Genomic DNA, 252,425 nt, shown 5'->3' on the forward strand with positions numbered 1-252,425 from the left:
CCTGAAACAGACTGATGAAAAGGCATGTGCTGGGGTGTTTTGGGTTTTTTTTTGGTCCCCAGGTCTTAAATTCCGAGCATAATGGAAACAGCAAAGGTGGTTTCTTTAGAAATGTGTGTTAATATATTTCTGTATAGTTATTTTGAAATATTTGCTGCAAAATCGGACGTGATGGGGAACTTCAGAAGAACAATGTCGCCCCCTGTAGCTGTTTCATAACTGCCACCGATAAAAGTAGGTCAACTGGAATTATAAAACACTCTGCTGCATTAAATATTAGTAAAAATAGGCTATATAATGTACATAAACAATAAAACAAGAATATTTACCTAGTTCGACTGCCTTGTCGTACTTTTCTAGGGCACTGAAGAGATCTTGGGTTTTCCAAAGGCGTTCTCCTTCAAGCCAGTATCTTCGAGATGTACTTTCAACATGGAACCATTTTTCAAGCACGCCGCTGAGAACAACATTAATTCTGAAGCCGTTTGTGTTCGTTTGTGACGAACATTTGTTTATTTTACATCGGCAACATATGCAATCATTGACAACGGCATCTTCATCTTCAAGGCAACGTTTACAAAAAGTGTGTCCACACACTAAGGTTGTTGGCTCTAATAGTAAACAATTGCAAAGCCGACAAGAAAACGGGTCTAGTGGTTGATTTGTGTCAAATTCGTCTCCATCAGAACAGATGCCCCCATTACCGCTTGGCTTTGTTCTACCTTCACCGGTAAAATGTTTACTCTCAATCAGTCCTTTTACGCGTATTGTTCGGGCGATGTTTTCAACTAAAAGCTTAAGTTCCTCTGGCTTAAATCTATGGATGTTTGCAGCGATACAATAGGAGTCTAAAGCCTCAGCTATCCGACCCCCACGGGCCAAGGCATCCGCTTTACGCAGGCAAAGACCTCTGTCAGGCTGTTGAAGATCGGCCAACTGAGAGGAATAGATCTCTACAGCAAGGTCGAAGTCTCCAGCCCGGCATGCCTCTTCAGCGACTTCGAGCATTTCGGAACACAGACCAGATGCGCTTGGATTGGATATGTCGTGAACAAAATGTTCAGTGTGATTCTGGATTCCAGCATCCATGTTGTTCGTATTCAAAGCAAATGCAGCTCTTGTTAAAAAAGCGAAGTGTGAAAGTTATAGGTACCGGTCTTTGGTGGTAGGCTATCCAGGTTACAAAAGCCTATCGCTACCTCGTGGTGAACTGCATCAACACCAAATCCGCATGGACTTTAAATAAAATTATATAAATAGCGTTCAAACTAGCTAAATATCCCAACAAAAGTGAAGCCATCGAAAACACTACGAGTAGCCCAACCTCCGAAACTCTACAAATTGCGCAAATGTATCATAATGTATAGGCCCTGAATGGTCCATCAATCGCTGCTCCATCATATATGGTCCGTAAAACACTTGTGGATAGGCTACATTTTAACAAAAGTGATAGAGTGACCAAACTATATCGGTCCAAATGAGAAAAACCATCAGAGCACAAAAATACTCTTTTAGTTATATTGGTTTACGTTTGATTTTAACCGTGAAAGGTCCCTTGCTACAAACAAAACAGAAAATAGGGTACGTTACCGGTAACAACGAAAGAAAATGTTAGCCAGTGAAGTCCCAGCTCTCAGCATGTCATCTTTAGACATGAACACACTGAACAGTAAAATCTCTAGTTTGTGAAGAGTATCCGATGTCAATTTTTAGAAGGTCCATTAGTTTTTATATAAGACCCGAGATTTCCGGCAAACTGCACTTTGCGTAATCCTACGAACTCCCATCTTCTGCAATCCTTGATTAAGTTCCTTCCATCTCCAATTTTTCGAAGAGTCCAAGCTTCCATTTTAAACATGTGGCATGAAAGGTCAATTTAGCCTAAAATAATTGATAGGCTCAAAATTGAATGGACGGATTTTCAGAACATCCCGTACTATCCACCTCCATAGATAACAACGCCGTGCGTTTGCGTCCGCCCAGTAAGAAGCACGTGACGTCAAGGAGGTAGTCCTATTGGTGTATTATATAGCTCACTTATATAATGACACACAGTTGTGTAACCAAAATGAGTACAGACGGGAGACGTGCTGGAAATTGATCAGGATCTAGTTAACGTTGCAAAAAAGATGTAAAAGCTGGAGTTTGTTACTTTTAGACATTCAAGACAGCAGAAAAAGAAATTGACAGAATTACTAGTTTCAACTAAAGGGTTATTGTGAGGCTTAACAAAAGTGTGGATAAAGGAAACATTTATGCAAAGTTTTATATAACAATCTACTTTATGTAACACGTACTTAAATAGCTTTATGCGCTAGTTAACAGCGGTTCTAAGAAGTTGAGGCACTGCGTAAGATGTACTATCCAAATTAGGCCTATTTACATTTGTGGCATTTAGCTGACACTTTTATCCAAAGCAACTTACAATTGACTGAGCACAACTTGAGCAGTTAGGGGCATTGCTCAGGGACCCAACAGTAGCAATTTGGCAGTGCTGGGGCTTGAACCAGCAACCTTCCCATTACAAGTTAAGTACCATAACCACTGAGCTACCACATATAAAGTATATGTTTCTATATACTTTAAATAATGTGAACACAGCAAGAGGTAATTGTTTTATTCAATATAAGGTGGAAGGTAAAACTGGAAATGTGGTGGCCTAAGTGATTTATGGCCTACCCCCTTCCAAGTACACTCCATAGAGGTCTAGAGTTATAGTTCTTGAAACGAGATAAGTTTCAGTCTAGTTTGTACTCTCATATTATGTGAGAGCTGAAGAAAAGCATAGATGTTAGCATTAGCTGTTGTGTGAAGCATCTTTGTTAAAACTGTTGCAGTGGGGTGAATTGAGCTGTGCATCTTGGGGCTGGTCGGGACACTATCTTTCTCAGCTGGGGCTACTGTCAGGATAGAGAAGAACAATTGGTATTCCCCCCCCCCCCCCCCCCCCCCCCATGCAACCTGAAGCAGGAGCAAATAAAGCCATGGAATGTTTAATAATAATCCTATCTTCAGTTTATTAAGTTATTGGAACCAGTCTCAGTCTCTCTCTCTCTCTCTCTCTCTCTCTCTCTCTCTCTCTGTGTGTGTGTGAAGAGGTCTCACTGCTAATATGAACTCAATCACTTCAAAACACTCCTTATTATACTATCAACACTTAAACAAGCTTCAAACCAGCGTGCACTTTCCTTGTCAGTGTTTTATGTCATCTGTTGCTTATTTACTTTCAGTCTGAATACTCACTGTGACTTTATTGACATTTACCATGTCAAATGTGCATATGACAATAAACATCTTTGCCTTTTTTTTTTTTTATATCTTTGTGATGTTTGTGTGATGGGGACTGTCACTTAGGAGGGATATCAATGGTTGATCTGACTGCTATGTCAGGAAGCTGGCTCTTTGGTCTGGTGGTGGGAGCTCATGTTTACCTTCCATCAGACCTGGGATGAGCCCTGGGTAGGGTGGCTGCCTTCAGCCTCTGTTACATGTGGTACCAGAAGTGAGATGGTGGTGAGGCTATTAGGACTGTGCCCCAGGTTGATGAACCCACCCCTCCTGTGAGGGGATGGTGAAACCCAGGGTGGTAACAACTGATGAGGGGTATGGGTGTAACCCTGATGGAAGGGCAGTTGTGTGTGGAGGGATACATGGATAGTGTCATGTGCAGGGGCACTCCCCAGAGGTGAAGGCATTGTCATGGAAACTGTCTCCCTCTGAAGGGGAGGATGGTGTGATGGAGTTGACTCTTTGGTCTGGTGGTCAGAGCTCATGTTTACCCCCTGTCAGACCTGGGGTTGAGTCCTGCCTAGGATGGCTGCCATCAGCCTTTGTTACAGTTGGACTATGATTTAGACATTTTAAGCCTTGGACTCTTTACATCATATAATGGTGGGAGAGAGTGTGCACTGAAATGTCAGCTAGATATTGGTATTTTGATACAGTGAATCACTGTGATAAGGACTCCAAAAACTGTAATGCAAGTTTTGAACAGAGCATAGTTATTCATTAATTTAGACAATTCCATCAGCAGGCATACACAAAATACATGCTGAAATGTGCAACTAAAGTGAATCAAGAAATAATATACTTTATAAGTATAGATATGATCCTGAGAGAGGTACATGAATATGATTAGTAACAGTTATGAAACTGACATCCTTTATGACAAAACTGAACAGCCATTTTTAATTTTAAGTTGCATACAATGAGTCATAACTAGCTCTGTTCTTATCTGGAAAATAACAGGAGGGGGTAATGCAAGTGTAAACCCCACAGCACTAAAACATTATGTTCCACAGAATTTACAAAGCACATATATGCTGTTTTGGTTATAGGCTATTAGGCTTAATGCTGCTGTTTCAAATGGTACAGCAGCACATTCGGCTGAACAGATAATGACAGCATACATAATAGCATTGACATTTAAATAAATGACAATTGAGTTGTGAATACACCCTCATGTCCTCAGTACTCACGAGATGCAAGCAAATTGATATGATTGCTTGATGAAGATTGGACCTCTAAGATGTTTGTTTTTCTTTGGTGTAATTTTGTATAATGATATGATGTGGACCATCGATTTGTGCAGAGAGCATATTTCACCAGTGACCTTTTCTTTGAAATGATGTTATAAAGTTATGCTAGTTGTCTGTTAAAGGATTCAGATGAAATATCTTGAAAAGGGTGAAATCAATGAATGCTTAAAGAAATCTGACAAAATAATGAAACATCATAATGAAAAAAATAAATATTTTAAGCCATTCTCAGCTATTTGTTTAACAGAATATTAAGATCAATGCAATTATGATAACTATTTAATTTTGGATTGCTAATGTTGATTTATGAGTGGCTATACTTTGTAGTTGTTTAAAATTAAATAACCTGGTCTTCCTTGTATTGGGCAGTGACTGCATACAATAAGGATTATATTAAGTACATATGAAATATCACAGAACCTTGTTTTCACTGAGGCATAGAACTTTATTATAAAAGTTTCAAATAACACACTCTTAAAATATTCAGTTTGAATTACTCTATTCTGTGTAAAAGATTTCAGTGAACCTCATACTACCAGTTTTCACAAAACCATTACACTACTGGTGTTCTCACCTCCTTCATAATGCACACTCATCAGCTTTGTGAGAATCCTCAACCACTTTGCATCTTTTGGCTATAAACTCTAAAGAAAACATATGGATTATGCTGAATGATGTCCAAACTAATAAGCAATTTATTCTGAAAACAAATTGTCGCTCTAATGCAACAAAGAAAAACCACCGGCATATTCAGAATCATTTAGTTCCCAATAATTGGTCAGCCTGAGACTGCAGTTAAGATCGCATATGATTGTGTGTTTTTTCTGCATTTCAAGGAAACAAAGGACACCTTATGACTGGAAATAGGATCATGAAAGAAAATGTTGTCAAAAGTTTATTTAAAACTCTGAGCTTTTGTACATTCAAGATGTACAAATATTGTGGATCAGTTAACCTATATACAAATCTTAATGTGCTATTGTTAAAATCTGTATTCACTGAGAACAACTAAATTCAGCTACACCCAGTCACTTCATGCAACTTGTATCTGGATGGTATCCTGATAAAATTTTATCCACATGCATTTGCACTTTTCAAGTGACACAGTTAAATGTGTTGACATAGTAAATGTCAGTTGTTGTTTGTTAGTTTTTAAAGAACGTTAGCTTGTGCCTTGCTGCTGGAAAATTGAGCAATGTTTGAATTTTTCTCAAAGGAAGACAAAAGTAACAGCAGTACAAAAAGGTTTGGACTGATCTAGCATTATAGCCACTCTGAGACCTTTTTTGGTTTTGATTTTTGGCCAGTACTTGCATAAGGGACAAAATGTTAATTAAAAACAAACAAACAAACAAACAAACAAACAAAAAACAGGGTTTTTTGGGGGGATAATTTTGGTGTCTGAAACAGTTCAGATTAAAAATAGTTTACCTGAGCCAGGAGCACATGTTATGAACAATATTATAATTAATACTATTCGGCCTTACAAAAAGCCTATTAAGTTGTACAATAACATTTATTACAATAGGCTTCACATTGTTCCAAAGAAAAATGCATAATTCTGGGCAAATGAACAACGAAATATTGAATTGTAAATGAACTGTCAGTATGGAGAGAGACTATATGTATTTATTTTACTAATGAGATCATGACCCACCAATAAACAACACAGCAGGCAATGATTTAATCACAAACAAAAAAAAACTTAGAAGGTCTGATCAGCATATAGTAGGAAGCAAGACTGTAAACAGTTGTTTTATTACAGGACAAATCAAGTAAAATGAAAGAACCTCTGAGAACACGCAGAGACCCATGAATGGCATAAGAAATGCATATGGAAAGTAGCACTTGTGTTATGGTACAACAGATTATTTACAAAGAAGGCTGCTATTATCTGCAAACCTTTTATAGATGGAATGACCAAAAAATACAATAATATATATATATATATATATATATATATATATATATATATATATATATATATATATATATATATATATATATATATATATGTTCAACAACAAAAAGACAAAAGATGGAAATGGCATCAATCAAACAGTAACCGCTCACTGCTCTATTCAACCCCACCCCATTCAAGATGTAAATTAGATGGACTGGCCTGCTTACGGTGTGTCAATGTCAAACTGTAAAATAGAGTCATCTCATTTAAAGACTATATGTGTAAATAAACATGAAATTATTAGTAACTGTTACTATCGTTCAGAAAACAAATCTCTAACTGCTTACTGAAAACTGATTTTATGTGAACACTTCCCTGCACATGTGGTACTCCACCTTAAACCCCATCCCTCCCTACCACATTACAGTTTAATAAAGCAAACATGGCGTGAGAGGTGTAAAACATATGAGTGTATTGGTCAAGTCTGTATGTTAAATAAAAAAACACCGACATTAAAAATAGAAAATGTATTGTACATTTAATGTTTTGTTAAACTGTAGCTTTTCGTTGAACTGTTTGAAAAGTGGATATGCAATGATTAAATTGAGCTTTATATAGGAATGAATATGAACCGTGTTAGCATGACGAACCGGCTTAGCAGATGAATGGGAAACACATTAATGACTTGGTATTTGTGTCAGGCGTGCACAACCAGAGCATTTAGGTGATATTTTGCAGACATATAACATTCCACAGCGGAATGTTTCAATCGGTGACATTTGAGCTTTCGGTTAATGTTCGGTTAGTGCTGGCAGGCGGTATAATCAAAGTTGTTAAATATCAGCAGTAAAGTATTTCAGCTCAATACACCCTCTTGATAAAAAAACAAACAATCGAACTGTTAGCAGTCAAACAAGTTGCACATAGCCGATCACTTTTGCGTGCAAGTTAACAGAAAGTTTGTGCCTTTAGGTAATCAATACTCCAGTCCATTTCACTAGTTTAGTAAGTAATATGAATGTAGGAGTGTCTGTGGGGAAAGAAGGTGAGAACCACTGAACAACAGCCTGCTATGTTCGCACCGCTACCACAAAGGAACCACAATTTGACAGGATGCCACTGGCATCAATGCATATGTTTGAGAGCAAAGAATGTTAAGCAAAGGATGACTGGATTCTTTTACAGTCCAGAAGGCTCAACTTTATCTGTCAGCTACATATTCCAGACCAGGACAAAGCATATAACAGTAATTAAAAAAAATTACTGGTTATGTCAGAAACAGTATTAGGGGGTTGCTTATATAAGCACTGAATGCAGAGATGAAGCATCTGTCAGAAATGCCTCTGTTTCTCTGGAAAACTACTGTACTGCTATTTTTACTATATTAATCCAAAGATGATTCCAGGCGAGTGACTGCAGTGTACAGTAATAAAAGATGTGGAATTTTCAGAATTATAGTGAAATACTCAAGGTTTTTATGGTGAGCCACAACTCTGTTATGCTTCTTTTGCAGTGGATGAATGCAGGCTAAAATAGCATAGTGCAAGTGACTCACTTCAATTTAATAAACCCTGCAATTTTCTTAGATCCTTGTAATGGGTTGATCTCACATGTAAGAGCAGGTTTGGGCACTTGCTGGAATCACCCCACCCATCTAAATATAAGAAAAAAACAAGATGCCAACCATTACCCCAGCTCCTGAACTGGAGATCAGACACTCTGCTATGATTAGGTCCAACTCCAGTCCAGCACACCTGATCCAGTTAACCAAGGCCTGTGGTATAATTTGTGGTATAACTCTGGAGTGTGGCACTACAATGCCTCAGATTATGTACATTCACATATAACTTCTTGGAGGTCATTTGTATAGCATCTAAAAATGGTACTGAAGGTAGACTAATGCTCAACCAACCATTTATTTTAAAAAGCTATGAGGTCAATTGAAAAATCTTCCACTTACTTTCACTCATTAATAGCTAATTAATAATTACTTAATTATTTTATAGCCACTTGAATTATTTAAGACACTTAATCTTTTTTACAAATGCTGACATAAGAGCATGACTCCGAACCTGAAATGCAATAAACCCAAAAACAGGGAAGCAGACATAGTGTTCTGAACATTGGCCTGGGGCATTTTTTTTTAGTTCACATGCTGCCATTGGTTGAGTAATCACCCATCTATCCTTCACCCAAATTACCTGACATTTTTTCAGAGCATGACTAACGCGCAATTACGAGCATGTGATGCATACTTTGGGATATAAAGACTACAAAAAGCAAAAAGTAATCTCCAGTCCTGCTCGACTCTGAACCTGGAAATATTATCCTAGTTTCCAGTGCCGCTCTAATACCTCTCGACTCCCTCCCCCCAACTCTCGGTCCACCCCTAAAAAGACCCATGCTTCCACAACACCTGCTGGCTTCTCCTTATCTACCTCTGCGGTGCAGCAGAGCACATGCACTGCAATGCCTGTGCATGTGCCCAGCTGGCCATTCAGAGAAGCCTCCAGGCAGGGGTGGTCAACCGCCTGCTGCATGTGAATTAACTAAGGCCACTAAAAGTGAGGACTTCTTATATAAAACCACGCGGAAGCGCATGGCCAGGATGCCTTCTCTGTACAGGAACAGTTTGGGGAGATGCTTAATCATGGTTTTGAATGGAGTGTTCAGAGCAGCATGCAGTGCCTTTGTGTGACTGCGCACACGAGTGATTCAAGAAAGGAGCACATGCACCTGAGACAGCAGAGGGGAGGAGGAGGTGAGAGATTGTTGCCAGGGCAACATGGTTTCACACACGCTCAATTTGCCTTCAGAATGCCAGGGTTTAGAAATTGTTGATTCATAGATAACAATACTTTGAATTTTATGGAGGTACTCTGTGGACATAAGATGCTTGCCTGTTAGGCAATGCATAAAAGGAATTCTGGAAGTTCTGTTTAAAATGGATAAAAGGTATTCTGGAAATTTTGTTTAAAGTTCAATCCCACAGAAACTTTATGAAGTACATCTTTAACTATGATTAGAATATGTTCTACTTACCTGCACAATTAATTGTTTGAAACCAACAATATATCACTGTATATAATTAAGTTTTAAAACTTGGGGTTAATAGTATGTTTTGTTTTGTTTTTTGCAGGGTTATTTGAATACAGGATTACCCATAATCCTTTCAGGGCATACCCTGTGAAACTGTTACTCTTTGTTCTGTAACTCTACTCTCTTTCATGGCCTTTGAATTTCACAGTGTTCTCTCTTGTGTAACTCTATACTGTACCAGGACTGTTTGAGGTTGTGAAGGCTGACTTTTATGTATTTTTTTTAGAGTAACTATACTATGACAAACTGTCACAGAAATTTGTTGGCTCAGAGACAGTCCAAAAGGTTAAACAAACAAACAAAAGCTTTTTTCCTAAGGCCACTTTAACTAATAGCCAAATGCAGCTGCTCACAGAAGGAGATTTTGCCCTTTAAATCCTCTACGTTTATTGCATCTCAGGTGCCTGATAAGTGCAGTCATCTGAACAGTGTCTGTGTGATAGGTCAACTCTGCGTTGGAGCTTCAGTGATACTGTGCTCCTCCCTGTTGAGTGAGGCGGTTACTGTCAAAATGGTAGGTAAGGTGTCAAATGACTCTGTATGATTAATTTCTCTAGTAACAAAGAACATGAAATTGCCTATGAAGTTTACAAGCTCCGAGGACTTAATCCACTACAGCGAAGCACAAAACATTTAGGTGTCAAAATTCATTTGGTGTTAGACATTTTAATTAACCCTATATATAGATATAACCTGACATAGGTGTTGGGGGGGCTTTCCTGTTTTCTGAAATTCCATCACAAGCCACTTTACTTATCCTGCATCCCCATCCCAGATCACTCATCAAAGTAGTGACACTAACATGTAGAAACCCCAGCAAAACTACTGTGACTGGCATACTTGTAACAGTTTAACACTTACATTCTTACCAATTTCAGAGATAATACTGTGTAAAAAAACTAGAATAAAGGACTATTTCTGTTTGACTGGCATGATTCCTATCCCTGTATCAAATTATCTAGCCTTTCCTAATTTATGAAATTAAATTCCTTCTTTAATGTTGGCCTCAACACAATATGCTGTGGTTAGTACATGCTGTACCTATATAACACTCCACATGGAGCAACACCACACTTAAGTAACAAACACTTGGAAAGTTTGTGTTAGCTGAAGACAAAGCTTGCATTGTCTCCACTGCTTGTCACTCCTGATGTTTCTCACCAATGAGGACAATCAGGCTTTTCCTATGCAGCGTATTGCCTTGGGCTTTTGGCTTTAAAAAGACCATGTGCTTGTCACACAGGGATGCGATTGAGAGCCAACTTGATGGTTGTGGGTGAACTTATACTCATAAACTCACCAACCTGTTTCTAATAAACACTTGTAAGTGAACTGTTGAAGTCTGCAGCTCATCTGTTGACATGCATAATGTGTTATCTCTATATCTTTATGATTTTTAATCATTCCTGTCCATTCTATGTCTAAGCCCAATGAACTTTAAGCATTATTTCAATACCTATAGTGTTGTATTTTGGGCTAAGCTACTATAAGAATGAAACAACTGGAATTATTTTTTAAAACACCACTTAAAATGCATAAAGTCACTATCAGTCTGTGCCAACCTCTATACATTTACTTTTACAGATATATTTAACTACAATCGGAGTTTGAGAAGTGCTTAAAAATAAACATTCAGTGTGAGATGTTTTAATATTTATTAGAAATCTATATTGGGAATCTGCAATAATAACCTATTAGTAAAGCAACATTGAAAACCACCTGTATCAAAGGAGAATGAGAAGCAATGTTTTGGAAGACAAAGTCAATGTCAATGTGTGTATATATCAAACAAAAAGTTCCCAACATCCAAAATCTTAAAAATGACCAAGATGGTCATCTTGAGACTGCAGTATTTGATCATTAGTTCATAGTACAATTAATAGTTAGTTACTTTAAAATCCCACTCTGTGATTTTCTTCAAGGTACTCAACTCTTCAAGGTATCTTTCTTTCTTTAAATTGAGGCAACAATTCAGTATTTGTTAAAACATGCTTTTCACCACAACATAATAACTTAAAACTGAAAGATATGTTTTTTTGTTTAGCTTTACAGGAAATCTGAGGAAAGACCACTTTGTGGTTCTGTAGTCACAAAGTCTACTTTTAAAGCAGACCTCTCTTCAAAAGAGTTAAGAATCTCATCATTTACCACTACTTAAATAGCTAATCAACATTTGTTAAATAACATCTTTATATGATACTGTCATGTTCATATAGCCAATACAGCAGCAACCATTTATCAAGACTATAAAACTTGTACAATTTGCATACCCTTAAATCCAGTAAGGTGGGGCTGTTCCACCTAACAACCGCCCCATGGCGCTGTCCAAAGAACAGCTTTCCTTAACCTTTCCTTCTATCCTTCACCATTATAAGAGAAATCATGAAACTAGTCCAAATATAAAGTATACAAGAGGCAATAGCTTACAAAACCACCTGTCAGAAAACAGAATTTACTCGTTTGTCGATAATCCTACATCTCTCTTCAGTACTCCAAAATATCATTTAAGCGGTAAGATCCATAAAAATACTCAACCAAGCCTCACTTTTTCCCCCCATTTGTGCATCAGTCCAGCAGGAAATCGGGTCTACGGTAGCCGAAAAGGCCGAAGTCGCCCTGGTAACGAGCGTAAAGGTGGCGGACGTCGCGCTTGCTGATTCCAGAGAAGTATCTCTCCACCTTGGTCCGGTTGTAGCGGGTTATCCCCGGTGGGATGCTGGGATACGTCACCAGGCCACCGATGCCGGCCGCCCTCAGGATGTAGGGTGCATCATGCTCCAGTGTCTCATGGTGGCCCACCACGTCGTACGAGATGTTGCATGGGGCGCAGAGCTCGGTGTATGTGAGCCAGTGGATGATATGGTCGCCGAACTGCCGGTCCAGGTACTGGCGACCAGGCTCATCACCCAAGTAACGGACGAAGTCCTCGAAGTGCAGGCCGGCAGCATGGCCGGTGTCACGGTGGCTTTTGCGGTACTTGCGTATGATGGCTGGTGCTATGCTGTGCTTGTACCACGGCTCAAAACGTGGATTCTGCACAAACTTGTCCTTGAAGGCAGATATGAGACGCTCAAAGGGGTCTCTGACGATGAAGAACTTGAAGTATTTATTTAACCTGAAACACCATTTAAATCAAAGACTAAGTAGTAGTTTTTAAGGCACTAGGGATGTAGATTGAGAATGTAAAGTATAAATGTAGGAGATTAATGTGCTGAGGATCTCAGTGGACTGTAACAGTATATAATTTTTTGTTCTTTACTAGCTCTAATACTTTACGTAAAACACTTTGTATTACATGTGTGTATGACATGAGCTATACAAAAAACAACAAAAAAAAAACCCTTGTCTTAAAGACAACATGTAAAACAATCTTTCCAATTCCAATTACTCATACAGACCAGATGTTTATTGGTATTGTATTGCTTTTTTTTGCCCTGCCTGTGAGTGTAAGTTAAGCACAAAAAGTTTCCAGACCTTTCAGTGATCTCTGAGTCACTCATAGAGGACAGGCGAGGTAAACCATTTCTCTCGTGGTCATGGACCATATTCTCAGGTATATCTTCAACCTTGGAGAACTTTCCTAAAAATCCAGAAACAAGACACACTGTGGTGAGGGACATGGCCAGAAGTGTTACACAGTCAGTCACCATAAAGTAAACAAATAATGTCTATGGAAAAAGAGATGTTATCCAAAATATGAACTGCAGCTCATAAATTCATAAAATTGCAAGTTATAATGTTAATATTTACTTGGGATATATATTACATTGATTTGCACACTAGAGGAAGATTACTTTGCTTTGTAACTCTACACAATGATAAAATAGTATACTTAATGTCTACATACAGAAATAAAAAAAAAGTGTGCAGTAAGCAAAATCTCTCACCATTGAGGACAATGAGCACCTTCTTCCACTGTGTGTTTCCCACTTTGGGGGTCTGGCAAAAAAGGATCTTGTGTTTGTCGCACACGAAGATGCGGTCAAGGACAAACTTGCGCAAGGGAGTGTGAGTGAGGTTCCAGAGAGATGAGTTCCTGCAAACACTTGATAAAAGCTGCAAACGACGTATGGTCACTGTCTCCCAGTTTGAGAGCTCATCTTCAGCTGGGCTATCTGAGGACTACATATGTGAGCAGGTACACAGGCACACACGCGCACACAAACACACACAGACCATTTTCTATTAATTTTTTGTTGTTTTTGTTTTTTATTTTGAGGTGGGTGAGGTGCATGGTGTCTGGTAACATTCCAACCTACCTCACCATCTCAACAATCTGCTAACTAGCATCAGATGATGATCGGATTCTTTCCAAGGCATGTCAGATAGATTACCGTACACGAAAGTAGACGTACCATCTTTGGTTAAGGTTGTTATATTAAATATATTTACCAACCAGTTATGCTGAGTATAAGCAAAAAGTCAGCATAAACCCTGTAATACCCATGCCATATGCAATATATGGAAAAATTAATGACATTTTACTCAGTTGACTCAGTGGATGACCAATCATACACACATCACAGAGTAATACATTCACTGCATAGACTGAAGAAAACTAATGCACTGTCTTCACTCCTCTGAACATTTGCTCATGCTTCATTTGCTGAATGTTCACAATAAAATGTGAACTGTACAGAGCACACACTTTCTTATTCTTGATCATTAGTTTTTGCTTATGTTTCTGAATGTGTTGGATTTCTTATTTGGTGGAGCGATGTGTCTGTGTGAGAGAATGCATCAAGGTCAGAGGTAAGAGCACAATGCCATAGGCCTTATTCATCTAGGGCACTACCTCCCCCACCTCTTCTCCCCTTCTCCACTCAGCTCTTTCAGTACTTGAGTTTGGCCTTAAGTTTGGCTTCTCTATTGTGCATTTGGCATGCTCATTCTAGACTTCTGCTGAAAACGGTATAAGCATGCAAAAGAACTGATGATCAGTGCAGTCTCCTGACCCATACTTAGCAAATTTCTGATATGTAATTCTGAATGACACTTGGATGTAGTAAATATTGTAGTGTTGCAAATAATGCTAAATAATGCAACAGATGATAAAGGAAAAGCAAAAAACAACAACAAAAAAAACCCCTCACATACATTGGTTGAGAGCTGACTAGTCACATGTTTATGTAATATTCTTACAAGAAAGGTGCCCATGTCCTCTAGTGGCAATTTTGGATATGAATTGACTGAAATAAAAGGAGAGGAGCTTCTTAACCATAAGCACTGCAATCATGAGTTTAATCTACATCACAGTTCCCTAATACAGCCTGTCATGATTCAGTTAATGTGGTAATACTTAAAGAAAAAGTTTGATAACATTAGAAACTAGCTCATTTCTAAAAGCACAACAGAGCAAAACAGATGGTGCTCTGACATGAAATCTTTCACATCGGATTTTTTTTGTAGCAACAATAGCCAACCAAATTGACTCACCACTGGAGATGGCTGTGAATCTGCCTTTTGCACAAGCTGCTCCAGCTGAGCCTTCTCAGTCTTTACAGATGGAAAGGTCCAGTTCAACATTTCAACTCTTCCTCCATAATCTGAAAATACAGTGTGTTTGGAAAATCTCTAAAATTTACTATGTACATGACACAGGGTACAACTATACACAAGTTGTGTGCATCACCTATATACTATAAGCAGGATATTACGTTAATCAAGTTTAATGTGTCACTGTTCACAGGCTCTTTATTATCTTAAGATCACTGCCTTAGGCCACAGGGCCTAATGCCAAGGACACTGTGTGATGAGAACGTGTGATGCAGACCATCTGGCATCCTGAAGGTGAAGTTGATAAACTTGCTGACGAACATAAGGACGAGCAGGACCCACCCACAGGCACCAACCAATAGCCAGTGACGGCGCATCATTGGGCCATGAAGACGCCGACAAAGCCTGTGGCAAAAAGAAACAACACAGGTAAACAAATCCCCAATTAAATAACATTAGAAGATGACTACTACCTAGACAACTACATTAGTACAGATGCTAAGCACAGAGTTAACGTTTATTAGCACTCTTTGTGTATATGTGGTCATTTCTGACTTTGAGCGAAGGTGAGGCAAAGTCAGCCCATACTATATGACTAATGTTTACGAGAGCAGCCAGCTCTTTATCATGCCCTTGACAGGCTGGCATGATTGCTGATCCTGAGCACTGATGCTCCTTAGGAGAATACAAGTTAGCACAGCACATTTCAAGTTAAAGGCATAGAATAGCGCTGAACTTCAAGAAAAAAAATCAACGTCCGTGGTTTTATAGGTTTAATTTATAAAAAGCTTGGTTTTACTGTAATAGACAGTCCAAAATATCTCTCACAGACTTCCACGGGATATAATTTTCGATTCAAGAAACGGTAGCCATCATTTGTACTGGAGTACTAACGGTATTGGGTGGCGCGGATGAAAGCGGAACTCTCACTGAAGGACGAGCAGAAACACATCACTGGTACAGTTAAAGTGTTTGCTAGCTGTTTAACAAAACCTTCTGTTCTTTCTCAGGTCGCAACATAAAATTTCTTTAACAGCCCAGATGTCATTTAGCTACATTATTGGTGCATTAGAATTTCTAAACGCGATCATGAATTTACTCCAAGCGGAAGTCTGTGGGAGGTCATTTCTACGCCATCTGTAATGCCAAGCATTTCACAAATAAATACTGCACTTCCATTAAAATTACCCCTACTATTGAAAAACGCTTTTTGGACTTTCGTGCTAGACTATTTTTATTAAGGCAATTTATACATAGTGAGCAAATAAACATGGTACTGTACATGGTACAATTGGTATTGAGACAAGAACACAGCTAACCGACTTGTTTCATAAGCTAACGCCAGCTAGCTAGTTATAACGGCTAGCTAACGCTAGCTAACCTAGGTTACCTAACGTTAACTAACGCTAGCTATTTTATTTCCAGAAAGCACTCGCTATAGCATAATTTGTCTAACTGTGCACTCATTTGTCGTGCAAAAAAATCCATGCTCTTCCATAATGCCATTTACGTAAAAATAATCCTAAGGCGGCGCCAACTTGTGAAGGGTGAATTTAACATAACATTGCTGAGGGAGGAACGCTAGTTAACCTAACTGAACAAGATAGAAAGCTATTCTCCACTAAAGCTTATCATCTTGAGTAGCGCTTATAATTATCATCTGATGTAGAAAAAAGCAAAACGAGGATACATGTTTTGAAAGCTAGCAACAATGAATATATGCATAGATCTAGGATAGCTTACGAGCTACACAGAAAAACTACTATAACGTGGTTTATAACTTATGCCAGCGAGCTAGCTACTCAAAAACAGGCAGTGTCTACCTTATCAGTGAAAGTCAGAGTTGCGTTGCTTTATACTGAAGCATCTTCTCTCGCCGCGTTGATGCGACATATTCAATACTTTCCATAATTTCTTAAGCATTTTCGTAGAGGCCGTTAGATGATGCGTGCGCTTGCTTGAGCGCCTCCTGTCATAATGCCGATAGAATAGGAACCTTATTACTCCCCCTGTTGGTCGACGATAAATCCCCATAAATATAGTGTTTACCTATTCTGTTTATGGGAGAAGAGTTTGCATTTGTTGTTAAGATATATTACAAATAAAACAATACCAAAAAGCAAAAAAGAAGCTCTGACGGTTCCGTCACTCAGGAAGGTACGTGTGTTCTGGATGCTGTATCGGCGGTGAAAGGTTGCTGCCCTCAGCCTTTTCCACAAACTGTCAGAAGTGGGATAGTATCATTAGACCATCAGGAGTGTACCCATCCATGGTCAAAGGACAACAAATCAGAGTGAACCCCTGGTGAGGGACATGGATATGGGTGGATGCATGTGAGACACATGGAAGGTGTGAAGCGCAGGGGTATGCCCCCTGAAGGAGAGGGCAGTGTGAAAGATACTGTCCCCCCCAAAAGGAAAGGGCATTGTGATAGAGATTGTCACCCATCAAGACGAATGTTTGTTCTGAATGCTGTGTCAGAGAGCAGACTCTATTGTCTAGTGGTCAGTGCACAGTAGCAGGTTTCTCACCTGAAAGGCCCGAGTATGAATCCAGGTGTGGCTGCTGCCTGTCATAGCAGCCTTGTGCATAAAATTAGATGTAATTCAGTGTTAACTAATTCAGCAAAAAAAATGTATAAAAGGGTTAAATGAAATATCTAGATTTGATAATACTGACACTAATGACCACTGGCTGCAAATGGTTTCTGATTCTGTGTAGGCAATTTGTTGACACTTTATCTTTGAAATTTTCCAAATTGTTCAATCACCATATAACTTTCATTCCATAATAAAACCAAACATTTTAAATGTCTTCTATTTAATGTAATGTGCATAAAAATAAATATCAAATTTTATAAAACTGATTATAATTCCTATCTCCAAGCCAAAGATACTCAATCAATCATTGTGAAAGCAATCTTTATTTTAAATGAGACATGATGCATTAACACAAACAAGTAATATGTGGGCAACTCAAACCACGGACAATGTGGGGAGTTCCACTGCCTGAAGCTGTCCTCCACTCACACATATGCAAAAAGGAGTCTTCAACTACTGCCAGAAATGAAACCAGGAAAGGCTGATGTTCTGCTAAGCCACCTTTCCACTGGATAGAAGCGATCCCTGCACCACAATGTCCATTCACTTCATTCTTGCTGGCAGAGGTTGTCCTTTAGTGTTGACCAGTTTTAAAAATCTCTTATAATGGTTCTAGTGGGTTGTGGAGAATGGATAGATTTTGAAGGACTGAACACCCTTTTTCTACAGGGATTGGCTATGGTTTGGCAAAGCTCTGGAAGCTACTCCTGGATCAGCATGGGAGGCCACCACCTACTGCTGTTCCACTACACAAAGAGCTGCTTTCAACCAGTTGGAAATAATAGCTTGTAGCTTAGCAGTGACGGTGTTCAGCTGCTAACATTGTGTGGAACAATATAAAGTGCTGACTTTATGCTCAATTGGAAAAAGGAACCATTGCTGGAATGAGCAGTCTATGTGCTGTTTGTTAGACATGTAAGGCTACAAGATTACAAATTCTCAAAACCTGAATGCAATGAAATGGAATGCATGCAGTCCAGGAAATCAACAACAGATACAAATTTCAACATTTAAAGGCCAGTGGGGTCTTTCCATGTCACATCTGAAACAGTCTATGAGCCATTCTGATACAATCCAACTGCATGTAGTCATCTTTCTGAAGGTGCAACAGTTAAGACTTTCACATTTAAATTCCACAGCTGCAGTGGATGACTGGTCTCATCCATTGCTGACTTCTTAAGTTTTCAATGGCATTAAGATATCAACTGACATGTACCATAGCTTCCCATCTTTTGTTTCTAAATAGACTTTTGTAGACTCAGTCACATGGTTCACCTCTAATTCCTAATGTGTCAAAAACAAACTAACCTGGTATACTTATTTTTTGTTGTACATTAATGTTAGCTTGTGAGAAAGAAAACCACTGTCCTATTGAAGACAGACATTGTAAGTCAAAGTATCACTTTGGTTTGTAAAATGAATCACCTTTATTGGTGATTCATTATTCATATCAAGAAGTGATTGTGTTTGATCATTATTTAAATCTAGTGTACAAGTACACTCTGCTTTACTAAGTGGTTCCTGATATTCCACAACACTGGTGGTCTGATCATGATGAGCTGGTACTGACTGTAGCAAAATTACTTCTGCTGTTTTACAATAATCTGTTGTGCTGCTAAGGTTTTTGGGAAACGACATCTGATTGTAGTAACGTGAAGAGTCTGAGACAACTTTGAGGAGACGGATTACAAAGATATGTCTGTTGTGTGACTGCTAAACATGCACTCAATACAGGGAGAGTAAAGGGGTCAATAATGAAATGTTTTTTTTAAGGTGACCCAATAATAAAAAATAAGTACAAAATTGGGAACAAGATCTTTGGTCAGAACCCAGATCCAAGACAGTGACAGACCAAAAAAGGGGGCTATGGGGCAGGGGCTGGTGTGTACAATAACCGAAAATAATAATTCCCCACATAAATACACAGACTGTCCAGAAAAACAGTTTGGTTTGACTATTGAATGATGAAAGTGATGTGCAAGAGCCAGTCACTTGCTACCATCAATGACTGACACCTAGGATGCCCATTGGCTACTGAAATGACTGATGGCTGAGGAAGGAAGTCCAAGCACTCTTCTTGCCATGTCTTTACATGGGCACATGGCTGAAAAGGTATGAGACCGATTCGCCGTTATGGGTTCTCCGAATGGCCTCTGCTAAGATCATTGAGATGTCGATGACCTAGAAAGGACAGCACACTGGTTAGAATTACCCTCAGCCACTCAGTCAGTGCAAGCTGAAAATGCAATGCTCTGAAGCAAAGGCCAGTCATTATGGAATCACAAGACTTTTCACCTATTTATATAGGTGTGCTTTTTGGTGGCAATGGGCCAGCTTCTTTTTCACTGGTTTTGCAGTCTCAGCCACAAAAGTACAGTGATATTTTGTTTAGGATTAGCAAGGTAAACAGAAGAATTACAAGCAAAATTGTTTAAAAAAATCAAGTAGCAAAACCATGAACATAAAAACCTGACATTTGATAAGCTAGGGTACGTACTAAATCATAGCAATAACCTTGCATCTAGTAACAGCACACATGAAAAAGACTACCTGAATTTTGGGACACTGTTTTATCTTTTCCTCTTGTGGTATGGTATTGGTGACAACCACGGCCTCGAAGGGAGCACCATTGATGCGTGAGATGGCAGGACCAGAGAAGATGCCATGGGTGAGGATGGCATAGACCTTCACAGCACCCGCAGAGATCAACCTAACAGCCCAAGTCCAGACAAAGAAATGAAGCATTTAGAACTAGACCAGAAGGAGATTATGCAACAACTATGTTTACCTTCCTACATAACATTAGGAAGGAAAAAAGAGGATGCCTGTTATGGAAACATCATTCCAGGTTAGGGGTGCACACATTAACTGTTTTTTTGCTGCATGGTAAAAGAAAAGTATTGTTTTTATTTTTTTATAAATAAGTTATGCAATATCTTGTATCAAGGTGGCTATGCCAGATCTGAACAGTGCACTTGTCACCAAGGGGCAGGGCCATGATACATTTAGCAAGATGCTGGAGCCTTAAACAAATACCAAAACATAACAGCAATGTTTGCAATACCAACAAAATGTATTTGTTAAAACCAGGAAAGTCAGTGTTTAGCATTAAATTTAAATCCTCGTCAATAATCAAAAGGTGAATTTGTGCAGGCCAAAAATGCACAACGTTGCATTTAGCGACATAGTCTCAATAGCAGCAGAAAAAGCGGCAAGCTCTGGCATTTAATTCTGCACTGTACGGTTAAGACCCCTCTCCAATTAACTTTTAAACCATAAATTAATAACATTACTAAAACGGCATTCTATTATTTAAGAAACATAGCACGACTGAGAACCTGCGAGTTAGGGTGTAAAATGTTCAAGCAGACACTAGACATTTCTTATGAAGAAGAAAAAAACCCCCAAACATTTGTTGTAACACATTATGCAAGCATCTCAGAATTTGTTGCGGGTTTTGTGGTCCCTAACCTTAAGAGCAGTAGAGTTTCTGAACTTACTTATCGGCAGCGTGGCAGATGGTGCCACACGTGTCGGCCATGTCATCCACAAGGATGGCCACGCGGTCCTTCACATCACCAACCAGCACCATGCGGTCCACCTCGTTGGCCTTCTTACGCTCCTTGTGGATGAGTGCGAACTCGACGTTGAGGCGGTCAGCGATGGACGTCACCCTGAGGATGCAGAACCGTAGGAATAACCTGAGGCGGTCAACGGCTGAGACGAAGAGGCCAGCAGTGCAGGGCACTGATGAATACCCCTGAATCTCTGGTGCTGAATTTTAGCCTGAAGTAAACCGGTCCCTTTAGAAAGTACTAAAGTCAAATTTAGATGTATAGATGCCCCATGGAATATAATCTGGTCAACAATCAAAGGAATGAGGCTTTTTTGCACCATTATCAGTTGGATTAAATCTGATTAAAGGTACTTTGTGAGATTCTCAAACAGCATAGTGGTGGCCCTATGCTGAGGCTATGAGGAAGTGAATGTAAACGTGAATGTAAATCAGTTCACACAGGAGAAAAGCCCCTTCAAGCTCTTATCTGCCTTGGATCATTGCAATGCCAGTGTTATTTGTGAAACATGTTCATCAGCAAACAGCCAAGATAGTTATGGTGATATGTCTCCTTGAAATCCCAGGAAACCAGCTCACTAACGGTGCCAAGTTGGGCCATTTTCCACTGCACCTACACAATAGGCTATATTTAGGTCTGTCACTTTAAATGGAGCCTGTTGGCCATCAGTATAAGGTCATTAACACAAAGCATTTACAGGCATATACGCTGTATTGATATGATTGCACTCAACTTATTTTATAAGATCTCAACTTATTTTATAAGTCAAACAGCATTTTACAGTGAATATTGATATTTATTTATTTTGGACAATCAAAACTCACCTTTCCTATGTATTGGACCTGTTCACCTGAAAGTTTAATATTACTTTTAATTGTATTACATTTTGATCAATTGTATTATTAACCTCATTAGTTAAATGTTTATGCAAAAATGCAATGAAGTTAGTTTACTTTTAAAGAAAGGAAAACATTATGAAATCTTTTGGAATTAACACAGATCCTATGTGTGGCAGTTGTACATTTTGTTTGCAGTCAGAACTTTATGAATGTTTACATTTACACAGAAATTGTTTTCTAAGACCTGCTGTTTGAAAAAAAAAATTCTGTAAGTCATATAACCTCACATATAATTTCTACATCAGAGTTATTAAATATAATTTGTTTAATTGGCTTATTTAAAGTCTTTCTACAAGTTCATACCTGATGTAAACGTCTTTGGCATTAAATCTTACATAAAGTAAAAAGAAAACAGCACAAATGATTTCTAGAAGTAGTGCAAGTCATTCAACTCTTCTGGTCACAGACCTATCCAGTAATTGGGTACATTTGTAAACACTCAGAGAAATGCCATTCACCCTCCTCAGCAAACCACACTGACAACCTTGACACCACTGCTTTGTCTGATTAGCTCTTGGAGAGGTGAGCTTCAGAGGACCATATGTCCCACACTGGCATAACATTCAAGGCTCTTTATGAAAGCTGTCTCTTCCTCATGTGCTCGACCACTGGCCCTTAGCAATTATATGAAATATACAAATACTTCAAAACATAAACTACCTTTTTGCACCACCTGCGTCCGGCGACACGATAATGCAGTTTTTCCACTCCGGAATGTTCTCTCGGATCCACTGAAGGACTGCCGGTTCCGCATACAGGTTGTCTACAGCAATGTCGAAAAAACCCTGGGGTGGGTGTGGACGCCAAACAAACAAGAGGATTTTGAAGAGGCCCTTGTTTTAGCACAGCTGTCACTGACTTCATGTCATATTTCCATCAAACCGCCCACCATACTACCAATATATAACACATTAATGGTATGCACCATGCATAGTACATGAAATGCTACAGCATTAGCCATGACCAGGTAATAGGTGACTAGTGACCAGCCAGCCCCTGTTGCTACAGTAAAGAGAAAACATATTAAGCAGAGACTAGCAAACAGTATTAAAGCCTGAATCTGGGACTAATGGAACAATGTTTGCAAGTCTTTTGTATAAAAATAGAAAGAGCACCAACTGCCCAGTATGAAGAAAACACCAAGAAACAAATAAGCCTTTTTATCATGCATTCACCATCTTGTGGTCTGAGTCTTACCTGTATCTGTGAAGCATGGAGATCCATAGTGATTATGTGGTCTGCTCCAGCCACTGACAGCATGTTTGCAACCAGCTTTGCAGAAATGGGTGCTCGACTCTAGACAGGGAACATTTTTTGTTTTTGTTCCATTTATGTGCTCCAAATTTTAGAGTACATCCACATCAGGTGTGGGTTGCCTTTACTAAGGGAGCTGAACTAGTAGAGGATTACATAGCAAATAAACCCTGTTAACTTGAGGTTCTTGTATCTGACAAACCATTCTTCTGCTTTTCTGGCAAATACTAGTGAGATCAGAGGATATTTATTTTCACAACCTTAAAAAAAATATCTTTTGATAGCAATTTGGTAAACTGACAACTTTGAAAAATAAATTAAGAAGTTCACAATGCACTCTCACTGGAGTGTGCTATGATCAACTGAAAAACAGTTACCAGTGCTCAGCATGAGACCACACCAAACCTGCTGCATACAAAGGCTAGCAAGGCCTTCAGCATGACCCCAAGGGGGAACGAGGATCAATTACACCCACAGGTTGCTACATCTGGGACTGATGGCAGATAACAACAGATAAAATTCCACAGTGTCTGCGGAGATACTCCTGAAAGGATGATGAGAGTGCAGGGTCCCCTGCAGGAATGACACGGTGAACTGGGGTGGGGGAGGGGCTCATGATTGGTTGTTGCTGGTGGGGTGGGAGGTTCCATATTGTTTTAAAGGCACCTTTGGATGGTTTTTAAATTTACATAGGTTTTTAATGTAGATTTGCTTTTATGCTTTAGGAATTTTGACTGTCAGCCTATTGTTCAGTGAAATTACATAATTATCATAGAATAAAATGAAAAATTATTCAAGCTTTCAGTAGATATATAGATGCAAAATGATCATTTCTAAAACCCACAAAGCTGAAATGTGTTTCGGCACTCCAGACGACACCACCAAAGCTACAAATTCAGGAAACAGACTATAGATTACTTTGAGCATTTAGCTAAAATAAAATCAGCATTTGCAGGTGTTCTCCTGACTAACAGTGTGCTACTACCAACACCCTCTTCATGGGGAAGGGCTCTAACCTTGTCCTTCTTGTCCTGCCTTGCGTAGGGGAAGCAGGGGATGACGGCGGTGACACGGGACGCCGAGGCGATCTTACAGGCGTTGATCATGATGAGCAGCTCCATCAGGTTGTCATTAATTTCGCCGCAGCCGCTCTGCACGATGTATACATCCTCGCCGCGCACACTCTCGCCTATTTCCACACTGTTGGAAGAGATCACAGTGAGGGTTGACGTCGCCTTCATCATTACCACCACCATAACCACCGTCACTGTAATGTATATTGGAACACAAGTTCTTTTCTTTCTGGAGACCTTAAAACTAAAGCTCATTATTAAAGCTCATGTGACTGAAACCAAAAATAAAAATCAATAAAAGAATACAACAATAATTTTTCAATATAGCTTTTCAACTTTTAATCTTCTATAGGTTTGATATCTTTAGCTGATTTTTACTTATTTTATTGATCTTTGAGCACTTTCTTATTTTGCTAGGGAACCTGACATTGTACATGAGCAACAATAAAAATGTTGAAAAGGAAACTTCCTTAAGTCTGGATAAATTTTGCAGATGGACAGATCATCATCACTATCCGAAATGAAAAAATCTTCATCAAAAACTGGCACAATGTACACATTAAAAGCAGGACAAAATTCCTCATTTGCTGCAGACATATGAAGAAGGCAGAGTTAGTTGTGTGTGTGATTAAAACCTCCTCTTCACCTTACACAGAAAGGACTCAAGATGATAAAAAGAAAGCTTGACAACTGTTCTAAAAAACTTTGTGCAGTAAAATTCTCCCATTTGTCTCTCTCTACCTGTGTCATCTGACAGGTAAAGAAAGACAAATAGAAAGACTATTTTGGTCAAATGAATAAATACCATTTGCCAGTATTTAACCATGTCACTTAAGTGTTTGGCAGTTTGTCTTTAACATATTCTATGGCACGCAACTGCAATGATTGCAAGTTGATGCTGAATGCATTATGCTGACCTTCTAATGATGCTGACACACAAGTGATTCAACCTCATGCAGGAGTCATCAGGCCCATTGCTGAATCTGCAATGTTGTCAAGCTAAATGAATTAAGTAGCTGTCAGAAACACAGGCTGGGTGGCTGGGGGTTTGGCTAAAATATCAGGGCAACCCATCATTTTTTATGATATTTTTGCAATGTTGGCCTTTGTGTATTCATACTGCAGAGGGATGCAATATGCAAATTAACCCTGAAACAAATCGTAACTTTTTTTAAAATCTTGGCAGTGAACAGCCTGATTATTGGTTCAAAGTGAGAGTTTTGGTGAAGCACAACATTCACATGATCCAATAACCATAAACAGTTTTGGTCAGATACAGGACAATCTTTGATGTGTCACATAAAGGGTTTGCAGACTGTCATTACAACATGATTTTTATAAAATAATATACATCATATTTATAAATAATATATTCTCTAACAGTAGCTTGGAACTTTCAGTCCTCAACCTACAAAAAACGGTTCGCGTTCATTCATTCATTCATTCATTCATTTTAATTAATGGTTATAGTGGCAATAAAAAAGAAAGAAAAAAAGACTGCAATCTACATGACCTCATATTGCGCCATACAGAGGAATGGCTTTTTTTAAGTAGGTTAGTCTTACGTTGGCTACTTTAGCAGCTTTCGAGTAAGCAGTAAGCACATAAGATAACCCGCGGTTAGGAAATGGCATCAAACATTACACAAGACAATGCAAACAGCGTGAAACAACTTAATGCCAAAATGCGCCACGTTTTCAGCCAATGATTAGATTCATTGTATCCAAATTTTAACAACTAACATATTTTTTTCTGTTTGCTAATTATCAGTATCTAGCTAGCTAGGCTAACTTATATGGTAAACAAACATGTAACCAGGTTAAATACGCAACAGCGACAACTGCAATTGCGAAATGTAGCCTAATATGCAGCAAGGTAATAGCTAGCTAGGTTAAACTACAGTTACAACCAGGATATCGCATTTCAGTGGAAATACAATCTCAAAACGCCCTTAAATGTTGCTTGCTAGTTAGCTAAAGCCACATCTATAACAGACATAACTTGGATGCTACTTAGCTACATAGCTAAATTAGCTGTAAACACATGTGGGTATCCAGAACAATCAAGATAGCTAGCTACCTGGTTTAAAGACAGCAAGCCAAAACCTTTAACTATCTAGTTTCGGAGAAGTTATTAAGGGACTGTAAACTCATTCAGCGCAACTAACTTACCAAGTCTCCTGATTACTGAACTTCTTTGTGATCACTTTTCCCAAGTCCAGTCCGAGACGATCAGCCACTTTCTGCGACAGATCGTGGTGAGAGCTCCCGCTAAAAAGTACGATGTTCGGCATGTTTGGAGGGACGGCAGACGTATGAGTGCGCAAAGGTGAGAAGGTAGAATTCGCTGTAAAGAATATATGTTGCTCCAATGCAAGGAGACGGACAAATTAAAGCACTCTAAAGCAAGAGATCAGCATCCTACAACATCACGAAGCGAAGCAACCGGCAAAGAGGAAATGACAGCGGTCCTACGTCCCAAAAAGGAAAAAAAAATGAAAAAGGAAAGCGGAAGTGCTTGTGTGTTATTGCCTCATGGGCTGGATACAGAAGAGTAGTTAAATATTACATTAGTGTGATGACACAGATAAGGAGTCTGGCGGTTACTTAATATCTGTTCCCTGCAGTTAACCGCTGAAACATTTTTGTTTTATGGCCTTTGAGAGTGAGATAGACTATGTGTTTGCAATCTAGGGCTGAATCAACTGTTTATTGCAAATGTGTAAGACATTACAATGCATGTAGGCCATGCAACCAGTCCATCAAGAAATATAACTCTTTGCCAGTATAAGAAATTACAGTCAATCTTGACTATAAAGCATATATAATCAGTTTACAAGAACATGTCCCTATAGCACTGACATTACTGTGAAATTCTGGCAGATTTCAGCTTCTCCTGTTTTATTAAACATGGCCCTCCTTGTGGATATGGTGTGTATATTGCAGTCACTTCAGTTCTTACAGGACATTCTATTCTGTTCTTTGATTGTTGTTTTAAATTCTTGCCAGCTAAGTTCCAGCAAACCCTTCTTGCCTTCAGACAATTATGTATGCAGTTTCACATCTGCAATTGTGGTACTTCACTTGATTTTCCTTAGTGAACGAAATTAGCTGAGGCCGATTTTCTGTAACCTTTATTTGTGCAAACTGAAATTTGGTTAAAAGATGTCACATTTTAGTCTGCTTTCATCTGTTAGTGATGATAACACAAGCTTCCAATTCCCTAAACTGAATATTACTCTGAATTAAACTGAACATAACAATTATACTGACATATGCATAAATTCTAACTTATATAGACCAAAAACTAAGGCTGTGTGTTATGCATGCAATGGTAAGTGAACATAAAACAATACATCTTTGGATGTATAATAATATATCATTGCTTAATCAGATGTGTCTTAAATACTTCTAAAGCTGTTAGTTCTTAGTATGCTCAAACAACACCCCCCCCACGACAAACAAACAAACAAACAAAAAACAAAACAAAATAAACAAACAGTGCTGTCCTTTCTTTCTTGTGGTACGTAGATAAAACGATTAATTATATAATTTATCATGTAATCAGTTAATGAGTCAATAAAAAAATAAGATGACTGATTTTGCTACACTTTGAACACTTTATTGGTTTCTGGAGATTCACGAAGAAAATGAAGAATGATGGTAATTAAGTGGATACATTTTTAAATTGTAATGGGGGTTGGTATTTGTAAAACCTTTTAAATAAATGAAACATAACCATGATGTTAAAAATACAAAGAAAACAGAATAACTCTTATTATTCATTATTTTTGAAAGACATCAAAGCTTCTTTGGAAAACATTAAATAAGTACAATATTATTTTGGAGTATTATGGATCTCATTATGTACTTTAGACAATTAAAAAAACACTGAAAGTAACTAATGGGAAGCCATTTTAAATAATGAGTATTACAACTCTTTAATAAATCCCCTATTTTAAACTGCAACATGTGACTGTACATCATTTTAACATAATTGTAGTAGCTGAAGAATATATTTTTAAAGCTCCTTTAAAAGTTCTATAGCTTTGTGTATATTTAAAAGGTATATGTATATACATTTTTACATATAAAATAAATATGCACACCACAGGAATATTTATTACAGTTGATTATTTTGGAGTCTTCAATCAACCCAGATGTCCATTTATGGCTTTGCAAATATCAGACTGGTTCAGTTCCACTGGATGAGACCTACTTGCTGAGCAGTGCTCTAAGGGAGCGAGTAAGTGTGTTGGCGATAGCTGACATGGTGCTGGAGTGGCGCGCAAGTGCTTTGACACTTTGGTCTTCAGGGGCACTTCCTGCAGCTGCCTCGGCTGCACGGAGCAGGCAGATGTAGTTCATGACGACCTCGTCGATCTTGGCAATGACCTCGCACTGCTCTTGAGTGGCTGAGGTACCCAGGCCATGCAACAAGCACATGCAGACCTCAGATATGCAGCAAAGCACCTGGAAACTGCAAGTGATGGCCAGCAGCATTTCCTCTGGACTGCTGTGGGCCTGGGCAACCCTCTGACATGCCCGGCCAAGTTCCTTCGACTCTGTGGCCAGCAGCTGCTTGTACTGGGTCAGCTCCTGTGCCTGCATGGATGGGCCACCTCGGTCACCAAGACGACCAATGCTGGAGCGAACTAGAGCTATCAGCTCACTTGCATCCCTCCGAATGTCAGAGAAATCAGCAGGGAAGACATACATGCGGTCTTTCAGTGCATTGACACGGGCCAGTCTGTCCCCAAAGGTCATGTTGGTCAGGACATCCCCATATAGATGCTCTTCAGTAGCATCTAGGGCAGGATTGGTGTTATTCTGGGACAGTCCTGCTTCATCCAATTCCCGTCTCCTTAAACCCTCCATAACCCCATCATCCTCCTCACTCTGCTTTTTCCTTTTGAAGAAGCAGGAGCTGAACGGACCATTGCAGCTCCAGTTACGGGTATCCAGCTTCTGTGAGGCCTTCATCTGCTTAGTGTCCTTCTGGAGTGGAAGTATGACAGAGGCCCCCCTGCTGTCTTTACTGCTTATAGACCAGCAACTGCTATGGGAAGCCATGGAGCCTTGTGAGTAGCTTTTTGACAGCCTCATCTTGGTAGGTCTTCTCTGCAGTTGTGGCTCGGTGGCTTGGACATTCCCCTGCTGAATTCTGCCCATCGATGTTGCCCGTGCTTTCTCGAACAGTGCCTCAATACTCCCAGAGCCTGTGGTTAGACTACTGGAACTTCTTCTAAGATCTCTGCCCCGTCTCAGACTAATGATGTCAGAGTCACACTGATGGAACCCTTGAGCAATCATATGGACATGGTTCTGTCTAAGCGGGATGGCCAGATTTTGTGCCGAAACACTCTGGCTGGTGCTCACTGATACACTTGATTGAGGTGGAGGAGGTGGTGTTGGCTGTGATGGGGGAGGGACCGGTGGTGGCGAGTGTGTAGGGCTTACACAGGTTCTGACATGCCTCGGTAAAATGGCAGGTGGGTCTCCTCCTCCTCCTCCTCCTCCTCCTCCTCCTCCTGACAGCATTCCAGGGTGTTCTGTTCGAGCTACACTAGGGGTGTTAGAGAGACAAAGACAATCATTAGGCATCTGCTGGATGAAAAGCTCCATCCCGCAGTGTGACCCAAGCCATTCGTCTGTGCTGGCGTGGGGTATGCCTCCGCTGCCATTCCTATTTAGAGACAGGAACCGGCTGGAGTTACAGTTTGGCTCTAACTTGCCCTCAGGGCCAGAGAGCGAACTTCTCCTTTCAGAAAGGTTGGGCCTTATTTCATGGCTGCTGGCGGGTCTCTGAGCATGCAAGTCAGGACTCCTCTTCAATTTAGCAGGCAAGGTGGCCGAGTGGTACATCTGAGGGCTTTTTTTCACTTTTAGAGAGGGCTGCACTAGACTTGGGTTGAGGAGGGGTGAGGGGGAGGATGGCATGCAGGGACATCTAGCAGCAATGTTCCCTTTACCTCTAACAAGGTCTAAAAGGACTGGATTATTTGTGACATGCCTTTTGCTGCCCTTATTGTCTCTCCCAACTCCTGCCCTATGTAGCCTGCCCTCCTGGTGCATCTGGCTAACTGTTAAATAGTTTATCAACTGCCTGTAAGCCTCACTCTCCTCCTTTGTGTTTAGGCTTCTAACACTGCTGTGGTTTGCATGCAGATCACTGAGAAGGTTGCTCCTCTGAGCTGTACCTGTGGTTTCTTTGATTTTCGTTGGCCGGGCACTGAGGGACGGATCTGACCCAGGGGGAAATGTGTTCGGATGCATCGTCTTCAGGAGAGCAGGCTCAGCATGAGTGGTGTCCCTGGAGGCTAGAAGTAAGGAGGAGGAGGGTTCCAAGAGTGGTTGTGGGCAGTCCGGAGCATGGAGATGCGGGTCTGCTGGGCCCACGAAAGTGTTGCTCCCTGTGCTGCAGCCAGCATCTGGAGTGGAGTGCTGGGAACTTTGCAGGGAACTCGGAGTTCCCTTCTGCAGAGAGGAAATTCGTTTGGCCAGGTGGTACTCACACAAGCGCGCCACACCCTGTCGTAGTGGTGGATGGACCTGATGGTCCTCCTTGCGTACTTCAGTCTGTCCAGGATCCAGAGGCTTTGCTGTTGCTGAGAGAGGGCGGGTGTTACACTGCTTCTCTCCTTGTCCAGTCAAGAGGCTACTGTTACCAACAGCTAAATTCTCTCCTGTGCCAAGAGGTCCTGCACCCTGACTCATCGCAGACACATTTTCTGGCAGAGGCTGTTGCCCTTGGATCCTTTCACACCAAGACGTCCGTTCAACGTCAAACAGATTCCTTCTATGGCTTTCTCTTCCACTGAAGGTGTTATACTTTTCTTGGGCATCTGTTACTTTCTTGTGTCGCTTTCCCCCAGCTGCTGTTGCTTTATGTTGTTTGCCAGCATTCAAAAGTGTGCTTGAGTGAGCTTTAACTAAGTAATTCCTCAAGGACTTGTCTTCCATCGTTTCTGGCTCCATCTCTAGGTTGTGAGAAGAAGGTAAATTGTGCTTTGAAGGCACTGTTACAGTCGCAGCCTCTGCCGCTTTGCTGCGTGAGACACTGCGTGACGGTTTCAGAATGGGCCCTCTAGTGTAAAGAGAGACAGGTAATTCTGTCTTCTCCTCGTGAAGGGGCTGATAACCTTCTGTGGTGGCCATAAGAAGGTGCATGGAATTCTCAGAGATCCTGCTAGCTGCAGCCTGTTCTGAGCTCTCAGTCATCTCTGAGGAATTGGTCTCATTTCCTGAATCTGATGAGGACTCTGGGCTGAAAGCTCTTGATATGCCATTACCTATAGGCAACAAGAGAAAAATAAGTTTTTAATACATTTTTTAAGTGTATAACACATTTATGTCACTTCCTGTACCTGCTGTAGCCTTCATCAAATTGTAATTAAGTTGAAATGAAAAGTAACTATTTAAAAATGGACCATTAGTGTAAATGACAGCATCAAATTACACATAATTTTACGTTAACTTGCTCACAGTTCCTGAACTTTGAACATTTTGTATAGATTTTACTCCTTTTTTTTCTGTAGTGCTTTTATCTTCATTTTGACTTTTGACTCTGGGTGTTCCATCCTAGCCACAAAGGGCTGGTGTGGTTCCTGGACAATCCTGCTTTTTTGCACATTAAACAAAAAAATTATTATTTTTTTTTCTATTTTAATGAATTTCAAAATACTTTATGGATTGTATAAAGTACTTCATTGAAGCCCCTAAAGCCCCTAAATAAATACAGTTAATTGACTATATCTCTTTAAATATGCAAAGGAAATTACTACAAAAACATCAGTGAAAGTGGCAGCTAGAGTCTTGTAATGCAGCTTTTACTTACAGTGCTTCATCCAATTAGAATGAATTGCAAAAACATTTGAAATTGAAGTAATTAATTCCTTGCCTAATTTTAAGATAACTGCTTGGTTTGTATTACTACATTGGTTATTGTTTGGTAGGTGCCCCCTCCTCCCTTTGTTATAACATTCTTTTAATTGTGTTATTATGTGCTGCCATCTTGTCTATAGATCACTGTGGTTAAAGAAAGGTTAAATAAATAAAACAGTCAAAATAAACAAGAGAAAAGGATGCATGCAGATTTTTTGAATGCAGTTATAAGGACCTGCACTGTTGTCAGACTGAGTGTGAGTGGTCTCCTCAGACACAGCAAGTGCTTCTAGTGCTTGCAGAGTGTCAACAACAGCATGATCCAAGTGTTTGACCTCACTGCCCTCTCCACTTGTGGGTACAGTATCAATCAGGGACACAGGGATGGGGTCATTCTCACAGGAGCTCTGTGGTCTGCTTTTGTTCTCCATGCCTTCCTCATCGGAACTGTCCCGGAACCCGGGGGGAGGTGCGGCAATGGCCATATTGAGCGAGTGAAGATCTGCATCATTTTCGTCCTCATCAGCGTCTCCCTCTGGTGGCGGGAGGGAAGTCAAGTCTATAATGTCATCGCTGGAGCCAGAGAGGGTGAGGAACGTGGCCTTGTTTGCGGGCAGGCCCGCCTCGGCATCTCCAGGTGTTGCTGCCATATCTTCCTCACAGCTAGCTTCATCCTCATCCTCTGCATCGTCGGTGGTCTCAGCATAGCATAAGTCACGTAAGAGAGGCTCCTCGATGCCTTCGGTGCTGTCGAAGATTTTCCCTTCGCTGATGTTGCTGTAGATGACGTCTGGCCTGATCTGAAATGATTCGCTGTCAGGAGTGCTAAAGCCCACTCTGCTGTTACACATGAAAGCAGGCCGGTCGGTTACATCAGGACTCTCATCCATGAGACGCTGATAGCCGAGGTTCTGAGGGCTTACACTGTGTAACGGCGGATCTCCGAATATGAAGGACACCTTTGCACTTCTGGGAGAGTCCTGTGGTTGAAGCCGTGTGGGTGGAAGAAGTTGAGGTGGGGGGCTTCTACTCCTAGCTGGTGATCTCTCTCTGCTTTGGACTGGATACTGGGGCACTGAAGCTTCTGAGACACAAGGAGAGCTTACACTGTCCTCTCCAGACTGCTGCTGTGGGTAATCAGATTCAGCCTGATAAAATAAACTCATGCTGGCTTGTAGGTTCAGACCCTCACAGGTTCCCAATGAAGTGTTGTACGGCCACTCAAGTTCTCTATGATCCTGACCTGAAATGGACAGAAGCAGCGTTATACTCACACTTAGCATGCATGAATGAATGAAAACATCTGAAACAGTGTCACTGAGCTGTGAGCTGTAAAGAAATCTTACCACTTTCCAGTCCTCCTGTGCTGTTGCTCTGGACCATATTGAAGATGGAGCGACGGGAGTCCACAAGAAGCCGATAGTATCCAGCTGTTAGGCAAGCTAGATTCATGGCATCACTGGACTCCATTATTAATGTGATAGGCTGTTGGATAAACATGCTTGGAATTAGTAAAAATGACAATAACATATGCTTACAACACCTAAAAGTTGTCTTGATCATAGAGTATATGTGAACCTCAAATTAAAATAATTGCAATCAGTAACATATTAATGATATGATGTGATGATATGAATTTACACTTATATAGTGTCTTTCTCAGCACCCAGAGATGCTTTACAATTAATACACTGCACAATGCTTGTACATCCAGTCATCACACCAGTGGTATTAATGCGTGCAGTCTTTAAATGTGTAATAATTGCCATTTTAACTATGGCGTCAACAAACCTCTTTGTATAGCTTTGAAAGCATACCTTGACATCCAAGACATGTAACTCCACCCGCACGTTGACCTCATCTTCAGTGAGAATCTCAATGCGATTAACATGGCTAAAGTCTGCCAGTAAGGCGACTAGGTTGGTCTTGGCATTGATGACATGACTGATACCATACCTTGGTCCTACAAGTAATGTAACATCTGTTTGCTTCTCTCCTTGCTTGAAAAAAAGCAATAAGGAGAAAGAAAAAGGTGCTAGACTGATGATGCAGGTTTATAATACTGATTTCTGAACAGAAAAAACAAAAAAAAAATCACAGGCACGTAATGTCCAAAACTGAATTCTGTAATATTACCACTTACCAGTAAGATAGATTTAAATATTCTTCCTCCATATAATCTCAGTTCACTAAGATACTTTAAATAGTGAACCTTTGCTTGCAAAATGGTTAACTGGAAAACAAATTACAAGAATGTTATAAACATTTCTCAAAAATATGACTTCTGGATTTCACATTAAATATTGATGCCATATACCACTGTTTTGGTGGCCTCTTTTATTAAGAAAAGTTTATATGAACAGTACAGTATTATATGCATAAATTATTTATTTCATCTAATATTGAAGATACATTGATTTATATTTAGTACATTTCATGTGTCATTATAAAGCTTTCATATTCACTTTACATAAGAAAAGACACCTTTGACAACTAGGATGCTCAAGGGAAGTAAATGAAATCTTTTTGTGTGCTGCCTTTGGACCAGTAGGTGTCTCTCGGCTGGTGCTTTGCCAAGACTCTCATAGGGCTTGCCAAGCTCATTAGAACAAGAGAAAGATGATAAACTAAATTGTTGTTAATAGAATCCTTCGTTATTGATCTGGTTTCTGTTTCTGTTTGACTATTAACATTGAGGTTGTGGACAGTAGAAACTGGTCCCAGATCAGGACAGTTGGGCTAATAAGGGGTGACCTACCTTCTTTCCAGGAGGCACCAGGCTCTGACTGGTTTTCAGGATGTGAGTTAGGGCTTTTTTGATGTTCTTCTCCTTCATGCTGGAGAGCACTGATGGGGGCAGGAAAAGAGCCAAACCCCACTGCTTCCTGCGGGACAGCAGAAACATGCAGTGAGATTCAAAACTAACAGAGGAAAAGTCCACATGTTGCGCAAAGTCTAATCAACATATAGTATATCTGATATATCTAAATAATATACTTCTTAAATAATATAATTTAAGACATTTATGCCTGTATGATGGCCCTGTCAGTTGTCTCATTTAGAAAAAGCTGAATATACAGAAAACAACAGATTGTTAATTAAAATCCATAAATCACCCTAAAACACAAACACTTCTATCAGTTCTGTTCCCAGTGCTGGGAATGTTGGGACATGGGAATGTTGCGAAATGGGAATTGGGAGGCATGGGAAAGGTTCAGAGTCTTCAGTCTTAACCCTCCAATAGATAAGGGGACAGAAGCAGGAGCTAGCCGACTCACTGGATGTACTTCAGCGAGACCTTCTGCGTGGGCCGCGTGGTGAGCGTGAGGACATACATCTGCAGAGCAGCAAGATGAAGTGCGGCATCGTACTTGAGCTCCGAGCCGAAGCGCTCCAGAACGACATCGTTACAGCTCTGGCAGAGAGGTCATGATAAAACCATGTTTTAATCAAACCAGACAACAATAAATGCTGGCTACGGGAATGTCGCATATTATCTGAGGCTATGCTGATAACATTACCTTAAATTAATCGTTAGTTGCATTGATGTCTTTTGATTATTTAGCATTTAAACAATTAGAAAATCATAAGTAATAGTGAAAATCTACATTTCAACACAGCACTTGTGAGAGTTGGAGTACGTTTTGCACATTGTATTCATAATACTCATGTCAGTATTGGGCCAATGCTTTTCCACAAAATACTTCATGCTGAATGTACTGTTGGATCAGAGTAGTATTGTTCGTCCCACCTGGACATAGAGGTATTCAAAAGCCACTACATCCCTTCTGAGAAGGTCCATTGGATCCTTTGGAACAAAGCTGATCCTGAAAAAGCATTTCATCTTGTGAGACCCTGGCCTTTGTGTAACCTGTCCAGAAAACAAAGAAACAGATATTGGAAAATGTGCCTTGTGGTGAAAGTAGGGACAGACACCTACTGCCAAACAATTAAAGTTGAGGAAAAAATGACTTGTTATCCTTGCTATCAAAACCCCACTCTTCTAATACTGCATATTAGTAATAACACCATCCTTCCTTACCTAGAAAGAGCTTTTCTTTTTGCGCCGGTCATTTCAGCCGATGTTCTTTAGATTTCGCTGATACTGTGGTCACCACATTTACATTTTTGCTTGCACATTGACTCTCACATCAAATGTTGACAGTGCTCAGTGCATATAAAACAATCCACTCGATGATCCTTGAGACCCTCATTAAAACACAGAGGGTGTCTTCTGTGGTTTGGCTGGGCTTGATAAATAGCACGGGGGAATCTATGCTACCTTTGGAATACCAATTGGTTGCCTGTCATTCTCCTTTAATCTCTCCTGTATCTGATTTCCGTGGCTCTGACAGGGATTGGGATTACATTTAAGAATCTATGGATAAGACTGTGGTTAAGACACTCAGGGCTTTGGAATTCTGATAATTCTGTTCAGTGGTTAAGGTACTTGACTTGTAATTGGAAGGTTGCTGGATCAAGCCCCATCACTGCCAAGTTGCCACTGTTGGGCCCCTGAGCAAGGCCCTTAACCCTCAATTGCTCAAGTTGTACTCAGTCATAATTGGAAGTCGCTTCAGATAAAAGCGTCAGATAAATGTAAATAATAATTATTATAGAGAATTATGAGACCAAACCCTGGGATAGTTGCCTTCAAAACTCATATCTTGATCTAAATTTTGTGGTCCTCTGAGTTCTCCAGACCAAGAAGGTATATTCTTTGTGACATCATGTGGCGTAAGAGGCTGTCTTGATCACAGTCCTGTCCTGTGACCTATATCTAAATATTTTAGAAAGTACAGATGATGGCTTGCACTCCAACATTAATTAATTGCTTTCACTGACCAACAGAACTTCCAGTAGCTGGTTAACTGGGGACAGAGTTTCTTTGCTCCCCAGTTAAACAGTTCTAAAATAACTTTTGTGAACCATAACAGAATTCCTCTATAATAGCACTCTCATAATAGAGCATTCTACAAAGAATTCTGGCTTCCAGAACCCTTTCATTTGGAACTGAATATGGTTATATGCGGCTGGTTGTCATTGACTGCCACTGTTTGTCTTCCCTCCTTAACTTTATGTTTGACCACTCCATGAAAGGCATTTGATTGCAAGGCCTGGTCCTAGTTGTGGGTGAGTTATGGCAAGTAGTTGTGCACCTGTTTCTCATCTGGTAGCGCAGGTAAAGCAAAATGCTAGCAACACCAAGGTTGGGTTTGAGTCCCAGGGGACCACATACTGTTACAGTGATAAATATGTAATTCACGCTGAATAACAGCATCTGTTGAATGCTGTAAATGTAGTTGGGGACTGGCAAGCTATTGACCAAATGTATATGAATCACTTGAGTCCCCATCTTGATTTTTGATCACACCTATTAAGCTGTGGAAAAAATGGAAAGAATGTCTGGCATCCCTCAGGATGGAGAACTGTCTCCACAGCAGTTGCTCTCTGAATCCAAGTGCTATTTATACAGTAAATTTACTGTTACTAAATTTACTATTTATCCAAGTGCTATTTACTGTAAGAGCTACGAACACTAATTCTTGCTGTGTTGGAAAGGGCTAATACCATTTTTGCATGCGAAGGCTTTAAGCAAGGAGTAGTCCTTTACAAAGTCTACACATTTAGGTGAGAATATTTAGCTGTAAGTTCTTGACTTCCATTATGTTGCCCTGTGGTTTTTTTACATTCACCGGTTTGTGTGTGGTAATGCCACCTTTCACAGCAGGGAGCTATTTGATGTCAAAACAGCATTAATTTCCAAGACATTGCACTTTAACTTATAGAATCTGTCAATGGAAATGGAAATGCCCACATATATACTTAAATAAGTGGTGAAAACCAACTAGTACACACATTCATTCTGATAGAAAGTAGATAGATTTGTTAATCCAATTTAATTTCGTTTCAGATAAGTCTAATCATTTTAGACAGTCCTGATTAATGCCCTTTATTTGGTAGAAAAGGAGTTTATAGCTGCATATTACTTTGCCTACACTATCGTATTAAGGACTGATATTCCGGACAGCCCTGTCTCTCTAAATTGTGATTAGTTTAGGTTTAGTCTTAACCAGGGTCTGGAAAAATAGTGCTGTTAAATAGTGCTGTTGCGCCTTCCACCTTGAAGCACTGTGCTGACCAGCTATCCCCAATGTTTACAGACATTTTTAACATCTCCCTGGAGACATGTCATGCCAGCTTGCTTCAAATAATCTACAAACATCCCAGTCCCCAATAAATCAAAGGCCACAGAACTCAGTGACTACAGACCTGCTACCCCAACCTCTGAAGTGTGAAGTGCTTTGAGCGCCTCATGCTGTCCTACCTCAAAACCATCACTGACCCACTCCTTGACCCCTTGCAGTTCATCTACAGAGCCAACAGATCTGTGGATGACACAGTAGACATGGCCCTCCATTTCATCCTACCAACGCCTGCACTCTGCAGGAACCCATGCCAGAATTTTCTTTGTGGACTTCAGCTCCACTTTTAATACTGTCATCCCAGCACTGCTGTAGGAGAAGCTCTCCCATCTGCATGTGTCTGACCGCCCCCTGCAGGTAGATCACAGGCTTCCTGATAGGAAGCAGCATGTGAAGCTGGGAAAACATGCCTTTGACTCTTGGACCATCACCACAGGGTCCCCACAAGGTTGTGTCCTTTCTCCTCTACTCCATTATCTGTAAACAAACAGCTGTGTCTCTAGCCATGAGTCAGTCAAATGCCTGAAGTTTGCTGAGGACACCACCCTCATAGGACTCAACCTGCCAATGCAGCTGATGGTGCACTTCTACACTGCCAACATCAAATCCATATTCACCTCCTGACTGACCCCTCACACTTTGGACATGACAGCTTTAAAACACTTCCTTCCGGCAAGAGGCTGAGGTCTGTTCTGATCTCCACAAGTTCAGTTTTGTCCCAACTGCAGCAAGCCTCATCAACAAGACCCAGGACTCTTACTGACATAAACCCTGTTACTATATTGCATATCTTTTATCTATTACATATTTATCATCTATTACACATTTTTAGCACAGCTCTTCAATCTGGGCAAATTTTCTTGAACTATTCCTTTTATGTTTATATTGTGTAATTTTATTTATCTACTGTATTTTTACATTTGATTGACATGCACCAGTTTCACCAAGTCAAATTCCTTGTATGTGGAAACATACCTGGCCAATAAACAAATTCTGACCATGATTCCGATGAAGCCTTACACTAACACCATCAGCTGAACTCATCAAATACTGTTCCAAGCTGTTAAATCTTAGTGCTAGGCTGGCCAACCACAAAAACAGAAATCCACAGGCCTACCATATTCAGCCCTACTCTAACATACCTGATTGGCCTCATCACCTAATCATAAAGCTACAACAAGGAAAACAGAGAAGTATACGTGGTGCTCCCAGAACCAGCACTCTAAGCTCCTGGGTTGGGCAGAGAAAGCCCAAGAAATGTAGTCCTCTGTGGCTGGAGCTTTTTGCACCATACTGCTGAGTTGTGAGCTCCCAGCTTTGCTTTCAAGGGTCCAGCATTAGTGCATTTTCAGGCCCAGGACCCTCAGAATAGCTCTGGGTTTACTTTGTGCAGGCACATGATCCCATCTTTACCTTGACTCTTCCTCACCATCTATATAATAGCTCTGAATAGCATGTTATGACTCCTTTCTTTGATTACATGATGTAGCATATGCTCCAACTAAATGTTCTATTAAGTGATTTACTGTTTATTTAGTGCTAGTCATGACAGTTTCTGCTATCAAACAGACATCTAAGCAACCATCTGAAGTAAATCTGTGTTAGTTGTTTTACTGAATAGATGTTGCACATTACTTTTCATGTCTAAAGATTTATTTCTGCTTGTTTGTTGGGCAAAGATTTTTTACATTTCACAACATTCACAACAGCCTCCCCTGGGGGAGGGGCTTTGGACATGGGGCTAGAGTGCAGCAGAGTGGGAATTGTTCATAGGGAATTTTTAAAATTTTCATAGATATTTCCATGCTCTTTTCAACCTTACCAACTGCACATTTAAATTAGATATATTAATGTTTTTAAAATATACATTTAAAGTTTTTTTTGGAAGTAATGGTGGGTTTGTCCAGCTTACCACAGTTTGTACTACAAGTAGCATTTTATGGGAGTGACCACTCCCCAATGTTTAATTTATAAGGCAGTTATGAATGCAAATCCAATCACATAAATTTCATTTTGATCTTGATGAATGCAAATCCAATCACATAAATTTCATTTTGATCTTGCTGTTGATAAAACAAAAACAACTGTCTATAAAATTACTATGTGAGCTTATTTGATGACCTCCATGCAAAATGCATGGACATAAACATGAAGTTTAGGGACTTTGCAGATAGATCCTTCTGACCTGGGTGAGCATTTCCTGCTCGTGCAAAAGCAGCATTCTCTTGCTTGAGCCCTCAGTCCTCTGCTCCAGCAGGAGGGAGAAATGCTCGATGCACTTGATGGACAGCTTCTCTTGCAGGGTGATCAGGACATCCTGCATTGCACAAGAATATAATAAAAAGCATTCACCCTTTGGCTCTCGTTTTATGAAGCATAATATGCTGGGCTCTGAAATGCAAGACCACTCTATTGAAATTTTAATGAGAACCAAAGGGGTGGTGGGGGTTGGTGATTGTCCACGATCCACTCTGATCTCATGCACGGCAATCAACTGCTCAAATCACCTTGATGGACGTGTTGTTGTCAAAGCGAAAAGACTTGGTCTGCCCGTTCTCCAGGTAGACCTTCAGAACGTTTGGCATGAAGAGCAGCAAATTGTCCTTCACAGTGTCCTTACATAAGACATATAATCTATTAGAATATACTTCCAGGGATTTCAATATGAATTAAGGCTTCCTTAGTGCTTATCCTCCCTTGCATGACTGACCTCAGTGCTCTGTTGGTGATGAGGCTGTCACAGTAGTTCATGATCTTTGGAACTTACCAGAACCTGTCCGTTGATGATGACCTCCTCAGCAAAGCGCACTTTGACTGGGTTTGACTTCAGCTTGGCTTTTTTGGCTGCACTGATAAAGGCTGATTTGGGAGACTGAGAGGGAAAGAATAAGTCATCGCTAAGACATTCAAATGATCATGATTATTATCTGCATTAGTATATCGTTTTCAGCAGAGTACAAATACAAGTCATGTTACCTGGTCACTGATTTCAAACATCCTTTTGTTAATCTAGGTCTCGCAAGGGCCTCAGATACAACAATACATATTACTTTACTGTTGTCACTGCTTACAGTTACTTTAATTCCTTCACTTAATTTTATAGCTGTTGTAGTCCTTTATAGTCCTATTGTAGCATTTGTAGTCCTTTATTAATTTTAGTTTCCAATACAGTGCCTCAGAGTTTAAGCTATTGTCATTGCTAATTAACACATCTTGTAGGCATGATTGATAGGTAGATAGGTTCTGATAGGCTAATAATACTGACACTAAATGTGTCCCATGGGTAAACAGAGACCTGGAACCTTACTACTAATTTGCTGACACAGTCACACCAGCTTGTTAATTTACCACATCTTGCAGTGGGTCAGAAAACTACATTGCTAGGCCACTCAGAGTTCAATTATGAGACTCCAAAAGCTACATGATTTGTATCTTAAAAAAATCTAAAACAACAACAACAAAAAAACAGCCCTGCAGCGTTTCATTCTCGTCACTCTGAGATTTTTAAAAATTGAAGTGCATGAGCCTTTGGTGTTCTGTTCTGCTCTCTCGAATGCATTACTTTATTCGAGGTAACACCCAGCCCTGACCTGGAGAGTAGAGCTGAGCCACAATCGCTGTTTACGTCGTGTGGTTAAAAAAAAAAGGGAGAGAGAAATGAGAACAAGGTTATAGGAAAGGAGAGTGTGCTGAGCTTGGAAAATCAGTGGAACAAAAGAATTTATAAAGCCAAAGATATTAAGGGGATAAAATAAAAGGAGGAGAAGAGATGCCAGTGGTAAAATATTAGGGTAGCAGGTCTGTGAAGTCAGTAGTCTGTTTAACATGATGGACATTCATGTCGACTGCTGCCTTTTGTTGAAAAGACCAAATTCCATGCTGAAGACTGATTGTCTAATGTTGACATTTGTTAAACAGCGAGTGGGAATAAAGCGTGCATTGAACACTGTGTGACCACAAATGGAAAATGGCCGCATTAGGAAAACAACAAACATAAATACCTACCCATTGCTCGTAATGTTCCAAAAATGAAATTTATTTGACTATTTGCTTCACACCTGTTAACAGCTTCTGAATGAACATTGTATGTTTTTTTTCTGCTTCTGATAGAAAAGCTAATACAATACTGACAATATTGTCTAGTCAAATTTATTATTCTAAAATATATTCATCTTTAAAAAATTTTCTACTAAAAGGTAGAGTAAGTTAACTTACTGGGTATGGTTGAACAACAGTCAATAGGATTGTCTCCTTGCAACTTCTGTGGGGAGAGACACAGGAAACAGAATATTTTTCATTATGTCATTAAGTCATTAGGTAATGTTTGTTGGCAGTCATTTTACCATGTTTTTGACTACTGTGATATCATGTAAAACACACACTTACACACACACACACACACACACACACACACACACACACACACACACACAAACATGCACACGCACAAACCCACACACAAACATACACACAGATGTGCAGCTAGTGCAAGTACACATTTGAAATTTATTTCCATCTCGCCAATTAATTTGATTCTTCCGCCTCGTCAATTAATTAGATTCTTCTGACTTCTGTGCGACCTACAGTAGAGCAGTGCTTCAACCAGCAGCACATCCAGCCCCCTTCAGCTCAGTCTCAGACGAATGTTGATTTGTTTAAATGTCACTAACCTCCATTTTCCACCAAGTGTAATTTTGCCGTTTGCCTGCCTGGTATTTTTTTGAGTGTTCTTTTGTTTTATGAGTCATTACCATGAAAACAAAATTATTTTTTTGCATTTTCTTCTGTCTTTCAGCTGCCAGTTTCACTCTGTCAGTCATTAAATCATGCTACTCACCCTTAATGGCACATGCAGTACATAAGGGCTTATTAAATGGAGTTCTAATTTAATTATAGGGCACTCTAAATAAATGTGCAGGTTTAAGCCAAAATCTAGGTTAAATTTAAACATTATTGCCTGGCTAGAATCAAATAACTGCAGAAATATGATGAGGCAGGATTTACTACCTCACTCCTTCACACAATTCAATGGTGCTGAATTCTGCAGTGCAACTGGAATCAGAAATCAGAATCGTTGTTTCATTCATTTCATTTTGGCAGCTGGGAGTTATGAATGATGAATTAAGCATGTCTAAGTTAAGAATATCTGTTCTCCAATAAACTTAGGTTGATAATGATGTATGTTGGACATTAAGACATAAGAGATTGAGTTATGTAGCTTGCAGGAAGGCCCAATAACATTCAAGTGTACATTTATAAAAAAAGAAATTTTATGTAAAGAACAAATGAATAAATGAAGACTATAAAGGGAATTTCTAGAAGAACATATCAATGAATAGATAGATGGATAGATCAATGAATGGATAGATGGCTGAATAGATAGAAGGAATCTAACATACCTGACAAGGTCAATAACTCGTTCTCTTGGTACTGAGGCAACAGCCTCTTCATTGATCATTATGATCTCATCACCTGGGATTAGCTTTCCTTCTGATGGGCCTCCTGTTAATGTACACACACACACACACACACACACACACACACACACACACACACACACACACACACACACACACACAAACACACACACACACACACACACACACAGTATCATGCTTTTATTAACTTTTACATTACAAACATACCTGTGCTTAATTTCATTTAACACATAAACAAAAACATACCGAACACAAATTCAAACAGTCTTTCTTGAAACTGAAACTCTTCACTGAAACTTTTGTCAAAAGAACCTTGAAGGTGATGCCAGCTCCCACGTGTAGTTTAAGACAGGTTACCTGGCGTTACAGATCGCACCACCACTGGCTTCTCGCTGCCTGCCACAAAGCCGAAGCCCAGCACAGGGTCCCTCTTCATCTCCACGTGGCGTGGGGTGGGAGTCGGAGCCTGCCCCCCATCCACACGCACCTCCTCCAGAGAGCTGCTCTGGGACACATGGCTGGGGTGACAGGCAGGAGGAGACAAACAAATGTAAATAGTAAAAAAGCCTAATAAAGCAGAAAAAATAATCTTGCTAACTATAGCTTTGCACACCACTATTAATATCTTAACCAAGTTCTTATTCTCTGAACAAGTTTTGGTCATGATATAACATTTTTGGTCATGATTGAACTTTTTTTGTTGCTTCCTTCTTTTGGCATGTTAGTTTTTTGGATTAGCCCTCAAAATTAGCCCTACGAATTCTTTCACAATCAAATGTAAAAAATCTATTCAGTTCAAAAGTACACAAAGCCGGTTTGGCTCAAAGGGAATATTAGCTACATAATAAGTCCATTATTGACTCAGATTAAAAGAAGATTAAATATCCCCATGCAGAGATTTCAGAGGAAAGCGATTATACAGTTATTGTTTTCTTCTATTCTTGTATTAATCATAAATACCGGATGATCATAATGTATGGACAGCAGAAATTGAGAACATTAACTTTACGCACACTGACAAAATTGCTGTGGGTTTGATGGAGGACTTGGGGATACTAGGGTGCCAGACTGCAGGAAGCACATGAGCTCGGACTGCTGGGGGATGGAAACACAGCAGTCTGGACTAACCGCTGGACTAACCGTCGCAAGAAGATCTCCACAGCAGGTTGTGCTAACTGCTGTAGAGAAAATCTCCACAGATATCTGGACTAACTGCTGTAGAGAACATCTCCACAGATATCTGGGCTAACTGCTGTAGAGAACATCTCCACAGATATCTGGGCTAACTGCTGTAGAGAACATCTCCACAGATATCTGGGCTTACTGCTGTAGAGAACATCTCCACAGATATCTGGGCTAACTGCTGTAGAGAACATCTCCACAGATATCTGGGCTTACTGCTGTAGAGAACATCCTGCTCATTCCTCTCCATGTGACCTCACTGCCTCCTAATGACTACATGTTGGCATTCCTCTGGACTTCTCACTAACAGTGAGTGCAGGTGAGGAGGGAGATGCTACTTTACTTATTAACTTATATTCACAGGGACCAAAGACACATGCACAAATAATATTGCATTTGTATCTTTGCTTATTGCATCTTTTCTCTTTTCTCCCTCTCATTTGCACAATAAACATCCTATTGCCATACAGAGCAAAGGTTGCATCTCCATTATTTTGGTATTGTGATGCATCCTTTTCTTTCTCCCATTTGAGGGCTGAAAAAAATTACCACTCCTCTCCCATTCCCTTGCAAATCCTCATGTTTATCTGCTGAATCAAGAATGTTTACTTCCTTGGAGGCCCAAGCCCAATATAATGAGCCGGCCTCCAGAGGTCGGCTGTCTTCATGGGGCTTGTGTCAGCAGAATGATGTAACTTTACACTTGGTTTCCATTGGCTGACAGAATGCGCGCGCTGAGTACAAATATTTGTTTGTGGTAGCAGTTCATCAAAATGAAACCCCTGAAACAAATAAAGACTCATTTCCCATCTGACAATCAAATATCTAGCTATATAAAATCTACATTTTGTTAGAGGTGTTGAATTTATTTCAAACACTGGAGCAATTTAAGAACCCAGTGAAAGCCCTGAGTGTAATAAGCAGATAGAAAGGTGTCTCTAAAACTTTCTTTCCTCCAGAAGCTGCCTTCACATGTCCCTTTTACTGCATTGTCTGTGAACGGCAGTCTATTTGACTCCCGCATGTGAGAAGGACAAATTGTGGTAATGACTACTGGGTAACAAATCAATCCGAGAGTGTAAGCAGAGGAGAGGGAGAGGGAGAGAGGGAAAGAGAGACACAGAAAAATAGAGAAGGGGGAGGGGAGAGAAAGGGATTACGGGATAGAACAAAAGGGAGACAGAGAGTAAGGAAGGGACACAGAAAGGTAGGGTGTGAGTGTTTGTTTTAGTGTTGACGGAAATATTTTTAGAGTCACTGGCTCTGCCATGACCCAGTGAGCAGAAGACAATGGCTCCAATGAGAGAACCTTGAGCACTGACTCACTCTTCCTCAACCCCCCCCCCCCCCCCCAGGTCACATGCTCCAACATCTCCCCTTCTGCTGCATGCTGCTCTCACCGAGACTGATTACAGGGACCACAGCTTCTAGATACCAGCAACTGGAAACGATACACTGCTCCTGGGAGCCAAACTAATGTTCTTTATATGTACCGTATTGCCTGTCCTGTCTTGCTTAGTGCGTCTCTGACACTTGTCACGTCAGAGGAGCAATTTATGCTGTTTACATCCTCGACTAAGCCCCGTTCAAGTCTCCAGGCCTAAAACCTTATTATAAATAATGTCCTGTTGCCACAATGTCATGTCTTCAGCCAATTTAACAAGCTTACTACCATAGCCTCCAGAACCTAGATAAGATAACGGGATCCTAGGTGAGCTGTAGAGGAGCTGAGGAGCAGTCTAGCATTAAACTGCTCTTGAAACACTTGGTTGGAGTGTGACTGATTCTCCATTTCATGCTCACAGGTTCAGCCATCTAGAGTACTGAGCAAATAGGTGCAGAATGGTCCATTTGAATAGGTGTGGAACGGTCCATTTGAGCTGTTTGCCAGGTGGGATGACTGAGTGCGATGAGAAAGGAGGCGAGAGAAGCATTACACACAGGAAGGTAATCAGTATTCCAGAATGAAGCATGCTTGGAGACCAGCCCTCTCATTGATCTTGTGCTGAGATAGAAATTTGCATACGGTTACAGTAACAGACTGACGTCCACTCGAAGGTGAAAAGCAGGAGACATCTATTTGATACTTTGATAAGGGCTGTGATGTGTATAGAATATCAACTCTGCCCCAGTACTGAACAAACATGCACATACACACATTCACCACGTAGGATCATGCTATAATGAACAAACCGGAGAATGAGATATATCAGTGACAGTGGCAATAGGACAGTACATTGTGATCTGCATGGTAACTGGCAAGCAATAATTTATTGCCTGGCAAAATTATTTATTTTATGTCTACCAAGAGATGAACCACGAAATGCTGCTAAAGCACACAGGTCAACACCATTGTTCAAGTTAAAGCAGAGATGCCAGCAGCAAATGTGTGAAATGTTGCATAAAATTAAATGTACTCTGTGTCAATTACTACAATTCACACACACAGAAACAAATTTCTGATTGCATCATCCATTTAGTAGGTACATGCTAAGAAGATGAGATTTTTCACTCAAAAGGCTTTTGAGACAGTTCTGACTTAATATAATCATGTTTCTCTAACGACATGTACTTTACTTATTCAAATGCAATTAAAGTTCATTATTAATTTACTTCATATGAGTAAATTTACTTGTAAACCCCCTATCACTTAATCAACCAAAACATGACAATCATGCAAAACCTGCTTATACTGTAACACCCCAGAATGATTTAAAGTAGGTTTCCCCATTGTTTGGGTAACATTCCTAGTTAAAGGTAACATTTCACAAGTGTAACCCACTAAGGAGGTATTTCCAATAAATTGTCTGGTGAGTGTACAAACACAGCAAGGGCCTGCAGTAGGACAAGCTTGGGCGGGGAATTCAGTACAGTAAACTTGGACGGTGACTGAACTAGGTGGCGCACTGGAGGGAACTGCTGTAGGAGAAGCTTGGACAGGGACTGGAGCAGGAAGAGTTTGGGTGGGGATGGGGTAGTAGGGGTTTGTCTGGGGACTGGGGCAGGAGGAGCTCTGGGTGGTCACTGGAGGTGAGCAGCTTACTCGCTGGAGCAGTCCCTGGAATCCCATGCCGGGGCCACGTCCCATCCATAGGGTGCCCCCTCGAGCCCGGCCCAGCTGCCTGCAGGGGGAGGCCAGCCCGCTGATTTGTTCTTGTGGCTGCAGTGGAGTGAAGAAGAAAATAACATTGAGTTAGTTGTGACAGTACGGCTAGTACAGACGCACGTCTCCTCACATGAAAAAACTTGACATTGGTCATGAAAAGAGGCAAGAACAGATCCCAGCTTGATGGGTTAAATCAACAGCTAAACTTTACAATCCTCTGGGATGTCTGTGTCTTCTAAGTGAACCTGGTGGTGGAAAGCTACCATTAACCAGAAACGACCAAAGCATGATGCAAAAATGCAGTAACTACAATATTCAATTCCTTCATTACTTCTTCTTACAAACACAATACATATTCTTCCCCTTGAAATGGTGGATATGATACTCTCTCATATTTATCTCTTACTGCGATATCTGTCACCTTGGCACTTCACCATTTCAGCAAATTGCAGTGAACAGAAAACTGGCACACTTGTGACCACAGTTGAAAGGTTAATTAAGTTAACAATGTAATCAAGGCAGTGAGGCTCCACTGCAGTGTCTGACATTGTAAAGATTACAGAGCCATGAAATTGGTTCTCAGCCAGTTACTGGGTCAAGATCAGTTCTCAGTATGACAATACATTCGTTTCACCTGATTCATAAAATCCTTCTCAACATTGCCTTTAGTTCTTACTGTGCCCACACCAAAATTGGATGAAGTTTCATTTATTTATTATTATTATTCAATATTATTATTTTACAATAGGGTGCTGGCATGATCGCTTGACTTTTTTGTGTTTATATGTTTCTATTACCATTTGCACAAGGTCTGTAAAAATCAAGATATGACCATGACTTCATAACTGTTTGTTATATATGAAACATGTTACTTTACAAATGATTATAACTGCCTTCATATATGTATTTTTCCCTATAAACCCCCTTTCAATATAATCAATATAATTTATGAGTTCCTATTTAACACATATATATCTTATTCTTTAAAATGATATGTTTAATATGAAGAATCATATATGTTAAAGAAAGATATAATTTTGGTGTGAAATGTACATGCTAGTTCTATACCACTTATTTATTTTTCCAGTGTGGTTTATGGCATATGTGATTCTTATAGGTTCTACGGATCTACTGACCTAATTGAAATGGGACAAATCTGCTGAAATAGTTTCCCCACATTTTACACAGGAGGTACATACATAGAACTCAGAGAACTTCATGCAAAACTAGTTTAATAAAACACCACGTTAACTAAGAGAATGATGCGAAGTAATGGTGCTAAGCTAATAAGAGACAACAGCAACTAGAAGTAAAAGCAACAAAGAGAAATATACTACAGCTAGTTATTGATGAGTATAAAGTTATGAAGATAGAACTGCAATAAACACATTAGTGTTTCTTTTCAACAAAGGCAGCAGTATTAGTCCATGAACAAAAGAGTTACACAATGCCATTTGGTAACTAGATAATAAGACAGAAATCAATCATGAACCTTAGCCTCAATGCATGCACCTGGTATTACAATGCATCAGTATGAAGCATGAATTACCATTCATAAAGTACACTGCAGCTAGTTATTGCTATGGATAATGCTAAACAGGTACTGCAGCAAATGGCACATTTACATGTCTGTTTAATGAATGCAGTAGACTTACGATGTGCATGCCGCAATGATGTAAAATATATTAAGGTATAAGGCATAAATTGGAACATTAATGACACTGCAGTGCACAGGCACATGCTCTGCAGTGGCTCACTATCATAAGTCTGCAGTTGGAGGACAGGATGCTTTAAGCATGATCTCACAAAATCATTTGGTGAGAAGGGTTCAATATGTTGACATCCTCTGGTACATCTGCACACTGTATTAAGTGTGAGCACTCTCAGCACAACGTGGCGTCCATCCTGCAAGCTCCTGCTGCCCCTCTGTGTCGGTCTCCTGTCCCTGATAGATCCTGGCCTACATAAGCAGTAAATGCCAGCGCCACATCGACTTTAGAGGCTTGCGTTAAGAGAAGCAGGTGATGCAGAGGGCAAGGACCTCCTCTTTTAGCCCCTAATCCTTCTGATTAGTGCGAAAACAAATGCCGTAAAGCATGCTCTGGGTGGGACACGGGAGTGGCAAGTTCCTCCAAATGCAGCTGAAACCCTCAAAATCATTTCCCCTAGCTGGCATGCCAAAGCAAGTCGGATGTTCTGGGAATTTGTGTGTTTATTTATTTCAGCAGGTTAAAGGAGTTTTATCATTTCGCTTATCTGTGATTTCACAGCTCTCTGGATCAGTGTGGTTTGAAGGGGAGCAGCACAATCCTAGGTATCTTAGCTAGTGCATACAACGTTTCTGCAGAGTGCACCAGGTTCCCAGAAAAATCATTGCCCTGTACTGCCCGATGTAGCAAGGTTTTACGATGTCTTATTTGCTATGCACATTAGCATCTTCCCTGAGCTTCAAACCTGTTTTGCTTGGTTCAAATATCCCTTATATTCAGAAGCCAAAAAGGTGAATCATGCGCTTTGTTTTTTTTTGTTTTTTTAAATTTTATTCATTCTAATATGCAGGTTTTTGTGCTGGGCCAATCGGGATCGTCTAATGAAGCCACTGAAACTGTCTTGAGGCTTAACGGCTGTTTCTGCAGCAAATGCTTTGGTAGCTACTGGCTGTTAAATCTAATTCGAGAAGTGATGGATGATTACAAGTCGTCAGTGACATATTGGATTTTAATTTCGTGGCCTCGCTGGGCCGTTAACGCAGCATTTTAGTAATTTTTTAAGGCGCACACGTTTATCGCTATTTGTTAATTTGACGGGCAGAAATAAATGCGCATGCGACAAGGTAGGTGGAGTGGCACACAGGCCGCTGTGACATGTCAGACCTGCTGGTGCAACAGTACTTTTGAACGCATTGGGTCTTAAAACAGTGCTTGCGTCACCATCTCCCTGGACCTGCTCTTAGTGCAAACAGAAGGGCAACACATGATTTTCCTCACTTCAACAGGCACATTAGGTGGTGTCCGATTTCTTACAATATCATTTTGACAAACACAACCCAACTAAAAGTTCTCTCTCCAATTACTAACTAAACGCCTTATTTTTTGTGAATTATTATTATTATTATTATTATTACTGCTGTTCTCCTAATGTCAGTGGAAGAGTGTTCATTTATAATCTGAACCACCTCTTTCTAGGCCAGTTTAATCTCATTAGACCTGGAAGGTCTCCTTCCAGTGCTATATATTTTGCGTGGCGACACGGTACTTCCCTAACAAGTATGTCTGTTTCCTCATGCGTGAATTTTTGTTTGCGCTGCCATTTTGCACGTTTGCTGCCATGACAAAAAGCCGGCTTTTACAGGGACTGAGAAGAGTTAATCTGATTGAATATTGTAGCGGCATGCCTAACCTCACCTACTGATCATGTATTCAGTCCACCTCTTTTTGTGATATCACTGTCCCAGATTAGTGACTTTGCATCAGATCATGAAAATAGCAAACAACATTTCTGCCACGCCCACACACACCTGCACCACGGCCTTATACCCTATTTCTGCACTTGCGCTGTGCTTATGAAAATAGTCCTTTACGTTCTATGTTTACTTTTAACAGTTTTATGTGGTTTTATACACATTGATGATCATTCTACATATAAAATGTATTTATGCACATGACACAATTAGGAACAGATTAAGTAATTCAACATTCAACTACTGCCATACCATACTACTGATATCACATCCTTTGGTCAGGAAGCAAAAGCCTTTGATATTGCTCTGAGATTCTCAAGTAACACATCAATATTCTGAAAGAGCTATTGTTAGTCGCTGGAGACCTGAAAAGTTGTGGTCTGAGTGAAATTACCTTCCTCTCTGGCAAAAACAAGGCCCTGCCAAGTGTAATAGTTCAGAGCACTTTGATTTATTTTGCCACATCACTGGTACCATTATAGCCAGCCAGATACCCCCCCCCCCCCCCAAAAAAAAAAGTAAATAAAAACAAAGATAGGAAGTGATAAAGTTCAGAGCAGCCCTTCTTGCATCTTTTAGGCTAAAGAATTTAACATGCACCATTAGGTCATACACACCGGGACATGATTATGCCAGAAATTATACATTCTTAACTCTTGTGAAATGTCATATTTCAAGGCTCTAAAATAAAAATAACTAAAAAATATTTTAGAATAACTTGTAAGAGTTAAAACAGTACCTGTAACCACAAATGTTTCCATTATATATCATTTTAACTACAACTACAAATGTATACATTGTATATCATTTTTAAGGAAAACTGATCTTAAATCTTAAAAGCCGTCTTCTAGTGCAGACTGAAGACCCATCTATTTGTGGAATATTTAAATGACCACTGATCCTGTACCTATATTGAGTAACTGAAACTCTAGTACTTATTGTAGGGTAATGTTTATTGCCCTTATATTTGTCTGTTATAGAGTTTATGTGTTTTGCACTTCTAGGCATCAGCATTGATCCCTGTATTCCAACAGCATTCTAGTTCAATGGCATCTTATACTCTAACCTATTATACTGGCCAGGATGCATTCTATGAGTAAATGATAAAGCACTTTTGTATGTTGCTCTGGATAATGTAAATTAAATGTAAATGTTGTTGTATGGTAGATCTAATGATGCCTAAACAAACAAAAATAATAATAAAATGTATAAATAAAAAGAAATAAAATCACCAATACACTACACCAATACAATAACATCGTTAACACTGCTTGGCCTGTCCACTATGAGGCAAGTGCCATGTGAAAAAAGCACCATCATATTGTGCCAACCCAGTTTCTGGTGTGAGGGCAACGCTTTGGAGCTTCTTCCAGATTGACAAATGCAATTATCATTATACACAAAACCTAGTTGACTGCTGTGGGCCCTCAACAGGAACAAACCGGAGACGCACAATGCCAAGGCAATATATTTGGCACAGATTTTCAGGTGGGACCTTTTGAAACTCTTTCAGATAAACTGTCATTTTTAGTAATAAAAATAATGATTATTCCTTATTTATGAGCACTTCTTTCTTTTAAAAGAAGGTGCGAAAATGAGTCAACAATGGGCAAAAAAAAAAACAAATTATAAGACACAGGATTATGCAATTATGCCTCTTACAGATAATGGCCATTTTAGCATTCAGAGTAAAATGATCTTCAAAGCTATTTGGTGGCTAGTGCATCAGCTGGTTGGCTAAATGCTATCAGCAGACATGATCCCAAGGTTCTTTGTTGTGCTGGTGCTTTGTAAAGCTTCTTGATGTTTAGGACCTACACAACCCTTTCTGTTGTTTATTGGGTCAGTGTGCAGCTGCTGCAAAGCTTTGTCATTCTTGTGTAGTTTGAATTTTGCACTTTTTGTCTTTTCATTCCTCATTTTTATGCTGTTTAGGGGTTAGGTTGGGGGGGGGGGTGTAATCTCACTTGTTTGTTTGCAAGTCTTCAGATTTGCATTTGTAGCTTGCTCGCACACAAATGAGACTTGATTAAATGGAAGCTAGGCAACAAAGGAAGGCACCTTAACTGCACAGTCAAGACCCACAGGTCTCTTATGTTTCCCAGACACGACTCAAAATATTGATCAGAAAAGCACACAAGTAAATCTACTGTCATAAATCTATTGCAGTTCCCTCTTGCTATTACACTACATTTATAGCAGGTCAGAAGTTGCAGTGCCAATATGAAAATTGATGAAAACACATGAAGAATTACATTCACCACAATATGAAACATGCAGAAAACAACAGAGCAAAAATAACTACACTAGCCTACACTAACTGTGCTGTGGGAATTTTGTTGAATGCTTAGAGTCATGTCTACTGCAGTAGTGCACAGCTTCATGAGTATTAAGGAGTGTGGATCCAGCTGAGTGCTTTGGCTGGATATCAGTGTGTTTCAGGCACTGCAGCATGTCACAGGACTGTTTGTCAGCCCATCCTCCATGCACCGGTGCTTCCTGCTACAACAGCTTTAAAGTTAGTGAGAGAGAGAGAGAGAGAGAGAGAAAACCTGCATCCAAAACCTTATCCTAGTGCCCCCCCTCCTTTTCCTCCTCTCTCTCCAGATCATGAGCCCCAGCTGAACCCATTTAGCACCATGCAGAGGCAGTGAAGCTTTGGAGCCTCGTGACTGCATTCAGAGATACTGCCATTACATTCTGAATAACAATCAACCTAAATGACACCCCCATCCCCCATCCTGCACACAGAGCAACAGCAAGGGAACAGCCGGTTAAAGGGAACTTCAGTTATAGAGCAGAGGTGAGCCTGATCTCTGCACCTCTGTCAAAACCTTTTCAGCAGGAAAAGAACAGAAGTGCTGCATTAAAAAAAAACAACCCAACCTCTCTTAGGTCCCTGTGTGTGGCATTTGTTCAGTTCACCTGTCAAATGTGGTGACCTTTCAGAACTGCTGGTCCTTTTAAAACTTTGCATTTACATCAAGTTGCCTTGCATTATTCATTGACAAAGAGGGTCCATGCTGTAAAACTTGCAATGTGGGTGGCGGGCTTGTACGCGGGGAGGGTGGGGGGTGGGGGTGGTATTTTGGTCCACTGACAGCTAACAAAGTGTTGCAGTGTTGCCACGTCACTTCAGATGTCCATGACCCTCTTTCGCCTGAGATTGCCTTCCCCGGACTGCTATAAATGATTTAAACACAATTAGATGGGGTGCAAGGCATGACCACAGACAGCACCTTGTCCCAAGAGCCTTTGCACCACCCACACTAACCGCATGATGTTGATTGGTTGTTTCACCAACCTGTCTCAGTTGCAGCACCTTCTGTCCCAGAGCTCACCGAGCCTCCCAACTCCGCCCTCGGTCAGTCTAGGCTGATGGGTAAATGCGAAATGTGGGCAGTTTCCAGATCATTTGGACTGAGCAGAAGGGAGTCATAAATAAAGCATATTCACTTTGACAGAAAATGTTTGGATTTGTGTGTGCCCTGGGTTTTAGGTGCGGAGCTCCGGGCAAGTTCCTGGGAAGATGGGCTTGGGCTCTTCCACTAATACAGCTCAGGAGGCTTCACTCTTAGGAGGGCCCTGTCTTTTGGGGAGAGAGAGGGAGACAGGGGTGATGTTGGGTTACTTGGGTGATGTTCACAGCAGTGAAGGGAGTGTTATTTGAGTAAGGAAATGGTTTGCGGGTATTCCACGGCCATTGTAAAACTGACAGGTGATTACTTTGAATTCTCTCTCTAATCACTGATGATGTAATTTTAACACTACAGTCAAGAGATTTTTGGCCACACTATTGAAGACCAGAGAGAACAGAACAGAGCAATAATAATCAGATTAAATAATTATTCTTTCACTGCAGTACAGGGAAGGCCCAAAGTCAGTATACCCTACAGTTTGAGAAATGTAGTTTTTATAACACTGCTGCCCACCTCTGCTTAGTTGGCAGATTGACAATCAGTTTGGTTTGGTTTTTACAACTGCATGGAAATTTCAAGATTATTGTTCCACACTCTGTGCCTTGTGCACCAAATGACTAAAATACACAATCAATAAATACAGAGCAGGGAAACCCATGTCAGTGTGCTTTGGGCAACTGCACTGGTTACTGCATTCTGTTCTGCTCCAAAAGGACATAAGCAGATTCCAGAGTGGCTTCACTGATAGCAGACTTCTAGCTGCTCTCACTCGCTGTTAGGCAGTACTATCCGTATGTGTACATGACAGTGTTGTTTGCTCTCTGATGAATGGTTTATGATGATGCAACAAATCGATTTTCATGCATCCGTACTTAGATATATACACACACTTGTCACTGTATTTGATAAATTAAGCCCACCATATCTCCGTTGCCTAAACCATCCTCATGAGCCACAGAGAACATGCTGTGCTAAAACAAAGATGAATGGATTTTGAATGTTCCCTACGACATTATGGTAAAAGTCATTGGCTTAATTTTATATATTACACAGCATTGTTCAGAGGTACTAGCATAACCTGTTTTGACATTTATTTGAAAAATTGCTCAACACTGCATTGCGTCCTTTGCCTTGCTTCCCACATCCAGACATAAAGCTTTTGTGCATGGACGTGCTGATGCTCTGGAGGCTATCATAAATTCCTGTCCTCCCAGCATGTTGCCCGAGTCACTCCTCAGCTGTGTGGCCTTTTGCCAGCTGACAACAGCAAAAACAAAAACTCATTCATGTCATGCCCTGCTGACCATCAAAAGCGCCAACTGGCCAGAGGTCGACACGGCACTGTGGCGCTCAAAGGTGAAATCACACCATGCAGGCCTGTCCACAAAGCCGTCGCTTTCATTCTCAAGTGGTGGGCTTTTAAAAGACCTTAGACGATGACACTGCAGACTGTCCTCACTGTGTATCTGTCTGTGTGTGTAATGTGGGTTCATAACAGCTGGCAAAGAGCCCACTACCCAATGCAGCAGAACAGCGTGTCCCAGCAAGCTGAGAGAGAGAGAGATAGATATGCACTTGGTTCAATTCACCTTATTGTTGAACAGTGCAGGTCTCAGTCTGAAAGAAAACACCCCAGTGATAAGACTAGAAATGATAGTAGAGTTGTTAGCTAACACAAAGTTCTCATCATTTGACATACATACAGACTTTTAAAAAAGTTTTAAAAGTTTCAGTTAACTGGCATCACCAGAAGCATAACACCACCACTCAGAATAAATTACTGTTTATTGTTTAGATATGTCATTTAAGTCATATGGCGTCCATACTGATGATAACCTAATGAATAAAAAAACCTGCTAGCTACATTTAGCCCTTTGGTTTATCCAATTGTTTATGGTTTATCCACTTAGGAACCTTTCCCAACCTCAGATGGTTTTGAATGGCCAGCTAGGGGCCATCGTGGCTAATAGCATTAATGTGGCTAAAACGGCCATCATAATATCCTCACTGAGCAAATTTGTCAGCTGGAGTGCGGTACATCTACATGACTATTAAAAATACAAAAAGAAAAAAAAGAGGGTGGTGTAGCGGTGGTAGTTACTGATCATCTTGAGACACTTTGAACACGACGCCACGTTAACATGTTTGATATGCACTTGCGCTTCACCTGTGTCTGGGACTTCCTGTGAACAGCTTGTGGAAACTAAATTTTCTCCCAGCAGTTAATAGTCAACTTCCAAAGGGCTATATATTTCAGTATAAGTGCAGGAGAGAACAGAGGAGCCAGTTGACAGAACGGGTAAAAATTTCCCTTTTCATGATAAATCAAAACAAAGATACCAATAACGACAACATAAGGCAACCTAATAGATGATTTCTCATGAACCGCTAAAGTTAACTGAGTGAATTACGAGGCGGTATTTTTGGCACGTGAGGTGCACGTTAGGAATGCAGAATGGCTGCATTGCTGTTGTACGAGCAGCCAGAGGGATTTTGTGGTGTGGAAAGGAAGTGTGGGTGGCCAGGGCAGAAACCCCCAGGGCATCGGATATCACAGTTCCAGCACGGGACTGGGCTGTATTGATTGTGGGGCGCACCCCAATCATACACAGGTTTATGCAGTATCAAATCCAATCAAATCCCAGCATGCATTCAGAGCTATACCAGTCATTCCAGTGTGCAAGCCTTGTGAACTGTCACATGTGCAGCATTTGTATTTGTAGCAGCTTGGTATAGGCATTGGAGATAATATTGCAGTGCTAAATAGGACACCCACAACACAATGATGCTCTCTCAGTCTGGACAGGCCTATCATGTAAATGTGAGGTATCTATTACATGAGGTACAGTAATAAACCCTTGTGTGGACAGCCTACACAATTAAAAAGTGTAGGCTATGAACAGTCATCGTCTCCAAAGATGCTGAGATGAAGGGGACTTTGGAAGAATATTACTATATTTGGGATGCATTACATTTGAGTTAACAAGGAAACGAAGGTTGTCAGGTCTTGGTAAAGTGTGGGGCCTATGGGGGGATTTCGCTGTCCATATTTTGCTTCAGGAGGAAAAACACTGTCATTGTCAAAGATTCTCTGTGAATCTGTTAGTGTCGCTGACAGATTGTTCCCTTCACATCTACTGGGAACTGTTAAAGAGAAAGTCAGCCACAGTAACGTTTCACAGAGAAATAACTGATTTCACAAGCAGCTGCCAATTCCCCCCAAGCAAATATTGCATACCAAAAAAGTGAGAATTAAATGTGAGTTGTCCTTCAAAAAATTATATTAATTGGGGAAACTCAGTTAACCAAAAGCACTTTTCTATATTTAGTACACTACACAAAAGTACAAACTAAAAAGCATATCAGCATAGTTACTTTTGTTGGGAATTAGCTAAAAATATATTTTAACAATTGTGCTCAGCTATACACACAGTTTCACCTCGAAGTCCTGCTTAAAAACTGAGGTTGATTTCATTCAGACGCATCACTCCTTTGAAATTTCCTGTATTATAAACAATAACAAATCAGAAACAGTCACAGATATGAACATCTATTCTAAATGACTACTTGGACACACATCTGCCCTGTGATATTGATTTTGCTATTAAATTAGTCATAAAAGAAAAGCCAATTTTAGAAAAGCCAATGCCATTATTTAAAAAGAAAATGCAGTGTTAATGTACTTGTAAGTCACATTAGTAATTTAACTTGTTTTTGCCTACCATACAGCGCAAACCTAAGGTGAATTAAGATTTATTAGAGGATCTGTAATGTCGTTCTTTGTTGTCTAAGATCTCAATGCTGTCTTTGATATCATTAACCATAAAACTTTATCTGACCTGTTGTATAACCGAGTTGGCCTCTCTGACTCTCTGAGTCTTTGATAGGTTCAGATCTTGCTTTAGTAGTTGTAAATTGTGGATGGTTGTGTTAGGATGCATCCTGCAGTAAAAGCTCATGTTTGTGTTGTAGTGTTCAATATTGTGGTGAGGTCATTTATACTCAGAGTATAGGCACAGGTCAACAGATCTCAAGGTCAACTGAAGTTTGGGTCATCTCACATCCAAGTCCAAAGTTATAGGTTCTTCTTGTGTCTTCAGTGTGGTTTAGCTGGGACATACATAAATAAATTAAGATATGTTACAGAAAGAGAGTGATTTTAAATTAATTTATGGTTAGTTTTGCAAAGGCACACTTTGATTGTTAATGTTGAAACAGTTGTTTACCTGTTGACAAAGATAAAGCACACAAAATTCTGTCAAAATCCAAGTTAAAGTCTGATACTCATTAACTCAATGTAAGTCTAAAGACATAGACAAGTTATGAAATTTGTGATCTTGTTGTTAGGTATGTAACATCTCTTTTCATAGCACAGATACCATTAATCTGTGGATGTCTTAATACTTTTCTGCAAAAAAAGGTATTGGGGAGTTTCTGTTTACTGGAAATGAAGCACAGAAAAAAGTTGTCTTTCTGTACAAAAATTTTTATTTTAAAAAATAATTTCTCTAAATGTATAAGGTCTTTCTTCTCTGTAAAGGCCAAATATGACACCAGTTGTTTAGGAGTTGTGAGTAATATCAATAGAATGGTATACTATCACCAATGTCCGAGCCATTCTCTCCATATACATAAATAAGACATAAATCCATAAATACAACATAAATAAAAACTTACATGCCATTATTTTCAAATCACACATGTGCACGGTCATATTGCACACTTTAAATATCCCCTTCCTTAAAAGTTATGTTAGGATTATTTCACTAGTTTAAACAGCCTGTGAAACACTTTTAACGGCATGTGAAAGCAAAATATGCCTTCACATCTGGCCACTAATTGAGGGAATGGAACATCTGTTCCTGGTAGACCACAGTGATTACAGGGATAATGCACAGCACATTAAGGATCTGTGCACAAAAGCATTCAGCAGTTGCATGCCACAAGCATGACAGGACTGATATGGTTCAAAGAACCACACAGTGCTTTATATACAGGGCAAAGAGAAATATTTTGGGAGGCTTATAAAGCCCTGAACACTGGTCTGGGATCAGCTTTCCTTGAAAAAACCCCCAACAACCTTAACCTTTGAAATAGAAAACTGCAAATCAGCAGTTTTGCAAGCTCTGTCAGCATTCACATTCATACATGCATTAGCATCTGTCCTGACCTTTATTTGCTTGCCATGAGCACCCTTCAGGCCACAGTTGTTTAGACCAGTGATAACATCTAGAGTAGAAGAAATATGTTCATTGCAATTCTTAGCTAAGTAAAGGAGATCAAGGGCAATTGATGAATGAAGGCCTAATATATGGATTCTTCTGCTGTTTGGTTTTGGGGCATTCCACATCCGGTAGTGCCTTGCAGCTAATTCCTCCCAATTTGGATGTCTCAATTATTAGTCTTGTATCCGCAGATTATATCTAGTTTCAAACAAGCACACTCTTTGGTGAAATTTGAGTATGGGAGGTACAATCGGCTTGAGAGATTCTCTATACCACAGGGTCCAGCAGTTGACCTCAACCTTGCTTCCTGGGTCTGGGGTGGAGTGTGAGACAGATGGTGAAGGCATTGTACTACTCAGTGAGTGGAACCCACTCAGCAAACAAAAATGATGCTTAAAGTAGAAAGAACAATACTTGCATGCTAGAAATACATTGACAAAAGAAGCAAATCTGCTCTTCCCAAAAAGAGTTTTGCCAGACCACCTGGCCTAAAAAAAAAAAGATTTTTGCTGAAAGACTGAATATGTAAATGTGCATACATTATAAATCTAGCAAGGCACATTTTAATCTAGTTAACATTAGCTAGCAAGCAGTGAGTGATAGGAATACCCATATACTTGCCATGTTGGTTTCCAAAAGAGCCCACCTCCACATCATTTGGCTATAATTGCAGCAAGTTAGTTAAAGTCGAATTTCATGTGGTGGTGTGTACTTGAAATATTATTGTCATTATGTAAATGAAGTGGTTCAAGAATATACTGAGTCATCTACCCATTTTTGAAAGGTGCATAAACAAAATATCATGTTTAAAATTTACTGTGAGCTGTGGCTCTAACTAACAATTAAGAAGTGCAAGGAATACTAATATCATTAGCTTGTAACATGACAGCATGCCTCCAAGTGCCAAAGCATCCTTCTCAGCAATAAGAGACAGAAGACCACTCAAATTCTGTTTTTTTTTTTGAAGAGTTCCAAGATTTTGCTTCACATGTTGACACAGCATGAAAGATGTTGTGCACTGCTCCAGTAAAACCATCCTTGTCTGTTTGTGTTGTTGTAAACCACTCACTACAGGAATAGAAAAACCTTCCAGAGTACCCAAAATAAAATAAACTTTTCAGAGTAACTTGAACTGAAGTAACTTTTCAGCTACTATGCCCAACATTAGTGTTCACCACTAGTCAAGGGACCTTAGAACTTGCAGCTGTCAGGTTCGAGGGTGGTTCCCTGTAGCACTGAGCCCAAGTATCAAAACGATTGTGGAGTGAAGACTCATTCTGGTGGGGCTAGTGCTGAATTCTCTAAATTGATGGCCGAATTCAAACAACGTTCCTTGTTATTTCAGTTCAGCTGAGCTGCAGGCCCGAACAGACAATTCTGGGGTCTGCCAATTAGCGTTAGTAATTAGTAAACACACAGACAGGGCAAACCCTCAGAAAGCCAGTTAGCTTTTCTCCACTAAAAAGGGGCAGATTTCCAATGGGGGGGGGGGGGGGGGGGGGGCACAAAAACAAAACAAAAAAAAACATATGTATGTGTGTGTTTAGCAAATATTACATGCCAATCAAAATACCATGTATCATGGTTAGGTTATACTATTAGTGTGAGAAATAACACGTACTGGTTTACTGATGCATCTCACAGATTCATTAAGCCATGGTCTAGAGAGTGACTTTAACATGGAAGTGCATATATGATGCGTCATTGTTAGCCAAGCTGAATGTAAATGACCAGATGAGTATACTGCATAGCACAAATCATGCTTTCTCACAGCATTTGCCTGATTGACAATTTTTTATCAGATATACAAAACTCTTTTGTGACAAGTCTGGTCCCTCCACCCCCACAACCCCCCCACCCAGAAAAAAACCCCTAGAATGTTACTATTCCCTTTACACTGCAAAGACTATCACACTTTGTCTTAAAAACAATTCTGGATATGAGTGCTCTTCGACAATACCAATGGATAGATTTTACATAACTAAATGTGTAATAATAAATGTGACATCAGCACACTGTTTAACCTTGATAAGATCAGAATGTTATACCAGGCCCAACCTCATAGTCCTCCACAAAATGTGGGTGTGCAATGTGCTTTATTTAAATCACACAAGTATGTAATATGTTAATGTCCCTCTAAGTGTAAACAACAAATGACACTCAATAGTCTAAGCACATTGCCTAAAACCATGATCATGTGAGAAGATATGTAAATCTAGTATCAATATTTCATACCTTAAATTAATCACGGTCTTCCAGTTTTGTGAAAGTCTAAAACATAACAATGTTTAAACTCTGGACTGGACCAGATTCAGTGGAATTAAAAATGATGACCCAGCTATTCAACCTGCACTGTCTGAACAGAGCAGAAACAGTCTTAGTAGCGATTTCCACATGTGCACGATCCTAACCAGGGTGAATTCAATGAAATATCCAATCTCTGCACACATACATGATAGTAATATTTCTTGCAGACAAGCAGAAAAATGCAAATAAGTTTCCTGTATTTTTAAAGCTCTCTATTCAAAGCCATAGCAACCTTTAGAACCAGGAAACATAATACAATGTCCCCATTTCTGTCATTCAAGCTCCTCTCGAGAGCACTTAAAAATCCCTGAGACATTTTTACCATTCACATCAGGCCATATTTCGTGTGTTGTTGTGGAAGCTGTCCTTTGCTGTTCTTATTCTCCCACCCCTCTAGTTGACAGCCGTGCAGCGGGATGCTCATCCAGTGGGTGAGGTGAGCCCAGGGGCCAGCGGCCATCACAGGCCTAAATCTCTTAGGAGGATTATCTGGCCTCAGATCAAGCACATGTTGTCACAGAAAGGCTGCCATGGTGCTGTGGGTCTGTTAGCCAGCAAAAATGATTTTCTATTCCGGGGCCCAGAGAGACAAACAGTAATCTTTGTTGTCGGACTACCAATGTAGTGGATACAATTTAAGAGGTTGAGAGCTGTTCAGTAAAATGATCTGCCTTCTGTCTCTAAAGCAACTGTATTTCAAGCCACATTTTTATGGGATTCCAAGCAAACAAAAAAGGCCCAGTTTCCAGTCAGTATTAAAATTATATTTACACATCCGTTTAATGTTTCCTCTAATTCCCCATATTAATGTAACTCAGTGAATTATTTCTTTCATTCTTTTACCTCAATATTTGTAAATAGTAAGATGTCATTTATTTTTCAATCAGGTCTATTCCATCATGCCTCTCTGTCCATCTCTCAAGTGAGCACCCCCTAGCCTCTCACACTTGGCCTGGGTTAGCTCTTTACTTTGGATCACTTATGCAAACTCAGTCTCAGCCAAGAAGTGCTGACTGGGCTCCTCAATACCTTAAGACATCTCAAATACTCTGCATATCTGACCAACCACTGACATGTGCTTTGTATGCTTAAATCTCTCCCTGATCTCCTGACCTCTAGAGAGAAAAAAAAAAAAACTATATAGGTTGCACTCACCCTGACAGTTTACCCATCTTTGAGAATCCAAACACATCCATGCGATCCTCTGGACAGTCTTGCCTGTGGCCTGAAACTGTGATAGCAAAGCTCTCTGTGAATCCAGATGTGGTTCCAAAACCTTATTGCCACCCTTGACTCCAAATTACAAATTTGCTCAACTCTCCACTGTCACCTTTGACCAGGTGGCCAGATACTCGGATTAGAAACAAGAGTGATCCAGAAAAACCAAATAGAATTCAGCGGCAGAGTTTGCACCGAAGGGGATCGGACCCCACGCTGAGGAACTAGATCCAGTGGAGCAGGGCCAGGCAATCCAATCCGACTGTGCACCCATGAAAAGAGCCCCGTGGCGCTAGCCCTGCTGGAGGCTCTGTCCGGATGCCTCCTTCATAGGCAGCGCAGTGAAACCCAGCATCTGTCCTGCTCCCATCAGCAGCGGCGGGGAGAGGAGCCGGAGCTGTGCGCCGCTGACAGAGGCTTTGAATAAATACCATGAGAGACGGCGCGGGAGAGAGAGAGAGAGAGAGAGAGAGAGAGAGACGGGGAGGGGGGAGAGAGAAAATGATAGAGAGAGAGAGAAGAGAGAGAGAGAGAGCAGGCAGAGGAGGGGAAGAAGGGAAAGGAGGAGGAGGGACCACGAATCACCATCAACAGATGCTGCCGTGCACTCGCTCCGTCACTCGAGCTGAGATGAATGCTGACTTGCTCTCCCCAGCGAGCCCTTCACCCCCTGACTCCCTGAGGGATGGGTGGGGGGAAGGTGGGGTAGGCAGGAGTGCGGAGAAGAGGAGAGAGAGAAAAGCACAGAAAGCTGACGCGGCAGCAGAATGCTGGACTGCTGTTGGCAGGGGACCAAGACCCTGCTGCCCATATGACACACACATACACACACACTTGCATTATCAGGTAATGCATGCTGTACATGGAACTGCTTCGGGAAAGAGACCTGAGACATGTGTCAGCACTCAAGACATAGCAAATGAATGTGTGAAAATATATATATGCAGTTTTCATTTTTTCTGTGTAGACAATTTCTACAATTTATCATATGGGTTGTGGACTGAAAAAGCTTTTGATAATTATTTTAATAACTAATAACAAATGGCATAATAAAGATTGACATGTTAGTACAATATCAGTGTCAGTGATGCTTTTTTAAAAAACAACCCTAGTGCTCTTTCACCCATACAGTCATACAAATCCACAAACAATCTTGCATGAATGGCTTGATAGAAGATCTAAGGTAAACAATGTTCCAGCTTAAAGCCAAAGGAACTTTGAGAATGTTAACTCCTCTCTTTGTGCAGAGTGTCCACCTACCACTGGGCCATCTGGGCAGGCTTTTGTTTACACAGTAATGTGCAGATGGTTCGGGGCAAAAAAGACCCTCAGTGCAGTCTGTCCAGAGGACCATAGGGAAGCAAAGGTTCAGCCATACTTAAAAAAATGTCACTTCCAATGGTTCGAGCTTACGCCTGCCCAGAAAATTCTCTAGATGCATTTCGAGGTGGTAATGCCATTCAGCTTGCTGGTTGTAGCTCAGTGGTTGAAGACTTTAGACAATATTTAGATAGATGTGGGTTCGAAGCCTGTCACTGCTAGGAGACTGTCAGTAAAAGTCAACCTTCTAGCTGGGGAGGTCTGGGTATCATGCTCTTGCCACCTGCTGCTGAGCCCTTGAATAAGGCCCTTATCCCTCAGCTGGCCAACATAAGATGAGCAGGCGCTGGCTATTCCCACATACCCCAAATCCTCCATCCTCTAAGTAAAATGACATTCTGAAAAGTAGCAAAACGGTGTATGGGACAAGACACTTTGGTGCACGAGTGCATGAACACAATGTGCTTTGCATTTATGTGTATCAGACAGTCTGAGTATGAGAGCCACACCAGTTTGTACCATACCATGTGGGAATCATACCATTTCATACTATACCATATGGGTGTCATAGCAGTTCATAGTAAACCATATGGAAGTCATACCAGTTCATAGTATACCATATGGGAATTAAACCAGTTCATACTATACCATATGGGAGTCATACCAGTTTGTACCATTCCATATGGGAGTCATACCTGTTCAGCTTTTTGGTTCTTTTCAACTTAATAATATAAATAGACATTATATATTTTTAAACAACCGCTTTGCAGAGTAGAAATAAAACAGAAGATATTAGATGAGATAAACATAAAATATGATATAAAGAATAAAATGCAAAGAATAAAATATGGCCTTATTCTACTCACTCTTGTTCCAGGAATAGTGTTTATGAAAAAGGCTGAATGAAGGTATAGCCCAAGCAGTCCATCACTGGTACATGCCTACACTCCATCAACACAATGAACAATAGAGCTGTGAGAAAAGGCACTTCAAATAGGTAATCTTTGCTAATTTGCCCTTTCTGTTGTAACTGATGACAGATGTCAGTGTTCTGATGAATCAAAGCAAAGTTAAGCAAAGCTGAGAGGAAAAAATTGCAAGCAATACTAGAGGAAAAAAAATGAACTCATTCAGGTGAGATGGGTACCAAGCTTTGATCTGGGCGGCCGCTTTTTTAAAATCACATTTATTTTTCATATCAGCATTTCAGGTGAGCTGGGTTTCCAACTATTCACCTCCTGTTACTGCCAGTTGTTTTTAAAGTGTCTCCAGTGGAAACACTGATGGCAAGGTGTTACACTTCAAAATAGCTCTATAAACCATAAAGAGAGATGCCTTTAGAAAGTCAACAAATGATGGATAGCTGATTTTTTTTTTTGTGAACCTAAAAAAGGAGATTATACAACTACACAATTACATAGAAAAAATGTTTTAATAACAAATGTAATTAATTTGACATACATTTCAAAATAAGATATCCAGTCCTGAAAAATAATGTCTATGTATGGCAAAAAATCCAATAACACAAAAATAATCAATGTCTATATAACATTTACCTTGCCATTTTAAAGTTAACACGTGATTATTAAACAACAAAGGTTAGGGTTATTTCCCTTGCTGGTGTCTGTTTAAGATTTAACTGTACACTGTGCAGAGGATGATTACTTTGTCCTAAAGGGACGAAGCAATATAGCCAAGGTCACCATATTGTGCGGAGGAAAGGAGTGCATTAGCATTTAGTTTGGTATTCCCCTTGGCACACTGGTGCAAGCGCAGACCAAGGGTAGACGGTTGGACTTGCACATGGGTGTGCCTGTGTATCTAACTTCCCTGCAATGCACATCCCAGCAAATATGAGACATGCTGAGCAGCAGTAAACTGATACAGATCTCAAAAATCCTGACATTTGCCGGAATTTGAGGATAAGTATAGCGCTGTTTAAAAAAAACCAAAAAACAAACAAACAAAAAAAAGGCTTCAAGTAATCTTCATTTATGGAGCACATTAAAAGTCAACTTTCAGCCAAGTCCCCCCTACAGTAAAATCAAATGACTGAAACCATAAGTTAAAAGAAAAAATGGGGTAAGATAAAACATAGACATAAAATAAAGTAAAAGGCAGCAAACTAAGACCCAGGTAACACAAGAAGACAATAGGACAAAACAAATACTATAGACCTTAAGACTCAAATGCTACATTTTTAAATTGTATTTTAAAAATCTACTTTAAAAAGGGACTATTCAAAGCTCTCCTGTAATTATATGTTTCATATATTTTACAGTTATTAAGAGTTAATATACTAACCTCAGTAGCACATTTGGCTCTAGTGTTGACTGACATAAAACCAGTTCCGATGGCAATGATGGCACTAGTTCTTCTATGATGATGAATGGCACAAGCTGGTCCGAGGACAGTTTAAAAGGTCATATCTAACATGTCTGTCCACTATCGCAATTTATTTATTACAGTTATGCAAGACCCAGGTTCAGTAATATACATGGCAAAGACCTCTGGCAGGGATAATCAATCATCTCCTCAAAATGGTGTAATTAAAAGGGACAGCAATGTCTAGCTTTATGATTATGATGCTGTTAGTTGGCTGTCATCTCAGTGTGTCATCACCAGTAACAATGATCAGATGATCAAACACCCAATGAAAAATCTTCACCCTTATCTTATTTGCAGAAGAAGAAATATAATGCAAGCCTAACAGTAATACACTGTGTATGAGTGGCAGCTTCAATGGGTCCAAAGCACTGCACATTTTAAAGTTTTACGTCTCAGACATGCCTGATTGAGCCCATCAGGTAAATACTAAGCTTGTAAGGAGCTTAAAAGTAAATGTTCCTTTTGAAATGATTAAGAGGCAGCTGTACCTCAACATCCAGAGCATTACACCGTCATAGTCATAGAAACTACCCATTTTTATACTCAAGCTTCATCTAATAAACTTTTTTTTTAAATACTTTTTTCTTCAAACGTGCTGACTTGCTAGTTATGCCGACACAATTTGGTCACATTTTTTTCCTTCTGTTGTCTGATTTCAGACAGATGTAAAACATGCTTTCCATCTCGTGTGCTTGTCGCTGCTGTAATGCACACAATCGTGCTTTCACATTCCTCGGCAGCAACAAATCCGAGCTGTAATTTCCTCTCTCAGAAAGCCTAATCTCCACAGATGCACAGTCTGTGTATGGAGTACATCTGTGCACGCAGTGTACAGGGTACTGCAGACAGCGACTATGCTCTTTGGAATTTTGCATATACACACACACATACATACACATATATATATATATACATACATACATACATATATATATATATATATATATATATATATATATATACACACACACACACACACACACACACACACACACATATATATATATATATATATATATATATATATATATATATATAAATATATATATATATATATATAAATAAATATATATATATATATATATATATATATATATATATATATATATATTTTAGGTGTGAGATGCACCGCACAGCCACACAGAGCCACACCTTCTCACTACAGGGTGCAAGATTTCAGGCATTTTCAAGATTTCCGGCATTTCCTCTCATATCTCACATTATGTCATGAGAATATGACAAAATATGCAGTTAGACTTTCATATTGTCATTATTTGGCTGCTTAGATGTTTGCTGACCTGGGCTGGAGCTTCCCTTAAACATTCCACCTCTCCCGGAAGTTCCGGGAGGCTCCCGCATTTTTATAGGGGCCCTCTGACGCTCGCAAATTATAGACTATGTCTCGGAAATGAATTTTGAGAGCGAGTGAAACACGACACACACACACAGGGTGTGTCTCAAGTAAAGGACCATTGTTAAGTAGGCAGCTTAACAACGTAGCAACTGCGATATGCAGAAGACCCTCCTTCTGCAGCAGACACCTGATGATACAGTTCATCAAGTCCTCCTATCTACCATGGCATCATACATAATGACAGAGTCCATCAAACACTCATACAAACTGTGGTATAATGTAGTTTGGCAGTCATAACATTCATGATTTTACATTTAATGACAATCAACGTTCATAACATCTCTTTACAGCAAATGCTGGAAACATACAAGCCCTTGCTGCATCGCTTGCCTGGCTCTGCTCCATTGTTGCGATAACAGCTTCACGGGGGGGGGATTGTTGGAGAAGAAGCTGCCATCTCCTTGAAATTAGTTTTTTTTTTCTTCAGGGTGGCATGTCTGTTCCCTGCTCTTCACCTCTGCTGGCTTCAGCTTGACATCGTTGTTACTCTGTTCTTATACTGGCGCAGAATGTTCTCACTAATATGCCTTCTTTAGGCAAAAAAACTTCAAATATCCATGTGACCCCATTTTTTTCATGCTTCTTGTCTCTGCCAAATTGACATATGTCAAACACAGGCAGGCAAATTACTAAACGCTTAGCTGGATAACGTTGAAATTAGTATTTGTCAGGGATAGCTGACTAATGCTAGCTAGCTGACTAATCTAACTAGGTTAGCTAGCTAGGTTAACTAGCCTATGTCATTTTTAAACCCCAAATACATATGGTACTATTTATGCTCAAAGTCATAAAAAAGTCATAAAAAATTCTGGGTCGGTCAGGATAACCTGCTGGCTTTCAGAGCCTCCCATTGGATAATTACTGCATGGGTGATTATGTTTCAGCTGGCAACAAGGTATTTAACCCTAACTGATGCAGTGAGTGGCTTCTCATTTGTTAAACAACCATGTCAAAAGACAAATCCTGTGGTCATGGAAAACATGTTAATCTGTTTCAGAAGGGTCAAATTATTGGCATGAATCAAGCAGAGAAAACATCTAAGGAGAGTACAAAAAGTACTAAAATTGGTTAAGAACTGTCCAAAACATTATTAAAAAGTGGAAGGACAGTGGGGAAACATCATCTTCGAGCTAAGAATGTGGTTGGAAAAAAATCTTGAATGATCGTGATGGGCGATCACTTAAACGTGTGGTGAAATCAAATAGTAGAAAAGCAACACTAGAACTCAGGGATATGTTTAATAGTGAAAATAAGAGCATTTCCACACGCACAATGCGAAGGGAACTCAAGGGATTGGGACAAAACAGCTGTGTAGCCTTAAGAAAACCAGTGAGGCTAACCATCAGTGAGGCTAACCAGCAAAAACGGCTTCAATTTGCTAGGGAGCATAAAGATTGGACTCTGGAGCAATGGAAGAGGGTCATGTGGTCTGATGAGTCCAAATTTACCCTGTTCCAGAGTGATGGGCGCATCAGGGTAAGAAGAAAGGCAGCTGAAGTGATGCCTAGTGCCTACCGTACAAGCCTGTGAGGGCAGTGCTATGACCTGGGGTTCCTGCAGTTGGTCAGGTCTAGGTTCAGCAACATTATGTGCCGAAAAAATGAGGTACCTGAAAATACTGAACGACCAGGTTATTCCATCAATGAATTCTTTCTTCCCTGATGGCACGGGCATGTTCCAAGATGACAATGCCAGGATTCATCAGGCTCAAAGTGTGAAAGAGTGGTTCAGGGAGCATGAGATCATTTTCACACATGGATTGGCCACCACACAGTCCAGACCTGAACCCCATTGAGAATCTTTGGGATGTGCTGGAGAACACTTTGTGCAGTGGTCCAAATCTCTCATCATCAATACAAGATCTTGGTGAAAAATTAATGCAACTCTGGACAAAAATAAATGTGACATTGCAGAAGCTTGTGGATATGATGCCACAGCGATTGCTTGCCAAAATCAAAGCTAAAGGCAGTCCAACGAAATATTAGAGTGTGTGAGCTTTTTTTTTTGGCCAGGCTGCGTGTGTGTGTGTGTGTATAGATTATTGTAATGCATAGTGTTTTTCATAGTGATGTATTCCATCAGTTATATAAAATTCATTAAAACGCAGTGTCTTTAATTTCATAGTGGTGTATGAGTCCATGAGTGTTTACACATGCATCACTACTACATGTCTGCAGGCTATGGCAGATAGGCATAAGAGGCATAAGAGGATCATAACATGCAAAGTCCATAATTCCAAAGTCCAGAGTCCTGTAGCCGCTTACACTAAGGTGGAGGTCCGTTAGAAAGCATGTCACTTTCTGACTTTGGGATAAGGAAATGAATACTTCCTACAGAGTCTTTGTATATTATACACACACTCAAAGATTCCAAAAAAAGTAGTTTTGATTTAATTTACATATGCATCAACAAATGTATCAAAATAATTTATCGACGTCAGTGCATTTCATCAAAATGTAATTTGCAATTCAATTACAAAAATCAAAGTACACAAAATGTTTTGAGGACATGCTGAAAGCTATAGACTAAACAGCATAGGAACACAGCTCTACAGCAGGCCTGAGACTGAGTTGAGAGCCTGACGGCCAGAGGAGGTTTAGTTCAGACACGTGTCATCACACCATGCTGCTCATTCGCATATAGCTGACAGGAAATTCAAATTCCCCTGTATCAGGAGGATACATGCTGATGGATGCTGGCTTTCTTATCGGACTGCTCAGGAATAACATGAGCTGACTGAATAACCAACTGTTTAAAGCACTGACAGCACAGGGCTGAGATGCATGACAGTGATCGTTGTAACAGAACACACATTCATCACACAGTATGAAGCAGTATATAAAATCAGACTGAATCTCTCAAAACCTCCCAGGAATAAAGTGCATAGGTAAAAAGACACAAACATGATAAATGAGAAAACAACTAGACTATATGATAAAAATTTATATTTTTGTACAAGGTAATTCACAAACAGCTTTCATTATTTCAAATACAAAAAAGTACTGATGCCAAAGTATTCTGATAATTTTTTTTTTCTCTTTCATATTATAATGGGCATTTCAAACACATGTAATTAAAATATTGCCTATCTGCAGATGTATTCTGTTGTCATGGGTTGAGAGTCGTCCGTATAAAAATCTTACTGGGGATAATGTGTTCTTCATGTCGGCCAGCTACGAAAAGGGGAAAATGATAATCAATCATCGAGCCTTCTCAATAAATCTAGTATATGCTAATAAGGGGTGAATACAGTTGGTCAGCATTTACGAGCAATCATAACTGAGGCAGCTGACAGCATAAACACAGACTACATAAAAATGGGTGCGTGTGCGTATGTACACGTGCACACGTGAGCCGTGTACTACTTCCAGTAATCTTAAGATCCCTGCTTCCTGTGTTGGGCGTGGTCTGTTTCCCCGCACCTCCATATATTTATTAGGCAATGCTTTAGTAATTCTATTGTGAAGGAGTTCCATTCAGATGCATAGCTCATGATTTGTGAACAGGTAGTGGCAATGTAGTAATTCATGCAGGTAATGTCTTTGCATGCAGCAGTGAATGTGTGCACCCACATATCTTTCCTTTGGGTCCTCTACACTGACCACAAAATGTTCAATCATAAATCTTCACGGACTGACTACAAATCACAGACACAGCACTCACCAGGTCATTCCACAGGTAAACCTCACTTATTACAGACTCATGTCTGTAAAATGATCTATGTCCTTTCAAAAATGATCTATGTCCAAGTACCACTGTCCAAGTATCACTGCTTGATGTATAAGAGAATCAGCACAGTTGGTCTCTGAACAATTTTTAGCATGCAGCTTCTGCCCAGAGCACACCTATTCCCAGGACCATTTCTACCATATACTAACATGAAGAAACATTTGTGATGATGATGATGATGAAATTCCTATCTTCCCATGTCCTCTCCTACCATACAATTCCAATTCAGTCCAGTTCAGCATCAGAAGAAAATGCTGTGTTCATTGTTGCTCTAATCTTCTTAGGCTGATATGTTCCAAATCCAAGCTGTCCTCTCCGTTTCATCTTCTTTTGTTTGTATAACAGTATGCCAGTGAAGTTACGTAATGTGCTGTGGTGATATGGACTTTCTGGGGACTTAGTGGACAGATGAGGTTCAGTAGAGGTAAGGGTGGTGGGGCTTTAAGTACAAAGCTCCACAAACTAATGAAATCACTTGATCATGTCATTAAAACAATGGCAGCACATCAAGAAGATATTAAAGATCAAATCTCTTTGCATAGATAAAGCTGACTGAAAGGGTTCAGTGGGGACTCTGTCAAAAATAAAGACGCCATGGGTGCTTAGGCTGCAGTTACTGTGTGGAAGACTGTCACATAACTCGGATCCAGGATTAACAAACCTGAAGTACATTATGTTGAATGAGTTTCCTTATAGGGAAGACACTGAGGTTCTTTGTAAAATACTATACAGAGCTAATCTATTACAACACAGTATCTATCAAAGACCAAATTAAATGGGCTGTTCGGTATGGAGAAGTTAAGCGAGCAGTATAGTTTTAAAAAGCATCTAAGAACTCATATTTCTAGATACAAGGCATATTAATAATCCTAGGAATTCCCTGTGATATTAAACCCATGTGAACTTTGCACCTTGATCCCATTGGCAACACATAGAGCATGCATATAATTCTTAGTGCTATCACTTTGAAGTCCTAAGTTCTTCAGTGCATCCATAACTTATGCAGTGGGTTGAACTGTTGTCAATCTGTGATGAACTGCAAGATGAAAAGATAATAAAACACCAACAGGTAATCTGCTAAGCACATATTTCACTGCCAATATGAACAAGTGTTTAGAATGTACTGTATTCTAACCTTACTGGGAAAAAAAAGCTTTTTATTTGTTCCCACAAGGGAGTTTTTATCATTTTGGTTTGGTCACAGATCTTACTTAATCGATATTTTCATTACGAGGGATTTACCACATTCTTGCTAGTGGCATTGCCTACACAAAATTATTTTGGCTCATAAATAATCTTATAACAACTGTATGTGGTGCTTTTTAAACTAGTAACTATTTTAATAATGTTCCTACCAGCAAACAGACTCCATAAATACTGCCAACTTAATGTGCTGAACAGTGAACGTAGGCCATTAGCATTCATTCAAATTATTAATGTGAATACTGAGTCATTAGTCTAGAATCAACTAGAAGCACCATGAAAACCCAGAGGTTTAACAAATGGCTGAAAAATACAATTCATTTAACACAGAATGTCCAGGTCTATTTAGCAATATTCCTAGGAACAGGCATAAGAATATTACAAAATGTCGAAAGAGAACATGAAACATGTAAACTAGTGTAGTTTACTAAATCTAATTCAGAAAGTGACTCGAGAATACATTCCTAAAATGCATTTTGTAGAATTGTAGAACCTTCTAGAATCTAAAATGTGTACACTCCATGTAGATCCCATTACCCCAAATGTAACTAACATGGCAGACTTACCTTTAATAAGGAGTCAGACTGGGCTTCGTGATGAGATTAAGTTGCACTTTACAAATCAACTCAACACCTAATGGTTTAGAAATGAATTAACTTGATTGAGCACTACTAGACCAAGCATCTAAATCATGATTTGGGAAAGTGAAATTGGTTGTTCTTTTGTTAAAGGTCTGGTTGTAAAATTCACCAAACTGAGGGTGAAGACAGGGATCGAAAGAGAACAGTTATAGTGACATGGAAAAGGTCTTTTCATGGTGAAGAATTTGGCATATGAGAAAATGAAACAACATGCAGAAGTCCACGTATGACCTGCGGATTGGCTCCAGTATTGACATGGTATTGATGTATTGTACAGGTTGGTTTATAATTTGGCGTTTACATGTAGAGGAAAGAGAGTGTCAAGTCAGATGTTCGATACTCCCTTCACCATCTCATCATGCAGTCCTGAAATACTACCGACAATGCTGAATACCAATACATGACATAATGGCTTATCTACTCTACAAGAAGACCACTGATAAATAAAATAGTCAAGAAAACTGCAGTCTTCCCAAGAGTGTGGCCCCACAATTTGACCTACTTCCTTATAGCTAATTTTGGAGCCAGCAGGTTGGGACACATGACAAAAGTAGCATAAAGGATACCACTGACATAATCATTGCTCAGCACTGATCGTAGTCTGCAGTGATATCAATGCCCTGGGTATCAGAGGATGGAGTTATCCCCAAAAGAGGAAAAGCGAGACCGGGAAGGCTAAACTGCACGCACACCCACACACGCATGCACACACACAGGGAAGAGAGAACAACATGCATCCCGCCTATGACCTACAGTACCATTAGAGTGAGAGAGGATCAATGCTTCAACAGCTGTGGCTACAAATAAAGCAGACAAAGCAGCCGTAGAGCCATGTTGAGAGAGATTAGAGACTTCAGCCTGCTGGCCACACCTAGAGAATTACAGCAAAGTCTGGTATCATCATATTTATCCAACTACATTTTCCCATGGACATGAGATGACTGACTATAATGAGAGGATTTTGCAAGCCTTTTAAAGCTGTTCTAAGTGATAGATATATGACATTTGTATTTGTTTTAGTCCAAGACTGCATGATACACCTGATTTAGAATGATCTCTTAATAATAATGATAATAATAATAATAATAATAATAATAATCATTATCTCTTATTACTTGGTATCATCCAGGTATTATGAAAAGGACAAAGTTAAATCTTAAAAGTTAAATCTTTCTCCAAAATGCTTTGACCTTGAATTTTTCAAATGCATTAGTAACACACCATTTAATTCAATGTTGAATTTCTAGGATTATGGAGATTTGCAATATACTAGAACAAAGTTCCACTCTGGGCTTTGCATGTGTAGTTAGCGAACTTTAATACTATTCACCAGACATGAGCTCAGGGCAGCTCATCTGGTGAATATCCCTCTCCAAATAAGGATGTTTGAGTCACTGTTCTCTGAAGTGCGGGACACTTGTAAGGTGACACCCAGGGACTTTTGCTTTGTTCTTGCTCTTGGATGGCTCATCAGCACCCTGTCTAATATGCTCTTATTTCCTGAGATGTTCCTGGCTGTAATCCACAGTGAAGCTCAATTTGTCTAGTGGACCCACATGACAAACTTCTTGCTATTGACATCTTTCCACCTATACTATGCCACCGGGATGGATCTGGATTTGTTTGAACCATATTCTGCATAGGTACAACTATATAGCCTGGTGTCAGGAGAATAACCTTGACAATTCCTGATGTTTTAGATCAGTAAACATTACCTTTACAGGTTATTCAGTTCATTTAATATTTGCGTGGTAGGGTGCTATTTATTCAAGTGTTAGTCTAAGCAGGAAACCGCTGCTCAAGTTACCTGTTCTTTGATGTTTAGGTGAATATTATTCCATCCAGCAGAGAGGTGGCAAAACAGATATACCACAGTACAAGATAAGATAAGATTCCCTTTATTGATCCCCATAGGGGAAATTCGAATGACACAGCATCTCCAGCACAGAATAAAGAGAGTTAAAGATAGAATTACAATAAAATAACTACAAATAAAAACTATGGGGACAGTTACTATACTATACACAATTACACAATTGCCCAAGTGCCACCCCATCCCATAGTGATATACCGTCCTGGCCAAAGGTTTTGAGACTAGCACAAATTTTGGTTTTCACAAAGTTTGCTGATTCAGTTTGCAAAAACTCTAGATTGTGAAGAGTGATCAGCAATTAATTGCAATTAATTGTAAAGTCATTCCTTTCCATGAAAATTAACTTAATCACAAAAATTAATGCATTCCAGCCACTGCATTTCAGCCCAATCACAAAATAGCCTGCTAACAATTTCAGTGATCTTCTCACTATCTTAGGAGAAAGTGTTAACGAGGATAAGGCAGCTGATATCACTCTGTCATGGTGATTAGAAGGGTAGACTGGTTGCTTTAAAACGGTAGTGGTTTTCTTCTGTTAACCATGGTTACCGCCAAGGAAACACATACAGTCATCATTGCATTGCATCAAAATGGCTTCACAGGCAAGGACATAGCTGCTTGTAAGATAGCACCTAAATCAACCATTTATGGAATCATCAAGAACCTCAAGGAGAGAGGTTCAATTGCAGTGAAGAAGGCTTCAGAGTGTGCAAGAAATTCAAGCAAGCACCAGGACTGTCTCCGAGAGAGGATGCAGCTATGGGATCGGGTTGCCACCAGTGCAGAGCTTGCACAGGAATGGCAGAAGGCAGGTGTGAGTGCATCTGCACGCACAATGAGGCGAAGGCTTTTGGAGGATGGCTTGGTGTCAAGAAGGGCAGCAAAGAAGCCACTTCTCTCCATGGAAAAACATCAAGGTCAGATTGACATTCTGCAGGAAGTATAGGGATTAAACTGCAGAGGACTTGGGTAGTTATTTTCTCTGATGAAGCCCCCTTCAGACTGTTTGAGACATCTGGATAAATGATTGTCTGGAGAAGAAAAGGTGATGGCTAACATGAGTCCTATGTCATGTCACCAATGAGGCATCCAGTGACGCATCCTGAGACAAGGCAGTGGGTTTGCTCAAAGTTCTGCCTAAGAACACTGCCCTGAATAAGGAATGGTATCAAAACATCCTCCAAGAGCAACTTCTCTCAACGATCCAGGAGCAATTTGGTGACGAACAATACTTTTTCCTACATAACGGAGCATCAAGTCAAAAGGCAAAAGTGATAACCAAGTGGCTCGGTGAACAAAACATTGAAATTTTGGGTCTGTGGCCAGGAATCCCCCCAAGATCTCAATCCCATAGAGAACCTGTGGTCAAGCTTCAAAAAGAGGGTGGACAAACTAACACAGAAACTATGATCAACTCCAAGCAATGATTAGGCAAGAATGGGTTGCCATCAATCAAGATTTTGCCCAGAAGCTGGTATCCATCATGCCAAGGCAAATTGCAGAAGTCTTAAAAAGAAAGGCCAACACTGTAAATATTAAGTCTTTGCTTAAACTGGATCTATTTGTCAGTAAAAAGTTAAACTTATTAAATGCTTATAATTGTACTTCACTAAACCATCTAAAAAAACTGAGGCAGTAAATTTGTGAAAAGTCTTTTTTCCAGAGTGCCTGTACTTTTGCTAGAACACAATGACACTGCTCTTATTTTATTATTATTGCTCTCATTTGGCTTCTATCCTAAGTGGAAATGCAAGTGTTTCACAGTGTATTCTGTTTAATCATCACCCAAAGTGACATAATAGCAATTTAGAACCACACTCTAATGACATGTGTAAATAATGAGACGCATCCAGAATGGCCACTGAACAGGGACACACATCAATGAGACCAAACAGACACATTTATTTACTTTACATGTGCAGTACAACTACAAAGAAAAAGTATTTAATGTCCTACATGTATCAGGTTGTACAGTGTGATACAGTTGCTGATCACCTCTCAGCCATAGTATAAATGAAAACAGAGACAACAGTCATTCTGCATGCAGTCGTCATTCTGGTGTATGCAAAAATTCAGGACTGAATCATTTGATCTCATGAGATGATTAAAAAGTCTTTAAGAGCTTTCTGAAAGATCAAGGATTTCCATGATCATGATGCATGTGAGATATAGTAGTGTATGCACACATAGAACCCATTCAAAGGCCAACAAAGACAAGCACTGTCAATAAAAGGAAAAGTTAGAAAGGTCGAATTGGAAATGACTTCTCTGAAACAAGATCTTGGTTTATAAATGTTAGAACTGTTTAAGATCCACATTAAAACAAGGATCAAGTGTAGAATCTGTGTAAATGAGTCAAAAGTCAATACATTAATTACATAGGATGGTGCATATTTCAGGCTTATTCTGTTTATAACATAATTCGCCACTGGTATATATAAAAATAAATATCCCCAAATTGCAATAGCTATGAGACAAATTCTAGCTATCAAGATTCCATGGCTGACTTTTGCAGATATAAAAATTCTTCTAACATCTACATCTCCCATTCATTAAAAGTACTTTAAAACATTGTTTTAAACCTCCCACAATTCCTACCTCATGAGTCAATTAATTTTATTCTTCATTTATCTGCTTTCATGTCCCACCAAAGCTGGCCATCTCAAATCATTAACATAAGTCCATGAGGGAAAAATCAATCTGTTCTACCAGTAACCTGCAAGACTATAAAACCAAAAGAGGGAGGCACAAAAAAGACTGATACCCCAAATAAAACAAAACACTGCCATTATGGCAGTAGACAAAGCTGATAGCATAGCTATTCACATCATGACAGGGTGCTGTTCATGCACATCTGGGAGCAGGTGCATTACTTCACGTGCCCCTGAGCCAGCCCGTCCCAATCCAGATGGCGCATTCAGATTTCCCTCTGCTTCACGCCCGCCTAAGCTCCTCAGACATTAACTACGCCATAAGAATATTAACCATTACCGCGGGAGATGCGCTGTTGTTCCAGCGCCTCTTCCTCCTGCCTTTTGTTTGTCTGCATTTGTTTCCCTTCTTCTTCTCGTGATCTTAGTAATCACTGGGTTTGTTATACAGGTGCCATGCAGCAGAAAAATGATCTAACCAGAGAGTTTGGTGGAGAGACTCAGCAGTAATGCAACATAGGTCGCTGCATAGGTGTGAGAAAGCAGCTCTGAAGAAGGGACAAATGTGCAAGGAAGGTAAGTGTTCTGCTTTTTGTGAGGTGAAGGGACAAGCAATTAGAAACTCATTAGAGACTCCTTTTAGAAGATAAAGAGGATCAATGAAATAAAACATGTGCACGGTTTATCAAGCGCTCTGGCCACAAAGCTCAAGCCTTCTATACGTTATGTACTCAACCACCACTGGGTTCCTTTGCATGGATAGTGAATCCATGTTAATGGATAGAAAGGCACCATGAAAATAACACGGTTCTTTTTAGATTGCTGAATGAAAGAAATATGCTGAACACCTTGGTCCCCATCATCACACCTCTTAAAATTTTGTGTGTGAAAGAGAGGGAGAGGGTAAGCACGAGAGAGAGACAGAAAGAGAGAGAGAGAGACAAATACAGAAAATTCAAATGAATGAGCACTTGAGCACTTGCACAGTGTGGTAATGAACTCTTTGGAGATTTCCACCTTCCAGGTACAGGGACTCCCTTACATTATGCTCTAATGGCTGCATCATGCTAAATGAGAGCCCCTAGTTTTGTTTAATGGTCAAGGTCTTTGGGATATGTGTACACCTTACCTGTACCTAAGGAAGCAGTCGGGTTGATCATGCTATCAGCACCTATGCTAAACATGACTACACTAAGAAACCTGGAACACTGATCCTGCATGCACTTCTTCCCTGCTTCCCACTGTCACGAATGCACACATGGGGGGTATCAGCATGACTGTCCTATCCTATATGCGCATGCCAAAGGCTTGTACACTTTCCAAATCAACACACATACAGCACACTCTGCTGTTCAGCTCCACAGAAGAGTGCAGGCATGCAGGGGGCAGGGGCAGGGGTGGGGATAGTAGTGTCCTACTGGAAGTGCACTAGCTCTCAGTAAAAACATTTTGTCGATTCCCTAGTCAATTCAGCTTCTGGAGCGTGCTAAGGCATCGAGGACAGCTTGGCCTAGGATATCGACCACAGTTCTGATTAGTGCAGCTCAGTGCTTTATCACCTTGGACACAACTTACTCGACTGATTGGTAAAGGATCAGTAAAGCCCAGCTGCGTGGTGGAGAAAGTGCTGCAGTGTTCTCTCCAGCAATGGGGTACTGTTGGAACAAAGGGAGGCAAGCACACTTATTGCCACAGTGGAAACTGCTGTAGGCAAGAGGGCAAACCGCCTCCATGGACAGTGGATAGGGGTTGCCCCGTAGTTCTGTGTTAGCCTTTGCAGAAACAGTAGTGTTTCAAGATGGCTAGGACTAGGACTACACAGCTGCATGCACTGACCACAGCACCCATGCACCCCTATTAGAGTTCTCTTAAGAAAGTCAGGAGTCCCCGAGCAGGGGTCTGACTACATGTTCTGTTGTGCCATTGTTTCTAAAAGGTAGGGCAAGTTCCCTCAGCGAAAACTCAACCATAAAGCCAAGGCTAAACATGCCCCCCACCCAACCCCATGTTTCAACTAGAATGCACAGCCCCAGGAGAATTAAATAATCTGGCGAAAACAGCTATGTTGGAAATAAAATACATTATTCACACATACAAAAAAAGGTCATAACAACCAGAGCGTGAGTGGTTAAAAAAAGAAACGACAAACTGTAACACTCACTTTTGCATCTCTAAAGGTTCCTCAAGCCATCCGACATCTGCTGCAGTCAGGGATGTCTCTGTGTTGGCCCTGGAGTCCATGTTCACTGCTCAGAAATCCAAGGCAGCTTATGTGTAGGAGACGTGATGAAAAAGAGAGAGTGATAGAGGCGGAATGGTACTGTCTGATGGAAAACCCACCTGCAGATGCATTTCCAGATGCTGGTACTCTAATTTTAAATTAAATAAAGAGAAACAGATATCAAGAGGATGGGTGGAAGAAATCAGTTTATCAGAGGCCCAGACGTACGGCTGGCCTGATATTCCTCTGCAATTGGATACCACGAGGCTGAGCTGCCCGGTTCCGATTTCTCGCCTAAGTGCTCCGTTGCGCTCTGCTAGGGCATTCCGATTGAATTAGCACTTAGCGTGCTGTCCATTTGAATCATTATGGCAGAGAGAAAGAGAGAGAGAGGAAAGCACACACACGTTTTGTAATCGCCTAGGAGTGCGTTTCGAAATGAAGCTCAATGCGCGTCTATGCGTTATCCTGGCGCAGAGCGACAGAGAATGGAGGATTCTCTTAGGATGTTATAGTGGTTTGTAGCCGACATCAGTACATCAGATATGATACACGCGGGGTGCAGTTATTTCACTACTGACAAAGCAAATAGAAACATTCAAATTACGCTATATTTTATGGTATATACTACGAAACTAAATGAGTAGATTAGGAGTTAACTTAAATCTGACTGTATATCTCTGCTTTAGATCATCTGAACAATCTTCAGCTGTCACTCACAAACCAATGAATCTTCAGAGTACAACTCTCCAGCTCACTCACACATTGATACACCCGAGATCACACCGACGGATTTCCACATTTTGCTCAGTTGCAAGTGAACCAGACCATCTTGAAATATGATGCATGACAGATAACTAGCCAGGTAGCGTTAAGCGATACAAAAACAATATAGGATCATATAGGAACAACAAAAACTTCACACGAGTGGGTAGCCACTCTTTAATACAAGCAAATACCACATCTGTATCTATATTCAACACTATAATTAATCCTATGAAATAGTTTTTTACCACCTTGTACTTTCCACATAATTATTGAACCATCTTTTCTTGATTATGCTTATTTCAAGGGATCTTCAAATTACTGCACTTTAGATGCTCCTAATTTTGCTTTCATTATTTATTACAATATTAGACAATTTGACTTTAATTAAAATAGGTAAAATAATCATGTAATCAAGAAATACACTGGACTAGCTCCCATGCAAAGTGCTAGTTAAGAAAGGCATTTATGCAGGACAACTGCTTTCAGTGTAGCCTACATCCAAGAGGTTTTTATATTGCCAAGATATTTATTTTGCTCCGAGTTTATACAGCAGCCTATAAAAGTGGCATGGCATTGTTAGTCTGGACACTGTGGCTTTTAAAAAAGATGAAAGAACATACCTGTGGGTACAATGAGTAGGGTGAGGACTTCTCTGGTTCTGCCACGCATGCTTATGACCGGAACATCTCCTCAGTGATATAACATGCTTCCGTTTTGAAACCTCACACAATGTGCAGCTAGTAAACAACAAAAGAGGGAAGGTTTGCGTACACCAGAGATGTGATAACGTAAGAACGTGCAAGGTTCAAAGAAAAGCAGTGTTTCAACTGATGTGCTAGAGGGTCATGGCAAGGAACAGCTTGGTCCATGAGTGACCAGCCAGCCTATTCAATGTACTTCAGTACTATTAAGCATCATCACACCCCTAATAAACTGTTTTTTACTGTCATTAACTTGTTTACTTGTTTGCAGTTCACCAAAGATTTTGTCTAATAGCATCTATAACTTAATACCAACATGATGTGTTTAAGCAGCTGTGTCACGAAGATTTCATTAAGACTGTGTCTTCCCAGTGCAAGGGTTCTGCACTGCATTGTAAATCTCAGGTATATATAGCCAATAGTGTCTTTGGAGTAGCCCATGTGTTTATACTCACAACGTTACACATACTACAGTTCATCTCTATTTTATAGTAGCATAAAATTACATCAAGTGACCTGAAAGTACATTTTTATAGCACTTAATCCTGAAAAATGTTTTAGTGGTCAAAAGAAGGTTTATTCTGAATGGTCTGCACACACACAGGCAGAAACACAGGACCAGGAATCAAGCAGTGGAAATGTCAGAACATGTCAAATTATTGTGGAAAAGCTGGAAAATCTAGAACCTGAAATGATTTTATTTTTTTACTTAGGATCTTAAATATAAAAACAAGAGATTTCATTTAACAGAGACTTAACCAGCAAGTGTACATGTTTTCTAAGACATTATTACAGACGAGACATAGAGTCGCACACATTTATGCTCTTAGTATAGTAGGTGTTCAGGGATAAGCTTATGAATGTGATCTGATCCTACATTCGCGCTCCTACCCCAAGAAGCTTAATAAATAAAAGCTGACAGCTTCAGAGGAAGAATGCTGCCCTAAGAGCAGATTTTGCCCTTTACATTGTAATAAATGACACACACGCAGTGCCTGTTCCCAAATCAGGCCCTCTTACTCTAGTTCATTAAGTATCCGAATGTGGTATGATTACTAAAAGACATCATATTCCATCAAAATGTAGGAACATGGCCAAAAGGGAATCAAATAAATGAACACTTGCCTTGCTGACAGGTGTTGATTAACAACATGAGGAGAAAAACAAAAATCACAATTAAAAACAATCCTCACTGGGAAGGAGTAAGTCAAAGGTAAAAATGGTTCACAGATCTCCACAGTTCCCACATGTGGGCCTCCAAACTGAGTCTTTTCTTGCTGCGTTCAGCGCTTGCGGAAGCAAAGAGGGCGGGAAGAGCCAGAAGGGGCGAGGCAGAGGATGAAGGAGGAGAAAAACACAACCACTAGGTGCCAGGAGACGGAACCTTCAGAAGCGAGTCAAACACAGGGCGGTTCTTAAGCCATCATATGTCCAAAAAGCTTTGAGCCAAAGAAAACCATGAAAAACAAAAAGCAATAGATGTCGTTGCCCCAACAGTGGGGGAAACAGGACAACAAGTGCTTGGCACAACAAGGCTGGCGGCATGGGGGTGGGACTGGTGCTTCTTGAGAGGCGGAGTCTCTCAGTAGACTGGACGTGGTTGCTTCATGCAATAGTGGGCCTCAGTGGCTGATACATACGCTGACTCAGGAAAGAAGTCCTCATGAAACTCAGCCAAGAACCTGCCCAAGAGACAGATCAAAGATGATGTCAGGGACCAGCACCAGGAGATGGCGGTTCCGATGTTTTTGGCTTCCTCATTCAACAAGTGTCTCTCCCCACTTCTTTTGTTAGATAAAGGACGCCATGGCAGATATGAAAATGTCGGCACACGAACACCCATATTTAATCTTTTTTACATTTGTGACAGGAATAAGGAACAAGGGTAATCAAATTTCAGGTTTAATCTGAAAAACATTAGGTAAAATGTACAGAGTGTTAGTCAAAAAACAAACAAACCTTTACAGAACATGTCTGCTCCTCCCAAACACAAGCTAATTAATCACTGTATCAGTGCTAAACAGAGCTCAGAAGTGCACTCATCCAGCTTTTTGGGTTTAGAAAGTGACCGTTCAGTTTCATCAGAATTCCCAATATATTGGGCTCTAGGGTATCCACACAACAGAAATAATTCAAGAAAGCAAAAACTGGTTCTGAAAAACTCATAGGTTTATGGATTTAAATTATGTGAAGATCACTGTGTGTAAACACAGTGAGCATACGGTGAATTATAAATTCATACAGTGTAATAATTCAACATCACTCATATGATGATTAATCAGCATGGTATAAAACCCTGAGACCCATTTGTTTGTGTCTGAAATACATTTCCTTTTTTAGAGATTAACTGGATGCCCCAGTCAATACTGAACAAAAATGTCAAGCCCTGCTACATATCTAAGGGACCGTTAACCTGGAAAAGCGTCTCTTAACGGTCGATGTAGGTCCCCTGAGGCGCCAGGGCAACCGGTCTTACGAACCCAAAGTTCGTAAGTAAAAAACTCCCTATCTAATCATGACAACAAGCTGAAATGCACTTAGCATTTTGTCCTGTGTTAAATCCCCCAAATCTTGCCTTGCAATCTTGACCCCTGCTGGATGGGACAGTCACTACTGTGTACATTGCAGCAAGAGAGCCTGTAGTTGTGGGCTTGGTGAAAGTCAAAGTATACAATTTTACTTGAAAAGAATAACGATATAGGTAGACAAACAGACTTGCACATCGTCTCTGTGTGGTTTCTGTTTTAAAAAAGATACAATTCACCATCAGTCTGACGACCCTCCACACCCAGCCACATCCAAGATCGGCTTAACCTCAATCATTCTTGCAGAGACATACTAGCCCAATATCCAATCATGTACGGTTTCCACACATCAAAAGTTGCTCTTTTGCGTTGTTTTCTGAAAAGCCATTTGTAAAAAAATCTTTATAGAAAAGGAAATTCAGTTAAGTGGAAATTTGACATTAACAATTAGAAAAACATCTCGTCTGACCGCAGGCACTAGCATTCAGAGTAAAACACCTGAACGCAAAAGCTTCTACACTGTGCTCTATAGCACCAAGTAGTGGTGGCAGACAGATCTGCAGCCTTTTGATCAGAGAGGAGAACCTTGGGGCAAGATTTAAAGATTATTCTGTAGGCTTGGTTGACGCCCACTTATCTTCAGCACTTTTATGGTGAAATGACACCGCACTCCTACCCTCCCGCTTCTGTACAGGGGTGTCGGCATCAGATAATGCCTCAATCCCTGCTCTGATCTCTTCAACCCAACAATACAGACAACAGCTGGGGTAGGCGCCATCCTCTGCTCCTCTGGGCTTCATAGGTATGGCAGAAAGTGGAACAGCCATATCCTACCATAATGGGACAGCCAGGTCCGCTCAAAGTGCTGGAAAACCTGCTCCACACGTGGAGAACATGCTCAACGTGCTGTCCTTGCTGCAACGCCACCACTGGTTCTTTGCCGTTCGGCCAAGTCCGTGTTCCCAGCACTGAGGGAAGGAGCAGGCAGGGGCCTGGTGGGTGGGTGGGCCCTGCCCATCGCTTCAAAGCTCTCAGCCCGTTGTGAAATTGATGATGCTAAACATTCTGTGCAGCAAACCTGAGCCTCTCTTTCCACCACGCCCAATAATACGGTGTGCCTTTTATTTAGCACCAGAGCAGAGCAGGGAGGTGTACAAGAATGCTACTGCATGGGGCTTGCCGCCATGACACTGAAAGAATCAGTTTCGTCAAACAACACGCATGACTGTAGAGAACGGGGATGCAAGGAGCAGTCTCAGAGGGCTACTGCAGCCTAGTCCACAACACCCATCTCTGTAGAAACTATGGCTCGTCACTGCCCACAGGAGGCCCTGCTTCTGTAAATTATTGATCTAAACACAGAGTTTAATTGCACACTGTTCTGATTAACTGCCAACAAGGCAAGGTCATTGGGGGAAGAGAGAAGCACCATCAAGCCACCAGGAAGAAAACAGTGTTCAAAATAATGAAAGCAAAACAAGAATTTGGCAAACATAAAACACAAAAATGACACCTAAATGCAATATAACCATGGACAAATTAGCATATAAAAGTACATATACAAACATGCATACTGTATCATATATCTGACAGTCAGCTTGTTGGATATTTATGTGGAATTAGAACTCCTATGAGTCCGTAAAGGATGACGTTTTTGCATTAGGCTACTGCACTGAAAGTCACAAAGGATTTATAATACTGCATTTCAGGTAGTCTGCTGTGGACATTAATTACAGCCCACCAATTTGTGAAAGACAGCTTGGCATGGTTTTGATTAAGTGAGATTGAATATTTATTCCTGTTTTGGAGCAAATCCGACATGTTTAGCTAGAAGTCATAACATCACAGTGTCGCTTAGAGCTTAAGGTACTGGCACAAATATGACCTCTGTAGTTAATGTTCGTTGAGTTTGACACGCATTACACGTTTAGCTTTTAAAAAAGGACGTGTGGCTGACAGCTCCACAATGCCAGGTGTCCCTCCTACTTTCTATTCAGTGTTACTCAATGTCACTTTGTAAATATCTGCATGGACTAAATGAGTAAACATGGGTGTGGAGTGGGAGGTACCTCAGAAACAACTCCAGGTGCTTGACTAAAGCCCTCAGGTTTTTCTCAGGTAAGTGCATCTTCCCAAGGATCTCTGGAAGCTTCACTGAAGAGAGAGAAATGTTCAAAAGCCTTGTTATTTAACTTAGTAACTCCACACCATCAATCTGCACAACCTGCACATTTTTAAACATAAGAAAAATAAAGCTTATTCAAAAGACTCAGCGTGAGGGTGTCTCGGTTACACACACAAGCGCCTGTAAAGGACAGGCTCTTGGCATGTGTAAGGGAGAGGGCAACCCCCCCCTGCCCCCTCAGCCCACTTTTGTACTGTTAATCCAAAGCAGACAGAAAAAGGAACAACTCCCTACTAGGGGTTGTTTTGCCCTGCTGCACCTATCTTCCCAGCACCAGCATCAAGAACCTGGGTGGGTGAGATAGTGGGCAAGGTCGGGGTCAGAGAGCCAGGAGGAATCGCCTGTAACATCTAAAAGGTTGATTAACTATAAATTTTCTATTACATTAACCCTGCAACCTTCATTTTATACTCTTAATGGGCATTTTTGGGATAATAGTTTCACCTAGTTTTTGAATTCTGAAAGCAGAACCACATTTTTATCTAGAAACATTGTTCATTCCAGCTGTCAATTTGGCTCTTATAGAAACAAAGACATCTTTTAATGCAACCTAAATATATCCCCACGCTCTTGTTAAACTTATGGATGGATTCTCATTTTACAATTACGTCCTCAAAAAGGGTACGCACAGAGAGCATAGCCTCTGGCCACTCACCGAACAGGCGGAGCAGGTGCTGCGAACCGTAGAGGTAGGACGGTGGCGGGGGCTGGTCGCTCAGGGGGTAGTTGTCAGGAGTTAGTCTCCAGCTCAGGACCTGCAGTAGGCATTGATACTGGCATTCAAGCATGACCATCACCAGTCGGTGTGTAGCATTACGCTGCCAAACAAGAAAAGAGGCCCTACAGAAGCATATAATGATGGCAAGTAACTTGACTCTCCTTGGGCCAATGTCAAATGAAATCACCTAGAAAACAAGAGCAAGTTTATCAAGCAGTTCAAATCAGCATAGTGCTGCTGAAGAAACTGAAACGCCCATATTCATGCAATTCAAACATCCAGCCACTGAAGTGGATGCCAAATTCTTCTCACGTCTCTGCAATCAAGAGATGCTCCTGCTTACCCTTTAACACACTGATTGGAGAAAGATCACCTGGCTTATGATCGACTTTTTATGATACACCTTTCTTGGCTTAGTGCTACGCAATTTCCAACACAATCCATCAACTGTACACGTCAAAATGTCATAATAGATTAAATCAATGATCTGCTATGGTGGGAGGAGTTCAGGGACTGGCTGCGCTTCTCAGCCATGTGGGACTACTGGGGAAGGGACATGTTTATATATTATACACGTTCTTGTGGGATGGTCTACATCAACCACTTTAATAAATTTAGTTATAGAATGTTCAGATGGTAAAGACATCTGATATTAGAGGTCTCATTTTTAAAATGAATTTTCACAAATGAAATATTAGTGGCTATACTGGCATAGCACTGAACAGATTCCAGACCCCGTTGCCAATTATTGGGTTAAAGAGAAAAATTCCAATGAAAGACAGCAATCAGAAAAGCTGATCTCAGGTTAGTAGGATGGAAACTTGCCTCGTTCAGCTCATTGTTCCGCCGGCCCTCCAGCCCAGAAAACACGCCGCTACCGTCTTTACTCGGCGTCAGGGGCAATGGGGACGAGGAGCCGCTGTGAACGGGAGTTCCTGTGCAAAGTAAATGAAGAAATAGATTTTAAAACTCTGTATGAACTCTGTTAAACATACAGCAGGTTGCATTTACATGTAAACAGTACATAAGAGGTGAACAAGTGCCATCTAGTGGACTCATGACGCCACTGCTATTAAAATTACTGAAAAGGAAGCTTAAGCCTGTTTTCCCACTGTAGGGCTGAACAGTTATGAGTAGTCAGTAACCACTGCAATCGCATTTCCACATGAACACTTGCCAACTGTACTCAGCACAGTGTTCTTAACACGATTAGCTAGCCATGCTCAGTGCCACAGAACCATTCGCAAGAAATGGCTTAATGGTGTATTACTTATATATTTTCCACCTCCATCTTGCATATTTGTGACATGAACCCACTACTGTCACAAATGCTATCTGACACTGACGTCCAGCACAATCCTGAACAAGGAAACCGTAACTGGGTTCAGGAGTCCAGAATGGTATGGAATAGCCTGATGCAGTCTGAGTAAGTGTTCAGCCTTATAGTGGAAAAGAGGCTTTATTCAGTCCTGCATATCCATGGAACAATACAAACAGCACATCATTCAGCCATTACATTCACTTAATTTTTCAGCCACTGCATTACATCATAAATACCTACCTCTTATGATATATTGTTTATTGTTGAACACACATGTGATATGGTTATTCTGAGTGAAATTATTCACACTCCAATATTGTACAAATTTCCAGATTAAATCACAACTACTCCCAAAAATTCAAAGGAACACAGGAGATCCGAGTGGTCATCTGCCTAATACAGTTTACTGTGATATCACCACAGTAGACCATAACTGTGCTAACACAGTGATAACGACCACAACGAAGGGACCTTTCGGACCAGATACAAGAAGCAGCTGGCAACTCACTTTTCTCCAGGTTCAGGAAGAATTTGGGCAGAGGGGGAGGTGCATCGGAGTGCCTGCGCTTGGGCTGGGGTGAAGCACTGCTCCCACCCCCACCACCTCCTCCTCCTCCTCCTCCATCAACGCTGCGGTCGCCTCCAGACGTGTTGCGGGTGGAGCGCCTCAGGGACTGTGCGGTGTCTGAATCACCATGGGCACAGCGGCGGCGCTTGGGTGTGACGGCAGCAGCCACATGCCCGCCAGGATGCTCGGGTTGGCTGTCCGTGGATTGCGGTGTGGAGGGGTTCAGGCCAGGACTAGGAGAGCGCTCCCGCAGTGCCCTGGGCACAGGGCAAGAGCATAAGTGATACTATGTCCTGCTTTTTAATTTGAGGTATTCTACTAAAATCGGTACATCTTCACGGGTCTCATACTGAGATTATGTTTCAGGGCTTTTTGTTTTTGCAATCTTGAATTGTGATGAAGATAATCAGGAGTATGGGCACAATTCTAGCGATTACCCTGCGAGTTTCTTAAGAAAAATCTAAGCAGCTTCTTGGCATCTGTGGTAAACTGTAAACCTGAATGCACCAAGAAAGTGATAGGTGGTGTACATGGTAATCTTTAAACATAGGTACATTGAAATGTATTCAGTCTCCTCAATGTTTACAGCATAACAACAAATCTGTGTGAAAGTACAAGTACAAGCCATGCTCACTCTACCGCATAATGATGTTTGATCTGCTAGGACAATTTTAGGAATCGCACTCCTTGCAAAAATTCATTTGTGACATATTAAAATAGTCGATTAAAATAAAGGCAACAGCTCACCATGCTGCCTAACTACCTGACACAGTGAGGATTAAACTTTCAGCATTAATTCTAACCTGACCTTAGTTCTGTTATACACAATAACTGGCAGTCCTTACCTGCTAGAACATCCAGCACCATCACTGATTGGCTGGACGAATTTAGAAGAGCTGACCTTCTTGAACTGAGCCTGCTCATTAGGATACAGGAGGATCATGGGTAAGGTGAAGTCAAAGGTGATCCTTAAGCCATCCACCATCTCCTTGCAGAGCTCCTCACTGTCGGTGAAGAGCGCACCAAAAATGCTTAGAAACACCTGAGACTCCTCTTTGCGTTCAAAGTCCTAGGACCAAGTGCTGGTCACATTTACAAAAGCAAAACCCAAAACTGATGCTTACTGCATCACTAGCCCTCAGCGTATTCTCCACACCTCAGTTCCCTTCAGACTACATATTCACATTTCTACTGCTGTAATTTCCTGAACCGTATGAGAAGTAAACAAACAAAACACAGTAAGAACAAACAACAGAGGAACTTGCTTCTTTTCAGGAGGAACGTAGTGCGGGCTCATGCTGCACTGTGTGGAGCTCTGTGGGTGCCGATAGCGCTCGTTGGCAGAGAAGGCGGCGTTTATGGTGAAGTGCTTCACGTATGACTCTAGAATGTTCACTATGTTCATCTGGCACGGAAGCTTCACCAGCTGCGGACAAATGAAGTGGTGCAGTTCATTTAGGTCTTTTAACATTATAGAAACTAAAAGTGTTTCAGATGCAGTTCACACTACCTTCTTTCGCTTGTTGATGTAATAGCAATCATCCTCCAGCTTCTTCCTAAGGACATCAGGGATGTCTATGCTTATACTGATGATCTTGTCTTCACTGTCCCTCTTTGTGTGGGTCTCCTGTTCTTCTCTCTATGGTGGGGGGGAAAAATTAATAAAAATTACATATCTGATATGCTGCAGATATTGTGAGGACAAACAATATATTATGGAAATGTGTGGTTTTATTTATATCAACCATTTTTCTTCAACAATTCATTTACTGGTTATCTGGATAAAGAAAGTATTATATTAAACACACACACAAACATTCATACACACATATAAAAATAAAAAACGTGTGTGTGTACACACACACACACGTTATATTGTGCTATGCATGTATAATATATATCAATAATACACAGTAAACTAAACAGTAATAATACACATTAATACATATTAATACAGCACACAAGGTTTCTTTGCTAATTACATGACTACATTGCGCAAAAGTAGACCATGGCGCATGTCCATGATTGAGTGAGGATCTAAGTGCTCACCATTTCGCCCAACTCTGCAGATGAGTCACTTTCACTTTTTATAGACTCTGGATCTGAGTCGTCCTCGCCACTGGCTTCAGATGACGAGATCAAAGCTGAACGGAAATAAAATAAAAGAAACAAATGATTAGTAAATGCACACAATCACAAGGTTAATTTGCATGGAAGCGCATTCAGTAAATGTCAGACTACATTTTAGAAAAGTTACTAAACGTGCATTGTTTTACAATGACTAACAGCATTATGTCCACTTCAGAAAGCAAAACTGCTTACAAGCATCATCACTCTCCTCCTTTTCCTCTTCAGGCAGGCTTTTTAACACCGAGTTAACACCTGGCAGACGACAGCGTCGCTTCCTCCATCCCTTTCTCCTCCTGTCAGGAACAAAGGATTCATGTTACTGTCACTAGAATCCGAGTGTATGATACAGCTGTTCTCTGTATACATTGGTCTGACTTGCCCAAAGGTCATACAAGACCATAGAAACATGGCAGATAATTTCAAATCTCTCTAATGGTTAAGACGGACTAAACTACGATTCCTTTGGGAAATGGGTAGTTGTTTTTGGAAATCTCATTTTGGAGCTTTAGACCACAACTTCAACGACTATTTCAGGGATTTTACCGAGACGTTTGTCGTTTAAATAAATAAGATGGGGGGAAAACATACATGCGAGCCAAAGCTTTGCGTGCCAGTTTACGTTGCGATTTACGATTTTCTTCTGAATCTCTGAGTACATGATCCTCCGCAGCCCAGCGATCCCAACTGGGAAATGAGCACAACATGGGACAGTATGTTAGATAGCAAGTTAGCAAGTCGAAGGACCTCGCAGCTACAAGTTCCCAGAAAAATAGCAAAAAAAATTCACTCGCGTTAGCTGGATATCCGCCGGAAAATTTATCTAGGTTCGCTAGCCAGCCAGTCTGCAGTCATGTTAACATTAGATGCCTTCATTGACCTACATAAGAGACTTCGAGTACGTAGATAGATAGCGTCGCTAAAAACTGACAATTCAAAAACGCGGTTCAGCGATTGAGCTAGATGTAGCAGTGTAAATACTTGTTCCTAGATACCTAACGCTAGAAAAGTGGCTTTCTAAACATCAGACATGATAGCTAACATGACTATACAGTTCGCTAGCTAGCTAACGGTATGTAAGCTGGTGTGGACCATTGTGGGAATCAAGCTTACCTTCGGTTCCAACCATTGAAGTGAATCAGATACTTTGGGACCCTCTTTCCCTTGTCATCCTTTCCTATTACAATATCAACGACCTAAACGAGAGAATTTACACCGTAAAACAAAAAACTGTGAACAAATGTCTTAGGATAACCGCTACTATGTCCAGCTAGCTAGCTAGAATTAAATGGTTCCTTCAGCTCATTTTCCCAGCTCCCCAAAACATACAATGGGGTCGCAGCTGCAGGCACCGTCGCGTGAACACGCAACGTAACAATGACGTGCCACGTAACATGACGATAACGTAAACACGTAACGTAACGATGACGTGGCCAGAACGCGGCAACAAATCAGCCACTCCGTATCCTAGTGGTCGTGTGGATACGCGTTTGCCAGAGATGGACCTTGCAACCAGGCTACACTTGTTTGCAGATAAAATGTTAGTAAAGGTTTAAGAGTCAGTCACGATTGCACCAAGTAGTACTTATCACTATCTACTGAGTGAGTGAACAGCTTTAGCTATAATAAAGATATGTCTAGTTAGATTAACACGTGAAGTAAAACTCCACAACCAAGCCTACTACAAAGTTATGAAGCTAGCTAGTTAGTTAGCTAGGAGTACCTGCTAGCTGGCTGATTTGAGAGTGGCACACCAACTTAAGTGAATTGAGTTTGCCTATAGTATTGCAGCAGCCCCGTTCGCCTTTTGAAGCGCACTAAGTGGTCATAAATACTATCTAGCTTTATATCTATGGTACGTTTTGTTTTCGAGTTTAATGTTATTTATAAGGTTACCTAGCTAGCTATATAGGTGTTGCTATACGTGCTAAGATGAGTGTTTCCACACATACAGGCCTTACACGAAATGGTGAAACGCTAGCTAGCTAGCTAGGTTAGCCAGCAATAGCAATGATAACTAAAGGTTGCGAGTCAAAAACCCTGCAGTCGTTTAACGGTACAAGTTCTCGAGGAGTATCACAACTTTCACAAAGTGGCTAACTCAAAAATCGTGCGTGTCATTTAGGACAAGTTGCAGTAAACGCACTATGGAGACGTGACCGTGTCATCGCGCGCTAAACTAGCTACGTCTACAACGATAAAATGAGATTTAACTTTTGAAATGATAAACTTAGATGCTCACTGTCATAATACATGCAAATTAGGATGCAACTGGATACAATGTCCCTACTCCCTAAAAAACACTCCGCCGTTGTATATTTTCGTTGTAAGTTACCTTTGCATCATACAGCACTTTGGCCTTTGATGGATCAGGTTCAAAACAGAGAACTTTTTCTCCTTTATGGAATTTAAATTTCATTCCCCGAGAGTTCATTTGTTCATCATGGCGATCAGGAGAGGAGGAATCTGGACCCCCGCTCCTTAACCCGTTCCGCGCCGGGCTCTTATCCTACTGAAAAGTATGGAGATGGAGTGTTGGGTGCGCAATCCTCAAACAGAAACGCGAGTTTGTACTAAGTTTGTCCGTCAAAGTCTCCGTTGAAAAACATGACGTCAAAATTATGAACGGAAGGTGTTACTGCAGCGTGTATAAGAATTGCATAACAAAAAATTAAAAACTCAAAAGTAAACTGATAAAACTTGTATTTATGCCAAATTATAGATAAACTAATCTAAGCAAAGCTATCGCGTTGGAGGAAACGTATACGAAAATAATAAGGTTTAGACTTTATTCGCTTTTCTTGCTTTTACTAAACCTGGTTTTAAAAAAGGATCTGGATTGTGTTCTCTTCAAGATCTTTAATTTTTCCGTACTTTGATATCGTGTAGCTCCTGGATGGAAAAAACAAAACAAAACAGCTTATTAGAAAGCAACCATATATATATATATATGGGCCCATCTTTTCGTCCACATGATGCCGCTGCATTTCCATAATTTATTCTCAATCGCCTTCGTGAAATAGCGAAGAAGCATTCAGATGCAGCTCTAAAAAATATTGCCCCATTTTACTCTCGTCTTTTTCTACAATCCAGTTTTCAGTTAAGGTAACAAATACAAAATATACAATAAATCATGATAAAATACGAAATTTTAACAAAGTAATACAATAATAATACAAAACAAAAATTGTTACATAGAACTGCATTCGGCACCTACATTACAATAGGGTCTCCTTTACCCCAGAGAATTTGAGAAATGGGTGGCACATTTTACACAGTGGATTTTTCCAAATGAACATACCTGAGAACAAGTCATCCATAGCACATGATGTGGAAAAACTGGGCATTTCCTGTGGAATAAGATCAAATATCTGGAAAACAATGTAAAAAGATCAGGTTCCAGACTTGGTAGGATCACCACATATAGGGCTATGATGGGCTCAGTATACTTTATATTAGAGAGGGTTTTAAATAATATCTGACCAGAATGAGTGTAAAGATGGGCATGATGGAAAACATGGTAGGGGGCTTAGAATGAGACTGGTGTCACCTGTCACATGTTGCATTATTATTTTTCTAAATATTAATAAGACTCAGTTTGGTAAGATGTGTACAATGGACAATTTTGCACTGAATCATTCTGTGTTTGGTGACTTCTGAACACTTTCAATAACACTGTCCCACACCATCTTTAAAAAATAAAGCATATATTAGACTGGATGGCCACCTGCAAATGTGTCTTAGTCCGAATATCCTGATACATTATAAATTTGTCATTTTTTGTTTTTTCTTCTATTACTTGGTCTTCACCTTGTTTGCATCCTAATATAGTGCCAAAACGTGTCCTGTCAGCGGTCAGAGTTTAGTTTTCTTCTTTTGCCAAACCTACAGTTTCAAGATGGAGTCGCAATGTCAGCTGGCAAACTCAAAGTGCATCAGTTTGCTACTGATAGTATCTTATTTATTCCAAAACACTTTCAAGTCCATTTGCACTTCTGGAGCATTTATTTGTACTTTTTGAGTCTTGGTAACACCAATACGCAAACAAATACTCATGAACATCAAATACTCTGAACATCAATCTGGGAATAAGTGCGTTAGTGTAATGGTGAGCGGTCAGGAGGCGGATGCGTCTGCGGAGAAGAACGAGATTTATTCAGGGCAAATCCATAATCGGAGTCGGTATAATGGTCCAGAGTCAAACTTACGTAAAGTACGTAGTTGCATGATAACAAACAAGCACACGAAGGCAAATGGGAAGCAGGCTATAACAAAAGACGCTAGGAAACACAAAGGCACAGAGTACACACTTAACAAACACAATGATTCAATTATACATACACGGAGTCAATAAACAACCACAATGAACAACAAAAACTAAGGGCACAAGGCAGGGTTTAAATACCATCAACTAAACGAGGGACAGGTGTTGAAAATCAAACGAGGGTGGAGAAAGACGGAAAACATGGAACACAGAAACTGGGAGGGACTTATCATGACAGTTAGGTTAAAACCATAAAGTAACTCATTGTCTGTGGTTTATGTCATGCCTCTTTTGTTTATGTTCATAAACAGGGGGAGTGTCTCTGAATATGTATATAAATGTGACACAATAATATATCACATAGAGCAAACCATTTCAAATGTAATTTTACATTTTAAACAATCCCGCATTATTCCAAATTGTCTTAACAGATGAGGAAAGTTTTAAAAAATCAGTTCAGACCATTACTCCAATGGATATCTTTGGGATTTTGAATTAAAGTATATTCACCATTCCTTTTAAATTGTTAGCTTTCCAGAGCTTGCATGCAGACATGAAATGTGTGTCACTCATGCAGTATTCACGTTATAATTGTCTTGATTCCTTATCAGTGTGCACCCTATTGGAGGTGAGATTTTAAATGCCTCATCCAATGCAATCTTCTCACGTTTACATTTTACATTTACATTTACGGCATTTACCAGACGCTCTTATCCAGATCGACTTACAAAAGTGCTTTGTCATTTACTCATAGAATATATCCTAGTACAGTACAGTAGGTTAGAGTCCAACATACCAATGAACTAGAATACTGTAGAATACAGGGATTAATGCTGATACCTAGAAGTACAAAATATATAAGGTCTATCTTAAACAATGATAAGTGCAATAAGTGTTAGAGTTTGTTAAACAACATAAACAGTACCCTAGAATAAGTCCTAATTTAGTCAGTCAATATGGGAGCAGGGTCAGTTGTATTCTGCAAATAAATGGTTGTTCAGTCTGCGTTTGAAGACTGCAAGGGACTCTGCTGTACGGACAGCAAGTCGGAGTTCATTCCAACATCTTGGAGCCAGGACAGAAAAATGGTCTCGATGCTTGTCATACATGAGATCTGAAGCAAGGTATTTCAAGCTGAGCATTACTTGGGATTCGAAGTACTCGAGGTACAGATCGGGCTTTGACCATTGACCTCATCTATGAAGGGGCTGGTCCATTTTTGGCTTTGTAGGCAAACATCAAGGTTTTAAATCTGATGTGTGCAGCTACTGGGAGCCAATGAAGGGAGTGCAGCAGTGGAGTAACGTGTGAACTTCGGAAGATTGAAGACCAGGCATGCTGCTGCATTCTGGACAAGTTGTAGATGTTTGATGGCTCTTAGAGGAAGACCAGCAAGTAGCGAGTTGCAGTAGTCTAGCTTTGAGATCACAAGAGACTACACAAGCACCTGGGTAGCTTCCTGCAAGAGAAAGGGCTGAATCTTTTGTATGTTACAAAGGAGGAATCTGTAAGACCGGGTTAGATTAGAAACATGAGTTGAGAATGACAACTGGTTGTCCAAAGTTATGCCCAGGCTACGAGCAACTTCGGATGGTAATACCAGGGAATTCTTGAAGGAAACTGTGAGGTCATGGTAAGGGTTGGGAGTACCTGGGATGAACAAAAGCTTGGTTTTACTCGGGTTGAGCTTTAAGTGGTGGGCTGTCATCCATGACACAATGTCTTATATCTTTTTACGTTCCCTTCTAAATTACGGAGCCTTTGGCATGACTTCAGACTGTTCCAATAGTAGATAGAGAGGAGTGGAGAACTCAATTGTAAAAACAGGGAGTACCCTCTGCCCTGTTTTTTGATTAGAATAATTTAAGAGGTTTTCCAAGTGTCTTTTTGAGTTTCTCAGTTAACAACACTGTAGGAACAGTTTTTTGAGGTAATTCTTCAGTCTTGTTCAAACAGTATATCTGATAATATTCATATTTGTTTGGCAGTATACAATCTACAAAATTAATATGCTGAATTAATATGTTATAGTTAGATAATTAAGCCTAATAATAAGGACTTACACAATTCTAATCAAAAAGACAATATTATGTAATAATATTATGCAATATTTACTCTTTTATTAGAAAAACATTTATTGGGGATATAGCAAAAAGTCCCCTATCAAACAAACAACCTCTGAGTCAAGCTTGTTGATTTATCTCCTCTGTTGTAAAACAGGTACTCATAGTGCCTTCACTGAGGGTGATACAAAAAGAACTTTGGGCAGCATGAAAGCTGTTACTTTCATTCATTCTACATTCCATCCAAACACTCGTGTGCTGGCCCATCTTATTGAAACAATGTGCGCCTCTTGGCAATTGTGGGAGAGCACGTGTGTTTTGTGGGCCCAAATGTGCAGTGATGTCATCCTCTGAGCTGACCCCTGGGTCAGCAGCATGCTCTGTTCCGCTGATTTCACCACTGACATCCTTCTCCATGTCCAACCCTGTGAGTGGGTGAGTATGTAGTAATACAGAGAGGAAGAGGCCTCTTTCCCTTAACATATCTTTCATGCTTATTTTCAACATTATTTTCCTGTCCTGGAATTAGGGAGCTGTGTTAGACGAGCAGAGAAAGAGAACAGCCGTGAGGATGGGACACATACCAATAGTTGACAGTAAGGGGAACCTAGATTGAGGAAGTAAAGGATGGATTTAAGGACAAATAGGATAAAATTCAGGACAGAGACTGGGGAGCACAGAAAATGACTTTTTTTAAAAAAATGGCCATGGGTGCTACTGAGAAAATATATGTATCTATGTATTGCTATATAGCTCTGGCAGCTATGGTTAGGTAGTCTGTACCTCTTTTTCTGTGTACAACTGTCAGCATTATATTTTCTCAGTAGCACCCATAGCCATTAAAAAAAAAGAGAGTCATTTTCTGTGCTCCCCGGTCTCTGTCCTGAATTTTACCCCATTTGTCCTTAATGTCTCCATCCTTTACTTCCTCAATCTGCATTTCCCTCTCTGTCAACCATTGGTATGTGTCCCGTCCTCACAGCTGTTCTGTTTCTCCGCCCCTTTATCTCTCCCTGTCTCTTTCGTCTATCTGTTTTTAGACTGCTGGAATCAGAGCCCTTATCAGTACCAGGCAGGGTGTCTCTATAAGCTGTTTTATCAGAACAACCCTCCCCCAAGTCTTTCATGGTGCGTCCGCTGTTTTTCCCCTGTGTCACTTTATGTGTGCGCATGGACACACACTCACACACAGGGAGATATACAACTGGTGGAGTTTTTATTCTCAAGGATCACCTAGGAAAATATTCACTCAGAGAATAAGCACTGTAAGAAGTGGTTTTTTTTTTTTTTTTTTGCATTATAGCTCTTTACACCAGTGAGTTTTATATGATTTAATTTATATAATTTTAATTTAATTTAATTACACTTTTGGGTTTATTTGTTCTTTGAAAGAAACAAGTGATGACTTGTACATTATTACTTTAAATTGTATTCTAATGCTTCTTTGACTTATAGTTGTCATAGCTCTATATAGCTTGTATTATGATTATCGAATTAATATTCGAACGATATACTGTCGCCCATGTTTGAGTGGATATCTTTAATATGAATATGATGAATATATATATATATATATATATATATATATATATATATATATATATATATATATATATATATAGACACACACACACACACACACACACACACACACACGTATCAGAGATTGTGGAGGGAGGGCTCGGGACGTGGTACTGGGGCGAGTGAATTTCGAAACTACTTTGTCATCCTGTGGAACGTCGCTCACTCCCATTTGGGAAATGCATTCAAAGGGAAGAAGTCGGCACGGACAATAATAGGACAATAATAACTTTTTCTCTTGATATACTCGAGTCCGTTAGGACAGAATTTTAAAAGCGATGTAGCAAGACTAATTGCCGTTATTTGACACAAAAACTTTAGAAATTGCGCTCACTCGAAGGCAAGTCATGTCGTCTGCCCAAGAGATTCTCAATAGCGTCTTTTCCTGCTCATCTCCTGCATCCAAGGGCATCTCCAAACGACGGTTACGACAGACTCGGAGTTTAGATCCAGCCATAATAAGAAACTATGGTACAGATGCCGATTTAATACCTGGAGAATTTGAGAGTTCAAGGGTCCACGACCCAGAGTCAGTTTCGTCAAGCAGCGTGTCAGCTGAACACCTGGACGCATCTAAAACGAATCTTCGTGCCAAGACAGGGAGGTTGATACATCCATCACCTCCATCTTCAAGTCCATCCACGCCTCTGGACACCTCCCCATCGTCAAACTTTCACTTTGAATATGACTTTAAAAGCGTGAAGCGGAATACGGCGTGGGATTTGCCGTTTCTCGCGCGAAGTTCGAGTGTCACCCCCTTAGGCAGCACGAGCACTATATTTTCACCTAGAAAGTGGCTTCAGAAGAAACTGCAGCAGACCAGTTCCCATGCTTACATTGTTTGGAAATCTGAGGTAAATTAATTAAAACATTAACCAAGCATTGTCCTATAAAGGAGAGAGTGTTATGAAATTAATTTTATATTCCTAAATCGGTTTCTTGCTTTCTTTCATCCATCAAGGGTTTTGAAAGGTTCACTGATGAAAAACTAAGTAAGTCCTAATTAGCCCAAATTCACGAAAAACAAACAAAACATTAAGTACCCAGTGATAAAATTATACCTTTTTTTCTTTTGTTTGCTGTTTTTTTTTTATTTTCCATTTTCTTTGGACAATTTATTTGATTAAGGGGGCATTTACTTTATCTATTTATTTTGGAATCCAAAAATAGAGCCATTTCTTTGTTTTGATTGCGGTTCTGTAATGAAGTTTACATTTTAGAATCACTGAATAATTCTGTCTTGCAAGTCATGGACATCATTAGACAATTGTCATATTTAAGGCCAATATTCCAGACATGGATTATATCTGATCCATGACTTAAAAGGGTTTTTTGGATTGAACATCTCTTGAGAATCCTTTTAGACAATGTAAATTAGTCCAGGACTAGATATAATCTGTGTATTGATAACTGATTACTGAGGATTCTCTATTCGAAGTTTCTTTTAGTCCAGGATTGATGCTCAGCGTGTGTGGAAACTTGGCTTCCATTGTTAAAATACAATACCCATTATGCTAGAAACTCAGATCTCTACATATATTTAAGCAGTATTGTGCACTGAAATGTTGTTTTAACGTTTTCACTGCTAGGCCAGACATATGGAGAGTAAATGAATTTAGCTTGCCACAGTAGTGGTGCAGATAATGAAATCCTTACAAAAACATACTTCTGGCTTATTTTTAGCAAGAGCCTAATGACTAAATATTTGGCCGCTCTCCACACAGGCCGTGGTTGAGACACAGCCTGTTCCCTCCTTGTTTAAAAATCATGAAGACTATGCGTATAGCATGTGCCTGCAGGAATTGGATTGGTCTTATGCTGATTGCCCTTACTACCAGAACTGGAAAGAGTGCATTCCAGTTTAACAATTTAACACTTTAAGAATTGAATTCAAGTGGCCTAAGGCCTCAGTCAGGTAGATTTCAGCATTCTTCCTTACTGTTTTTTTTCCCCCTTTTTGGGGGTGGGATGCTTGTGAAGTTGGCTGTAGTCATGAGGCACAGTTCCTTTCATGTTTTTCATAGTGAACTGGAAACCACAATATAATCCTCTCATTAAAGTGTATAAGATAGCCAATTCAATTTTACAACTCAGTTTCACGTAATGTCCTGAAACAACTGGGACAAAAAAAACCCCACGAGCATTAATTATCACCATAGTGGTCACCACCTAGATAGCTAAAGGCCTAGAAACTTTCTCAGGGTTTTTTGAGCAATTGCCACACCCATGTTATGTTTATGGGTCTCCATTCAAAAAATGATTGGAAATGATTTATGCATCAATAGGGATACTGCGGCTGTTTGGACTGGACTGTAAGGTGACCTGCACAGCTCTGCAGGTTCATGACCAGTGTCCAAGCCCTCCCTTTATGTCTCTACTGAGATTTCCTTTAGCTTGCTCAGTCCAAACAAATCTTAGATGAATATCAGCCTGTTCATACAATAACAATATCTGTATTGGCTTTATGATAAAAGAGTGAAACCTGACCCAGTCAGGTGAAGAGGTTCAGCCATGTGAGTTCCATGTTTTTGTTACACTGTTACATTAAAGGACTGTTACATTAAAAGTACTGTTATGTTAAAGTACAGCACATTGGACTTTAATTTCTGCTGTGTTTGGGTACAGGACATAAGGCAAACACATAAGGGACATGGAGAATCGCTGCAATGTTTCCTCCACTTTACTATACATACATTCTCCTCTGGTCTTTCTGTAATCTCTTCCTAATGCCTCAAACTAAATCCCTGCACTTGTACTGTAGTATATTTACTATTGTCTATCTGGCCAATCTTGTCTTTTATCAAAAGAGTTTAAAAATAATAGTTCTGATTTTATCACCTAGGTATGTATATGTATTTATGTCTCTATTGGGGTAAGAAGCAAAGGCATTGTTATTTGTTGTAATTAAAACAGAATATATTAAAACAAATATATTTAGTAGTGTTATATATTTAGTTCTCCCATGCAACATTTTAAATGCATAGCACACTTGAACTAGTCGAAAAGATTAGCATATTATGACAGTGATTAGACAAATTATTACAGGAATTTGCATAATTTATAATGTAGTGATAATTTAAAAGCCATTCCACCTCATGCAAATGTATTATTGTTTCTAGTGCTTGTGATGTGTATTATATTTTTGATTGTGCTTGATGGTGTTCACCATTTTCTATGTAAATACATCATTACATAGAAAATGGTTAGCACAGCTAATTAAATAGTTACTAAGGGATGGATGTGCCCTTTGTATACAGACATCAATCCTTATTCAGTTCCTTTGCCTGCCTGCTGTCGTTATCTCCAACTGGCTCTTTAATGGAATAAGGAGACTGAGCATGTACAGGCGATCTGTAATCCGCCCGCGTTTAACACGCACCAAGGCCATACCTGTAGCCTGATTCCTCATCTAGTGCATGTGCCATGTACAAGTTCACTATTTTGCAGACACTCCAGATATCACATTTGTCTCACAACTGTGTCTCACAAAATTTGTCTCACAAATCTCCATGTTCTGAGCAAATTAAGTTTTCTGCTTAAGTTGAAGAAAGATTGTAGAAAGGAAATGGACTTTATTTCTCAAAGAAAGATGAATGAAGGGTTTGATTTTTCTTGGGGCTAAGTTTGTAATAGAGAGAGAGAGAGAGAGAGAGAGAGAGAGAGAGAGAGAAGGAGAGAAAAAAAAAGAAAAACATGAGTGTGGTAGTTTACATTACATGAGAACTCCCACATACAGACTGGAGGTCAGTTTATACTAAGAAACATTATGAGTTGGGGTGGTACTCATTGTTAGCCTTGCAACTCTCTCCAGTAAATGTGCTTTTGCACATTTAATAATATCAAGAAAAGGTCATTAGCAGGTTGATTGAGTTTGCCAATCACTAAAAAGAGAGGGAATCAAGAGAAGGTGGAGACAAAGTGGTAATCAGGAGTGGTTGGAGAGAAGGTGGCAATTACTTTTTAATTGATATTAGTTTAAATTGCCATCAGTGCAGTAATTGTTCATACTGTGCACTTCTATAATAGCATTACTAAAGAAATGAAAGTGACCAGAAAATTGTCCTTCTTGAACTATTTATGTTTATTCATCTGTTTATCATTTTGGAGTCATTTTGCTAGGCTCACCTGGAAAACTGTTTCAAAATATATTCTCACAAATGTTTGACAAGAAGAGATGCAGCCATAGATATCAAATTGTATTGCACTCACCTAAAACAATATTCGGAATTGCATGAACCTCTTGCGCAAATGAAAAATTCAGCAGGAGCAAGACTTCCATGGCGCAGCTGCTTAAGTAGTGAAACGTTATATATTGAAACCCAGTAGCTGTTGTACTGGGCGCACCTCACAGGAGACCATACCTTTCAGTCAGCTGTAAATCCTGATCCAAACATTGCTGGCACCACTTTTGTTCTCTCGGAAGACAAGTGACACACTCTACTGGATTCTTCCACCTCAAGGAACTGATGTCAGCTTTTATTGGTCATTTTCAATAGAGACTTAGTTTTTGTGTCTAAGAGATAGACGTAAGCTGGATGTTATACATTTACAAAAAGTATTTAGAAATACAGTTTAAGTAAACATTTTTACAATAAGCTAAACATTAATTGGGCATTTCCATTATGAGGCAACCTAAATCTGTTTCCATTTGCTACTATTTTAGGCTTGCTCATTTAAGAGGTGGGTCAATTCCCTGCTATAGTAGTTGGCTTTCATTCTGTGTGACATGAGCAAAATCCGGATGTGTTGCATCACATGCTTTAGCATCATATTAATATTTGTAAGTGATTGGACATACAAAACATGCAAACAGCTCATGCCTCACTGTCACATCAGCTCATTCACTGGAAACGTTGTGTAAGTGTACACATTACACCACAAGACCAAAATGTGTCATCTGTTAATTAGATTCAAAATAATGTGGGGATTAAATACAACATCGACTTTAAAAAGGCATGGGAGTCTTTCTGGTACATCCACAGAGCCTTTGTGGTTTTATATACTGTATCACCATTTAGTGTAACTTGGTGTGATATAATATCCACAACTCTCAACATTGTGTCTTGTGAGTGTGATTTTTAGCACATTTTCTATGTCCTGCAACAAAACAGTCATACTAATTAGGGCTGCACAATGCAGTGTATATTAACTGATATCACTAAAAGCTACATTTACATTTACATTTACGGCATTTAACAGACGCTCTTATCCAGAGTGACTTACAAAAGTGCTTTGTCATTTACTCATAGAATACATCCTAGCCAGTAGAGTAGGTTAGAGTCCAATCTACTAATGATCTAGAATGGATGGATCTAACAAGGTCGGTGAGAGGACCATGGGAGTCACAGTTCAAAGACGCTTTATTAAATGCACCCGATGGCCATGGCTGGTATGTGGCTGCAGGTTCCGAGGTTCCAATTGTACAAACATGGATATGTGCAATATAAACATTAAATGGGATTGTATTGCCATTCATAATTAAGTAACTAACATACATTTTTTGTTATTATTATTTATAATAAATCACTTTAAACTATAGTGTTATAAAGTATAGTGTTATACTTGTAAACTCTTGTCTTTTCAACACTAAGAGAGTGGTACATTATTTATATGAGACAAGATGGCTCAAAAGGAATGGTGTTTAAACCTCAACCATTCAAGGCATTTGAAGTGAATTTTTTCAAAGATGATTTCATAGGCAAGTACACCTGTTCAAAGAAATGGATGTTAAAAGGTGAAATGTGACTAGAGAGCACCGCAAATGTTTATTACGATGGTCAAAATTTCATATGCATCATGTATACATGTTTGTTAAAATGGTCAGACTTTCATATATGTCCTGCTGTTTGACCAGAAGCTCTTTTATGAACTTGTTCTTGCAAATAATAAGGATTTTCACACTAAGACATTTGTTTGGGTACATTTCAAACTCTCTTGGCTAATCGAGAGAATCAAAAGGAATCCTGTGGGTAGCGATCTTCTTGCTCGGTTGATGTGCGTGTTGTCTTTATAAAACTGTCTTTATAAAACTGAAGACTGAAGGCAAGGGAAGTGTTAGCATATGCTCCAACATCTAATAAAAATAGCAACCTGCTGCCATAGGAAGCCATCAAACACTTTTTTGTTAAAGATTCCAAACACAATATGGCAGTAATACAAGCCAGCTGGTTCAGTTGGACCTCCTATGTGAAAGTCCAAATATTCACCCAACAGAACAGAGGCCCAGTGCCAAGGCCAGGAGAGGAGGAGGGGGGGGGGGTTGTAACTGTGAACTTTGAGGCTTGGCCTACAATTAGTGTGGCATGAGACAGCATGTTGTTAACAAGAATAAATTAGCAGTGAATACTGCCACTTCTTTAGTCTAATCTAAATGTTAATGTTAACACTTAACCTTCTGAGAGAAATGGTCTGAAGGAATAGTCCACTCTATGAGAAGTCAAGTTTTTTTTGTGATCTTACCAGTTCTAGTGAGCACAGTCCTTCTGCTTTCCTTTGAAGAGGTTACAGGGATGTTTATCCTCAAACACAAATGTCATAAAGAGTAGATTACAGTGTCTAAAGAGATTACCCTCCTTAACCCCTCTGTCCTGCATTATGAGGACCTCCAGCATAGTTGGTCATTCTAGGCAAAACACCCTGAGCCAGCTCCTCCATGTATATGTCCCTAGAGAACTTTTCATGTTCGCTATTACTGTCACTGAATCAGTCTCTGAAACACAATTTAAATGAACTAAACTATTCTAATCAATACAGAGGGAACTATTTGAGCTTAATTATAATATGTAGGTCCTACCCACTTACAGGACAGTGGATTATTCATAAATTACAATGAAAGATAGAAATTACATGTAATTATAACATTTTCCGAACACCTTACTTCATCTTGTTTCTGGTGAGTGGAACAGTAGGATGTTTTCAAGCCGTGCCCAAAGGTAGTTTGTCGGACGCTGGCATAACTTGTATTCAGAAGAGTCTTATGTACATTTCTCATTTATTGAGGGAACCCTAAGAGGAGAGTGAAATTACATGGCTGGTCTGCTTGCCCCCAGAAGCAGCTCATGGTTAGATTTCTCGTTCAAGGACACAAAGGCAGTGCTTGGAAGCAGGTCAGAGTATGCTGCCATACCAGAAATTGTATACTGAGATGTGCCTTAGCAAGACAACTCCCGTAGAGCAATACAAACTACACAGTGAGCAAACACTCCCGTAGAGCAATACAAAGTCTGTATGATATGTACAAATATACAAATTCAAAACTTTCCTACACATATGATAATCCTATGTGCTTCTCAAGATAGAAAATAATCACAAATGAAGTAATTGAGAAAAATAAATCTATGGCCATGCTATATCTCTATTTTATTATTTTGAACCTATATATTTTTTGCAAAGGCCAGAAGTTAATGTTTTCTTTTTTCATCTGTTTGCTTGGTGTATCCTTGGTATAGAAACTGAAGCCTTGGCCAGTCATATGCAGTAATGAACATATATATGATTCACTTTTTATTATTTGCAATCTTCTAGGTGATGCACACATGTTGATGTAATCTGAACACATCATTCTGCTGAGCATTCCTATGCATTTGGATGTACACTCTTCAAATGGCACAGTGAGATGCAATAAAGAACTTTCATCACAACCAAATTGCAAGCGCTATGTCTCTCCAAGATCCATTTTTAGATTGGTATTAGTAAAAGTGTAAAATGAGCAGTGCCAAATGAAAGTGACACTACCTCCTGACAGTGTGCTACAGTATTAGCGGTTCTTAATTAGCAAGTCCCTTTGGGATGTCGGAATGGGCGGTATGTTTATCCCGGTTGACTCCACCCACTGAGGGCTCTGGGCCTGCAGACCTCAGCCTGACATGTGAGGGAAACCAGGGGGAATCAGAACTTCCTTTGGTCGTTGTTTTCATTTCCTGACCCAGGTCTTAAAGCCCTCTGGGTCAGAGTTCATACAGGGACAGCCACATTTCAGACTAAAGCTCCCCTACTTATATGAGTATTTTACAACACAATTGCAATATGCTTTAGTCATGCACTATTCTGGGATTTTTAGAAGACAAATTACATATTTTGGCTTGCCCTAAATACCTGTATACATCCCCCACTATTGTCTAGTGATGGAGGCTTATGACGTTTGTGGCTCAGAATGGTCATGAATGTTTGTATACATCCTAATACTGGATTTCTATGACCTTTCATTGCCCATGTGCCCTCAGATGACCTCTAAAATGTATTTGTAAATGGAGTCAGTTAAATGTATAATGCATTTATGCTTTATGTCTCTTACTAGAAGGATTTTACCTGCTGAAAATATTATCATGTATACTAAATATCTTCTTCATCCAATAGCCTCAATTCTTTAAAAAAAATTGTATTTATTTTTTTGGGGGATATTAGCATGAAAGTGATTTGTAGTTGTTTTGCCAGAACAGAGTTTCGAGAGTGGGTTTCCATTTACATGCTGTTCCCCCACAACCTGATATTGAGTGTGAGAAAAAGCATCATCTCACTCCCTACATATTTGTGATACTGTCATGATTCCAGTAAACGTCCCTGTCCATGCCAAAGCAGAACTTCTCCGTTAGGACTCTAACTGGAGATGTACAGTAGTGGACTGGATGGAGTGGGGATCTCTCTCACTCTCTCTCTCTCTCTCTCTCTCTCTTTGTCTCTCTGTCTGTCTTTTCTCTCTCCATCTTTCTCTATCTCTCTCTGTCTCTTTTACTCTCTACATCCCTCCATTTCTTTTTCTCTCTGTCTATCTCTTCATCTCTCTGTGTGTCTCTCTTTTACTCTCTATATACCTCCATTTCTTTTTCTCTCTGTCCATCTCTTCATCTCTCTGTGTGTCTCTCTTTTACTCTCTCCAGCCCTTACTTTTACTTACTTTTCTCTTCATTTCTATCTGTCTCTTTCTTTCTTTTTCCAGTCCCTATGATAAGGGGCCCCTGGTAGAATTGGAATTCCAGGCCTTCAGTGCCTGGGGCCCTGAAATAAAAAGAACCATGACTCTCTCTATCTTTCTCTCTCTCTCTCTCTCTCTCTCTCTCTCTCTCTCTCTCTCTCTCTCTCTCTCTCTCTCTCATTTTCTCTTTCTCTGTTACATTATCTAAGTTTCCTTTCTGTCCTTGAGAGAGAAATAAGAAAAGCTATTTATAAATATGTATAAGTTTATAAGTATATTGAATTATTTCAAGTTTTAGATACTGTTACTAGAAGAACTTGTTTTAAGTTCATAAAAGTCTTTTGAAGCTTTCAGTAATATAGTTTCTTCATTGGTAAAACTCACTGTTTTCCAGATGTTTAAGAAAAGTGAGGTGTTATTTCCAATGGACATGACATACCATATGTTTTGTCTGTATTCATCCCGCTGTGATAACCTGAGAGTCTGGTATAAACTATCCTTTTTGCACCCTGGTTGTGTGAGTGACTGTTGAATGAAAATAACCCTTACTGTGACCGGTCACTCCTCAGCCATGATTCTTACTATTACTGAGGTAAAATGGAGAAGCTTTTAAAGATGCCAGTGACCTCCACTCGTAAAACAACAGCCCCAATTGGAGAGTTTCACCTTTGGCTTGGCACTCTTTCTCCACTAAGCAGTCTGACCGGACCCTGTGTGGCCTTGGCAACATGAAGCAGAAAGGTGCCCCTCCCCCACTGCGGTGCTTCATTCCCACTCACTGTCCATCACACCCGCTCTGTTAGTTAATGCTACCGACAATCTGTGCCTTTCAAACACACACACACACAAACCCCCCCTTCACACACACACACACACACACACACACACACACACACACACACACACAGTCACACACACTCACACACACACACACTAACACACACACACACACACACACACACACACACACACACACACACACAAACCCCCCACACAATCACACACACACACTCACACACACACACACACACACACACACACATACACACACACTCACCCCCCCCACACACACGTTATCAGCTCTCTCTCTCTTTCTCTCTCTCTCTCTCTCTCTCTCTCTCTCTCACTAATTTTCTCTCACAGTCTTTCTCAGTCTCTCTTGACACAGCTGGCTTGTGTTATAGAAAGCATAGATTTTTTTCAAGAAAATGGTAGGGCTGGATAGCTACATTCATAGACATGTTTGCCGTTGGCTGCCAATTAGAGTCATTTAAATCATGGACTGATGATCTCCTTTCAACTGAAATGGCAGCAATGTTTTGAGCCAAATGAAGCAAGAGAAGTGAACTCATGAGATGTATTAATGTATGTCCTGTTGGGTGTATTCAGGTCCAATGTACTTTACTGATTATCAGTGAAGAACTGTATGTCCTGATGTCTCTGAAGTTCTGTTGGACAGTATATAGTGTCTTAAATTTACAGTACTTACAGTGCACAGAGATGCTGTATTTAAAGAATGCACCTTACTCTGAGCACACTGGCCAACTTCTGCCAGTCCAGATGAGAGTTCTGTTGGTGTTTTGATTAATCATGGTTTTCACATGATCCAACAAAAGTGAACAATCTTGTTCAAAACAGAGGCGGCCAGTCTTTAACCAAAATAATCAATTAATTAATAATTAACTGCTATGCCACTATGTTCCTAATATAGTGCAAGTGACATTAGAATCTCCATATCTAACTATTTAATCACAATCTTATTATACTGCCAGCCCTACTTGGTTCATGAACACCAAAAAAGCCTGGAATAATTTAAGCCTTTAACAGTGGTTGGATGATAATATGACCAGGAACTCCACAAATGCTTACTGTAACATGTACTATTTCAACGTTTCCAGTTACTTTTCAGCCCTGTGGGGTCAGTCTGAACCCCAGTTGCATCGTTTTACTTTTCAGAATACTATATGGGTTAAAATCAACAAATTGGGGGGCTTCAGTGGGGCTCTCGCTTCAATCACAATGAAAGCAATGGTGGGTTCTAAAAATACTTATGACATATTTTTTTCAAGCTTTTTATAATTTTCAGTTTTTAAGCAAAAAAAAAAAACAACTGCCCTGGCAATGGATGAATAAATATGAGAGTGAGACGGAGTTCCAGATGGGTGGACCTCTCACCACAAAAAATGAAGGATGGAGGGAGGGAGAGAGAAAGAGAGACACAGAGAGAGAGAGAGAGAGAGAGAGAGAGAGAGAGAGAGAGAGAGAGAAATAAGGCGAGAGAGAGAGAGAGAGAAGAGACTGCTTTACACAAAACATACCCAGTGCTATTAATAGAAAATTCAGAGGCATGTGCGTTCGACCATTATTAAACAGTGTAGCTGTTGAGTTAACAATTTTGTCAGGTTCTTTTCAGGTCACAGGTTTGAGTGTCAGTTTATCTGACTTCACCTTCAGTATGAATGGATGTATGTATTGTGTGTATTTGTTAATGGTGCAACGTCTTGGAAGGTGCTCAAGAGCATACTGACATAAATATGAGTGTAATGAAAAAACCTCAACTTCAAACATCCAATATGAACTAATATATGTGAATTTTTTTTAGATTGAAATTTGGTTTTGGCATCAGGCTATGAGGTCTTATCTCATTATTGGTGCTGCTTTTGGTATCAGGTTATGAAGTCCTCTCTCAAGTATAAGCACCATGGATGTTAATACCATGGGGTCATAGACAGGTGGAGAGGAAACCTGAAAAGCATTTGATGATACTAGCATTTCTGCACATATTGCCTACCAAAATTATTGGTGTGTTGAATTGGTATGTTATATAGGTTTCATATTTGGTACTTGGAATCACAATTTGCTATGAAAAAATTGGAATTGGAGTATCTAAAATGCGTAAATGTTTTTATGCGGTCCAAAGAAAAATGCATAAAAAAGAAGAGCATTGAACAGAAAGTGTTTGAAATGTTTTAGTCATTTTACCCCTGACAGTTAATTGCTAAATGCTGTTTTTTTCATTTGGGGTTATGAGGTTTTTGAGAGTGCAGAATTCTTTCAGATTTTAAAGTCAGGTGTCTACCTCAGCACTGTCATATGCTGACATCTACTGGTGTGTAGATGTTTGTAAACCAAGACAATAAACAGTGATACATTTTTAAAAAGTCTAAAATCTTGTACGGTGTTTGTTCTGCTTGTTATGTTAATTTGGTAAATTTGTGAAAAACGTGTGAAGTCAGCTCAGCCTAACTCACCTCACGAACCTAACCCTGATAATAATCATGAACCTAACTCACAAACCTAACCCTAATGTTAATCACAACCTCCTAATTCACAAACCTAACCCTGATGTTAATCCCAACCTAATTCATGAGCCTAACCCTGATGTTAATCACAACCTAACTCACAAACCTAACCCTGATGTTAATCACAACCTAACTCATGAACCTAACTCTAATGTTAATCACAACCTAACTCATGAACCTAACCCTGATGTTAATCACAACCTAACTCATGAACCTAACTCTGATAGTAATCACAAATATACAAATATAATTCCTAAACCTAACCCTGATGATAATCACAAAAATAATTAACTCACACATGTCTTTTGTGATATTAATCACAAATCTAAATCACAAACCTAACCCTGATAAACCCTGATACTAAACATAGATCTTAACTTGCACCTAACCCTGATACCAGTCACAAACATAAACCTGATACTCATAATAAACCTAACTCACAAAACTAACCCTGATTATAACTTACAAATGACACTGGCTGCATATAAAACAGAAAAGAACAGACAAAATAAACAAACCTTTTTTGTTCTTTTTCATACAAACATCTTGTCTTATACTGCCAGAAATTGAACTCAAACTATATTATCACTCTTTCTTAGAGTGTTCTTGGCCAACAGGGGGCACCATTCTACTTTCTAATATAACATACTGCATTATGTACCAAGATAAATCACTTTCTTTCATGCATTTGTGTCAGATTGTTCTGGCGTTCTGGAGTGTATCTCACAAAATACTAATGATCGTTCTACTTTTTTCAATGTTCCAATTGTTTGCCTTTACACAAATAGTTGGTAACGCTAATGATGCAGCTGGTGGGGGTGAGGCGTCATTTCCCAGAACGCATTGCTTTCATTACAGCTGGTGCTCTTCCCAAAATACCAATGCAATAAGAGAGTGAGCGCTCTCTACTCTTTCCCACTTTTACGCTGTTTCTCTCTCTCTCTCTCTCTCTCTCTCTCTCTCTCTCCCCATTCTTCCACTATTTTTCTTTTAGTATTCTTTAATCAACTGCAAATAAAAAAAATAAAAATAAATAAAAGATTAAAGCCTTAATTCAGTAAACCTAATGATCACAGCAGTCTTTTAAGTGATATGCATAACTAGCTACTACATTTTGGACTTTTTTATTTTTTTTAAATTTTTTATTTTATTTTATTTTTTTAAAGTAACTCCAAATACTTAATATTTAAGGATCCAGTCATAAAAAATCCATCTTCACAGCCAGACTCTTCTCTGGCTGTTAGCTCCCAGCAGCCTTGTGTCATGCTGTCAATATTCCCCAGAGATCACCTTGCTTTGCAGGCAAGAGCAGGTTTGACTGCAACATAGCCAATCTGTGCACTGGCTGGGAGGCCCTGAGTTGCTTGTTTCAGAACTGAGCCTGTGAATTTTATTGAACACCTTTGCTTGCGGATGACCATGCCAGCCAGCCTTGGTCATGAATGGCAGGTGAGCCATTGCAGCTGCATGTTGGTCAGCTACTGGTCAGATACCTTCTGGTTTACTGGTCAGACACCTTCTGGTCTACTGACTACACTGGCCTCTCCTGGTGCTTCTGGTCTATATGGTGGCCTGCTCACCAAGAAAAAATAAACAAAAAAACAAACATTTTCCTGTCTGAATGTTTACTTCTCTTCTTTCCCTCCACTGCCCCTGAGCGGTTTTGGGATTATCCCTTTCTCCAGCCCTCCTCTCTTTAAATCAGCCTGTGAGTTACAGGACAATTAAATAGGCACAGAAAGAAGCTGTCGTCTTTTACTTCTGGTTACCGAGGCAAACACTCACATCCCTCTCTTTCTCTCTCTTCTTTTCTTGCTCTCTCTCTCTCTTTCTCTCTCTCTCCCTCTCCCTCTTTCTCCGTCTCTCCACATGGCATACTCAAATGTGAACTCAAAGTGTCTTACAGGAAGGAGTATACACTGTGTTTCGACACCTATTGTGAACAGGATGAAACCTTTCCTGTTGCTCCACACTCTGTGTTTCTGCGTTTTTCTTCTTGTCTTATCCATGAACAGCATCTGCCCTCATGATAGCGACATCTAATCAGGTGAAAGTAGTCAAGAGTATCAAAGAGAACAGACCTATGATGTCAGCAAGATTAAGAACCAAGAGATCAGACCAAAACATTTCTCTGGAGCAGGGCCAGTTGCTCCAAGCTTTGGTATCTGCATTACGTTTTAAATTCTCTTATTGGACTGTTTTGTTACAATCAGCCTTCATGCAAAATATTCTAAATGAAATGAATGTGGAAAGAGTTATGTGTTTTTGGATAAGATGATGGAGGTTTTGGTTATTTTGCAATATAAAGGTCAAGCGAGGTTATTCCCAACGGGGGAGTCTTCCATGGGTAATATTCAGCCGCTTCTAGGTTTTTATCATCTCCGAGAGTTTTAGAGGACTAAATCGGTAACAATAAACTCTCCAGCACAACAGGGCGCAGCTTCTTTCTCCACTGAGTCCACTCTTGTTTTGTTGTGTTGTCGCTTTGGTAGCGCTGCCTGTTGGCTTTTCTTTGGTCTGAGTGAATATAATGTCAGCCATTGCTGCCAGGATATGGCACATTTTCTGGACTTTCCGCACTTTTTCTGCACTATTCTTCAATTAAAAAAATTCCAAACAGGTTTATTTAAGCCATGAAGAGTGAGCTCAGTGGACACACACACACACACACACACACACACACACACACACACACACACACACTTACTTTCTCAACACAGTAGTTTAGCCCTTTTTTTGCAGTAATTTGCCTCAAGTAAAGCATAATTGCTGGGTGCAATTCAAAACTAAGAGGTTTTAGCCCAGGAGGTTATGAAAAAAAGAGCCAGGTCTGTACATAATTAGCCCAGAGCTAAGGTGTAAGGAAGCATTCTGATTGGATCATCCAGAAGAGGAGGGTACCACTACAGTATACGGGACCGTGGGAAAGTGATCCTGTGATTGTGTGTGTGTGAGTGTGTCTATGTGCATGCGTGTTTGCATCTGGGGGGCAGGGGGCAGGGGGGGGGTTACTTGGTATCACACCTGGGCAGGATTAGTAGAACAGCAGGGTGAAGTAGGCTTTTAATTGAGCTTTGATGGAGGCAGAACTGTGGGATGCTCTATAAAACCATAGTACAAAAAGCAGCTTGGTTTGGTTTTATTAATTGACAATCAGCATAAGCCACTAACATGACCAACATTGTGAAAGCATGACACCATTTTAGTTTCTGTGCCCAAATGAAAGGACTATTATATATTAATAATTGCAGTGTACTTATTGGTAACACTTACTAAAGGAACTTTGGTGCTCTCAAGCCTATGGTATGGAGCTCTAAAACATATACTATTAAGTGCTCTATATATCTGAATTTACTTTAATGTACTTTGAGAGAAAAAAAATATTTATTATATGTCCAGTTTACTATACATCCATTGAAGTCTACCGATAAATTGCCTGGATCCAGGCATTACTGTGGGATTCCAGAGTGGCATTTAAGTCCACTGTGCTTCCCCGGTGCACCAGCCCATATAGTGTAAATGTCAGAATGCTGACTCTGTCAGCCAACACGCCCCCTCCTTCCATGCGCGCGCTCACGCACACACACACACACACACACACACACACACACACACACGCACACACACACACACACACACACACACACACACACCACTCTCATGGTTGTTGCCACAGTGACCAGCGGGCCCTGTAAACATGCCCGTCGAACGTGTCTGAGTGGGCCTAGTAGCATAAACAGAGTGACAGGCGTGCACTCCTTCCTTGAGCTGGACGGGGACAGAGGTCAGTTAACAAAGGTTCCGCAGCAGCGTGCTAACAGGGGCCGCGGGCCATCTGGACACTGTAACATTGCACGGTTTGCGCTTCTCGAATAAATGCAACAATGATGATGTTCTTTTTGGTTATTATAGATCTCTGAGCAGTTGCTCACAAGGCCTATAACACAAGGAAATCTGGGAAAGTAAGACTATTTTGAACAGTGTCGTGTCCGTTCTTTCCCTGGAAATAACACTCGCTGGAATGATAGCTGGACTCGTCGTCCCTCTCGCTTGGCACATTATTTGGCTCTGATTATCTTCTGACTGCATGTGGTTGAGTTGGTTTTGGTGGTTTGTTTCTGAGCAATATTGGTAATTACTGAAGAATACTGATGACAGGTCGGTACTGAACAGGATGACAGAATTTCTTTTGAACATGCACATGGCGCTTATGCTATTAAAAGTCAAAGTTGATTTGAAACATGCGCAACGAATGTTGTGGTAGCAGGATATGGATGGCTCGGCCTGGGCGAGTTGGACGAGACTGGTTAATAGTAAAGACTTGCAGGAGGGAGGAAGACCTGGGGGAGTGGAACTCAGATTCCAACCGCATTCCTTAATCAACTCCGAGGCACAAGCTCTCACTTTTTTGCTCTCCTCCTTTGTCTCTGTCCATCTCAATAGCCTCTTAACCCCAAAGAGTTTCCATGTACCTGTTAAAAAGCAAGCAAGCAAACAAACAACCTACCAAAAATATTGGGACATTGTCTCATTGACATCATTGCTGGGAAAAGCAAAGGAAATTGAATTTAAGCTCATTCATCTTATTCACCAAACACACGGTAACCACAAGTACGTCTTCTAATGCATCACAAGATGGCAGTGACGAGAGCAGCTCCCTTGCTGTGATGTCATCACCATGTTCTCTGTCTCCATCTCTTCCACTGTAAAGACTGTCCTTATGATGTGATGAATCGAAAAAGACAGTGTTAGAACATTTTCTCACAGCATTCCCGTTTTATGTTTTGGTTGCTTTTTTTTTCATCTAGAAATAGAAAAGATCTCAGAGTTGGCTGAGGGTGTTCTCAGAGCCTCTGTTTATTATCGTGTAAATATTTGGGCGCACAGCTCAAAGATAGCTCGGCTGTGGTGTTTTGTGGGGTTGAGGTGTTCAGCAGTGCACTGCCACAGAGTGAATGATTGAGACCTTTACATTGAAACGCTGGAAAGTTTAAAGGCCAGGACAGTGGCATTAACGCACAAAGTTCTTAATTTAGCTGAAGAAAAGTCTGTCAGCTTGGTTGCTGTGTCTGCAGGTGGACCTTATGGATAGAAGATTACAAGCATGTTATAGTGAAGGAAGGTTCACTATCATTTAGGGTAAAATGACCTGGACAGGACAAAGAGAGCTAGAAAGCAGAAAAGGCAGTGCCTAAGAATGTGTGTGTGTGTGTGTGTGAGTGTGTGTGTGTGTGTGTGTGTGAGTGTGTGTGTGTGTGTGTGTGTGTAAGTAGTAGTAGTAGTAATTCCTCCCTCCCTCCTCTCTTCTGATGTCTGAGCCTTTATTTGTTCAGCATGCAGGACATTTCCACTACATTCCCACAGCATCGCTTTGCTAGGCTCTTATCTGTTAGCCTGGCCTGACCCAAAAGCAATGTGTGAAATTGAGAATGCGAGGCTACTTACATTTCAAAGCCTGTATTCAGTTACAGATTGCCTACTTAAAATCCTTAACAAATAATGGAATCTGAAGGCGTAAGGAACTTTGAGTGCATTACCTTTCATTGAGAAACTGAATTATTTTCCAGACAGTATACTTAGTTATAAAAGGTAGTGTATCACTTCAGCTCTGGTCTTTGGATGCTGTACCATTGTCAAAAGTGAAAATGATTTGTTGTTTTTTCTTGAAAGTTTGAGGCAGCTGGGTCCCTTAAATACCAAGAATAATAATTGTCACTATGCATACTACATGAAGTTCATTGGAATCAAAATGTTAAGGCAACTGGTAATTCATATTTTTTCAAATTAAAACAGCAAAATATTTTTCACTGTGTTGTTCATCACAACTTATTCGTTATTTCAGTTCAAAAGAGCAACAGGAGCACACACAGTAAAGACAAGTGGCAGAGAAATGATCCCAGATGTGGGGCGACAGGCCTGCTGAGACTGCAAACCGCTGCATGTCCTCCTACTGAGTACTGACCTTCTGATCTCCCCCTCCAAGCCACAGCCAGGCGTCCTGTCTGCCCTGCGTGCTGCTCTAATAGCTCTGCTATATTAGCATGCCTTCCAGAGTTGACATTCATGACTTAGTCAGGAACCCTGTGTAGCGGTATGAATGCTTATGTCAGTTTCTGCAGATTACATACATAATACCTGCGTATTCATTTACTAATGTCTACGTGTAAACAAATTATGTACGGACTATGTTATAGGCTCATTAAACCCCAAAGCAGGCCCCCTTTAACTAAAGCATTATTGGAAAATCACATCCACTGGTTCTAACACTCATATTCGAATTTAACTGACATAGGAAAGTTGATTGAAATAGGAATGAGATGTCATATGTCATACTATATACTCAAAAGTATGAGGACACCTGATCACATTTATATGACCTTGTTGGACATCCCATTCCAAAATGATTGGCATTAATGTAGAGCCCCTCCCACTGTGGCAATATCACCTACTTCTTCTCTAACTCCTTGTGGGATGGATTTTCACAGCATTTTGAAGTGGACTAGGAATTTGTGCTTAAAAGCACATTTGTGAGTTCAGGCGCTGATGCTGGATAAGAAGACCTGGCTTGCAGTCGATTTTCCAGTTCATCCCAAAGTTGTTCAGTGGGGTTGAGCTCAGGCCACTGTAAAGGTCACTGGAGTTCCTCCACATCATACTGGTCAAAGCTTGTCTTTAAGGGCCTCGCTTTGTATGCAGGGGCACAGTCATGCTGCAACAGAAAAGAGCTATCCCTCAAATGATGGTCCAATGTTGAAAGCATATATTTGCATAAAATGTCTTTGTATGATGTAGCAGTAATAGTCCCTTCACTAGACTAAGAGGCCTAGCCCATCCCCTGTTACAAACTCCAGGAACCACGCCCACGCCCACCATTCAACAACCTTTACTGTTGGCTTTATTGATTGCTACTCTAGGTAGCGTTCTCCTGACATCTACCAAACCTAGATTTGTCAGATAGTGAAGTGTGATTCATCACTCCACAGAACACATTTCCACTGCTCCATAGTTCAGCGCAGGCTTCTTCACACCTCTCCACCTGACACTTGGCATTGTGCTTATTGATCTTAGGCTTGTGTGAAAGTGCTCAGCCATGGAAACCCGTCTCATGAAGCTCCCAGTACTTGTGCTGCTGTTGTTTGCGGAGGCAGTTTGGTGCTCTGGAGTAAGTGATGCAGCAGAGGTTGGATGATCTTCATGTGCTTTGTGCTTCAGTAGTCCATGGCCCTGCTCCATGGGTTTCTGTGGTCTACGCATTTGTTCCTGAGCTATTGTATCTAGATACTTCCTTTTCACAATAACAGCCCTTATGACTGATCTAGCAGTGCAGAAATTTCATCCTATGACAGTGCCATGTTCAAAGTAACTTTACTCCTCACTTCACTCATTCTATTTTCAGTGGCTAAGTACTTGATTTTGAAGCACCCGAACAATAATAATAGGACGGTTGTTCACATACTTTTGGCCTTATAGTATGTATATAGTATATATATAAATACACACAAACCTTCATCTTTTCCCTTCAGGCTTGGGCCCTCTACCAGAGCTTAACAGTCTGGGAGCTTAACAGTCCTGCATAGATCTTAGCTGAATCTTAGCTGCACTGTTCTGGGCTGTGTTTATATAAGAAGAAGATTCCAGGTGAGTAACTGCAGTGTAATCTAGCAAACGATGTAGAGATATTCAAAATTGCAGTGAAGTACACAGGATGTATATACAAATAATTTAATCAAAAGCTTTTTAATAAAACTCTGTCAATCAGTGCTCACCAAAAGTTTGACAATCTTCAGTAGTGAGGATGATGGAACATCAGTGCCATGGCAACAGGCTGTATTTCGAGGAACATTAGCGTGGGTGGCGGGGTGCCTGAGCGGCAGACACTATCAGGTTCACGACATGCTTGATCAAGTCCACCACACATCACATCACTTTGAGACCGCTGTGTCATTTTGCCTTGGGCTGATGTCACATGTCCAGCCTTGGGATCGGCTATCTTGGCTTCCATGACCTGTCAATCAAAGTTTAGTTCTATTGTTATTGTAGTGTAAGGAGTGTTTGAATTCTTAAGCTTTAATTCTGCTGTGCAGGGAACACAGTCACACATGACAGAGGCTGGCGAGAGGCAGTTAATCTGAAGAATCACAGTGGCAGTTGTTTATGTCTTAATCACAGTGACTCGCTGTCTCAAGGGATTGTGACTAACAAAAAAGGGTTTGTTTATTTATGTATTATTTATTTTTTTGTTGTCATTCAATGCAACATGAGTCAGCCTTTAATGCAACATTATATAAAACATTCCCTTCTTGTACAAAATGTTTGTGAAATTGTGAATTGTGAATTATGAAACCCGGCCACCTGCTATGGAAATCACTTCTGATCAGAGTGTGTGAAGTCCCACAACAGTACATCTCTCTCCCTGAAGATAATTCCCATGGGTACCATGACCTCACATGACTGGCTTATCTGATGTTTCTTATCTGACATCCTTAGGAAAAGCAGTCATGCATTTTGATTCTGCATTACAATAAAAGAACTTGGACATGTAAATGCATATGTGATAGCTTTGAGGGGCAATCAGAAGGTTATCAGTTCAAGCCCCACCACTGCCAGTTGCTGCTGTTGGGCCCCTAAGAAAGGCCTTTAACCCTCAATGCTGGGATTGTACTCAGTTGTAATTTTAAGTCCTTTTGGATAAAAACATCAAAAATATAAATATGATATCTTAGTAAATCTTGCTGTGCTGTGATCTGTCATGGGGTGCTGAAAATCCCAGTACTAGAACATTACACCCCATGGATGAGGCTAGGCCCCTGCTCATAGCCTGTTAGTTCTGAATGTTCTGTCCACTTTGAGGTCCAGATACAAAGTGCATCAAGGGTTGAATGCACTCCCTAAAGTCATTTCGACATGCTAAAGCATATGACAGACAATGGAGTTTTGGTTTACACCTTGTTGCTAGTTCATTTGTGCACAGGCACTGTCAGCTTAATGGCCATTACTCTGGTAGGGCACTGTTCAGTTCATTGGCTTATTCCTGAAAGGGAATAAATCAAATCTGATGGGTACAAATAACATTTGTGAATGTGTTAACATCTTATGAATACTCCCATTCAATAAAATGCATTTACAATGGAAATCCTATTTTGAATTCACATAAGAATTTGCCTGATGTTCCAGTCACAACATGAGTAGCAATTTCCCAGTCTTTCTCTTCTGAGTATTTTTACCAAAAAAAGAGAAGTGGGTAGTTTCACTCAATGCCATTCTCTGTCACGACCCATTATAATGTTGCAATTGCAGCTTCCGATCTTTAACGGTCTTTCTGTTTGAAAACATTTGTTATGAAAGCTAAAGTCCCACACATTCATTTCAGCACCGTGTCCACGGTCCTCTCCTGCTGACAGCGTGGTGCGTCCTGAGAGGAATGGTCCTCTCGCCTCCGGCCTTGAGTATGCTGGGCTCAGTCCGGTGCAATAAAAGTGTGCTTTCCCCCTTTCACCCGCCGTGAGCGCATTCCCCAGTACTGAGATCACCTCTCTGCACTTTTCTATGCTCCTCCTGCGCTTGCGTTTTTTTTTTCTCCCGAGAGCCCCTCTGCTCTCTGGTTCCCCTCCTCCCGCAAATCCATCCTTGTTTCTTCTAATGGAAGTGGGGTTATAAAAGTACTCCATGTCACGTGGCTAAGGCAAGGTATTGGTGAGAAAAAAAGAATAAGGCGATCACATATACATTTTGGTCATACTTTGGTTTTATGCTCTTGTCTAACTGCATTTTTGGCTGGATATTTGGTGTTCCTTGTGGTGTCACTGGAAACCCTTAGCTCAAATAAATCAACAAAAGCTGCCAAATTGTGTGAGGAAGTGGAATTTGCCTCAAACCTACAACTTCTGTTACCTACAATATGACCAGCAAGGTATTATCAGACAGATAAACCCATGACAGAACAGCAGAGAGACATCCGTAGGACAGCTCAGACAGTGTTTAGAGTACACATCACATGTTCCACCCTGAAGAGACTAAAGAGGTCTGTTGAGCTGTCTGGTAGGATTTCTTTAAGCCTTTGATGAGTCTGTGACAGTAGCTTTAGTAAATCAGTTAGTTAAAGTACTACTGTGGTTTCCAAGTTTCTTTCTGTGACACTAAGTAAGTGACACTAAGAGCGCTGAAGAAAATAACATTAAAAGAACATTTGCAAAATTGCCCTCAATTTTAATACCACATTCAGTGAAGCATGCAACCTTTGCCCCCTGAGGAGCCTTGCCGTTTGGGTCTTTTTCCTAAGCTATGGTCCATATCCTTCCATCTCCTCTCCGTCAGTGCTGGGAAGTAGTCCGCTCACACACACAACCACCACACCGGAGATAAGTGGCTCCGCCGTGATGCACCACATCTGGACATTCTGGAAAGTTCCGTGCCGGGCCGTATATGAACAAGGAGCACAGTGGCCTCCTCCTCCTCCTCCTCCTCCTGGAAGGGTGGGAGAGGAGGGTGCACACCAGGCTCTGCTTCTCTGCCCCAGCTCCATTTTAGGAGACACTACCCTCCTCAGAGCAGCTCCTCCTGACCAAATCTTAACCTCGATCATATAAGTCAAGTCAGTCCTGCATCTCATATCCCGAAGAGTGAAATTTGTGCAGTGCTGTCCTACTGCTAGATGTTAGTCATTCTTATTCAGGAGCTGCAGAAGTTGTATAGTTTCACTCTCGGCTGTTATAATTAGGGTTAACATTTCTCAGGCTGGTCTACAATAAGTGGAAAAGGCCCATAGTACCCATAGTTGTTAATGTGTGTACTCACTCCCCTGAAATCAGCCTCGCGTTTACAGCCAGGGCAGGTTGTAAAACGGCATGTTTTCTTTTATTCACCTCAGAAAGAGGAGTGCGAAATGTCTCATGTCTCCTTTTGTTGTGAAGGTTTGGACAGGCACAGTGAAGGTAACTGCCAAGAGTCCCGCGAGAAAGTCTCTGTGTGTTTTGCGTGGACACCCTCTGCAGCTGTCTCATAAACAGTGGCCCAAACATTTGTAGGAGTGGCCATGCTTAGAAATGTCTCAGGCTGGAGTTTGTGGATGGTTATAAGCATGTTAGCTGAAACAGAGCAATCTTCATCCTGTTGAACACTCTTACATGTTCACAAACAATTCCAAATGTAGGCTGGGTTTTATTTACTGTATTGATATATAAGGGGGTAAAAGCAGCACTGAAAAAGAGAATAAACCTGGTCTGCATGTGCACAGCAAATGTTTATTATTAACTCATGTAAATGTAGATAAATCTGGAATCTCTATTATAAACAACAGCTGGGAGGCCTTTCTATGATCCCCCATTGTTCTTCTCTACATGCTTTCTCTGTAACATTTGTCCAGATTACTAAACACTACAACCAAGTTGCCCAAACAGAAAAGTATTTAGACCTTATTATTATTATTATTAGACCTTGTTATTATTAGCCTTCTAATTTATCCATTAGAAGATGTAAAGTTGCTGTTTCTATATTTTCAGATTTACTGAATGCCATCTGGTAAAATGAAGTTTTGCATCCCATGGAACATAAATCAAAGCCCTGTGCACTGCAAATCAGTCAGGTGTTATTTAACCAACACTAACAAGTGTTATGCAAGTTTTTGAGCCTCCTAAGCTTTTTTTGAGCTTCTAAGCCTATAGTTTCATTTTTATCCTAAAAAAACCCCCAAACAAAAAAAAACCCATAACAATTCACCTTTCCTTCAGCACCCGTGAATGAAACATATGAAGAGCCAGAACTTTGAATTTATTTGCAAAATCTTTATCCTTAATATACTTATTGGTAAGTTTACACAGGATGGCTGTAAGATTCTGATTCTGTGCTCTTGAGCAGCACATCAGGCTACAAGTCTGTGATAGTGGCCTTTGAGTCAAGTGTGCCAATTAGAATATTAGGACAATGCCCAGTGTGACTGACTGATAAGTTTGGTGGTTTAATCATATTCATATTGTTTTTAGATGCTAAGCACCTCATGGAACTGGACTGTAACTCAATCACTCACTCACTTACTTACTCACTCACTCACTCACTCACTCCCTCACGTTTAGAGTAAAAATAAAATGTTTCACAAGTGGGCAATGATGACACTGAAACAGCATTTGTGCTTCAAATCAGTGACACTGTGTCCTTTGTTTTTAATCAAACATTTGCTGAATATTTAAAAATATAACACTCCAGTTTAGTGTCATGTAGAAACATAATATTGTACAATATTTCCCCTGGGTCTGTACATGGAAGCTAGTTTCAACAAAGATTCAGTGAGTGACATAAAAGGTTTCTGATCATGATAAAAAATTACATTATTGTAGAGTTGTGAACGCAACAAGACCTTCATTTAGGATATAAGGGTACTTCTACATCTTTTGGGGCAGAATGTAGTAACCTATATGCTGCACTTAACAGAAAATATTACCATCTAAACAAAACAGGACTTGTTTCATTCCTAAGAGTATTTGACGTCCACTGTAACATTGCTTAATCTATTGAATTTATCATCGGTTTATCATCTCACCTTTTTTTTTTTTTTTTTTTTTTTTTGGCGCGTTAGTGACGACACATACAGTCGCATCTTTTCAGATCTTTTCAGCGCTCACCACTCCTATATATATATATATATATATATATATATATATATATATATATATATATATATATATATATATATATATATATATGTATATATGTATATATATATATATATATATATATATATATATATATATATATATATATATATATATATATATATATATATATAAACACACACACACCCACACACACTTCGGGAGCCTCCTTCGCCGAGCTCCGCCTATGGCTCTCCTGAGCGCTCTCAGCAAGTTCAGCTGAGCATCGCAGAATCCGCCAGTGAGCGCAGCGGGCAGAGCGCAAAGTGACACAAAGCGGCAGAATAACGCCTTTTGCGACTAAATATGGATCGAGAACTACAACCACGTCGCTTGCCGTTAAAAACGTTACCCGACATACATATCTAAAAGGCTTTGCGCACCTGACTGTACGATCACCCCACCCCACCCCGCGGTTTGCACTGATGCCAAACCAACATCATAGTTCATCTAGCGTGCCTTTACGTCTTTTTTGGAGTTTGGGGAGTTCGAGTACGTCCGCTTTTCCGCTTTTTTGAGCGTTCTATGTGGATTTCCTCAAAGAAATGGGAGACTCTGTGTTCTTCGACAGGCACATTTCTTACCTTGTGAGTATTTTTAAATTGACTTTGAAAACAATGGTTAAATTATGGTGTGTGGTTTAGAACTGTTTACGGTTTAGAACTGTAACTGTCAAATGGAAACAGGTTTGGTGGATTTAAAAAAAATATTTTTTTTAAATCTATGAAGCGTTGCATCTAAGCGTTGTTAATCGTGCCCCACTGAGGAGTTGTAATCAACTCAAAAAGGGTAGCGTGTCTGTTTCCTCACTGGTTTGACAGAACCTGCGCGTTTTGTATTCAGCGCCTGGCTGTTCATGCCTTAGTCTGAGTAATGACTTGCGGTTAACTTGTAGAACTGTGGTTTAATGTGCGAAACGAAGCATCCTGTTCATCTGCATTTCATCTTTCATCGCGATGTTGTTTGTGTCTGGCACATTAAAGTGCCTCCACTTTCCTTAACTAAGTTGTCCCTTTAAACTCTTCCGAAGCTTCTGTTCAAGCGCCTGTTTGGTTCACGCGCACCTTAAGACTCTGGCCATTTTAGCTTTCTCTCTTCCTGATGACAAGCCAACAAATAGTGACAAACTCATTTGACGCTAAGCACAGGGTACGCACAAGGAATGAAGGTTATTCCTACTTGTTGCTATTTCTCGTTTTTAGTCATTGAGCATCCACTACGCGTGCAATGCCTTTCCCTTCGTCTCCATCTCTTGGCCTCAAACACATACACATTTCCATGCAAATGCTGTCCTCCCTATGTGTTGATGCTTAACTGTGATTAAGACCAGTGAAACTTAAATCAAAATGGATTACATGCGGGTTACATATGTGCATGCTGTGGCCTATCTTTGTCTTCAAGATCAATTTTCTCCCTCTAAATTATTCATCCTCCACATTTGTTTCCCATAAATAAAGTTTGTTGGCTTCCTGGCTGAGACTGATGATGTCTTATTCCTTTTCTTTCTAACTCCCAGATTCAACTGTAACACATCTAGAGGCTGCTTTCCTACTATAGCCTGACCTAAAGCCAGACACCAAGACTGCGAATACTACGACATAATATGTGAAATTGATCTCAGATCAGCTTGAATCAGTGTTATGCCACTAAGCCTATAGTTCAGGTTTGGCTTCCATAGTGAGAGAACAGATCATGAGTGTAATCACATCCACTCTGCCTAGTGTGCGGGGTGCAGCAGAGGAGCACGGCTGTTTAGTCCCACTGGGTTAGGAGGGGGCATGGCTTGCACCATAAATTTCAAGGTGCTTACGTGAATACCTTGGGGCACACACTTGTCCCCTGTAACTGTTTTACTGCTACTGATATACAGTGTGTTTGTCGCAGTTACTACTGGATGTTGATCTAATTTAACACTTGCTATAGTGTTAAGATGTGAGGCTTGTGACAGCTTGGTCACTGTGCTGTCACCCTGTGCTGTACACATGCATTACTTCACCCTGCTAATTCTAATACTGCTAATAAACTTAACCAATATGCTTGCATTTTACTCACTTTACTCACCAGCAATAAATCATACTTTTAACCTCAGCTTTTTTCCTCTAGTGTAACACAAGCCTTCTGAAATTCAGATCATATTGGTGACAGTGATGATTTGGGAATAAGACTTTGGGTTTTAAAAGGCTTCATTAGTAATTGCTTTTTTTCTTTAAGACTGGGCCACATGTGTTAAATAAGAAACTGATCCAAAATTCAGACTTCTAAGACTAACACATGCATCTTAAAAACTGATTCCAATGCAACACCATTCAGTTACACAATTTCATATAGTGAGCATTTCAGCTCAAAATGTGTTTAACTATTTCTTTCAAATGAATGTAGCACATGGTTATTTGACCAAATATTATAGATGTTTTATTTTTTTTGGTAGTATTTCAAGTTTCAATGGAAATATGCATTACTTAGTCAAATAGCATATAACAGGATTCGCCACATTACCCCAACACGTGGGATAATGGACTTTTATGAAGAATCATGCAAAGTGCTTGATATACTTATTGGTAATAGCTTGGTAATACATTTTAACACAAAGCAGCAGCCAATTCACAATACTCTGTAGTTCTCATCTGATTAGTCTTCAAATACATCACATGTATTGTCGAGATGTTAGTAGAGTTGAATTGCTTTGTTATGACCTTTTTCTCGACTCATTCAAGATTGTGTTAGAGTGTTTGTCATAGCCAAAAGACATTATCTATTTCCTTTGATTTCCTTGGAAGCAGTTTGATGCCTTATCTCAAGGAAATGGAATGTACAACCAAAATAAATGGCATGCGTTTGATTGCAAGTGCATGTGTGTATGTGTGTTTGTGTGTGTGTTGGGGAACATGGCTAGTAGGCTAGAACTGTTTGCTTAACATACTAGTGGTGCACTCCAGACTGACGTGCTGTATTAAGATAACTGAGAAGGGACAGGTTTTCTGTTGATAGGGATGTTTTGGTACGAGCGCCAAGGCAAAATTTTGTGTCCTGATTGGTTCTGGTGGATTTTGAAAGTGCTTTTACAGTGGGTTACAGATCTGGGCTACTCTAGCACTCAACTGATTGCAAGGCAGACCAACATTAAGGCGATTAGCAACTGTAAAAGAGATAAGAGATCAAAGGCCTTTAGGTTTACATGAGAGGAATATAGTGTAACTGCCACACATCCAGATTTCCCTCCTGATTTTTCACCTTTCAAAATATTGTCATGATTGATACAGAATGATGTCATGAAGTGTTGTTTTGCAATGGCTCTGACAGCTGTGCAATTGAAAATATGCAGAGTATAACAGCATGTGTTTGGAAAGTTGGAGTCAACAAAGTCCCTGACAACATTTTGATTGTTTTGACAATTTGACATTTTGTCCAAATCTGATTTTAGTACAAGTCAACACCTTCAGCAAATTTACCAGAAATGGATTTCTCAAATGCTTCTGTGTATGTTTGGGACATGATCTTCAATTTAGGATGCTAAGCTTAGGGCGATTTTAAAATGAATTTTATAATCAGCGTATGAAGGTAAGACTGAGTAGGTAGGTCAGTCATATGTATGGTGTGAGCAAGTGAAGGTGGGGCTAGCCATAGTGACTGCAGTTCTTTTGACTTCATTCATATGAGGCTCTGTGTTCATCACTGTAGTTGCTACGAATTCTCTACAGGATTGAATGGGGAAAGAAAGCAGAGAAAGGGTGTGAGAGGTCTAAAGAAAGAATGGGGAGACAGAGTGTCAGTAGGTCACTAAAAAACAGTTCTCTTCTTGGGAAGAAGAGGAGCATTCCATGTTCCTTGGTCTCTCTTCAGACTTCTCATTATTGCAAGCTTTTCGGTTTTACTGACTGAGTGGTTCCTTTCCTATGGGTGTTTCTCATTTGCATGTTATCGAGTCTTGGAATGTGTAGGAAAAGAGAACGTCCTGCGTCCTTGCCGGACGCCTCCAGGACTCCAGAGTTTCTTCCTTGGTCATCTCTAGCTCTTTGTCTATTTTGTGTTCTTCTGTGTCTTTTGTGGCCTACATGGTGGACTGCAGCAAGCTGCATATCAGTTTCTGAGCAATGCTTCTGTGGTGAGGACACAGAGATCTGGCCATCTGTGCTTGGGAAATGATACAGTTTTCTTTGGCTTCTACAGTCACAGTCACAGTTTGAAAACAAAGCAAAGCAAAACTGAAAAATTACTTGGGAGAGAAATGAGTGCCTGAGAAGAATATCAGAGCCCTCTGTATCTCTGATGAAAGTTTCTCTTCCTGGTGGGTCTCCCACTGACAAAGAACCAATAAAGAAAGAAAGAAGGAAATTGAACTGGATTCGATTACTGCAGACAAAACACTGGAATACTCCAGGGCAGCGATAGGTGTCGTATCTTTAGGAGATTTAATTGTTTTGGTTAATGGTAGTTCCTTATATCTGTGATGCTTGAAGCACATTGTGTTGTTGTGAATGTGATTATGGTCTGATAATTATCCAATAATTAACAAGGAAACAAATTCTCTAAGGACCAAACACGCATAACTCAGACTGGGATTCAGGTATCTTTAGAACACAAATGAGGAACCTAGATGTGAAGTGTTGAACTCTGTGGCATCCTGAACATGCTTCTGGGTGTCGATGGTCAGACTTGGATCCAGACACTGAGTGTGTTCTCTGATCGGAGGATTATATTCACATAAGCTTTTTGCTATTAGCACTCGTATAAACAGAATCCTTTAGTTTGTCATTTTTCTGGCAGGGTTCGCTGCGTGAATAGCCTGGATTCCAGGTTAGTGGTTGGAGGGATGCAGAGAGAGCCAGAGAGGGAGAGTGGGACAGAGAGAGTGAGAAAAGAGAAAAGAGAGAGAGTGCTTGCTCTAAGGTTGCCAGAGCATAAACTTTTCATCCATCATGTAGTCAGCCATGTGGCGAGGTTTTGCCTTGCAGTGACGCTCGAAGCATTCCATGACCCTCAGTCCCAATACCTCAGTGGATTAGACAGCACTTCATCTGCTAGTGTCCTGCGCTTGATTAACCTTCACACTCACAGTCCCCTTTAGGAGGAGAGGAGGTGGATTGCTGAGGTGGAACACCAGGATCTAGACTCTGTACTTATAAGATCATGCTCAAAAGGCTTAACACTGTCGGACATGGATGCAATATTAAGCTAAAAGAGGAATTTATACCGGTGACTGGCACAAAGTGGCTCAGCCTGGAAACTATGCCAGAAATAGAATTTGGTCCATTTTTTCAACATCATTGGGCCAAAAAGACATTCTGCAGTCTTTTATTTTCTGCAGAAGGACTATGTGCTCAAGCAAGCTCTGTTGCTGTTTGGTTGTCAAGGTAAATTAAAGAAAGCCAGTTTGCCTATAATTTGTCCATTCAATTATTCCCAAATAGATTCTCTTAATCCCACTTCATTTTAAAGGATATCACCTTGCAGAGCCTATTACCATGATATAACCTTAGCAAGACTCTTACTACTGATGTAGCATCTAGACAGGGGGAAGTCTCCCTGCCCCAACTTGCTCACCTGCAGTGTGGCTTCTCCTTGAAGCGCATACTGACCCCAGTGGGAAGGTGACAGCTAGACAGGTCTGCCAGCAGAGACAAGTTAGAAATTCCTCCCGTTATTCAAAGAGCAGGTCTTCCTGTACCTGCCGTGATGTTTTTGTGCTCTCCTTTCCGTGTGTTGTAACATGTGTTTCCATACCTTCTCCAGACGTGCCCAGCTGGTGCCTGTGTCTGTTTGCTTTTTCTCTCCCTCTCCTTTTGCAAACAGGCTGGTTCTAGGCCGAAAGGAGGCCCCTCACCAGGGGGGAGCCCACATGGATGCACTAGGTGTGGTCGCAAAAACTCCACTTCTGGGAGCGCATGGACCATTTGGAAATGCTTCAAATGCTAGTGTGATGAGAGGAGCTGTCTTGGAAAGGAAGAGGAGGAAGCAGTCACATCTCCAATCCCAGATTTGGAAACTTGGACCATTTTGGATGAAGAAGGATAATATTAATATCATCTTAACTCCTACTTTACAAAGTCAGGCAGAATTGATTATTGTGGACTTGGTGAAGTATTAATTAAGGTATCCATGTGTGTGCATAAAAATGGCTTGCCCTATCAAATTGTCTATATTGGTATGACATTGCACATTACTGACCACCACTGCCGAGCTGTAGCACTATTTAAAGCTGTTTAATTCCCACAAGTCTTAGCACATCAGTAAAAAGTGCAAGCTGTGGTGCCTTTATAGACTTTCCTATAAATATTTTAACAAGCAAGACAGATTTAGTAATTTAGATAACATTGTAAAGATTAAACTGGTTGGTTGTGTAGTCACATTGCTAAACTTTTCAGAATGATGTTTCATTAGGTTTTTGGTGCCTTTGTAATTACAGACAATCTTGTGTCCTAAGGTCAAATCAATTGGGGTCAAATACCAGACCTCTATTCTTGTCATTGTGTTGACACTTTCAGGATGTTTTACTGTCATCAACACACGTGCTGCACCCATTAGGCAATTTTATATGCATTTTTGCTGCAGTTTCAGCTGGTTTTGACAAGTTGTTTTAAATTTTAACCATATTTGGAAATCTTGAACAAAACAGCTTTGCAAATGTTAATGTACAGGAGTACAATGGAGGGAATGTCTGTTGAAATGGATGCGGCTCTAATGAAGAGAGTGATTTTTGTAGAGTGGAGCTTGTGCTTTTGTGTAACTTGTTTAGTTAATGATAAACAGTAAAGTCTTCCAGTGGAACCACATCCTGAATCTAACCATGAAAATCAGTCGCAGTTCTGCATCTTTCTTTTTTTTTTTTACTTTCCTCTGCTGCTGAACTATTACTTATTTTTTCATTTGTAATGTTGTGACCAAATGGCCAAAAGAAAAAGAAAGAAAAATTAGACCCCCTGCAATACAAAAGTCATGTAAGTAGGTCATCATTACACAATGCAGCCTTCTGACCTCACCACTTAGTGTTTGGCCTTGTTCCAAGATCCTCATGCGAATGTTCTAAGATGAGCAGTTTATGGAGTTGATTGTTTGTTTAATGATCTTCATATGTATGTGTTTATTTGAGTGATGGAAGCTTGTTCTTCTCAGCCCTGTGTGTGTACAGGTGTGTGTGTGTGTGTGTGTGTGTGTGTGTGTGTGTGTGTGTGTGTGTGTGTGTGTGTGTGTCTATTTTAGAGAAGGATCTGTGAGGCACTATAGCGGTTCTGATTATGTTGGCCTTTACACAGAAGTCTTAGCAGAGAAAGACATTCTTTGTCTGACTGGGAGAAGGTTGCACAAGCTTCTAATGTGAACCTTTTTTTTTTTCTCTGTTGCCTAAGGTGAGACTCTATTTGTAAGTGAGATTTAGATTATCTTATTGAGACAACATCTACTGAAGAGAAGAGACCTGCGACTGTTTTTTATGATGTGTAGCTTCATGATTTCATGCCATACCTTGTCATTGTTTATTCACACATGGATATCTCTGAGAAGATGCCAGTGCCGCATTTGTTATGAAGTTCTGGGTGTCGCCAGGCATGTGTAACCCCTACTGTCTCCTTTGTAGTTTTATAGGTAGTTTATGCATGATTTTGAAAAATAGTGGTGCTCTGGAATTAATCCTCTAATTCTATTATCAGTTATGCTCCTTCATTGTACCACATCATATTACATTCAAGCTGTCATGAATAACTGTCATGACATAAGACTTCCTACCTGTGGGTTATGGGTATGAGTCACTTGAAAATCTTCCTTGATCGTTTTTTATAGAGCGGCTCTGGGCCATGCGGGGCTTCAAAACACCAAAATCTTCTTGTCCTGAGACATCCTGATGGAGCCCAAATTGGGTATACCTCATTTCCTGTCTTTTAACAGTGTTACCTGTCCCTTGTTGTTAGTCTGGCATGCTGTCACTTGTCATTGACTCCAGATGTACATAAGAGAGGTCAAAGAGCAAGGTAGGCACTAGATAACAAGCGATGCAAAAAGGTATATTCCTTTCCAGGCTATCCTTACTGTCCTCCCTCACTCTCTGCCTTATCTCTGTCGGGAGCATCTGTCTGCCGTCTGAGAGAGCCAGCAGACCGTGAAGCTCCTCTCACTGGCCTGGCTCAGCGGACTTCATTGCTCTTCATTCTGACGAGGCGTTCAGCCTCACCTCTTTGACCCATCTGTCTTGTTAGCTTGGATAATCCATGTTATCTTGGGTGAAGGAGTGAGAACACATATAATTCTATTATCCATAGGGGAAACACTGACATACCTGACATAGCTTCTTGGGATGAACACATCAAGATGCCTTCAAGTGAGAAAACTGCAAACATTTAGAATGTTGAATCTACAAAGTTGGGTTCTTGAGCTTGGCAAAACTATCCTTTCTATAAACACTATGCCACTTGTAGACTTGGGCACAGTAAGAGAATAACTGTTAGTTAACCCCCTTGGTACCCATAATTTTTGTCTTGAACTTTTCACTTCTAGTAAACTGTAGTCAGTCAAGCTGCATCCCTTGTGAAAAACACATACTACAAGAATTAACATAAGTATCAGATTCTTAGGCGTGGATGGTCTTGCCACTGTGTGCTAATAGGGTCAGCAAAGCTCAGTTGGCAGGCTTAAGCAAAAGCTCCCAGGTTATATGAAGTTCCAATTGTTAAATCTGACTTCAGGTCAGGTTTGTGGTTTTACCATGGATGGTTATGATATGATTCTGAATCAGGGGAGCTACTTTTGTGTCAGTGTGAAGAGATCCCTTGACATGCTATCCTACACTGCATTACAAAGAACTGCTCATGAGCAATCAATTACTGGTGAAACAAAACAATGTGGAGAGACAGCAGGTTCTTCTTCTCAGCTCTCTCAAGGGGGTGGTTAGCCTGATCTCCACTAACATTCATGGACTTTGAGGAAGAGATTAGTTTGATTTGAAGGCATCTCGTCTAAGAAAACACGGCTGAGCTGCGCTGGGACTCAGCACTTAATGTTTTCTTAAGCCAAGGTCAACAGCATCTGAGAGACGAAGGTTTCAGTGACAGCTGTCAAACAATCTAGAGTGATGAATAAAGTTCAAACTCAGAAAGAGATGGAAAGAGATGGAGAGAATGAAAGAGAGGAGTGAAGGTTATTTTTTAAATGCATTAGTGAGAAATTGATTTGGATTTCTAGTGAAAATAAGTGATGGCAGGTGGTATCTTATAAAGACTGAACCCATGTGTCTTACCCATGTGGGCCTTGGTAGAAAAAAGATGAAGTGCTGAGCCCCAGTGCAGTTTGCCTGAGACAGGAACCGCTAAACATACCTCGCCGTACATATTGCGTACTTAGGAAACATGAAGTGTTTGAATCCTTATCTATTATTTTTTTCTGAATAGGATTTCTGACAATACCTCACGAAAGTCAAGGGTAGCAGGTTTCTCTGAACTGAGGGAGGTATGAAAACAGCACATGGGAGTCACCCAACCATCACAAAATGGTGACCCTTCTGCTCTCACAAAGAAAATGTACAGTGTCATAAAGGGGCCACACATTCCAGTTCCTTCATGGACTTTTTATTGTCCACAAGTAAGCGGTGTAACATTCCATTCTGATGTGCTACACACGACTTGGACGGACTCTCTTATCTTTATCTCGACAATGCTTTTTACTTTATCGCCCTATATCTCCCTGAGTGGTCTCTTAGGATAACTTAGTTCAATGGCTCTCGCATAAGGATTTAAACAAGCATATGAGTGGCTGAATGTTCAGCTTGCAAGTGTGAATTTTATCATATGTGTGGGTTGTCATGAAGTGAGCTCTTGATTCATACAACTCTTACCTGTGTACAATACCACAGGTGCTGTGTGTGTAGCTCAAGGCCATGGCCTGTTTCACATCCACAGAACATGTACAGTCAAGGGCCAATATTTGTGTTTTATTGTACTGCCAAAGCATGGCAAACACTCTTGGTACATGCCACAAGATAGGGTCCCAATAAAGGCTGGACATTCTTATCTGTTTATCTGAGAGGTGAGGCACCTGTTGGAATGCAACAGTTTGGAGAAGTTAAATCGTGTGTGAAGCACACCTCTAGGGACCTCTACCCATAAAACGAAAGATCACAATCTCACAGCCATGCTTCACTTTGACCCACATGTACCTTGTCATACGTTTCCTTGCTAGCACTTGCACTGCATGTGTTTATTCTCATTTCCTCTTCCTTTTTCTTGCTTGTGATCAGAGAAGCTCGTTCTGGGGTTGACTAACCTATTACTTAGCTGGTAGCATTGACACTTATTGTATACAATGAGAAACTATTTTTTTCTCTTCTGCCAATAATAAGTGCGTTCACAGTTTGGCTACCAGATGGGCATGCTGTATGTTCTAGCCTAGCCTGACCCACTGAGATGTTTGTGGTTTTGTTATTTAATTGCCTGGCATTATATTGTACAAAGTAACCTTCCCTGAATTCAATTCACACGTTAACAGGTGTGGAAAGGCGTGCTGCACATGGGTAAATACTGTGAGAAGTAATTTGACACTGGGCATTTGGTTTGTAGATGTGGGAACTCCCATTTAGGAATTACAACATCTACACAGGACATTTGGAACACTAATGCCCAGTAGAGCAGTTACCAGTCCATCTGGCAAAATAATGGAAAAGAGCACCAAAAACCTGAACTGACATGACCTTTGAGTCAACAAATTTGTGAATTAAAGGAAAAATGTTCACATGTTCCATGGCTTTCTTTATGTGAGCTTGGAGATCTTCAGTTTTAAAGGCCATTTCTATACCAAACAGGTGTCAAAACAGGGGCAACTGTGTAATCCTGTTATGAATAACGCTCTGTTATGGAATTCTGATGTAATTGCATTTTAATGATAAGTCTTGGAAATAATCAATGATGAATACTTTTTTTTTAAATTGTTTTTTACCTAGTCAATGTGTGTTAATAATCAAAGGAAAATCCATTCAGCAATGGAAGAGTTGTTCTTGGTAGGTGTTTCCTGTTCGTGATTAAAGGTAACGATGAAAAAGAAACAGTTTTTTCTGTAGCTGTGGAGGCTCTGAAAAAGCTGGAGCTATGCATGAGCAATCTCTGGTCTCTCCCCACCTTGAAAGGCAGAGGTGGGAGAAGCAAGTTTTCATTGAAATTTGATAGAATAATGCATACATGTATCTGTATGTGTGTATTGGTCTAAGATTGTGTGTTTGGGGTGGGGGGTAGGTGGGTTGTGTGAGAGAGATATAGAAGAAATTCTGCTGTTCAGTCGCTCTGACCTTTTGTGTACTTTTTGCTCCTTTCCAACTGTGCTTCTATCAATCATAGAATTGCTCATTGTTGAGCTTACAGCAGACAGATCTCAGAGCTAGTACTGTGTGCCCAAAAAAGCAGTCTTCCCTCTACTTCCTCATTGTTTTTTTGCTGCTGCTGATCTGACACCAGTTGACCATGTTCTTAATAGCCATCTTTCCTCATTTACGCTTAAGCTGTGTGTGCCAAAGCTACACATTTTCCTATAGGCAAAACCCAGGCTTTGGCCTGCTCTGCCGTCCCTGCACCAAAAATGTCCTTCCACTGCCCATGGTGGTCTTTAAAGTGAGAACAGCCTAAGAGCATTGTTACTTTGGTCTGAGCTCGCCACAGCACTCTCAGCAGTTGCAAGGCAGCCCTTGTCGGTCAGGGTGAGAAACCCTGTGAGTGCTATGTGCAAGCTGGTGAAAGGCTTATGAGACACACAGGCATATGGAACATTTGTGCCAAGGTGTAGTAAGCACAGAACCTGTACTTGAACTTGGTTCTTTAGGGAAATTCTCAAATGTCATAATGTTTTATTAAGTTTATTGTTTATTGTTGTAATTGTTTTATCTTTTTTGTAGTTGACATTGTGTTGATGATGGATGCTACTGTATAGCTGATCAAGAGTTGAAAGAAAATGAGAAAAATGAAGATTAAATGTTGTTTTTTTTTACCAGTGCAGCAACAATTTGATTGCTGTGGACAAATTGAGGCAGGTTGCTTCTTGTTTGCATCTTATAGGGAGGTGAGGCAAAGGTGTTGATTCTGAGGGTTGTTTTTAGTTAGGAACGCCTGTTTAAAAAAAGCAGGTTTGCTGTAATGACAACTGCCATCTAAGTGTCTAAGCTAAGGCCCTACGATAACTATGACATCTTCATTTTCTGGCAACTTTGATTAATTTTACGTTGGAATTGAAAGTAGTGGCATCTGGTTAGTTATTAACTGGATGGCTCCTGCGGCTGGTGTGTTATATCAGAAAGCCTTTACAATAGCATAAAGAGTCTGTCCCTGTAGCAAGCACTGGTAAGCACAGTGTACAAATTGTGTACTTGAGGGAAAGTAAAGGTTACCCTGGTAAAATATTACTTGATTAAAATTCAAGTAAAAACATATTTGTTTTTTAATATACTTAGATATCCAGTGTTAAAATATTATATTGTTATATCATTTTCATTAATGTTCCATTATAGAAACACATGTAAATTCTGCTCCAATATTTCACAGATATCTTTAAGATAAACTTGTAGTGTTCACACTTCCACAGGCAGTACAGAGGGTAACATTGATAAGGAACTTGACCCTAGGCTGTAGCAGTACAGCTATCATTAGCTTATTAGCTTCTGTGTGTTTGTGCCAGGTCAAATAAATCATGAAGTGTAATTACAGGTGTGCTGTGCCATGATTAGTTTGCTTCTGTGTTATTTCTCCCATTTAGTGAAGTGAAAAGTAGGATAATTGACTTTGAAATGTAGTGGAGTGAAGGTGATAAGTCTCCAAAAATGGAAACGCTTTAATAAAGTGCAAAGAAAGCAATGCCTTTTCTAATCAGTGTCTTGAATGTAATAGATATTGAAAGATGACTTAAAGCCCATCCCTTCTGATGTGGGCTTCCTTCCTTTTGCAGATAGTTTTCCACTGATTTGCAGGTGGGTCATGCTAAAAGTAGGACAGAGCAAGCATAAATTACACATGTTGTACCACTGAGTTGAGCAGTGGGGAACTGTTTACCAAACATATATGAATGGTTGAATCTAGACCTCGTTTGAACATGTGGCTCTGATTCACTGGAAAAATGGCCCTGAAGAAGAGCAGCTTCCACAGTGGTGGTTCTGTGTATCCAGGCGATATATTATTGCTTGGAGTTTGAAGACTGGAGCCTCTGTGGTCACATGGAGGAGAGGAACAGTTACCATTCTCATCCAAGTGCACTGCGCAAACTGATGCAATATAAATGTTTATTTTAATTTTGTAGTAAGGTCAAAAAATGTATTACAGCTAAAAATGTATTACAGCTAAGATACTGTAGTGACAGTGCAACAGTTTTCAAAACTGCTATACAATATGCATCAGAGGAGGTATTATGAGAAAACAAAACTATTAAAAACTGCAATTAATTAAAACTGCAACTGTAATTAGTTATGCAATTTGTCATACTGCCCGAACCCCTATCACACTACACTACCCAGCAGACTGTTCGTCACCCGGTCAACGACTCAGTCAGATTGTGAATATTGAATTCACCTATGTGTTCAGAGGATTTTGTATATAAGCCTGTCTCAAGCTCTCATACATTGTGAAGTATTGCCTCTAGATTCATCTAAGCAAATCGAGCATTATTTTCTTTGATCTTATTCCTGTGTATCACACCCTGTGTATCACACCATGGCTTGAGCAACATAACCCTAGCATATCATGACCCCAAATGGAGATAACTCAGTGGTTGGCTCAATGTCGGAAGGACTATTTGACGCAATTAAACTTTGTTCCACAATGATAGAGAGTCCTGATGATGACCAAGCCTTTTCCTCTCCTCAAGAACATTGTATCGTATGTATCGTCCAGGAGCTAGCAATACGAAAGCTGATGCCCTGTCCCGTATTCTCAAGGGAGAATGAGGAGAAATTGGACAATAAAGACAATAAAGAAATCATCCTACCTACCTGGGTGCACCTGGCATCCATACGATGGGATATTGATGAAGAAATAGAACAAGCCACACAAGGCACTGTCACCCAAAGACTCCAGGAAAGTTTCCCTGCAGGAAAACTCATGCCGCTTCCCATACCTGAAAGACCCTGGTCTCACATTGCCTTGGATTTCGTCACTGGTCTCACATTGCCTTGGATTTCGTCACTGACCTCCCATATTCCGAAGGTAATACTACAATCCTTACTGTAGTGGATAGGTTCTCTTGAAGTGTGAGGCTCATTTCTTTCCTAAGCCTGCCCACAGACTTCCAAACTGTTGAAACGTTATTCACCCTAGTGTTCCGTATATTTGGCATCCCAGAGGACATATTATCTGATAGGGGACCTCAATTCACGTCTCATGTTTGGTCTTCTTTTTTTCAACACATAAGGGTAGCCATTAGCCTCACATCTGGTTATCACCCTCAGTCAAATGGACAATGTGAACGAACTAATCAAGAACTGAATAATTTCCTGCGGTTTTTATATGAATAATCCATCATATTGGTCCAAATTCCTACTTGGGCAGAAATGGCACAAAACTCGCTCACTAGTTCTTCCACCTTTTGAGTGTATTCTAGGTTACCAGCCGTCTATGGCTCCATGGACTTCTATCACAGCTGATATCCCTGCTGTGGACAAGTGGATGCAGTGTAACGAGAAGGTATGGGAGGAGACACACCAATGTATCAAACACACCCTACAAAGATACAAAGAAATAGCAGACAGACACAGAGGGGACACCCTGACCTACCAACCAGGTGACCAAATGTGGCTTCTACGTGGGACTTTCTGTAAGCCAGGGTCCTGTCACAAACTGGGCCCCAAGTATATCAGCCCCTTTGAAGTAGCCAAATGGATCAATGAGGTCATATACCAACTCAACCTCCTTTCACTCTTCCGTATCTTGAGGTCCTTTCATGTGTCTCTTCTCAAGCCCGTTATTCCAGGTCCTTTGGATGAGGTTTCTCCAGATGATACCCCGCCTCAACCTATTGATTATGACGGCACTCCGGTATATGCAGTACTCCGCATTCTGGACTCCAGGAAAAGGGGTGATTTAATACGATACCTGGCGGACTGGGAGGGGTTCGCCCTGAGGAACAAAGCTGGGTTCCTTGCTGTGATGTACTGGATCCCGGCCTCCTTTCGGACTTCCACATGAGATACCCGGACCTGCCGGGATTCTCATACTGGATTCTCATACTGGACGGAAGTCTGCCATGCTGGCAAGGGGTCGTCGTGGTCGTCCTCGTACCTCGGCTGTCCCGGACTCTTTGGAGGGGGGTATTGTCATACCGCCCGAACCCCTATCACACTACACTACCTAGCAGACTGTTCGTCACCCGGCCAATGACTCAGCCAATCAGGGACATTCAGTAAGATCGTCGTCACCAGAATATTGAATTCACCCATGTGTTCAGAGGATTTTGTATATAAGCCTGTCTCAAGCTCTCATACATTGCGAAGTATTGCCTCTAGATTCATCTAAGCAAATCGAGCATTATTTTCTTTGATCTTATTCCTGTGTATCACACCCTGTGTATCACACCATGGCTTGAGCAACATAACCCTAGCATATCATGACCCCAAATGGAGATAACTCAGTGGTTGGCTCAATGTCGGAAGGACTATTTGACGCAATTAAACTTTGTTCCACAATGATAGAGAGTCCTGATGATGACCAAGCCTTTTCCTCTCCTCAAGAACATTGTTATCGTATGTATCGTCCAGGAGCTAGCAATACGAAAGCTGATGCCCTGTCCCGTATTCTCAAGGGAGAATGAGGAGAAATTGGACAATAAAGACAATAAAGAAATCATCCTACCTACCTGGGTGCACCTGGCATCCATACGATGGGATATTGATGAAGAAATAGAACAAGCCACACAAGGCACTGTCACCCAAAGACTCCAGGAAAGTTTCCCTGCAGGAAAACTCATGCCGCTTCCCATACCTGAAAGACCCTGGTCTCACATTGCCTTGGATTTCGTCACTGGTCTCACATTGCCTTGGATTTCGTCACTGACCTCCCCTATTCCGAAGGTAATACTACAATCCTTACTGTAGTGGATAGGTTCTCTTGAAGTGTGAGGCTCATTTCTTTCCTAAGCCTGCCCACAGACTTCCAAACTGTTGAAACGTTATTCACCCTAGTGTTCCATATATTTGGCATCCCAGAGGACATATTATCTGATAGGGGACCTCAATTCACGTCTCATGTTTGGTTTTCTTTTTTTCAACACATAAGGGTAGCCATTAGCCTCACATCTGGTTATCACCCTCAGTCAAATGCACAATGTGAACGAACTAATCAAGAACTGAATAAATTCCTGCGGTTTTTATATGAATAATCCATCATATTGGTCCAAATTCCTACTTGGGCAGAAATGGCACAAAACTCGCTCACTAGTTCTTCCACCTTTTGAGTGTATTCTAGGTTACCAGCCGTCTATGGCTCCATGGACTTCTATCACAGCTGATATCCCTGCTGTGGACAAGTGGATGCAGTGTAACGAGAAGGTATGGGAGGAGACACACCAATGTATCAAACACACCCTACAAAGATACAAAGAAATAGCAGACAGACACAGAGGGGACACCCTGACCTACCAACCAGGTGACCAAGTGTGGCTATCTACGTGGGACTTTCTGTAAGCCAGGGTCCTGTCACAAACTGGGCCCCATACCGCCCGAACCCCTATCACACTACACTACCTAGCAGACTGTTCGTCACAGGGCCAATGACTCAGCCAATCAGGGACATTCAGTAAGATCGTCGTCACCAGAATATTGAATTCACCCATGTGTTCAGAGGATTTTGGATATAAGCCTGTCTCAAGCTCTCATACATTGCAAGTATTGCCTCTAGATTCATCTAAGTTTATCTAGCGTTATTTTCTTTGATCTTCTTCTTGTGTATCATACCCTGATTTTGTATTTCTCGTTGCCGATTTTTGCTTGCCCCTTTTTTGGAATCACTGCCTGGTTTTGGGTTGCTCTTTGGTTTTGACACGAACTGTTCTGTCTCTATGATTTGGATTTCCCCTTACTTTGCTCTTTTGGGTTTGACCCTGGTTTATTCAACTACCACCGAGTTGAACACTAATAAAGCTCCTGTTTTATATCTGCGAGTGTCTGATTCTGCTTGGCCCGTCACACAATTCAGCTTTATACTTCAAATGCAAGTAATTTGATTTCACAGCAAAACTTCAAATACAGCAGCAAATAAGGGTAGTATCCAAGACACTTAAAAATGCATTTTAGAATACAAATGCTAAACATGTAATAAGAATCTGCATTTTGCATTTGTAAACATTAGTATTGGTAAGCATTAGCTTGGCGATGCTGATGTCCGATCAAATGACAGTTAAGTGTTTAAGGTGTTAACACTTAAAGTGTTAGGTGTAAGGTGTTAACACTTAAGTGTTTAATGTCGGAGACTCGCTCCGTGGCGTTGTTAAGTTTTGGTCGGATGCCTGTGGCATGAAGCCACGACGCAGGATTCTGCAGGCGGCATTCTCTGTCGCGCGGGGGACAGAACCATCTTTTACACTTGGTTGTTGAGGGAAATGTGGCAGAAGATCCATAGCAAACTAATTACGGTGGCTCGTGGCAAATGACTCTGTATTTGTCGGTACACGCAGTTATTCGCGGGTGGTTTCACTTGCGGTGGAAGAGCACGCTGTCTGTAAACAGTGGAGTTTATTCCATCGCTTGGCTTTTAGCGAGTGTTAAATTCGGCGACAGTCAAGCCATGCTGTAAAACTGATGAGAGTTAACAGTTGCTTTAGGATATGTCATTTTTTAAATAAATGGCGATTGTTCAGTTTATTTATTTTTCCTTATTTTATTGGATAAATTATCATTCAGATCGTGTGCACATACGCGCGCCCGCACACACGTGTGAAAAAAACAAAAAAAACATGGGCTGTTTTTCTAAATAATCCCGAGGCAAACTCAAAACCCAAGTTGATTTTGAAACAAAGTGAGCTTGATGCTGCGCATATGAGACTGAGCACTAACAGCCAAGCAGGACAGTCAGCTGACCCACTATCGTTTTTTCTGTCAACAGGCCGCTGAAAGCGTGCCACACTATATGCTGTAATCATTTACATATTTTTCATGAGCTCGGTTCGGTGTTGTTACCCCGACTGAGGGATTTACCATCTGGCATGTGTGGCAAGATTACACACATTCCAGGGGTGTATAAAAAGCAACTGCAGCCAAAAAGTGCGAATAATGGGAATAAGGGTGTGTGTGTGCGCACGCGCGTGCGTGTGCGTGTGCGTGTGTGTGTGGGGGGGTATTGAAGAAAGACAATGCTAGATAGCAGAAGGGAGGTAGAAAGACATCTGCCTTTGGATGAGATAGGAACACTGCAAAGGGGATTTAGGTTTCAGAGAAGTTGCAACCACCTGCTATAAAGTTGCTTGCGGTTTGCAGGGTGGTCTTTGTGTAACACAAGCTCATGGATCATGGTTCAGTGTTCTACAGTTGACAGTGCACGCTACATGGTTGTGCTGAAGAGTCCCTGTAGAGATGCAGGACCAGAGGGAGATTCAGAGAAGCTTCTGCCTCACACGAGAAGACTGGACCATCCCTCACTAAAAAGACGGTAGATAGGCACATAAGAGGCACAAGAGAGGCTAGGGTGCAAAAACTCACAGTGTCACAGTATCACAGAGAGTATGTAGAAACATAATGTAGAGGAAATTTTCTTGACTTTAGGTTTAAATATATGCTAGTAGACTGAGTTTGGCTAGAGAGGGCTTTCTTGTCATGATGCTTTAGTTATTTTTGTCCGAGGCATCGTGATATAATAATTATAGTTATATATTATAATATTATAGTTCTTACTCTAGGATGGCTTTGTGAATCTGTGCAAATAGCAATGGAAATGATATCACAAAACCTCCAGGAAATTTTGTAATGCAGCATATTATATAACAGTAACACCATCTTTAGCTGCAATGTGAGTCCTTGGAGCCATTCATATGTGTGTGGTTATGACCTGCAGGTTGTTACATTGAAGTCTAGACTGAAGTCTAAATTGACTGATACTTTACACTCTGCGTTTCAAACCTCAATTATTAAAGTGACTACTGTGTGGCCTCAGTTATGAGTATCTGCTACATACCTTCCCCTTTTCAGGTGATTATATAACCACGTCCAGCGCATTCAATCGTTTACCATCCTTTTCATGTTTATTTGTTTTAAAGTATTATTTACGTATGTTTAGCTCCAGTGAGTCCTTCTCAAATTTTGCCAAAACAATCCGCTTCATGTCACTACCCAAACTGTCTTGCATCATTGGATGCAGATAAATTTCCTTCTGCCTCCACTGACTTCATTTTGCCTGCTCCACACTGTCTTCTAACCAATCAGGTGTCACTGGGAAATAGAGATTAGCAGCAGTAGGTGGAGGGCATATTACTCTTCCTACTCTGACAGTCCAGTGGGCATCACCAGTACCATAATTGCCATCAAATGTTAAAGCCCAGCGATGTTCCAGACAAACACGGAAGCTGTCTGAGTGCCACCTTGTTAAAAAGAGAGAGAGAAAGAAAAATGAAAAGAAAAAAGGAGAAAAAAACCACAACAATGAAAGATATCCATCCCTTCGAGTGTGTTTTTGCAATGTATACACATTCACCAGGGTTACAGCACCAGTCAGTATCCTGATGAAAAGAGAGGCAGGAGGCCCTTTCCCCGGCTTTGCGTGGAGTGTCTTACCTCACAACCACAGATGTGTGTTCCTGATATCCTCCTCAGAGGATTCTGGGAACAGACGTGTTTGTGCATGGGGCAGATGTTTCTGTGACACATGTGCATTTCTCTTTGCCGAGACCATGATTTTTCATATCTGGGTTGACACCAGGCCATGTTTCTCTCACACTATTCTGAGATATGACACATGGCATTAAAATGCCATTTCTCAGCATCAGATAAATACTCTGCAGTATTATACATATGTGTGGCATCAAAAAAGGGTATTCTTAACCATGCACACATAACATGATAAGTAATCCATTAAATTTTCATCATTTACATACGATGTACATTGGACTGTGACTCTCTGTCTCTCTGTCTCTGTCTCTGTCTCTCTCTCTCTCTCTCTCTCTCTCTTACAGATCCTTAAAAAAGTTACAAACTGAAAAAAACTCTTGAATACATACCCAACTGCTTCAGACTAGTAATTGGTAGAACCAGCCTTTGCTGCAGTAGCAACTCTGTAAGTTTCTACCAGTTTTGCAGATTGTTTGGGAGTGATTTTTGTCCACTCGTGCTGGCAGGTTTGCTCCAGGTTGTTGATGGCAATTTTCAAATATTGCCACTGATTCTAGAGTGGATTGACATCTGGTCTTTGACTTGGCCATTGTAGAGCATTCACCTTGTTGTTTTTCAACAGCTCGTACGTTGCTTTGGCCTTCTGCTTGGGATAAGTATTCTGCTAACAGGTAAAGTTTCTCTCAAGCTTAATTTTTTTTGGCACACTGAAACAATTTGTTTCGTAGTATCTGCCTGTATTTTGCACCATCCATCTGGCCTTCATTTTTAACAAGATGCCCAGTCCCCATTGAGGAATAGCATCTCCACAACATGCTGCCACCCCCATACTTCACAGTTGAGATGGTGTTTGTTGAGGAATGGGCAGTGTTTGCTTTGCACCACATATAAGTGTTTTGAATTTTGGCCAAAACCCTTTTTTTGTCATTTGACCACAAAACATTATCCCACATTTAAACTGATCCTTTTTGGCAAACTCCAGATGTGCTTTGATGTGGTTTTCCTTCAGTAATGGCCTCTTTCTAGCTACCCTCTCCTATAGGCTACTTGTAATCTGAGCTCTTGATATTGTTGACTGGTGCCCCTTCACTCCAGTCTCAGCCACTGAAGTCTGGAGCTCCTTCAGTGCGATTGTTGCCCTCTCTGTGGCTTCCCTCACAAGCCTCCTTGTTGCTTGGACACTGAGTTATGAGGATGACCTTGTCTAGGCAGTGTATGAGTGTTTTGATGGAACTTCCATTTCTTCACTTGATTTTCTTAATCATTTTTTTTCAATTGATCTAACAGTAATGTATTATTTTTATTATCGTTAGTTTTCATATATATAAAGTGATTGCAACATCAGGACCAAGGAACACAAAAAATACCAAGCGCTAAGAGAAGAGCTGGAAAGGATGTGGAAGGTGAAGGCAACACTGGTTCCTGTGATAATCGGAGTATTAGGGGCTGTGAACCTCAAACTGTGATCTGTCCAGAAGAGAGCAGTCTTAGGAGCAGCTAAGATAATATGCAGGACCCTCAAGCTCCCAAGCCTCCGGTCGAGGACCTGAGCTTGAAGGAAAAAAAGACTGCGCATAGGAGGGCAAGTGGGAAATTTATATATGGGTGGTCTTTTTTTTATATATATATTATACATTATGCATATATACATACATTATATATACATAGAAAACAGATAGATTGAATCCTTGTTTGTTCACAGTTGATGGACATGATGTTTGTTCTACACTATAGAAACATTCATCCCAGTTGTTGATTTGTCAGTCAGTATGTCCCAAGAATTTTTTTCACCTGATTTAGCTTGGAGTAATCCTCTGTGAATAAATGCTGTGAATTCTCTTCAGAGCGTATTGTGTTTGTCTGTGTGTGTTGCTTTCACCAGGGCTGTAATTCAATTATGAGGAGAAAAAAAAATGTTCTTTGCGTCATACCACATGTTGTTGTCCCACTCATATTTCTAGCAGTGTGTTGGGCAGGTGGTGCGTGGGCCTAAACTTAGATAGAAATGAATCTAAAGAATTTAAGCAGCAAAACCAATTACACTGCCATTCCTAAAGCAGATTGTGTATGTCACAACCCTGCTGTCTTTACGGTGAGTAGATCTGTATGTTGCTGCAGACATACAATATCATGCGAGGGCGAATCACTACGGAGTCTATAGAAAAAGACAATGACAATAGGGCAAAATTAAGAATAGACATGACTCAAGCAGAATCCCTTCCCACTCTACCAGAGTCCCATTTCCCCCTTTCTTCAGGAACAAGCTGGCCAAACTGTCTCTGTAATCAGGCAAAGCAAACAAATATGGAAATAATGTGGCGTGAAGCGAGAAGGAGCCTCAATGGCTTTGGGCATCTTTGCCCTGCATGCAGGTGTACACTTGATTGCGCGACCTGTGCTGTGCTGCTGATGGCCCTCATGCCACAGTCGGTGGCTGTCAATTATGTGTGTTTGTGGCGCTAAGTGGTTGTCATGGAGACCTTCGTACTGATCCTGGTAAACCTTGCAGCACTGTGTATTGGTAGCCATGGAAACGTAGATTTCTTTTTGTCTCATATTGCATGATTACCTCTTACCCGTAGCGAGAGCTAAATCAGAGCCCAGCCAAAAGTGCTTATGGGGGGGTGCCTGGCATGGCTGGTGCCATGTTTGCAGCACATGACATGCCTGAAAAAGCTAAACCCTGTTACCTCATAGGAGGCGAAAGAGACGGCATGTCATAGTGATAGCAGACGCGTCTAAGAACCACTGACTTCAATTTCCATTAAAGTAATCCTGAAGACTTCTGAATATTTTCCTAAAAACTAAAGAAATTCACTCTTTCACTTCCAGAGAAGTTTCACCCTTCTGACCCTTGCTATGTGTTGAGCAGACTAAAGTTATTCAGGCAAAATGTGACCGTTGTGTCTTCAGTTCGGTTTGCATCCGCTTTGTCTTGTCTCTCTCCCCTTGGAACAGCATTGACATTTGACATAAAAGCGCTCCTAACATGAAGGGTCCAGTTCAGCCACGTGCGAATCACTGCACGTTTGTGCATTTAACCCCATGTGCATTTATGTCATTTGAAATCCCTGAAGTGTTTCTAATATGAAGGTGCTGTAACCCAGCAGGGATGGCTGGAAGGAAATAAGCTAATTTTGTCCCTGTCCCTGTAGTATTAGTCTGTGTGACATTCTTTTATTTCTGCATGGTGTCTGCATAGCATTGTCAGAGAATTCACAAATGAGATGTTGATTTGAGTGCTAATTGTAATTGTAATTAACTTTTTCCCCGTATAAGCATTTTGCTTGACTGACATGAGTTGTGTCCCACCCCAATGTAGACATGAGTGAAGCAGATGAACAATATAGAGACAGAAGAAATGTCTCAGTAAATTTAACAGGACAAGGCCGAAGTATGTGCATTTAGTCTGTATCAGTTATGAATAGTTCTGCACACTGCTTGTTTTTGGAGCTGTATTGTACAATACCCTTCAGTGGGCAGGACTTCATGGTTTTCTGTCGTTCTCTTATTAACTATTCAAAAAGGCTTTTCATGTGTTTCCCCCCCACATGGAAGTCATTGAGGGTTGAGGGGTGCATACTACATGCTACATGCCTTGTGGTTGAATTCTATATGGGCAAGGCTTCTTAGACCCTTGGGGTGAGGGGTAAGTGGGTGGGGAGTGGAGGGTGAAGAGGGGGTGGTGGAGCTGCAAACCATGAGGTGAAGGGGCAAACGGGTGGGAAAGACAGAAAGAAGCAAATGCGTCCTGAGCTCCTCAGTGAGGGCAAAGCCCCACCTTAGGTGAGGTTAGCAAACCGGCTCGAATCTCACTAGCAGCAGCTGAACAGGCTCAGACGTCCATGAAAAGGGAAGGTTCAGTTGGTGTGTTAATTAACCACGACACTGTGAGTTAGTCACAGCCAGGGTGCTGGCAGAGGCAGAAAGGTTTTGATTCGAGTCCTCGACGACGCATGGAAAAGAGCCATGACGGTATGCAAACAGATCAGGGTGCAAGGGGCCAGCGGGCTGAACTGAAGCACCTCTTCCTTAATTAAAAACAGCGCTGTTTTGCCTAGGCTAGGCAGTGTGTGTGAGCCTCAGAAAGCATTTAGTCACAGTTTCGTGAGGAGGACAGAAGGAATAGGGCATGCGGCTGGGAGATGCGTTTCGCAGACATGCCCTTGCAGGCTCCTCCGGTCACCCAGCTGTTGTTCTTCCTCTTGGCTTCCTGTAGCGCTCTGTCACAATGTCCCATCACTGCAAATCTACCCCCGCCAAGCCCTATGCCGCCATGTGTGAGCGTTTCTGACCAATGAAGTGGCTTGGCTTAGGACCAAACCTCTTTGACGGATGTAAGATATAAACATTGCGATTTGTGAGGTCCCCAAAGGAGAACCTAAGACTCTGAGAGGATTTGAGGGGACCCTTTGTGGCCACCTCACTGGCTTTTCGTTAAGGGGCATCAAGGAATGTGGAGGGGTGGAGCCTTTCACTTTGACCTCTTGTGTTGTGAGAGGGGAGACAGGGCATGCAGCTGCACACATGCTGAGAGTGGAGCTCGGAGCTGTGTCTCATACACACGGGTGCATAAGCACAAGGACACACACACAACACACACACACACATGCACAAACACACACACCCATGCTCCTTCTGTTTCTCTTGCACTCGTTGTTCTGTTCTCTGCGATTCTAGCGGCTGGCTTCGGGTATGTGCCTGCTGTCATTGCAGCCCCATGGGCTCTCTGCATGCCGGGTCTGTTGGGATTTTATAGGCTGTCAACGCAAAACATTAAGTAGTAAATGCCAAAATGTCCCATTAGAAGACTAGATTCAGTGGAAGACAAACCAGGAAGACGTCTTTGAAAAAAACCTCATGCCCTTATGTTGTACATGAACTGTATACACGCAACAGGCAATGTGGGACTGAATGTACAATAGTGAGGATGTGACAGGCGTGTAGAACTATGCAGTTAGCACACATGGTACAAAATTAGTTTCAGTGTTGCGCAACTTGCGAAGACTGACTCCAAAAACCACTTTTTGAGGCTCTTCAGTGTTCTAATGAGTCATTTGCTAGTTTGAGTTTATTTTTCATTTACTATTATAGTTTTTAAAAGTCTGAAATCATTGTTATCTATGGAAATAGGAGTTGGCTGGTGCTATGATATATCACTGAAAGTGCAGACACATTGATTCCTGGTCCCCCAGAGAGTAAAGAAATAAAAAAACTAGAACTTTTTGCTTTGATAAGGGAGCTCTCAGAAATAAAGGGATGGAAGTAAAGTTATTCATGACCAGATTAGAGGATTAAGGTAAATCATACAAGTTCTAAAAATGCCTTGAGCTCGCTGCCAGGCCATGCCGAAGTGCTGCCCTCCACTACCCTGCTCATGGTTACGGCAATCCTATGCGCAATATGCCAATGTTTTCCTCAGATATCTCGGTGAACTGTCTATATTATAACAGCTTGCTAAAGCTTGTCCTTGTATGTATTGCCTCACCAAAGAGAGGTTTTATACTTTGATTTAGTGTTTAGCATTTAGCATGAGCAATTAGACTGTACATCTCTGCTCGTTTACCATTAACGTCAAGGGGTTGTGGAAAAACAGGAACCCCCAGGACGCCAGTGATCGTTCATATAAACGATGTCTTTGCTGTAGCCTGTCTGTATCTGTGCAATGCCAAATCTCTATAAGCCTGTGTGGTGTGTGTGTGTGTGGGGGGTAACGGAAAGACGTAACACTTCATTTAGATGATTGTGGATCTGCCTCGTGACATTTCATCAACTCTTTGTGTGTGGCAGGGTGACTTCACCTGGAACAGCCTGTCTGGAAGGAGTGTGCGGCTCAAGCCAGTGACCATCCAGAGCATGTCGGAGCTGGAGAGGGTGAGGCTCCAGGAAGTCGCCTTCAACCGCCTGCTCCAGGACTATGACCTAGGCTGCCAGATCACCATCCCCAAAGGTAAGATCCAACCTGCCAGCCTGCTCCAGCTGTCTTAAAGAAATTAATAAAGATACTTGGTTTAAGCACTGCATCTGCTTCTCCATGGAGTCACTTGTAATAAAACCTACTGTGGAAAATGTGACAGAGATACACTGGAAAAGTCTTTCATGCATCATGGAACATGTATCTACACTTTTTTGGAGCATAGCCCCAAATTGTCTGTTTCGAGTGCCCGGATCCAAGCACTACTTTCAGGATATTTCTCACAAATGCTTTAGGGTGCATCCCGAAATGGAAAGGGGAAGTAGTGATAGGAAAGGAATACATCACATTTTTAGCTTTCATGTTGAGGCAATGACTTGATGCTAGCCAATGGCCTCATGTTAGTCATGCTAGCATATGGCAGAGAAGTATGCAAGAGCTTGTAACTTCAGAGAACCGTGAGATCTGGAGTCGCTTTGATCTGCTCATGTTAACAGACCAAGTCTGTACTGATCAGCAGCCAGGGGCCTGCATCCTGTTCTGCTGCGAGCACTGGAGAAACACCTCTGTTTGGTAATACACACATATACGCAAGCAAAACCTAACCCGACAGGAAACATGCATGGTGTTTGAATTTCTTCAGCTTTTTGGTGCTGAAAATTAGTCATTTTGAGATTTGAGATTCTTTCATGTTGTGAAAAGTATAGAAAATAAAGGAACAAAAAAGAGATGATGAGGTCTGAAATTGGTTGAGTCTGTCCTCCAAAAGTACTCCTTGATTTACAATGGGCTCCAATCAATATCTCCTATCCAAAGCTTTACTTTAACTATCAGTAGGACTGCTGTGAAACTAATTTCATACAAGCATGAAAATGAACTAAGATTAGCATGAAGGAGCCAGCCCTCCTGCACTTGTTTGAACCTGAGGCCTCCTGGATCAGAGGACCAGCTAGCAGGACCAGCACTCATTTTTGAGACCAATGTCTCGCTTCGACAGGAGACATGGCTTAGGTGACTGGCTTCCTGTCTGACAGTGCGCAGCTCCCATTATGCCCCAGAACCAGCATTGCATGCTTAAAAGCTGCTTGTGTGTTTGTCCCTGTCGCTCTGTCCATCTCCCCCCAAAACAATTTAACATGCTAGCCTGCGTTTCCTATTCATTCCAAAGCTCAGGATGCCCATGTGTTTAGGGCCATTCCTCAGTACTATGATGGGAGGTTTGTGGGTGTTCGGTGTGGGTTGCTTTCGTTATTTATCTTGAGTCTGGCGTGCGTCTGGCAGAGGCAAAGCTCTCCAAAGCCATACAGAAAGGCAGAGGAGAGAAAAGAAAACATTGCTCTTGAGTGATTTCACGTGGCGCTGGGCTGAAGGGAGGGGATCGGAGCTTCCTGGGTTTTCCGCTCAGCCACGCAAACCCCATCTGAGAAGAATCCCAACCATTTCCTCTCTCTCCCCCATATATCTGTCTGTCTTAGACATACACATATGGCTGTTCTGCTAGTGTTTCTGAAAGGAGGTTTCTGCTGAAAGGAGTTTAAGGCTGAACAACGGTGGCGTTTATGGCTGAACAATGGCCTTTCTTACTGATCTGAGATTTGAGATCAGATTTTAATGTGAGGTTGTTTGAATTTAGCTAAACCCTGACCCACACCAGCTGAATACCTTTCAGAAGTTGATCATCTTAAACACTTGAACTTCCATAGTTTGTTTGGAGCATGTGTTGAACAATTCCTACGTGTCAGTGTCGATTGCTGTAGCAGTGTCTGTCCATGCAGTTCATGGCCATTTCCATACAGCACTTCTGATGATTGATGGTTGTGGCTGTGCAGCGAAGTGGAGTGGCTTAAGTGCGATGCCGGAGATTCAGTCCAAGAACATGCTGTGCTCCACAGTGGTCTCACGTGAGATATGCTCCAAGAGCACACGCTGTTCCACAATGGTCCCACGTGGCAGTTAGTGCTATGTGAGTGAAACTGGATGGCTAAGCATAAGGAAATCTCCCTTCTGCATGTGGCTGCATTCCTGGGCCTGCAGGAGCATTAAGATGGTTATTTTGAATGAAACACCATTGTTCAGTTAATCTCTTAGATGATGTGTGCCAGATAATCATGTTTGCATATTGAACCTGCTCCCAACATATCTTAAAGAGTATGTCCTGTTGTTTTGTGATGTGTTTCAATCATTAACCCAGCTGAAGTAAATGAATTCAATTGTAAGAAATGTACAGTAAGTTATCAACATACAGCCTTTATCATTACTGTCTGGGTATTTTGCTGGAAACCTCTAAAAGTGGAATGAATGTGATTTATTGCTTTTTGAGCACACATAGCTCAATTATTAAAGATGGTAGCAAATGTCTTGGGCTTAGTCTACAGTCACATGAGGATTTACTCTTGGTGCAATTAGAAAAATCCCAGTAGCCATTTAAAAAAGTGTTAAAGGTAGACTCTGCACTGTGTGTTTCCAGATGGCCAGAAGAGGAAGAAGTCTCTGAGGAGGAAGCTGGACTCCTTAGCCAAAGAGAAGAACAAAGACAGAGGTAATGTTGATGCCAGCACACAATGACCCCTCTCTTCACTTGACCCGCATAATAGTTACAACTGGGTGCATTAACAGAATCCTGAATGTTAATCATACTGTTACTCAGCACAAAATCTGACCAACGTTTTTCTTGCTAAAATTCCAAGCAAGATGCTTTCATTACTAAGGCAGGTCCTCTGCTGTAGTGTCTTTTTTCAGACTCTGATAGGACAGGACCGTGACAGGCATCCTACAGGCTCTCACAGAAGTGCATCACTTTGTCTTTCCCTCCAGTTGTTTGGATCATTTTGTTCCAGGCCACTGAGGTTCACAAGAGAGTTTCATTGAATGTGTAAAACCCCAGGTGTAATATCTGGCCTACCAAAAAAAGACAGAAAGTGGGTGAGGGTAGATGCATTTACTACTGAGATATATTTAGAAAATTGTAAAGTTTTCCTTGTAAGGGGACACGGAACTGATGAGAGCTATTTGGCCTGAAACGGCATTTTTGGCAGGGTGTCTAGTTTTGAGGGAAATGAATTAAAACGGCAGGAAAGCCACTATGTCCCACGACTTGCCCACGTGTCTGGCTGCCATCAATTTTACAAGGAGAGAACACGTAAACAGATTTAAGTTGTACCTTACCTTCTTTAAAATTTCGAAACTGTTGTGAAATAAGCAATTTTAACTTTGTTTCTGTATGCCGGTAAATGTGTTTAATCTCTTAAGGGACAAGATGCAGTTTGTCATTATTTGTGTATCTAAAACTGAAGTCAGTTGTGCAAGTTTTTTGTAAAGTTCACAATCCGGAGCTGATAAAACTAGTTGCTGTTTACATGCCATTTCAAAGTTATTGAAAAGTACGTTTTTAGTAGCCTTAATAAACTGCTTCATTCCACCCTGAGAGACCATTCCAAGCCTCTGACTGCTGGTTCTCTCACTGTGGATGACAACAACAGGCCTCAGAGATTATAGTGCCCATCAAAAAGAGCTTCAAGTGCAGAAGCAACATAAACAGAAAAATACAGTGCAGGAATTCAACCAGTTTTTGCCAAGGAAACTACACTTTAAGAACCAAATAAATGCTAACATTGTGGTTTTAAATTCCAGTCCTGCAGATTTCTGACATTTTCTTTTACTTATATGTGTTTACTTTTAGTGTTACGACACATACTATTGTAATCTTTTTTTCACTCACCCAAGAGATCCTTTTCATTACACATGGTTGTATAAGGGTATGAGTAAAAGTCAGATTCCTTTGAAATGGTCTGTCTTATTAGAGGTTTGCAGGCATTGTAGATAGGTTCTCTCCTCTTGGCTATAACACATAGACACACTTACACACACACACACACACACACACACACACACACACACACACACACACACACACACACACACACATACACACACAAACACTTTCTCTCATTCTCCCAGCAGGTCTGTTTTGTCTCAGACACTGGTCAGTCAAGGCTGCCTGTCGGCTGAGGACAGCATGTGATGTTTGATCTAACTGGCCCCTGCTGTTCCATTTTCACTGGCCAGCTGTCCATACTATCACAGATCGAAGTGTATACATACACCGTATGCAAAGCACATCTAATATGGAAGGTTTTGAGGTCCTGGTATGTTACTCCATGCTACTCCACTGTGTGAGCTAAGAAAAGCCTGAGCAGCAGAATTGCCAGCGCTGTATAAACACGTTCGATCACCAGTGCGATCACCAGTGCGATCACCAGTGCGATCACCAGTGAGCGCACCTCCAATGTGTTTAGGGTTCATTTAGTACTTGCATTTTTATTGCATCAGATTCAAAGTTGTGAAATTTGAAATTCACGCATGAATTATGCAAAAAGCTTACACGTGCCCTTTACTAAGTTGCTACCCCTGGAACATCAAGGAGCCGGCTGTGCTGATTCCGTCTGCTCTTTGCCTTCCAGAGAGTGCTGCCCAGGCCTTCGGCATCTCCATCTCACAGGTGATTGCCAATGACCGGACACACAGGCAGCGGCAGGAAGGCCAGAGGCAGGAGCCTGCCCCCCGGGACGAGCACAAGGACCCCAGTGACTTGGTCTCCTCCATCCTGCAGTTCGCCACCAGCAAGCGGCCTGCCAAGGAACTCTCCAGCAGCAACTCCTCCCTCAGCTCCACCTCGGAGACGGCCAACGAGTCCACCTCACCCAACACACCGGAGCCAGCACCTCGAGCCCGCAGAAGAGTAAGGGACACCCGCTTTTGTCTTTTCAACAAGGGGCTCTTTAAAAACCAGTATTTTAATGCAAATAGCTTTACTTTTGATGACTTACTAAGGTTCTAAATAATGAGTAAAATACATTGTCTGTGTAAGCACACATCTCTTTGAGCCCTTGTTAGCTTGATTTGCAATCTGTTGGAGTCTTTTTAGTTGCATTATCTATACCAAGCATGCAATTTAAACACCATGGCATGAGTTTTATCAGGAAGGTGCAGTTTCTTCAACTTTTTTGAAACCTTCCTATAACCTTTGTGAATAACAATGTTGACGCCTTCTGCAGGGCGGCATGTCCGTGGACTCCATCACTGACCTGGACGATAACCAGTCTCGCCTGCTGGAGGCACTGCAGCTCTCGCTGCCGGCTGAGACGCCCAGCAAGAAGGAGAAGCACCGGGACAAGAGGCTGAGCCTGAACCCTATTTACAGACAGGTGCCCCGCGTGGTAGACAGCTGCTGCCAACACCTTGAGAAGTATGGTACGCTGCCTATTAGAAACACTGCCTCACACATGAAGCAAAACTCCACATGATGTGGGCAAGTAAAGCTCTCGACCACGATCAGTGTGGTCAGTCGACATCGGTGGGCAGATGTCTGAGCTGTACTTTCTTTCCCTGTAGGTCTGCGAACGGTGGGAATTTTCCGAGTGGGCAGTTCAAAGAAGAGAGTGAGACAGGTAGGAGTGTGAATGCACTTCTACCACCGCACCTTGGTTGCTCTCAGTAATGAGAAGGCTAGGGCTCAATCCAGTGCAGACTGAAGTAACCAATGCAGCTGTTTGTCTTCTTAAGCATTCTTCATTTTGGAGTGACTATTCCAATACTCTGTGGTTTCTCTAGTGATGCTAGATTTTTAGAAATATTAGTTTATTGGATCTACCCTGAAGTGGCTGTCCTTGATGAGTTCTGCTGGGTATTGTTTGATCTGTCCTTTGTTTTGAACTGTGTTGCATTACTACACCCACTGCTTCTGTTATCTCTTCTCAGCATCGGAATGTGGATATTTGGTTTTTTCACATACTCTTTGAAGAGTATGATTTAACCAAACTGTATGTCATTCTGGTGAAAGATCCAGAGAGACGTGACACATTGGTTCTTAATCCTGAGGCTGCTGTTTTTTCTCAAAACAAAAGCATTTTCGTGGAGTAGGTGAGGCTGGAGTGGATCTGGTGAAAGTGCTTTGCCTTTTTCGCTCATAAAACAAGCCTATGACAATTTTCCTGTCACCTCCCTCATTTTGTAATTACACAACACTACAATAGCTGATTTTATCTTTCATTCACAGTGCTGCCAGCTCATCTTGACTGTGAATGACATTTTTTTCTCTGGCCTAAAGAATAAGTTTCATGTCAACATGTTGGGTTCCTAGTAAAAGGAATAGGACCTTCACCATGACATACATTTATTACTCTTACACATTTATTCCTCTTACCAAGTTGGTTTTGGTGTGAACTGTAAGCTTATTGTACAGTAAGTAAACAAATATCTGCATCCTCAAGTGCCTCAGAATCAAATTGCAAAAGAAGCAATTTGAGAAGAACCTGTTGGACAAGGTCTTGTGGTGGGAGAGAAGCCACAACAAAGGTCACACAGTTTTTTTTAAATGACCCACCACAAGAAAGAAAAAAAATCCCCAAAAATGATTATTACAAAAGCAAGCCATGATACATCCACATGTTATAGTCAGTCTATAGTCATCCACATGTTATAGTCAGTCTATAGTCATCCACATGTTATAGTCAGTCTATTTTTTCTCACAAGTAAGTGAAAAGTTGAAAACAGTTTTCCTCCATTCCCCCCTCCCCACACTTTTTGCTGAGGCTATTATTTCCTCTGTGTAGGCTGTACTTCCATGCAGTCAACCCTGCATGCAAGTCTTTGCTCTCTTTTCTGAGCCTGTATAAGGCGTCCACTGGCCTACACCCTGCCACACTCAGATACTAAAACGCGCACATTCTCAGATTAGCAAGGCTTGAATCCAAGCCTCTGCTCACCCTCTTCACTCTAAATGGGGAATTCCATGCATCTCACTGAGCAGATGTGCAGTCACAGTCTAGTTGGGAAATGCAGACCTGTTTTGCTAAGGAGATCTGGCAAGGTTCCTGGTATAAGTGTGTGTTCTGAGGGCGCATGCGGTCTTTGTTTCTTGCTCCGTGCTTCCATGTGTCCATAACCACGGCACCATGCATCTTTTCCACAGCTTCGCGAGGAGTTTGACCGGGGCGTAGACGTGCAGCTGGATGGGGAGCACAGCATCCATGATGTGGCTGCACTGCTCAAAGAGTTCCTGAGAGACATGCCTGACCCCGTGCTTACCAAGGAGCTCTACACTGCCTTCATCAACACCACACGTAAGGAAAACCACCCCCTACCTCTTGCACAGTGTGCACAGCTAAAGCCTTTTGCTTAACCACTCTTTGAAGAGATAGATATGTGCACAACAGAGCTGAACTCAGCATACTGGCAAGTCTCCCATAGCATTTCGAAATAAAGCAGTCTCCACTGGGTCTTTGAGCCTTGTCTCGTAAACACGTTGCGATTTCACTGCAGTGCAAAGCCTTCAGCTGGGGCTTGTGTTGATTGCGAGCCAGAACAAACTAGCCTGTTCTGGTAGTGCAGCACGACAGTTAGTTTGGTGTCGCTAAGATGTGACCTTTGACCTTTAGACCTCAATGTGACCTTTGACAGTGATGGAACCGGAAGACCAGCAGCTAGCCATGCAACTGCTTGTCTACTTGCTGCCGCCCTGCAACAGTGACACCCTCCACCGGCTGCTGGAGTTCCTGTACACCGTGGCCCAGCACGCCCATGACACGTATGACAAAGACGGACAGGAGGTGAGAGGTGGCTCCTAACACAGCCAATACAACTTCCTGTTTTTAGACCAGTGTAGTGCTGATTTTAAGCTAAAAGCAGTGGTGGTGTTTGTGGGTTTCGCATTAAAGAAACCACAGTGTCATGTTTTATAGGGATGCTGGTGAAAATTTCAGTCTGTATAGAGTTAGTCTTCTTATATGTTTAGGGAGCTCAGTCATGCTTGATCCCCATGTTTTACTGTTTTTTGGTAAGTTTTTAAGTGCTCATAAGTATCTTAACAGGATCCAGCAATAACATCTAGATTTTAGTTATTTCATACTTAATAGAACACTGGGGATTACCTTAGCCTACATTAGTCTACATCGCGTAAATGGATGTCACATTAAGCTGGCTAATTAGGGCTTATTTGGAAGTGTATCTCAGTCCACAGTAATGTGACCAATGTGAAGCTGATACTTACAGTATAATGGAGACCAGTTTAACTGCACAGTGTACACAGGAGACTAAAGTGACACTAATTTAACATTGGTGAGTAATTTGCACAGGCTGTCAGGCTGCATGCGTAGTGCTCTGTTTTTAGCACTATAGCAACCTAAGTGGCATTGAAACTTCCGTTTGCTGTGTGTACAAAACGTACATATCGCATTTGCTGGAAATGTGCATGGCAGAGCTGCAAATCTGGGTGTGCCACTGGGTGTTTAGAGTACATTTGAGTGAATCAGAGTGTGCCACTGGGTGTTTCCTGTACATTTGAGTGAATCTGAGAGTGTGCCACTGCGTATTTAGCATACATTTGTGTGTGTGTGTGTGTGTGTGTGTGCATGTATGTGTGCGTGCATGCACGTGTGTGTGTGTGTGTGTGTGTGTGTGTGTGTGTGTGTATGTGTTGATTTATTCGTGTTTAGTATACATTTGTGTGAATCAGAGAGTGTGCAACTGGGTTTTTAGCATCCATTTGATTGAAACAGAGAGTGTGCCACTGGGTGTCTACTGTATATTTGAGTGATTCTAAGAATGTGCCACTGGGGTCTACTGTACATTTGAGTCAATCTGAAAGTGTTCCACTGTGTGATTAGCGTCCATTTGATTGAAACAGAGAGTGTGCCACTGGGTGTCTACTGTATATTTGAGTGATTCTAAGAATGTGCCACTGGGGTCTACTGTACATTTGAGTCAATCTGAAAGTGTTCCACTGTGTGATTAGCGTCCATTTGATTGAATCAGGGAGTGTGCCACTGGGTGTCTACTGTACATTTGAGTGATTATAAGAATGTGCCACTGGGAACAAACACATAAGAATGTAGGTGTAGTGGTGTAGGTGTAGTGCTGTAGGTGTGGTGTAGGTGTAGTGCTGTAGGTGTAGTGCTGTTAATGCTGTTATGTAAGATTTTTATTGTTAGGTGTATAAGTACACACATCACAGTCACTTTCTATGTGAAAAAATCAATGCACAAACACACACACAAGAATGTAGGGGCAGTGATGTTAATGCTGCTATGTAACGCACACACGCACACACACACACACACAAATGTACACCCAACTCCACACTCTCAGATTCACCCGAATGCATGTTAAACAAAAAAAAATCAACACAAGGCACTGGCACATAGTGAAAGGTCATAAGGTCATAGGGCAATATCTGAAGTTCTGAAGAACATTTCACATATTCATTGCAAAATGTCCAGTGTCCAAGGTCTGTTTTGTAATAGATGATCTCCGTTTTGTCTACAGGTGACGGGCAACAAGATGACGTCGATCAACCTGGCTACCATCTTTGGGCCGAACCTGCTCCACAAGCAGAAGAGCTCCGACAAGGAGTTCAGCGTGCAGAGCTCAGCTCGGGCAGAAGAGTCCACTGCCGTCATTGCTGTGGTGCAGAGGATGATCGCCACCAGTGAAGACCTTTTCATGGTGAGGGCAAAAGTGGATCACTTGATTGGTCCTTCTGGAGGAGGGGGTGTGGTCTCGAGCAATAGATGAGGTTGATGTAGACTGTAATCTTCAAGAGCAACAGGAGTGTGTGAAACTTGATCCTGGAGATCTAAGCCAGAGCTTTATTCTGATCTTGTTTTGACATAGCTGAAGACTTTCATTAACAGAATTGGGTGCAAATTTGACACCCCTGATGCAGAATATCCTGTAGAGTGAAGTACTTGCGAAAGTGCATACCATCAGCATAAAGTAATTTAACACACTAGCTCAGATCCTGAGGCTCCCACACTCACCACATACACTTTTAGGTACTCTTTTTAGTCACACAACACGTTGGTCAACCTCGGTTCCACATTTCACTCATCCCATCTCTTACTATGCCTTTTGACGCACAACCGCTTCTATTAAAAACTGCAGTGGACATTAGGTGTGTGTGTGTGTGCGTGCATGCGTGCGTGTGTCATAGCTGATCTGTTTTTGCCCAAAATCAAGCAGCTTAGCAGGGAAGGCCTGCAGAAACAACCTGCCAGGGTAGAGGACTTTTTCCAGAAGGCTTTAGGGATTACACCTCCTTCTCCCCCTCATTTCTCCCTCTTTAAACTCTGGTTCCTTTGAGCAGCACCTTTGTGGATGGTGAGAGCTACAGAATATAGAGTTCAGTGTATGTTTTATCAAAGCAGCAAAAAAAGCAATGAAGTAATATCTATAGTGCTGAATTAACTATTACCAACTGGACTAAATACTGTAGGCTATTGTAACACAGATGTTTTTGCTGTGTGTGTGCACGCTAGGTAAAATGTGGTTCATTGTATAATGTCAGCGTCAGATGCTTTGAGAGTGAGTCACAATGAGTCACTGCAGATGCAGCTTTATGCCTGTAAAAGACCGCTCAGATGTTAACTCTGTGCAACGTCGTGTTTGCATATGTGTGCATCAGTTTTCATGTTGCAGCTTGTTTTTGTCATGCGCCGGTCAGCAGGCATATTGTTGAGTCATGATCTTGGAACACTCGATTTAATGATGTTGGTGTTCGCAGGTGTCTCCCGATTTGCAGAATGAAGTACTGATGAGCTTGCTGGAGAGCGACCCTGATGTGGTAGACTACCTGTTACGGCGGAAGGCATCGCAGTGCGTGGAGTACTTTCAGCACACGCAGACACATGTGCACGTCAGACTCAAAACAGCTGTGGCTCAAATGTACAAATGTCTTGTTTAGTGATATAGTCAACCATTATGAACCGATGGGAAAGTAATTGCAAATATATGGCTATATATTGCCCTCTGGTGGCCATTACTGAATAGTGTAACAGGAATCATTTAACTAACAGAAATATAAATACTGTCCTACAAAATAGCAGTATGCCTCCACTGCCTTCCATGAGACTTCTACATCTCCTACTTTTGTTCTTTCTCCTCCAGGAGTCCAGACTTGTTGAACTCAGATGCCTCCTTTTCCCTGAGCGAGCGGAGGTCATCCAGTGACTCCAACAAGGTGTCCAGTGGGGAGGTGTCTCCTTATGACAACAACTCTCCTGTCCTGTCGGAGAGGAGGGGTGGGGATGGGGGTGGCAGCATTGGCAGTGGCTCAGCGGGAACGCTCAGCACAGAGCGACTCTTCTGTGTACCGGAGCAGTACACCTTGGTGGGCCAAGTGTCAGGTCGCACCAAGGACACTAACACAAATCCCTGGTCCCCAACCAAGGGTGAGACCTTTGCTGAGTTACTTGTTAAAAGCCCATTAATGAACCAGCATGATGCTATATTGTCATCTGTTGTGAAGTAGAGTTAATTTGCCTAACCTTTATTCTTTCAGATATTTCAGAGGCCAACATCTGGGGTGCCTGGCACTCAACGCTGAAGCCGGGGTTGAGGGAGCAAACTTGTACAGGTACTATGGAAGCAGCAGCTGGAGCTTGAAATGAAAATGCTCAACCAAAAGGCAATATGAACCACTTCTAAGCCTTAGTGTATGGCAAGTAGTAGCTTTAAGTGAGTGTAATAACTGTAAAAGGCACATTTTGTTTCTATTATTTTCTGTTTGTGAAATAAAACAATGTTTCTGGAGTTAAAATAGCAGAACGTCAGTTTTCATTGTAGGGTAGGGATGTCCATATCTGGTTTATTCTGTAGGAATTACTGCTCTTTGTATACTAATGCTGGCATTTTTGGGGATTGAAACTGCTTGGACATTTAGCTGCTCTATTGTTTTATGGACTGCTGTGCGTTTGTTCAGCATTAATAGTTCATGCACAAGAGAGCTTACAAAAAGCCTAAAGCAGATTCTGGCTGTAGCACTGGCATCTCACGCTTTCTGCTGATGTTTCTAAACATGAGTGCCAAAGAAGTGTCAGCGCCATTATAAAGCTCAAAACATCAGATTCACTAGATATGAGACATAGCCAAAACATTTGGTGTGTCGTAATACACTATTTGGTACATTCGTAAGAAGCAAGAATACATGCATAAGGCTGGTTACTGAAACCTGATGCCAATATGGAACTGGTTCCTTCAAGACTGAATCGCAGTGCAGATTTCAGTGCCTCATTTAGGTACCATTTAAAGGGATAGTTCAGTGAAAAAAAAGTACTTCATTTTAACTTTAACCAAGATGCAGTCGATCAGAGAAGACATGTTTGTAGTCCAAATGTTGCTTCTTTAGTTTATAACAAAAGCTACTGACATTGTTAACAAACACCGGAAGCCTTTGTAAATAAGCTACATGTCCACAAACTTGTCTCACCACGCTCAAAGGACATTTTGCTTCTCGTAGTGGTGATGTTTTCATTCACTTTTATAGTTTACATATTCATACTGCATCTTAAAACCCATCAACTAAGCTGTGAGACCATTATTTAGACCTGGATACTGTTTGAACTGGTTGAATGAAGTTTGTGGGCATGTATTTACAAAGGCTATTTGTGTTTCTGTTGACATCCAGTGTTTGTTAGCAACATTAGCAAGTTAGCAGTTTTCGTTCTAAATTGTGACTATGCCACTGCTAGTTAATTTGTTAAATATTTTATATATATATATATATATATATATATATATATATATATATATATATATATATATATATACACACACACACACACACACACACACACACACACACACACACACACACACACATTTAAGGTGTTAATATATTGTTTGATTTGAAGTTCAATTTTGCTTAGAAATAAAAAAAGACATTCTTTGATGTCATTGACATTCTTTTATTTTGAGTACCTGTGCAGGAACTGTTTATGAGCCAGCATCATCTCGTTTTAGTATCGTTTTAGCCCTGGTAACATAAAAAACCCAAAAGATACCCAACCCTAATAGCGATGACAAATAACGGAAGCCCACATAGAAGCCCACAGTTGTGCATAACCAAAAAATATGTTCAAAGCATGAAAAGAATGTGCGAATAGAAGAACACTGTCTAGGCCAGAAGTATAGAAACTGTAGGGTGCATGCCCTCGTGCACCATATAGGAACTGGGTGGGTCTTATTCTGTAATGATTTATTCTGTAATGTTGGTTTATTTTCTTTTTGTAATTATAAATTTGAGAAATTTCCAAAAGGGAACAGTTTGGACTGTCTTTGGACAGATGAGATGGAGACTAATGTGTGCCAGAGTTGTGTGTGAGTGCACACACATTTGGAGGCAAAAACATATGGTATATATGTTGAGTTAACCATTTATGGTCAAATTGTCTTGATATTATAGCTAGGAAATAGGCATATCCCCCATTGTTCCATGTTGTTACAGAATAATGGAAACCATTGTTTTCTGAGTTATATTTTAATTAAAAGTACTTGGAGAGTGCAAGAAAGTATTGATTTGTTTTAACTTCCCAGTAGTTGTTTAATCTTAGAATAAGAAACTTACATTTCCTACATCTTATCCTGATTGACACAGTTATCAGTAGATGGCATATGTACCCATGACTTTGGTGTTGTTAGCACCTTCACCTGCTCTACCAGGTAAGATATAACATGTATGTTGGCTAGTTTGGCTGCTGTTGGGCTTTTTGCCTTCATGCTTTCAGATTTACAGATAAAAAAAAGTCATTTGGAATAAGGAAAGTCCGATGAAGAAAATGATTAGATTAATATGGACTGCATCTCCTTGACCATGTAATCCATCCTGAGATCACCCTGTGATGCTAGCACCCCTTCCTCAACATGAACATTGAGTTAGGAGTGGATGTTTGTTTGTTGTCCTAGGTTCCCATGGTAACATGTCAGAGGGGAGCTCCCGCAGCTCACAGGAGGGAATTGACAGTCACCAAGGCGACTCCAAGCAGCTTGTCCAGATGCAGCCCTCTCTAGGTGGGACAGATTGTCGGCAGCACCCGGTGGTGACACGTGTTTATAGCAGCCCTCAGCCAGGTCAGCGACGTCTCCATCTGAATCTCAACCCCGACAGCCAGTCAGCATCCAGCAGCTCAGAAGACCTGCCAATTGGGAGCAGCCACAGCATACCCAGTCCCACACTGTTCCCTAAACCAGCCAATAGAAATGAGGCTCACCTTGCACCACGTTCTTACAGACACTCAAAATCAACTCCTTCTATGGTGTCACCTGTTTCCTCCATTTCTCCAGTTCCTGCGACCTTGGCTCAACTGCGCCCCCAACAGTCAGGGAAGCCTGTTAATCAGAACTCATCCTCATCACAGGGGGGAGCTCTAACTCCCATGAGCCCAGAGTGGCAGGACTGGCAAAGAGACAGGTGGCAAATCTGGCAGCTCCTGTCTTCAGACAATGCAGACACACTGCCAGAGACGTTGGTCTGAGGCTGTGCTATTGTGGACCCCAGAGGCATCTCAGGCACACCTGCAATGAAGAAAGGCTGTGTGCCTATATGGGAAAAGCCACTGCCTTGTGCTCATGGGGTTAGGCAGCTTGTGGCTAAGCTCCTTGCCATACTTCATGCAGCAGTTTCGTCGAGTTGTCTTGGACTGAGATTTAAAAAAGGAAAAAGAAAGAAAGAAAAGAAAACAGTCACTACCCAGCTGGTCCAACTGAGGTGTAGTAGATCCCACCACATGAGAGTCAAACTATTGCTGTAGTCTGGGGCTCATACAATGCTACACCCTTCCTCACTTCTCCATGCTAACTCCTCTGGAGAAGCCAATGTTGTAATTAAGAAAAAAATAAATCCTTACACTTTGTTTCAGTTTAAAGAAAAGCCCTTTTCTTAATAATATCAACAGTTAAGGATTGTTACATTAGAAAAACAAACAAGTAACTGTTGTAACTGTGATCATGGATTTAATGAATGGAGTAAAGGAGGTGAGTATGGGATTGTTTGAAGTTGAATTAGATCTAGGTTAGTGTACCATTGGACTCTAAATCTGTGCCTCGTACCTCTGTGGATGTAAGAACACAGATAAGAGTAAATACCTCAAATTAGTCCTGGTAATATCCATTCAAATCTAATGTTAGTCTAATATTATACCAACTCTTTTAGTCATACTTTTATATAAACTAATTGAGAGGTACAGCATACTCAAACTATTGTGTAACTGCTGTGTCTGCCTGCAGTTTTTTTTTTTTTAAACAATATTTTTTTTAATGCACTGAATGATACGACATGAGGTGAAACTTAGCGTCACATCAAAGAATAGTAATTATGGGTAGTCTCAATTCCACTTTGTAAATACACCAAAAGAATATCGCCCAAAAGCTGCTAAATCACATGTATACAAAATGACTCTATAGTGTAATGTATATCAATTCTCACATTACCTCTATCATTTCAGTAAGGATTAAAGGACAATGGAAATACTATTTTCTATTAATTAAGAATGTGCAATGTCAGCCTTTGAGTGATGAGATTAAGGTAAGAGAGGAAAAGCTATATTATATATAGTAGCATTGTAAAGAACCCAGGAAACATTTAGCTGTAAGTTCACTCTGAGAGCACTTAAGAAAGGTACATGCACCACAATGGATTTGGTTTTACAAAAAGAATCTCACTGATTTATCAAAATTTCTGCAAAATGCACTCATTGATATGTAATAAAATTTGTGAAGAGTATTTAGAATTAAACCAGTCCCTTATAGAGAAGTTTACTGACTCAGTGTTTGTGATGTACAATGCAAAGATAGCTGTTCTATTTATCCAAACCACCAAAAATTGTATACAAAATCCCTGCTGCACAATTTAGCAGTGTCAAAGGCATCTGGCAATGTGCTTGTAAGCATTTCATTTTAGAGGCTTTAAAGGTTGCAGACTACTGACCCCTGACACTACTGTTGAATAATTCTGACTTTTCTGTGGAATGATGTGTTTTTCATCTGAATGAATTATTACTTTTCAATGAGCAATTTACGCAGAAATTCAGAAAAATTGGTGCATTTCCCCTTAAAGCTAATTTGGCTTGAAACAACTCTCTGCCTCTTTGGAATGAACTGTGCCTTTTATTTTAAAGCTTTGGCTAAGAACAGAACTGCATTTTGCCAGTGCAGAATTTAAAGACACATGGTATAATTTAAATAGCATTAATAGTTTTAATACCATGAAACAAGTAATTTCTGTTCATGGTCTCTGAATGGAAGTTTAGTTGTGTATATTCAAAGAAAAATGCCAATAATGGTGTATTGTGAGAGGCAGCAATGTCGCTGACTCTTAGTAGAGTAAAATTGACATAAAAGATTGCATTTATAGTGATCCTTTTTTTTACACAAAACTGTTGTGCCTCTGACTCTTCTTTAAGTCCTACAAGCATTGACTGTGTGAAACAGATTAACAACCAGGCATAGGCAGGTTTATTATGCTTTGAGATGAAAATGAAAAGTCCTTAGGATTAAATCATTTTATTTCATTTAGGTAAACCACTAGCACCAGCCAAATAAATTGTGGCCAACCTGTGACATCACTTGTCTGTTAGCATGATAATGTAACCAGCCACTTTGCTTAGCAACAGGTTCCAAGTAAGGAAACCCAAGCTTGCTAACCCATCACTCTAGTTTCTACATACAGTTCTTTAGGGGAACGTCTTTCATTCTGATGAAATTACTACCATACATGTTGGGTTAAATGATTTTCCCCTCCCGTTCTGTATAGTTTCACGATCCAGTAAATATTATGAAGCAAAGGTTATACTCAATCTTCTAGCTTCACTGCAGTCTACATGTTTATCTGCAAATATTGCATTTTAGGTTCCTGGCCTATTTGTAGTTCATTTGGTGGTAACAGTTGCTATACTTCATCATAACATTATTATGCTTGCCGAAACATACATGTTAATCAGCTCAGAATAATTGGAATTATTCACTGTAGCTATAATGTCAATTAGATTTATGTAGAGTTTTACCATTTTAGGGAACATTCCACAAATCTCAAAGCTTTTAATGTGGTTTAACCTTGATCCTGGCTGTGTCCTGTGCCAAATGTTCTCTCAACAATATTAATATTAATTTTTAATATGTTGTGTAATTATGTTAATGAGTTTGTAATCTATGGCCCAAATATAAGGTAGAAAGATGTTATTACTTCAATATTAGTCAATATTGTAATAAGGAACTGTTTGTACTCTATACAGATAATGCTTTTGTATGGTCTGACATTTACTGTGAAGCTTGCTTTGGTATTGTTTTTCTTTTTTTTTTAAATTGGTCTTTTTTATTTGCTTTTGTTTTAAGCAAGTGTCATTAAAATAAACGAGAAAGCAAGTTGGAAATCTTAGATTTACAGCTGAAATGGAATTTTGCACAACATTACCATAATTTTGGACAATATAAGCTATATGACAAAAAGTATATGGACACCCCTCCTAATTATCTAGTTATTGTGTTTATGCTATACCCACAGCTAACAGGTGAATAAAAGTGCAAAAACAGACAAACGCTGGTAGAAGAATGGACCTGTGACTTTAAATGTGCCCCTGTCATGGTATGACACTTTTGCCAGATAGTTCATTAAATTACTTCCCTTCTAGATGTTCCCCGTTAAGTGCTATTATTGAGAAATGGAAGCATGTAGGAGCAAAAGCTTAGTCATGAAGCTGTAGACCACGCAAACTTACACAGTGGGGCTGGCCACAGTTGAAGTGTGTAGCAAGTAAAACCACCTATCCTCTGTTGCATCAATCACTACTGAATTACCCTTTACTGTGGCAGTCTGATGGACGAGTCTGGGTTTTTACGTGTGCATGAAGAATGCTTCCCATTGAAATGCATAGTACCAGTTTAATGGTGGAAAGATAATGGTGTGTGGCTGCTCTTAAGGGTTTGGGCTATTCCCGCAACTTCTAGGGTAATATTCATGTTACAGCATACAAAGACATTTTATACAATTACATGGTTCCAACTTTGCTGCCACAGTTTGGGGAAAGTACTTTCCTGCTCCAAAATGACTCTGCCCTTGTTCACAAAGCAAGGGCTATAAAGACATGGTTTGTTGAGTTTGGTGTGGGGGATCTCCAGTGGCCTCCACAGAGCCCTGACCACAACTCCACTGAACACCTTTGGGATGAATTGGAATGTTGATTGTAAGACAGGCCTTCTCATCCAACATCAGTGCCTGACCTCACAAAAGCTCTTTTGACTGTCTGAGCACAAATTTCTACAGACAAACTCAAGAACCTTGTGGCAAACTTAGTTTACCAGACCATCATCCACTGCACAGAATTGTTCAAGTGTACAAATTCTATAGCCTTTATAATAGCCTGTCTAGAGCTCAAGTTCACTTTATAGAATATTAAAAACAAGGAAACAATGAACACGCAAAGGGACAAGACCATGTGAATTTTAGTTCAGTTTTAGATGAAAGACTGGATATGCCGCCAGGTAAGTACTGGGGCACGAAGTTATACAATTGAGAAGCCACAGCACATAAACACCCACTACCCCAGGAAGAGAAATTAGTGTGAGGAACAACTAATAACCCAGACCTGAATTTATTTGTGAGGGATATATGTGTGAGGGATGTATGGGTAGAAGAAATCTCAAAAAGAAGTATGGAGTGTTCTTCAAAGAAGAGTGTTCTTCTATGTATCATTACTGAGAAATCCTACCTGGGCTCATAGACCTGTTATCTTACAAATTAATCTGCTACTAATAGTGTTAAAATATTAACTCACTTTGTCCTTTGCAATTGGGCTTTAGCAACAGCCAAGAATACCAAAGCCATACAGGTGAGTGTTAATACCACATGATGAGAAAAACTTGGGATACCCATGGCAAAAAGTGTGAGGCCCATGTGCCCAGTTACAAATAAATCTTACAGGCATTTCTAGCTAATTATTCCATCATACACATCTACAACAGGACATGTGGCCAGATCATCTACCTAGAATAGAAGATGCCATCAAATTTAGCCCTGAGATGGAAAAATACCAAGTTATCTCTAAGAATCCCTGGTTAGCATCGCAATTTATACTGTGGTTATACAGCTGGTTAGGGCTGCAAAAGAACAACAAGACCTCACAAAGGCAATGAGCAAATACAGGGACTATAATGCAGACAGCAGTTAGCAGAGAAACAAAACACATTTGATTTATACTAAAAAGAAAGCACAGCAGTCCTGGGAATGGCCAGTACAACCGTGATGTAGCAACAACATGATGGTGATACATCCAAGTAACTTCTGCCAAAGTGGCATCACCAATTTCTCTTTCTTTTTTTGGGGGGGCAAAGTGTGACTTCCCTTTGATGTTTGGCTTTAGTTATCTGGATAATATTGAATTCAAGATCAGCTTCCTATATGTCCAAAACATTTCATGAGATCTACAAGACTCCTCATAACATTTACACTTAAAAAAAAAAAAAATGTTGAAGTTAGGAGGATTTTGACTGAAATTCGAATTTTGCTTTGTATTTCTGCAAACCCCTCCTATGTCTCTCAAAGACACTGACATTGGCTGAATTATTCATTCAAATGTGCAACATATGAGAACACAGCTAGCTATAAAAAACTGTTTAATTGCTATAGTTTGTCTATAATTGAATTTACATCTTGTTTATTGGTTATAGGCCAAACTTTGCACCAAACAGAAATTTTTCCAAAGCTTGCTTCACCTTGACCTATACAATCTAAAGTCTAAAGTGCTTTTAAAAAGTGAATATTGCCAACAAAATAGCTAATAAAGAAATATAATTACAACATTAAATAGACCTATGAAATACTCTTCTCTCTCTCTCTCTCTCTCTCTCTCTCTCTCTCTCTCTCTCTCTCTCTCTCTCTCTCTCTCTCTCATACGTATCTGATTGAAGGCCTGACTGTGAGAAAAAATATATGACCACCCTCTAGAAGGGTGAGACAGGAATTTATTATATATACAAAAAACATTGACTTGCACCTCAAATAATAGCCCAAAGGTGGCACCACACACTGCAAGGGTCTGCACAGTCAGGCAAGCTTTAGCCCCTTGATGTTAATAAAGCTTGCCTTGCCTTGCCTTGCCCTTAGGGGGAAGAGCAACTAATATATTGCAGCCAAAACAGTTAGTATATCATAGTATTTGAAATACTGTAGTTATGGACCATGTCAAGGAAACTGTGTTTCATTAATGTCTGGGAAAATGTTGGTTCATCTTTTAAATGTTATGCTTATTTTCCTTCTAAACCTGGCCATATGGTTTGGAAGACTTTATAGTAAATGATGCCAGCAATGCTAAACAATTGGGTCAGATTAGATGCTAATTTTAAAAAGTGCTAAGTTCAAACATTTCACAGTAATGAAACTATACATGAAAACACCCTGGGGAAAAAAAACAACAACAACAACAACATAAAAAAAAAAAACCGTCAGGGTGAACTGACAGGAAAATTGCTCATACCTCTAAAAAACAGTATTTTATTTTATTGCTCAGACTTTCCCCTTCAGCAATGTCCCACGGAAGCTTAACCATGTCATTACGGTCGGCCGCTGGAACGTAGTGGTTGAATTGGACTGAAATTCCTGTCACAACTGCCTACCCTGGACAACCACCAATTATTCTTCTGTTTCTGCTCTTGCATACCATAGCCATGCCTTCATGGTTCGGCGAGGTGAGCCACGAGGAGGATGGACATGGACAAAAACCGGCATCAATTTCTGTGGGCAGTAACTGACCCTTCTGAGACATGCTCACTTGAACGTACGATTTTTGCTTGCAAAAAAACCCTTTTATTCTCGAATACAAGAATCATTCTAAGTAAAAGTAAAAGAGAGAAATTAAAACAGAACAAAGACTCAAAACCTGCCTGTAAAGGGTGGCAACTCTTATCTGTCACCAAAGGCATTTGCTGCTAATCATAAGGCCGATGATATCAACAGGATATTAGGCCCTATCTAGAGCCTGAACGCAGAGGTTCCAGATTTCGCACATATGCTTGCTCCAAGCTGATCTTATTGCTTGATAATAACAAGCCAAGACAGTAATAGCAGCCAGCCCAAGTACAATCAAAACCGGAGAGTATGCTGGCAGACCTCCAGCCAAGCCATGGGTGAAGTCGCGGCCGAGCTAAGGCGAACCCCCCCAGGGCTGCGTCCCAATGGAGAGAGCGCAGAAACTTGGCGTGGTAGTCCTGCTTTGTCTCAGCAGCCCCTGCCTTTCTCCTTCCCCAAGCACAATGCTGCATTGTTGCCTGGGACAACAAGTCCTGTTGCCTACGCAAAACAGATGGCCCGCTCATTATGCAGCTTCAAAGAGATGACCGTGCTCGCAAGGACATCCTAAGAGGACCCAGTTTGAACATCTTTTTTCCATATAGATGTTTTTACGATTGAACTCTGCACAAGTTAACATCCAACTGACTGATGCCATTGTTTGACCATTTGAAATCAGATACCATAATTTAGTCAGTATGCAGGAAAAAACTGAAATTGTTAGGTATCTTTGACTTGATAGAGCCTAAAGCTTTAAACCAAACAAAATAACACAAAGATTATGACTGCTATAATTGATTATGGTAGGATGTTATTTTAATAGCTATATTTTGTCCTGTCTGACATGCAATAAAGAGCATAGTTTAATATTTAGGTCCTACACATGAACACTGCTAGAGTATTCTTTTAGGCTATGTCAGCTTGATTTTAGACCCAAATAGATTTAAGCATCTTTGCACTATGACAGGAGTTTAAAGAATATATTATTATGAACATTAGAGATGCAATGAATCATATTTTGCATGTTTTGCAAATGAAGTGGAGGACACTTGTGCCTGCATGTAAGCGACCCTGTTACCAGTCATTCCTACTGAAATCCTACCTTGAACTGGGCTAAAATGAGCATGCAAAATTAATCTCAAGGCAACAGAAAAATCTATGTAGAGGACCCAGCATGGTGTCAGAGTTATGATGACAATGCCACTGTACAGCTCTGACTGAGGAAACATAGGAGATGCTTCAAAGCACCCTCCGGGAGTGCCGTGTGCTCGGCAACTTCGTCCTGCTTATGATTCGCCATAGAAACCTGCTAAGCAATTCCACATGAGCTGAGAACTTGAATTGTGGACTCCAGCAAACCATTACCCCCCAAGATAGTCATTAGTCAGGAACAAATAAGTGCACTGGCATATTTTGTCAACAGAATGCGGCAGATGTGCCTCCCCCCAAAAAATGCACCATGCAGTTTTGTGTGTGTGTGTGTGTGTGTGTGTGTGGGGGGGGGTTGTAGGGGGTTCCTCAAATATGGGGCTTCTTTGCTCTCTTCTTATCGCTACATTTTTGACCCCCAGGGGGAGTATGAGCTATAGTGAATTGATCTCTCTCTCTCTCTCTCTCTCTCTCTCTCTCTCTCTCTCTCTCTCTCTCTCTCTCTCTCTCTCTCTCTCTCTCTATCTCTCTCTCCCCCTCCCCAGAGAGCTATGTACATGCCTGATCAAATCACACAAGAACGTTGAGTTCATATAAACTATATGGCTACATGGCTTGCTGGCTGAGCGCAAATGTACCTTGAAGGTCCAAGGTTAAGAAAGAATAAAATTACTTACACATGTTTAATGCTGACAATACTTCAGAATGCTCTATCCAAGACTTCACTGAAACACATAATGTATTTGGAATGCTTGTACATCTAGAAATGAGCCTAGATACTAATATCTATTAAATGTTTTTTTTTTCTTCATAAAAGTCTGTTGGACTTGTTATGTCAAGTAGTCATAACAACTCTCACCGCTTTATGCATAACAGTTCCACTCAGCATTATGCACTGCATATATTGCAAATATCCACTGTATACTATATGTTAAACGATGGCTTCCCAGAATTTTAAATTGCATTTGGCAGCTTTACACCATTAAGACAAATATAAATATAAAACAAGTAGATGGTCCTAGCACTGCAGGTTTTAGACAACTGTTCTCAGGGAATGCCACATATTATTTTTGATAATTACTTCTGATTAGTTCTGATAAGTCATAAGTTATATTAAGGTAATATGCCATTGTCGAGTCTATTATCGAGCCATTGTTGACTGTGTTGAGTCAGGCCTCCTCCAATCCCAGGATCATTCTACTCTTAGTAGAGCTTGTATGACTTTGTTGTTTTGGTTTGGCCTAATGATTCTCCATTAAGGCCCATGCTATCTCATGTTGGTCTTTGCCAGACACCAAAAATGTGTTTTTTAAACCATAACAATCTACTCTCTGAAAAGTGCTGGGAGTGAAGGGGAAACTTTGCTGCAAAACATCTGTGCAAATGAATTGAGCTCCTCATGAGAGAGCAAAGCCCTGATCCTTTTTTTTTTCTCTCACATTCTTGCTTCCTGATGTTGAGTTTTTGGATGGCTCCTTGTGCCAAATGAGGGATCCAAGTTCGCAAGCTCGAGGAAGAGTGGCCAGGCCAGCAGCAGCTCATTGAAGACACAGTGAAGAGCTCTGGCACTCCTTGTCATCCTCCCAAAACTGTGCTTCCAGAAAAAGCATGCCATACTGACAAATAAGGTCCGGACAGAGGTTTTGCCATTACACTGACCTGAGCTCAGGTTTACTGGAATAAATGAATTCTGAGATGTAGAGGAATTTGATCCCAGGTCAGCACATAAGCTTGGAGGTGTGGACCCAGCTCTGCTGCGGTGTGTTTTTGGTTTGAAAAAGTCAGATCATCTCATGCTGTGGGCCAACAAAAACATGCTTTGCAGAGTCGACATCTCCATGCTGGCTCGTTGACATCTCCATGCTGGCTCATGGCTGGAGGCGCTCCCTCTGCCCACATTTTCACACGCAAACAAAGAAGAAAATCAAACTCTGTCCTCAGCCACACAGCTGCCAAAGACATGTCAAGGGGCACTGCATGCTGAAATAACACACAAACTCTATGCTTTTTCAATCAGGTATCTATCCCCTTTATCAACAGTTCTTTGGAATAACATAGTTTATTTTGGTCTTTATTCACGCAAATTTCCATTGTAGTTTATTTCTGTAAAGCAAATGACCACCTTTGTAATATCAAGGTTCATACTTGGAGGAGGACACTAACCCTCCCCCCCACCATGCAGCCACATAAGCATCCAGACACCTGATTGGCTGGTAGATATTTTATGTTAGGGTAAGAGAAAGAAAAACTGCTATCTTTCTCTTTTAATAGAGGAATATGACCAACTGCATTAATGAGGATTGTTGGTCACAGATGGCACATAGGACAGCTGGGATACAAATTCCAGTGCCAGGGCTTAGCCTTGCATAGAAAACCAGTCTTTTCAAAGGTGCAGCGTTTGAGAACTGAGTCTGGGTCAGGGACTTAAATATATGGCTTGACAGTCACTGAGATGCATCCAAATTTAGCAAAAACAAAGTGGCAAAACTTTTGACATAAATGAGTTTTGGCAAATTTTATTATTAGACAAATAATAATACAGGCCAAATAATTCCCACAGGCCATTCGGGCCCTGAATCAGGGAAACTGATAAACTGTGGGGACCACCACCACGTAACATGACTGTATATCTGTACATCTGTATATATAGATTTAGATTTATACTCAATTAACCTGTTACAACAACTGTAGATATGATACTATACAATGGATCTGTACATTCTGTAGATTGTGTACATATATACTCAACCATATACATTGTACATTGTGTATATAATCATAATATACATATATTGTACATACATTGTTAATATATTTTTGTACATACATAGAATATATATTTATCTGTATATATATATATTTTTTTCTCTATGCACCCCTGGTTCTCTTCCTCAGTTTGGACAGAGCACTCTCCACCATTTCACTGCGTGTTGTACTGTGTATGACTATGTATGTGACAAATAAACCAAACTTGAAACTTGAAACTTGAAATAACTAGTATCCTGATTTTAGCTAATTTTGAAAAACCCTCTATGGGAACTTGTTCACTGGCAAAAAAGTACCTCCAATCTCACACTGCCTCTTTTGTCAACAAATGACAAATGAGTTTCTTTCAATGTTTATTCAGTGTCTATGCCATGCTGTTTCCATTTTGAACTCAAACCAAATATAGTCCTAGAGTAAAAAGGCTTTCAGTGAAAAATCTCCATTGACTATGTAATTTAGTCCAGGACTAATCTATGTCTAAGAAAGAGTGCTTGCCTAATCAAAAGTTCAGATATAATATTTTCCACTATGTATCTGAAAACAGCAGTTAACCGTAAATGATTTATTAGAGCTTAATTAATGTCATGGTACATAACGAGATATCAAATGACAAATTATAAAATAAAATTGACCTGTCATATAATGTGTCAGAGCTGTTCTTATGATTCTGTAACACCAGTGGAATCCCATCTTGTAACGTACGGCCTGAGTGCCGAAGGGCGAGGGGCAGGACACACAGGCTCCAGCGGCATGGACGAACATTTATTAACACATAAAGACAACGGCACTCACACGTATTACAAACGAGGAACATGAACATGAAATGGTTAACATTAAACAAACACAGATACATCTAACAATGACAAGAATAACATTTAACATTACCATTAACATCAACACGCTACATCCACATTAACACGTTACATCAACAATGACCAACACTCTGCACACTTTGACACGGGTTTATGTACATTTAGACAAACAAGGTGCAGGTGTGTGCAGGTGTGGTTACAAACAACCCTCCCACTGCATGTGGTGGGCCAAACCACGTGGTTGCAAGAGGCAAGCGTTCTGTGACACATCTGTATATCTCTCTCTCTCTCTCTCTCTCTCTCTCTCTCTCTCTCTCTCTCTCTCTCTCTCTCTCTCTCCATAGCAAGGCTTTGTTGAGTTGATAAAACCTGCAGCCATTATTAGGGGAGAAACTGACAGGAATATGATGCCTAAAGACCTACAGGATAATCACTTCCAGGTCAAAGGTGAGGTTTAGGTGATACCTAAAAAATTGCTAAATCAAATCAGAGTCAAGCAACACCAAATAAAAATCATCTCAGGGCAAGACAGGAAATACCAGAATGCCTTTGCCTGGTAAGTCAATCCACATTGCTTTGATAGTCCTTAGTGAGAAATGTGTTTGGAGTTTAAAGTGATAGCAGCTGTCCGGGGGGGCTTCAGTTTTGTGGGCTGATGCATGTGGCATGTCTCATAAAATTTTGCCACGAATCCCTGGAAGGAATGACCCAAATACAATCTCTAAACAGTGAAACAGCAAATGGGAATGACTAAAACACAATCTCCAAACAGTGAAGCAGCCAATAGGAATGACCCAACCCAGTCTCTAAACAGTGAAGCAGCCAAAAAAATGACCCAACCCAATCTCCAGAGTGAGGTAACACATAGGTTCCTAGTTTAGAGTTTGTTGAGTATACATGTGTGTCTGCCTTTAGTTGCACATGCATACCTCTGAAAACTGAACTATTTTATTCTAAAGAAAAATATAATTACACAAATTAATTAAAATTAATTATAAATGATCATGTTTCTGAGAAAACATCAGTTAGATTTGTGAGAGGAGCCTGTATGGTAGTATAGAAAAGAGATAGAAAAGTAAGACAGTTGAAGAATACCACAGCACAATGCACTCTTATGAAAAAGGCATTACTTGATTGATTAAATGATTTCTGTCATGCTACTACTTCAAACATGTGTTCAATGCTAATGATTACTTTTCAATGTTCTTACTTTATAGCCTCACAGTTCCAGCAGATGCCACATAATGACTGTTAGGTAGTTCCAGGGGCAGTAGGAAATTAACTTGTCAGGTGTGCAGTGTTTTGTTGGGCTTCACCCATGTTTACAGGAGTGAGAGTTAATGTCAGTACAGAATGACGGAAACAAAATTAGTGACATGCTTCATAGGCAGAAAAACCCCACTAGGATGTATGTTTATTTCATCACACTCACACACTTAGACCCACACACATACAAACACACACAGTTTATAAGTTAGCCTGCTTGGAGAGTCTTGTTCACCCACAGCTAATGTGACATTTTTAGCTGTGCACCAACCAGATAAACAGGAAATGTTTTTGCTTTATAAGGATCTGCTTAGGAGATTTATCTGGTACCAGTATAGAGACATTTTCCACCAGTATCTCAGGCTTTGTAGAAATATCCTCAAAAATCCAGTTTGTTTGGATTTGGGTTGTATAACTTAAATGCTTTAAGGCACACAGAATCATTAACAAGTAAAGAAGAGAAAAGAACTATAATAATCTGAAATGGCAACTGGCCATTCATAAAAAGTATGAATTTCATATCCATACAATTTGATATGTATACCCCTTCTAACTCTATATTTTACTTTTTCTTTCAGTTAAGAGTTTCAAACAGGACTTGTGTCAGTCTAGCATAATCACGACCAATTTCATCACTTAGATACCACAGAATATAAAGAGCTCACCAAAGGACTGAAGACAATGCACCATTATATTCCATACTCCAAACTTCTGTGATATTACAACTTCCACAGAGGAGTACTTTATGAAGTTCCCTCCTGACTGGCAGGCATCACTGCTGTACACGTGAGCTTGCATATCATGCAGCATGCAGGCTGCACTTATCATCTTACTGCACTGTGTTTTGTGAGCAACATGGGGGAAGAGGAGATGTTACTGGAACTCAGTGATGTAATTCATAGCAACATCCTGCTGTGGCCCACTCAAGGACCGCAAGCTTTCCCATGTCAACTCCAGGAGCGACCTCTCACATGTGCTTAAAGTTTGCTCTCATATGCAAGATTTCCTATAGCTGATCCACTGCAGGGACTGCCGGGAAAAGATTGTCGAGAGTGTTAGACAGAGAAAGAGAGAGAGAGAGAGAGAGACAGAGATAGAGAAACCAAGAAAGAGCGAGAGAATGAGAGAGATAGAGAAAAAGAGAGAAACCAAGAAAGAGAGAGAGCGAGAGAAAGAGATAGCACTTGCACTAAGCATCATGACTGAAACGTGGAAAGCAGATACTTTGGCATGTACCGTGACATTCCTGGGCCTTGCCTCTCTTTGCCTCTCTTCCACTGTGCATTCTTAACTCTCACTCTCCTCTGTTTCTCCTTTGCCATGAGCAAACAAACCACTTTAAAGACCACTTTCCAAAGACTGCCTCAGTAGTCTCGTCCTTCGTTGTGGCCTGCACAGTTCCCACATAAAAACCTTTAGATGGGCCATTTACTTTCTTATCTTCACAACTCCAATCCCTGGGCCATTCCTTAAGGCCTGGGCTACTACTGCTGGGACCCATTGGCACTGAGATATAAATAAGCCAGCAGAGATGTTTTCAGGGGCACAAAGACTGTGCTGTTTTCAATATTTATGTCATAAAGCCAGGTAAAAACAAGTAGTATAAAGTAATTAACCTTTACTATGTGTGGCCTTTGCTGCACCTAGTAACATGGAGGAATATTTGAAGTGAATTTATTTATGGTGAGAAAACACTGCAAGAATATGTCTTAGAAATGATCCCAATTCTAACTATGCATTTCAGCTCTTGGTATTGGCACCTTGACAATCACGCCACTTTTTATGAGCTGGGTTGTTAACACAGTTGTGGCTGGATAATATAACGGAGGGTTTAGTGAATGGGTGGAAGGGGGATCTGAGTCAGAAGAATGTTGGGTCATTAAAGTCGAGTTACTTGGATAATTATGTTAAAACAATGAAACTGAGCATTTTAGCAGAATGATCCTGAACCTTTTTGGTTATGGCTTTTGATGTGGGTCCATACAAGTGGCCAGAATGGGAATAAAACCATTTGAAACCATTTGAAAAGCTTTTTAAGGGGATATCCACAACTAAATATAGCATACGTCTGATTTGAAAAAAAAAAAAAATCAGTCATACACTGGTAAAAAGGTAAATGTGACCACTTTTCAATCCTTAAGATGATTAACATTATTCATTGGAGAATGTGAGAGAGAGTTCTGTGCTTATAGTGGATCCTGTAGCTTTGACAGGTTTCTAAAGTCAAATAAAAATCACTTGGTACTGGTGTCTTGGCTTTGAGTAGAATATTAAACCACATTCTGCCTGAGAATGCTGTAGCACAATTCCCTGACTTACCACACACCCACACTCACCCACACACACTCAACCACACAGAGAGAGAGAGAGAGAGAGAGAGAGAGAGAGAGAGAGAGAGAGAGAGAGAGAGAGAGAGAGAGAGAGAGAGAAGAAGAAGAAGAAGAAGAAGAGAACTGTGCAGAGACACATCTGACCCAAAGAAATAATACCTGGAAATCCCAAAACACAAATGACTATGAACCGTAAAGCTGAAACCCTTATTGACATGCTTGTTTAAGTTGTCTGCACACTCTGTGCCAGAGTTTTTTGATATATTTCATGAATAAACCGAACACAAATAGTCCAACCTGGTATTGCTACATGGCTCACAATAAAAACATGCATTATTCTACCTTATGGGGCAATTAAAAATATTTGAATTATAAATCATTCAGGCTGAATTTTAAATTAGCATAGCCTGACAGTGACATTGCTGGCCTGAAGATGCTATTAAAGACTATTAAAAATGTATGACTATGTTAATTATTAAACCAGACCATCACTTGTCCATCCAACTGGAAACCTATGAGTCATGCCATATCTCATTAAATATTCTATAACAGGAAGGCACGTGGATAAAAGTGAATAATACATTAAGTGTAGTTAGCACAAACTTAGTAATGCATCAAATTGCTTTGCCAGTTTTTTGGGCAATCTACTGTTAATTTAGTGTTTTTGTTGTAGGGTCCATACTTCACCTTTGTTGTCCATTAACCTCATACTGAAGTAGAGGAAGAGGATACAAGACAGTCGCTTTCACTGGTAATACCAAAAATAACCTTTTGTGACTCGGCTATGAAATATGCAGCATAAAGCCTGTGAAAACAAAGTAGGGTCAATATGGAGGAGGACAGAGTGGCACATGGGAATAGTTCTATGGTTACCTTGGTGATGAAAAGTACTTTCTTATTTTATAACTTTATGATGAGGATCAATACCATCATGTCAATTAGGGTTAAAGTAGCCTAGTTTATATATGTGTTGTTATGTAGAACCAACAAAGAGAGAATGTGTACCAAATGCCCTTTTAAGAGCCACCCAAGAATCTTCGAAAAAGAATCTTGGCACTAAAATATACTGCCTCATCCTTAACAGTAAGCATACTGTTCCATTTTCAGTATAAAGAATAGGTGATAGCCCTACATTTTCTCATATTACAAGAACAGCATCATTAATAATGATGACTGCTTTTTTTTAGATAAGTATTAATAGACATTTTCCATGGTTGCTGGGCAATGCTGGGACACCCATTGCATGATTGCAGGATTTTGCATATCTAGACTCTGGAAGAAAAATGTGGCAGAAAGAGCAAACAGAAGGAATATTCATATATTCAAACCAGGTTATCACTTGGCCTATTCAGAAGAAGGGGGAGGGGGTCTCCCCAAACATCTCAAACTTCAGCATCTTCCCCTCAGACAGTGAGCACTGTGACCTCCCACAAAGAGTGGCTGTTTAGACCAGGGGGTCTTCCTACTGTAGCCATGGATGACCAGAATCCAGCACTATTTGGTGACTTCTCGGGTCAACCCGATTCCAGTTAACCTGATTCAGTTTATTACCACCTCCAGGAAAATCACCAAACTAGGGTGTGAGTGAATGCAGAGCGAGAATTAAATGTGTGGGGCCGTCCAGCCCTGCTGTCACATTGTGCTTGTGTCAGGCAGTCCTAGTGCCAGCCCTGCTGTTGCAGAATATGTAGAGTTGATGAGCTAGACAGGCTCTGGGCTGTTCTGTAGTGACAAACCAGCCCTGGCAGTTTGGACAGTACTGGGCAAATAAATTATTAGCTCATCTAAACAAGAGTGCGTCTTCCAAAATTCCAGTACACATTTTTATATTATTTTTAAACAGTTTTCTGATAATGCAGAATGATATCCAGGTTCTTCTGACATGCTAATTCATTTAATATAGATTTTTTTTAATATGTTTACCCTAATAATGTGCACACACCATGTGCCTTGTGTACTTATAAACATGCCTGAAAACCTTTAGGGATGCATATGGATGTGTATAAAAGAATGGGTGCAGAAGGCAGGGCCTGACAGCAGCTGCTTCAGTCCACAGGGAGATTCATAGCTTTTTCTTCTGTTCAAAGCACAGTCTAGAAGTTTCCATAACTCCTCTGCTGTTCCTTTTAAAGAATGTGAAAGGCATAGCTCAGTGCTCTGCCCATTAATGTTTCAAAGTCTGGCTCTTTCCGCCCTCTCTCTATGTTCTGAGACGAGGTTCCTAACCATACTCCCTCACCAGGGGATGTTGGCAGGAGTTGCCCTTTAATGCTGATCTGAGGTCAGGTTTGAAGGGTTATCTCATGATTATGGTTTAGAGCTCGGAAAGGGAAGATGTTGCCAGGTCATCTTAAATGATGAGTGTCTTTTTCTAGGTCCTATCTCCCGCTGGATATAAATTACTTATGCTTGGAGTACCGGTGCCTGTGGGTATAGTGTTATAATTCCGAGTAGCCAAAGGACATAGGATTTTTGCTTCTCCACAGCTCCCCTTGTGGTTTCTTTACCTCTCTGAAAGATAAAATATTCAGTGTAATGAGAAAGTCTGCTTTTCTGTTCACAGCTGGTATTTCCAATCCTGTGCCTCCCTGTAGACCCACACTAAACTGGCAGTCTTAATCTTAAGGATTTTGTGTTTTAATCTTAGGTTCCTGTGTTTCATAAACTGTCTATGTTATGAGGAAATTCCCATCTGAAACTTATGATCATATGATCTTTCATGAACAGAAATATTTTTGGGGTTTGAAATGTGGGTGCTGATGGATGCCGGATTAGGAGTAAACTATGTCTCTTTTGAAATAAATGTTTTGAATGTGTGATTGTTTAAAAAAAAAAAACCTAAAGGCTACAAATGACACATTTTCAGCAAATCTGGTGTGTTATGGGCAAGGGTTCTACATGATCTTATCAAGTTATAGTATTATAAATTATTTTGATATGAATAACTTTCACACACAAAAGATTTTCTTGATACCATCAGTGATGCCTTAATACTGCATTAACTGTAACACTTTGCCAAGTCATATGGATTTATTTATCTCCTTAAGCATGAAATCACTTTAAAGATGAATTGCAAGAGCAAAAATAAAAAACATTCTCAGAATTTATCATCACAAGGGGTCAGTGATTACAGACTGAATGACTGATTGCAACTGTTTTTCCACTTTTATTTGGGTACTCATTACCTCAGAGAGAATGTTTCATTTCCAAGCCATGAATGATAGAACAGAAAAGCAGATGAACGTACATAGCAATTACTTGCAACAGTTGATTTGTATTGTCTTTTTAAGATTAAGTGCTCAAATAAGAATTGCATTCTCATTACTTTGTGAACTGCCATACAAGAGTAATACAAACAGGAGCAATGATGTAAAATGTCTTTATTCAAGTCTAAGAATCATCATTACAGAAGCACTGGTACAAAAACTGGTAGATGTGTTAACCACAACAGGGTCTACACCAGAATAACAGGATCAAACCTGGATTCATCAGAACTGGCTGCTTTTAGACTGCAGGGCCAAAACGTTTTGAGCAAAAGGTGTAACTATTCCAGAGGCATTTCCATATGGAAACACTTCAGCCCTGTTTTCCATATGGGCAGGGACAGCCCTGTTAGCTACCTGTGCTAGGTTCTGAAGACCCATTTTAGCGGGCAGGCATAATGATGTACCTTATTAATGAGCATTTTCATGCTGCCTGATCTTTTTGCTTCAAATGAAGAACATGGCGGAAACAGTCTGTTTTTTTTTCATGTCACGTACATTCAAAATAACTGTTTTGTGTTGTTTTGCATTAAAAAAAAAGAATACAAAAAATTGCCCACAATATTCACAGAATTCAGACTTCTCCACATTGTCAGAGCCAATGTATAAGGACAACAACTGTCTCAGTTATTACGATGTCTTAGATGCTTCCTGGTCCTGAGGAACACAGGAAAAATAAAAGTGTAACCAAGCACAAAATGATACTATGCAACCTTGGTAAACATTTGGCCCTACACTGAAAAAGAGGCCAATTAAATATGGTTCATAAATGTCTAAGTATATAGTATATATAAGTATATACAGGCTTAATAAATCCATGAATGAGGAATAGGTGGGGACAATAGTGAGTGGGCAGAGCTGTGGGCAGAGCTAAAGCTGGAGTAGACAAATCACAGAAGAGCTGATGTGAAGTCTCCCAGTGAGGGAGATTCATTTTGCCTGGTTCACAAAGCAGGATTCCACGGTTTCTTTTGTTGCTCTTCACAACGTCGGTTGTATGTGTTGCAAAAATAACGGTCTATATATATTTGGCCTTCATTTTGTCCCTTTTGTCCTGTTTTCACAAATTCCAGGAAAAATATTATCTCTAAACACATCGTCAAAATAATCCATCTGAATTCTCACCTATGCTATGGGAAAAATCCTGAAGACTCAAGTCGCTTGAAATGGATCGTCTCAAACACATATCGACCACTGGATCCAGGCTGGTCTGGAGGAAGGTGACTCAAAGGCATGCTCTGGAAAAAGTTAGTCAGCAGACAATCATGTGGTGCTGGGTGTTCCCCTCCAGACACAACCAGCATTGCCTTGGATGTCAGTCAGAAACAACCTCTGTGCTTATGGCAACACTTTGAGTCTATAATAAACATCACTGGTTCGAGTCACTACAAGCTCAAGGCTATGGTCATCATCACTCAGGCTGCCCAGGCTACAGCTCAAGCTGGCCACCCAGGATAAAGTATGCCATAATTACAGCTGGCCCACTAGCTAATAGGTACTTCATAATGGAGAGAGACAGCCAGACAGCATAAAGAGACACCCATTAATATGAAATACTCTTGTAAATGTTTATGAATATGAATGCATTCCTCTTTGTACATACATTGATCAGGAAGGTTTGACAATAACAACTAGGGTCTGTTTCACTGTTATTTTGTCTCCACTTACAAATTCTTATGTGCTGAAGAAGCAAACTGAAGAAATAAATATGGTTGTAGATGGAGGTCATATGGTTTTGTATTTTTCTATAAAAGCCCACCAGTAGTCTAGCATCCATGCCGTAACACACTTTATCTTTTATGAACTGCATTAATTTCCCAGCAGTTATCTTTTTGAAAATGTCAGGAATGTTATTTGAATTGCATATTCAAATTATAGTCATATTCATCTATGGAGCTTCAGTCTCACTGAATCACTGAAGTGTGAAGTAACTGCAATCCAGCAGCCCTGATCTACCCTTGTTAGCATCTTTGTTTTATTGTATTTATATGGAAGGGTGACTTTTTAGTGAGGCACTTTCTAGACACTAGGAACTGAACCAGTGTCATGATAGTACTCAGTCAGTGCCTTTAAGCCATGTGATTTGTTCATACTTGTCAGTATCTGCATATTGCAGATGTTCTACACCTCAGCCTCAGATGGAACACTCATAGCACCAGACAAAATATCTGCAAATAATGAGATGGATGCTCTTTTCATAATCCAGGCAAGCGCAATTCTCTAACTAAAGACAAACTTACTTTGTTATTTAATGTGCCAGCTGTCTGGCTCACTGGGTGTGTCTCAGTTAGCTTCACTAATCATATTCACCTGGTTACAAGTTCTAATCTGTTAAGTTTCACCTGCACTATAAGTTTCCCTTACCAAATATGGAGGAGGTGGGTTTAAAACCAAAATATCTGGGAACACTTCACACTATTACTGTACCATTACAGTCTTTTGCTACAAGAAAATTCTTTTTCCTCCTTCATGTCTGTTACTTGCTCCTACTTCTGAAATGATAAATGCCTTTTTTTTTCTCCTGCATTCCTGAGACTTGGACATAAAAGCTGGAACTGAATTGAATTTCATGGGTCAGTATCAAATGCTGACTCAATTCTCAAGGTTTCAGGATCCTCGCTTCTCTGTGCTCTGAAACACACTGTGACATCTCATCTAATTTCTGGGAATGTGTGGCCTCGCGTGGGATGGGTCAGGGTTTACAAAGCCACCTGAGATTGGGTGTATCTTTGTGTGTGTGTAATTTCCTCTTAAGACACGAGAAAATATCCTAGTAATAGCAATGGTATTCACCCTGATTTGGATGGGAGAGGATGATTTTTGGGGGCCACAGGTGCTTGGTGTTTGATCCTGGTGGAGCTAAAAGCATATCCACCTACATCCCCATCACCAGCTCCTCCCAGAGGTTGAATACTGTGCTAACTGATGCTCCATATGGTAACGTGCTCCACAGTCACAGATCTATCTCTGTAAAAACAACTGATTGCCAAATGCTCTACATTACTATTTGGGTTCCTGGTAAAGATGTACAGATGTGGTCATAAATAAGATGATGAATGTTTAGCCTCACACACCCACCCCCCCACACACAGACAAACACATCTGGCCAAACCCTTGACAATATCTCTGTGCAATCAAGCTTTACCATGGATACATGAACAATACACATGATACATTGAGCAAAAGAGCTGACATGCAAGATAATTTGATATTCATCAGGAGACAGATAGCTTTGCTCTATTCAACAGAAGAAATTCAAATTCAAGTCATTTTATGAAAATAACCAAAACTTAAAGGTTATGGTTCACGGTGAATGGCCCCTTCAGAATAAGAGTGCTTTTATTAGCTGCAGAGCTAACCACTATAAGCTTATAGAGTTTTTATCACTTATATGCAAATCATTCTGCCTGTATTGTGGGAAGACTGACTATTGCAATTACTCACTGAGGTGTCAGGACAGGATCATGCCACAGACAGCATTTTACAAGCAAATGTAGGGGAGAATATTGTTTAGAACTAGAAAAAGGAGATAGAGAAGCAGATGTCCAAATGCATCCATGCATCTGTATTTTTCAAATTCAGTGTCTGTACAGAGCAGCCTACATCATGTGCCTCACTCTTCACAGCTCGTGTTTTTGCAGGATCTGATCATGCATGCAGAAATGTGATGGGCAGATGTTCGAGTATGGCATATTGCACATTGGTGGGGGAGGGGGAGGTGTGGCTGGAGGAGATGTCAGTTAAAAAGATCCAGCCCTTAAAAACAGCCAATCAAAGTGTAAAAACAGTTGAGGCCTCCACCACCACGCTGAGTCTGAATTCACAGGAATTTGCGTCACAAAACAGCCTGTTTAGACAGAATTAACTCTCCCACACTCACTGTATGAAACAAGTTTCAATATAAAAACTAATTCATTCTTAGCTATTCCACATCTGATCGACCAAATATACATGTGCCATTACATGCTGAAAAAGATTTAGATTAGAATGAGATATTTGAAAATTTACTTAGAAATAGTTTTTTATCATGTAAATGGTAAATCAAACTTGATTTTGTCCATACTGCAGATAAGAGATGATCATTTACAGCATTTAGCTGACAAGCTTTTATTTAAAGCAACTTACAATTATAACTGAGCACAACTCAAACAATTGAGGGCCTTGCTCAGGGACCCAACAGTGGCAACCTGGCAATGGTGGGGCTTAAACCAGCAACCTTCCAATTACAAGTCAAGTACCTTAACCACTGAGCTACCACTGTCCTGATCATGTCTTTAGATGTCCGTACTGGCATTAGCGTTGTAAAATTTACTTTTGAGGCGGATTGCTAAAGGTAAAAATTCTTCGTCAAGGACATTTGTGGTTACATTGACCACCTGTTTTCATGAAAGGGCTTGTTATGGTGTCGTCTCATCCTGCATCTTATGAACATGCTATAATTATGATAACTTTTCCAGATGTCTTTTGGTAGTCCTCCCTATATATGCACAATGCACAGTATTTATAATTGTCTGATAGACTGCTGTAATGCTGCGAAAAGGTCGCGAGTTAAGGGATAAATCAGTGTGTATGTGTGTCATGGAAAATAAAAGGCACGTGTGAGTAGCACTTGTTAATTACATATGCTTAATGGAAGTCTCAGGGGTTTGTGCTGTACCAAACATAGGAGCCAAAGTATGTATCTGGCAAGTAGATTGACCTGGCAAACCACGTGCGCAAAGTACGAAAATTCGTTCATTGTTTCAGAAATAACAAACCAGGTAGGATGCTCTTGGATTCCCCCGCTTGAGCTGCCTCACCTGTCCATGCAACTTCACATCCTGTGGTATGCGAGAGCAGCGACATGGAAAACATTTGCAGATCTTTGCTTTTTTTACTGCATCTATGTGGACAGTTAATTAAAAAAGCAACTAAAACATACCATTTCAGAGATGAAATGTTTACATAGAAACAAACAAAAACACCTGCTAAGAATATGTTTAAGATTTAATGTGGCTACTGAGAGACCTTTGAACCTTTTTGTTGTAGGGAAATGAACTGGACCTGTGTGAATTAAATTATGTTAGCGACACTCTCTCCCTCTGTGTCTGAGGGGATTCTCTCTCTCTCTCTCTCTCTCTCTCTCTCTCTCTCTCTCTCTCTCTCTCTCTCTCTCTCTCTCTCTCTCTCTCTTTGCTTATAGCTGTGATTGCTCTTATAAAAGGCTGTGTGATTTGTGCATTTGGATAAACGGAGTTCTAGAGATGCTCTCAGCTGTGCATCAAAATTTCAACTATGGACTGTAACAAATATCACCTACAACTGAATCAACCAATATGAATCCTTCTTGAGTTTACACCTCTTTGTAGATACATATGGTCTTATTTAGGGAATATTTCAGTCCAGAGTGTAACATTTGCAAACCTCCTTTAGAAATAACATGAGATGAGCGCAAGTGCGTCAACAACTTAGGTTTGATAAGGACTCTCCGTAGATAATTATGATGTCATCTCAGATAAAACTTGAGGAAAGGGAGGAACAGTGACAGAGAGAAGGAGAGTAGATGACAAGGAGAAATGCAGGGCTGATATGAGCAATAGCAGAGGGGAACAGTGCCAGGCTCAGCAGGGTGTCATGGTTGGCCCCTCTCTGGCATGTCTGTTTCACCTAGCAACCTGTTGCATGCTTCATTGTTTTGGTTTTGTTTCCTTTTGTTTAGTCTCTGCCCCACATTGGTTCCACGTGTCCCTGTTTAGCCATCTATTTAAACCCAGTGTTTTACATTATGTTGCTGGTCATTTGTTCTAGCCTCCGTTTGTCCTAGACCTGTCGTGTTCACACAGCTGGTTCTAGTCTCTGTTTGTACATAGCCTCTGTGCTAAGCCTTTGTTCTAGTCTCTGTCATGTTCGTTGTTTCATGTTTATACCCTGTTCTCATTTGTGTTTTGGTTTTTTTAATGCCTTTGGTTTTAGTGTTTTGCTTTCTGTCTGTTATGTATTCTGGATCTGTACACATTGGTTCCCTGACCCTGGTCTGTCTTAACGACCCTGATATTGGATTTGCTCTCAAATTTCACTCTTCTCAGCATTTGCGTCTGCCTCACTAACACGCCGTTACACAGGGGCTTCAATGTGTCGGATGTGACAGGACATCGTCATCGCAGACGTGGCATGAAACAACCTATGCCCAGCCCAGTCTGGCATGACTATGTGGACAAGGATGAACAGGAAGGACAACACAAGCTTCATCCCTACACAAGCCCTATCTTCTCAATGGTTTTTATCTGCATGATGAACCTGCATTCCCCAGGGGCCTAACTCGGGCAGGTCCAAAACAACAAGACATTCACAGATGACAACATGAGGCTAAGGAAAAGATGAATACATTTGTCAAGGGTCCCGCTTGGCCTGCCGGTCACATGGTGGGAACCTGACCCCGAGACTGCAGCACTCCATCTCAATGGGACGCTGGTATGCTGCATTGGCAAGTGCCAACCACATTATAATCACACAAGAATTGGTGAATAGGGTGGTGGGACATCTAGGGTGCTGGCACAGTGGTGTACTGTACGGGTGGAGGGGGAAGGTGGGCAGAAGGGAGAGAGGGGTCTTTTTTTTGGATTGGGAAAATGCCAGTTCATTTACAATGGAATGTACAAAGTGAAAAGGGGGTGGGAGGGAAACTGCTGCATTGAGAGTTCACTACACTAAACTACTCCATTATACTAAACTACACCATTTCAGGCAATACTCCTGGCTAATACCTGGTGTCTTTGTAATTTTATACAGGGAATTTTCTAATTGCACTTATGAAATATTTGCACCACACTTTTCATGAATTTTTGTCAGTATAATAATCAACAATAAATATATATATATTTTTTTTAATGTTTATGCTGTTAACACCTAAATACCTACCAACTTAGATCATAATAGTGATGATAATGGCAGGCAACAGTGACTCTTCTCATCTCCATAACACCAGTATAATATAACTGTGAGTACCCAGCATACTGTAAGGAAAGATGAGATTAAATAGCTCTGCAGAGGTAAACATGAACCAGAAGGACTACAGGCGACCAACTCATAGTGACTTTATGGGGACATTTTATCATGCTTCCTTATTTAAATGTTTAAAGATGCCCCAAAATAAATGTTTGAAGTGTAATAGTAATTTGGACTATTACTCTACACATTAAACACTGGTCACTAGTAACTGGTAAAACTCAAAAATAGATTGCTTTAATTAGGGCCGCAATACTAACCATAATGGTAACTAGTTAACTAATGGTAAACTGGTAACTGCTAAAGTACTTTAAACGTACTTACTAAGGTAGGGAGGGGTAGAAGAGTCCAGAAAAGGTTTTATGTTTTTTATGGTTTGTCTGCTGGATCAAACTGCATGTCTAATTAAATTATCCTGTCCTCTATAACAAACCTGTTATAACAGAGGGAAGCCACTGATATGTAGCACTGAGAATCTAATGTAACCTTTATGTGAAGGTGTTTTTTCACTTCATAGCTTTTGAAATAAGTAGGTGTGAATTTAATTTCATTTTGGGATTAACCACTCCCCTATCTCCTGGGCTGGGACTAACCAATCCCCTATCTCCAGTGCTGGGGAATAATCACTCCCCTATCTATCTCCACAGCTGGGAAATAATCACTCCCATAGGTCCAGGGTTGGGGAGGATGGAGCGGAGCACAAGGAGCAAAGATGTATTATTTTATTCTATGTATTATTTTATATTCTTCAACAGTAAGTAGTGTGAAAGCATTCACCATGGCTCGAGTTCAGTTAGTTTTATGTCCCTGCAAAATAAGAGAAAATAAATAAAACATTTAAAACTAGCTTCTCATGAAGTCACTATTCAATTCAAACCTTCTATACCAGTATAAAGCCTGTTTTGGCATTCATATCCATCATAGGGATCATTGCTATAGTCAGGACAATTCCAACCACATGATGGTGGCGATGATAGGAAACAATGGGATTCCATTCCTCCTTAAACCCTTAATCCCTCATATTAACGTGCAAGAGTGCTAACAGCCTGTGGCTTGGCACACCTTATCAGCTTTGTTTTCTTACAGTCTAGTTATTCTAGGCCCAGAAAGGCACTGGCACAAACACCAAGCACCAGCTACTGGTAGATGAAGCAGTCATTCAAGACTGTAAAACCAGACAGACAAACCTGTGCACCTCCTGGATTAGCTTTCATCAAGAATTGGGCTGTGGAAGACGACCCTAGAGATGGCCAAATTCAAGCCAATGTTACGAGTCACTATCAAATGCAGAATTTACCAAGGAGATGCCCTGTCCCACTGCTGCTCTGCATAGGCCTAAAGCACTCTGACACTGTACACTAATTGAAAGGAGGGAGACACAGGACTAGTGAGCATCAGAGCCACTGTCCAAGATGAAACAACCTAGATACAGGCATACACCAGGAAAATGGCCCCAAGTGCTAAGCACCTCCTAAGTACCTCCGACAGCAGAAACCTGAGGAGGATGGGAATGGGGAGGACCAGGAACCATCATTGGAGGAGAAACCCCTGTATGGTATGTACCACCAGTGAAAAAGTGGGTGATACAGAGTAATCCTTCCAATGACTGGAAAAGGCTGGGTTGAAAGACAGCATGGAAGCAGAAATCATGACAGCACAGGAACAAGCTTTGAATAGAAGAGCAATAGAGGCTGGGATCTATCACACCAAGCAGGACCACAGATGTTGGCTGTGCAAAGATGCTCCTGAGACAATCCAGCACAAAACAGTGGGATGCAAGATGTTAGCAAGCAGAGCATTCCATAACCAAGTGGCTCGCATAATATACAGAAACATCTGTGCCGAGTACGGGCTGGAAGATCCAAGGTCAAAGTAGCTAAAATCCTGTGGGACTTCCAGATACAGACAGACAAAATGGTAATGTCTAAGCAACCAGACATAATAATGGTGGATAAACAGAGAGCCATAGTGGTAGATGTAGCAATCCCAAGCAATAGCAACTTCAGGAACAAGGAACACAAAAATGCTGAGTAATAACAAGGGCTGAGAGAAGAGTTTGAAAAGATGTGGAAGGTGAAGACAACAGTGGTTCCAATAGTAATCAGAGAACTAGGGCTTGTGACCTCTAAACTGTGAGAATGGCTCCAGAAGATCTCAGGAACAACATCTGAGACCTCAATCCAGAGGTGCAGTCCTGTGAACAGATATACTATACAAATAACTATGCAGGACCCTCAAGCTCCCAGGCCTCTTGTAGAGGACCTTATCTTGAAGGAAATAGCTTCAAAAGCAGCCAGATACCTCAGTGCACAAAACAGACTGGCTCAATTCACGTGACAAAGGTATGTAGATGTTGCTCTCTCTTTGGACAGAGGGGCAATATATTAGAGTGATAATCCATCCAAGCTTGATTTTTTTTTTGTTCTTTCTGTGGGCTGTACTGGGTGGAGATAAGGGGAAGAACTAAAATATGTCTCCATTTATTTTTGAGAGTTTGAAGGCTCATTTAACATTTTAAAAATGAATAGACCAAAATACTGCTTGTATTATTTTTTCTATTCATGGTATTTCTCATGAGATATTAATGTAGAACATACTTTTCAGATATATATACTATATGGATAGTCTGGGAACTTGTATAATTAGATGGAAAATTCAATTTATCATTCCCTCTCAAAAACTCTCTGACATTTTCTTAGACATACCTCTATGAAACTTTGTTAGTTTCCCTTGTCACTTAAGAGACTTAAATATTTGATTATGTCAGAATACAGTAACAAAATCAAGTTATATCTTCCTGACAAAAGTTTGATGTATATGTATAACTTTTTCAATCTTCACAAGTTCACACATTACTCCGCTGCTGTGCTCCTTTCATTGGGTTCCAGTAGCTACATGCATCAGATTTAAAACCTTGATCCTTGCCTACAAAGCCAAAAATGGACCAGCCCCTTCATACATGAGGTCAATGGTCAAAGCCTGATCCGTACCTCGAGAACTTAAAACTTCAAGTATGGCTCAGCTTGAATACCATGCTTCAAGTCTCATGGAAGACAAGCATTGAGACTATTTTCTGTCCTGGTTCCCAGATGGTGGAATGAACTTCCACTTTCTGTCTGGACAGCAGAGTCCCTTGCAGTCTTCAAATGCAGACTGAAGACTCATCTATTTGTGGAATATGTAAATGACAACTGACCATACTTCTATATTAACTAAGCTAGTACTTATTGTAGGGTATTGTTTTACACTGATGTTGTCTAACAAACTATAGTACTTACTGTTTGTAGTTTATTACACACAAACTATTGTTTCTAGTTTATTACACTTATCATTGTTAGACCTTATGTATTTTGGACTTCTAGGCATCTCAGTGATCCCAGTATTTCTACAGTATTCTAGATCATTGGTATATTGGACTCTAGCCTACTGTACTGGCTAGGATGCATTGTATAAGTATATGAAAAAGCACTTTTGTAAATCACTCTGGATAAGAGTGTCTGCTAAATGCCATAAATGTAATTGTAACACAAGTGTAAAACTACTATGCATCCAGTTTTTATGAAAATGTTCATCTTTTGCCTTTTTCTTTTGAAGCTAAGTATAAAACATACCAGAACAAGGTAGCTATTTAATTAGAAGTTTTGTTAAAAAAGAAATACATTGAAGACACATAGAAGAATGTTCCTCTAGTTCTGACAGTGGAAACAAGGCTACTCTCTCATTCCAGGACACCCCTGTCTCCAGATAAGATGTGGAGATCTGTAAGGTGTGATAGGAATGAATTATAAATCAACAGATTGCATAAGGAATGCTGCTACTGTCAGAGCTGACTCACACTTGGGAGCCAATCCATCAGTGCTAGCCCAGACTGATATCTTTCATTGGGCTGCTTTGTATGCTGTAGTCCATATGAAGAAGACACAACAGCACATAATCTTTATATCACAGTTAGACACTTTTTGATAACTTGGCTTTCATTGTCTGTGGAATAGCTTGTTTATACCATATAAGGTAACAGGAATACAAATACACTCAATCGTCCAGAAATATGTGGAAGATCATAGAATGCACAAATAAAATGAGGCAAAGGGATGATTCCAAAGAGTACAACTGTTTTTTTCCACAGGATCTTGGAATCTTGTTAGGACAGCATTGTGGACTCCATCAAATATTAAGAAATTTTTGTCTGGATGCCTCTGTCAGAATCTTCAATGTTTATAGCATCTTGGATCTTCCAGCACAAGCAAACCTCCAATTCCACACAAAAATGCCCCTCTGACCACAAAGATTAAGCTTTTGCAGTGGATGTGCCAATCAAATAAGACAAACTCCACTGAAAACCTGTAGAATGACCTAAAGAGGGGTATCCACATGTGAGGACCAAGGATTTTGTATGGAGAATTGAGGAACGAGGCATCACACCCAATTTATTCACTGTAACATTAACCTAATAAACAATGCCTTTTAATAATTCTTGAGAACACTAGAGAAGGATGAAAAGGTGAACCATTGTTTGGATTTCTACAGGAATATTTATTATGTAATCTGATATTCATTTACAGTAAGTTATAATGCTAAATAAACATAGAACACACACAATCTTTTCCATTGTCATATATTTATGGGTTAAATAATCAGTGTCAAATAAACATAGAACACAAAATCTTTTCCATTGCCATATATTTATGGGTTAAATGATCAGTGTCAAAGATTGAACATCTTTTTGGGGTCAGAGGACAGGAATTCTCTGGATTCAGATCCTGTCTTACTGACTGTGACCTTTCTGTAAATTATAATGTTTCTAACTCAAAAGAAAAGTATGATGTGTCACAAGACAATATAGAGCGTTTATTGTTTCGTATTGCACTTATGCTCATTTTAATATCCTTTTGACTCCTGTATGTAACAGTATCCTAGTTCAATGGTATCTTGGACTCTAACCTATTGTACTGGCTAGAATGCTGTAACGTGGAGCGATGGTGATGTGGGCACATATGCTTCGAAGAGCGAGATTTTGAAGACAAATCCAGAATCTGAGTCATAATCACAGTCCAGGGTCATAGAGCCAACACAGAGAGTCTGGGAAAACACTGTAAACAAAGGAACACACAGCAACAGAAAAGGCAAGCAGGCTATAATGAATAACACAACTTACATAAGCAAGGATATGAACAAATAACTAGGACAAGCGAACACAACAAAGGCTAGGTTAACAATATCCACAGGCAGAGAAACCACAACCATGGATTACAATAACCAGCAACAAGACTGAACAAACACATGGTTTAAATACATGTAGTAATGAGAGTTAACAAGACACAGGCGATACAAATAAAAGGCGGGGAAACTCAAATGAGGGCCGGAACAACAAGGATGCAAAGCAAAACAAAGACATGAGAAAGGGGAACCATGATCACTGGACACTAGGGAGGGACCAATCATGACAGATGCATCTCATGAGTAGATGACAAAGCACTTTTGTAAGTTGTTCTGGAAAAGAGTGTCTGCTAAATAGCATAAATATAAAGGTAAATAAATAAAGTATTAATACTGGCACCACCAAAGTGCACCAAGACAAATTTGTCTGCCAAGACAAATTATGTATACTAACTTGATATAACTGATGACCTTAAAGGAAATCAAAGGTTGAATGATGAGTAAGTTCCATATACATAATTCATATACAATAGAACTATTAAATGATGGAAAGGTCTCTAGAAATAAGCTGTCTAAATACTTTATAAATAAAAGTCCTCAGATGCTATAATTGCAGTTGTAAAAACTTCAGATGAGGCAGGAAAAACTAGTCCATGACTTTTTTTTATTATCACCTTTACGTTTGACTACTGTAATGATGTGCTATGTTAATGTTATAGTAGTTGCTTTAACAAGCTCTAGATACTCAGTTGTCCTGTTAGCCTGGCCTATCTGATAAGAACCCAAAAATTGATAAATTATGGTTGTTATATGTATAGTTGTACGTATAGTTTATTTCCCTGTTTGTCCTGCTTTATGTAAAATGTATTCATTTATAAATGTATGTTTTTTCCAAACAGCTATAACATGTTTTGTATGCAAATTTTGCTCATATATAGTGGATAAAACAGTGAACAAATATGCTATTGAAAGTTTAGAATTATTCTTGTGTGTATGAGCTACAAGTAAGACAAAATCACTGTAATGTTGCAACATTCTTTTTGTTATCACAGGTGCAAACTGCTACTTTAGAAGGTTAATTAGCTGCACTGGAATTACTATCTAACAAAGAACTGAACACAGCTGACAAATAAAAGAGTTAAGCAACCACCAGTTACACACATAGGATCCTCGTGGAGGGGGGTTTGCAGATCTGGGAAGTTTTTGACATACAGGGTTGTGGCAAGCCACGATGTTAATGCTGATGTCCCACTCTTCTCATACTATCCCTCAGGTCTGGCGGGGGGGAGGTCTCCCTTTTTAGTGGAGCTGTTATACCTAGGCCTGCTGCAGTCAATTTGCATTATGAATGCCATAGTTACACTGGCTTATTGTGTATTACAAAAATACCCATTAGTCTGATTTGTCTTTATGTTTAGTTGTACATGAGCTCATGTTCCGGCCTGCACCACCTACCTGCTACAGTGCTGCCTGGTATGACATCAGTGCAAAGCCTGCCCTGCTGTTCCTGTCATTTTTCCTCCAGTTGGTCCAGATCTGCACAATCACCTCATAACCATTCATATGTGCTGCTCCCCTGCTTACTACAAGTATCACCTACCTCCAGTCTTCCCCGATGCTTTGATCTCTCATATCCTCAACACTCCACTGCACAAAGTCCGAATCCATCACCAGCCTGATGTACTGTCAACCACCTCATCAACCCCAATCCCAAATTTTTATTGTCTTTATCTGTCTTGTACTCATACTGAGCTTGTTCCTGCCAAGCTCTCTAATCTCCAGCATCCTAAGTATGACTACAGACAGCAAACCCTACAGACCCATAAGGTTTCTCCTTCACACTGTCCATCCTTGCCAAATTCTTCCTTGCTGCTCTCTCCTCCTCAGATTGTTCATTAGGGGTCCAGACCTGTGAGTTTTAACTTTACTGCTACCTATAACCTGTAAACTTGCAAGATTTTTGCAAAGCTACTTTGTGATCATTTATTTTCTTAAAAACCCTATAAAAATAAACTTGTCTCACTAAGGTGTTGCTTAGCTGAACAATAGCTGATGCAGATATGTTCGCAGCCATATAGTTTACCACTGCAAAAATCCAATAAATACATTATGTGAGTCAAGCTGAGGACCATTATGGTTTACCACTCTCCAATACAAGCAAGCACTGAGGCTCTGCTTCTGCTATCTTCATCTACAGACACTTGCTTTCATTAGCTCTCTAACCAAAAATTGAGTCAAATATGCTAAGTGTGTGAACACTAACGTTCTCTTAAAAAACTCTAGACAGAAGACAATTCTATAAGTTGGTAGTGAGATAATAGAAACCACAACTGCGATAACAGTGGCACCAGACTTCTGGGAGCGAATCTGACTCTCTTTTCTTCATTGCACAGGATGTTAGAAGGTAACCCTATCTGTGTACAGAACAGTTTCACTTGTCCCCCAGCTACACCCCCACTCAACCAAAGTTTCCCGACCTTTTGTGTGAAGCTGTGGGACAGATGCCATTCTCCGACAGGTTTTCAGGTGAGGAGAATCCCAGTGCTCCTGCTCCATGTGCTCTTACACTTGTCCCATCAAGCCAGGATGAGGGAGGGGAGGGGAGGGGGCAGCGCAGAAAAGAGGACAAGAGCAGGAGAGGGAGGAGGAGGATGAAACACCACTCACAGTGAGGCACCGGGTCGGCTGTTTCCCCAGACTCACTGGCTTAAATCGACTGTCAGATGCTTGGGCGTACCGCACCCTCTTCCTCCACCCCTCCCTGGCCAAAGGTGCAGCATGTGAGTATGAACTTTATTTGTCAGGAGATGTATCCTAGGTTCTGTGATCTGAGAATGCACCGCAAATAAGTGAGGTGTTGAACATATGGTTCCACATCGTTGGGGCGGGGGTTTGGAGTGTGGGGAGTAGAAACAGTATCCACATGTTACTGTGGATAGTCTGAATGTGTGTTGGGTTCTGTGTGCATATGGCAATCTGAGCTGTGGTTGGGGAATGTCCAACAGGACAGATTTTGAGCATTGAAAAATGATTTAACCATTTCTTCTGAGTATGTTTTCTGCTCTAGCATCTTTATATGATTTAGGAGATGCCATTTTCATATATCAGTTCATTTTATACTTTTTAAAATCTCTATTAAGGACCAAAACAATTTTGAACATGCACCCTCTATTTACATATAAATACATAAAATAGTCATGACTTCAGTTAATAGATAACACTTTGCCCAGAATGTATGATCCTGTATATTTTGCATTTGAAGTTAATGCAATCAGCTTTTATTATATTTCCACTCTTGATAAATTAGCATGTTATAGGTTATATTTCCACGCTTAACAAATTAGCATGTTATAGGGAACCTAAAGGTTTCCCCAGGTTTTAAAGCACAGACTTTTTACTCTACATGATTGTTAACTGCAAGAATTGATGTGCTCCAGCATAACTGATGAGGTGCTGTGGTCAGGGGACACAGTATACAGTACACAGTTACACATTATACTCATCTGTTTATGGCTGCCTGACTTGTCAGAACTGCAGTTTTTTACAGTGCTAAGCACATGCTATGCTTTCAGCATAACCATTCTCCTTTTTTCGCTAATAATTTATGACAGGGTGTATGTTACCCTGCCTGGGATTCTATTAAGGTTGAGGTGTGAATACACCTGTGTACACACATGTATATGCCTACACAATTTATGGAGAAGGAACACATTCACTCAAAACACGTTCACTCCAAAAACCTTTCCCATTGACCTTGCACTCTACATTATATCAGTACATTGAACACTAAACTTAAATTCATCAAATGCCTATAGCACAGTTTCTTGTAATGTTAACAGTTAATATATGGGGACATGGAAATAATGTTAAAAATGAAAGGAGCTTGAAGATAAATGTATTTCACAGTAACCCTTGTAAACTCTTAACTATTAACTCTACTTTTTAGGAGTTCTGTAGATAAATTTGGTTGACAGTAGTTTACAATTACACTGCACTACAGCTTACACTGGCAGGAAGTGGAATATTTAAGTTAAATATATCTTTCACACCTTTCTTGGATACTACAAAAACTCAAGTCAGTAATATCATCTGCCCTTTAAGGTGCTTCTTCATGCCACATCTCCATCTCATGAAACTCACCATGTTTTAGGACTTATAGGTGAGATCAGAGTCACACCTATACCAGAATCAATATGAAGTAACAGACTGACCTTGCTCTCAGAGCTCAGCCAAGGTTGACAACAGTTTGTGCTGTTAAAGTAGATAGCAGCTCACCCATTTATCAGTACGGAACACTCAAGGGTAAAGCCTACCTTTCAGGCAGTGGACAGATGGGGAGCCTCAACATATTTTTAGCTTAAAAACAGCCATGGTGACAGCACCCACAGAATAAAAGCACAAACCTTTCAGGCTAGTGCAAGTCACCTGCCTATGCTGGAGGTTTTTGTGTTTGAAATGTACTGATCTAGAAGCTGATCTAATGTACTGGTCTAGAAGTATTGATCTAATGGAAAACTTCATTGACAGCTGAGTTTGAGAGTGAACATAGTCCAGGATTTAACCCACTGGGTGATTATTAAACTCTTTATGGGCTCAGACAGGAGTGCTAGACTAAGGAAAACAAAACCCAGGGTTTGGATTGACACCCTTTAGCTTCTGTCACTCTCTGATGCGATTACATAGCACCGTTGCCTAGCGCCGTTGCCGAGCGCTGTTGCCCCGGTTGGACACTGGGCCTTCTTCTCAGCACGATCTTGGCCTATGCATCAAGCGCTCTCCTTTGATCTATTCACAGCAGACCGGCCCTTCTCGTTCCAAAATGAAAGGCCCTCTTGTCCTCCTGCTATGGTTAGCCAGGCCTGGAAACCAATCTTCAGACCTTACTCGCTATGCCATGCCACTACCCCCATCAGTCAAGAGCAGGGTTTACAATGGAAAGTGGAAAGTAATTTGTTTAGTGAGACTTCTCCCTCTCTGGGGGGTGTCTTCAGGCCATTGAAGGCTTCTGGAGAGCTCTCCTGAGAGGGGGACTCAGAGTGACGGGTCCAATTCAAGAACTGTTTGGCCAGGCTAACAGGACAGTGTGGCACCCATTCACTCGCTCCAATCAACTCCTTAGTGAGATTTCTTTGGTTTCACACACATTATTCTGGCTTACCATGTCAGGCCTTGATAGGCTTCACACATGCAGAGGAATTGGCCCTGCTGCCCATCAGTCCACAAGGGCACTGGCATTTATGTGCAGATACTCTAGAGTGGAAACAGGCCTTCGTTATCTAGAGATTTAAGGAATGTTTCTTAGGCTGACTTGGATGATCCCAACAGAAGTGGAGCCAAGTCTTTGGTGAAATTATCAAAATATCTCCCATAATTATTTTCATATAGATCATTTAATATATTAGACCTATTGGACTGTGTGCATATTATAATAGTTGTGGTAAGAGTATGAAATATACTGATTTCATTTCGCTTGGCAGGACAAGCTAAGCTTTTTTCCTATCATTCATATTTCACTCCGCCATTCGTATCTTATCTAGCCATAGACATCAGTTCCAAACAAACAAACCAAACAGCTGTTTCTAATTAAAACATACATATTCGTCAATCCCAGCTCCTCTGTCTTATCTACCAACCTTAGTGTGTAGGGCAGATCCCTGAAGTTCCTACATCTCTATGAGGAATCCAACAAAAACATGAAAGCTATTCTGTGGCCTGCCAATATCTGTCGCTGAACAATCAAGTTCCTAACCAGGTGTTTTGTCAGTGCCACCAACACATGGGTGCATTCTCCATCTGTAGCCAGGCCAAGGCCCACTAGACAGATGTCCTCTAAACAGATGGTCAGTTAAGCTTGTCTGTCTGCTGTCTGCTGGGGATCATGTGGACACACTGAGATTTATACAGGAAATGAAAATGATACAGCCAGTAAAATGCCTCTGTGGAGAAAGGGAGCAAGGGAGAGAGAGAGGGTGAGAGAGATGGAGACAAGGAGATGGAGAGTGAGACAGAAAGAGAGAGACAGAAAGACAGTGAGAGAGAGCGAGAGATACATATAGACATAGAGAGGTTACTCTAAGTATAGGGCTATTCAGATGGTGACATTTAGCAGATGCACTCACACATAATAAAATATATATCAGAAAAATGGACATCCGAAAAGTGAGAACCTCCAAGATCAAAATAAAGGTTTAGTTTATGCAGTTGCTACAGGAATACAAAATTAGGCAGATCCACTTTTAGGTGACCTGAGATGAGTAGGACTGTGATAAATGATGCACAAGTGCTAGAAACGTCGTTCTGGGTAATGATGAGAATTACCCAAATCATCCTCCCATTCTAATTTACAGTCAAGATCCACCAGGTGGCATTTTGTTTATTTCCCAAGGCTTCTCTCTTCAAAAAATGTATATTCATGCTCTATCCAGTTCATTAGTAATTCATGAAAACCTTAATCCTCCTGATTCAACAAGTAGCAAATAAGCCTCTCCCACTTTTTTCATTTTTTAATTATTTTTTTAATGATAATCCTAGTATGTAATTTAAGCATTTATGTAGCTATATAATGGATCCATTCTGTTTATTAATTAATTAATTTCTTTATGTATTAGGAACAGTTAGAGTACAATTTGCATGCAATCTCATGTTCCTTTTAAACCCAGTCAGAGCACCATTACACTCCAGGGCAACAAACTAATCTCATTGCTGCCATTATTTTAAGGCCTTTCATTTCAGGCTGTTGACATAGCTAGTATCTCCACATGTGTTCGCTGATCAGTTCTATGGAGACAGGGCCAAGGCATCTTCACAGGTTAGGTTGTTATAGCACATTCCAACTTAAAACTGGAATATGCAAAGGGGATTAAATCACCTTTGATTTGTGGGCCAGTTTCTTATTTGTGAATGATGGTCTTTGCATCATCTCCAATGTCCTCAAAGAATCGCTGTGTAACAGAATCACGAAACCTTATCATAGACAAGCTTGAAAGAGAGATTTGTGGCAGCCTATCAGAGGAAAGGGTGAAGGATGGGAGTAGCCGATGTGGACTCAGTGTGTGATCTGAAGCCACAAATGTGTAATCAGCTTTAGATTTCTCCTCTCTGCGGGGACGACTGTTCCTTTGTTTAAAAGTTGCAGTGAGGGCACTTTAGACTCTGGTCTAGCAGATCAGAGTCTAATGTCACATCACTTCTTGTACCACAATATTCAGGATAGAAGGCATGTGTAAGGAGTCACAAAACTCGGTTCACAAAACTGCAATGTGTTTCCCTGTTAAAAACTTTTCTAGGATGAAAAAGAAAAGAATGTGAAAACAACCTCATTGATGCTCATGCAGTTTACATCAAAAAACACAGACTTAAAGAATGACTTTTTGAGGGTTGAAAGAAAAAAAGCTCCTTAGATCACTGATTCTAAATACATTGAACTGCTGTTTCAAACACAGCTTATTAGATATTTGGAGTAAAGAACATTTCTCTGACACCATCAAACACAGCCTCTGTTCTGTTGGAAAGTGTCCTTTTATCTTATCCTCCCATTTCATCTCAACGACACGCATTTGAGACCGATTATCTAGTTCAGAGGGAACCAGCACCAAAAATCCATGTGCTATCAATGGCTTCTGATTAGACGATCAAAAACCTCTTCCTCTGAGACCAACCACTAACTCCCCAAAGAATGCCTCTAATGATGTGGTAATTCTCCCCTGCATGGGCCAGCCATCAAGTGATTGGCTTGTAAGCCTTAAGAGTGTTAAAGTGAGCTCTTAATGGCTGCCGCTTGTAGGCTTTTGTGCCGATGCCAGCATGTTCTTAACTGACCACTTGGTGTGAGGGGAAGATCATGTGGCACAGGACAAGGTGTACTTAGAGCTCTACCATCCTATACAGCTAAGCTCCAGACTTCAACTGGCACAAGCCTCTCCAATACTCAAATCCTCCTGAAGAACCTGATGAGCTAGAAGAGGCATGTTGGATCAGGGATGCACCAGGATGAAGACTGCATCATAGGGTTCAGGAAGGCATGACCCCGGCCAACACTGCTGCCTCCTGCACTTCAGCTCACAGGCATTTTCTATGCGAAGATCATAATTGCTCCATCATTCATTATTTTCTTGTGCCGTGTGGGTGCACACTGTGTCTCTCTCCAGTGTATAGTGAGCATTATGTATGTTACAGGGCCCTCACCGTCTCTGTATTGCATTTTGTGCTGTGGTGTCAGCCCAGTGGCTCACGATAACGTACTGCCGTTATATTAGCGGAACATTATGTTTTGGCCAGAGAGGGCAGTGATGGCAAGGTGTAATGAATCAAAAACATCTTAGCAAGGCCTGAGGATTAAACACTCCATTACCGGCACTCCGTGCCGGGAGAGAGCTGACACGGCCCACGGGGCAGAGTGAGCAAGTCTAACCTATCATCAGCACATTCACTATCCACCTGCCACTACGACAAAGCCAGGCCTTCTGGAGAGTGAGACTCCAGGGCACAGCAGAGTTAAAAAAGCAGCATTGCTCTTTCAGAGTACCTTTTTCTGCTTCTGACAGCTCTGGGAGAGCTGTTTCGAGTTGCAGGCCTACAGTGGCCATAGTGGTCTAATACCCCAAGAAATTGGTTGCTTTTAATTATGTGAACCAATGGTTCCTGAGGGTCTGCCAGTGAATGGAATTGTTGTACCTTAAGTAATAGGTAGTTCTTTGGAGAACTTTTCTTTAGATAGTAAAAACTGCAATCCATTAATATTAGAGGGAGTTCTGAAGAACATGTCAAACTTGACCTTTGGTTATTGGAGTGAGCTGAACTTCATAATTGGATTGCTGCTGTAGAGCTATGGCCTTAAAGGTCAATTAATTACTGCAACTGCAATTAATTATGGTGTTGTGTACTGTACAGTTTAATGCTGTAGTATTCATGCAGGTTGATCAAATATTCTGGTGGGATAAGAGGTAGTGTGTATTGGGTCTGCTGTGGAGTATGCAACTATACATAGTTTAACGTTTCACACACACACACACACACACACACAATGTACAATGTATATTCAGGGGCTTAGGACACAATCCTGAGGAGCTCCAGTGCTGAGGTTGAGGGTGGATGAGGCACAGTTGCCAACCTGTACTGATTGCGGTCCATCTGATAGGAAGTTGGAGATCCAGTCACCAAGGGATGAATGCAGTCCTAGATCCTCCAACTTAGTAGTGAGTCTGGAGGGGATGATGATCTTAAATTCTGAACTGTAGTCAACAAGCAGCATTTTAACATAATTACCTCTCCCTTTGTCCAGGTGGGTCAGTGTGGTGTGAAGCAAATGTGCAATTGCATCATCAGTGGAGTGGTTCTGGTGGTATGCAAAATGCAGTGAGTCAATGGTGGCTAGCAGTGAAGAGGTGATGAAGTTTCTGACTAACTTTTCATAGCACTTCATCACGAAGGCTTGAGGGCTACAGGGCGGTAGTCTTTGAGGTCAGAAGGTCGAGGTTTCTTTGGGACGGGGACCATGGTGGATCCCTTGAAGCCGTATGGGACGATACCAAGCATCAGGGAGAGGTTGAAGACAACGGTGAATGCCGGGGCTAGCTGGTCTGCGCAGGCTTTGAGGCCTCTACCAAAGATCCCGTCCGGTCCCGCCGTCTTCCTGGTATTCACTCTTTTGAACACTCTTCTCACGTCATTCTCCTTAATGATGAGAGGGCGCTGGCCTATAGTGGGCTCTGCGCATGCGCCGTTGGCTGCGCCGATAGCACCATTAGCACCATTAGCATTGTTAGCGCTAGCGCTGCTAGATGTAGCCTCAAAGCGAGCGAAGAATGTGTTTAGCTCGTCCACCAGAGACTCATCCACGCTTATCAGTCCGGAGGGTGGGTTCCTGTAGTCCATGATCATCCATAGTGTCTGCCATAGGGATCTAGAGCCACACTGCTAGAACTGTGACTCTAGTTTCCTCCCGTAGCGCAGCTTTGTCTCCCTCACCCCCTGTGCACTCCGTATACCGCAGACTTGCACTCGTCCATGTTCCCGCTGATGATTCCCGCGTTGTAGGCAGCAGTGTGAGAGTTCAGAGCGTTGCGGATAGTTTTGTCCCTCCAGGGTTTCTGGTTGGGAAACGTCTTGATGGTGGCTTTTGGGATCGTGTCATCCACCAGTTTCCCAATAAACCCTACTACTGCCTCCGTAAACTCCGTAAAAATGCCAGCCTTAATTCCAGGATCTTTACATCTATTCTTGGTAAACAATATTGGAATCACAACCCTTTGTATACCCAAGCCCCCTATTTCGAGGGACTATGTTGGATAATTTAACAGTCTTAAATTAAAATGTCAGGATTAGTAGTTGCAAATCTTTTGCTGACAATTATTACAATTTGCCCTCCATTTTCATCACTGGGCATTTTCTGATGGGCATTTTCTTTTCTCAGTGTTTGGAGGGGCATTTTGCTTTGAGTAAGTGATCAGTCAAAGACGTTCAACTCCTTATCCACACACTTTTAAGAAGCATTTTGTTCAATCTGGGTAGTTAGGATGCATTTGTTCATTTCAGAATTAATCTGGCTGTTGACACCAGCAGTCACATCACCAGACAGGGGAGCCAGCCAGGAATCCACACATGGGCTGCTGTGTGTTTCTCACATGAGGTGCTCTGATTTAGATTTGAGGTTGGATTACTTTGTTTTCCCCACTTATTTCAAACCTTTATTACAGATTTGTCTTCATCTAATCTGTCCACAAGGGTTTGGGCCAAAAGTCTTTAGGTTTTTTTAATGTATTTTTGTTTTGTTTTGTTTTGTAAACTCTGGATTACTGGTTTTCATCTTGTGGTAAACCCCGCCATTCGATGCTGGTGAGTTCTCTTTGTAATGGTGCGTATCTATGTCTATGTTGTGGTTGGTGTTCTTGATCTGATGAACAGTTCTTCTTAATGATTGAAAGTAGTTCTCTGTCCTCCATTACCGCTTGCTATTGCTAAGCTCCCAGGTACATTCTTGCTTCTTAAACATTTGATTTGGACAGATTTGATTTTGGCACAGTGTCTTTTTTTTACTTAAGAGGCTCTGCTTTACCTGTCTCTTGTCAGCTTTCCTGTACATGAATGAATGCTGCAGTGTCTCACAAAAACAACTGAGGAGCCAAATGTCAGATTATAAACCTGGAACTATATATATCCAAAGGAATGTGATTCCTGGTTTCACAAAATAGATTCAAACAACCTTGAATGAAAGCTGAGATTCTGCAGAGTCACTGAACATCTCAGAGCTGCATCATTTCATATCCAATGTGCTGGAGCTTAGAAACAGAACAACAAAAATTGTGTTGCTGTCAAATTATCCATGACCTAGCCCATGTGTCATACTGACCAAGTTCTCCTTTTACAAATAGCTGAGCTGGGATGCATCTGTTCATGATGAGGTGAGTCTGACACAGTGCTCGTTAATGTCAGAAGTGCTTTCTGTTCAACAAAAAACACTAGTCGAATACCATCAGTCACTGTATTACCAACATAGATTTAGATTTATGCTTATAAGGTAAAACTATGCTTAACATCCCCTGTATACATTCAACTCTTAATCGTAATTATACACAGGATAAGATGTTAAATATCCTGCGCCAACTCATTAGAGCTTCACATAGACTCCATTCCACTCACTGCATTGCCAGAAACCACATCACAAGCTCTTCACTGACACTGTTCATGTGTGCTTGGTGCCACCAGTTCCATATGGGCTTCATGGACTAAACCAATAGTAAACACAGTGTTAATCTCTCTATATTTACCCACTGTGCTGCCCCAGTGCAGCCAATCAGTTCATAACCTGTAAAATCCATATTGGCCTCCCTAGAAACTAAGGCCATACCCAGCCTCAGTGGCACCGTTAACGCGTACTCAGTGTCGCAGTTCCACATGGATTTTACCTACTACACCGCCAAGCTTAATAAATTACCTCTCAATAATGATTTGTTGTAAATCTGGTCATTTAATTTTATGCTAATCCATGTGACCATTAGGTTAGTGTATAAGAACTAGCAGGCCTCACAGTGTTCCTAGTAGATTCAGGTTGCCATGACCAGCACCAGGGACTGATTATCCTATATTCAGAAACATCATTCTTTTCCAGAGAAAAATGTAGGCCATCACAGGGGTTGATTTTACACCACTGTTCACATTTAAGACAAACCCTGTATCTTTACACACCACATGGAATAATTATAAGCCTAGGTTGTGTGATGTTTGATTTTCATATATAGTTTCTATGTGGAAAACAAGAGCTCAAAGCTTCCAGCAAGGCAGGCGAGCATGAGATGTAGCCACTCTCTTTGTCTGCTTGCTTTATTCTTTGTAATCAGTTGCTGTTACTGATTAAACAGAGCTGAATTCCAGATAATCAGTACCCCTTTCCACACAGCGCCAAGTGTAAGGACCGACACTTCTTAGCTGAAGTTACGCTCTCCCCTTGACATTTTAAAACATTTCCTGTGTTTCCTGTATTTGCTTTTTTGTGCACCACTCATAATCAGACTGATGTAGATTAAACCGAAAGCAGTCGTTGCCTGGTTTGGGCAATAAAATATCATCATATGAACGAAATTAAATAATTGTGTATTAAAGAAATTATTTTGGTGAAGGTTTGGTAAAGGTTTACATGTAAAATGTATTTAAATGTCCATTGTTGGTATATACCATTGGACTCATTAGTGATTTATAAAATATGTATCATTAAATGAAACAGACTGAATGAGCTATTTAAAAGGCTTCCAGAAATCTCTCATCAAAATGGTCACAATGTAACAAATGTAACCCAAACAATCTTGCTGTGTTTGTAAAGCCATGCAAGGAGTGCTCTTACACCCACACCTTTAACTCATTTGAAAATGGAATATATTGCAATATGCTGAAAGGCAGAGAGAGAAATAGAGAAAATGAGGAAAAGACAGACGAGAGTGAGAAAGGGAGGGAGACAGAGGGATGTAGAGAGAAAGAGACCCAGCTGTTTATGAATGTTATTCATCATGGATGACCCACATACCTGCACAATTTTTCAGTGAGAGGATGAATTCAGTCTTGACCTTGACCGATCCATTGTGTAAAGGCTTTTATTAAGATGCATGCAATGTGTCTAAATTCAGTGTGGTATAACCTAGCAGAAATGCATGCATTATTAAAAAATATCATAACACATGCTATACTAATCAGTAGGAAACACCACAGGACAGAGGGGCCAAGATATGACACGCACACACGCACACACATACACACACACACACACACACACACACACACACACACACACACACACACACACAGATACAAACACATGCCTTGTCAGGATGAATAGTCATAAATGTGCCACATATGTATTATAAACTTGATAAAGTATGCAATATAAACCCTAAGCTTTACCTCAGTCCATAAAAATATATTTTTTAATGTCAACCATTGTTGTGTAAATGGAACTTTACATTCATTTTGTTGATCCTGGCAAGGCAGATTAATTTGGTTTTATTGGTTTTATTTGGTTTTCCTACATAATGAGATACATTCCTAAGAATGTACAGAAAACAAGCACACACAAATAAAACAAATAAAAATATATTCAGTATTTCCCAATTACCTTCCACTACACAGGTTGTTTGACATTGGCTGTTCTGAAGTTGCTTTCTCCCCAAGCCTGGGTGACATCTCGGTCCCTTGTTCGCTTCTGCCACACATGAGAGGCACACCGGGGCATTAAATGCCATTAGAGGCTTAATCCCTATGTGCCACTCACACTGGATTATGTGTGAATTATGCGTTAAGCAGAGCTGAAAGGCTGTGCACTAATTCGCCTGCAATGATCCTCTCGGTTGGAGAGGATTAGTTGACCTGGTGCGGAACGGAGCGCCACCGCCATTCTGTTTACCAGTGAGCAGCGCATGGCATACGCCCGATGACTGGACAGCTGACAGGTGGCGCCTGTACGTTGGGTTGACAGCTGCGGTCAGTGCGTCGCAGTGGGGCGAGGGATCGAGGCTTTACTTTGAACCTGTACGGAATCTTTTTTTTTTTTTAGGATGGCTGTAGGGGAAGTATAATGAGCTGGATGTGGTGATGGAGTGAGTGGGACAAAAGCTGACCTATGGCCAGTGTGGTATGGAGATATACCCTGGATGATGGATTGGCTGGAGGAGGGAGTGACTGAATCATTAGTTGGCTTTTGAGCAAAGTGGCAGCACTGCATACAAACTTCTGGCACGAATTGCTACAACAGTTTGCTTTGAAAACATAACTAGAAAATGCGATTACATTTTGAACCAAGCATGGACACCAAACCAGTTTTCTAAACTGTGCAAAGGAAACTGTCAACCGAATATTTGTCACTTATAACTATGATGTAATTTTGCCACCATTAACCGATTTATGTTGTGGATTTTTGATGTGACTCTTTTTCCTGTGAGTCTTATGAGTTTATATGTGAACCTAGCCTCAGCTCTAACCTCCTTCTGCCTTTATGTTGTCCATACACCCTGGTGCCTGGCAGGGTCAGCAAACAGAACGCATGCCGGCACAGTGCAGAGTAGTGCACAAACCCAACAGGCTGCATTAGCGAATGATCAACTTAATTAAGTAATTTATGGGTTGTGCAACTGTAACCCTCCCATGCTGAAAGACACATCAAGACACTTTCCTAATGAATAATTAACATGGCACCACCTTAGAAACTGAGCAGAAGCTCTGTTCTGTGCTTGGGTCGCAGTTCACAAAGATGCCGTATATCTTGCAATAGGATATAATTCTTAAAGCAGCTCTTTAAAAAGCCATCTAAACTCACTTTAGTGGTCAAGGGTCATGATGACAAGAAAGGCACTCAGGATGTTACAGGAGAGACTGAGCAGACTGAGAGAGACAGACAGCCGCCTTCTGCAGCTAACTGCTGCATGAAAGTCCTTTCTGCACCACCATTGTGCTTGTAAACAAAACAAATTAATTACGGATGAAACATCATCACTTCTTAGTTTTCGAAAGTTGCAAACCAGAAACCAATTTTGCAGATACCAACATGGAATTCTAGTGAAAGAGAACAGGATGTGAATTGTAAAGATTCTAAAATTGGAAAAAAGACTGTGGCTTTGAACTCAACGACATTAAAAGTAATTTGGAATATGGCTTATTTGGTCAATCTTTCCAAAGATCGCACATGAGATCTGGACCTCTGTATTGGTAAAATGGAATTTCCTCCTGAACTGAACTGAACTTTCTGTTTCCATGGCATGGCTAAGGGAGGCATTTTTGGTGGCAAATGTTGGATGCTAACTCAGGGAAAGCACACCCACTCCTGACATCTTGTGGAAACAGCTTCCTAATGACTTTAAGGGGCTTGCCAAGAGAAAAACAGCAAAGTCCCCAAAATTCCAAGCATTCTGCAAAGCTTTAAGTACAGTTTGCCCCTTAAAAAACCTTTGAAAATTCAAGGCAAACTGATGTTAAGCCCCCCCCCCCCCCCCCCCCCCCAAAAAAACACAGGACAGAGACCAGTGGCATTTTTTTTCTTTTTTTTTCTTCTAAAAGCAACGTAATAAGCAGAATACATTAAAGGAACTCACGGTTATTTGCACGCAGTATTTGGCAATGCTCTCACTCTGACATCCAGCTACTTACTAAACTACACAGCCCTGAGCTGTATTAGCAGGCCTGGTCATGAGTCACACACCAGCTTCTTGGTAACATGCTAAATGCCCTTCAGAAGCTACAAGGGGTAATCATTTGTTTGCTTCCCACGACTGAAGGAATGTCATCTTTCAAGAGCCCCACACAGTGCTCCCATTGAAGAAGAAAAGAAGAAGAAAGGAAGAAGAAAAGCTCCGGCTGTGGAGGTCCGAGGGTAAGGCCCTACAGAGCAATTTCTGAAGCGCTCGGCTCTCGTGATGTGATAGTGTTCACACACTGTAATGAAAATCCCTGAATGCATGTCCTAAAGCTGACGCTTTAGGCGCACCAGAGGCCAGTTTATTTACCAGAGGTATTTCCGTGCAACGCCCCTGCAGTGCAGTGTGTGTTAGACACTGGCCCAGTTCAACAAAGGGAAATGAATTCCACACATGCAGAGCTGGTAGCCAGAAAGTTCTGACCCAGACTGAGCTAAATGGGTGTCACGGTGGCATGTGGGAATGGTTAAGGAGCAGATATGGTGGTCCTCAGCCTCCTCAATCAAGGGTTACTTCAGGCCACCATGACCTGTTGGTGACCCTTAGCATTCCTTTCATCTTCTTCGTAGAGTAGCTGTCTGACTGAAGCCGTTATTCACTAAAAGCATCACTTAGTGGTAGCTAATAAAAACTGACTTAGCTCAGTTGCGATGATGATGGAGTGCATTTGTCATTGTCTTCTCCTTACCAGCTAGGAGAGATATAGACTTGGTGATGACATGCAAAGACAGGGGACCCCAGTCACTGTGTGCCACACAGTAATGGCTAAGCAAAATCAACAGATCTGGAGAGACTGTTTTGTGCTGAGCAGATCAGCTTTGACTAGGGTTTTTGAGAGACTAAATAAAGGATGAGAACTTTTAAGAAACAGGTCTTCATTTACCTCTCGTCAGGGTTTTTGTTGATCTACGGAGGTTTGTTTACAGAACCAAGCAAGTGAAGGAGAAATCAAATTTAAAGGCAACAGATGACAAACTGAAATGACTGCAGTGACATAAAAGAGCTAGAGAGTAAGCAAGAGAGAGAAAGAGAAAATCTAGCCTGAAGGTGTGAGAGACATCATAAATCCTGCCACAGTAATCCAGCAGGCTGACACACCCACACCTTTTTAAATGTCCCCTCCCCTCAAACTTCCCATTGGTCACTGCCCTCAAGCCCCTCCCCATCCATTTGCCCACTGCATGAACGTGGAGGGGGGAGGGAGGTGTGTGTAAGTGAGCTGGAGGCAGACCGGCACAGCTCGTCCCCTCCTCCCGTGCAGATCTCGCTGAGGGAGGGAGGAGGGGCTGCAGGCGAAAACGAGCGGCGAAAGGCAAGTGACACGGGCAGATCTGGACACGCTTGTACTGCTACTCCTCCAGGCAGAGCACACGGATTGGAACACCCAGAGCTGAGTAGGGTGGAAGAGTCGGAGCACAGCACTCGCGCTTGGGACAGCAGGGGAGACCAGCCCCATCCTTACCTTCACTTTTCCTCCCCTTTCGCTCTGTTTGTGGACGATGGAATTTTAATCATGTGGAAGGTGAGTGGAATCCAAGCCGCAGAGGTGGCAGCGCTCCTGAGTGTGTGCTTGGCGTTAATGGCAGGGCATGTGCATGTGCTACCAAGCGTTTGACTGTAGAAAACGTGCCAGTGAGAAGGGCATTATATGGCTGCACAACTTTGACATACTTTTCATGTACTTATGTACCTCAGTGTATCACACCCTCATAATCTTGAATGAAACCGTGCGAAACTTAGTGCACAAGTCAATGAGTTAATTCCACTTCTCAGGATAACCATAAAATTCATGCGTGCCTCACAACCAAATGGTTAATCACCAAATACCTCAAGAGTGGTGGCATCACAGGGTCAGAAATGGACGTACATTAACTTCAATAAGGTGAGGAGTGCTGGTGAGGAGTGGGAAGGGGGTGCGGTTGGGCTCTGCTGAGGGGGGATGGGGGCATGTGGAGGCATGAGTGGTGGTGGTGTTGAAGGGTGGAGATGCTCCACATGGGTGGTGCCAGGCTCCTGTGCCTCACACATTTTGGGCTGGCCTCATTTGGGCTTTTGGACAAGATGCCACTGATGACTTTCCTGCCTGGCGCCGTGCATCAGTCCCGATATGGGAGAGTGAGAGCGAGCTCCAGTCAAAGTATGTCAGCATGCATGTGGGCCTTAACTACTTAAACTCTTTTCGGTTTCAGCACTGTGGATTGAAAGACACAACGGCAGCATTGCGCAGACTGACACAGGCTTTGGCTTGCAGCAGGGATAGAGAAGACAGTGCAGTACATTACTTCGTCAGAGTGTCGCATGCTGTCACATTGGTGATGGTGATGGGAGCTGACACAGATCAAGTCTCGATCAGATGAGCTTGTCTCCACTGCTGGATGTAAAGTTTTCACAGAGTGCCACCTATTGTTAGAGTGCAGTCTGACACATGCTGCCCCAGTCTTTCATATTATTTATTTGTTTGTTTATTTATTTTCCAACTGAAGGATCCAAAAAGGACCTAATGCAGATTTACCTTCAGAGAAGGTTCATGAGTAGTTTTTTGTCCCACCCTCATGTCTCCTACTGCTGCACATCCTGGAGCCAGATAAACAGCATGCAGCAGAACCTGAGGAATTGCCTGCTGACACAGAATGATAACCCCTGGTCGTGACTTTGACCCCACGGGGGGGGCTTTCACACTGGGGCTAATTTAGGTTGGGCTGTGCAACTAGTTCTTCGTGACTTTAATCGTCACAAATATGCCCATGAAAACTGGTTCAGTTTCCGAGGAAGCTTTGCTGTTGTCAAAAACAGAGTTGGGCAGAGAAAAAAAATCCAGTAATCTTGCCAGCAGTGAAAGCCAGTGCAGGAATATTCCAAGCTCTGTAAAGCTCAAGATGATCAAGAACCTCTAATTCTGCTTTGGACAATTTCCAGCAGGAAATGTGTCACATCTTACCCTCCCCAGCACACACAATTTTATCCTTCTTCCATCCTCATGCGTGCCTACTTTGGTCGTCTGATAGAGGCCCATGCCGTGTTGCTGCGGCAACCCTTACAGCAGGAAAAGAGTGAGTTGCCGAGTGGTATTTTTGGCCACTTCTTGGCCAATGAGAGAGCTGTTTGGAAAAATCTGTATCAAAGTGTTACTCACGGTCCAGTGAGTTGCTCTCAGGCAGACACTGTGTCTGTGTGGTGACACAAAAAGAAACTAAGGAGTCTGTTTGGTTTAGGATATTCTTAAAAGCAGGTGGTGTTGATGTGACTTGATAAGTCACTTATTTAAGTGGTTCGTTGGCAGCTCCACTGTCTCTATGCTAGTCTGCATTTCTACCACCAGGGGTGCTCCTAAATTTTTTCTCTTATAGAACCTACATGAATTGGTTGGATTATATATTAAATATGAATAGCAACTGAAGAGATAAGATGACATCAAGATAGCACACTTAAAATGAGACAACTTTGCCTCCTGGCTACAAAAGTAAATGTAAGCAGAAATTCTATACTTTGACTAATGTGGAAAAGAACTAGATGTTAGATGTAAAATAGCCCTGAAGGCAGATGACCACAGAACTCTGACTCATCCGGACAGTGTTATATCAGGTAGAGAGCCTGTTCTGCAGTCTGTCACTGAACATACGCATTTACTGGCATCTGTGGACCATTCTGCAGAGCTGAATCTGAAGCAGTTTCAGTCTTCAAATTAGGGCTTGGCTATGTGAGAATGACAGGTTTGTGTAACAGTAATGACAATGTTTAAAACTGAACTACACATACTGATTTACTGAGTTACATAACTGAGGCTGCATGTGTACTGAAGAATAGGCATTTGCTCACACAATTAATTGGTATTTCAAAACATTGTAACAAAAAAAAAAGCCTTCATGTTTTCAATAACAGAATGACTCTCTGTCTACTTCCATGTCAACAGAGAATTATTCCTGGATAATTCTATCAACTTTAAATTATGTTTTTCCAAAGACATTTTGGATAAGAGGACTCTGCAGAACTCCAAGTTAGAAAAGCAAGGCCTCCGATTCCTGTTCATCGATGTCATATCATCTTATATCAGTTATTCTGCTATTTGTTTCTTTGAGTCATGCTATCCAGCACTGGAATGCATTGTTTGTTTTTTTTCTGATGTCATTTTCTGCAAATTTTCTTTTTGAGATCAGACTTGTGGTTGTGTTTATGTTCAGGGCTTGAGAACTGTGGCTGGTTTATTTCTGCAACCATATATCAATAAATCTTTATTCCTGACCTTGTATGTTGGAGCCAAAAAGACACCATAATTTGTACTTAAGCATCTGTCACTGTGGTATGCTGGCTCCTGACACAGATGGGAATGAACATCTGATGGATATGTATCACTACACAACATGATGTCACAGAGCCCAGATGTCTGTCTGTGGCATGCGTGGTGAGTTGTAAGCAAGTTCTGGAATGCTAAATTCTTTATGTCCTGAGGTTTGCCCTTGGTTGTATTGCTTTAGGATTTGCCTTGTCATAGCAGGAAAGGCCTTTTTACACTGATTGGAGACTGCATCCAGGGTTGCGTCCTCTGAAAGGATGTTTAAAAGGGACTGATGAAATGTACATAGTTTTCCATTTACCCCAAATGGTTAGGGCATGCAGTTTGCATAGTAATTGTTGGGGGGTATTTGCTTCTATTGTTATTAACATTAGCCTCTATAGGACAATAAAGAGGGTATCTTCGGACACTAAACAAGCTTTGGCTGATGGGCTACATTTTAGATAAGTGGAAAATTTGTTGAAATTTCATTTTTGGCTGAGCTATCACTTGAAGGCCTGGGTTTGATTATAGCACGCAGATCATCTTAACAGGCAGGCCTACCACTAAGAACCTCTACTGGACTGAGCTTCACTGCTCGAGTGCTCTGTCTCCCATTAAAAACCTCTAACAGACTGAGCCTCACTGTTGGAGTGCTGGGTTTCCCACTAAAAACCTCTACTGGATGGAGCGACACTGCTGGAGTGCTGGGTTTCCCACTTTGTGCTGAGAATTTCTGGATGATGCTTTTCAGAAACAGACACTGCTCACTTCAGAGCACTTGTTTGACATGTGGCCTGTGACTTGGTTGAAGCTTGAGTCATTGGTTTGTTCTGGGTTTATGCCAGCTAATAACCGGTGCTCTCTTCTTCATTGTTAACCCACCAAGTCCAAGGAAGAGATAGCATGTGTGTAATTTGAGTGGTTGTGGCATTTGCAGTTTACAGACCATAATGGTATTTGCAGCTCACTCACATACATACATTTTAGCCACTGCCTGTAGATAACTGGTAGCCACTAATTCTAAGATGGCTGACTAGTGGAGGCCCCTAAGCTAAAGCTTCCTTCTGCCTGAAAGTAACAGATGGTTTCAATATCAAATGGCATTATGACTCTGCCACATAATATAGCAACAGCATCTGTGAGAAATAGCATCATTGAAACTTTTCACATCAGAATATTTGTTAAACATATCAAGCCAGTGATTCAGTATGATCCACAGTCACAGTCTGGTTTGATTAACTGGAGTTATTGGTATGTGCGAATGAAATGTGTAATGTTGGAGTACATTAGAGGTATGAAAGGTGGTTTCAGTTCATCATTGACCTCATGTGTAAACAGATGCTATGAGACATGGTGTCATTTCAGCACTTACCTTATTATGTGTAAATAGGCGCTATTAGACATAATATCATTAGCTTTGAATATCTGGCTAATGTCAGAACATCCTAATAATGGGTGTGCACACACTAGCATAAACACAGACACCATGCACACCTACAACAAATTTATATTCACATACACATAAACTCACGACCATAAGCATGCACCCAATGCACACACACCACACACTCAGACACAGATTCACACATCTACATATCCACACTGACCACACATAGCACACACACTCCAATTCAGCAATCCCTTAGTGTCTAAATATCCACCAATTCCTCAGCATCAAATCTCAATGTTCCTATTGATATGTAGGTCAAGCATGCGGAGCAGGTTTGGGTGTAGCTGCAAACGCTGAGGGGACTAGATCTGCCAGATTAGGTTTTCAGTCTAATCTGGTCTGCCTCACACCCAGCCTAAAATCAGCAGCCAGTCTGGTTGAGCACAACGAGCATGCTCAGTTGATGCTAATTCAGACATGAAAGGGCCTTGATTGGTCACAGGAGTGTGGGAGGATTACGGGATGTGGAGAAGAGGCTTCTGCCTGTGACGAGCTGGGGGGATTTGGGTTTTTGGGGGGAGATGACAAATATCCAAAATGGGTAAGTGACCCCAAATGGCAAACAAATGCAGAAAAAGGAGGAGAACCAGTTGATAATGGCCATCATTAGCGAAGACATCATATGATAGGGTCCTTCACAACTATTCTCAGTTCTTACCGTAGGACAGTTAGCAAAGATTTACAGCTAGAGATTCAAGGGGGAATGTGCTGTGACAGCAAAACAAACAATATGAAGGTGTCTAACTTCAGACAGATATGCTGCAAGTTGATTTGGGCTGTTAAGTCTTTGAGGTCTGATTACACATGCCCTTTGTTGGCATTAAGGTTAAGATCGTCTACTTTTTAATCCAGTAAGAGTTCATTTAACGTGTTTGCAGATATTAGGGGTGTTAAACATTATCCTGATTAAGGTGTTGCTATGTATGCTTAATTATTCCACATATTCCATTATACCACTGAGGTGACACTAGGACGTCACAAAGCCTCTGTCCCTGCACCAACCCTCCTGTGCTACCTACAGCCATTCCACAAAATGGCCATAAATATTTCATTTTCCAGGATGATTTGATTTTCTATGTTGCCATCTGTGTACAGCTGTACGCAGTTTCTTTTGTTACAAGTGGCCTGGCTTCATTTTGGAAGCGAAACCTCCGTACGTGTGAATGCGCGCTGATGTTAGGTCAGTGTCTTTGACCTACTTTGAGCGCTACACTCCGCTGTACGCCACAGCCGCTTACATCAAATAAACGAATCGGAAGGGCAGTTTCCTTCAGTTTCGAGACGAGACGCTCTGTGCTGTTTTTATTACATAAGTTCCCCAGGGTTGCGACGCGATGATTGTTTTGCTTACACACTTATATAACAGCATTTGCTTTGGCCCGTATCGGTTTTGTTTCATGCTAGCAAATTAATTTAGGTAACAACAAATACCCCTTTAAATTAATTAGCTGCATTCATATCTGTCACTGAAGTGGAACATTTTAAAATTATTTCAAGGAGTGAGTTTAATTAGCTAATTTAAAAGCAAATGCGTTTGAAATATTCCGTGTTTGTAGTTTATGTGTGATGCTTTATCAAAACTATTTGCATCTTGTATGCTTGTATTAAGGACTCCCCCTAGTGGTTACTTCATGAGCTTTCCAGCTAAATGCTATCATTTAAGCAGTTTGATAATTTATGTAATTATCTTTTTACTCCATAAAAAGATTATGGAGTATGCAGAAATAAAGACATTGTCTTACCTTTTGCTTACAGCGAAATACAGAGTCAAAAATGTGTCTCCGTATTTAAAGGCGGTTTTATACATTCTGATCGTTTTACACTCGCTTCCGTCCTACTCTTTAGCTATCACACTCATGACATTTCGTAAGGGGAAAGATTAAGTGCTGATTCTTTACTGAGCTGATCCAACCGTAAATGCATTGGGGAATCCAAATCTCTACTCTCTGGAATACAGGAAAGATTAATGACACAATGCAACTCTAGGGCACCAGAGATTAGACCAAAACTGAAGTGGTTTTACAGTTGATTAATCGGACCAGGTAAGATATGCAGCGCCGTTATGATTTCACTAAAAGAATTCCTGCTCTCCTGTCACAAGTCAGGCGCAGTAAAAACGCTATAAATAACACACCACCTGGCTGCTAATAGAAGAGGATAAATATTTTTCATGTAATTTCCTGCCAATTTTCACTTTTTCTCCCCACGCACTGCATCCCACTTTAATTAATAGATTGTAAGTGAGAATAAACTGCGACACATGGCTCTAGTGACCTGCTCTCCGCATAAAGACCTGCAGCAGATGCGGCTCCCTTCCTGCGTCGCCTCTAGAGCGGGAGCAGTGAACTCTGACTCAAGGTTTGGCCATCCATATCCCCGAATGTCCTTCAGAAGCCGCGATTCTCCCGCGGTAGCAGGCATGACCCGCGTCCAGCAGAGTGCGTAATTGTGTATGGTGTTCAGAGGATACGGTCAATTCCAGGCCATCTACAAAGTTCCCTCAAGGTTAATACTCCTTGGGGCTCATATTGTTTTGTTGCCTTTTTTTCCTCTGTGGAGCAAGACAACTGAGCATGTGTAGCGTCTCAGGAGAAAATTGTGGGGGTTTTTTTGTTTAGTTTTTAAAAATGTTTTTGTTGTCGTTTTGTATTGTTTTTCCTGGCTCATGTTAAATTGTTGCCTGTGTAAACGGTTTATCTCCAGGCTCGCCATGAACAAACAATGTTTTTTTGTTTGTTTGTTTGTTTTTTACTTGTAACTGTAATGCAGGGTTCAATTTAATTACAAGAAACTGCTCAGCACAAGTTTTGTATTACTGAACAAGGTCAGAACTTGTCTTGTCACCTGCATTTAATCTATGTTTCGTCTTAAATTACAAGCATATTTAGTGTACATGTTGCGTACAAGGTGAGGTAAGGTCACGTGTGCAATGCATCTTCGAATGCATCGAGCTTTGGTCTTCTCAACATTATGCAATGCTTAAAATAACTCACTAAATGACTCACCAAAACAGTGCCTACCGATTACAAAGTCAGTTTCTGTACCTCTCTTGATATTTCCAAATAATTATTTTGCTAATAGGGTAATGCATGGCTACCAGAGGCTTTTAGAAGCAAACAAAGTTCTAATAAGGTTCTTATAAACCAACAAATCAACAAATCTCTCTCTCTCTCTCTCTCTCTCTCTCTCTCTCTCTCTCTCTCTCTCTCTCTCTCTCTCTCTTTCTGTGTGTGTGTGTGTGTGATTTCAGGCTGATTCCTCAGCCACTGCACACCACCAGTTCAGCCCAACACCACTGTTCATGCTGGCAACCTTTCAATAAATTCCTATTTAACTGCAAAATCCCCAACACAGGAAAACCGTGTGTGTGTGTGTGTGTGTGAGTGTATGTGTGCCAACATACATTACTGCTGTTTTTTCTCTCTCCCACCAGCTCCCTCATTCACGCACAGTGGGCAACTCTTTCCTCCTCTCTCTAATCTTTACCTTGGGAGAAATCCCCCAGAGCCCCACTGCGTGTGAGTGGACTGGACTCAATGCTGACCACATGCTTCCGGCTCATTTCGCTCTGGCGCTCTGTCCTATCTCCCCTGTTCCCAGCCTGCCCCACCCCTGTGCTTGAGTTACAGCGTGCAGGAAACTGACTTTCCTGGAATTGTCAGGGTTAAAGCTCCCCCCCCCTTAGAGCACGTCAAAGCGAGAAACACACCATGGGAGACACCACTAGCGTCCTGCTTTCCAAAGCCAGGTTTCCAGAAGGGGGAGTCGGAGAAGGGTGGTAGGAGTGGGGGTTTGAAATGATGCAGATTTGTTCCGCTGCCCAAGATGACACTGTATGCACAAGGGTGCGTGATGAGCCTTTCTCTGCTTGCTCGATTCGGCTTGTTGGTCTTTATCGTCAGGAGAGATGTCTCCACTGTGCAGTCTGGGACAAAATCCATTGGTGGGTACTTGCGAAACAGTGTGAAGAGTGTGTATGTGCATGAGTTTATGAGTCTGCAAACGGATGTGCGTCCGCAGGACAGAGAGCAAATAATGTTGCCTGTGTGCCTTTAGTTGGTGGTGAATTATGAATGTACTGTAACTAAATATATTAAGACTGCATTTTGTACATGGACTGCACCCTTTGTCACCTCAGATAACCATGTTTTTATAGATGTACAAATACTTTTTTTATGTATTTTCAGAGTAGCTGAGATTCATTTCTTGGTATTATTAAAATAGAATTTAAAGTCATGGGAACAGTGTTTTAGATAAACATTTTCTCAAGTAGTGGATTGTAGAAGTGTTCATATTTAGTATAATTATGAAATGATTTTCATTTTCGTTTCATTTTAATTTTTCATGTAATTTTATATATTTTATTTAAATTCAATTTTTACATTTAAAATTTTATTTAAAAGTGTAATTGAAGATGTGATGTGTTAGATTCAATACAATGCATTTAGAGTCCTTGGTTTATCTTTTTTAAGAGAGTGCATCACCCTGGGCCAAAATCCTAAAGGGTGGGATTCCTCTGCTGGGATGTACGTCATTGACGGTAGCTTAGTCTCCATAAATAATGGCGTCTGCCTGCCGTCCACTGATATCACATCAAGATGCTTCTTATACACTACTACACTACTAATGAATGAAGTAATAGCAATGAATAAATGACAGCATCTCTTAATGATATTACACAAGAATAAACAGTCAAAAGTTCTCTTTCAAAAGGAAAGGTCTGAAGAAATCACCGTAAGCAGTGAAAAAGGGTAAGATGACTATAGAAGGCAACAGATGCCCATGAGACAAAGAACCTAATGTCACGCAGATAAAGAGAGGAAGTGTCACAGATAGACAAGATCTGTGTTTTGGCTTGTCTAGGAAATCCTTGAAATTTACTGTTATGCAGGCTGCATGTATGTTTGCTAGTAATGCCCTTTGATAATAAAAGCTTGTTTGCAAGTTCATCTTTGAAAAGTTTGTTGTTAATGAAAGAAAGCGAAAAAGATATAAAACTTTTCATAATACCAATGTTGCAGTTTGGCAGTCTGAAATGAGAAAAATGTACTTTAAACCCGCAGGATATGAATTAGTAAAACTGTATCTTACTGAAGTGGAAAAACTGAAAAACATGATATACGTTTGAAAGCATGTTTTTCTCGTTTGAATTGACATTGAAAAGTCAGACTGTAGAAGAGCCAGTGTAACACACTGAAGATTATAGGATGTACTATGACAGAGGGGGACAGTGGTACAGTGAAAGCCTTGTGTTGTTGATTTCCAACACATCATGCTGTGAAAATGATGTAGCAGGGGGCTGGTGTGTCAGCTATGTCTTTCTCTAGTTCTATCTGACAACCCCAAGCTGGTTTAATCTAATTCCTCCACATCTTCTCTATGTGCCCCCCTCCCCACAATTGTAGATAGCTCCCCAGCTTCCCTGGTTTCCGCTGATGCCCTCCCCGTGTCGTTCCTCCTGAAAGGATGGACGTATTGGAGTCGGAGCTGACCTGCCCGATCTGCCTGGAGTTGTTTGAGGACCCGCTGCTGCTGCCCTGTGCCCACAGCCTGTGCTTCAACTGTGCCCACCGCATCCTGGTCTCGCACTGCACCTCCAGCGAGCCCGCGGAGTCCCTCGGCGCTTTCCAGTGCCCTACCTGCCGCTATGTCATCGCGCTGAGCCCACACCGCGGCCTGGACGGACTCAAGCGCAACGTCACCCTGCAGAACATCATTGACCGTGTCCAGAGGGCATCATCTTCCGCCACACTCCTGCTGCCCACCGTAGTGCCTGACTCTCCGCCCCTATCAACAACGCCAACATCGACCACCGGCATGACGACGGCCGTGCCCTCCCCTGAGCCCATCCAGTGCCAGTTTTGCGAGCAGGATCCACCACAGGATGCCATAAAGACCTGCGTCACCTGTGAGGTGTCGTACTGTGAGGAGTGTCTGCGTGCCACGCACCCCAACAAGAAGCCCTTCACCGGGCACCGCCTGATGGAGCCGCTGCCTGACTCACATCTCCGTGGCCTGCAGTGCCTCGAACATGATGAAGAGAAGGTCAACATGTACTGTGTGACGGACGAACAGCTCATCTGCTCTCTCTGCAAACTGGTGGGCCGCCACCGTGACCACCAGGTGGCAGCGCTGAGTGAGCGCTACGAGAAGCTGAAGGTACATTCACCGCCACTTCAAATTGGGGCATTTGTATTTTTTAATGAGAATATTGGTTAGAATTCACGATTTTAATAGGGGTGCTGCTAACATGCCTTAGCCATGCCTTAGCCATGTCCACAGCTATGCCAGTACATTTGAGAGAATACAGCAGTCAGCACAAAAATGACTGCTGCACTGGGCCAGAATGGAGTCGTCCAAGGATGGAGAAGCACAGGACCCAAACCCCAGACAGAGCAAGATGAGAAAATGTATGCAATGACCAGATGGTCAGTATCTGCACAGGCAGAAAATCAGAGAGCAGGAGAATAATGTGGAGCTGAACTTTTTAGGGGCTCTTTCTTGAAATAAGAAGGAAAAATAAAATCTCTGTCAAAGTGAATGCAGCACAGTTTTAAGGCTTGAACCATCCACAGTTTTAAGGCTTCTGAACCATGCACCCTGACACATCTTGCCAGAATTGACCTTCTCCTGTGGCTGTTTTCCAATTTGTTCATTTTTAACTCACTATAGAATCAAAATCGCATTAGCGTGAAGTCAGTTACTCATCATTATGCACTCATATTAATCATGGTAGCAAGATACAAGGTGCATGAGCACAAAAGCCCCAGGGCTTAATTTTCCATTCTTGCTGCTCATGATAAAATGGCCCACCTCCCAGCCTCATTAGAAAAGGTGAAAAAAGAAAAGAAAACCAGGGAAAGCTGAAGCTCTTTGTGGTGTTTGAGGTTAAGGAGCTCTAATTGCTCTCCCCTCAGTGAGCACAATTAATTGAGCATAGCTGTGTAAGTGGGCAGCCCACCTGGGAAATGCTCCCCCCCCCCCCCCCAGATCTCTAAATAGAGCTGAGCCTGGCTGTTAAGCCTGCAGCCGGACTCCTAAGGCAGGAGTTGTTGTTGGAACAGTATCCTAGAGGCTTGACTTGAATTTTTTTTTTTTTCTTGAGTTGTTAGTCCCCAGGTAGCAGAAACATATTTATTACCCCCACTGTTACAATAGCTGATATTAGTTACTTTAATGTTGTCAAAGCATTATTGAGTTTTCAAGTAATAAGCCATTGCTAGGCTAATCTGGAGCTCAGTAAAGAAAAAAAAATTAAGGGAAATCCAATTTCCTGAGCTTATAATTGTAACTTTTAGCACCACCTTTCCCTGTGCAGTCAGCAATATATACAAACACAACTTCCACAGCTCGGCCTTGTTGAGATGTTATTACAATGTAGTTTGGAGAGGAAGGAAACCAAAAGGAAATGGCTGAAATAGCATGGTCTCTTCTAGGAGGTCTAAGTGTCTGGGCCAAAGGCTTCTGAGGCACTAATCCTGAAATAGCCATTAAATATTTTTTTTAGTTCAATAATAACCATCCAAAGTTGACAGCTGACAGAGGCAATAGTAATGCTGAAAGTGTGAAATGAAGGTGGGCTGCACCTTTGTTCCGGGCCTGAAACTCCATTGCAAATGAACAGGTTAAATATTTACCTGTTCTTGTAAGAACTACAGGGTAAAATATTTCAGCATTCCAACTGGCATTATACATGTGTGACCTTGATGATGAAGACAAGGGGGACACTGACTGAAGTGTGATGGTGATTGCACTCTGCCTGGATTACAGTTTTAGAATTAACCCTCCAAAAAAGGAATGGAAGCGTGCTTTAATAAAACATTACATCAACATTAATATAAACTTGACTTTTTAAGTAAGACGGAAAAATTGTCGTCAGCGATATAATGTCATATCGGAGGGTGGTGTGTGTTAGGCAGGAAAAGAGAAATTAACACAGTGGAAAAATAAAACTGGAGGACAGCTCTCTAACCATCTGGCTCAGCTCCAGTTCAAGTTTAGGATAAAAGCTTCCTTCCTAATGGACACACACACACACACACACACACACACACACACACACACACACACACACACTCACACACAAACACACACACACACACACACACTCACACATACACACACACACTCTCTCACACACACAATGAAAATGTCTGTAATTCTGATCCTTCTATGTGAAGTCATCACTGTGAAAAAGGTAACAATGTGTAGATTATTTAAGGGCTCCTTAGGTCATGTTTTGCAGGTTTACAGCTTCACACACTGGTTCCTATCAGCTTTTTCTCTGTCTAAATAAACTCATGATTTCCTTTCATTATTGTTCATGATTGATCCTGCCTCTCTCTCTCTCTCTCTCTCTCTCTCTCTCTCTCTCTCTCTCTCTTTCTTTCACTCTCTCTCTCACTCTCTCTCTGTATGTCTGTCTCACTCTCTGTAAGCTATCTTAGATGCTGTGCATTGCTCAACACAGCTTCTCTCAATCTGTAAACACAATCACAGTGTTTATCCCAGTGAAAGACGGCTGGGTAGTATTAGAGGTCCAGACGGAGAATGTGAACCACATGGAACTCACTCTCAACAGGGAGGAAAGTGGACAGATGAAGTCATAAAGGAGAGCACCCCTGTGCCCCTTACCAAAAACAGCAAAACTGGGAACTGCATGGGAGGGGTGAGATAAGTACAAAAATGTTATCAGCTAAGGGAAACAGACATCACTCAGAGCAAGGTGGGACTGGGGCACTTTAATATGCTAATGTTATGTGGAGCTCACTCAAAGTGAAAAAGTGAAAAAAAAAGAGTGAGCTGTTACAGCTATAGAACAAAGCCAATGTTCACACCACAGATAAAGGCTACATTCACATTACAAACCACATTGTTCAGTTTGGATTTTTTTGCTCAGATTGGATTTACTTATCTTGATGGTTGACAATTGCAAGTGATCTATCTGTAATTTGAATGCATCTGTACTCTGAAACAGCATGCACAAATCACTGTGTCACAAACAACAAAAACCATATTTGTGAGATGACTCATGATATTTAAACTGCAAAATGGATATGCTAGTATCAGAGCACTGCATTTTGTTCTGGAGGAGGGCAAACTGTAAATGATCAGGTCAAGAAAGCAAAAGAAAAAAAGCCAGATGAATAGCTTTTGCTCTTTTCACAGCTGTTACTCTCCTATGTTGTTGTTTTGATGAAATAGGCAAAAAAACCCCACACAAATTCCAACCTGACTCATGGACATTCCCATATGAGATTTATTTGGTCTGGTGTTCTGGATATATACAACATGTGTATTACTAAATGTCCTGGTGACTGCATTTGTTTTAGGCCATTATCTATCTATCTATCTATCTATCTATCTATCTATCTATCTATCTATCTATCTATCTATCTATCTATCTATCTATCTATCTATCTATCTATCTATCTATCTATCTATCTATCTATCTATCTTAACTCCTAGGGGTTTGGATGGGCCATTTCACATGGCAACTTAAAGGCTCCGAGTAATGGTTAATTATTAACTTCTCTTGTAAAGTTGCTTTGTCAGATAAACAGGCAAATTTTTTTCACAACTTGACAAAGCTTATAATGTCTGGCCAGCTGAAAACTAATGTTCACTAAAAAATTGAAGTCATAATACATTTTGCCTTTGAAGTGCTACATTGTTGAAGAATTTTTACTTCACTAAAATAAATCTCCTTTCACCTTCACTGAATCCTACTACGTCACTGATCCCAAATGTCTACTTGTAATAATTTAGGTAAATTGTCTTCACATATCAACTTACAGTGCATGAAAAATGTATTATTATTAATATAGTGTAACACGGAGTGCAAACACGAGAAGAGCTAGATTTATTAGAAGGAAGTTCAAGAGCAGGTTCGGTAGAATAGTCCGGAGTCATAGCACACAAGATGAGAACAAGAAAACCTGATTAAAAGAAAGCAAAATATGCAGACTGAAGGGACAAATAGAGGGACAAGCTAACAGAGAGAGAAACGGGATACAGAAAAGAGGTGGGAAAAACTCACAGGCAACAAAGAAGAACATAGAGCACGTGCTGTATGAAATGATGACCAGCAACATAACAGGAAACACAGGATTTAAATATACTGCCTAACAAATGAAAAACAAGGAACAGGTGAAACTAATGACAGGTGGGAAAAACCAAACGTTGGGCATAACAAAAAGAATCAAAACAAAAGAGCACATGGAAACAAAAACCAGGAAGAAAAACGAAAAGAAAAGGCAAGGCAGGTGTTGCTGAGGGAACCGTGATGCCAGGGGTCATTCGTGAAATATAATTTAATATTTCATTTGGCAGAATAGTGTAAAAGGTACATATCTCCATTCTACCTACATTACAGAATTACTTTATTGATCACATTTGATTATTAGGGAATGATACAATGGATGTGTAGGAGCATACCAAGTAAGAACTGGTCCTGACTGTCCTTGATGACCTCAAAAATCAGAAGGAGAGTGTCTCAGCATGCTTTTGCAAAATGCATCACAATATCCTTCCCAATATGAATAACTATTTTTAGCATCACTGTTGATGTTATGGAATTCAGAGCAATCTCAGATCATCCTGGCATTAGGATTTGTCCATTAGTGGGTGTGCTCCTGGCCTCAGGCTGTTCATACTGGACAATAAGAAAATGGCCTGCAAAATAAAGGATACAGTTATTGTTTGTTTCTGGGCAAGAACAACCATCAGCCTTTGATATCTTCCATAAAGGCCACCATGTTTCATAGGGAGATGGGAAGTCAGAGGAGGGCTATTGCTCAATTTGTTGGTTGAGTGCATCATTTATTTATTTATGTACTGTGAGAGTCCCTATCCCTGTTCTAATGGATTCTGTTGAGCCTGTCAGGATCTGAGGTCACAGACAAATCCTCATGCCAGTATCGGGCAGAAAGACCATGCCCGGAGGTCAATGGTTCAAACTACAAAAAACTGAGTGACAAGCCTTTGTAAAGGGAAAGTGTGGGGCAATTTATTTGCCCACTGTCCTCCTGGAAAGGCAGTTCTAATTTTAGTTTGTTTCTTGGTTTTGCGCTTTGACATTTTTCTCTTAGGCTTTAAAGTATGGTAGGTCATTTGTTTTTCAATGTTTTAGGGAATGGCATGCCCATAAGATCTCCTTTCTTTACAGTGTATTACATTTGTTTTGTTTTTGCTCTGTTTTGCAGCAAACATTGGACTCTAACCTCAGCAATCTGATTAAGAGGAACAATGAATTAGAATCACTGATGGGGAAATTGATTCAGACCTGCCAAAATGTGGAGGTGAGTGTTTTCTGTTGTCCTATATCTGAATCTAACAATATAATATTGAATTTACAATATTTGATATATAATGGTATTTATATGGCAACAGAATAGAAATTAACAGGTGATGTAGTTATGTCCACTACAATATAACTAATATGACGAAATCTTCCCTGACTGAATTTGACCGATCTTTCCTTTTCAAATCTATTTTGTTTCTATTTCAATTCAAATCTAGTAATTATAATAAACCCAAGAATAGATACACATTTATTCAGTCTCTAATACTATATTGAAAATATACTGTTGATACTGTTAATATAATTTATAGCATATATTTGATATCTGCATGACCTAGAAATCTCTATCTTAGTCAGATTATTTCAGTGTGTGCATTTGTGCCTCACTCTAGTTTAAAATAGAAGCAAAAGAGAGGACTAAGACCATAACCTTATGATTAAAAACATTTACATATAAAGCTAACATGTAAAACACTAATCAGACAAGCAATGTGTAGATTTATTTAAGAAGTATTTATTTTATTACTTTAAAAAAATGTAAGTGTCAAACACACCGATAAGAGCAATAATTTAAAATTGCCAACATATGAGCGTAACATTCTCTACAACATGACCATTGGCCACTGAAATTCACATCTATGTATTCACCAACATTGAGCAACATTTCAAGATGTGCATTTTTATAAGCTCTCACTTAAAGTGCAATATATGTTGTTAGAATCTGTGACTTTCAAATGGATATAGTAAAACAACCCCTCCAATAGTCCTAGTCGTTGATTGCAAATTGTCGATTTAAACCTTCTGGAATATTAGCTTTGCGTTTGGTGTAGTGATGAGGAGTGAAGCCTTGTGCTGCTTTGTGTCTTACCTTCTTTATAGCAATGTTTGGTTCGCTTCTTATTTCAATACTGTGATAAGGTATTTGGCTTTGCTTATGATGACCAGCTATCCCAAAGTGTTACCTACTGCACAAACATTAGCATCTCAGCTTTTACAAAATTAGACAATGTTTAAATATGGTGATGCTAAAAAATAGTGCACAGAAGGTAGATGTGCATTTAGACCTTTCAATAGCAACCTTGATCTTTTTCTCTTTGCCTTTCCAAAGTGGCCTTTAGCCAAGCTGCTTGCCCTCTGGGTTAAATTAAATCGCTTATAGCTCTGATGAGTACCATCACATCAAAAAAAACTAAGAACATCTCTGTCAGTGGAGCCATGATCTAGAACTCGCTCATTGCTCTCACTGTGCTCAGCTCTGCGTGAGTGTATACACATATGAAAGCATGAGTTATAAGTGTTTGTATAACTAAGCAAAAGACTTCCTAGAGAAACAAGCAGAAGAGTTGCTTAGTGTCTGATGTTCTCACAGATATGTACTGCCTTTCTCTTCACACAAATAGGTTTTGTTCTGTTGGTACTGCATTTTGAGACCAGAATGTGAAAACCAGGTCATAACTGAACTGCATTTCAATATTTATTTAACAAGTCATTTTACTTTCCATCTGGGCCGTTTAAAGTGTTCCGTCTTCATTAGTATGGACCACAGGCACATGTGGGTTTCTGAGGGTTTCTGGGTCTGAGATGCTGGAAACATGAACAGCAGCACACAGAGATGTTACTGGCGACTCTGGGGCGTACAGGAGAAGGTCAGGGGACCTCATTAGTAGCGTTGAAAGACGGAGCTGCGGCTGAGTAAGTCTCTCATGCGGTAAAATCAGAGCAGACATTACGGAGGTCTCCTAAACCTCAGACAGTGCCCTGTCTCCCAGCTTTCCTCATCATTTTCCCACACCTTGCAGGGAGGCCATGATTAGGGTGATTGTGAATAGTGACTTATTCAGACCTGGCGTTTTTAGGTGATTTAAGGTTGTTTTAATTGAAAAAAAAAATGAAATAGGGCTAAAATAAGGCATTAATCAATTCTGCATAAGGAAGAGATCTTGGAGAATATTTACTTTCTACAAGGATCATTCATCTGCAATACCGGGAAAAAGCTTAAGCACTCATGACAGAATCTATAGACAACTTCTTATAATTGATCAGCTAAATGCCATAAATGAAATAAATGATCACCGTTTTTCATGGTAGAACAGAAATATTGAACTACTTTATAATATCCAAAATGTAAGGAGTATTAAAATAATATTCAGGATAATTCAAAATTGTTTTAGGAAAAATTCCAAAATTCCTCTTTTGCTTTAAGAACCTCAGCTAAGAACCTTTGTTTAACGAGTTTCAGCAGGAAAATATCCCATGGCTTTATAGACTTTTATCAGACTTGAGCTTCAGACACAAATCCCATGACTTGAGAATGACTTAAGACCTCCCTGGGTCATGGCTGCTGGTTTAGGCTTCAGAGGCTGTACCATACAAAGAAACTCACAAACACAATATTAATGTTGAGAAGAATGTAAGAAGTAGCATTATGAGAGGAAAATGTACAGGGTGATATATAAAGTACAGCAGGCCACAGACAGTGTGAGTTTGAGCCAAAAGACAACAACAAAAATAAATAAATAAATAAAACTTCCCTAAAAAGAAAGTGGCAAAAAAACACAAATATCCTTACCTGACCTCCCTGTTTTCAAAACAAGAATAAATAAAAAACAATATAAACAAAAGGCTCTTACCCCTCTAGTGTCAGTGTGGCCAAAGTACAAACAAGTCACTCTACTGAGATCCAGAAATGAAGCACTTCCATCTCATAACTCGGTCAAACAGTAAACTCGAACACAAGCAGCATCTGTCTCATCAGCTCGCGATAATTCTCAGTTGTCAAGCCACCGTGGGCCGCATGGCATCAAACACTGCAGGTCCACATGCTCACAGTTGTTATAGGCACATCCTCTGAATACTTGCCAATTGCAGCTTGCAATGGCTTAATTGCATCAGTTGTGCAATGAGGACCTACAAACAAACAGAGACTAAAGAGAAGATACCAAAACACAACAAATGAACCAAAAGGGGGCAGTGGCAGAGCCATACTACAGATATACATTATACTGCAGCGCAATAGTGCAGATGTATGGCTCACTTCACATCCATGGACATAAAACAGAAACCAAAAGCACAAATGTGTCAAGGACGTAACAATGGCCATCTCATTTAAACTCTCAGATATGATTTTGAAAGAAGTTCATCTGCATATATAAAACACCCATTGAATTATCACTGATTAGAGACAGATTAAAGCAGCAACCTGGTTTCAACCATGAAGACTAGTGTATCCATGACATCAGTGACATCTGCCTATATGCTTATCAGTGCTGTGTTTGCCAATTGCAGAATGGATTTCAGAGATTTCTTATTTCTTTTTTTTTCCAACAGGTGAACGCATTGCGACAGGAAGGCAAGCTAATGGAAGAGTGTGACCTCCTGATCAGTATAATTCAGGAGAGGAGACAGATCATCAGTGCCAAAATCAAAGAGGGCAAGGTGAAGACAATTTGTTTCCATATTCTTCCTTGTTTTTGTTGCCTAATATTACATAGTATAACTTAAATATCCACTTAGAACAATATATTTATTCACCATTCTCAATTTTATACTTCTAAAAAGTTTATGAGACATTTTTACTACTTTTTCTCTCTATATAGTATAGTACACAGTTTCAGAGAGAAACAAGTCATTTTAGACAGAAGTCCTTCATCAGCTATGCAAGCAAAGTGCTTTTCCATATATATATTTATTTTCTCCTGTATTACATTTCATATACAGTACTGTACAAGTTTTATGCAGGTGTGAAAAATGACCAAAAGGGAAATCTAAATATTTGGTGTGACCACCCTTTGCTTTCAAAGCAGCGTCAGTTCTTTTAGGTACACTTACACAACATCAGGGATTTTGAAGGACTATTGCCTGGTGTATGATTATCCAATTATATCAAACAGGTGATAATGATCATCATTTTCATATGTAGGTTGGAACAGAGTCTGAAACAGAAACAACTGTGTAGGAGGCTTAAAACTGCATAAGGAACAGCCACACTCTGCTGCAAAGGTTGTGGAAGGCAGTTTTATGTCACAGGTCATACATCACAACAAGACTGAAGGTACTTATACTGCATCAGCAAGGTCTCTTTCAGGCAAAGATATCAAAGCCGACTGGGGTTTCAAGGTGTGCTGTAGAAGCTCTTTTGAAGAAGCACAAAGAAACAGACAATGCTGAGGACCATAGACACAGGAAACTTGAAAGAGACATCAAGATGAAAGACATCATGCTTACTTCCCTTCGAAATTGACAGATGTCCAGAAGTGCCATCAGTTTGGAACTAGCAAAAGCCAGTGGGACCCAGATACACCCATCTACTGTTCAGAGAGGTCTGGCCAGAAGTGGTCTTCATGGAAGAATTGCGGCCAGAGTGTCATACCTTTTACATGGAAACAAGCGACTCAACTATGTATGAAGACATGGAAACTGCAGTGCAGAAAAATGTGATGAGTCAAGAATTAAAATATTTGGCTATAACAGAAGGCAGTTTGTTCACTGAAGGGCTGGGGAGCAGTACAATAATGAGTGTCTGAAAGCAACAGTGAAGCATGGTGGAGGTTCCTTGCAAAGTTGGGGCTTCATGTCAGCAAATGGAGTTTGGGATTTGGTCAGGATTAATGGTGTCCTCAATGCTGAGAAATACAGGCATTAGGGAGGCATCTCATTGGCTCGAAATGTATTCTGCAGCAGGACGATGACCCAAAACATACAGCCAATGTCATTAAGAACTATCTTCAGTGTAAAGAAAAAAAGGAGCCCTGGAAGTGATGGTATGACCCCCACAGAACCCTTATCTCAACATCATAGATTTTGTCTGGGATTACATAGAGAGACAGAAGGATTTGAGCAAGCCTACCTCCACATAAAATCTGTGGTTATTCTCAATGATGTTTGGAACAACCTCCCTGCTGAGTTCTTCAAATACTGTGTGCAACTGTACCTAGCAGAAATTAGGCCGTTTTGAAGGCAAAGGGTTGTCACATCAAATATTGATTTGATTTAGATCAATATGTGTTTATTCATCTTGCATTTTGTTAATTTTGTTAATTTCTATTTTAGAAAGCATTCTTACTCTGCAGCATTTGTTTTCCACACCTGCCTATTTCAACAGTACTGTGCATCTATAGCTTTAGTGATATGGGCTATATGTCACCAGGGATAGATCCTGTGTGGGGATTTATATGAGATGTAGGAATCTACAAAGGGAAAAAAACTATATAACTAACCAAACAAAAATTACATATGTAGTTATAATCATAGTTGCCAAGATGAAAAGTAAAAGTGGACAAAAGGTTAACCACTAAAGCACTGAAATCTCATGGCCCAGCCTAGCACTATAAATGTGATGCTACTAGCACCTTGACCTAAATCCCTCCAAATCTCTCTTCCTGCATGTAAACGACAGTTCACTTTTACCTTATGATGTCATATAGAAGTAAACTTCACTTTGATAACATATGGTACATGAATGTTTATGTCTACGTTCCATATATTTGGGCAGTAACTTTTTTACATCATTAGACTGCTGTCATTACTAGTTTACAACTCAACATTTGTTGCCCTCAGACAGTGCGAATGCGCAAACTGGCACACCAGATCGCCAACTGCAAGCAGTGCATCGAACGTTCCTCTGCCCTCATCACTCAGGCAGACCAGACACTGAAGGAGAGCGACCACGCCCGCTTCCTTCAGACGGCCAAGAACATCTCTGAGCGGTGAGCAAGCCAAGTGCCTGCAGGGCTGCTGGTCTGCTCACAACCTCACGGTGCTCCAAGTCTTGATAACTGTCCTAGAAAAAAAAGGACAGTCAGGCCAACATCAACCTTCATAGCCGGCTATTAAAGACAAATGATACCAGTTCCATTAAATTCTGCTAATGTTTCAGAGTCTCCATGGCAACAGCATCCTCTCAGATCCTGATACCTGAGATTAATCTGACGGACACGTTCGACACCTTTGCGCTGGACTTCACCAGAGAGAAGAAACTGCTCCAAAGTCTTGATTACCTTACAGGTAATTAGAAATACATTATTTACAATTACTTTGACTGTAATTACTGTACTTTAAATCAGGTTGTATCCATGGAATTGCACCAGGAAAATAGGTGAATAATATCAACATCGTAAAGATTTAAAATCTTGCAACATCTAAGTAGTTGCACTCCAAAAATAATTAAAATAGCTTTCTTGTACTTTTCATATTAGATCAGCCATTTTTAATTTACACTACAGGAAAATGTGGGGGACAGCTCTCTAAGTCAGTCTGAACAAATCTGGCTGCGTTGTGCCTTCACTAGTCACTGTATAGTCCAGTTCTAGAAAGTGAACTTGATATGTGTGGGTGTGTCTGTCTGTGTGTATCTTAGTGTGTGTGTGTGTGTGTGTGTGTGTGTGTGTGTGTGTGTGTTTGTGTATATGTTTGGGACAGGGTGGTTAAAGCCAAATCTGTTCCAGTATCTTCACAATATATATGACACATTGCCCAAGGACAGTCAAAGAGAAAAATGAATATATCCACTATTCATTTAATAGAGAATCAATAAAGAATCTTCTGGTCAGATTGCACCAAAGACATTATAACCTTTTCTTGAATTTCAGTTCAAATATTCCAATGTAGTATATGCACCAGTAATTACAGTAATGATCTGGAAATGATGCAGCAAACAAGGAGAAATCCTTTGTGTTAGACAATGGTTATTGTCATTGTTATTGCTTGTCATGTATGTACTGTTTTACTCCTCTCCTCTAGCGCCCAGTCCCCCAGGCATCCGAGAGGAGCTGTGCACTGCCTCCTATGACACCATCACTGTGCACTGGACATCAGATGATGAGTTCTCTGTGGTCTCCTATGAGCTGCAGTATGCCATCTTCACTGGGCAGTCCAATATTGTCAGTGAGTGCAATACAAAACCTTTGAAATTGTTATGAAGGAATAAATATCAACCTATATAACGTAAGGATTAATTCAGGATCAGCACTGAGGTATTCATCATAGTGTTACAGGGTGCAGTTCGTGACATGAGGTGACTCGCTGAGTAATTTACACTCAAGTGCACCCTTGAACAGCAAGAAAAAATGAATGATCACAGTTTTTTTTTGCCTTTATGCAAAGGATTTGATTTACCTTATCCAAGACAAATGCATATCCTAATACCTCAGAGAGCTAATCCCTAAAATATGTTACACTGATTGACCCTGGGATTGAGTAGTTAGTGGCATATTTATAGTGCATGGGCTCTGTGGAAGAGATATGGTTCATTAGGTGAAGCGATGACAGCTCGCTCAGTGCTTGAGGCATGAGCCCACATGAGCCCACGTGAACTGGAAGCTGTGAGGGTTAAGTGACAGTCTTAATGATGACATAGATGACAATCTAAAATAATGACATCGATGACATTGCTTAGATGACTCTAATAAGATATTCGATGTTAATAATTTAAGTGACTATGGGTATGTCAAAGGCACTACATAAGTCTAACTTTTTACTTTTATTAAAGTAACAGGAAAAAAAACAAAAAAAAACAAGATTTCTAATTAGCTCATGTGAAACTGTGTGAGTCTCACACAGCTCCTGCTAAAGGTCATGGATAAAAGCAATTTAAGCCACAACATCAGGAGGTGGCTGTGATGAGCCCTGACTGCAAAGAGTTCCATAAATCACCTACCATCCCTCTCAAACACAGGCACTATGAGTAGGCTATATTATCTTAGAGAGTGACTTTCACTGAAACATATCATAGTGTACGACATATCATACATATCATAGTGTCAAGTTCTAACATACTCGGCATGAGGACTTATTGGGTCGCCTAGTATAACACTCACTTTCTCGCTCTCCCAGGTCTGTGCAACTCTGCTGACAGCTGGATGATTGTCCCCAACATCAAGCAGAACCACTACACAGTCCATGGCCTGCAGAGTGGCACCAAGTACATCTTCATTGTCAAGGCCATCAACCAGGCAGGCAGTCGCAGCAGTGAACCTGGAACACTGAAGACCAACAGTAAGCCCCTGCAAAGGACACACAGCCCCCTGTGCATACAGGGAACACAAGCAGAGGCTTTGCCATTACAGTGACATTAATAATAAAAAGTGCTTTTATTCTTTTTCATTGATTTTAAATTTATTAGTGGTTTGACAGACCAGATAATTACACTTAATGACATAGCTTTTTTCACAGCAAGCCCTGCTTCGAAATGAAATACCACTGTATATTGTCTTGTTGATTCTGCAGGTCAGCCATTCAAGCTTGACCCCAAGTCTGCTCACAGGAAGGTAAAAGTGTCTCATGACAATCTGACAGTGGAGCGGGATGAGGTGTCCTCAAAGAAGAGCCATGGCCAGGAGCGCTTCAGTAGCCAGAGCAGCTACGGTGTCACGGGGAATGTCTACATCGACAGTGGCCGACACTACTGGGAGGCTCTGATTGGGAGCACTTGGTGAGTTTTACAAGATGTCAGATGGAAAATGACAGATTTGGGTTACTGGATACATTATGGTAGACACAACCAAGAATGTAGACAACCCCAACAGTTAGAAATCATTATGAAAGATTTGTCACTAATCGTTAATGTTTTGTCTCAGGTACGCAGTGGGCATAGCCTACAAGTCTGCACCCAAGCATGAGTGGATTGGGAAAAACCCTTCTTCATGGGTGCTCTGTCGGTGCAACAACTCCTGGGTGGTGCGCCACAATAGCAAAGAGATGGCCATTGAGCCTTCACCTCATCTACGGCGTGTCGGGGTGCTGCTAGACTACGATGCTGGCTCACTGGCTTTCTACGATGCCGTGGGCTCCCAGCACCTCCACACCTTCCACGTGTCCTTCACCCAGCCCGTGTGCCCTGTCTTTAACATATGGAACAAATGTCTCACGGTCCTCACTGGTCTCCCCATTCCAGACCATCTGGAGGGCATGGAGCCTATCGACTGATGTCAGGGCTCACTGCTGCAACCGCAACAAGGAAGTGGATGTCTTGAGCTACTTGGAACTGCTTTCACCAGCTCTGGCTATGCTAAGCTCTAATCTGTCCCAAGCCATCATATGCATGTTGGATCATGTTTGAGCACTACATTTTGCCCTCTCTTACAGAAAATGAATGAAAGTTGACTTGAAGGAAACACTGACAGAAATTCCTTATGAACAAAGAGGTAGAGGGTCTGATAATCTCAGAAGGTCCAAGGTGTTTTTGCTTATGGTATTGTAAAACAGCAAAAATATTTAAGATAAAAACAAGATTTTTATATTAGGTATATTGGAGGACGTTTGCACATTATTGCCAACACTTTATTTATCAAAAAGGGGAATATCACATCCTAAATCAGTCTCTCAATTTGGTGCAATTATGTAATAAGCCTTCTTAGTGCAATCCTACTTCATATTCTTAAGAACACGAGTTGCTTCACTAGATTAAGAGGCAATATAACTGATAGGCAGATATAAAATGGTTAGTAATGAACTATTTTTACATCCTGAAATATATCTAAATATATACAAATGTCATTTCATGTCACTTAATACTTTTTTTAAATAAAAAAAAAATCTATGTTATGTCATTTAATATTTTGTTAGTGAAACTGTCATCTCATTATGGTGAGAAATGAAATCACAATGTCACCCCGGTCAGCAATGACAGCCTATACCTGAATTCTTTTTTCAAAAACATCTTTTAGGTTCCTGAATATGCTAAAATGAAATCAATACATGTTTGTGAGATACTAAATTATTTGACATGTTTAGAAAGTACAGCACATTGTTTTGCATTGTATTGTTTTTTTTATCAGACCATTGATGTTCAAGATACTCATGCATTGCGGAATTTGCTGTCATTTGCTTTCTATAATGTCTGCTATCATTGGCAGTGTAGGTAGAGTAGTAGAGTAGAGTAGTAGTTCAAATTACATATCAGTGTGTGTATCCTGCTATACAGATATAAAATAGTCTACATGAGCTTAAGGCTGGAGAGCTACCGTCTACCATGCGGCCTTTACATGCAGCTACACTCATCATCCATCCAGAGAGATCTGGCCACCAATCCGAAACACTTGCTTGATAGTCTATTTTAATATTTATGTTGCTTCAATAGTTGTTTGTGAGGTTTTAAAAGATGGTAAATTAATATTTTGGCCAATAGGAGGTTGAAATATTCGATAATCTATGTGGTGAAGGTTAAGCCCTTATCTCTTCATATATAAACTATCCCTGATTCCTGAGGGTAAAATGCTGTCAAAATTCCCTATTTCAAACCCTATTTTGCAAAGAAAAAATGTTTCTAGAGCTTCTATCACTGCAATTTTTGTAGCATTTGTGAAAGATGAATTAAATGTATCAATCAATTGTTGGCATCATGCTTTCACTTCATAACAGAAAACAGGACAATTTTAGTACAAATTTAGTATACACACACATAGTAAACACACTTTTTACTATTCTTATATAATGATTTTATTCACCAGGAACATGTCAGTGAAAACATCTATGTAGTTTTAGTGTATGAAGATCCTGGCTAGTCTTCAGTGGACTGTGAATTTGTAGAACGGCTTCTTATTTTTAAGACCACAAGTTTTCAAATAGGATTCAAGTTTGGAGACTAAGGTGGCTACTGTGTAAAAGGTTAATTCTGTGCTCCTGCAACCATTTTTGGGTGGATTCTGATGTATTTTTTGGATGGATTATTTTGTTGAAAAGTTCATATATTCAACTCTAAACATGCCAGCTGACAGATCAGGTATGGGCCAAAATATCTTGGTCCCTAATGTAATGAATGATGCTATCAGTTCTAACAAAAGCACAGCAAAACAGCCCCAGAGCATCAATGATCCCTCAGTCTACTGAGCACAATATGAGTCTGGTTTTCTCAGAGTTTCCTTGCATTTACCTCCATATCCAAAATGTTTCATTTTGATTTAATATGATTTTTAAAAAACAAAAACAAACAAACAAACAAACAACAACAATTGTTGGAAGATTGATGTCTGAATAAATTGTGCTACAATTTGTTGGTTTGCCATCAGTAAAGGTTTCTTTTGTGCAACCATTCCAAAGAGCTTGTTGACATGATGTTTGACATGGGGATAATTGCTTTTTGAAACATGCTAACCCCAAGATACCACAAAATTGTGAAGTTCTGAAACTGTGATACTTTCTGTGGTATCTTTCTTTGTCTTCCTCACCATCTTTCACACCATGTGTGGATGCAAAATGGAAACACCTCCTCTTCCTGGCAAACCTGCAAATGTTTCAGACCTTTGAAACATTTGCATTATCATCCTCACAGTGCTTAGAAGTATGTGTGGCTCCACATCTCTGTATAGAGAAATAATACCTGCTATTGAAGTCTTTATTTCAAACCAAACAAAATGCTGCAAGAGTCATTAATCTCCACGCACTTAGATTTGAACTAATTTTTATAACATGTGAAACACCATTTAAATACCTAGTTTTAGGTTTTTACCTGATCCTTACAGAATCGGTGTCAACATATTCACAAGAGCCTTATTCCCAGTACTTACTAAAAATAACCAGACAATTATAAACAATTGGCTGCCATACCCCAATCACTCCCTCTGGATCGACACATATTTGACTAAGGCAGCTGAAACTCATTAACTTTCTGCCTGATTCTTTAGAAGTTTAATAGCTTAATACATTTTTGGCACGATTTTTTGTAGAGTGCTATAACATGCATATAGGTGTTCATCAGCATCTAGTGATCCAATAAAAGCTTGTAGTCATCAGGAAAAACAACCAGCAGGATATAATAACATATCTCAGCCATAGGGTATCTGCTAATTGGTCATGTGTAAACATTTACATTCACGGCATTTAGTAGATGCAGAGCGTCTTACAAAAGTGCTTTGTCATTCATTCATAGAATACATCCTAACCAGTACAATAGGTTAGAATCCAACTTATCTTACTTGTTAGTTACATTATTCTTGTAGCTCCTATGCAAAGCTAAAGTAGCAATCTTTGAGCACTAAACATGTCTTGGCTTATTAACTACATTTGGGGTAAGTGGAAAATTTTGAAAATTCGATTTTTTTGCCAAACTAAGTGGGTAGATGGGTGTGTGTGTGGATGTGGGTAGGTAGATGGGTGTGGGTGGTGGCATTGGGCAGATAATTGAAACCCAGTGGAAACTGTTTTTACACAACTATTACTCTAGGTGGCACTGATACACCAAAGATGTCCATCCTAGTGTATAGAAATCATTTACCAAATCTGCCCCGACAGCATGCACAGAAATTACTAAACAGCATACATGAATAATAAACATGTCATTGTTTAATCCAGTACTGTGATCTAAAAAAACAGAAAACCCTGTGTGTCTAGGTAATTTTTAAACAACCCACTTTAATCTCCTTTATGGGGGTTGTCAGGATTCTCTTTCAATCATGTCTTGTATGGTTAATGAGACGTGCTATTAACCATGTCCTCCAGCAAGAGGAGCCTTGTGTTCACATTCACAAATACACTGCCAGTTAACAGATTTCCTCCAGGACAACATATCTAGAGCACCCTTGTTGTTTCAAAAGTCAGCTTCTCAAACAAGGATTTATGAATAATTCAAAGCTTCTTTTTAGATATATTTGTTCTTACATTTTGCTGAAGAGCCCTAGTTTTCTATGTAAGGATTTTTTTTGGTACACCGATGGCTACCCTGGGGAAGACTCTAAACAATTGTCTTGAACTTTTAGTTATTCCTTTTGGAATGTTGGATTTCTTATCTGTACATGCCTTGGGATTTGCTCTATACATTCTTATAGAATATTCCTTATTTGCTTTAAAAAATAGATTTAAAAAATGCACATTTATTCTTCAGAGCTTGGCAAGAGAAGAAACTCTTACAAGGCCCAAATCTGCTCTTGATTTGATCATTTAATGAAACTCTTACCAAAGAAACCTTCATATGTGGCCTGACAATGACTCTAGCCATCAGCAGTGACTGTGATCAGAATGCTTCTCTTCTGGTGGAGCACTAGATGCTCAGTTTTGTTTTTATTTATTTATTTTTTAAGCCCCAGTAAACCTGGCATGGGCACAACGGCATATTTCTGTCACATTGGCAAACCCGGTCTGGCCATGGCATTAGCTGGGATGGTGGACTACAGGTCCAATCTGACGCCAAAAGACTATGCCAGGACTAGAGAATCGAGTCCCCATGGGCAAACAGACAGGAAGCGACAGGAAGAACAGCGCACGTGTCTGGAGGCAGAGCACCGCCGCTTCTGTGCATCTCATTTTAATTTGTTGGCTGTGCCCTTTAACCTCTGAAGGTGGTATCTGGTTAAGCTTTCTGGGTGAACTACTGGCCTAAATAATGGCAGGCTTGATTTAAACAAACAGCAGGGAGTTGAGAGATACACTGGGTGCTTGGCGCAGAACGCTCGCTTAAGCTAAAGTGGTACAAGTGGCTAAATCATTGTTTTAGAATTTGATTTGGCAAAAATAAATAAGCATAGGCTTAAATCTTTGGCAATCTTATTATTACGTAGTCAAGAAGAAACCTAAAAATAAGATATAACCAAGCCAAAGAAATATTTAAGTCAAAAACTGAGCCTTGAAATCATTATACATTCACTGGAATGCATCTAACAAATAAAACATTTTGTAATTAACATGATATCAGTATTCAACAGTCATCTGTCATCAGTGCAACTATTGCGGCCATATTTGTACGTCAATATAGGCCATATAGTCCAATTTAAATTTCAAACTAAGATTTATGTCTTTCTGAGTTTTCACTTCTTTTAAACCATCTTGCAATATGGTATGTCCTACAACTAAAAGAATAAAAAATTAAGAAAGTAATACATTTTGGACACCACGCAGTAGATGTAAAACGAGTGTGAAATGGCGTAGCCATTAAAATAAGCCTTGGTTATGAATCCCTGAGACTAAATGAGCGATGACATTCTCTTCAACCCCTTTCATCTCTGAACAATGAGATGAGGTGCACGCCCTCGTGCGTAGCGTGCTGCTTTCACACATTTGCTAACTACGGTGACCTACTTTGGAAAGAGAGTTAAGTGGGACTGAAATGCACACAGCAGCAGTAAGCTCTTCATTACCCATTCCAGTTGCGTAGCTCAATGACCACAGGGAGATGTCATGTTCTGTAGATTAAATTATGCTGTGCAAAGCAAGTTTTTTTTCCCCCAGCGATCAGTAGGAGGCGCTCCACTAACCCTTCTGAAAAAGTGCCTTTAAGCAGATAAACAAAGCACCAGAACGTCTGAGTCATGTCTTCCTCCCTCATCCTCTGTTCAAAGTAAGATGTAAAACCTTTGAAAATAGGTTAGATCAATTCAGTTCTTCGACACTGGGTATGTCTGGAGAATATGAGATCAGGCCCATTTTGTTGTGTCTCTCTGATGGGTATGGAAATCAGTTATGTTGAACCAGCATTTTGGGGTGTTGTGGAGTTGACATGTTCTCAAAATTTACTTTATGAACCAAGTCAAAGAGAGAAAGGACACTCAGCATCCATGTACTTAGCAGAGCCAGAACATTCCATCTTCCCAGAACATTCCTGCATCAGTAGCAGCCAGAACCTCCTCCCAGCTTCCCCAGCGGATGCTGCTGTGCTCTAAACGTACCTGCCAGCTGCAGCAGCAGCTCCTGACCAGGGCTTTGAAAACCCTTCCCTATCTAGGGGACCCAGGTACACCCAGACTCCACCCACTGGCATCTACCAGAACCTTTCTTTCGCTGCTTCCCCACTGGGTCTCAGCAGATGACTTCACCTTTGATTTCAGGTCCCCAGGAGAGGTCCCCATGTGATATCCCCACGTGAGGGCCCTCTGCTGGTGATTTACGGTGGGCACACCTACTCACATGGCCCTTAACCCCAACGTTTCGACGTTGTGCCGTGTCATGGTCAGCACTTTTCAACTGATGCCTGACCTCGTTCCTCCTCACCCCCCCCCCCCCCACCCCCAGGGCAAAACAGCCTTCCAGTCTGCAAGAGAGAAGAGAGGAGAGGGGAAAAAAAACAACTACAAAGCAAGCAAGAGGAAGAATTGCTTAAGAATAGGTTAAAATAGACAGGTGAAGAGGAGGGGAAAGAGGAGAGGGAGTGTAAGCTGGGAAAACAGAAGGGGGGACTATAAGATGAGAGAAAGGCATGAGGATAGTAGGTGGAGGTAAAAATAACGAGATAAAGGGAAGGGGGTGTGTGTGTGAAGGAGGCATAGCAACAGGGGAAAAGAGCAGCTCACATGGAGAGACTTTAGAGGAGAAATCCGTGACTGCAAGACTCTGGGCAAAGGGAAGATAAAAGTGAAGAGAAGACGAGGGAGAGAGAAAAAGAGTGAGATGAATGTGTCAGGTGGGCGGGAAAGGAGAGCCTGGCCTTTCGTCAGGCTCAGAGGAGTGAATCTGTACAGGGTGCTATCTGAGTTGTCACACGTAACTCTCTGGAAAAGAAGTGGACAGCTTGTTATCTTGTTAGTGGCATTAGGGGGATGGAAAGGTGATAGTGGACCCCAGATGTAGTCACTTGGCCAGGTGATGTTCTCCCATTGATTAGAAATGCATCTACAGTAAGAACAAATCAATTAATACCAATAGGTAGTACTGGATTCTAGTACTGTGGGTCTACAGCTGTTATACTGTTATCTCTCTGTCATTCTGCATATAGAGTGACAATCATGGAAAATGACAGTGACATTTCAAAAACAACTGAGCACATTGTTCCAAAGCAGATCACAGACAGTGCTCATAATGTGGTGACGGTTGTATGCACATTCTACATCGAGGCCACTGCTCACGTTTGTCTGTGTGTGTGTGTGTGTGTGTGTGTGTGTGTGTGTGTGTGTGTATGTGTGTGTGTGTGTGTGTGTGTGTGTGTGTGTGTGTGTGTGTGTGTGCGTTTGGGTATGCGTGCATGTGTGTGTATGTATGTGTGTCCTGCTGCATGGTAGAGTCTGCCTCATTTCATGGCCAAGGTCATGTTAAAACAGCCTTTTGCAGACTTCAGCACTTGTAGGTCTTTGAAGAGGTGAAGTTGAGATAGACAGGAGAGCGCTTGTCAGCAAAAATGATGAAAGCACCGTTTCAGACACAGTTTCCTTATTGTTCAGTTCCAGTACAATGCATCCCACCATTTTGATTAAGATAGATTTTTATTTTATTTGTGCATTTATTTATTTGTTTGATTTTGTAATCTGTGTTTTGCTGCTTTTGCTGCTGTTTCCAGAACAGCTACAGCTTGCACCTTCCTGTCACAAGATGTTTGTCACATGTTCAACTAGAGCATGACTTCAATTGAGTAAATGGAGATGAATCCTGTAAGAAATGTGATAATGTGATGTCACCCACAGGAAGTTATGAATCTTGTTTTTAAAAATATGATTTAATCAATTAAATGCTTTAAAAAAGCACAATTGTAATTCACATTATAAAATGGTAAAATAATTAAGATTCATTCTTAATTAATTCATGAATTAAATAATAAAACGATAAAATGAATAATGATAAAATATAGCAAAAATACAAAGATATGTATTTTTGAACAAATGCTGCAATCTTGTTTGTTATTCATCATATGTTAAGTAATGTAATGTAATGTAATAAGTGATGGAGTTTGATTTTTGGAATGTTGGTTTTGAAGTCAAGCTAGATTTTTTTCCCTGAAATTCTTGTTGTGATTCTGCATTAAGATGACAATTTCTGTGACTCTATGGAAAGAACAGTGAAGCTATGTGCTAGTGGACAATTAACTAATTAAAAAGTAGAAGTGGTTGACCCAGTTTGGGCACAAATCCAAACGGCATCATATTATGAGACTATGGTGCCTCATGACATTTTGGCTCCACTAAAAAAGGAATGGCCGCCTCCATGTCTCCTCTTTTCCAGTCAGAATAACACATTTTTTCCAGTAAAGACTTATAGACCCTGGAAGCAGCTGAACTGGTTGTGAATTTGCGTAGGAAGACTGTAATTGGATGGGTCAGCTTGGAGTTCAAATTTATCATCCATTTACAGCCAGAAACCCCCCTGAGGCAATCTGGTTACAAAAAGAAAAATCAAATTAACTGCTTATATTTGGTGTGTCTGGGAATAGATGAGGTGACAGATGAGACAAGATAACAAGATATGCTTTATGAGACTTGGACTCATCTATTTGAAATGTGTAGAAAAGTGAAAACTTAGAATACTGCATAAATGTACAGATGTTCACAAATACGTAAATGAGCGAACTAACAACTAGTCTCCTCTTGGGGTATATTCAAAATAGAACATAATGTTTGGTACTTTTAATGGCATTGCTTGGTAGTATTATATTTGCCACAACTGTATTAGAAAAAATGCATTTACAAAGAATGGAGTGTGTACATGTACAAGGGTTTAGTGTTCTCCAGAGTAAATGCTAAAGGCCTGTAGCCAAAAACCCCTACAAAATAGAAAACACTGCAATGGAAGAAAACAGACTCCTCAGGTTTTTGGTTCTTCAAGCTATTTCTGAGTGGGTTTACATTTCCAAATTGCATCAGATGTCTATTTTTAAACTGATACTCTTGTCTTTCCCTATTCAGTTGTGCCTTACCTATGTTCACTGGTTGATGTTTATGAAAGAGACAGCTATAGCAGATTAGCAAATATCTTGGGGCCTTTTTGTATTGTGTGAGCTGTACTCTGATGATGTAGTGTACTTGAATGCTCTACAGGGGCATGAGGAGTTAGTGTATAACATAACATACAGCAAACACAATCTACCAAACAAGACCAAAAGCCTGGGGGAGGTTTGACATTCATCACTGACAGGTGTTGGGGAGGTCATCATTACTATGACCAACCCTTTAGATGCTGACCTGCATGAGTTGTGGTGAAGCTTGGTTTCCTTCTGCAAAGGCTATAGAGTCACCATTTGACAAACACTTGCATTTGCCCAATGCTTACTTGCATGTTATAGCGGCTTGGTATAAAGACATACTGGAAGTCTCACTCATGTCAGACAATAATTTTAAAGTGTTTCTGTTACGCTCTCTGATTAACTGTACTACGCTTAAAACGCAGAATTCTCTGATTTTACAAACTCACATTCTAATCAATTGTGGCCTTTCTAACAGCACACTAGTTATGCTTTGATTCATTTAACATAACACCAATAACTCATCTGATAAATTCTTAAAGACTCACTGACTCACTGACTCAGTGACAATGCAGCCAAAATTTGGTCAGGATCCTCTGCTGGCATAAGACAAAGGTTCCTTGGCTTTTTGACATGCATTTGTCAGTGGTGCTTAACTATTTGTCAAAGTATTATATCCACAAAGCAATTATGACTTCACACAGGAAGCCTCGACTGTACCAAGACAATTAAGAAGACAAAGAAATGTTCTTCTTGCTGTGAACTAAAAGCATACAAACAGAAGGGTGAGGCAAAAATAAGGAAATTGAAAGCAAATTTAAGTTGGAATGAGCAATTAAAGATGAAGGATCAGCAAGGCATGCAGCACATAAAAGAGGCTCTCAGTAATCTGTACAAGGAGCTCTTCTCCTCCAGGAGTTGGCCATGAGAGGGGGAAGGCATAATAAGAGTCAGACCCCTATATCCTCAATCCAATTACAGTTCAGCTGCATACAGCACGAAGTCAGCTGGGGGCAGGGCAGCTCTTTCCCTGAATCTGTGTGAACTGACTTACCTTTTTGTTCCTTTTTGGCTCTGTGTGTATGATTAGTTTAGCACTAGAATGTCTTTGTCTTTAGCACGGTGATGTTTTTGTGCAAAGAACATCATTTAAGAATACAAGAGGAAGACTCTGCTACACTATGGCTGTTTTATTATATGACTCTACTATATTATTTGTGCCATTAACAAGAAATACCAGATGATTTCTGTTACATGAAGCTTTGGTGATCCATTAGTCAATGCTTATACTGGTTCTAATGGAATCTAACCATCTGGCTTACACATTATTGTCACATTCTACATTACGGCATGGCCTTATCATCACCACAGTAATAAGAGTAATATTAATATTGTACTCAGAACTCCATCCCTAACTATGGTGTAAGAGCTTTCATTTTAAAGTCAAAGAGGTTTTCCTCTTTCAGAATGGTGACATGAAGAGAAACAACTTGCCTGATGTTGGAAAGGTGCCAAGAGAGAGAAAAATCAGAGAATGCTGCTTTTTAAACATATTACACTTTATCAGAGAGCGTAACAGTCATGGCATTAAAATCGTTGTCTGACATGCAAGTAAGTATTGGGCACATGACAGCACTTGTCAAATGGTGACTCTGTAGCCTTTGCAGAGGGAAACCAAGCTGTGTCCTTTATTCAAGTTGGTAACCATAATGTATGCCATAATATAGTGTTTGTACTTAATGCTCAGAAGCAGCGTTACATGGTCAAATGGTCTAACCATGCCTGGTTCACTTGTGAAGTTTCACCATGAGACATGTTGGTCAGAAACTAAAGGGTTGGTCATGGTAATGAACACCTCCCCCAAGACCCGTGATGAATGTCACTATCAGTGATGAATGTCAAACAATGGGGACATTTTCACCTAAAAACCAGAATTTTGAAGCAATTCTTGAAGACCTGGGGCTTGGCTAGGCCACCCTGAGCAAGGTCTGAACCTCAAGGATGTTACCTATAAGAACACATTTAGCCACTGAGTCAAAAAAAAAGACCATTTGAAAATTCTTCTATAGCCTATTACATTCAGCTTATTTTTAAATCCATGTTTTCACTTTTCAAGTATTTGAGGAGCTTGACATTAGCAAATACAAAAACACAGTAACCATTTCATTCACTTACAGAGGCTATTACTGTTTGCACAGAAAATACAGCTGAAGACTATTGGCCACTGGATGCATATGGGTCATGTTTCCCTTTAGAACCTCTGAACAGCTGCATTGTCAAAATCATATTGAAATGCCTCTTGGCAAGAACCCGAGTGTTAAACGGTTCCTTTATCAAGCCAGTGACTCAGGAATGGCAAACCAATCAGTCTCTTACCCCAAACAGTACCTCGTCTTTGAATAAATTATCAGTAGTTAAATGATTCTGTGTTAATGGATTTTATACAGCAGCAAAGGGAGTTAGGGTAAAAGATAATGTGTTGATGTGAATGTGTGAGTGTGAGGGAAAGAGATGGGGAGAGATGGAAAAGGTGATGAAGGAGACGCAGCTCCGTCTTTGAGCAGAACCAGAGTCTGTGAAGAACACTGAGGATTTCTGAGCAGCAGGGATCAGAGAGGTCAGACTGAGTCACTCTGAGAAGATTCATCAGCTGTGCTCCCTTTGCCCTGGCTCCCAGGCACTTGGAGCTGGCAGCTGTCCAGGGCCAATGGTGTCCTGCGGAGTGTCTTAAGAGAGCCTTCAGAGCTCAACTGGCACTTGAGAGCAGTGACTGGACTCCTAATAAAGTACATCAATGACACGACAGCCATTTTTACTGCCAGGTTCGTTTTTGCTTTTCTATTGGCAGAGGTAGTCCTTGGACAGTTCTTGGACATTTCTCTCTTAACTATTCATCTTGTGCAATAAACAACATTTAGTATAACTAATGATTGTCCACTGTTTGCTGCTCTACAGTCAATGCTACTTGTACACTGTTAGATATTCAAACACTTCCTTCAACCTCACTACCCTATATACAAACAGAAACCGATCCCTATGTCTGCCACTGACTGGCATGCATTAGCCAGATAACAGGAATGACCAGTTTTGTCCAACTAAGTCACCAAGATATTTTAACACCATTCTCTATCTTTTAATAACAAACTCTTGGCTCACAATGGAAAGGAAGCCAGCAAATGTTCTGCTACAGTAAAGGCAGACTTGGACACTCACTAGCTAGGGACTCTCTTCTTTTTGAGTTATTATTACATTTTCCATCAAAAATTTCTGAATTCTAGCACTGTGCTAACTGTTTACAGGCTGAATGATTGGCAGGATGTTCTATCCTCACTGCTGTTCTCTTCTCTCATGATACTCCTTCTCCTCGGTTGTTCACTTCACTGTCATCCACACTAATGGATGCTTGTGCTAGCTAGCTGAAATAAAATTTGAAACATGTCATCTTGACAAAATATCTGTCTCTTTCCCTTAGTGTGGTAAGTTTTGACCTGAGCCTTAAACCATTAGAAATCACATGAAGGCCAATTGTGACATTTTGTGTATGGCTCAGGGATGCTTGTGAAATCAGAGTGTAATATTTAATCACATAGGGATTTCTGAAGAACTTGGTTTCATATTACAATGGGTGTGTCATGAAGGTTTGGCAATTAAAATCAATCACAGTGTACCCAGTCTAATTCAGCCGTTGAAGATATTAGTTTTTGTCATACAGTTACTCTCTCTCTTATGCCTGCTGTCTTTTATTCATAAACTCATCTCCACACACTCTCACACACACACAAACGCATAAACACACTCGTGCGTGCACACACACACACACACACACACACACACACACACACACACACACACACACACACTTAAGTAGTCATGCACTGAACACACAGGCATTGTCCCTGAATTCCCACAAAGAGTGTATCTGTTTCAGTGTTTTATGCCTTAATGTGTCAATGAAAGGGGAAAAGTTGGCCTTAGGCTATAACCCTTTACCACTTAGGCTAACAAAGACCTGGATTATGAGTTCCTGTGTTCACTGTAGGCACATAAGAAACTTGTACAATGATTAACATGGCCCCCAGCAGCACCATGATTATGTCTTTGAATTTTTTCCATCTTGGCATCTTTTTCCTTCTCCATGGTGTTGGCTTTCCAGGCCCATCTAAGTTCCAAGAAGGTCCTCTTCCATACTGATATTAGACAAGGTCCCCACAACTGCACTCTAAGATAAAACTGCAAAAATGGTCTCAGATCAACATTAAAAGTCAGCTTCCTTCACATTGATATCCATGTCTCTGAAGCCTGAAGCTGGTGGGTAGTGGGAAAAGGGGGATGGGTATAGTTGACAGTGTTACACTGGTTTCCACCATGACAAATGAAGTCAGATTACATATACAATGGCCCGTTAGTGAGCTCAAAGGAAGGTAGGCCACTGAAAGTTGGACATCTCACTGTGGCAGCTCTGTACAAGCACCAGGAGGGCTGACAGCTGACACCAGGCTTAACAAAAGAGCAGGGGTTAAGAAGGAAGTCAGCCTATCTAAAGGTAAAAGACATAAAAGAGAGTGGATTTTAGAAATGCCTATAATGGCTGAGTATGCCAAGAAAATGTGACAAGTCAATCTTCTGGTGCAAGTCTTGTGATAATGTATTAAAGCTAAGCCACAGCTGCCAGTTCAAGGTGACAAACTGCAATGACAAACAGTGATGATTTCCTGGATTTAGGCTGAGATTTCTGTCTGGCTGAGTTGTTTTTTTTTTTAGCAGATGGAAAACCTTTGTCTGAAAACCTTTGTCTGAAAACCTGTGTCTGAAACCTCTAAAGACCTGACTAAGCTAAGAAAATGTGACAAGTCAATATGTTAGGAGTCTTCCAGTGTGCTAACAAAATATGTGAAAGCTGCCAGATGTAACTGACAAGCATAATATTCTGTGAAGATCACATTACTTGTCAATTTAACATTTCATTTTCACTCTCATTCACTGCTGTTTCTTTGCAAGTGCTCTTGATGTTAAAGAAGCAGAAATGTTTGCATGCTGAGCTTCTTTAAACTTTGCTTTCCATTTTGACCTTTTCTCATGTTATTTGGTGAGAAATTGATTTCACTGTTTCTCAGGGAAAGGACAGGTATAGGTGTAGCACTGGGATGGAAGCAGGATTGGAAGGCAAACAAGCTTTTTATTACAGGGCACAAACAAGAATAAAACAGAAATTCTCGGCATGCGTCTCATTGTACACACAGGGAATCTTAAATAGAGGAAGTCACTCAGCTTGCTTGCCAGTTGTTCTCTCTCGCTTGCCAGTTGTTCTCTTTTTTTAAAAAAAAGTAGGCTACACATAACAAGGTGCAGGTGTGCCCAATTTAAACCTTTGAATTGCTGTGACAGACTCTCTATCCAGATGACACTCAACCACACCCTTGCTGCTCCATAACCCACTGCTGGACATTGGCCATAGAGCCAGTCGGCCCCAGCCAGCCTCCATTCCCTTGAGATAAGAGAGCATATAGATGACCACCAACTGCACTCCTGGCTGCTGCACCACCTCAGATTTTAAGGATGTCAATTTGAGGATGCACCTGCATATGATTAAAGCCCAGACACTGTACCTCCACCCGTCCAATGGCACACTTCTCCTGGTCTACCCGGCTCACCTCACTGACTTTAGGAAAGCCTTCAGGTATTGCACTTGTAGGTACTGTACATGCTGTGTGGACAGAGCATTCTGGCCATGAGATGCTGGAACTTGGCCAGGGCCTGAATGCAAGAATGATCCACTGGTGTGAACCAAACAGGTTGGAGAAAGCTCACAGGATGTTAGACTTAAGTGAATCTACCAGAGATTCTTCGGAACACCTAGTGCTGAACAAAAGCATTACTGATCAAGCAGCTTGTCAACACAAAGCATTGGGTAGGCATGGAATTTAGATGTTTACTTTGCTGTAGTCAACACAAAAGTACAAAAGTAAACAGACTCAACAGAGTTAGGAACAGGCACCATGAGACTGCTCCAATCACTGTTTGGACCTTTCAATCACTTCCATTACAAGCATGGTCCTGAATTTGTCCTGAGTCACATTCTTTTCATGTTCAGGAAACAATAGGGATGGTTGTACACCAGTGAAGGAGTTTCAGTGTGGTGTTCTATGAGATCAGTGCAACAGGGTGAAAACACGTCCACGAGCTGAGCTCACATCTCAGTAATCTCAACTTTTTGAGATGGAGTATGATGGTTGCCACTGGGAGAGATTTGCAGTCTGAACACCTTCCTATCAGGCACCACAGTTGCCCAGTCTACCGGAACTGCCTCCCTCCAGGATTTTAGGAGATTGAGGTGGTATATTTGGAGAGTATCATCCCTGTCCCTTCACCTAATCTTATCATTGACCTCCCTCATCTGTCTTGTGACCTGCCATTTGGGTCTGAAGCAAATTCTCCTGTGTTAAATGTCCCAGTATGTGGAGTCTTGCTCTCAGGTCGAGAACATACAGAATTACATTTTTACTATTAGGAGGGCCGCTTCCCTTTATACTGCTATAAAAACAAATTTATCTAATGCAATATACAATATTTATCTAAGAAAAGTCCAACTTATGGGAACAAAATGTAAGGCAAAATCTTCAGTTATTAGACAGAATGCAAATGTAGACCATTAATAAAATACATTTTGACCATCAGTAATCGTGACATGCAAGTGCTGTCTCATGTACATCTCACATATCTACAGAAAGTTCCTTTTGAGACCACGCTTACTCGGTTCAATCCAGGGCAGTAGCAGGCTTAGGGGGAACTTAAGAGCGATGGAAGAGGGAGAGTAAAGGGGATAGATGGCCTCCTTCTGGGCCTCCTTCCCATATCCCCATAATCAATCTGCCCATGCCTTGCCATGCTCAGAGATGATAACCTGCTCTCAGCATGAGCTTTGTGCATCAGGAACCTTGTTTGCAGTGTTGCTGGAAGAGCCCTGGTAAAGAGCTACACAGAGAGAAAAAAACAAACTCCCAATTCCTTGGGCTGGGCCCAGTGCACAATATTTGGGGCTGTTTCTTTACATTCTGGAAGAACTGATGTTTTGGTGAAGAATGTTATGAATAATGAATAATAAATAATAAACGAGCTTAGGAAAGGTTTTTTAGCACCC

The 252,425-nt window shown here is 40.6% G+C and overlaps 6 protein-coding genes across 18 annotated transcripts in view; 2 read left to right on the forward strand and 4 right to left on the reverse strand.

Moving 5' to 3' along the window:
* lonrf2 (LON peptidase N-terminal domain and ring finger 2) overlaps nt 1-1,968 on the reverse strand; it is a 17,353-nt gene extending 15,385 nt beyond the window's left edge. For all 5 annotated transcript variants that reach the window (XM_027011795.2, XM_027011793.2, XM_027011794.2 and 2 more), the window contains exon 1: nt 330-1,968. In XM_027011795.2, coding sequence (XP_026867596.2) covers nt 330-1,089 — 760 coding nt within the window. In that variant the 5' untranslated portion in view covers nt 1,090-1,968. The remainder of the gene's footprint in view (nt 1-329) is intronic.
* A 9,213-nt stretch (nt 1,969-11,181) lies between these two features.
* Nucleotides 11,182-16,998, reverse strand: chst10 (carbohydrate sulfotransferase 10). Its single transcript, XM_027011819.2, has 6 exons — nt 16,860-16,998; nt 15,314-15,441; nt 14,977-15,086; nt 13,428-13,662; nt 13,015-13,120; nt 11,182-12,655 (listed from the first exon to the last, which is right to left on the reverse strand). Exons 2-6 carry the CDS (start codon nt 15,414-15,416, stop codon nt 12,106-12,108), a joined length of 1,104 nt encoding a protein of 367 aa, XP_026867620.1. The 5' UTR covers nt 15,417-15,441; nt 16,860-16,998; the 3' UTR covers nt 11,182-12,105.
* A 942-nt stretch (nt 16,999-17,940) lies between these two features.
* On the reverse strand, nt 17,941-26,918 carry LOC113578505 (ribose-phosphate pyrophosphokinase 2-like). The gene is made up of 7 exons (XM_027011790.2): nt 26,609-26,918; nt 24,381-24,564; nt 23,308-23,406; nt 22,771-22,895; nt 21,137-21,310; nt 20,187-20,346; nt 17,941-19,817 (listed from the first exon to the last, which is right to left on the reverse strand). Exons 1-7 carry the CDS (start codon nt 26,728-26,730, stop codon nt 19,725-19,727), a joined length of 957 nt encoding a protein of 318 aa, XP_026867591.1. The 5' UTR covers nt 26,731-26,918; the 3' UTR covers nt 17,941-19,724.
* A 1,287-nt stretch (nt 26,919-28,205) lies between these two features.
* On the reverse strand, nt 28,206-94,783 carry LOC113578497 (male-specific lethal 3 homolog). Of its 6 annotated transcripts, XM_035534659.1 has the most exons (17): nt 82,710-82,799; nt 81,262-81,367; nt 48,190-48,306; nt 44,322-44,482; nt 43,926-44,028; nt 42,742-42,787; nt 41,294-41,398; nt 41,034-41,141; nt 40,712-40,843; nt 36,072-36,191; nt 35,599-35,735; nt 35,079-35,205; nt 34,464-34,553; nt 34,138-34,320; nt 33,667-33,805; nt 32,556-33,563; nt 28,206-31,728 (listed from the first exon to the last, which is right to left on the reverse strand). In XM_035534659.1, exons 2-17 carry the CDS (start codon nt 81,339-81,341, stop codon nt 28,652-28,654), a joined length of 5,733 nt encoding a protein of 1,910 aa, XP_035390552.1. In that variant the 5' UTR covers nt 81,342-81,367; nt 82,710-82,799; the 3' UTR covers nt 28,206-28,651. The 6 variants fall into 6 exon arrangements, 5 of the variants coding, with proteins under 5 accessions (XP_035390552.1, XP_026867613.2, XP_026867576.2 ...); XM_027011812.2 differs by lacking the exons at nt 81,262-81,367; nt 82,710-82,799 and adding an exon at nt 63,819-64,223; XR_003410757.2 differs by lacking the exons at nt 28,206-31,728; nt 32,556-33,563; nt 33,667-33,805; ... (10 more) ...; nt 44,322-44,482; nt 48,190-48,306 and adding exons at nt 71,420-72,176; nt 80,676-80,755; nt 87,385-87,469; ... (9 more) ...; nt 93,348-93,430; nt 94,570-94,783 and having other exon boundaries at nt 82,710-82,826.
* A 5,488-nt stretch (nt 94,784-100,271) lies between these two features.
* LOC113578500 (rho GTPase-activating protein 6) lies at nt 100,272-167,867 on the forward strand. Of its 2 annotated transcripts, none has more exons than XM_027011782.2 (13): nt 100,272-100,996; nt 150,546-150,705; nt 153,137-153,208; nt 155,130-155,407; nt 155,724-155,919; nt 156,061-156,116; nt 157,640-157,790; nt 158,128-158,276; nt 159,991-160,170; nt 161,228-161,319; nt 161,611-161,894; nt 162,005-162,079; nt 164,407-167,867. In XM_027011782.2, exons 1-13 carry the CDS (start codon nt 100,490-100,492, stop codon nt 164,973-164,975), a joined length of 2,769 nt encoding a protein of 922 aa, XP_026867583.2. In that variant the 5' UTR covers nt 100,272-100,489; the 3' UTR covers nt 164,976-167,867. The 2 variants fall into 2 exon arrangements, with proteins under 2 accessions (XP_026867583.2, XP_026867585.2); XM_027011784.2 differs by lacking the exon at nt 100,272-100,996 and adding an exon at nt 125,247-125,586.
* Nucleotides 167,868-211,937: 44,070 nt separating this feature from the next.
* Nucleotides 211,938-238,688, forward strand: LOC113578504 (E3 ubiquitin-protein ligase Midline-1). Of its 3 annotated transcripts, none has more exons than XM_027011787.2 (10): nt 211,938-212,197; nt 221,804-222,557; nt 227,603-227,698; nt 231,028-231,135; nt 233,257-233,405; nt 233,576-233,703; nt 234,439-234,582; nt 235,531-235,692; nt 235,924-236,128; nt 236,274-238,688. In XM_027011787.2, the coding sequence occupies exons 2-10, from the start codon at nt 221,865-221,867 to the stop codon at nt 236,620-236,622; spliced, it is 2,034 nt and encodes a 677-aa protein (XP_026867588.2). In that variant the 5' UTR covers nt 211,938-212,197; nt 221,804-221,864; the 3' UTR covers nt 236,623-238,688. The 3 variants fall into 3 exon arrangements, with proteins under 3 accessions (XP_026867588.2, XP_026867590.2, XP_026867589.2); XM_027011789.2 differs by having other exon boundaries at nt 221,864-222,557; XM_027011788.2 differs by lacking the exon at nt 211,938-212,197 and adding an exon at nt 220,140-220,341.
* The last annotated feature ends 13,737 nt before the right edge of the window (nt 238,689-252,425 follow it).

This window comes from Electrophorus electricus, chromosome 16 (assembly GCF_013358815.1).
Source record: "Electrophorus electricus isolate fEleEle1 chromosome 16, fEleEle1.pri, whole genome shotgun sequence".
Taxonomy (NCBI): domain Eukaryota; kingdom Metazoa; phylum Chordata; class Actinopteri; order Gymnotiformes; family Gymnotidae; genus Electrophorus; species Electrophorus electricus.

What these genes read in the sequence shown, in the direction of transcription:
- chst10 (XM_027011819.2), bottom strand. Translation starts at nt 15,416, where the DNA reads ATGATGCGCCGTCACTGGCTATTGGTTGGTGCCTGTGGGTGGGTCCTG. An exon ending in CACCTTCAGGATGCCAGATG is followed by an intron (nt 15,087 to 15,313) that starts GTCTGCATCACA and finishes CTGTATTTTCAG; the next exon opens with ATTATGGAGGAAGAGTTGAA. An exon ending in GGTGCTCATTGTCCTCAATG is followed by an intron (nt 13,121 to 13,427) that starts GTGAGAGATTTT and finishes CTGGATTTTTAG; the next exon opens with GAAAGTTCTCCAAGGTTGAA.
- LOC113578497 (XM_035534659.1), bottom strand. Translation starts at nt 81,341, where the DNA reads ATGGACTCCAGGGCCAACACAGAGACATCCCTGACTGCAGCAGATGTC. An exon ending in ACAACAACACGTCCATCAAG is followed by an intron (nt 40,844 to 41,033) that starts GTGATTTGAGCA and finishes TGTGCAATGCAG; the next exon opens with GATGTCCTGATCACCCTGCA. An exon ending in GTCTCGCTGAAGTACATCCA is followed by an intron (nt 35,206 to 35,598) that starts GTGAGTCGGCTA and finishes GCTGTCCCGCAG; the next exon opens with GAAGCAGTGGGGTTTGGCTC.
- LOC113578500 (XM_027011782.2), top strand. Translation starts at nt 100,490, where the DNA reads ATGTCGTCTGCCCAAGAGATTCTCAATAGCGTCTTTTCCTGCTCATCT. An exon ending in ACATTGTTTGGAAATCTGAG is followed by an intron (nt 100,997 to 150,545) that starts GTAAATTAATTA and finishes TGTGTGTGGCAG; the next exon opens with GGTGACTTCACCTGGAACAG. An exon ending in CCAGATCACCATCCCCAAAG is followed by an intron (nt 150,706 to 153,136) that starts GTAAGATCCAAC and finishes GTGTGTTTCCAG; the next exon opens with ATGGCCAGAAGAGGAAGAAG.
- LOC113578505 (XM_027011790.2), bottom strand. Translation starts at nt 26,730, where the DNA reads ATGCCGAACATCGTACTTTTTAGCGGGAGCTCTCACCACGATCTGTCG. An exon ending in TCCATGCTTCACAGATACAG is followed by an intron (nt 22,896 to 23,307) that starts GTAAGACTCAGA and finishes CACCCACCCCAG; the next exon opens with GGTTTTTTCGACATTGCTGT. An exon ending in GACGCAGGTGGTGCAAAAAG is followed by an intron (nt 21,311 to 22,770) that starts GTAGTTTATGTT and finishes CTGCATCCTCAG; the next exon opens with GGTGACGTCCATCGCTGACC.
- LOC113578504 (XM_027011787.2), top strand. Translation starts at nt 221,865, where the DNA reads ATGGACGTATTGGAGTCGGAGCTGACCTGCCCGATCTGCCTGGAGTTG. An exon ending in AGCGCTACGAGAAGCTGAAG is followed by an intron (nt 222,558 to 227,602) that starts GTACATTCACCG and finishes TCTGTTTTGCAG; the next exon opens with CAAACATTGGACTCTAACCT. An exon ending in GCCAAGAACATCTCTGAGCG is followed by an intron (nt 233,406 to 233,575) that starts GTGAGCAAGCCA and finishes CTAATGTTTCAG; the next exon opens with AGTCTCCATGGCAACAGCAT.